General features: G+C 41.8%; 4 protein-coding genes across 7 annotated transcripts; all 4 read right to left on the bottom strand.

Annotated features, from left to right (window-relative positions):
- Nucleotides 1-58,579: 58,579 nt before the first annotated feature.
- nek11 (NIMA-related kinase 11) lies at nucleotides 58,580-185,065 on the bottom strand. Of its 4 annotated transcripts, XM_072692510.1 has the most exons (16): nucleotides 185,023-185,065; nucleotides 181,345-181,539; nucleotides 152,330-152,495; nucleotides 145,768-145,886; nucleotides 142,836-142,900; nucleotides 139,717-139,843; nucleotides 130,376-130,525; nucleotides 129,136-129,209; nucleotides 124,667-124,757; nucleotides 121,131-121,250; nucleotides 119,665-119,758; nucleotides 119,383-119,500; nucleotides 103,692-103,822; nucleotides 96,546-96,606; nucleotides 87,672-87,762; nucleotides 58,580-58,860 (listed from the first exon to the last, which is right to left on the bottom strand). In XM_072692510.1, exons 2-16 carry the CDS (start codon nucleotides 181,518-181,520, stop codon nucleotides 58,650-58,652), a joined length of 1,794 nt encoding a protein of 597 aa, XP_072548611.1. In that variant the 5' UTR covers nucleotides 181,521-181,539; nucleotides 185,023-185,065; the 3' UTR covers nucleotides 58,580-58,649. The 4 variants fall into 4 exon arrangements, with proteins under 4 accessions (XP_072548611.1, XP_072548610.1, XP_072548612.1 ...); XM_072692509.1 differs by lacking the exon at nucleotides 185,023-185,065 and having other exon boundaries at nucleotides 181,345-181,616; XM_072692511.1 differs by lacking the exons at nucleotides 58,580-58,860; nucleotides 185,023-185,065 and adding an exon at nucleotides 85,908-85,948 and having other exon boundaries at nucleotides 181,345-181,616.
- Nucleotides 185,066-192,850: 7,785 nt separating this feature from the next.
- LOC140569023 (sialoadhesin-like) lies at nucleotides 192,851-203,967 on the bottom strand. Its single transcript, XM_072692507.1, has 9 exons — nucleotides 203,832-203,967; nucleotides 200,604-200,969; nucleotides 198,827-199,087; nucleotides 198,483-198,573; nucleotides 197,369-197,423; nucleotides 194,974-195,089; nucleotides 194,639-194,693; nucleotides 193,486-193,583; nucleotides 192,851-193,219 (listed from the first exon to the last, which is right to left on the bottom strand). Exons 1-9 carry the CDS (start codon nucleotides 203,875-203,877, stop codon nucleotides 193,153-193,155), a joined length of 1,155 nt encoding a protein of 384 aa, XP_072548608.1. The 5' UTR covers nucleotides 203,878-203,967; the 3' UTR covers nucleotides 192,851-193,152.
- Nucleotides 203,968-211,238: 7,271 nt separating this feature from the next.
- On the bottom strand, nucleotides 211,239-217,291 carry LOC140558677 (B-cell receptor CD22-like). The gene is made up of 5 exons (XM_072682711.1): nucleotides 217,156-217,291; nucleotides 213,934-214,296; nucleotides 212,100-212,150; nucleotides 211,361-211,418; nucleotides 211,239-211,254 (listed from the first exon to the last, which is right to left on the bottom strand). Exons 1-5 carry the CDS (start codon nucleotides 217,199-217,201, stop codon nucleotides 211,239-211,241), a joined length of 534 nt encoding a protein of 177 aa, XP_072538812.1. The 5' UTR covers nucleotides 217,202-217,291.
- Nucleotides 217,292-244,496: 27,205 nt separating this feature from the next.
- On the bottom strand, nucleotides 244,497-287,900 carry LOC140569039 (uncharacterized). Its single transcript, XM_072692508.1, has 9 exons — nucleotides 287,880-287,900; nucleotides 286,380-286,742; nucleotides 284,775-285,023; nucleotides 251,315-251,405; nucleotides 249,734-249,788; nucleotides 249,179-249,309; nucleotides 248,821-248,875; nucleotides 246,445-246,533; nucleotides 244,497-246,178 (listed from the first exon to the last, which is right to left on the bottom strand). Exons 1-9 carry the CDS (start codon nucleotides 287,893-287,895, stop codon nucleotides 246,112-246,114), a joined length of 1,116 nt encoding a protein of 371 aa, XP_072548609.1. The 5' UTR covers nucleotides 287,896-287,900; the 3' UTR covers nucleotides 244,497-246,111.
- Between the last annotated feature and the right edge of the window lie 458 nt (nucleotides 287,901-288,358).

Here is a 288,358-nt window from a genome sequence, read left to right as displayed (position 1 = left end):
GGTAACGCGTGTGGAGTCAATTCATCAACAAAACAATGACCAATGAATCAACACAAAAGAACATGAATCAAACCAATTGAACAGAACCAAACATGCATGAACACAAACAAGCCAAAAATGAGGAGGAAGTCCTTTTTTGGGCCTGTGGGCGGCGGCTCGGAATCGCCCCGGGGGGAGGGCATGATGGCGAGGGCTTCTGATGTTGCACTCAACACTGTAGAATCCAGTATTTGTTTTAATGCGATTACATTTTTAGTAATCTGAAAATTATTATTTTGTCAAGCCAAAGGGATAGACTATATTGACATTCACTGTTTCTTCTGAAATCAAGGGTATAAAAAGAGTAAAGTAAACACGAAAAATGAAGTTAAGTTAAATGCCTGATTTAGAAGGTGTGGTCAATAACGCGTGGGCTGGTTTATATAGTTTATATATTACATATATGGACTGTATCATGATTTGGGTTCCTCAAAGGTTCCAAAGCAAAGCAAAATCATGACTAGGGTTATCCAGCTATCTGGTTGGTTGTTGAATAATTTCTGTATATAGGTGTATACAGTCCTTTGAAGAAATCACTAAATCTGTTGTCTATAGCCCCAGAAAAGGTAAAGGGGTCGTTTTTGGTACCATACAGAACTCAAATTTGATCCAATCACAGAGAAACTGATTAACTGAGGTGAAAACTGGGTCACCAAGCTATCGCTTTAAAGAAGTTGTGCAGTTCCCACCGTTTTCACTCTCAGTCCGCCAGAGCGAGCAACGCTTCAGGAGACACAGTGTGGGGTCTGTTTTGTCTGCTGTTGGGTCCAGCATCAATCTGTCAATCAAAAATGATTAAGACCTTAATTCCCTTGGGTTTGACTGGTTGAGAGACGAGAACGTTGTCATGGAGATGATTACCAGACTATGCAGTGCTATCCTGCTATACCAGATGAAAGGTTGAAGGATGGTGTAAAAGGTGTCGGATCCTCATGGAGAGAAAGACGAGGGCCTCCCCAGCTCCCACCAACACAGCCTAGCCTATTTAATATCCTTCCTTGAAGTCTGTTTAATATGATGAGTACTCTATAAAGACAAAAGTATTGGGACACCTGCTTATTCTTCTGAAATCAACAAAAGGGTATAAAAAGAGTTGATCACGATGTTGGATGATGATCACCACCCACCTCATCATCCCAAGTACTGGATGGAGCTCCACCACCATCCATCATTCCAGAGAACACAGTTCTTCCACTGCTCCACAGCTCCTCAATGCTGGTGGGCTTTATACCCCTCTACTAGCCCACGCCTGGCATTAGACAGCATGGTGCCGATAGCTTCATGATGTTTATCTGCTTCTGCAGAGAGTCCTAATCTATTGGCAGTACTTCTTCTCTACAGGGACTAGACAAAGTGGTGAATGTGCATTGCCACACCTTAAAGTAGCCAAATGCATTCATTAGTGTCCACAAACTTTTGGACATGTGATATATCTCTATACAGGGCTTACGATTCGGTATATTGCGATACGGTAAGCAAGTTCATGGAACAGAAGAATCTGAAGACAGTGTGTACAACTCTGCCATCTAGTGGTCAGGGTCTAAAGACAACACTAAATGAACCACTGGCTGCCTCCGATCTAAACCAGTGAGTAAAAATCAATACTCTGGCTGCATTAGAGGTGCTGGAGTGTCTTGTTTATTCATGCTCATGTCTTTGGTTCAGTTCGTTTGTTTTCACGCGAGTTCATCATGTCTTGTTTACTTAATGTGTTTCACCTGAGACTGGGGGTACTTAAGGAGCTCGGACACTGAGCTCCTCACCGGGAATTGCTAGTTTAGGACCTTGAGGTAGCCCAAAAGGGTCATGACACGGATCACAGTGTGTTTAGGCCAGCTTCGGGCCATCCGGCTATCTTCGGATTCAGCATAAGTGAGTGAGTAAGTCAATGAGTTACCAGTCAGGAACTGAAGCATTGCTACGTTCACATGCTAACAGAATTATTGTAAATACAAGCCCCCTCAAGCCGTAATTTCTAGTGGGACATTTTGAGACTATTTTGATACCCGAGTTCCTGAGTTCTTGAGTTCCTGAGGTTCCTTTCACATCACACTTGACCATGACTTCACAAATGGGAAGTAGGATCTTCCGACTAGCACATCTCCGAAACATCAGGCAGGTCTTGGGGGTCTAGTTCCTGTCTGGGTATGCAGTGGTCAGTACCTGCCAAAAGTGCTCCAAGGAAGGACAACTGGAGTCATGGGCGCCAGGTCTCACAGATGCTCATGGTGGCACCACCCACCCCCACCCACCTCACAACTTACACAGGACTTAAAGGATCTGCTGCTGATCTGATGTCTTGGCGGTGCCAGATACCACAGGAGGTCTTGTCACCTTCAGAGGGTTTGTGATGTCCATGCCTCGACTGTGTCACAACTGTTTTGGCAGCACGAGAGGGACCGATACAATTTCAGGCAGGTGGTTTTAATGTTATGGCTGATCGAAGATGAGTTCTGGGGGGCTATTGGAATTTCAACAGTCTAAAGACAGGTTATTAGTTTAATGAGGTTTTGCTGGGAGGGCAAATAGCTGTGCTTGAGGCTGATTAGCTCTGGCTCAGGGATGCTAGACAGCAGCTTCAAACCTCACCTTCACACGCTTCAGTGATCTGTGTGCTTGCAAATCCCGTTGGTTTGATATTCAGAGAGATTAATATTATAAACCTAAGCCTGAATGAAGGTCTGACGGGTTGATCACTGCAATCAGTTGGTTATGAAGGAGAAGTGAGTGCACACACACACACAGCTTGTCTAGTCCCTGTAGAGAAGAAGTACTGCCAATAGAATAGGACTCTCTGCAGGAGCAGATAAACATCATGACCCTATTGGCTCCATGCTGCCATAATGCCAGACATGGGCTAGTAGAGGGGTATAAAGCCCCCCAGCAGCATTGAGGAGCTGTGGAGCAGTGGAAGAACTGTGTTCTCTAGAATGATGGATGGTGGAGCTCCATCCAGTACTTTTGGGGTGAGTTAGGGAGTTAGTGGATAGATGATGAGGTGGGGTGTGGGGTCCAACATCCTAACCTCACTAACGCTCTTGTCGATGCTCAACAATGCTCCTCCTCCAAAATCTAGTAGATAGATTCATCCCTGGACAGTAGAGACCGTTTTAAGAAGAAAATAATGAGTAGACGTCCCAATACTTATGTCCCCATAGGTTAACATAGCTTAGTTTAGTCTAGCATAGCTTTTAAAGACAAGAGCTTTTTGTAATTATTCCTGCGTCTAACAGGATAGTGTAGCTACCCTTCCATTGACCGGTCCACATGGTGCATTGCATCCGGTTAGCTCCATCAGCTTTCAAGGACGGTGTTGGAGAGTAAGCTGTGCATCATGGGGAAGCTGATGAAGCTAGCCGGCTGCTAAGACCTCTCAAATGCCCACAGCAACACTTGATTGAGTTGTCTCTTGTCCTAGCGGAGCTTTAACCAGTCGGCTAGTGCTTGCTTTTATCCATTTTAACCTCAGTTCCATGTTCTTCCAAAATAGCTATTGCTTTTAGCCTCAGAAGGCTTTTATTGGCAATTTCTGCCGCCTATTTGTGACTAAATCACCACCACCGTTCTATCTGAGTGCATAAGACAATTGAATCCCAGACTGAGCCCGGTGAGAACTCCGGTGAGAACTCCGGTGAGTACCTGGCGCAGAAGCTGCGGCTTGATGATCCAGATTCCAGCAGTATTTCTCCTCCATCTTCAGTAGGACCAAATATCTAGGAACCAAATAAGAAGCACTGTTTCACAGTGGTGGATATAAGCCTGCAGCGCCCTGCTCAGTTCTCACTGGCTATTACCACACTGCTTTGCTCCTACTTTGCATAAAATTAAACTCTGCCAAAGTTCAAGTTGCCACTAAATCATCCTAAACCCAAAGATAAACCACTAAATTATCCTAAACCACATAGATGAACAACTAAATCAGCCTAAAACCCAAAGATAAACCACTACATCAGCCTAAACCACATAGACGAACAACTAAATCAGCCTAAAACCCAAAAATAAACCACTACATCAGCCTAAAACTCAAAGACAAACCTCTATATCAGTCTAAAACCCAAAGATAAACCATTAAAGCAGCCTAAACCCAAAGATAAACCACTACATCAGGTTAAACCACAAAGATAAACCACTACATCAGTCTAAACCCAAAGATAAACCACTACATCAGCCTAAAACTCAAAGATAAACCACTACATCAGGTTAAACCACACAGATAAACCACTAAATCAGCCCAAACCACAAAGATAAACCACTAAATCATCCCAAACCACAAAGATAAACCACTAAATCAGACTAAATCTCAAAGATGAACCACTAAATCAGATTAAACCACAAAGATAAACCACCAAATCAGACTAAACCACAAAGATAAACCACCAAATCAGACTAAACCACAAAGATAAACCATTAAATCAGCCTAAACCACACAGATTAACCACTAAATCAGCCTAAACCACAAAGATGAACCACTACATCAGCCTAAACCACAAAGATGAACCTCTAAAATCAGTCTAATCCACAAAGATAAACCACTAAATCAGCTTAAACCACAAAGATAAACCATTAAATCAGCCTAATCCACAAAGATGAACCACTAAATCAGCCTAAACCACAACGATGAACCACTCAATCAGCCTAAACCACAAAGACAAACCTTTAAATCAGCCTAAACCACAAAGACAAACCACCACATCAAACTAAACCACAAAGATAAACCACTAAATCATCAAAAAACACAAAGACAAATCACCAAATCAGACTAAACCACAAAGATAAAAAACCAAATCAGACTAAAACACAAAGATAACCACTACATCAGCCTAAACCACATACATGAACAACTACGTCAGCCTAAAACTCAAAGACAAACCACTATATCAGTCTAAAACCCAAAGATAAACCATTAAAGCAGCCTAAACCCAAAGATAAACCACAACATCAGCCTAAATCTCAAAGATAAACCACTACATCAGACTAAATCACAAAGATGACCCACTAAATCAGATGAAACCTCAAAGATAAACCACCAAATCAGACTAAACCTCAAAGATAAACCACCAAATCAGACTAAACCTCAAAGATAAACCACCAAATCAGACTAAACCACAAAGATAAACAACCAAATCAGACTAAACCACAAAGATGAGCCATTAAATTTACATTTACATTTATGGCATTTAGCTGACGCTCTTATCCACAGCGACTTACAATCCTCCAAGGTATTACAGATGAGGGTCAGTGTAGTGTTAGGAGTCTTGCCCAAGGACTCTTATTGGTGCAGCGCAGCATAGTCACCCAGACTGGGAATCAAACCCCAGTCTCCCACATGGTGTGGTAGCTAAGTGGCAGGTAGTGGTGTTATCTGTTGCGCCACACCAACCACAAATCAGCCTAAACCACACAGATTAACCACTACATCAGCCTAAACCTCAAAGATAAACCACTAAATCAGCCTAAACCACAAAGATGAACCACTAAGTCAGTCTAAACCACAAAGATGAACCTCTAAATCAGCCTAAACAAAGAGGATAAACCACTAAATCAGCCTAAACCTCAAAGATAAACCACTACATCAGCCTAAACCACAAAGATGAACCTCTAAATCAGTCTAAACCACAAAGATGAACCACTAAATCAGCCTAAACCACAAAGATTGACCACTAAGTCAGCCTAAAACACTGAACCCTTATTACTGAACTATGCCAAGTATGAATACAGTTCTTATTCTAGGACAGCTTTGAACCACATGCTCCACTTGGCGCTGAAACACCCAGTAGAGCAGCCTCACGCTTCTTAATGCACCAGGGGCCTGAACTTCCCAGCACTGGTAGATCAGCTCTGCATCAGCGTCTGCTGTAAACACGCTGCAAACGGCAGCTTCCACACAAACACATAGAAAGGCCTAAAAAACAACCAACAGCTCATTCTCAGCTCAGGCACTCTGAATGAAGAGCAGTGTGTCCTTTTATGAACCTTTTAGCTTAATTAATCAGACTTTGTAGAAACATGTTAAGTTAGCAGAATAACTTATAATAGAGTTTGGCTTAGAGGTCTACTTACTTTTTCTAGCCTGCACTGTGAATTTATTTCACTTAGTCTGTTTAATAAAAGACATTGACAGTAACAGCACACCTGTGTGTGCTATCTAGATAGATTGTGTTTGTCTTGGATTGTGACTTAGATAATTTACTTTTTCTAGCCTGCACTATAAATGTTTAGCCAATTTAAAGAGTAAAGAAAGCAAAAACTCAAAGGTAAATCCACCCTAAAATCAAAGATAAACCTCTAAATCAGTATAAAACAGAAAGATAAATCACTAAATCAGTCTAAAACACAAATATAAACTAAAGAAAATAAACGACTAAATCACCCTAAAACACAAATATCAACTAAACAAACAGTCTAAAACACAAATATAAACTACTAAAGCCTCCTAAAATCAAAGATAAACCCCTAAATCAATATAAAACAGAAAGATAAATCACTAAATCAGTCTAAAACACAAATATAAACTAAGAAAACAGTCTAAAACACAAAAATTATCTACTGAATCACCCTAAACACAAATGTAAACTAAACAAACAGTCTAAAACACAAACATAAACTACTAAAGCCTCCTAAAATAAAAAATAACCCTCTAAATCAATATAAAACAGAAATATAAGCCACTAAATCAGTCTAAAACAAAAGGTAAACAACTAAATCACCCTAAAACACAAATATAAACTAAACAAAACAGTCTAAAACACAAACATAAACTACTAAAGCCTCCTAAAATAAAAAATAAACCCCTAAATCAATATAAAACAGAAAGATAAAGCACTAAATCAGTCTAAAACAAAACATAAACCACTAAATCACCCTTAAACACAAATATAAACTACTAAATCTGCCTTACAATCAAAGAAAAACCTCTAAATCAATGTAAACCAGAAAGATAAATCACTAAATCAGTCTAAAACACAAATATAAACTAAGAAAACAGTCTAAAACACAAAAATTAACTACTGAATCACCCTAAACACAAATGTAAACTAAACAAACAGTCTAAAACACGAATATAACCTAATACATCAGCCTTAAAATCAAGGGTAAACCCCTAAATCAGTATTGAACAGAAAGATAAAGCACTAAATCAGTCTAAAACAAAAGGTAAACTACTAAATCACCCTAAAACACGAATATAAAATAAGCAAAACAGTCTAAAATGCAAATATAAACTACTAAATCATAGAAGTAAACCACTAAATCACCCTAAAACACAAATATAAACAGTCTAACATAGAAAGATAAACCTCTAAATCAGCCTAAAACCCAGGCATGGGTATGGATATGCTCCTAGCTCTAGATCACTGCTCGTCTGCTCATGAGTCTCAGGCTCTATATACATTTTAAGTATAAGTATCTAATGACATTTCTACTTCTGTCTTCATTGGCTGAGAGTGAGATTGGGAGGGTCATTTATGGTTTTATATCATTTCTATGATGGTAAATGTTTAATTGTGAATGCGATTGCCTTGTTAACTTAGCCACCCTGTTTTTTTGGGTCCATGAAGAACATGAGTGACCATCTCCAGAGTATGGAAAGCACTTAGCATAAGCTTCCATGTATTTATATTCATAAATTCATGTCATCAGTATTCATATATTTCAGCAGCCCGGCCTCCTGTATTCCCTTGTGAAGCGATATGTCACCAAAAGAGGAATGTAGTAGTCTGCACAATTAGTGAACAGACATGAAAACACATACGCGGTGAGAAAGGTGAGGTCCAGAAACCAAACCTGTACCTGTAGAGTCCTGTGGTGTCATTCTCAGGAGAGCACTTTCTGTTCTCACATTCTGAACTCAGCTGTACCCTGAGGCTAGAAACACAGGGTGTTACTGCTGAGGGACGATTTGGGTTAATGGGTTCAGCAACAACAAATTCAGATCATGCGTAAAGACCCAAGTCTATTATAGACTACTGGCTCCACAATAGCACCCAATAGTGCTTGGGCCCCAATGATTGCCACTTGTGATGTAATTTGAAGACTCTCAGCTCTGATAATAATAGCTATAACAGTCCTTAGAAATCACCATTTTCTACATCAAATCAAATTAGATTAAAATTAAGCAAACTCACTCTACGTGTTAATACACGCAATTACTTCTTATCGTGTCAGTGTGGAAATATTTTGTAGAGTAGGTTCAATTGTAAGACTGTCGCTGGAGCTGGAGTCGCAAATTGATAGAAGTAAACCACAAAATCACCCTAAAACACAAATATAAGCTAAGAAATCAGTCTAAAACACAATTATAAACTACTAAATCCACCATAAAACCAAAGATAAAGCACTAAATCAGTCTAAAACAGAAAGGTAAACTAATAAATCAGTCTAAAACACAAATATAAACTACTAAATGCACCTTAAAACAAAAGATAAACCACTAAATCAGCATTGAAATCAAAGATAAACCACTAAATCAGCATTGAAATCAAAGATAAACCACTAAATCACCCTAAAACTAAAATATACACCACTAAATCAGCCTAAAACAGAAAGATAAAGCTTTAAATAAGCCTAAAACACAAATATAAGCTAAAAAAATCGGTCTAGAAAATAAAGATAAACTACTAAATCCACCTTTAAATTAAAGATAACCTTCTAAATCAGTCTAAAACAAATGACAAAAACACAAATATAAACAAAAATAAAGCCTAAAACACAAAGATAAACCCCTAAATCACCCTAAAACTCAAATATGCCACTAAATCAGCCTAAAACACAAATATAAGCTAAAAGTCTATTATATCAGTCTAGAAAACAAAGATAAAACACTAAATCCACCTTAATATTAAAGATAAACCCATAAATCAGTCTAAAACAGAAAGATAAATCACTAAAGTCTAAAACCCAGGCATGAGTTTTAGGCTAACTCCAGACCTCTGCTTGTCTGCTCATGAGAGTCTCTGGCTCTATATACATTTATAAAAAGTATCTACTCCTGTCTTCATTGGCTGAGAGTGAGAGTGGGAGGGTCATTTATGGTTTTATATCATTTCCATGATGGATAGAAGTTCTAATAAACTGGACAGCACTACTGCTTTTGCTACTGTTGAGGCGTAGTGCGGTCACTGGCGTCTGCTGGTCGGAGCGCCGGAGTGTCAGAGCCGGGTACACGACGCTTCCCTCCAGGGTGATGCTGCAGCATTGGCAATTCGAAAAAGAGGCGTTGGCTGGCTGCACACCTGTCGGAGGGGGCGTGTGTTGGTCTTCGCCCTCAGTAGTGTCGGGAGCATTGTATGCGCTAGGTGGAGAAAACGTACGGACTGGGTCCTGGCGATCCAAAATTGGGGAGCAAATGGGTAAGATCAGAAATCAGAACTTGAACTACTTGGATATTGGGAATATCCAACATATCTGTAATATGTCTCATCCTCTGAAGACATTTCCTTCACCGACATCTGGCTGAACTGCTGAACTACTCCACTGACCGAATGAATGTAAACTTTCAGTAATCAGATTGATCCCCTCTGAAAGAAGACCGCACCACAGCGCACGTTTTAAAAGTACTCCTCCGCATCGGCGCTGGGTGCAGTTACACATTCTCACCAGAGAGGTCTCTAAATCCCCAAATCACCAAAACCTAGACTATCGCTTTAAGATGCAAATATTGTTTCAATTCGATGGTAAAAATTCAGATCTGAATGTAGAAAATTTCCGTTTGAATATTTACAGCCACTTCAACAGCCTCTCCTACTGTGATTCGGCCTAGTTAGTCAAACACAGCGGCAGTCTGGCTTTCAGAAGAGACACTGCTGACCATAAATAAAAGAAAACCCATTTCAGCTTCGGTTCTGGATTCTGGAGGATCATCAGTTTCAGTTCCTACGCTGAATGCTGGACAGACTAAGGAGCTCTACTGCCACTTGATAACCCAGAATAACCCTCACTCACTTGACTTACCCCAATAAGACCTGATAGACCTCAGACGTGTACCTACCAGGTATAGAAGCTCTAACTGAAGATGTAGACCACCAGGACCAGACCAGTCAAATGTTCCCATTGATTGACATAAAATTTCACTTTTACCAAGAAATACATATTTATTAGCAAACACTCCAGTTACAGATGTGTTACCTGTGATGTTCTAGACAATAAACATCGACCAGGTCCTACCAATAGTGCTCCAAGGAACATGGTCATTGAGGCTCATACAGGACTTAAAGGATCTGCTGCGAACCTCTGAATATGTCTAGATACCACAGGGCACCTTCAAAGGCCTTGTAAAGGAACCTAGTATTAGGCGTATTAGGGGTGGTTTTAATATTATGGCTAATCTGTGTACATTGACATCATTTGGGAGCATTTCTGTTGGTCCATTTATTAAATAATTTGGACACAATGGAAAGAAGGACTGCCTGGTTCACATTATGTCAGCGAAAATGGAGATACAAGGTTTAACCCTGTTACGTCTGTTAAAAAACTGCATCAAATCTGCATAAAAACAGTTCAATAATAAAATAAAATAATAAAAACGAGTGATGTCACTTCCTCTGCCAGGAAACGTGGAGGTCTTATTATTTTGTAAATAATAAATTAAGATTATATGAATTATTATTGGTCAGATTTGTTGATTTGTTGGGATATTAATTGAATCTCTTATTACTCTTATTAACTTATAACGTTAATTGTTGAACCTGATTGAACCTCTGCATCCTTTTAGATGTGTCGTGTCTCCTTTAGCAGCCTTTTCTTGAAGGTTCCTCCACAGCTCCAGTTCCTCAAGGTTCTTAAAGGTTCGTTTAACAGTGTGTGGTACTTTTCTTCTGAATGGGCTGAGCTGTAGTGGTTGTAGATGATGCCACACTTCTTCATCCATCACAGCCTCTTGTTCTTCACGCTCGTTCTGCAGCTTCTCATAGATTTCACCAGTCGGAGGTGAAATCTAGGGAGCTGCTACATACCAGGCAGAACATTTGGGGCAACATTTGGTAAGACGTCATTTGAAGGGCTGCCTACATGGGGACCTCATGACACGGACATACGGCTTATTCTAGAACTGGGGGCAAGTTTCGCCTCTCCCAGTTATATACCTTATGTTATTTTAAAAAACAAAAAGGCAGTTTTGAAAAATAATATAAATTATATTAAAGTCCTAACTCTTAACACTTGTAACTCAATAGTCAACAATAGTCAAAAGTCAATTGCATAGTAAATCAATTTTTTTGTATAATTTATCTTTTCAGTAATTAAAAATATATCTATAACTGCATAAAATCTGCATATAAATTTAAATAATAAAAATCATGTGACCTGCCAGGAAACATGTGAAAAGTCGTGAGATATCAAATTTCTAATCTTATTATTTAGTATATAATAAGAATAAATAAAGGTTATATTAATTATTGGTCAGAATTGTTGTTAACAACTCTGTTATCAACTCTGTTGAGGTCAACTCTGTTATCTATAAGATGTTAACATCTATAAAAAACTGATTTCTAATCTTATTATTTAGTGTATAATAAGAATAAATCAAGATTACATTAATTATTGGTCAGAATATTATGTAAATCTCTTATTAACAGATATAAAGTCACCTACATAGTAAATATTTTTTTTAGAATTGATCATTTCAGTAATTAAAAATATATCATGTTCAGGTCAACTATGTTACACCTATTAAAAATCTGCATAAAAACAGTTAAATAATAAAAATCCTGTGATGTCACTTCCTCTGCCAGGAAACATGTGGAAAGTGGTGAGATATCAAACTTCTAACCTTATTATTTAGTATATAATAATAAATAAATAATATAATAATAAATAAAGATTATATTAATTATTGGTCAGATTTGTTGCTGGGAAATTAAGTGATTTTTTTTTGTATAATATATAATTTCAGTAATTAAAAAATATATCATTTTCAGGTCAACTCTGTTACATCTATAAAAAAAAACTGCATAAAATCTGCATAAAAACAGTTAAATAATAAAAATCATGTAATAAGAATGAATCAAGATTATATTAATTCTTGGTCAGATTTGTTGTTGGGATATTAAGTAAATCTCTTATTAACAGATATAAAGTCACTTACATAGTAAATATTTTTTTAATAATTGATCATTTCAGTAATTAAAAATATATCATGTATCATGGTCTACTATGTTACACCTAATTAAAAACTGCATAAAATCTGCATAAAAACAGTTAAATAATAAAAATCATGTAATAAGAATAAATAAAGATTACATTAATTTTTGGTATTGATTTGTTGTTGGGATATTAAGTTATCTTATTCAATTTTAAATGAACGCTAATTGTTGAAACTCCTTAAAGTTCCTGATCCTTTTAGACATGTCGTTTCCGTGATTGAAATGTACCTGCAGTTCTAAAATAAGCTATATGCACTGACTAACGTATTTAAAAAGCAATGCTTGAGCCGTTATGTCAGTATTCTCTTAATTACTTTATGGACAAAAGTATTGGGACACCTGCTCATTTATTATTTCTTCTGAAATCAAGGGTATTAAGAGTGTATCTTGCTGTTTGTGTTGGAGTGACTGTCTCTATTGTCCAGGGAGGAAGGCTTTCTACTAGATTTTGGAGGAGGAGGATTGCTGTGAGAGTTTGATTGCAGTTAGGTCAGGATGTTGAATGATCACCACCCCACCTCATCATCCCCAACTCATCCCAAAGGTACTGGATGGAGCTCCACCACCATCATTCCAGATAACACAGTTCTTCCACTGCTCCACAGCTCCTCAATGCTGGGGGGCTCCTCTAGCCCACACCTGGCATTAGGCAGCATGGTGCTGATAGGTTCATGATGTTAATCTGCTCCAGAGAGTCCTATTCTATTGGCAGTACTTCTTCTCTACAGGAACTAGACAAGCTGTGTGTGTGTCAGCAATGGATGCAGCTTAAACTGAAAAGGTATTCGTGTGAAGGGTGGTTCAGTTGGAGTGGTTCAGGCTCGGGTGGGAGAATCAATCCTCGTGGTTTTGTTAGTGGCTCCTCAGCTGTCACACCTTTCACAAGTGTGAAAACGAGGCCAAAACAACATCAACCTCACTAACCGTCTGCCAGAGCCAACAGCGCCCACCTGTCATGGCCAATATCGGCTGCTGTAATGTAGAAACACTTCATTTGGAGGCTGCATGCATAGAGACTTCATAGAACAAGCATAAGCACTGAGTCAGTAAAAAGTGATGCTTGAGGACATGAAGACACTAAACTGATTACAAACCCATACCAATCTAATCACATGCCTTACCGATCTGATCACAAACCCCCACCAATCTAATCACATGCCTTACCGATCTTCTACCAAACTGATCACGAACCCTCACTAATCTAATCAGATCCTTTACCAATCTGATCACAAGCCTTCCACCAATCTAATCAGATCCCTTACCAATCTGATCACAAGCCTTGCACCAAACTGATCATGAACCCCCACAAATCTGATCACAACCCTTTCCATTTATCCACAACATTTTATTAAAAATAATGAGAGAAGAAGTTTTACATACTTCACTATCTTCCACATTCCCGCCAGTGAAAGTGAGGGAAGTTCCTACTGCACAAGAACCTCCAACAGAACCATAACAGAGCTGTCTACAGTAGTTTAGCCCCGCCCATTCAGCCTACAGCAGTTTAGCCCTGCCCATTCAGCCTACAGCAGTTTAACCCCAACCAACTCAGGCTACAGCAGTTTAGTCCCGCCCATTCAGCCTACAGCAGTTTAGTCCCACCCATTTAGCCTACAGCACCCATTCAGCCTACAGCAGTTTAGTCCCACCCTTTTCTGTGTCAAGAACCTCCAACAGAACCATAACAGAGCTGTCTACAGTCAGTCTACAGCAGTTTAGCCCCGCCCATTCAGCCTACAGCAGTTTAGCCCTGCCCATTCAGCCAGCAGCAGTTTAACCCCAACCAACTCAGCCTACAGCAGTTTAGTCCCACCCATTTAGCCTACAGCACCCATTCAGCCTACAGCAGTTTAGTCCCACCCTTTTCTGTGTCAGTGGTGTGGATTTTCCATTCTGCAGACAGTCTTTGAAGTGGAAGATACTGAGGAAGTCATTAAAGAGCTTGTTCTCGACTGTCCGGGAGCGAGGACTGCTGTTAGAGGCAAGGCTGCCAATCAGAACAGCTCATTTACATATTCTACATTTTATTTATTATTTAATGATTGTGTAAAATGTGTGAATGAAATCACAGAAATGGAGCTCATGGGCCCTTTAATATCAAAGAGAACTGGAGGCAGTTCTGTCGGTGGGGATCTCGGTTCTGCTCCACGTCTGACTGAAAAGGGGCTCGGACAGTTCCCATGGCAACATCACCATGAGACAAATAAAAAAACCTCTTCTATGGTCCCCGGATTACCTATGCTCTACTTTTTAAAGAATTCACTCCAAACTGATATGAACCTAAGAGAGAGAGAGAGAGAGAGAGAGAGAGAGAGAGAGAGAGATGTAAGATGGTTTCATGTTGTACATGAAAAAACACTGAAGAAAGGAAGTGGATTCAACAGTAAAGATGTTTCTGATCTCTGTATCACTCCTCACAACGTCTTTGATCTCAACCCCCTACCAATCTGATCCCAACTCCCCCTCCAATCTGATCACAAACCCCTACCAATCAGATCTCAACCCCTTAATCACAACCCCCATCAATCAAATCTTAAAAACCTACCAGTCTAATCTCAACCCCCTACCAATCTGACCCCAATGCCTCCTCCAATTAGATCTCAACCACCTACAAATCTGATCACAACCACATCAATCAGATCTTAAACACCTACCAATCTAATCCCACCCCCACACACAGTCTGGTTACAATCCTTATGAATCTGATTTTAAATTCCCACTAATCTAATCTCAACCCCCCAACAATTCTAATCACAACCCCTACCAATCTGACCACAAACCCCCACCATCTAGTCACAAACATACAGCAATTTGATTGCAAACCTCCACAAATCTGATCTTAACCCCCCACAAATCTTATCCCAAACTCTACCATTCAACTTAAAAACCTCCACCAATCTGATCACAATTTTTCACCAATCAGATCACAAACCTCTCCATTCTGACCACAAATCCTATAAATCTGATCTCAAACTCTATCAATCCAATCTCAGTCCACCACCATTTTAATCTCAAAGCATCATCAGTCTGATCACAAATGCCTAACAATCTGATCACAACCCCCACCAATCTAAACACAACCCCTTTACCAATCCAATCTCAGACCCCTACAAAACTGCTCACAAACTTTCACCAATCTGATCACAGACCTCCACCAATCTAATTTCAAACCTTCACTAATCTGATCCCAACCCCCACCAATCTGATCCCAACCCCCACCAATCCAATTTCAGACCCCTACAAAACTGCTTACAAACTTTCACCAATCTGATCACGGACCTCCACCAATCTAATCTCAAACCTTCACCAATCTGATCACAAACCCCACCAATCTGATCTCAGCCCCCACCAATCAAATTTCAGACCCCTACAAAACTGCTTACAAACTTTCACCAATCTGATCACAGACCTCCACCAATCTAATCTCAAACCTTCACCAATCTGATCACAAACCCCACTAATCTGATCTCAGCCCCTTACCAATCCAATCTCAGACCCCTACCAAACTTATCTCTAAGCATCATCAGTCTGCTCACAAACACTTACCAATCTGATCACAAATCTCCTACCAATTTCATATCAAACTGCCCCCCCCACCCCCCAAAGTGCCATGATGGTGGTACCACCATCCAACCAGCCAAAACTTATGTGGACCATGATAACATTGTTAACCCTCTGGACAAGAAGACTACTATTAAACACAGAGGGCCCTATTTTAGTTTTGGGCGTAATGTGCAGTAATAAACCAATCAGCGTGTCTCTCGCCGCCGATCCCTTTAAGAGCCAGGTGCGGTCAGACTGACCCTGGCGGGTTGCTATTTCAGTGGCATCGGGCTGCACGCGCCTATGTTGACAATTCACTGCCGAGATAGCAACAAACGTCTGACTGTTGACGAACGTCTGTTTAGACTGTTTTCAGTCAGTGGAGCTTCTGCTGTGTTTTCCGTCGCCAAGATACACAGCAATACTCCAGAAACTGACCTGAACACCCCTCATTTCGAGACCACCGCACCCATCAGCAGAGAGATATTCACAAGCAGCGCTGCTGATTAATCGATGCAGGAGGAAATGGGAGTGACAATAGACTGTTGGCGGAGTGGAAGATAGCAACAAGCATCCCGGCACGCCTTGTGCAGGGTGGAAGATGGGCCCCAAGAGTTAGTCAGGGAGAATTCAGGGTGGGCTGCAGACTCTGTAAGAATGTCGGTCTAGGAACCGCTGAGTTGTCTGTTTGTGAACCCGCAGAAGACACACGTACTGCTGCAATAATAAAAGCATGTTGCAATTGTTTATTCATTTCAGCTGTGAGTGAAACAAACCTGAACACAGAAGCTGGAACAGAAAGGAAGCGTCACTCATCACTAGCAGAACAATAACAGCTAGAACCGTGAAGAGAACGCAGACCAGGGCTCAGTGAGTGAGAGTGGCTCAAACCCAGGAAATTACAAGGCTGCTGCTGAGCAAACGGTTGGTTGACATGGTGGTTACTATAGTGTTGCTAAGTGGTTGCTATGATGTTTGCCATAATGGTTTGCTGTGGATATTTTACGAAGTTTCTACGATGTCCCAGGTTGTTGCTAAGCAGGTGCTTATGTGAGGCGAGGCGAGGGGAGGTGGATGCCAGGGTTACTAGATGGTTGTTATGGTATACCAGATGGTTGCTAGAGTGGTTGCTAAGGTATTTCAGTGCCAAAGTGTTCCAGTGCTTGCCTAAAGGCTGCTAGGATGATTGCTAACAAATGTATTGGCAGTTGCCAGGTTTTGCAGGTGGTTGCTAAGGCATTGTTAAATAGGTGCTTTGGTGTTGCCTGGTATAGTTGCTAAGGTGTTGATACGATGCTGCAATGATGACTGCTAGGATGATTGCTAACAAATTTATTGGCAGTTGCTCAGGTGTTCCAGGTGGTTGCTAGGGCAACTGCTCAGGTGTTTTAGGTAATTGTTAGAGTAGATGCTATGTTTTTTTCAGGTGGGTACTATGGTGTTGCGGTACCCCATGTGGTTGGTTGGTTGGTTGGGTGTTGCTAGTTGGACCTTGACATGATGAGTATAAACACGGAATGGTTGAATGTTGATCCTGGAAATTTTCCTTATATTCTTAAAAAAGGAAAGAGCTTCAGGAACAGGGAGCTGGAGATGGTGGAGAAATCTCTGGAACGTAGTGGGACGATTCAGTCGCCGCTCGCTTGCCCACGCGCTAACGCACACTGACACACTGATTCATACGGCAGGCCACTTATAGAGCGCCCCGGTTTCAGACCAGCTCATATATTTACATATTCCCTCTAAAATTAACGTCCTCATGAATAATGCATGGAAATGAGAGGCAGGTCTGGTCTGTAAAGGAATGCCTGTGTGTGTGCTGTGCTTAGCCGAACCATTGCTAATGAAGAAAAACTGTTTTAGCGTGTCTCATTCAGAGAGAGAGAGAGAGAGTGGGTGTTTCTGTGGGAGTCTATCTATATCTCAGCCACATTTAGTGGTAAATATTTGCGATGATGTCAGAACCCAGTTGCTGTGGAGAACTCACAGGTGGAGTAAAAGGAGTTAGCATAGGCTTAAAATCCACTAAATTAGCCATAATAAGACGAAAGCGTGGCTGTTACTGCTTTTAGCTCTGCTCCATATTTCAACTCACATAACCGTGATCACCCCCAATGCTTTCTGTTGCGTATTACAGTCTGTCAGAATGAGCGAGTGGATCATTTGAACATTATAGAGCGCCCCCTACGCTTCCTGTAGTGTATTACAGTCTGTCAGAATGAGCATGTGGATCATATGATCATTATAGAGCATTATAGAGCGCCCCCTACGCTTCCTGTAGTGTATTACAGTCTGTCAGAATGAGCGTGTGAATCATATGAACATTATAGAGCATTATAGAGCGCCCCCTACGCTTCCTGTAGTGTATTACAGTCTGTCAGAATGAGCGTGTGGATCATATGAGCATTATAGAGCATTATAGAGCGCCCCCTCCGCTTCCTGTAGTGTATTACAGTCTGTCAGAATGAGCGTGTGGATCATATGAGCATTATAGAGCATTATAGAGCGCCCCCTCCGCTTCCTGTAGTGTATTACAGTCTGTCAGAATGATCGTGTGGATCATATGAACATTATAGAGCATTATAGAGCGCCCCCTACGCTTCCTGTAGTGTATTACAGTCTGTCAGAATGAGCGTGTGGATCATTTAAACATTATAGAGCATTATAGAGCGCCCCCATACGCTTCCTGTAGTGTATTACAGTCTGTCAGAATGAGCGTGTGGATCATTTGAACATTATAGAGCATTATAGAGCGCCCTCTACGCTTCCTGTAGTGTATTACAGTCTGTCAGAATGAGCGTGTGAATCATATGAACATTATAGAGCATTATAGAGCGCCCCCTACGCTTCCTGTAGTGTATTACAGTCTGTCAGAATGAGCGTGTGGATCATATGAGCATTATAGAGCATTATAGAGCGCCCCCTACGCTTCCTGTAGTGTATTACAGTCTGTCAGAATGAGCGTGTGGATCATATGAGCATTATAGAGCATTATAGAGCGCCCCCTCCGCTTCCTGTAGTGTATTACAGTCTGTCAGAATGAGCATGTGGATCATATGATCATTATAGAGCATTATAGAGCACCCCCTACGCTTCCTGTAGTGTATTACAGTCTGTCAGAATGAGCGTGTGGATCATATGAGCATTATAGAGCATTATAGAGCGCCCCCTCCGCTTCCTGTAGTGTATTACAGTCTGTCAGAATGAGCGTGTGGATCATATGAGCATTATAGAGCATTATAGAGCGCCCCCTCCGCTTCCTGTAGTGTATTACAGTCTGTCAGAATGATCGTGTGGATCATATGAACATTATAGAGCATTATAGAGCGCCCCCTACGCTTCCTGTAGTGTATTACAGTCTGTCAGAATGAGCGTGTGGATCATTTAAACATTATAGAGCATTATAGAGCGCCCCCATACGCTTCCTGTAGTGTATTACAGTCTGTCAGAATGAGCGTGTGGATCATTTGAACATTATAGAGCATTATAGAGCGCCCTCTACGCTTCCTGTAGTGTATTACAGTCTGTCAGAATGAGCGTGTGAATCATATGAACATTATAGAGCATTATAGAGCGCCCCCTACGCTTCCTGTAGTGTATTACAGTCTGTCAGAATGAGCGTGTGGATCATATGAGCATTATAGAGCATTATAGAGCGCCCCCTCCGCTTCCTGTAGTGTATTACAGTCTGTCAGAATGAGCGTGTGGATCATTTGAACATTATAGAGCATTATAGAGCGCCCCCTCTATAATGTTAACAGTATCAGTAATCAGTACTTGTACTAGTGAATAATTAGTAGGTACTGAATAATCAGTACTTTCTGAATAATTAAGAATTATTAAATAATTAGCAGTTACTCAACAGTAGATACTTAATAATTAGTACTTATTAAATAATAAGAGAATACTGAATAATATGCCATTATTGAATAGTCAGTACTCATTTAATGATTAGTAGGTACTGAATAATAAATAGATACTAGATAACTAGTAGTTATTGAATAATAATATAATACTGACTTATATTATTAAAGGTACTGAATTAATTATACTTATTGAATACTTTGGATATTTGGGAGATACTAAAAAACAAGTACTGAATTAGTAATACAGATGAATGGCGAGTGTGTTGCAGGCCATTGAGCCAGAGGTTAAGCCAGATCGGGTAGCAGTGGTCAGAGTGAAGAACGAGGAGTCCAGTTTCTCTGCAGTCTGGAGGTGAAATGCAGAGCTCTGTATTCTGTAAAGTAAGCGAGTATTTACTGTACATCCTGCTTCGCCGAACTGTAAGTGATAACATCACCTCAGAGCAGGAAATGGATCAGTTACAGTAATACACTCACTGTGGTGTGTGTTAGTGAGGTTTAAGGGGTTCTGTATAGCATGGAAGAACTCTTTACTTTAACCCTTTCAACACTAGAGGCCTGAATGTAGCACAGACTACAAACAAAAAGTTAAGACATCATTCTGAATAATCAGCTTATACTGAATAGTTAGTAGAAACTTAATAGAATAATAAGAATGAATAAAACCAGGAGTCAATACTGAGTTAATAATGCATACTGAATAATTAGCAGACTAATCACTAAATACTTGGTATTAATGACTGATAAGTAGACTGATATGTTTTAATCAGTAGATACAAAATTTGTGGGTTTTGTATAAATAAGAGATACTAAACACATAGATATTACTTTGAATAATTAATAAATAGCATTTTCTTTGCAGGTACTAAGTAATTCATGGGTGCTGTATGAATAATACACACTGAACTTATAGATAGTAGATACTGAATAATTAGTACTTACTGTAATACACTACAGAAAGCATAGGGGGCGCTCTGTAACGCTCTATAACGATCATATGATCCACACGCTCATTCTGACAGACTGTAATACACTACAGGAAGCGTAGGGGGCGCTCTATAACGCTCTATAATGATCATATGATCCACACGCTCATTCTGACAGACTGTAATACACTACAGGAAGCATAGGGGGCGCTCTATAATGCTCTATAATGATCATATGATCCACACGCTCATTCTGACAGACTGTAATACACTACAGGAAGCATAGGGGGCGCTCTATAACGCTCTATAATGTTCATATGATCCACACGCTCATTCTGACAGACTGTAATACACTACAGGAAGCGTAGGGGGCGCTCTATAATGTCAATAAACAGTACTGAATAATTACTGAATATTTAAATACTGAATAATTAGTATGTACTGAATTTTAAGGTCTTTCTAGCAGTCTAATATACTGTTCTCTTCATCTTCCAGACCTTCCAGACCAGGAGCTTGACCTCCACTGTTCCTGTAAAGCGTCCAAAAACATTTGACTGAAAAATCCCTGAAAAGTTGCTTAATGGTACTTGACTAAGTCTGCGCTTACTGTTCATGCTAACCAACCGAGATGAAGAGCGCTGGAGTGTTGCATTAACGAAGCTCATTTTACCCCAGCCCTGCGCTCTGTTCTCTGGCGGTCTCTTTGAAGTCAGCAGTGTGTGTGTGTGTGTGTGTGTGTGTGTGTGTGTGTGTGTGTTTTAATCGTCAGCTGCTGCCTGTTATTTCGTGTTTCATGATCTGTAATACGGCTCTAATTCCTCCTTCATCACTTTACCCTTAATGTGGCGAGAGCTGAAAAAAAAATCCTCAGACTTTTATACATTTATTTAAGCTGAAAAGTGAAGAATTGCAGTAAAAGACTTATTTATTACAAATATACTCATTTATACACGTTCAACATAAAAAACGCTTCCTGTAGTGTATTACAGTCTGTCAGAATGAGCGTGTGAATCATATGAACATTATAGAGCATTATAGAGCGCCCCCTACGCTTCCTGTAGTGTATTACAGTCTGTCAGAATGAGCGTGTGGATCATATGAGCATTATAGAGCATTATAGAGCGCCCCCTCCGCTTCCTGTAGTGTATTACAGTCTGTCAGAATGAGCGTGTGGATCATATGAGCATTATAGAGCATTATAGAGCGCCCCCTCCGCTTCCTGTAGTGTATTACAGTCTGTCAGAATGATCGTGTGGATCATATGAACATTATAGAGCATTATAGAGCGCCCCCTACGCTTCCTGTAGTGTATTACAGTCTGTCAGAATGAGCGTGTGGATCATTTAAACATTATAGAGCATTATAGAGCGCCCCCATACGCTTCCTGTAGTGTATTACAGTCTGTCAGAATGAGCGTGTGGATCATTTGAACATTATAGAGCATTATAGAGCGCCCTCTACGCTTCCTGTAGTGTATTACAGTCTGTCAGAATGAGCGTGTGAATCATATGAACATTATAGAGCATTATAGAGCGCCCCCTACGCTTCCTGTAGTGTATTACAGTCTGTCAGAATGAGCGTGTGGATCATATGAGCATTATAGAGCATTATAGAGCGCCCCCTACGCTTCCTGTAGTGTATTACAGTCTGTCAGAATGAGCGTGTGGATCATATGAGCATTATAGAGCATTATAGAGCGCCCCCTCCGCTTCCTGTAGTGTATTACAGTCTGTCAGAATGAGCATGTGGATCATATGATCATTATAGAGCATTATAGAGCACCCCCTACGCTTCCTGTAGTGTATTACAGTCTGTCAGAATGAGCGTGTGGATCATATGAGCATTATAGAGCATTATAGAGCGCCCCCTCCGCTTCCTGTAGTGTATTACAGTCTGTCAGAATGAGCGTGTGGATCATATGAGCATTATAGAGCATTATAGAGCGCCCCCTCCGCTTCCTGTAGTGTATTACAGTCTGTCAGAATGATCGTGTGGATCATATGAACATTATAGAGCATTATAGAGCGCCCCCTACGCTTCCTGTAGTGTATTACAGTCTGTCAGAATGAGCGTGTGGATCATTTAAACATTATAGAGCATTATAGAGCGCCCCCATACGCTTCCTGTAGTGTATTACAGTCTGTCAGAATGAGCGTGTGGATCATTTGAACATTATAGAGCATTATAGAGCGCCCTCTACGCTTCCTGTAGTGTATTACAGTCTGTCAGAATGAGCGTGTGAATCATATGAACATTATAGAGCATTATAGAGCGCCCCCTACGCTTCCTGTAGTGTATTACAGTCTGTCAGAATGAGCGTGTGGATCATATGAGCATTATAGAGCATTATAGAGCGCCCCCTCCGCTTCCTGTAGTGTATTACAGTCTGTCAGAATGAGCGTGTGGATCATTTGAACATTATAGAGCATTATAGAGCGCCCCCTCTATAATGTTAACAGTATCAGTAATCAGTACTTGTACTAGTGAATAATTAGTAGGTACTGAATAATCAGTACTTTCTGAATAATTAAGAATTATTAAATAATTAGCAGTTACTCAACAGTAGATACTTAATAATTAGTACTTATTAAATAATAAGAGAATACTGAATAATATGCCATTATTGAATAGTCAGTACTCATTTAATGATTAGTAGGTACTGAATAATAAATAGATACTAGATAACTAGTAGTTATTGAATAATAATATAATACTGACTTATATTATTAAAGGTACTGAATTAATTATACTTATTGAATACTTTGGATATTTGGGAGATACTAAAAAACAAGTACTGAATTAGTAATACAGATGAATGGCGAGTGTGTTGCAGGCCATTGAGCCAGAGGTTAAGCCAGATCGGGTAGCAGTGGTCAGAGTGAAGAACGAGGAGTCCAGTTTCTCTGCAGTCTGGAGGTGAAATGCAGAGCTCTGTATTCTGTAAAGTAAGCGAGTATTTACTGTACATCCTGCTTCGCCGAACTGTAAGTGATAACATCACCTCAGAGCAGGAAATGGATCAGTTACAGTAATACACTCACTGTGGTGTGTGTTAGTGAGGTTTAAGGGGTTCTGTATAGCATGGAAGAACTCTTTACTTTAACCCTTTCAACACTAGAGGCCTGAATGTAGCACAGACTACAAACAAAAAGTTAAGACATCATTCTGAATAATCAGCTTATACTGAATAGTTAGTAGAAACTTAATAGAATAATAAGAATGAATAAAACCAGGAGTCAATACTGAGTTAATAATGCATACTGAATAATTAGCAGACTAATCACTAAATACTTGGTATTAATGACTGATAAGTAGACTGATATGTTTTAATCAGTAGATACAAAATTTGTGGGTTTTGTATAAATAAGAGATACTAAACACATAGATATTACTTTGAATAATTAATAAATAGCATTTTCTTTGCAGGTACTAAGTAATTCATGGGTGCTGTATGAATAATACACACTGAACTTATAGATAGTAGATACTGAATAATTAGTACTTACTGTAATACACTACAGAAAGCATAGGGGGCGCTCTGTAACGCTCTATAACGATCATATGATCCACACGCTCATTCTGACAGACTGTAATACACTACAGGAAGCGTAGGGGGCGCTCTATAACGCTCTATAATGATCATATGATCCACACGCTCATTCTGACAGACTGTAATACACTACAGGAAGCATAGGGGGCGCTCTATAATGCTCTATAATGATCATATGATCCACACGCTCATTCTGACAGACTGTAATACACTACAGGAAGCATAGGGGGCGCTCTATAACGCTCTATAATGTTCATATGATCCACACGCTCATTCTGACAGACTGTAATACACTACAGGAAGCGTAGGGGGCGCTCTATAATGTCAATAAACAGTACTGAATAATTACTGAATATTTAAATACTGAATAATTAGTATGTACTGAATTTTAAGGTCTTTCTAGCAGTCTAATATACTGTTCTCTTCATCTTCCAGACCTTCCAGACCAGGAGCTTGACCTCCACTGTTCCTGTAAAGCGTCCAAAAACATTTGACTGAAAAATCCCTGAAAAGTTGCTTAATGGTACTTGACTAAGTCTGCGCTTACTGTTCATGCTAACCAACCGAGATGAAGAGCGCTGGAGTGTTGCATTAACGAAGCTCATTTTACCCCAGCCCTGCGCTCTGTTCTCTGGCGGTCTCTTTGAAGTCAGCAGTGTGTGTGTGTGTGTGTGTGTGTGTGTGTGTGTGTGTGTGTTTTAATCGTCAGCTGCTGCCTGTTATTTCGTGTTTCATGATCTGTAATACGGCTCTAATTCCTCCTTCATCACTTTACCCTTAATGTGGCGAGAGCTGAAAAAAAAATCCTCAGACTTTTATACATTTATTTAAGCTGAAAAGTGAAGAATTGCAGTAAAAGACTTATTTATTACAAATATACTCATTTATACACGTTCAACATAAAAAAATAGGGAAATAAGTATTTGATCCGCCACTGATTTTGAAAGTTTGTACTCTGACAAATAATTAAACAGTCTATGATTTTTATGGTAGCTTCATTTTAACAGTGAGAGCTGGAATATCAAAAAGAAAATCTAGAAAATGAAATAATATTTAAATAAAAAATGATTTGCATTTTATTGAGGGAACTAAGTATTTGATCCACTAAAAACTATGACTAATGTTGGCTCCCACAGACAACTGACACACCCTAATCTCAGTATCACCTGTGTAAAAGACCACCTGCCAAGAGACTCAGTGACACTCCAACATCTCCACCATGGGCAAGACTAAAGAGCTGTCTGAAGAGGTCAGGGACAAAGTTGTTGACCTACACAAGGCTGGAATGGGCTACAAAGCCATAAGTAAGAAGCTGGATGAGAAGGTGACAACTGTTGGTCCAATTATTAAGAAGTGGAAGAAGTAGACCGAGGCCTGGAGCTCCATGCAAGAGATCATATATACCTCGTGGAGTCTCACTGATCATAAGAGGTTAAAAATCAGCCAAGAACTACATGGGAGGAGCTGGTTAATGATCTCAAGGCAGCTGGGACCACAGTCTCCAAAAGAACCATTGGTAATACACTGAGACGTAATGGTTTAAAATCCTGCAGTGCACGCAAGGTTCCTCTGCTTCACCAATGAACATATTAATGACTCTGAGAGAGACACTGGGAAAAGGTGCTGTGGTCAGATGAGACCAAAATTGAGCTCTTTGGCCTTAACTCAACTCGACGTGTTTGGAGGAAGAAAGATACAGAATATGATCCTAAGAACATCTCCCACTCTCCACTGTCAAGCATGGTGGTGGAAGTATTATGTTTTGGGGGTGTTTTTCTTTTAAAGGCACAGGCCAACTTCACAGCATCGACGGGAAGATGAACTGGGCCATGTATCGCAAAATCCTGGGTGACAACCTCCTTGCCTCTGCCAGGGCACTGAAAATGGGACGTGGATGGGTCTTCCAGCCAAGGAAACAAAGGAGTGGCTCCATAAGAAGCATATCAAGGTCATGGAATGGCCTAGCCAGTCCCCTGACCTCAATCCCATAGAAAATCTATGGAGAGAGCTGAAGCTTCATGTTTCCAAATGCACGCCTAAAAACCTTAAGGACTTGGAGATGATCTGCAGAGAGGAGTGGGCCAGAATTCAGATTCATCATGCGACAAAGAGCAAGCTGAGGACCAAACGTGCATCCGCGCTAGGCTAACTGGACTGCCTCAGGTGAAACAAACTGGAGCTAAAATCAGATTATATATTTTTTTTACTGGAAAAACTAACCCGGGGAACCTGCTTTCATAGACCAGCCAATCAGAGCAGAGCATAGCGAACCCTCTGTAAAAAGGCAGATCAGCATGTTTCATTTTGAGGTTAAATAACAGGGTGGTAAAGAGGCTAGCAGTTGAGCATTTGAGCATTCACCCCAATCACACTTACTACACTATATGGGCAAAAGTATTGGGACTCCTGTTCGTTCACTGTTTCTTCTGAAATCAAGGGCATTAAAAAGATTTTCTTCAGCTTTTGCTGGAGTGACTGTCTCCACTGTCTAGGCAGGCCCTTCTACTAGACATTGGAGCATTACTGTGATGATTTGATTGCATTCAGCGACATCCCAAAAGTATTGGATAAGGCTCCGCTGCTCCACAGCTCAGTGCTGCCATTAGGCATTGTGCCAACTAGAATAAAACTCAAGTGTGAGAAATACTACAGCGTTTAATCCGAGCGGTAAACATCTGCCAGTCATCAGACCCTGTAAGCATCGCCTAATAGCTTGTAATTGTGCTTCCAGGCCACTGCACTGTTTTCACTTGAGCTGACCCTCACACTTTTTGTTCCAGCTGAGCACTTATGGATCAATGGCTGCGATCTCTAATAGGTCATGTGACTTATCTCAAAGCGGTCATGGGGCATGGGGCTAGCGCAGGGCTGCTAAAGTGGTAATGCTTTAGGAAGGTGTCTACATGAGATGTTTACTGAACCAGCAGTAAAGGTGTAACTGGAGCCAGCTTTGGCCAGATGATACATGGCGGTGATGCTCTGGCCTGGTCATTATTTAATGGAATGGAATTGCTTATGTAACGTCCAATCTTACCCGCCTTCCTCTATACTAATGCACACACACACACAGATACACACACACACACACACACAGATACCACACTATTACACCCATTTGTCAGAAGTAATCCACAGCATATTGAATGAACTGGTTTTGGTCAGATGCCATAAAACCCAAACGTCCAGACGTCTGCTGCTCTTAGTGTTTTGTGGAGTAGATCATAACATCCCTAATCAAAGAAATGCTTCGGTTATGAAGCTCTAGTGAAGCGAACACGTCTGGTGCTTGTGAGGCCTGCATCTCCGGAGCCTCAGAACCCAGATTTCCCACCACAGAATGCTAACAGCAGATGTTTGGACGTTTGGGTGGACGTTTTGAATTGAGGTCCTTCAAGGACCTCAAGGAAGTCTTCTTCTTTGGAAGGAGCTGGATATCAACACAGATTTTGTTTGTGTTGTGGTGGAAAGCTAGTTAGCCTGGCCTTAATTAGCTCTAAATAACACTAAATAGTCATGTCAAATTTATTTGTACAGCTTTTTACAACTGTTGTCGTCACAAAGCAGATTTACATAATTAGTAATTAGTAAAAGACAGAAAAAAAAAGAAATAACATAAGACATGAAGGATCCAAGACCCCCAGTGAGCACCTTGGGAGGAATCAAGACTCACAAGGGGAACCCGACCCGTCCTCCTCTGATCAGAACTATTTATTAATTATTGATAAAAATGATCAAACCAGATACAACAGATAGTTAATAATGGTGATATTAATATTAATAGTGGCAGATAGTTCATTTAGGTTGATCCATTTAGGTTTAACATGGTCATTAAACAGGTAGCAGTGGTAGGAGGGTGTGCCACTGGTCTGGTATGGGTGGTGGTGGGTGGGTGGGGGGTCTGCTAGTTGGACTGGTAGGTGGCAGCTGGTCTGACGCAGGTAGAGGGGACCTCAGTGGGCAGTCTTCCAGCAGGTAGGGCCGAGTGACCATTTACTCAGAGAAGGTAAAGAGAGAGAGTTAGTTCTGAGAGTTAGTAAATAGCCTGTTGGAGGGTTGGGTTAGCATAGCTAGCTACGTCATAATCAGTGTCCACAGCAGCAGTAGCTACTTCAGACTGCGCTCACCCTGAGTACCATACGACCCTAAACCGTCTGAGACGATATGACCGGAAAGAAGCGAGCTCCTGAGATTGGGCGTGGCCAAATAAGGTGCAGGCTTTAAACACACCTTTAAGTCCCGCCTTCTCCCCGCCATGATTGGTAGGTTCTGACATCTACATGCAACTGCTGATCATACAGCTTCCCACAACAGCCGCCTGACCACAACCTAAAATGTAAATAAACACAAAGCAGTTCTCGATAAAAATGCTGTGGTTCCGTCTCGGCTGAACCAAGTTAACCACATTTTCAGATTCAGGTCCCAAATCAATGACTTTTAAATCAATAATCAATCAAATCGGTGACACACACAACATGGAGGACTGAACTGAGTTCATTATTTATAGAATCTGACTTTATTGACATATTTTATTATTTTTGTTATTAATATCTGGTATAATGAAAAAATGATGTGTAACAGGTTGGTAAAAGTGAAACTCGTATTTGCTTTTTCATTGAAATTGCTGAGTGAGCTGAAGAGACTTAGAGACGATTAGGTCATATAGGCCGTGTGTATTCAGGCTTAATGTATTCATGTGAATACGTGAATATTAATCCAGCTGCATGTTTTAGAGGTGTTTAACTCCTCCCACCCTCACCCTCACACACACACATTTACCACATTCCTACAACTTGGGCATACTTTGAGCCCCACAGCATCCTAACTATATGCTAGCCAACTTCGCTATGGTGTTGTCTAGTGGTTACTGAGCAGTTGCTATGCTATACCGGGTGGTTGATACAGCTACAGTTAGAATCAAAGGTGTCAATTAATGAAGTACAAATACTTCGTTATCTTACTTAAGTAGAAATGTTGGTTCTCTAAACCTTACTGGAGTAATTATTTATTTATCAGTCACCTTTTAACTTCTACTTCTTACATTTTCACCCAATTATCTGAACTTTCTCCTCCTTACATTTTAAAATCAGCCTCGTTCCTCCTATTTCATTCCCCTTTGTTTTCATTCCGGCTCGTCATCAATAAAAACCCTCTCCAGATAAATCTCTCCATCTGGAAAGTGTGAGTCTGATCCTGATTGGATGAGAAGTATAAACAGACTCCATTCTGACTCCCTATTGGTTTATAAGCGATCCATCACACCTGCACACGTCCCGTCCCTCTCCAGCGAGCTCACAGCAGACGTCTGTAGTCTAGTATGAAGACTGTGTCCGTGGCAGAGACTCAAGAGAGCTGCAGTGAAACGTCCCGACTGAGCCCCACATTTACATTCCAATAAAGCTTATTGATCACATGCCTCTGAAGTCTGACTTTCTGCAGCTTTACAGAACTTCTAGACAACGACTCCTCATATTTTCCTCCATGAAGCTCATGTTAATGCTCAGTAGAGCACAGAGACGCTCCTTTAATAGAGCTGATATTACTGAAATGCTTCATTTTCAATGGGCAGATCTGCAGCTGAAACAGGAGCCTAGTGCAGCCCATTTTTAACATCAACATTTTAATAGAACATTAGAATATCAGATATTAATATTAATATAGAACAGTATCCTCATTATGACTTTTAGAGAAATGGGTTTTTGGGGAGTGTGTGTGTGGGGGGGGGGGGTAGTAAACTATAGACCCCTGTGGCGCGGCCTAAGCTTTCGGCCTTTGTTTTCCTTCCATTACTTTAACTTTTCTACTTGAAGTCGTTCTGAAACCAGTACTTTTACACTTTTACTGGAGTAAAATGCTTTAGTGGATTCTTCAGCTTCTATAGAAGTCTTTTAAAACCTAGTATCTCCACTCACTTCTACCTGAGGAATGAATGGGTAATACATTTTACACCTTTACACCTAAATATGGTCATCCTACCTATATGCTAGCCAACTTCATTGTGTGTGTGAGGGGTGGTAAATATGAATTTATGTATAAGTAATTACACACTGAAGTGTTTGTAAGTCTCTCTCAGGCACAAAACAGCCAGCCCAGTCCATTATTCACCTGCTCAAAAGCCTATTAGCCGAATCCATTCCGTCTGCCGGCATTAAGCCCAGCATCATTGTGGTGCGGTCACTAATCCGGTCATTGTAACCAGCGCTTGGGGAAGTGTTGGAGCATTAGAATGTAATCTGCATCCCATAATTGACCAGATACTGCTTCTCTTCTTGTGTGGTTTGTGCAGATTAGCTGGACGTAGGTCTGCTTTTGTGAGCACTGGGTGTGAGGATGGGTTTGGAGCAGGTGTCCAGCTGAGATAAAGCCCAGTAATTCATCACAGCTTTAGAGTTGTAGACTTTTAGACAGACGCTGCGAGCCGAGGAGTACAATAACAACAACAACAGCTAGAACAGACAACACACTGTACGTCTGTGATTTAGACAGTTTCCCGCCTGAACCACCAATTACCCTCTGCTGGCTCCGCCCACCAACGTGCATTACATTGACCAGTAATCGCGAGGTCGGAGACGCTTTAAATGCTGTATAAAAAGAAGTTAGGTTAGGCCTAACCCTTAAACAGCTTGTCCTTATTCCCCTCATTGAACGCAGTGTGTAATGTTGTTTATATCCTGTGGATGGCAGTGGCGTACAAGGATATCATTGTCTGAACACTGAGAAAAGCTTCAAGCTACCAAAAAGTTGGCATAAGAACAGAAATGATAGAATTTCATGTTCCACAACCCTATTATAGTTAATAGAAACAATATAATCTATCTATATGACCCAGGAGAAAAGTTTGTGTGACCGCTTGGTTGAGTTGCCCAGTTAGGGTAAACAGAATTGGATGCTAACATTAGCTCAGGACAATCTGAGTGAGTTTGTCCATGTTTTATAACAGTTGGAACCCAGTTGGGCTTTGTTACAGCTAGCTGGCAAGATTGTAGCTGGTCAGCTGGGTTAGCTTTTAGCCTTTCCAGGAAATCTAGAAGCTGCAACTTAGCCCTTTGTCACAGATAACCACAGCAGCAGCTACTACAGTTTTAGGCTCAGGTCAGCCATTCTCACTTCTCGTGTGTTTTAAACTTTGCTTTGCTTCTGCTGAGCTATTTCCTTATTTTGTAGTTAGCCTTAAGAGGCTTCCTCTACTGGGCGTGGTTCATGTTAATATATGAATATAAATATAACTAGTGATGTACCAGACTGGCCTGTTAAATCAAAGCTTGATGGAAACAAGCAAAACATTAAGTGGTACTATACCCCGATCAGCCAGAACATTAACACCACCAAGTGAAGTGAAAATGGTTGATTATCTTCATCTACAGTGGCTTCATCTGTCAAGGGGTGGATCTACATATTAGGCAGCACCTAATAGTCAGTTCTTGAAGGTGATGAAGGATGTTGTTGAGGCAACATTGTTGGACAAGCATAGGAATCTGAGACACTTTACCAAGAACCAAACTGTGATGTTCTAGACAATGACTGGGTCAGAACATCTTCAAAACATCAGGCAGGTCTTGTAGGGTGTCCCCAGGATGCAGTGGTCAGCACCTATCAAAGGACAACCTGTGAACCGTCGACAGGGGCATGGGCACCCAAGGCTCATTGATGCTAATGGAGTTCATGTTCAAATGGTCAAATACTCTATATTAGGCAGGTGGTATTAATGTTATGGCTGATCAGATTTTAGAACTGCCAGTGTTTTACAGCAGGTATTAGTGTGGTACATCCTTTTACTAAAGCTGGGCCTTTGTCCCCACTTTCAGAAGGAGCAGTTCATTAACAGAAAGTAATGGACTGTCAGTGCGACTTGCCAACCAGTCCACATCCAGCCCACAGCCCAAATTACGGCTATAGAGGGACCCGTTTATCCCTGCCAAACCTCATCAGGCCTGATCCATCAGACCCTCCTTAGTTTTCAGTGTGGAGGAGCAGGGGGTCCCGCACACTATCAGGCTGGCTGTATTCCTTTATATGACACAAATCCCCTCCACTGAACAGCACACATCCTATTACTTCTCCTGCTCTAGATGACGCCTGTCAGCCCATATACTGGTCATATGTTTGTGGACACCCCTTCTAATTGGGTTAGACACAGATGTGCAAATGCACACACACTTGTCTAGTGTCTAGGCCCTGTAGAGAAGAAGTACTGCCAATAGAATAGGACTCTTTGTAGGAGCAAACAGACATCATGACCCTATTAGCACCATGCTGCTTAATGCCCTGCATAGGCTAGAAGGGTATAAAGCCCCCCAGCATTGAGGAGCTTTGGAGCAGTGGAAGAACTGGGTTCTCTGGAATGATGGACAGTACTTCTAGGATGAGTTGGGGTGGTGATAATCAGAGGAAACAATGAATGAGCAGATGTCCCATACTGTAGATGTGATGGTGGGTCAGGAGTGTATTGTAGATGTGATGGTGGGTCAGTCAGGAGTGTACTGTAGATGTGATTGTGGGTCAGTCAGGAGTGTGCTGTAGATGTAATGGTGGGTCAGTCAGGACTGTGCTGTAGGTGTGATGGTGGGTCGGGAGTGTACTGTAGATGTGATGGTGGGTCAGTCAGGAGTGTACTGTAGATGTGATGGTGGGTCAGGAGTGTATTGTAGATGTGATGGTGGGTCAGTCAGGAGTGTACTGTAGATGTGATTGTGGGTCAGTCAGGAGTGTGCTGTAGATGTAATGGTGGGTCAGTCAGGAGTGTACTGTAGATGTGATGGTGGGTCAGTCAGGAGTGTACTGTAGATGTAATGGTGGGTCAGTCAGGAGTGTACTGTAGATGTGATGGTGGGTCAGTCAGACGTGTACTGTAGATGTGATGGTAATAAAGTCTAGTTGAGTTTGATAGAGCTGGTATTTGCTGTTCTACTTTGTGGTGTAAAATAAACGGACAGTGTTTGACACAGGTCATAAGTATGGTCATAAGTATTTGGACACATGCATTTTGATGTGTTTAGGTGGGAAAGCTGGTCTGCTTCAAAGAGTATAGAAGTGTACTGGATAAATAGTGTCTGTATGGATTTACCACACTGTGTAGTGACAGTTACAGCACCCCTTTCAGTCTGGTACAGCTATGGCAGATGCTGTAGTGTTGACACTCACTCTGCTTTCAGCTGAATTGTTCCTAAATGATTGGAGCTGAAACTTGGTTTACAGTTTCATTTGGAGCTGAGATGTTTAGACAGACTGTGTAGAAGTATAGTTCATCTTGCTCAAATACTATAAGACTAATGGCAGAATAATAAGCCTGGCCTTAAGCAGTTAAATCAAGCAGAAAGTTTTCCTCTAAAATGAGGCGATAAATAATGTAACTAAAGCAGTTTAACAGCTCAGGCTGCCTGGCGTGAGTCTGGGGTTCAGTATGGCTCTTTAAGAGAGAGAAAATAATCTGCCAGGGTTTGAATCATTACTGCAGCTGAAGCCTCTAATCCATCTCTCCTCACACCTGCTAAACCTCCGCAGCACAGTCATTTTTCTCACTTAGGCTGAGAAATACGCAACAGTCATCTAGTTTATTGTGCAGGTCGGGTTTACCTGATCTCTCAAGCAGGAGGATCCATCAGGCCAAGAGCTGCTCATTTATTTTAAGGCATAATCAACAAGTCAGCTGTCAGGCTTTATCTGTCAGACATCTTACAACCGTGGAACACCTGGAAGACCACCAACACCAACCCCAGTCAGATCAAGAGAACTTAACGCTTTGATATTTACAAGAGAGCAGAAAAAACCCAGCTCTGCTCTTGCTTCAAATTAGTGGGTGTTGGTGTCCATCCTTTCACGGTGAGAAGACCACTCAGCAATGTGAGATGTGATGGTGGGTCAGGAGTGTACTGTAGATGTGATGGTGGGTCAGGAGTGTACTGTAGATGTGATAGTGGGTCAGTCAGGAGTGTACTGTAGATGTGATGGTGGGTCAGGAGCGTACTGTAGATGTGAGGGTGGGTCAGGAGTGTACTGTAGAGGTGATGGTGAGTCAGTCAGGAGCGTACTGTAGATGTGATGGTGGGTCAGTCAGGAGAGTACTGTAGATGTGATGGTGGGTCAGGAGTGTACTGTAGATGTGATGGTGGGTCAGCAGTGTACTGTAGATGTGATGGTGGGTCAGTCAGGAGTGTACTGTAGATGTGATGGTGGGTCAGGAGTGTACTGTAGATGTGATGGTGGGTCAGTTAGGAGTGTACTGTTAATGTGATGGTGGGTCAGTTAGGAGTGTACTGTAGATGTAATGGTGGGTCCGGAGTATAATGTAGATGTGATGGTGGGTCAGCAGTGTACTGTAGATGTGATGGTGGGTCAGGGGAGTACTGTAGATGTGATGGCAACTTATCTTGATCTCCACAGTTCACCTGAACTGTCATTTATTAACAGCCCACACTGTAGAAACCAGGTTTTAGACAGCTGATTAGAGAATCCCACATTGTATAAGCATACGCATGAGGTTTGAAAAGTCTGAGATATAAAAAAATAAAACAATCTAAGCCTTTGCAATGTTTAGGTTGCCCAAACTTTTGCACAGGCAACATCTACAAACATTTTTATTATTTTATGTATATAGTCCTATGAAGAGTTCTTTGACCAACAGCAATAGTGGAACCATTTTGGTGATTACTAGGGATCTGTCATCTGTCAAGGGGTGGATCTACATGTTAGGCAGTGAGTGAACGGTCAGTTCTTGAAAGTGATGAAGGTGGTTGTTGTTGAAACAGGAAAAATGGACAAGCGTAAAAATCTGAGACACTTTAACAAGAACCGAACTGTGACGTTCTAGACAATGACTGGGTCAGAACATCTCCAGAACATCAGCAAGCAGGTATTGTGAGGTGTTCCCGGTATGCAGTGGTCAGTACCTACCAAAAGTAATCCAAGGAAGGACAACCAGGACAGGGTCATGGGTGCACACGGCTCATTGATGCTCATGGAGGTCCACAGATACTACAGAGGCCAGATACCACAAACACCTCTAGAGGTCTTGTGGATGTCCATGTCCCAATAGGTCAGAGCATTTTGGGTGCACGAGGGGGACCAACACTATATTAGGCAGGTGGTTTTAATGTTATGGCTGATTTGTTTAAAGAATAAAAGCCTCTGGCTCCTCTGTCCATGGTGCTGAATTAAGGCTGCTCACATACATTATAAGTGTAGAGGGAGCTGTCCATGGTTCCCAGAGTGAGGGCGACTAAGAGATCTCTCCATGGTGCTAAATCAGCATGTTACTCTTACTCTTTCTATCATTCAATCGTTCCACCTGTAGAGGGCCCATATCATTTTTTCCAATTTACATACACTATATGGACAAAAGTATTGGGACACCTGCCCATTCATTGTTTTGTAAGAAATCAAAGATAGGTCAAAGGTTTATCCGGCTTTAATTGGGAATGCTGAGTGTGTGTGCATTTGCACATCTGAGAAAGCAATGGGTGCAACTTAAAGTAGCTGAATACATTTATTAGAGGAGGTGTCCACAAATATTTGGACATATAGTGTGTATGTAAACTGTTAGATGAAGATAAAGTCTTAATGCAAAGTTTGGTAAGTTTGTCCTCTAAACCAATCAGCTGACAAGCTGTTAAGAGTATAAGCTATATATTAACGGCAGTCGCCCGAGGACAACATCAGATGTTCACTTTAATCCTGCTTATCCTGTTGGCTCAGACTCCGCCAATCGATTGCCCAAGTGCAAGAACTTTCAGAAAGAAATCTTTCAAACGCGACCTCCAGCCTCGACCCGCTGCTGGAAACAATTAGCACACCAGCACATGGAGAGAAAAGAGGTCTCTAGCTGGGCGTTGGGCAAAGAGAATCTAAAGGAGCTGAGATTTGAATGGCAATGAATAAGGCTGTCCTTATTGTACGGCATAATAACCAGAGCTGGTTCAGACACCAATAGTGAAATTCTGGCTTACACCAGCTCTCCCTTTTCTCCTCCAGAACAGAAGAACCTGTAGAGGATTAACCTGAGCGGAAGCTGGCTGTGAGACCCCCTAATTGAGTCTGGTAATCCTCACTCAAAGCGCACTCGTTAGGCTGAAATACTGGAGGATTAAGAGAAAAAACACCTCAGCGCACATTTCCGGCTATAATGAGCTCCAGGCCTGTGCTTATTAACCAGCGTTATGCACACATGCATCGTTCCAAGGATCTGCTAACGTTAGGTCCAAAAGTTTGTGGACACCCTTGCTACTGAATGCATTCAGCTACTTTAAATTGCACCCCTTGCTGATACAGATAGCCTGTCTAGTCCCTGTAGAGAAGAAGTACGGCCAATAGAATAGGACTCTCTGCAGGAGCAGATCAACATCATGAAGGTATTGGCCACCATGCTGCCTAATAATGCCAGGCGTGGACTAGAGGGGGGTATAAAGCCCCCCAGCATTGAGGAGCTGTGGAGCAGTGGAAGAACTGTGCTCTCTAGAATGATGGTGGTGGTGGAGCTCCATCCAATAGTTTTAGAGACAACTCAATGAGTTGAGTTCATCCAACAACCTGACCTCACCTGAATGCAATCAAATTCTCACAGCATTTCCCCCAGCTAAATCTAATAGAAAGTCTTCTTCTTCCTCTCTGGACAGTAGAGACAGTTACTCCAACAAAAGCAGGAGGAGTCTTTTAATATCCTTGATTTCGGAAGAAGAAATAAATGAGCAAGGTGTCCCAATACTTTTGTCCAAGTCGCATGTATAGATATAATAATAGCTGTGGTTCAGTGCGATCGTGTTATTGGCTGCTCTTTGATCTGACAGAAACACACTGACATCTGAACGTCACTCTCAGGTTCAAACCGTCTTCACACACTTCACACTGCTGATGTCAAACATGACATTTCTCTGAAAGCTCAGTGAGAAAACACACACACACACACACACACACACAGATCCTGCAGTAAAGAGTCTGAGCACTGTAATAACAGCGGATATGAAGCTGCTGTTTATGTGTTTAAATAGATCTGGTGCTGGAAAAGACTGAACCAGTGCAGAAGTGAGAAAATCACTGAAAACCGGAGTTTCTCATTTTCTGACATTACGGCTGTGATTCGGTCAAATGAATCATCACGGCTGGGGTCTTACTTACCAGAACACACAGCCCAGAGAGTCCTCCTGCTCCTCCACCAGCACAGCGGTTAAGAGCACAGACCAAAAAGAAGCTAAGCAGCTCAGTTTTAGTTTTAGGCTTGTAATAGTGGCCAATTCTTCCGCCAAAAAAAAATAGTCCCCTCAACTTAAAGTAAAGATCACTGTTGTTGCCTAGCAACCGGTGGTCAGTTGTATGACATGGTCAAACTTTGGTCACTGTGATCAAAGTGGCTCCCTATTTCCACTTGAAGGCACTACTGAGTAACAGTTGTCTGCAAGTGTCTGGTACAATTTCCCACAATGCACTGCTCATTTCTAGTGAAAAGCAAAGCTCACTAGCTGATCTGAATTTGGACCAGAATACGGTCAGGCCAGTTAACCTCAGAGCTTCAGGACAGAGGAACCTGACCATTACAACCCCGTCACCTCCACTTTATCTGAGAGTGAGACTGACCAACCAGGACGTCCCTCATTACTCTGATAATATGAAGGGGGAGGGGGAGGGGGGAGGCTGAGAGAGAGAGAGAGAGAGAGAGAGAGAGAGAGAGAGAGAGAGAGAGAGAGCTAAAGCAAAAAGGCAGTCACAGTATGGGGGAGAGAGAGAGAGACAGAGAGAGAGAGAGAGAGAGAAAGAGAGAGAGACAGAGAGAGAGAGAGAGAGACAGAGAGAGAGAGAGAGAGAAAGAGAGAGAGAGACAGAGAGAGAGAGGCAGAGAGAGAGAGAGAGCGAGAGAGAAAGAGAGAGAGAGACAGAGAGAGAGAAAGAGCTAAAGCAAAAAGGCAGTCACAGTGAGCGAGAGAGAGAGAGAGAGAGACAGAGAGAGAGAGAGAGAGACAGAGAGAGAGAGAGAGAGAGAGAGAGAGAGAGCGCACGAGAGAAAGAGCTAAAGCAAAAAGGCAGTCACAGTGAGCGAGAGAGAGAGAGAGACAGAGAGAGAGAGAGAAAGCTAAAGCAAAAAGGCAGTCACAGTGAGCGAGCGAGAGAGAGAGAGAGAGAGAGGCAGAGAGAGAGAGAGAGTGAGAGAGAAAGAGCTAAAGCAAAAAGGCAGTCACAGTGAGCGAGAGAGAGAGAGAGAGAGAGAGAGAGAGAGAGAGAGAGAGACAGAGAGAGATAAAGCAGAAAGGAAGTGAGAGAGAGAGAGAGAGAGAGAGAGAGAGAGAGAGAGAGACAGAGAGAGAGAGATAAAGCAGAAAGGAAGTGAGAGAGAGAGAGAGAGAGAGAGAGAGAGAGCGTTAAAGAGTCAGAGAGAGAGACAGAGAGAAAGAGAGTGTGAGAGCGATAAAGCAGAAAGGAAGTGTGAGAGAGAGAGAGAGAGAGAGAGAGAAAGAGAGAGAGAGAGAGAGAGAGAGAGAGAGAGAGAGTGTGTGTGAGGGGGATTTCTGATGGAAACATCACTCAGGTCCACCAGTTTCAGCTCGTGTTACCATGGCCTTGTTTATGTGTTTATTTGTTTATTTATTTGTTTGTGTGTAATTACTGTGTTAATACACTGTTTATTACAGATCAGTGTGTTTATAATATGTAAGACATAACCGTTCACATGAAGATGTCTGAACCTGGCCCATTAAACTCAGCTCAGAGGCTGAGTGACTGTACTGAGAACAGTCGGTTCTCCCTCTGTATCTCTCTCAACACGCCGGCACTTCCTGACACCTCTGACCTTCCTGACAGTCTAACTGACCGCTCTCCCCCCTCCCGTCCCAGGCGGCCTGTCGAGGAGCCCGCCGGAGCCGGAAAAGGTGAGTTCTTCAGTAGCTGTGCTTCCTGCTGTACACGACTTCCGAGAGCTCACGTTACACGCCACTGTAACATGACGGCCTAATTAGAGCTCTGCTGGACAAACTGGACTTCGGTTCTGAAATCTGATTGGCTGAGCCATACTGTAAAATACTCCATATCTGTGACCTCACAAACCAGCTGACCTCTGTCCCAGCCAACATGGGGCTCACATAGGTGGAACCTGGGCTAGGTGGGTTCCAGGTGTGCCTGGGCTCTGAGTGGGTTTGTACATGTGGTTTAACTGGGACCCAGTTGGGCTCCCAAATGAGCCCAATGGTTACAATGGGTCCATCTAGGCCCGGTATGGAGTGTACAACCCAGATTTGGCCCATATTTAACCCCTCCTGGTCCCATCACAGATGCCGATGGAGCTAACTGGGAGCCCAAGGTCGAAAATTTCTGGTTCCCAGTTGGGCTGACCATAACATTGGGCTAACATTACACAACTGAACCAGGAACTGATGCTAGTATCTGGTGCGCTGGAGCCTTTGTAGCAGCTAAAAGCTAACATTACACAACTGAACCAGGAACTGATGCTAGTATCTGGAGCGCTGGAGCCTTTGTAGCGGCTAAAAGCTAACATTACACAACTGAACCAGGAACTGATGCTAGTATCTGGAGCGCTGGAGCCTTTGTAACGGCTAAAAGCTAACATTACACAACTGAACCAAGAACTGATGCTAGTATCTGGAGCGCTGGAGCCTTTGTAACGGCTAAAAGCTAACATTACACAACTGAACCAAGAACTGATGCTAGTATCTGGAGCGCTGGAGCCTTTGTAGCAGCTAAAAGCTAACATTACACAACTGAACCAGGAACTGATGCTAGTATCTGGAGCGCTGGAGCCTTTGTAACGGCTAAAAGCTAACATTACACAACTGAACCAGGAACTGATGCTAGTATCTGGAGCGCTGGAGCCTTTGTAACGGCTAAAAGCTAACATTACACAACTGAACCAAGAACTGATGCTAGTATCTGGAGCGCTGGAGCCTTTGTAGCGGCTAAAAGCTAACATTACACAACTGAACCAGGAACTGATGCTAGTATCTGGTGCGCTGGAGCCTTTGTAACGGCTAAAAGCTAACATTACACAACTGAACCAAGAACTGATGCTAGTATCTGGAGCGCTGGAGCCTTTGTAGCGGCTAAAAGCTAACATTACACAACTGAACCAAGAACTGATGCTGTTCCGGCAAATTGGAGCTTTCTGAGAGGCTAAAAGCTAACATTTGGAAGGACTGATGCTGTTATCCAGTGTGCTGGAGCCTTTGTAGCAGCTAAAAGCTAACATTACACAACTGAACCAAGGGCTGATGAGGTTATCCAGCTTTCTGAGTGGCTAAAGGCTAACACTTGTGGACCAAATCAAGAACGCATGCTGTTTTCTGGTGCGCTAAAGCCTTTATGCTAGCTGATTCATTCATGAGGTAAAGTAACAGGGTGGTAAATAGAGTTGTAGTCATGGCGACCGACACCTGGTTCTATTCAACACCACTGTAAAGAGATCAGAGTGGGTCAGTTTCTCTACAGTGAAGCTCAGTTTCACACCGAACCCCCCTCAGAATGAGCTCCTCTCCATCTCTGAATGATTTAGAGAAGTTTGATAAGTGGGTGGAGTTCCCCTTTAAACAAAGGTATCTCACTTTGCATGTGCTGCTTTTCCCAGTAGATAAAGCTTTGCCCCTATAGCGCTTGTTTCTGTTCAGACACAGCAGAACTGAAGATGATACTGATATGAGACACTGCAGTAAATCTAGAGCCAGAAGCCTCCCATAACTTCAGAACAATCTGTGGCCCATCTGAACACATAGTGGATGTATGGAGCACAGAGGAGCATGGGTTGTTTCGGCCCAGAGCTCTGCTGATGGTGCTGATTAACAGCCAGGCCTCTGTTTTCTCCACCCCAGCACAGTATCATTACCTTCCTCAGGTGAGCCTGCCGCTCCTCGTTGTTTCCGGGGTGATTACAGGCCTAATTGAGCTTGTTGTGAACAGATGGAGACGAAACGAGAAGTGGAGCGGCAGCGATGGCAGTGCTCTTCTGTAAATCTTCTGACTCTCAGGTTGTCGTCTAAATGGGTGGGGATGAGGTGGTGGGGATACCCTGCTCTCAGCTGAATGAGTGAATAGGCAAAACTGCTGTAGGCTGAATGGCTGGGGCTAAACTGCTGTAGGCTGAATGGGTGGAGCTAAACTGCTGTAGGCTGAATGGGTGGGGCTAAACTGCTGTAGGCTGAATGGGTGGAGCTAAACTGCTTTAGGCTGAATGTGTGGAGCTAAACTGCTGTAGGCTGAATGTGTGGAGCTAAATTGCTGTAGGCTTAATGAGTGGGGCTAAACTGCTTTAGGCTGAATGGGTGGAGCTAAACTGCTGTAGGCTGAATGGGGGGGGCTAAACTGCTGTAGGCTGAATGTGTGGGTTAAACTGCTGTAGGCTGAATGAGTGGGGCTAAACTGTTGTAGGATAAATGTGTGGGTTAAACTGCTGTAGGCTGAATGTGTGGAGCTAAACTGCTGTAGGCTGAATGGGTGGAGCTAAACTGCTTTAGGCTGAATGGGTGGAGCTAAACTGCTGTAGGCTGAATGAGTGGGGCTAAACTGCTGTAGGCTGAATGAGTGGGGCTAAACTGCTTTAGGCTGAATGGGTGGAGCTAAACTGCTGTAGGCTGAATGGGTGGAGCAAAACTGCTGTAGGCTGAATGGGTGGAGCAAAACTGCTGTAGGCTGAATGAGTGGAGCTGAATTGTTATATGCTAAATGAGTGGAGCTAAACTGTTATAGGCTGAAAGGGTGGGGCTAAACTGCTGTAGGCTGAATGTGTGGAGCTAAACTGCTGTAGGCTGAATGAGTGGGGCTAAACTGCTTTAGGCTGAATGGGTGGAGCTAAACTGCTGTAGGCTGAATGGGTGGGGCTAAACTGCTGTAGGCTGAATGAGTGGGGCTAAACTGCTGTAGGCTGAATGAGTGGGGCTAAACTGCTGTAGGCTGAATGAGTGGGGCTAAACTGCTGTAGGCTGAATGGGTGGAGCTAAACTGTTGTAGGATAAATGTGTGGGTTAAACTGCTGTAGGCTGAATGAGTGGGGCTAAACTGCTTTAGGCTGAATGGGTGGAGCTAAACTGCTGTAGGCTGAATGAGTGGGGCTAAACTGCTGTAGGCTGAATGTGTGGAGCTAAACTGCTGTAGGCTGAATGGGTGGGGCTAAACTGCTGTAGGCGGAGTGGGTGGGGCAAAACTGCTGTAGGCTGAATGGGTGGAGCTAAACTGCTGCAGGCTGAATGGGCGAGCTAAACTGCTGAAGGATGAATGGGTGGAGCTAAACTGTTATAGGATGAATGGGTGGGGCTAAACTGCTGTAGGCTGAATGGGCGGGATTAACCGCTGTATACTCTTAACTTGGGGAAATTGAAACGGATCCACAGTTAATAAAACTCATAAACTAATCAAACGCTAATGGCTCAACTTCGCCAGACAGCAAACTTGTGAAGACGCAGCCTAATGTCTCCTTTTTTCGGAAAGGTCTGATTACACAGTGTTAATTGCATGCAAATCTCGCCTCAAAATCAGCTCTGTCATTATCATTACGGCTGTCTGGATGATAAATGCCCTCAGAAAGCTTCTTCTCCGTCCCTCGTGTACGCCAGCGTCTGCCGCCTTGTGTCTTAAGTTGCGATTAATAGGTTTGAAACCGGAGGCTACGACAAGCCGGGCTCAATTAAAAGCGCCCCCGCGAACCCAGGCACTGGTGAAAGTGGGTCAGCGGGCAGGCCAGATCTGCCGGTGCAGAACTGTGAACGTGGGTTCTCAATTAATTTATCTTACAGCACCGTGGAGCATCCCTGAATACTAATGGAGCTCAGGACGGGGGACCAGAGAACGGCCTGGAGAGGCAGCCTTGATTAATACGGAGCTGCATCCACATCCGCAGGTGTGTTTGATTACAGTAGCTACTGTCGGACCGGAGAGAGTGTTAGAGTGAGTTAAAGCCTCTCTTACTCTGGAAGGGCTCTTTAATCGTACGTCAACACTTCCAAGCCCAGTAGGATTGACGTCCCTTCAGGAAGGTGCCGCAGAGACATTTTGCAGCATTTTTTACTTTAAAACAGCAGCGAAAACACTACATGCACACACTGCGTCTAAATGTCAGAGACTTCAGAGCAAGACATTTAACCAAACTGGTTAACCGTTGTGTCTGCTCCCTATTATTTGAGGGATCATTCTCCCTCCTTACCACTAGGGGGCGTAGGGGAGTGATTCCTCCTTTGTTAGGAAACCTGTGGTTTCAGGCCCATTGTAGGTACTTTTCTGTTCTTTGTGAAGAAAATATTTGTTGTGCTGGTGCAAAGGTGTACACCATTGTTAGCTTAGAAAGGCTAAAAAGTAAGGTGACTTGATTAAGCTAAGCTAATGCTTAATTAGGTTCCCAAATGAGCCCAATAGTTACAATGGGTCCATCTAGACCATGTATGGATTTGGCCCATAACCAACCCCTCCTGGTCCCATCACAGATGCCGATGGGGCCAACAGGGAACCCACGGTCAAAACTTTCTGGTTCCCAGTTGGGCATGTTACTATGAACACTGCGCTGTTGCTATTATCTGGTGCGCTAGAGCCTTAGTAGCGGCTAAAAGCTAACACCAGGCAACCAAAACAGGAACCCATACTGTTATTCAGTAATTATATAGGTGTTGTTAGCTTTAAAGGCTAAAGAGCAAGCTGACTTGATTAAGCTTAGCTAATGCTAAATTAGGTTAGCTTTGGTCTCAATCTGATTGTGTGTATTTATTTATGCAGAAGGAGATTTTATATACTCATCTGAACTGGAATTTTTTGGGACTTTGCTGGATACTCTGGACTTTTACCTGCCAGTAGCTTCAATCTTTAAGGGTTATCACAACAATTGTTTGTAAACAGCTTGTGTAGTTTTTTTCCTTTCTCTTTTTGATTGTTTGTTTATTTGTTTATTTATATGTCAGTTTGTTTGTCCATTGGTTGTTTGGGGAAGGGTTTGTATTCTTGAAAGACTAAATTCCTTCGGTAGCCATTTACTGTTTGTAGGGGTTTAATCTAGTTAATACTTTACAGAATAACAAGCTTTAATGAATTCATTCAGTAGAATTAGAGCAGAATCAGTGCTGAATTAGGAGCTCTTGAAAGAGATGTTCCTCGGCTGAGTCAGTATTTGAGTCACATTTGTATTTTCACCAGGTACAAAGAGGCTGGTCCACTTTTGGTTCTGTAAGCCAAGTGTCACAGTTAGCTACTGAAGGACAGATGGAGGGACGGTGTAAAATACAGGGAGACATTCTTGGGAGCTTGGTAGAAACCTTACCTTTCATCAGGACAACGATCCCAAATGACACAGCAGTGGCTGGACAACAAAAAGCTGAAAGTTCCAGAATGACCAAGCCAAGGTCTAAATCATAGTCTCAGTCTTCAAGTCTAGGCTGAAACTCATCTGTTTAGTTTAGCTTTTGGTAATTAACAATTCCCTTTAGATAAAGCTTGCAGGTCCAGAGGTTTGTGGACTCAGGGAATTGTAGTACACTGAGATGCTGGAGCTGTCGTCTCGCTGCTTGCATGCGATCACTCAGGTTTGTGGACGGTGGAGCAGAGGGATGCTAGTGTTTCAGGGAGCTCCCTTGTCTGTGTTACCTTCTGGCTCTAGTCAGACCTGCCGGAGTCGTCAGACACTCTCTGATACTGCTCAACATTCTCCCCTTAATAAAATCCAATCAGAACTAGTTCTTTACCTTCTCAGAATTAATGACTGCCCACTTATCCAGCCTGACACTGATGGAAGCTCAACCGTCAGCATATGCATCATCCAACCAACTTGACTCGGCCATTCCCCAACATTACCTTCTTCTTCAACCATTCTTTGGTAGAATTACTTTTTGTGTACTTAATGACCCACGTTGTTTTGAGATTCAGCTGACAGACATGATAACAACGCTCTCATTTAAACCAATAAGATCCACATAGCATTGTTCCAGGAGCTTTCTGGCTTGTCCAAGTAATCTTTAGCAAACTGCAGACGGGCAGCAATGTTCTTTTTGGAGAGCGGCGGCTTTCACCTTGCAACCCTGCCATGCACACCGCCATTGCTCATTAGCAGACTCATGTAAGAAAGGCCTTTAGTTGCATTAGACGTTACCTTGGGCTTCACTGTAACTCTGCAGACTATTCAACACGTTGCTCTTGGCGTGATCTCTGTTGGTCGAGTACTCCTGGGGAGGGCAATAGTGGCCTTGAATTTCCTCCATTTGTACACAATTGTTATGCCTGCCTCTGTTTTGTGTCACTGTTTGTGTCTTGTAGCCAAGCCCCCTTGTTAGTCCCAGGTGTCTCTTGTTAGTTCCTGTATAAGCAGCCCTTTGTTTGAGGATTCCCAGTTTGTATCTCTTTGTGTTTCGTTTGTTTGGTTTTGTTTTCCTTTTAATAAAAACCTGCATTTACCTCCGCCTCCGCCCCTAAGTTCCGCCTCCATCTCAACCTCCGTCTCCAAGCTCCACACACATCTGTTTGACTCTGTGAAAGTTCACACACTTTTGCCACTCACAGATCTGTAATAGTGGATCATTTTCCTCAATAAATACATCATCCAATATTAACATAAATATTAATATAATCCAATATTAATATAAATGAAGCTTCATAGGATCATACCTGTCTCTCACACAATTCTAATGAAGCTGCATAGGGTAGCAATGTAGTAATATAGGACTTCCTGGACAGCCTTTCTCAGTGAGGATCTAATGAGCTGATAAACCCATGACCCATGTATCCCCAACAGAGCCATGCCGGTAAGCTACACCTGTAGGTCACTTTGAACAGAACTGAATGCCTTCATTAATCATCTGATGGCTCCCAAGTCAGCTGGACTATGATGCTGTCAGTAGCTGAAATGTACACTTGCTTGTTTCCAAAAATTCAGGCTACGAAATGCAGAGCAGCAACTTATAGATGTGGATTTTATCTGAAATGAATGTGGATCGAACTGTGATCATAGTAGTAGCACTTTAAAATGGGAACTAATGGAAGTGGATCTCAATTTAGCTGTAAAAGGAGCAAGATTAGGTTTTAAATGCAGTTAACGGACATGAAAACTGATGAGCAGTGACCAAATATGTGAAATTCGGAAACCAAAACTTAATAGCTAAGTCTAGGGACATCATTCAGCTATTTTAACGTAAACCAGTCAATTCTGAGACTAAGACAGGGTAAACTACATTTACAGCATTTAGCAGACGCTCTTCTCCAGAGCGACTCACAAAAGTGCTTCACTGTTTACTGAAGAAAAACCTCAGCTAGTTTAAATAGACTAAAATTCAAAGATCCTCTAATCTTAGACTCTACTAAACACAAGTCAGTATGGAGACCATAATACTCTTCTCTTCGCCTGAGTACTTTCAGAAGAGGAGGGTCTTCAGTCTGGGTTTGAGGACAGCGAGCGTTGGACTCTGCTGTTCGGACACCCAGGGGAAGTTCGTTCCACCACTTCGGTGCAGGACAGTAAAAAGTCTGGACGCTCGTCTTCCGTGAATCTTAAAGGATGGCGGGTCGAGCCGAGCCGTACTTGAAGCTGGAAGGGCTCTTGGTGCAGATCGGCTTTTGACCATCGCCATCAAGTACGGAGGGGCCGGCTGGTCCAGTCTTGGCTTTGTAGGCCAGAGTCAGGGGTCTGAATCTGATGACCTGGGCAGCAGCAGAGGAGGAGAAGCTGAACATGGCTAAACTTAGAAACGGTGAAGACTACCCGACCTGTGCCGCTGTATTCCGGATCAGTTGCAGGGGCCTGATGGTGCGCAGAGGGAGACCAGCCAGAAGAGAGCTGCAGTGGTCAAGTCTGGAAGTGACGAGAGACTGAAGGAGCACCTGGGCGACTCTCTAGAGAGGAAGGGTGGAGTTCTCCGGATGTTGTACAGGAGAAATCTGCAGAAACGAGTTAGAACTGCAACATGACCTGAGAACGATAACTGATCATCCATGACTACACCAAGGCTTCATCACTCCACTCCACATCTATTATAAATAAGGCCAGTCTAAAACAACTGCCCATCGTTTCAGCTCTACTGGCTTCGTAAGAGTTCTCAGTGCTTGGGCCCCAATGACTGCTACTTTTGTTGAAATCTGAAGAAGGACTTAGCTCTAGGACCAATCATGCTCTGGGCTTGTGTTGTGCAGCCAGTGGCACGGGGAAATATTTTACTGGTGGTGGTGGTTTGTGTGGCGCAACAGATAACACCCTTATCTGCCAGTGAGCTACCATACCATGTGGGAGACTGGGGTTTGATTCCCGGTCTTGGTGACTGTGCTACACCAATAAGAGTCCTTGGGCAAGCCTCCTAACACTATCCTAACACTACATTGGCCCACCTCTGTAATACGAGTAACCTTGTAAGTCGCTCTGGATAATGAATGTACTGGTAGAGGGAAGAATGGATTCAGTTAAACATCAAACATGTAAAAAAAAGCTGAAGATGAAAAGAGGAGGAGCTTCTACAGCAGGATAATAATCCTAAACACACCTCAGGCATCCAAAAAAATTAATAATGGACTACCTCAAAAGCCACAAGCTGAAGATTTTGCTGTGGCAGCAAGACGATCCAGGAACCTCACAGAACTTGAACCTTCTACAGGAAGACTGGGTGAAAATCCCCTCAAACAAGAACGGAAAGACTCAAGGTTGATGAGGCTACAAATACCTGTGGGGTGTGTGATGGGATTCAAAGATGGAAAAGAGGTGGTACAGTGCAGTGAGGGTCTCATTGGATGTGTGGAAAATAGGTCAAAGGCCATAGTGTGAAGGAAGTAGCTGTATAGTGTATGGAAGCATACAGTCATACGGGTCTACCAGCAGTGGCAGAAACCCCAGTGCTCTTCCCCAATTCAGTCAGTGGAGCGCCAACATGCTTCTGAAGCTGCTGCATCCTTGACACGACTCCAGCCTGCTTTAACCGACTTGGGACTGTCACTAACGGCTCAAGCAGAGGTGCAATCAGGACCCATTCCCCTCTAGGCCTACTGGTCAAACCCCTCAGCACGATCACAAAGAAGCAGAGCTGGAGGCAGCAGGAGGCGTCGGGCTGCTCGTTACCCCGCTCCCTAATTACACCTCTGCAGAGCAGCTCAGGTCACAGAACACAGTGCCCCGCGAGTCTGTAACCCTTCCAGAGTGATCACTGTAATTCTGTGGTCAATACAAGGCCCGGCCAAGACACAGCAGTGTTGACAGGATGGCTGCAATTACAGAACACAGAGCCTAACCGGAATGCACCGGAGCGCCGGGATTGCTCAGCGAGGCTTGCTGTGTGTTTGTGTTTGCAGGGCTGTGGGTGGTGGGAGGTGATCTGGATCTCCGTCCTGGATGAATCTGAGCATTTGAGTTTTACTCACAACAAACTGCTCTCCTCTCAGAGGCTCACATTAAACATCAGGACTGAACTGAAGTCATTACTTTACTTAAAATCATATTCATAATTAGTCCAAATTAGTCTTTTAGTCTTATAGGACCCATATGCTCATATATATCATTATCTTGTGGGTTTTATAGTCTTAAAGTCTTACAGTCTTTTAGTATTTTGGTCTTATAGGTCATACAATCTCTTTAGTATAATAAGTCATATATTCTTACAGACTTTTAGTCTGTACAGTTTTTGATTCTTATGTCTTACAGTCTTTCAGTCTTATAGGTCTCATAGTACTATTGGTCTTACAACTATTTAATCATACATGTTTTATAGTGTTATAGACTTTTTACCCTATAGGTCTTAAAGTTGTATTGGTCTTAAATTAAACTGGTCTTATTGCCTTTAAATCTTAGGTATACAGACTTTTAGTCTTATAGGATGTGTGTTTTATGTATAGAACTGAACTGAAGTCATTACTTCACTTAAAATCATAGTCATAATTAGTCAAAATTACTCTTTTAGTCTTATAGGACCCAAATGCTCATATATATTATTATCTTATGGGTTTTATGGTCTTGAAGTCTTGACAACTCTTTTAGTATTTTGGTCTTATAGGTCATACAATCTCTTTAGTATAATAAGTCATATGTCATCACGTCTTTCAGACTTACAGGTTGTATAGTATTTTATAAGATTTCATAATCTTATCATTTTTAAGTATTATAGATTTTTATAATCCTACAGTTTTTAAGTCTCATAGATCCTGCAGTCTTATAGATCTTGCAGTCTTCCAGTCTTGCAGTCTTTTAGTCTTATAGGTCTTATAGATCTTGTAGTCCTTTAGTCTTTTAGTATTATAGATTTTATAATGTTACAGTTCTTAAGTCTTATAGATCTTGCAGTCTTCCAGTCTTGCAGTCTTTTAGTCTTATAGGTCTTATTGATCTTCTAGTCCACTAGTCTTTTAGTCTTATAGATTTTATAATGTTACAGTTCTTAAGTCTTATAGATCTTGCAGTCTTCCAGTCTTGCAGTCTTTTAGTCTTATAGGTCTTATTGATCTTCTAGTCCACTAGTCTTTTAGTCTTATAGATTTTATAATGTTACAGTTCTTAAGTCTTATAGATCTTGCAGTCTTCCAGTCTTGCAGTCTTTTAGTCTTATAGGTCATACAATCTCTTAAGTCTAAAAAGTCATATATCCTTACAGACTTTTAGTCTTTTAGGGCTTACAATCATAAATTATTTTAATGTTATAATGTTATAGTCTTTTAGTCTTGCAGTCTTACATTTTTTCCTGTATGTATTAAATTGCAGTGTGTGGTAATTCAATTCACAACAGGAATGTCACTGTATTACATGCAAACTGCTGAGAATATTGCACAATAGTCTTATGACAGCCTGCACAGCTAAAAAAAGGTACAGAGGGGGGAAGGTACTCCGGCATGATGGCATGCCCGCACAGCCAGCACTAACAAATTGTTCATTACAAAAAGACTAAAAGACAAATCTATGGTCTCCCACTCTGCAAAAACTGCACACAAAGGTGACAGAATAGCGCCACCTGTCTGAAAGGGTACAAACCTGCAGAAGTGAGCCCCTCAAATGCCTTAGGACCAAATGTGAATTTGATGAATTTAATACTTTTACTCCAGTACATTGTTTATTTATGAGCTGCATCGTTACTCGCTACAATTATAAAAACAGTACGAATCACTTCAAACCCACATCATCACCTCCAGAGCGCTAGGTGGCGCTGTCACCGGGTTCGATGAAGCCGCCTCAACACTGAGCAGAACAGTCGCATGCTGCCGCTGCTGCAGTGAGGACACTAACGCTAGAGCTCTGTTAGTTTATCTCCAGAAGAAACACCTCCTGCAAATACTCGTATGTGTCCGAGTGGCCTGAGATCTTTCAGCTGTAGTTGAGTTTACAGAGAGTGAAGCTCAGGGGTTTGAGCTGCTCTCCTCACTGGTTTTACAGATGAAACTCTTGTATGTGGCGGGTTGAGTCAGGTCTGCTCAGCTCTCTCTCTCTTTTGGGCGAGTTTGTTTAGAGAGTGAACTGAAGACTCGTGTTCATGAACTCTGTCTTCTACAGTCCTGTCCTTCTCCTACAGCCAGAGGAACTGAGACAGGCCTTAAATCTGAGCATCTGAACTAATAGAAACACTGATACCCAAACTTTTGACTGCTTTCTGTAAGAACTACAGCACGACAGTACTTTCAGTACTTATTAGAATTCTGAACTACTTGCAGTACTTAAGTACAGATCTGTTGAGTACTTTAGTGCCTTAGTAAGTACGGAGCTTAAAGAACTTCTACTTCTAGAAAGTCCCAAGTTCCTTTTCTGATAGAGCTCCTGTACCTTTACTCAGGTCTGGGGCTCTTAGACATATCTGGTCAAACATACAGAATTTCACAGTTCGCTGCACTACAGTACCCAGCATGCATTGCAAAGTAAAGTGCATTCCGGCCCCGCCTTACCCACCCTGACAACAATTGATGAGGCTTCTTCCACCCCAGAAATGACGGCAGTGCTCTGTCTACACTGTTAAACGATAAGATATTTGAGGAACCTTTGGAGGTTCCTTAAGTGGTTCCTCCACAGTTTAGAACGAAAGAACCTCCGGAAGGCCCTCAATGATCTCATACTTTCAACAGTGTACATGCTGCCTGTCCAGATTTGGTAGCACATGCCAGTGTCCTCTCTCAGGACTTGTCTCACTGACAGACATTGTCGTCCATCCTGAGGGTCTCAGCAGCTCAAAAGTCTGTCCCAGGAATGAATGGACATGATGAAAAAATACCAGGTGTCCAATTCAAGCCAAAAGGTAAGACCTGAAAGTCCTGAAGATATTTAAATAGATTTAACAGCTATCTGTGGCTATCGTGCCTATTGTTATATAACTATTTTATACATTTTTTATGTACATCTATTTATATACTTTTAATTGAATTATATATATATATATATATATATATATATATATATATATATATATATATATATATATATATATATATATATATAAAATAGTTATATAACAATAGGCATGATAGCCACAGATAGCTGTTAAATCTATTTAAATATCTTTCAGGTCTTTTTTATAGGTATAATTCAATTAAAAGTATATTAATTAGTGTAATATTGGATAAAGTGCCTATATTTTGTTATAGTTTAGCATATTTTAAATAAGCATAAATATTAAATAAATAAAATATGAAATAAATTCAAAACAATTCAATAAAAACTTAAAAATACATATGTAAATATTTTTAGTTTGGCTTTTTAACGGGCTTTGACACCCCTGATATAAAGCATACCGCATAATCTGCCAAACATGGTGGAGGCACTGTTATGGCATGGGCATGTTTGGCTGACAGTGGAACTGGGTCACTGCTGTTTATTGATGCTGTTCTGCTAATAGAAGCAGCAGGATGAGTTCAGAAGTGTATAGAGAATTTAGAAACAACTGACTGGACGAGTCTTTGTTGTACAGACGAATAATGACTATTCCGTGAAACAGCCAAAGAGTCTGAGCAGCTTTTCTCTTACTGAAGACCAAACTGAATCTCACAGACCTACAAAGAAGCAGCAGCTGAAGGCTCAATGGAGGAAACTCAGCGTTTGGTGATGTTCATGGGAGCCAGACTTTAGGTGGTCGTTGGCTACAAAGGACAGGAAATGATCTTATCCAAATATGAAAAATAATTCTTATGTTTATAATTATGCAAGCGTGTCCAATTACTTTGGAGGGATTGCGTAAAATTGGCTGTCAATGCAGTATTGTTGATTAGCCCCTTTATTTAAAGCAGTATTGCAAATAAATGTATGTAAAGGGAATAAAAAGATTTTCTCCTGCTTCTGAAGAAGAAGAAGAATGCTTTCTACTAGATTTTGGAGGAAGAGCATTGCTGTGAGGATTTGATTGATTGCATTCAGCAACAAGAGCGTTACTAAGGTCAGGATGTTGGATGATTGATCATTATTCCACCTCATCATCCCCACCTCCACCCAACTCATCCCAAAAGTACTGGATGGAGCTCAACCACCATCCATCATTCCAGAGAACACAGCTCTTCCACTGCTCCACAGCTCCTCAATGCTGGGGGGCTTTATACCCCTCTATTAGCCCACGCCTGGCATTATTAGGCAGCATGGTGCCAATAGGTTCATGATGTTGATCTGCTGCAGAGAGTCCTATTGTTTTGGCAGTACTTCTTCTCTACAGGGACTAGACAAGCTGTGTGCATGCATTTGTCTCTGACTCAAATCTGTCTCAGCAATGGGTGCGACCTAAAGTAGCTGAATGCATTCATTAAAAGGAGTGTCCATAAATATTTGGACATACAGCGCAACTCATGTACCTCCAATTCAGCCGCCGTAACTGCGACACAGTTGGATGTACACTATGGCAACCACACTGGCGGGCGTGATTTGAAACATGGGGCTCTAATCAGAGGCTGTCCAGCACCTGCAGAGTTTGTTTGGTACCAGCGCTTGTTTCTGACGTCAGCGCTAATGAGCGCTCTCAGCCTGAACGTACTGTATGTAGTGATTCACAAAGCTGTGGAATAAACACGGTGGCTCGTACTGGTGATGAAATAGCTTTGTAAACCTTCCAGCGTCTGCTCTGAAGCACAGAGCTCTGAGAAAACAGAAGCCAGCGAGCTGGAAACTCTGGCTGAAGCACCAAATTTCCAACAATTGGCTTCTAATGGCTGTGCAGTAAAACTGGCAGTATGAGTTTGAGTGTGCAGAATAAAGGCATTACTGTTCTCCCAAAGCAGCGGAAAGCAACGGAACTGATGGAAACAGCACATTAACACACACCTATTTACCTTATTACAGGTGTAACGGCAGCCTCACCTGAAACCATCAGTCTGCAGACTCCTAATGTCTTTATAATGGCTGGTGTGACGAATGGCAGGTATAATGAATCTGAGCCACGGCGCTGCCACTAGAGACCAACGGGGTTAAAAAAAATAGCAACACTCACTTTAATAGGAACACTACTGTGGCCAAAAGTATTTGGTCACCTGCTTATTCAGTGTGTCGTCTGAAATCAAGGGTATTAACCCCTCAGCACTTACAGGGCTTACTCAGTAACTACAGGGACGTCTGTACAATCTGGTGGGGCAGTGGTGGCTCAGCGATGGGGTCGATACCCAGGCTCAGCAAGCTGCCACTGTTGGACCCTTGAGCCAGGAGAGCCTCTCTCTGCTCCCCTGGCACTGAAGCTGAAGAAGGACACTGACCTTTTAAGGGGTTAAAACAGGACACTAAGTTTTAAGGCGGTTCTGTTGGGCCGGGACCATGGACCAGGCTGAGATAATCGATTACAGTGGGCCCTGGATATTGCTTTATTGATTTACTCTCCAATATAGCTGTTATTACACCTTCGCATTGTCTTCCTGTTGGAAGCCTCACACCAGCACTATATGGACAAAAGTATTGGGACATCTGCTCATTGATTGTTTCTCCGAAATCAATTGAGGGTATTAAAAAGAGAGGATCCTGCTGCTTTCGTTGGATTAACGGTCTCTACTGTCCAGGGAGGAAGCCTTTCTGCTAGATTTAGGAGGATTTGATTGCATTTAGTTACAAGGATGTTGGATAATCAGCACCCCACCTCATCATCCCCCCAAACTCACCAGCTCATCCCAAAAGCACCATCCAGAGATCATTCCAGAGAACAGTTCTTCAATGCTGGGGGCTTTACACCCCTCTAGCCCACGTCTGGCATTAGGCAGCATGGTGCCAATAGGCTCATGATGTTTACTCCAGAGACCAAGTTTACTTACATGATGTTTACTCTATCTGCTCCAGAGAGTCCTATTCTATTAGCAGTGCTTCTCTACAGGGACTAGACAAGCTGTGTGTGTATGTGTGTGCATTTGCACGTCTATGTCAGCAATGGGTGCAACTTAAAGTAGCTAAATTCATTCATCAGAAGGGGTGTCCACAAACATTTGGACATATAGTGTATAATGCAGCCTCCTGTTTGTCAGCAGCCAGCAGATCCCTTTTCTGTCTTCATTTGTAAGCAGTTGGTCTTATCAGCTGATTCATTTTCCTCTCAGGGCAGAGGAAGCAGAGAGCATGCTAAGCAGGAGAGTTTATGGAGTTAAGGAATGGTAGACAGATGTTGACAGACTAAGCATTTGTGCTAAATCCCTGAGGAATCCATTAATGGAAGGATTTTCACAAGCAGAATTCTATAGAAAACTCCTTAAACTGTCCCTATATGCAGGGTCCCCAGATCTACGACTTCTGGATCTGGACTTCTCTTTGGAAGCAATGACTGGGAAGCAATTTCTGTCCCACTGTCCCACCATCCTGGACCTCTGAATTATGAAATTGGGTTGGAATATTAAGCTATGCTAGAGGCTAAGCTAACATGGATTCAGACCCAATGGATTCAGATCCGTGTCTGTGTTACCTTCTGGCTCTCTCCTTTTAATGAGGCTGTTATAGTCAGACCTGCCGGAGTTGTCAGACACACTCTGATACTGCTCAGCATTCTCTGCTCTCAGATTGCCCGCTGAGGTCCCTTCTACCTGCATCAGACCAGTTGCCACCTACCAGTCCGACCATCAGGCCCCCCACGCACCACCACCCATACCAGACCAGCCGCACACCCTCCTACCACTGCTACCTGTTTAATGACCATGTTAAACCTAAATGGACTCTTAACTATCTGCCACTATTAATATCACCATTATTAACTATCTACACCATGATTATTATATTATGATTATGATCAGAGCAGAATAGATGGTTTGGTAACTTTTATCAATAATTTATAAATAGTTCTGATCAGAGGAGGACGGGTCGGGTCCCCCTTGTGAGTCTTCCTCCCAAGGTTTCTTCCTCCAGCTCTGAGGGAATTTCTCCTTGCCACTGTCTCTGTTGGCTGCTTCATGTCTTACGTTATTTCTTTTTTGTCTCTGTCTTTTACTAATTACTAATTCTGTAAAGCTGCTTTGTGACGACAACAGTTGTAAAAAGCTATACAAATAAATTTGACTTGACTTGACTAATTAACCCACTCACTGACTAGGACTCCCCCTATTATTTGCAATGCTCCTGGCACTATGAGGATACTGAGGACAAGGCCATACACTATATTGCCAAAAATATTTACTTACCCATCAATTCCAATCAATTCCATGGCCACGGGTGTATAAAAACCGAGCCCCCAGGCATGCAGACGGCTTCTACAACCATTTGTGAAGGAAGGGTCACTCTCAGGAGCTCAGTGAACTCCAGTGTGGGACTGTGATAGGAGGCCACCTGTGCAACAAATCCAGTCGTGAAATTTCCCTTTCTACTAAATACTCCACAGTCAGCTGTCGGTGCTCTTATAACAAAGTTGAAGTGTCTGGGAGCGACAACAACTCGTAAGGCCACGTAAAATGACCGAGGTCGCGGAGGTCGCCGACTTTCTGCAGAGCCGATCGCTACAGACCTCCAGACTTCATGTGGCCTTTAGATTAGCTCAGGAACAGAGAGCGTAGAGAGCCTATCATGGGTTTCCATGGGTTTCCATGGCCGAGCAGCTGCATCCAAGCCTTAGATCACCAAGAATCGGATGCAGGGGTATATTAAGCACGCCGCCACTGGACTCTAGAGCAGCGTAGACGTGTCTTCTGGAGTGACAATCACGCTGGCATCATCTGATGGACTAGTCCAGGCTTGACGGTTGCCAGGAGAACGGTGGCACTTGTCTGACTGCATTGTGCAGAGTATAAAGTTTGGTGGAGGGGGGATCATGGTGTGGGGTCGTTTTTCAGGAGTTCAGGAACTCTTAATGATTCACCAGACCAAGAGATTTTGGTCAATTTCATGCTCTCAACTTTGCGGGAATATATAGAACACATTTGGGAGACCGGGCCTTCTCATCCAACATCAGTGTCTGACCTCACAAATGTGCTTCTGAAAGAACGGTCAAAAATTCCCATGAAACCTTGTGGAAAGCCGTCCCAGAAGAGTTGAAGCTGTTATAGCTGCAAAGGGAGGCCTGACATCATATTAAACACTGTGGATTAAGAATGGGATGTCACTCAAGTTCATATGTGTGCAAAGGCAGGCGAGCGAATACTTTTGGCAATATAGCATATCTCCTCTGATACAGGTGAAGTCAGTCGCCGCCTCTTTTCAAACTGCCGCCAATGCGGCCAATTGTGCGCTCCCAGGCTCCGGCTGTTGATGGCGAAGCAGCATGACCCGGGATTCAAGCTGCAGTGTAAGCGTCTTAGTCTTAGTCTCTCAGATTTGTGATGTCACTAAAACCAACACATTTCCATTCATATTTTATTTTTATAAATTAAGCAGCCTATCAAAATATAGCTCATTTACATATATTTGTTTTAATGCAGTACTTTGAGAGAACTGCAATTGTTTGCTCTTTTGGGGCAAGAGTAATTCACTTTTACTCCACTGCAGTAAATACAAATCATGCATTGTGGGCCCCCTCATGGACACGCTGCACACATGCATTTCTGGACAAGCTGAAAGCTCCAGAAGCTTGATCTGAAGGTGTAGAAGCATGTGGGCTGAGGCGTTGGAGTAATACTACAGGATTTTACACTAATATGACTTTAATATGACTTGATAATGACATCACAACCTTCAGAAGATCCAGTGATCTTTAGGAGACCGTACATACTGAACGAATCTAACTCTATCAGAGAGAGATCCAGTTTAGCCCCAGAGTTCCTAAAATACACTCTTACAAATAAAGGTGCTACTAAGTGATGCTTTTGGAGTGATGCCATAGAAGAACCTTTTTTTGCTTACATAAAGAACAATGTTTGTTAAGGCGGTGACACTGGAGAACTGGTAGGGAACCTTTACATCCACCTCTTTAGGCCTTAACAAGGTCCATCCGTCCCTCATTGATCTCCACAGTCCTGAACTCCTGAGCTGTTTTGATATAGACCTCCTGTAGGATGTCTATGTGGTCATGTGGTCAAAATGATGATGGACGCAGGAGTGATGTTCAGCCTTTCGCTTTATAGATAAACACAAAACCACAGAAAAGCTGAAGCTCTCTCCTCTGCTTGTTGTGGAACATCACATTGATAAGATCAAGTGAACGCTCAGCTAACAGCACTGATAACGGACTGACCAGCAGCTTCAGCCTGCAGGTCCTTCACCTTATCAGCTGCTTTATCCGCTGACTTCCACACCACTGCTAATAACACCAACAGGCTTTCGGTCCTCCACAAAACACACACCCACACACATGGGGCTCCAGCCACAGCCCCATATTATATAAAACAAAAGTTTGTGGACACCTGTTCCTCCGGAGCTGCTTCTGAAATCAAGAGTGATAACAGGGAGTGTGTGTTTTCCCTTTGCTGCAGTAACAGCCTCTGCTCCTCTGCAAAGGCCTTACACTGGATTTTGGAACATGATTTCTATGAGGATTTAATGGCATCAGGCCGTGAGAGAATCAGTGAGGTCAGGTACTGATGATGGGCTTTGTACCCCTCTTTAGGCTATTAAAAAGAGCTGATCCTGCTTCTGTTGGAGTAACTGTCTCTACTGTCCAGAGAAGAAGACTTTCTACTAGATTTTGGAGGAGCATTGCTGTGAGGATTTGATTGCATTCAGCGACAAGAGCGTTAGTGAGGTTAGGAAGTTGGCTAATCAACACTCCACCTCATGATCCCCACTAACTCCCCAACCCATCCCAAAAGTAATGCATGGAGCTCCACCATCATCATTCCAGAGAACACAGTTCTTCCACTGCTCCACAGCTCCTCAATGCTGGGGGGCTTTATGCCCCTCTACTAGCCCACGCCTGGCTTTAGACACCAAGCCTAATAGCTGAATGCATTCATTAGAAGGGGTGTCCACAAACATTTGGACATATATTATAGTATAGTTAAATAGCTGAGGTACAAGTCTCAGGTAATTGGTTGATAAACTGTCCAGTACCAGGTGTCCTACAGGCTGTAGAACAATGTAGGTGGTCATTGAGCAAAACTACAAGCTAGGCTGTTAAACGTATAAGATCCTTGAAGACCTTTTGGAGGTTCTATTGCGGAGGAACCTCTTAAGGTGCTTTGAGACAAGCTAGGCTGATAAAAGTATAAGATCCTTGAAGACCTTTCAGATGTTCTATGGGTGCTTCAAGGAACCTTTTTCTTCTAAAAAAACCTTTCTTGAAGGTTCCTTCGCAGTAGAACCTCCAAAAGGTCCTCAAGGATCTTATACTTTTATCAGTGTAGGTGTCTCTAATAATCTGTCCCAGTCACACAATAGAAACATGGAGGATTACGTAGGTGTGGTCAGTGTGGCCTGGGCGAGCTGCAGCAGTTCCTCATAGTAAAGCAGCTGGTCCACTTCAAAACAGTCAGCAGGTTTCTCCGCAAGCCGTCCCAGAGCCGAAACCACGCTCTCCTCGCTGTCCCGCCTTAGCCTGGCCTCTTTCAGGTAGTCATACACAGTCTGGAACCGCTCCTGCCCCAGCCTCCGACACACTGACCTGCACACACACAACGACAACAATTACAACAGCAGCAGCAGCAGTAGCAGGATACAAGCTCCAGACTAAAAACTTCTTCAGCTTCTTACGTCAAACGTCTGCTCACCATGGAGATGATACATCACTCTGACACATCTCAGAGAGATCTGGAGAGCTCCGGAGAGCGTCAGGGAGCTCATTTCAATGTTTCAGACATAATCAAGTTTTTCTTTTAATTGATCCAGCTTTTCAGTTTCACCATGTGTCTCAGTGAAAAGTGAAGAACTGGAAACACTTTATCTTAAGGGACAAAAGTATTGGGACACCTACTCAATGATCATTGTTTCTTCTGAAATCAATCAACTGTATTAAAAAAAAGAGTCCAGGGAAGAAGGCTTTCTACTAGATTTTGCAGCAGAATTGCTGTGAGGATTTGATTGCATTCAGCAACAAGAGCATCAGTGAGGTCAGGATGTTGGATGATCACCACCCCCATACATTTGGACATATATTGGACCTGGGCCATTGACATACAGTGGATATGGACTATTGATAGCGCTAAGATTTTTATGAGCACACCCAAAGCGTGGGCCCACCCTGACACCCTGAGCTTATCGTATCCCTTGATAAGAACAAGTGCAAATGATTTAACAGGTGAGTAGTGCAGATGGTTCTGCGTTTGCACGGCTTCCGTGAAATCTTATCCCACGTTAAAACCAAAAAACGGTTCAAGGATCACAGACGATGTAAAAAAAAGGGCAGATTTTAAATTGAATCGTTAACTAAATGTTAAACTGTCAATCTTACAACAACTACTGCTCAGGAGAGAGAAGCTGGTTAAGCTGGTAAGTCTTAGCTAAGCTGTCTGACTAAAACCCCACTTCTAAACGTCCAGACGTCTCAGATCGAGCAGGAAACTGTGGAGGAACCTTTGAGGAACCTTTGAGAAAGGGTTTTTTAGAAGAAAAAGGTTAATTGAAGGTTCCTCCACAGTTTCAAACCAAAGTTCCTCAAAGATCTTATACTTTCAACAGTATAGGTGTATAATTAAACTGCCCACTGCGTATACAGTAAAAACCCTTCCCCCCTAAACACCACAGCGCAGGCCGTGTTCCAGCTAACTGAGGCTCAAATCCCACCTGTTCAGAGAATAAAGCCTCATATCTGAGAGCACAGAGTCGAGGGAATGGTCTTAGGAGGGTTCTCTGCTGTTTTCAGGCTCATGCAATAGACTGGCTCATCCAGGTTTGCTTGCTCTGGCGAACTCAGCGTCACTAAACTCGCAACTACAGTGGGCTTGTTTTTGTCCCACCTGTTTTCAGAGCAGGACATCACCAATCAGTGAGCCCCCCACAGCGCCCCCATTCTTAGGTAGCAGAGAAGAGGACACTGCACAAACTGCTCTTCATCATGGGCGATGATGGTCACCCAATACACACCATCATTATGGACCAAAGGAGCAAGCTCAGTGGCAGCCTGCTATCTAAATGCACATGGAGGAATGAGCTTACCACGCTCTACCCAGGGGAAATCCCAGGACTCCGCCACAGACCATTTAAGGAGCTGGGATTCCCTCGTTAACCTAACTCACCTCACCTGGGACTGTGGCTTTATATGCCATTGTACCGCTCACAGACTTACACAGAATTAGCTCTGTACAGCCTCTGTGTCTTAGCCTCTTGGAGAAGCATTCTGGCGCTTTTGGTCTTGCCTTGTTTACGGTAACCTGTCTGTCCGGTCTGTTTTTGTCTTCCCTGCCTTAGCGTTTTGTCTCCCTGTTTATTCCTGTTTATGCATTTTGGTCTTCAGTCCTGTGTTTTGGTCTTCAGTCCTGTGTTTTGGTCTTCAGATCTGTGTTTTGGTCTTCAGTCCTGTGTTTTGGTCGTCAGTCCTGTGTTTTGGTCTTTGGCCCTCTGTTTTGGTCTTCAGTCCCGTGTTTTGGTCTTCGGCCCTCTGTTTTGGTCGTCAGTCCTGTGTTTTGGTCTTCAGTCCTGTGTTTTGGTCTTCAGTCCTCTGTTTTGGTCGTCAGTCCTGTGTTTTGGTCTTTGGTCCTCTGTATTGGTCTTCAGTCCCGTGTTTTGGTCTTCAGTCCCATCTGAAGCTCTGCTTCATGTTTTGGTAATCAGTCCCGTGTTTTGGTCTTCAGTCCCGTGTTTTGGTCTTCAGTCCTGTGTTTTGGTCTTCAGTCCCATCTGAAGCTCTGCTTCATGTTTTGGTCATCAGTCCTGTGTTTTGGTCTTCAGTCCCGTGTTTTGGTCTTCAGTCCTGTGTTTTGGTCTTCAGTCCCATCTGAAGCTCTGCTTCATGTTTTGGTCTTCAGTCCTGTGTTTTGGTCTTCAGTCCCGTGTTTTGGTCTTCGGTCCTGTGTTTTGGTCTTCAGTCCTGTGTTTTGGTCTTCAGTCCCATCTGAAGCTCTGCTTCATGTTTTGGTCTTCAGTCCCGTGTTTTGGTCTTCAGTCCCGTCTGAAGCTCTGCTTTATGTTTTGTTTACTCCTTGCATCCCTGTTTACTCCTCTTTGTTTTTGTCTTTCCTGCCTTAGCGTTTTGTCTCCTTGTTTATTCCTGTTTATGCATTTTGGTCGTCAGTCCAGTGTTTTGGTCTTCAGTCCCATCTGAAGCTCCGATTCATGTTTTGGTCTTCAGTCCCGTGTTTTGGTCTTCAGTCCTGTGTTTTGGTCGTCAGTCCTGTGTTTTGGTCTTCGGTCCTCTGTTTTGGTCATCAGTCCTGTGTTTTGGTCTTCAGTCTGTGTTTTGGTCTTCGGTCCTCTGTTTTGGTCTTCAGTCCTGTGTTTTGGTCATCAGTCCTCTGTTTTGGTCTTCAGTCCTCTGTTTTGGTCTTCAGTCCCATCTGAAGCTCTGCTTCATGTTTTGGTCATCAGTCCCGTGTTTTGGTCTTCAGTCCCGTGTTTTGGTCTTCAGTCCTGTGTTTTTGTCTTCAGTCCCATCTGAAGCTCTGCTTCATGTTTTGGTCTTCAGTCCTGTGTTTTGGTCTTCAGTCCTGTGTTTTGGTCTTCAGTCCCATCTGAAGCTCTGCTTCATGTTTTGGTCTTCAGTCCTGTGTTTTGGTCTTCAGTCCCGTGTTTTGGTCTTCGGTCCTGTGTTTTGGTCTTCAGTCCTGTGTTTTGGTCTTCAGTCCCATCTGAAGCTCTGCTTCATGTTTTGGTCTTCAGTCCCGTGTTTTGGTCTTCAGTCCCGTCTGAAGCTCTGCTTTATGTTTTGTTTACTCCTTGCATCCCTGTTTACTCCTCTTTGTTTTTGTCTTTCCTGCCTTAGCGTTTTGTCTCCCTGTTTATTCCTGTTTATGCATTTTGGTCGTCAGTCCAGTGTTTTGGTCTTCAGTCCCATCTGAAGCTCCGATTCATGTTTTGGTCTTCAGTCCCGTGTTTTGGTCTTCAGTCCTGTGTTTTGGTCGTCAGTCCTGTGTTTTGGTCTTCGGTCCTCTGTTTTGGTCATCAGTCCTGTGTTTTGGTCTTCAGTCTGTGTTTTGGTCTTCGGTCCTCTGTTTTGGTCTTCAGTCCTGTGTTTTGGTCATCAGTCCTCTGTTTTGGTCTTCAGTCCTCTGTTTTGGTCTTCAGTCCCATCTGAAGCTCTGCTTCATGTTTTGGTCATCAGTCCCGTGTTTTGGTCTTCAGTCCCGTGTTTTGGTCTTCAGTCCCATCTGAAGCTCTGCTTCATGTTTTGGTCTTCAGTCCTGTGTTTTGGTCTTCAGTCCTGTGTTTTGGTCTTCAGTCCCATCTGAAGCTCCGCTTCATGTTTTGGTCTTCAGTCCTGTGTTTTGGTCTTCAATCCTGTGTTTTGGTCTTCAGTCCCGTCTGAAGCTCTGCTTCATGTTTTGGTCTTCAGTCCCATGTTTTGGTCTTTAGTCCTGTGTTTTGGTCTTCAGTCCTGTGTTTTGGTCTTTAGTCCCGTATTTTGGTCTTCAGTCCCGTCTGAAGCTCTGCTTCATGTTTTGGTCTTCGGTCCTCTTCAGTCCTGTGTTTTGGTCTTCAATCCTGTGTTTTGGTCTTCAGTCCCGTGTTTTGGTCTTCAGTCCTGTGTTTTGGTCTTCAGTCCTGTGTTTTGGTCTTCAGTCCCATCTGAAGCTCCGCTTCATGTTTTGGTCTTCAGTCCTGTGTTTTGGTCTTCAATCCTGTGTTTTGGTCTTCAGTCCAGTCTGAAGCTCTGCTTCATGTTTTGGTCTTCAGTCCCATGTTTTGGTCTTAGGTCCTGTGTTTTGGCCTTCAGTCCTGTGTTTTGGTCTTTGGCCCTCTGTTTTGGTCTTCAGTCCCGTGTTTTGGTCTTTGGCCCTCTGTTTTGGTCGTCAGTCCTGTGTTTTGGTCTTCAGTCCTGTGTTTTGGTCTTTGGTCCTCTGTATTGGTCTTCAGTCCCGTGTTTTGGTCTTCAGTCCCATCTGAAGCTCTGCTTCATGTTTTGGTAATCAGTCCCGTGTTTTGGTCTTCAGTCCCGTGTTTTGGTCTTCAGTCCTGTGTTTTGGTCTTCAGTCCCATCTGAAGCTCTGCTTCATGTTTTGGTCATCAGTCCTGTGTTTTGGTCTTCAGTCCCGTGTTTTGGTCTTCAGTCCTGTGTTTTGGTCTTCAGTCCCATCTGAAGCTCTGCTTCATGTTTTGGTCTTCAGTCCTGTGTTTTGGTCTTCAGTCCCGTGTTTTGGTCTTCGGTCCTGTGTTTTGGTCTTCAGTCCTGTGTTTTGGTCTTCAGTCCCATCTGAAGCTCTGCTTCATGTTTTGGTCTTCAGTCCCGTGTTTTGGTCTTCAGTCCCGTCTGAAGCTCTGCTTTATGTTTTGTTTACTCCTTGCATCCCTGTTTACTCCTCTTTGTTTTTGTCTTTCCTGCCTTAGCGTTTTGTCTCCCTGTTTATGCCTGTTTATGCATTTTGGTCGTCAGTCCAGTGTTTTGGTCTTCAGTCCCATCTGAAGCTCCGATTCATGTTTTGGTCTTCAGTCCTGTGTTTTGGTCGTCAGTCCTGTGTTTTGGTCTTCAGTCTGTGTTTTGGTCTTCGGTCCTCTGTTTTGGTCTTCAGTCCTGTGTTTTGGTCATCAGTCCTCTGTTTTGGTCTTCAGTCCTCTGTTTTGGTCTTCAGTCCCATCTGAAGCTCTGCTTCATGTTTTGGTAATCAGTCCCGTGTTTTGGTCTTCAGTCCCGTGTTTTGGTCTTCAGTCCTGTGTTTTGGTCTTCAGTCCCATCTGAAGCTCTGCTTCATGTTTTGGTCATCAGTCCTGTGTTTTGGTCTTCAGTCCCGTGTTTTGGTCTTCAGTCCTGTGTTTTGGTCTTCAGTCCCATCTGAAGCTCTGCTTCATGTTTTGGTCTTCAGTCCTGTGTTTTGGTCTTCAGTCCCGTGTTTTGGTCTTCGGTCCTGTGTTTTGGTCTTCAGTCCTGTGTTTTGGTCTTCAGTCCCATCTGAAGCTCTGCTTCATGTTTTGGTCTTCAGTCCCGTGTTTTGGTCTTCAGTCCCGTCTGAAGCTCTGCTTTATGTTTTGTTTACTCCTTGCATCCCTGTTTACTCCTCTTTGTTTTTGTCTTTCCTGCCTTAGCGTTTTGTCTCCCTGTTTATGCCTGTTTATGCATTTTGGTCGTCAGTCCAGTGTTTTGGTCTTCAGTCCCATCTGAAGCTCCGATTCATGTTTTGGTCTTCAGTCCTGTGTTTTGGTCGTCAGTCCTGTGTTTTGGTCTTCAGTCTGTGTTTTGGTCTTCGGTCCTCTGTTTTGGTCTTCAGTCCTGTGTTTTGGTCATCAGTCCTCTGTTTTGGTCTTCAGTCCTCTGTTTTGGTCTTCAGTCCCATCTGAAGCTCTGCTTCATGTTTTGGTCATCAGTCCCGTGTTTTGGTCTTCAGTCCCGTGTTTTGGTCTTCAGTCCTGTGTTTTTGTCTTCAGTCCCATCTGAAGCTCTGCTTCATGTTTTGGTCTTCAGTCCTGTGTTTTGGTCTTCAGTCCTGTGTTTTGGTCTTCAGTCCCATCTGAAGCTCCGCTTCATGTTTTGGTCTTCAGTCCTGTGTTTTGGTCTTCAATCCTGTGTTTTGGTCTTCAGTCCCGTCTGAAGCTCTGCTTCATGTTTTGGTCTTCAGTCCCATGTTTTGGTCTTCAGTCCCGTCTGAAGCTCTGCTTCATGTTTTGGTCTTCGGTCCTCTTCAGTCCTGTGTTTTGGTCTTCAATCCTGTGTTTTGGTCTTCAGTCCCGTGTTTTGGTCTTCAGTCCTGTGTTTTGGTCTTCAGTCCTGTGTTTTGGTCTTCAGTCCCATCTGAAGCTCCGCTTCATGTTTTGGTCTTCAGTCCTGTGTTTTGGTCTTCAATCCTGTGTTTTGGTCTTCAGTCCCGTCTGAAGCTCTGCTTCATGTTTTGGTCTTCAGTCCCATGTTTTGGTCTTAGGTCCTGTGTTTTGGCCTTCAGTCCTGTGTTTTGGTCTTTAGTCCCGTATTTTGGTCTTCAGTTCCGTCTGAAGCTCTGCTTCATGTTTTGGTCTTCGGTCCTCTTCAGTCCTGTTTTTTGGTCTTCGGTCCTGTGTTTTGGTCTTCAATCCTGTGTTTTGGTCTTCAGTCCCGTCTGAAGCTCTGCTTCATGTTTTGGTCTTCAGTCCCATGTTTTGGTCTTTAGTCCTGTGTTTTGGTCTTCGGTCCTCTGTTTTGGTCTTCAGTCCTGTGTTTTGTTCTTCAGTCCCATCTGAAGCTCTGCTTCATGTTTTGGTCTTCGGTCCTCTTCAGTCCTGTTTTTTGGTCTTCAATCCTGTGTTTTGGTCTTCAGTCCCGTCTGAAGCTCTGCTTCATGTTTTGGTCTTCAGTCCCATGTTTTGGTCTTTAGTCCTGTGTTTTGGCCTTCAGTCCCGTGTTTTGGTCTTTAGTCCCGTATTTTGGTCTTCAGTTCCGTCTGAAGCTCTGCTTCATGTTTTGGTCTTCGGTCCTCTTCAGTCCTGTTTTTTGGTCTTCGGTCCTGTGTTTTGGTCTTCAATCCTGTGTTTTGGTCTTCAGTCCCGTCTGAAGCTCTGCTTCATGTTTTGGTCTTCAGTCCCATGTTTTGGTCTTTAGTCCTGTGTTTTGGTCTTCGGTCCTCTGTTTTGGTCTTCAGTCCTGTGTTTTGTTCTTCAGTCCCATCTGAAGCTCTGCTTCATGTTTTGGTCTTCGGTCCTCTTCAGTCCTGTTTTTTGGTCTTCGGTCCTGTGTTTTGGTCTTCAGTCCTGTGTTTTGGTCTTCAGTCCCATCTGAAGCTCCGCTTCATGTTTTGGTCTTCAGTCTTCTGTTTTGGTCTTCAATCCTCTGTTTTGGTCTTCAGTCCCATCTGAAGCTCTGCTTCATGTTTTGGTCTTCAGTCCCATGTTTTGGTCTTCGGCCCTCTGTTTTGGTCTTTAGTCCTGTGTTTTGGTCTTCAGTCCCATCTGAAGCTCCGCTTCATGTTTTGGTCTTCAGTCTTCTGTTTTGGTCTTCAATCCTCTGTTTTGGTCTTCAGTCCCGTCTGAAGCTCTGCTTCATGTTTTGGTCTTCAGTCCCATGTTTTGGTCTTCGGCCCTCTGTTTTGGTCTTTAGTCCTGTGTTTTGGTCTTCAGTCCCGTGTTTTGGTCTTTAGTCCCGTATTTTGGTCTTCAGTCCCGTCTGAAGCTCTGCTTCATGTTTTGGTCTTCAATCCTGTGTTTTGGTCTTCAGTCCCGTCTGAAGCTCTGCTTCATGTTTTGGTCTTCAGTCCCATGTTTTGGTCTTTAGTCCTGTGTTTTGGTCTTCAGTCCTGTGTTTTGTTCTTCAGTCCCATCTGAAGCTCTGCTTCATGTTTTGGTCTTCGGTCCTCTTCAGTCCTGTTTTTTGGTCTTCGGTCCTGTGTTTTGGTCTTCAGTCCTGTGTTTTGGTCTTCAGTCCCATCTGAAGCTCCGCTTCATGTTTTGGTCTTCAGTCTTCTGTTTTGGTCTTCAATCCTCTGTTTTGGTCTTCAGTCCCGTCTGAAGCTCTGCTTCATGTTTTGGTCTTCAGTCCCATGTTTTGGTCTTCGGCCCTCTGTTTTGGTCTTTAGTCCTGTGTTTTGGTCTTCAGTCCCGTGTTTTGGTCTTTAGTCCCGTATTTTGGTCTTCAGTCCCGTCTGAAGCTCTGCTTCATGTTTTGGTCTTCAGTCCCGTGTTTTGGTCTTCGGTCCTCGGTTTTGGTCTTCAGTCCTGTGTTTTGGTCTTCAGTCCCGTCTGAAGCTCTGCTTCATGTTTGTTTACTCCTTGCATCCCTGTTTACTCCTGGTTGGCTGTTCCCTGTTGATTTGTACCTCTTGCTATTAAAGCCTTGCATCGTCCATCCAAGAGTCTGCATCGTCCATCCAAAAGTGTTTCCACCGGAGCTACAATGCTAATTAGCTAACAAGTAATGAGAGCTTATTATTAGAATTAGACTTTTTTCCTATTTCTTAGTTTCTCTTCCTAGACGTGTGTTTTAGTTAAACTAGCACTTTCAGACACTCTACAGAAGAGTATAAGGTAGAGGCCGCAGTAGTGGTGGTGGGGGGGTGTGGCGTCGGTGTATGCAAATAAGCAGAGCACTGAAGGCTATACATTGACACACTACATTGAGTTCTCACTGGGGAAGAACCTTAGAACCCGTCCCTTCAGTCTAAAAGTCTCCAGTCTTCAGTCAGGTGAGGAACAGGAGCGTCCAAGCAGAGCCTCGTCCGCAACGTCCTGTCAGGGGCTGGACATGCGAGCAGAAACGGGATGAATATTCACCTTTCTGGACATCGGCCAGATCACACATGACATCTTTCTACCCAGAGGACATCATACACACACACACACATGCTGTCATCCCTCCTCAGCATCCCCCCTCCCCCTTTTAATTTAGCTGACCTTTACATTGAGTGAACAGCAAAGTTATCGTTTCTAATATTTTGGCTCCAGTTATGTGCCACCAATCAGCCATAACATTAAAACCACCTGCCTAATATTGTCTAGATCCCCCTTGTGCCACAAAAAAACCAGCTCTGCCCCATCGAGGTCATCATGCCCCATGAGCATCATTGAGCCTTGACCCCATGACCCTGTCGTCGTTACATGGTTGTCCTTCCTTGGAGCACTTTAGGTAGGTGCTGACCACTGCTTTCTGAGACAGGAACACCCCACAAGACCTGCCTGGTTCACACCTTTTCTGATCTACCAGTCAGCATAAGAATCTGAGACATCAAAGGTGCAGCATGAATGGATGGGCGGGGCTAAATCACCTACTCTTCGCTCTTATAAAATCAGGTTCTTCAAGGGTTCTTTAGTGAAGGCAATGGTTGTAAATAGTACCATGATGCCAGATGACTGTATCCTCTGGGGTTCCTCTACAAGGGGGGTCTGGTTGGAGGAGGAGTCATGGTGACCTTATTATTGTAAACCATTTATACAAATGAAGATACTTCAAATGGTTCTTCAAGCAACAGACGCCATGGAAGGAACCTCTCTGGTTGGTGATGTTGCTGTGGTTCTATACGGCAGTCAACCAGCCGAGATGTGTGTAGTATCTGACCTGTGCTTCTTTAGTTTACAACAGGAGATCCTAGGCTAACGTGGCTAACAAACACTGCACTACACCCATTCACCAAACGAATGAAGATCTGGAGGAGCTCTCGAGAAATTGGAGAGATTTACCGGGATAAGATAAGATTGGTGACAATCCAGATCCAGTGTTTGTTAGCACTGTTAGCCTAGCATCTCCTGTTGTTAATTAAAGAAGCACATGTCCGATACCAAACATGTCTTGACTGATCGACTGAATCTGGGCTCGGAGATCAATGACGTTTTGACGTTTACATGTCCAAATGTTTGGTGGGTTGGTGATCATCATCCAACATCCTGACCCTTACCCTGACCCTTATTAATGGTCTTGACCTTGACAACAAAAGCAGGATCAGCCCTTTTTAATACTCTTGATTTCCCAAGACGTCCCAATATAGTGTGTCTTCTGGTACATGCAGCTCCAGAGGCCTGCAGAAGCCCTGGCTCTTGCTGAAGATTTCAATTTATGCGTCGCAAAACTCTATTCTTCCGCCGAGGACAGGTCATTACAGAGCTCTGCACTGGGCTGCGTGAGGAGAGGGGAGATGCAAGTGCAAGACGGATGAACTTTAGAGTGTGATTAATTCCTGCCAGAAGAATCTCAGAAATTGCTTTCTCGTGAGGGCTGGCCACTGGGTAGTGTCTGAGAATCACCTCAGGGCCCTCTGGATCTCTGGAGCTAAAGTGATTTGGGCTGAGGATATTAAGTTAGGCGGTTCTGTTGGGCCGGGGCGCAGGGTCACGCTGGAGAATATAACACTCGGCCCGTGGACCAGGCTGCGATAATCGATTACAGTGGGCGGAACTGAGGAAGGCCCTGGATATTGTTTTACAATCCAACATAGCTGTTATTAGACCTGCGCAATGTCCTCCTGTTGAACCGGTCACCTCACACCAGCACATATGGACAAAAGTATTGGGACGCCTGCTCATTTATTGTTTCTTCTGAAAATCAATCGAGGGTAAAAAAAAAAAGAAAGGTCAGGATGTTGTTGGATGACCACCCCACCTCATCATCCCCACTAACTTCTCAACTCATCTCAGAAGTACTGGATGGAGCTCCACCACCATCATTCCAGAGAACACAGTTCTTCCACTGCTCCTCAGCTCCTCAATGCGGTGGGGCTTTATTACCCCCTCTAGCCCACGCCTGCCTTTAGACAGCATGGTGCCAATAGGGTCATGATGTTTATCTGCTCCTGCAGAGAGTCCTATTCTATTGGCAGTACTTCTCTACAGGTACTAGACAAGCTGTGTGTGTGTGTGCATTTGTCCATATTTGTCAGCAAAGGGTGCAGCCTAAAGCAGAGGAATTCACTCATTACAAGGGGTGTCCACAAACTTTTGGACAGATAGAATATTTGAAGCTTATTTTAAGGTTATTATAGTAATTCATATTAATTCGTTTATTTCGTTGGGATGAGCTGGAGAAGGAACATCGTCAGTACCTGACCTCACTGCTGACGCACTCCTGAGGCTGAATGCAATCAAATGCTCCACACAGCAAAGTTACAACTTCTATTCCAAAGCCTTATTAGAAGAACAGAGGCTGCTATAGCAGTGAATGGGAAACAAACTGCTCCTAAATGTCCTGGAAACGCTGAATGAGTAGGTGTCCACAAACTTTAGACAAAAGAGTGTCTATGGTGGACATATGCCTGTGGCCGTTGCTGTAAGGACAACGAGGCAACACTGGCTGTATCCATGCTGTAAGAAGCCAGTGCAGCTTTCTTAGTTTATGAACCAGGGGCCGAATTCACAAAAGCAGGATAAACTCCCTTGATTTTAGAAGAACCAATGAATGGGCCAGCGTCCCAAAACTTTTGTCCAATAGTTCCCATAAACAAAAACTGCAATGGAAGACAGAGATCAATATGGCTCTTTCAAACATTCGGTCCTCACACACAACTCCTTCTGTATCAGTGACCTCATCAGTGGTTTCTGGCTGGACACTGAATGAGGCCTGCCCTCCCAGCTACGCCTTTTTTCCATTCACCCAGAGAGGGAAAGAAGGGAGGATGGACAGCTGCAATCTACAGAGAGACATCGAAAGACAGGGACAGTGACATTGTATAGATCTCCTAAATGATCGGACCCTCCTTTCATATGAGCCACAATACCTGTATTTCAACAGGTGATTTTAACATATTGATTAACTGGCAGGTAGATATCAGAGCCAGGGAGGTTTTAGATCTGCTGGAATGTATGGCTTTTAAACAGCATGCTGCTACACCGACCCACATGCATGGACACTTCTTGGACTTAATTATATCATATGGTCTTTATGGACATTATTATCCATCGTCAGTCATTGATTTTGCTCTTTCCGCCCACAGTTGTGTGGGTTTTTCACAGTTTTGATTTCCCCATGGACTTTAAGCACTATAAAGTTACCAGTGGGGTACCATAAGGATCAATGTTAGGACTGTGATTGTTTTATTTGTACATGCTGTCTCTGATATAGGTGTGGAAAGTATAATGATGTTGGCTGAAATGCACCTTTAATGCCATTACAACAGATATCAGCTCATGGTATTAACCAATGAGCTCTTGGCTGTGTTTTGCTAAAGACAATATTTACCCTACAGTGGCCATCTTCAGATGCCTAGGGGCTCTCTATTTTTCTTGGAACACTAATCATCAGTTAAACGTATGTTTACCAAATAAAAATATCACAACAAAAGAAACTAATGAATATGTATGATTGATCCTAATCAATAACAGTAGGATAAGACCTTTACATTCTTCTTACAGTGTTTAAATAAACACTACCGCCCACATATACTCTACACACACTGGATTACATTTACTCATAGCATTAAAAAAACAACTCTGTACACTGTATATTCAATACACCATCCATATCTGCTCTATATGATACCTATCTATCTATGTATATATACAAATATGTACACATCTATCTATCTATCTATCTGTCTATCTGTTTGTCTATCTGTCTATCTATCTATCTATCTGATTATCTATCTATCTATCTATCTATCTATCTATCTGTCTATCTATCTATCTATCTATTTATCTATCTATGTATATGTCTGTCTGTCTATCTATCTGTTTACCTATCTATCTATCTATATATCTATCTATCTATCTATCTATCTATCTATGTATATGTCTGTCTGTCTATCTATCTGTTTATCTATCTATCTATCTATCTATGTATATATCTATCTATGTATATGTCTGTCTGTCTATCTATCTATCCATCTATCAGTCTATCTGTCTGTCTGTCTGTCTGTCTGTCTCTCTGTCTATCTATCTATCTATCTATCTATCTATCTATCTATCTGTCTGTCTGTCTGTCTGTCTGTCTGTTTATCTATCTATCTGTCTATCTGTCTGTCTGTCCATCTATCAGTCAAGGTTGTGGGTTCGATACCTAGGCTCAGCAAACTGCCACTGTTAGACTTGAGCAACGGAAAAATTCTGACAGGCTCCCTCTGCATTAACACTTTAGCTGCCATCCAGAGGACCATCGAGCTGTCAAGAGATGTCAAAGCTTCCACTCAACTCTGAAAGGCCAAGAGAATGACCAACTCTATCACAACTGTTATAGCCAAGGATTTACGCCCGTATTCAGTCACATTTTATCACAGCTAGCGTCCCAAACAAGGACAGTGAATGAGTGGAGAGTCACCCGGGTGCAGATCTGTCTGACTGCAGCAGAGGAATGACAGATCACCAAGACTGCTTTAGTGTAGTAGTTACAGATAAAGATCCAACATGGCTGCTGCTGCTGAACTGGGTGCTAAACCTGGCCTCTCAGTGAGCGCTTAAGCTGCCCACGGTGTCAAGACGTTTCTCCACCACAGAGAACCCTACTGCAGAACTTTCCTGTTCTACTTTATTTTAGTACTTCCACAGTGAGAGGAGGCATTGATAATCTCTTTATCATCACAGCACAGCTCTCTGAATCGCCATCAAATGGAATCGTGAGGTGACTAGAGACCCCCCAGTCAACCCCTATTATATTTCATTGATATCTTGAAAACACCACATCATTTCTAGTCCTAGCAAATTCTCTGTATAATGGAAACACTATTTGGTAAATATATTGGAAACAGAGTATATTTGGACCATATCCTGAAAGGTCAGGATTGGATTTAGTTGATATATCAGAATTCCCATCTCTTTTTGGTCGCCGCATTATAAACTCAAGGTCATACCTCATTTTCACAATGGAAAAAGCATCATTTTAGGTCCATATTATAAAACTGGGTTGTCAACCCACCAACAACCATTGCAAAAACAACTCTCAGTCAGTGCTGAAATCAAGCCACATATCTTCCAGTTTTCCGCCTCAAGGCTCTTCATTGTGCCGCTACAGCAAACCTCAGCCCACGCTCATTAGGAGGAGGCAGAGGAGAGCAGAGAGGAGACCAAAAGAGCTCAATTTTTAAGACCCTGTCCCAATTCCTGTTTGTGGCCTTGTGTGGCCTAAACACAGGCGTTCTCTTCAAGGTCTACGAGGGCTCAGGGTGTCCCATCTCAGTTTCTGTGTTGTGTATAACGAGCTCCAGATGCTTGTTTAGCGGGTCTGCATCTGAACACCCGTCAGCGGCTGGTTTTACTTTTATTTCATAAAGTTTCTGCCGAACTGAGGCGTTTCAGTTTCGGACCAACGATGAAGTCATTCTTAAAGTTTTCAGAAGAGCAGAAAAAGACAAAACTGAGAAGTGGAAGAAAAACGACTGAGTTTGTAATCATAAATAACCTAATAACACTTCACAGTAGATATGGAATAATTCATAGTGGGTACTAAATGATGAAAAGTAGATGTTAAAAAAAATCATAACAGTTACTAAATAATTCATCGTGGATGATAAATGACTAACAATTTATGCTGCATAATTTATAGTAAATAATAGTAGATACTGAATAATTCATAGTGGATACTAAATTACTAATAGAACATGCTGAATAACTCATAATAGTTACTTAATAATTCATAGTGGATGTTAAACAACTAAGAGTACATGCTGCATAATTCATAGTGGATACTAAATGAATAATAGTAGATACTGAATAATTCATAATACTTACTGAATAATTCATAGTGAATACTAAATTACTAATAGTACATGCTGAATGATTCATAGTGGAGACTAGATAATTCATAGTGGAAACTAAATGAATAATAGTAGATACTGAATAACTAATAGTAGATACTGAATAATTCATAGTGGATACTAAATAACTAATAGAACATGCAGAATAATTCATAATAGTTACTCAATAATTCATAGTGGATGTTAAACGACTAAGAGTACATGCTGCATAATTCATAGTGGATACTGAATAAATAATAGTAGATGCTGAATAAAACACAGTGGACACTGACTAATTCATAGGAAGAAATGAATAATAGTAAATACGTAATGATAATTAATTCATACTAGTTACTGAACAGGTTATAGTGGATACTGAATGACTAATAGTAGATGCTGAATAATTAATAATAGTTACTGAATAATTCATAGAGGATGTTAAATGACTACATGCTGCATAATTTATAGTGGATACTAAATTAATAATAGTAGATACTAAATTATACATAATGGATATCAACTGACATAGTAGATGCTGAATAATTCATACTAGTTATTGAATAATTCATAATGAATACTTAATTACTAATAGCAGATAATAAATAATTCATAGTGAATACTTAATGACTAAAAGTACATGCTGAATACTTCCTACTATTTACTAAATAATTCATAGTGGATACTAAATGAATAATAGTAGATACTAACTTATTCATAGTGGGTACCTAATGACTAATAGTAGATAATAACTAATTCATAGTGGATACTTAATGACTAATAGTAGATTATATCTAATTCATAGTGGACACTTAACGACAGTAGATAATAATAGAGTAAATAGTAGATAGTAGATAATAACTAATTCATAATGGACACTTAATGACTAAAATTACATGCTGAATACTTCCTACTATTTACTAAATAATTCATAGTGGATACTAAATGACTAATAGTAGATACTAATTCATTTGTTGTGGATACTAAATGACTAATAGTAGATAACTAATTCATAGTGCATACTTAATGACTAAAAGTACATGCTGAATACTTCCTACTACTTATAATTCATAATGGATACTAATAATTCATAGTGGATAATAACTGACAAATAGTGGAGACTGACTAATTCATACTGGATACTAAATTATCATTAACAGTGGATACTGAATCAATCATAATAGATTTACTGAATAATCCATAGCAGTTGCTGCATAAAGCAGTATAAAACTTTACCATTACTTGTTAGCTACATTAGCCATATAGCTTCGGTATAAACTGAAGAAGCTAAACTTCAGATGCCGGTGGCTTGACAGACTATGTTTGGATGAAGAGGGGTAAACTGGGTATATTTGATTTATGAACAAATATTTTCTTTAAACAACACATTTTAGAAAATGTGGCGCTCCTCACACTGCGACCCACCACAAACACCATCTTCCACGGTTTCTGTCCAAAAGCCCACTGAAGTAAAGAGCACAGCTTTCTGCTGTTCTGCTGTTTCCTTCGTATCAGGCTACAAAGAGTAATGTACCCCGACCATCTGCACACCTTTTCCACCCCCTCCATGTCACCAGAGATTGGCCCTGAAGGTGGACCAGTGTGAGCTGCAGGACAGGACTAAAGAGAAGATCAATGTTCTTCCCCAGATCCAATTAAGAGCAGCAGACGGGGCTCAGCTGATGCAGTGTGTTTATCTCCCTTCACTTCTGTCCTCTCACCATGATCTGTCTCTCCATTTTCAGACCTTCCCTCCGAATCCCTTCCTTCACACACTGCTGTTTGATGTACACTCCAAGCAAAAGGGTTCTTGGTAGTTTTGGAAGACCTTTTGGAAGACCTACCTGTCGAGTAGTGCCATTTACTTACCCAGAGAGAGTACGGCCAATTGTTGCTGCTGATGGCAAAGCAGCATATTAGAGCTTCACTGTTCACCCAAGAAGAACCTCAGCTAGTTTAAACAGACTATAACTCAAAGCTTAGACTCTACTAAACACAAGTCAATTTGGAGACCATAATACTCTTCTCTTCGCCTGAGTACTTTCAGAAAAGGAGGAGGGTCTTCAGTCTGGGTTTGAGGACAGCGAGCGTTGGACTCTGCTGTTCGGACACCCAGAGGAAGTTCGTTCCACCACTTCGGTGCAGGACAGTAAAAAGTCTGGACACTCGTCTTCCGTGGATCTTAAAGGATGGCGGGTCGAGCCGAGCCGTACTTGAAGCTGGAAGGGCTCTTGGTGCCGATCGGCTTTGGACATAGTGTAAATTATATATATATATATTATGTTTGTGGACACCCCTTCTAATGAATGCATTTAGCTTGCCCCCATTGCTGACACAGCTGTGCAAATGCACACAAACCTGCACACAAACTTGTCCCTGTAGAGAAGAAGTACTGCCAATAGAATAGGACTCTCTGGAGCAAATAGCAACCATCATGACCCTATTGGCTCCATGCTGCCTAATGCCAGGCGTGGGCTAGTAGAGGGGTATGTGTAGCATTGAGGAGCTGTGGAGCAGTGGAAGAGCTGTGTTCTCTGGAATGATGGTGGTGGAGCTCCATTCAGTACTTTGGGGATGAGGCGGCCTTATTACTGACCACACTAACACTTTTGTCACTGAATGCAATCAAATCCTCACAGCAATGCTCCTCCTCCACAATCTAGTAGAAAGTCTTCTTCTTTGGACAGTAGAGACGGTTAAAAGGGTGGTGGGTAGGTGTCCAAATACTTTCGACTAAATGACTAACTGATCTGCTGATAAACCATTACTGTCCTGTGTGCACTGTGTGAGCTTAGGGGCTTGGTAAGCTCATCAGCGGCTGACAGGACACGGGAAGAATTGAATCGTGCCTCTGTTGGCGGCCAGATGTGATCCTTCACCGGAGCGGCTCGACACAAGACAGCTGCTGTCACACGCCTGACGAGAGACTGGAGCAACATACACACACTGCTGCTCCTCACGTCTGATGAGAGAACCTCGTATTGCTCATAGAAAAAAAAAGAAGGTTCTAGATCTTGTAAGGACCAGTTCTAGACGACTGGGTCAGAACATCTAAGGTTTTAAAGGTGCATGTATTTGTCACAGTGAAATGTGTCAAACACACACTCACACACACACATGTGTTAGGGGCAGTGAGTACACACACACCCAGAGCGGTGGGCAGCCAACTCCAGCGCCCGGGGAGCAGAGAGGGTAAAGGGCCCAACAGTGGCAGCTTGCAGAGCCCGGGAATCGAACCCACAACCCTGTTATCGATATCCCGGCGCTCTAACCGCTGAGCCCCCACTGCCCTCAAAACATCAGGCAGGTCTTCTGAGGTGTCAGTACAGTATGCAGTGGTCAGTACCTACTAAAAGTGCTACCTTTAGACAGGGTCATGGGGTCAAAGCTCATTGATGCTCATGGAGGCCCCACCCACCTCTTGAAGGATCTGCTGCTAATGTTAGTCTTGGTGCCGGACACCACAGGCCGCCTCCAGACGTCTTATAGAGTCCATGTCTCGACAGGTCAGTAGGTGGGTGGTTTTAATGTTATGGCTGATTGCTGTATGTTATGGTTTCTACAAGAACCATCAGATGCCCTCGCAGATGCCGTCTGATGGTTATTGAGCTGCAATCAGCATGTGTCTGTGTCCGTATTCACTATTTGGACAAAAGTATTGGGACATTTACTCATTCACTGTTTCCTCTGAAATCAAAATTATTAAAAGAGCTGATCCTGTTTTTGTTGGAGTAACTGTCTCTACTGTCCGGAGAAGAAGGATTTGATTGAAGAGCGTTTGTGAGGTCAGGGTGTTGGATGGTCACCACCCACCTCATCCTCCACAACCCATCCCAAAAGTATTGAATGGTGCACCACCATCATTTCAGAGAACGGAGTTTAGTAGGTAGGTGGTTTTAATGTTATGGCTGATTGCTGTATGTTATTATTTCTAAAAGAACCATCAGATGCCCTCACAGATGCCATCTGATGGTTATTGAGCTGCAATCAGCATCAGACTGATCTGTAAGATTGAACTTTAGCTGTCTATATCTGTGTCTGTATTCACTATTTGGACAAAAGTATTGGGACATGTACTCATTCACTGTTTCTTCTGAAATTAAAAGTATTAAAAAGAACTAAACCTGCTTTTGTTGGAATAACTGTAAGACGGATTTGATTGAAGAGCGTTTGTGAGGTCATGGTATTGGATGGTCACCACCCACCTCATCCTCTCGAACTCCCCAACTCATTCCAAAAGTATTGAATGGTGCACCACCATCATTCCAGAGAACACAGTTTAGTAGGTAGGTGGTTTTAATGTTATGACTGATTGCTGTATGTTATGATTTCTAAAAGAACCATCAGATGCCCTCGCAGATGCCTGATCTGATCTTACTGAGCTGCAACCAGCACCAGTAATGGCCTTAATTTGGGTAGAGCCAATCGGATCCTGTAGCTCAGCGCTGGTGAAACTTCTTCGGGTCAATAAATGCAAAATGACCATCTTACTGCGTCCAGCCTCAGCAGCGCCGGCTCGCTGTGAGAGGCCTTGCCGATGCAGCTCTACTGTTTTGATTGGACAATATTAGGTAGGTGGTTGTAATGTTATGGCTGACTGATGTATGTTATGCTGTCTAACTGAAGTCTTCAGTATTTCACAGTCTTCCACAGCCAGTCTGTTCTCAGCTGCAGATCCTCCTGAGGCTTTTAGCTGTTTGAACTCCACCTGCTCGGATACTCTTGATGTAGCTGCTCCACTTAAAAGCAAGAGACCCAACGCGACCAGATCTCAGCCCTGGTTAAAGAGCGAGACGTGTGCGCTGCGGCAGAAAAGCAGGACGGCAGACCGAGGTTCAAACTACATGTTCAAAGAGCGTCTGGCTAATCACCAGCACAACTCACATTTTTAACTTCTAACATCTCAGTTTGATCAATAATCCATATTGAGTTGAGCCTCAAAATCATCAGGAAATGAGCTGCAGCTGAAACTCATTCAATACTGTGGGAGATATTTAGTCTGTGGCTCCGCCCCCTTAATCAGTTCACTGGTTATTCCTATCTGCAGGTCAGAGCGCCCCCTATCCCATGGGGTGAGGCCTTCCTAGTCTCAGACGTCTGATTATGGAGTGAATTTGTAAGAATCTGTAAGATTGAACTTCTGTCTATGTCTGTATTCACTATTTGGACAAAAGTATTTGGACATTTACTCATTCACTGTTTCTTCTGACCTCAAAAGTATTAAAAAGAGCTGATCCTTGTTGGACTCTTGTCACTTTTGTTGGAGTGACTGTCTCTACTGTCCAGGGAAGAAGGATTTGATTGAAGAGCATTTGTGAGGTCAGGGTGTTGGATGGTCACCACCCCACCTCATCCTCCCCAACCCATCTCAAAAGTATTGAATGGTGCACCACCATCATTCCAGAGACCACAGTTCTTCCACTGCTCCAGGTTTATGGTCCTATTCTATTGGCAGTTCTTCTGTACAGGGACTAGACAAGCTTTGCGTGTGCATTTGCACATTTATGTCAGCAATGGGTGCAACTTTTGGATGTACAGTGTAAGTGGAGCTGCAAGAAATAGGGTGTATGGGCACCTTAAGGTTATGGCTGCTCAACCTGAGTGTTAATCATGTCTCTGCTAGCCGAGGGACGGAGAGGAGGGCGGGAACAGCGTCCATAGTAATGGGCATCAGGCTTAGGCTTGGTTTAGACCAGATAGGTCCACTTCAGATGGCTGTCCTGAGTCACACCATGACTCAGCTGAGGGTATGTGTGTGTGAGAGTGTGGGAGGGAATTGGTTTTTAAGCCGTGAGGATGAGATAGGAATAAGATCACGTTCACACACTTTGACCTGTTGACCCTTCAGCTGCATTAAAACGCAGCTCCGGTGAAACGTCCGTCCTCTGCTTAGTCAGTCGGGTCCAGATACAGCAGGAATCACACTTCCAATAGGACCACACTGTAAAAAACTGCAGCGTCGGCTTAACTTAAACTTATACAGCAACTTCTTACACAGCTGTTTAGGTTTGTTTAGGTTTCCCCTATCATGGCAAAGTGAATTTCCCCTCATTTTATTCCAGTCCATACAGTTGTGCATAGACTTTACAAGAATCCAAGCCTCCCAGCATTGAGGAGCTGTGGAGCAGTGGAAGAACTGTGCTCTCTGGAATGATGCTGGTGGAGCTCCACCCAGTACTTTTGAATAGGATGAGTTTGGGAGTTGGTGGGGATGATGATGAGGTGGGGTGGTTATCATCATTATCATCATCCAACATCATGACCTCATTACCGCTCTTGTCGCTTAATGCAATCAAATCCTCACAGCAATGCTCCTCCTCCAAAATCTAGTAGAAAGTCTTCTTATCTGGACAGTAGAGACAGTTACTCCAACAGAAGCAGGATCAGCTCTTTTTAATCCCCTCAAACATCATACCTCCAACATGACTACACAGGCCCAGTTGTTTCCAGGGCGTACTCTAGAAGGATGGTTCCCACAATTCATTTTTTGTTACATTACCCACCAGTACTAGATAACTCTATAGACAAACAGTACTAGACAAACAGTACTAGAGAACTCTATTGACAAACAGTACTAGACAAGCAGTACTAGAGAACTCTATAGACAAACAGTACTAGACAAACAGTACTAGAGAACTCTATAGACAAACAGTACTAGACAAACAGTACTAGATAACTCAATAGACAAACAGTACTAGAGAACTCTATAGACAAACAGTACTAGACAAACAGTACTAGAGAACTCTATAGACAAACAGTACTAGACAAACAGTACTAGATAACTCTATAGACAAACAGTACTAGAAAAACAGTACTAGATAACTCAATAGACAAACAGTACTAGAGAACTCAATAGACAAACAGTACTAGACAAACAGTACTAGAGAACTCTATAGACAAACAGTACTAGAAAAACAGTACTAGATAACTCTATAGACAAACAGTACTAGACAAACAGTACTAGATAACTCTATGGACAAACAGTACTAGACAAACAGTACTAGAGAACTCTATAGACAAACAGTACTAGACAAACAGTACTAGATAAACAGTACTAGACAAACAGTACTAGAGAACTCTATAGACAAACAGTACTAGACAAACAGTACTAGACAAACAGTACTAGAGAACTCTATAGACAAACAGTACTAGACAAACAGTACTAGACAAACAGTACTAGAGAACTCTATGGACAAACAGTACTAGAGAACTCTATAGACAAACAGTACTAGACAAACAGTACTAGAGAACTCTATAGACAAACAGTACTAGAGAACTCTATAGACAAACAGTACTCGACAAACAGTACTAGAGAACTCAACAGACAAACAGTACTAGAGAACTCTATAGACAAACAGTACTAGACAAACAGTACTAGAGAACTCTATAGACAAACAGTACTAGACAAACAGTACTAGAGAACTCAATAGACAAACAGTACTAGAGAACTCAATAGACAAACAGTACTAGACAAACAGTACTAGAGAACTCTATAGACAAACAGTACTAGACAAACAGTACTAGAGAACTCAATAGACAAACAGTACTAGAGAACTCTATAGACAAATAGTACTAGACAAACAGTACTACTTAGTTTACTCCCTGTTTAATAGGCTACTGCAGTGCAATAACCACAATCTAATTATTATTGATTAATGCTGTGTGACACTGAATAACCTGTGTGAGTCCAAACATGTGTCTTTTCCAGCCATTCGAGCTGTGCTTGGTATTAATCAGCTGATAAAGCTGAGCGAGAGAGGATGAAGAACAACAGAGGTGCATGCACAATTACCCCTCCACACAATCTCATCTTCATCTACAGGATTAATGAGCACCTCCCCGGCAACACAAGCGGCGGCCTACATTTGTGCTACACCAGTGCTGCAGGACACGGTGTGTGAGTGTGTGTGTGTGTGTGTGGTCTCTGAGAGTTTATGCCAGCTGTTCAACACTGCAGCTGCAGATGTCCTTTACAATTCTCTGCCCCATAAGGAGGTGAGCAGGAGGCATCTTTCACCTGACCCTGGTGTCGGCCTTTTCTCAGGAATTGTGCTAATTGTACTAACTGAACTGATGCACCAGGAATGAGAGCGGTCAACTGTAAATCCTGCCCACAGACAACCCCTGTAGGTCCACCCCTGTAGGCATCAGGACGCTCTCTGTGGACAGGGCGCGAGACCTGTGTATTATTCAGTATCTACTATGATACTAGTGTACTGATACTGTGGTTGTGAGAGAGAGGGACTGAAGCCACTCTTCAGTCCCTCTCTACCGCATACAGATCCTTTAATGGTTGAAGTGGTTAATTGATTACAGAAATGATCACTACTTGCAGCCCTAAACCTCGTTCTTGTAGCTCGGTGCGGCTTTATGCTGTGAACAGCAGCAGACAGGGTAATCCTCTTCCGCTGAATGATCTCTCATCTGTGTGAGCTTTCACGTCCAGTTGTGGCTTTGATCAGCTGCTTCAGAGGCCTGTAACCAGCTGAGCTAGCCAACAGCAGTTTACACCGCAGAGCGCAGTCAGAGACGGAGCAGCACCAGAATCACAATCACTCCATCAGGCTTTAAGAAGGTTTTACCACAGGAAGTACGTACAGAACCTTCACTGATCCGCCCTGCATTTACTGTCTTATTTGGCCAAAACTTGTCTAGTACCGTTTGTCTGTAGTTGGTCTAGTACTGATTGTCTAGTACTGTTTGTCTAATACTGTTTGTCTAGAGCTTGTCTAGTACTTGTCTAGTACTGATTTGTTTATAGGTTGACTAGTACTGTCTGTCTATAGAGTTCTCTAGTACTGTTTGTCTATAGAGTTGTCTAGAACTGTTTGTCTAGTACTGTTTGTCTAGAGTTATCTAGTACTTTTGTCTATAAAGTTCTCTAGTACTGTTTGTCTAGTACTGTTTGTCTATAGAGTTATCTAGTACAGTTTGTCTAGTACTGTTTGTCTATAGAGTTCTCTAGTACTGTTTGTCTATAGAGTTATCTAGTACTGTTTGTCTATAGAGTTATCTAGTACGGTTTGTCTAGTACTGTTTGTCTATAGAGTTATCTAGTACTGTTTGTCTATAGAGTTATCTAGTACGGTTTGTCTAGTACTGTTTGTCTATAGAGTTATCTAGTACTGTTTGTCTATTGAGTTCTCTAGTACTGTTTGTCTAGTACTGTTTGTCTATAGAGTTCTCTAGTACTGTTTGTCTAGTACTGTTTGTCTAGAGTTATCTAGTACTTTTGTCTATAAAGTTCTCTAGTACTGTTTGTCTAGTACTGTTTGTCTATAGAGTTATCTAGTACAGTTTGTCTAGTACTGTTTGTCTATAGAGTTCTCTAGTACTGTTTGTCTATAGAGTTCTCTAGTACTGTTTGTCTATAGAGTTATCTAGTACTGTTTGTCTATAGAGTTATCTAGTACGGTTTGTCTAGTACTGTTTGTCTATAGAGTTATCTAGTACTGTTTGTCTATAGAGTTATCTAGTACGGTTTGTCTATAGGGGACGCCCAACAGAAGTCCTGCCTGTTTAACTGTATAGCTGAGGTACAGACTGAACTGAAGAATAATCAGCACTATTGTAGAATTACGCCTGCCATTAGAAGACTCATTCACACTCTGACTGAGAGAAAGTAAGAAAGGGAGACATACTCATCAAAGGATTGTAGATATCACACATCACACATCACACTTGCTACAGTATCTACATTACATGTCCAAATGTTTTGTCTAAGTTACTCCAACAAAAGAAGGATAAACCCTTCATGTCAGAAGAAACAATGAACAAACAGGTGTCCCTATACTTCTGTCCATATAGTGTATGTACTAACAGTCCGATCAGCCAGTAAAGCTCAATTTCACCAACTCTACTGGAGTTCTGTGTGTTCTGTGGTGATGCTGCCGCAGTCTCTACAACACAAACACTAATTTCACCAAAATGTATAACTCTCATCTAAAGAGAGAGAGAGAGAGAGAGAGAGATAGAGAGATAGAGAGAGAGAGGGAAAGCACAGCTGGATTTTCTCCCTGCTGATAACCCCCCTTCCCCAAACTCTCTCTCTCTAATTCCGCCCTCACTTCAGTTATTAATATCCTCCACCTCCAGCTCAGTGGGGGGCGCCACAGCCAGACACAGAGATAACACAGCAGCCAGAGAGGAAATGCACACCACAGTGAGCCCGGGGTGTAAAAACAAGCAGGTAATCTAATATTAAACAATATTTCAGCCGAAAATTTGAAACGGTGAACTTCCTAATCACCTACGAGGCTAATGAGGCTAAAAGCTAATGAAAGCTTGTGTACATCAGTTAGCGCAGTTAGCGCAGTCCAAACGCCACACCTAAATCACCCCACACTTACATCAATAATGGGCGGTGCACAGATAACTGACTGCTCAGCTAGCCAATCAAAGAGCCCGTATTTCAACTCTTAGATTGCTATTAGTTCAGAGGTCTGGACCTGAGGATCGCTGGTTCGAATCCGGGGACATGAGAGAGCACAATTGGCCTTGGTCTCTCCAGGTGGGTAGGTGGCGCTCTCTCTCTCTCTCCCCACTTCACTTCAGTGTGATGCTGGCCAGCACAGACGTCTGCCGGCTGATGCATCGGGGCTGGGTACCCGCCAGTTTCCTCCGAGCGTGTCGGTTGCCTGGTGACGCTGCATCTGCGGCAGTTCAAAAAGAGGCGCTGATCCAATGATGATTTACACAGTTGAGCTACGCCCACTGATCTACGCCCACTGATCTACTCTGCTGATCTATTCTACTGATCTACACCACTGAGTCTACGCCCACTGATCTTTGCCCACTGATCGACTCTGCTGATTTACTCTACTGATATACGCCCACTGATCTACTCTGCTAATCTACGCCACTGAGTCTACGCCACTGAGTTTACGCCACTGAGTCTACGCCCACTGATCTACTCTACTGAGTCTACGCCCACTGATCTACGCCCACTGATATATGCCCACTGATCTACTCTGCTAAGTCTACGCCACTGAGTCTACGCCACTGAGTCTACGCCACTGAGTCTACACCCACTGATCTACTCTGCTAAGTCTACGCCACTGAGTCTACGCCACTGAGTCTACGCCACTGAGTCTACGCCCACTGATCTACGCCCACTGACATATGCCCACTGATATATGCCCACTGATATATGCCCACTGATCTACTCTGCTAAGTCTACGCCACTGAGTCTACGCCACTGAGTCTACGCCACTGAGTCTACGCCCACTGATCTACGCCCACTGACATATGCCCACTGATATATGCCCACTGATATATGCCCACTGATCTACTCTGCTAAGTCTACGCAACTGAGTCTACGCCACTGAGTCTACACCCACTGATCTACTCTGCTAAGTCTACGCAACTCAGTCTACGCCACTGAGTCTACGCCCACTGATCTACGCCCACTGACATATGCCCACTGATATATGCCCACTGATATATGCCCACTGATCTACTCTGCTAAGTCTACGCCACTGAGTCTACGCCACTGAGTCTACGCCACTGAGTCTACGCGCACTGAGTCTACGCGCACTGATCTACGCGCACTGATCTACGCCCACTGACATATGCCCACTGATATATGCCCACTGATATACGCCCACTGATCTACGTCCCTGAGTCTACGCCACTGAGTCTACGCCACTGAGTCTACACCACTGAGTCTACACCACTGAGTCTACGCCCACTGATCTAAGGTGAGCTGCTGCTGCTGCTGCTGATGGACGTGAACACATCCTCCACGCTGGCTGGACTGGGGGGTGTCCAGGAGAACCCTGGAGGAATCGAGCTCTGTTCTTCAGACTAGCTCACCGACAAGATCTCACTACTTTCTTTCTTCAGAATGAGAAGCTCTGAGAAGTTTCTCCTTTTTACTGGATTTATGTTCAGCTGCTTTATCTGATCTGATGAGATCTGGAGCTTCTACAGTAAAACTCTCTCACTGCTGAGGGACTGGGGTTAGAATAATGAGATTGGGTGACTCTGCACTGTACTGTACTCATATATATGGATGGGATCCCCCATAAAATCCTGCTTTGGGCTTTCAAGAGGCTCCTGCATGGAAAAATACTTAGTTACTGATAAATATCCATGATAAACATGATAAAAAGGCAGAGTGGTGTAGAGTAAGTGGGTTTCCTGCAGTGAAATAGGGACTGCAGGAACAGTAAAGCTCCCTCTCTAAGGACTGTGGGAAGAAACCAGCAGTGTGATGAAGCTGTAAGTGCTTCAGAGACCTAAAGGAAGTTGAGGTTGTTGTATTTCCTGCAGTAAGTTAGTAGAGTGTTTGTGTCAGGCTAAGCAGCTGTTTGGATGCAGAGGCACTCTCCACTTATCTCCAACACACACACACACACACACACATACACAGTGTCAATTAGCCCCATAACTCACACACGCCTGCGAGGCTCTTATGAAGGTCTTCTTCAGCTGCAGACCCCGTGGAGATAAGCTAGAACATCAGCTCTCTACACCTCCCTCAGAACAGCACGATGCTGCCGTTGTGGTATACTCTCCAATTTACACACACTGACACTGACAGCAGGCTCACGTCAGCTTCTGCTTTAAACACAACCAGATTCCTCAGAGTTTAACCCCTTAAGCACAGAGGATGAAGCTCTTATACAGGTTCAAATGAGCTCAGAGTAGATACTGAATTTATGTTGGTCTTGAAATTGCATTGCATACTGAATAATAATTCATAGTGGATAATGAGTAATTCATAGTGGATACTGAATAATTCATAGTGGATAATGAGTAATTCATAGTGGATACTGAATAATTCATAGTGGATAATAAGTAATTCACAGTGGATACTGTATAATTCATAGTGGATAATGAGTAATTCATAGTGAATACTGAATAAATCATAGTGAATAATGAATAATTCATAGTAAATACTGAAGAATTCATAGTGGATACTGAATAATTCATAGCAGATACTGAATAATAATTCATAGTAGATACTGAATAATTCATAGTGGATACTGAATAATTCATCGCAGATACTGAATAATAATTCATAGTGGATACTGAATAATAATTCATAGTGGATACTGAATAATTCATAGCAGATACTGAATAATAATTCATAGTGAATACTGAATAATTCATAGCAGATACTGAATAATAATTCATAGTAGATACTGAATAATTCATAGTGGATACTGAATAATTCATCGCAGATACTGAATAATAATTCATAGTAGATACTGAATAATTCATAGTGGATACTGAATAATTCATCGCAGATACTGAATAATAATTCATAGTAGATACTGAATAATTCATAGTGGATACTGAATAATTCATAGCAGATACTGAATAAATCATAGTTGATACTGAATAATAATTCATAGTGGATACTGAATAATTCATAGCAGATACTGAATAATAATTCATAGTGGATACTGAATAATTCATAGTGAATACTGAATAATTCATAGTAAATACTGAATAATTCATAGTAAATACTGAAGAATTCATAGCAGATACTGAATAATAATTCATAGTGGATACTGAATAATTCATAGTGGATACTGAATAATTCATAGCAGATACTGAATAATAATTCATAGTAGATACTGAATAATTCATAGTGGATACTGAATAATTCATAGCAGATACTGAATAATTCATAGTGGATACTGAATAATTAATAGCAGATACTGAATAATTCATAGTGGATAATTAATAATTCATAGTAGATACTAAATCATTCATAGTGAATAACAAACAATGTGGATAACAAACAATGTAGCAGCTCCCCTGGTAGCACAACAGTAGCCCCAGAACCTGATGCTCCCACCACCATGCTTAACAAGTTCAGAGTTCTAGGGGTGGATACATTTGGCATCGAGTGAACAGTCAGTTCTTGAAGGTGGAGAAATGGACAAGAGTAAGAATCTGAGACACTTTGACAAAAACCAAGCTGTGATGTTCTAGACGACAGAACATCTCCAGAACATCAGACATCAGGTCTTGTGCTGCTATAAAGTGGTCAGTTCCTACCAAAAGTGGTCAGAGGAAGGACTCCCACCTCCTTGTCCCACCTCCTTGTCCACTGTCCCACCTCACACCTTACAGGACTTAAAGGATCTGCTGGTAATGGCTTGGTGCCAGATAGATACCACAGGACACCTTCAGAGGTCTTGTGGAGTCCATGCTTTAAGGGTCAGAACTGTTTTGATGACACAAGGGAGACCTTCACAATATAAAGGTGGTTTTAATGTATTGTCAATGTGTGTGTGTGTGTGTGTGTGTATTACACTTGGTGACTCACTCTCTGATGTACTGGATTCTGCTCTCAGCCAGCGCCGTGTTAATGCTGGACACTCTCTGTAGACCACCCTGAGATTCACCGCTCTTAGCTTCTGCTGGGTAAACACACACACACACACACACACACACACACACACACGGATGACATGTGTGTTAACATAATTGACACAACACTCCCTGGCCACTTTATCAGAAATCCCTCTCCTATTCGCATAGAATAATGCTATGTCCAAATGTTTGTGGACACCCCTTCTAATAAATGCATTCAGCTACTTTTAATTATCCCAATTGCTTATACAGATGTGCAAATGCACATATACAGCTTGTCTACGCCCTATAGAGAAGTACTGCCAATAGAATAGGACTGTCTGGAGCAGATAAACTACATGACCCTATTGGCTCCATGCTGCCTAATGCCAGGCGTGGACTATAGAGGGGTATAAAGCCCCCCAGCATTGAGGAGCTGTGGAGCAGTGAAAGTGTTCTCTGGAATGATGGTGGTGGAGCTCCATCCACTACTTTCTGTGATGAGCTAGGGAGTTGGGGATCATCCAACATCCTGACCTCCCTAACGCTCTTGTCGAGGAATGCCATAAAATCCTTATCCTAATCCAGTTACTCCAACGAAAGCAGGAGAAACTCTTTTAATATCCTTGATCAAATGAATGAATGAGCAGATGTCCCAATACTTTTGTCCCTATAGCATACACTCATTTTCTCGCAGTCTCCTATCTAGGTGAAGTATTGCTTTCAGCCCTGAGTGCTGAATTTCAGCATTGATGTAATACATCACAGAGAAACCTCAATAACAGCCCAGAGTCCAGAGAAACGAGACGCTTAAAACCTCCACAAACGAACAACAGCGCAGTGCGAAACGCGAATCGTACAGATTCTGCAAAGACATTTTTCAGCAGGGTTTTTAAGAGAATATTGAACTCCATAAAGTTCTGCTCTGCACTGTGTAACAGGAAGCTATTAGAGAGTTAGCGGATACAGGCCAGCTTGGGTAATCTCCATTAAAAAGCACTGGACAATAGAACGAGGTGCTTTGAGTGGTTTAAAGCCCCTAAGCTCTGGGCTGTGGAACAGTGGGCCCTTGATTTTTTTAGAAGAAATTCTGGTTGAAGAGCAGGTATCTACACACTTTGGCAGATGCTACAACCTGAGCAATAAAAAAAGAGAGAAAATGGGAACCCTAACAACCCTCTACAAGACCTGGTAGACCGCCAACCCACTGCCCCATTTTTGAGAAATAGGAGAAATCCGAGCTTCACTCTTGCTTGAGTCCATCCTTCCAGTGTGAGGTCTAAAAGGATCTGGAGCTGATCAAGCTTTGTATTTGTATTCTTTGTATTCTTGGACAGGAGGTGTGGAAAGATCTCCTGCAGATTTTGGAACACTTCCACCACCATGTTTGACCGATCTCCTGCAGATTTCAGGACACTTCCACCACCATGTTTAACAGATGAGGTAATACGCCTTGGATCTCCTACAGATTTTAGAACACCCCCACCACCATGTTTAACAGAAGAGGTAATACGCCTTGGAGCTCTTGCAGATTTCAGAATTTCAGAATACTTCCACCACCATGTTTAACAGAAGAGGTAGTACGCCTTGGATCTCCTGCAGATTTCAGAACTTCAGAACACCCCCACCACCATGTTTAACAGATGAGGTGGTGCTTTGTATTTTTGGACAAAAGATGTGGAAAGATCTCCTGCAGATTTCGGAACACTCCCACCACCATGTTTAACAGATGAGGTGGTGCTTTGTATTCTTGGATAGAAGATCTCCTGCAGATTTCAGAACTTCAGAACACTCCCACCACCATGTTTAACAGAAGAGGTAGTATGCCTTGGATCTTGGACAAAAGATGTGGAAATCTCCTGCAGATTTCAGAACACTTCCAACACCATGTTTAACAGATGAGGTGGTGCTTTGTATTCTTGGAGAGGAGGCGTGGAAAAACATCCTGCAGATTTCTGAAGAAGCCCTGAAAGTGTGTCTCCTGAGGAGAATGAGGAGAATCTATAATAAAGGTAACATCTGAACATCTGAGATCTGGACTGTAAATAAGAGTGAAAGAAAATGATAGGGAGATTCCTGCAGCTGCACTTGCCTGCTCCTTTGCTTCTTCGGGTCGTGCGGGTCGCAGTGAAGAAGCTCTCTGGTAGTTTGTAGTGAAGCTGCGCTGTGCTGGGAGTTATGCAGGCCGGCCTTGAGGCGAGGCAGGCAGGAGAAAGAGGAAAGAGCTCTGCCACAGGTGCTCATGCAGAAAAAAAGCCTCTCCGAGCTGTCAGGTACGCTGACGTGTGTGTTATGGTTCACCAACCTAGACCACAGTGAGTGTGTGTGTGTGTGTGTGTGTGTGTGTGTGTGTGCTAGATCCTGGAAAGTAGTGCCAAGGACACGGCAATCATGTAAAGCAGGGCGGCACGCAAAGTTTGGAGTGAGTGGAACTGATGCTATAAAATCGATATACAGTATAATATTAATATAAGCTTCACTACACGTAAATGTTTGTGGACACCCCATCTAATGAATGCATTCAGCTACTTTAAGTTGCACCCATTGCTGCAAACACACACACACAGCTTGTCTAGTCACTGTAGAGAAGTACTGCCAATAGAATAGGACTCCTATCTGCAGGAGCAGGTAAACTAGATGAAGCTATCAGCACCATGCTGCCTAATGCCAGGCGTGGGCTAGAGGGGTATAAAGCCCCCCAGCATTGAGGAGCTGTGGAGCATCACTGGAATGATGGTGGTGGAGCTCCATCCAGGACGTTTGGGATGAGTTGGGGAGGATCATCAACCAACATCCTGACCTCACTAACGCTTTTGTCATTCTAAGACAAAAAAAAAAATCAATGTAATTTTTAGAATACTCCCACCACCATGTTTAACAGATGAGGTGGATGTCAATAAATATTTGGACATATGGTGTATTTATGCTACACGAAGTCTATATGTGTTTATAGTATGGTATAGAACTAGTGGTACTGGTGCATACCGGTGCTATTAATATTATTATTATTATTATTATTATTATTATTATTATGGTATGCTGATAAAGTGTTATTACGGGGTTGGAATGGTGTTCTAATGATATCTTTTACTAAAAAGTTTATTATGGCAACATGCCAGTCCATCCCAAGCCTGTGTGTGTGTGTCAGTTTGAGTACATGTTTATGTGTGTTTCCAGGGCTCTGTCAGATGACACTGTTTTGCAGGCTGTTGTCTGTACGAGTGATGGGAAGCAGAGCTGTGGTCAGTGATGCAGTTCCACTCCTACACAGTCCAGTCTCGGAGGAACAAGCTGACCAGCACCTCTCGTTGCTCCACAGACACCCGCCACCCACATATCGCTGCACATTCGCGCTAATCAATGATTAATAATACAGTATTAAAAAAATATTATCATCACCTCACCAGTCCGTACGGCCCGTACAGGAACACTACACTACAGACCACTGCCTAGCCACCCTATTCCACCACGCCCACTCTCAGGAGCTTGATTCCTCCACATTTCTGGTCATTCAGTATCAGACGGTTTAGGGTTGTATGGTACTCAGAGTGAGCGCAGTCTGACGTAGCCACTGCTGCTGTGGACACTGATTATGACGTTTAGAGATGCTAGAGCCGAGCTAACAAGCTTTCCACCACATCACTAAAATTAAAACATCCACCCAAACATCTTAACTGAGCCATGGAGAGAAGAGGAGTGTGGATGGTGGTTTTAAATGAGTATCACTTTACCTGGATGGTCCATTGTAGATGCTCACCTGACCTTCAACCAACGTTCAACTGACCATGTATTAAATACAGCTGAACTCTAAGATGAATGTAAATGAGTGTCTATTGAATGTAACCCTGCACCTGACCCCATCTACCACAATCTAACCCTAAACCTAAACCTAATCTTATCCTTAAATATAACCCTAACCTTATTCTATCTTATCCCTAAAACTAACCCTAAACCTAAACCTAATCTTATCCTTAAATATAACCTTAACCTTATCCTTAAATCTAACCCTAACCCTAAACCTAAACCTAATCTTATCCTTAAATATAACCCTAACCTTATTCTATCTTATCCCTAAAACTAACCCTAAACCTAATCTTATCCTTAAATTTAACCTAAACCTAATCTTATCCTTAAATATAACCTTAACCTTATCCTTAAATATAACCCTAACCCTAAACCTAATCTTATCCTTAAATATAACCCTAACCTTATTCTATCTTATCCCTAAAACTAACCCTAAACCTAATCTTATCCTTAAATCTAACCTTAACCTTATCCTTAAATCTAACCCTAAACCTAACACTACCCCTGATCTTAAATCTAACCCTAAACCTAATATTATATTTAAATCTAACCTGACCTTAAATCTAACCCTAACCCTAATCTTATCCTTAAATCTAAGCCTAAACCTAACTCTGTTCTTAAATCTAACCCTAAACCTAACCCTAATGTTATCCTTAAATCTGACCATAACCTTGAATCTAACCCTAATCCTGACTTTAAACCTAACCCTACCCCTAATCTTAAATCTAACCCTAAACCTAACCCTAACCTTATCCTTAAATCTAACCCTAACCCCGACCTTAAATCTAACTCTATCCTTATCCTTAAATCTAACCCTAAACCTAACCCTACCCCTGATCTTAAATCTAACCTGACCTTAAATCTAACCCTAACCCTAATCTTATCCTTAAATCTAACCCTAAACCTAACCCTAACTTTATCCTTAAATCTAACCCTAAACCTAACTCTGTTCTTAAATCTAAACCTAACCCTACCCCTGATCTTAAATCTAACCCTAAACCTAACCCTAACTTTATCCTTAAATCTAACCCTAAACCTGTGCCTCCTTTGTAGCCCCGCCCTCTCGTTAGTCTCAGGTGTTGCTTGTTGGACCGTTTGTATAGGTAGTCCCTTTGTTTCAGTGTTCCTAGTCTGGTCATGTCAGTTCATGGTTTGTTTTCTTGGTTCATTTGTTCTCTGTCTGTTGCTTAGCTTTGCTGCTTTTAGTTTAGCTTAGCTGCACTTAGCTTAGCTGCTCTTAGCTTAGCTGCTCTTAGCTTAGCTGCTCTTCGCTTGTTTGTTTTTAGTTTGTTGGGTTCATCAGTTTTGTGTTTCTGATTTGCTTTGTTCTTTTTTGTGATTTCTAATAATTCACAATCATGAAACTGTTGGAAATGGACACTGTTGGGGATGGACACTGTTTAGAAGAGGAAAAGGAGATGCAAAGTTACTGTTTGGTCATTGAAACATACTAAATATCTGACACAGATGTGCAAATGCACACACACAGCTTATCTAGTCCCTGTGGAAGCAGTTACTTTGATAAAATCTGGATTAAACTTTTTTAATACCCCTGATTTCAGAAGTAACAAAAAGAACAAGGAGGTGTCCCAATACTTTTGTCCATATATTGTATAAGAGACAAGATAGAAAACATTGAAAACTAAATCTATGATAGGCACAATCTCCATGATCTTCCTCTCCTACACACCAAGATGCATGAACACATACACACCTCGAGCGAATTTCAGTGTGTGAGCTAATAACCCTGCTAGCAATCAATCAATAACTATGCATAGCTAAAATCAACACAAGCACAGGAATCATTATTTGTGACCTTTCAGTAAATTATATCCGCCTGCTTTAGCCAGCAGATAATGTAGCAGCTCTCTAACATTACGAAACCAGCAAGGATCACGGCTAGCACCTCTAATGCTAATGAAACCCAAAGCTCACTTTGCAAAGTGCCAGCCAGCAGCACCTCGGCCCACATAGGGGGGGATATGAGAAGGGAAACCTTCTGTAAGAAAAGAGTTAAAGAATGTTTCTTGCCGAGCCCAGGTTTCGAACCCACAACCCTGTCTTTAACCACTAAGCCACGAACTTTACTGAAGGCTAAGATAGCCTTTTCTCATCAGCAGCCGGAGCCTGAGAGAGCACAATTCACCTGCTGTCTCCTGTTGGGTAGATGACTCTCTCTGCACCTGACCCTATCTACCACAATCTAACCCTAACCTTATCCTTAAATCTAACCCTGACCTTAAATCTAACCCTAAATCTAACCCTAACCTTATCCTTAAATCTAACCCTAACCTTATCCTTAAATCTAACCCTGACCTTAAATCTAACCCTAAATCTAACCCTAATCTTCTCCTTAAATCTAACCCTAAATCTAACCCTAACCTTATCCTTAAATCTAACCCTAACCTTATCCTTAAATCTAACCCTGACCTTAAATTTAACCCTAAATCTAACCATAACTATCTCTTTAAATCTAACCGTAAACCTAACCTTAACCCTAACCCCATCTACCACAATCTAACCCTACCCTTATCCTTAAAACTAACCTAACCTTATCCTTAAATCTAACCCTAATCTTATCCTTAAATCTAACCCTAATCTTATCCTTAAATCTAACCCTAAATCTAACCCTAACCTTATCCTTAAATCTAACCCTAATCTTATCCTTAAATCTAACCCTAAATCTAACCCTAACCTTATCCTTAAATCTAACCCTAATCTTATCCTTAAATTTAACCCTAAATCTAACCCTAACCTTATCCCTAAATCTAACCCTAATCTTATCCTTAAATCTAACCCTAACCCTAACTCTAATCTTATCCTTAAATCTAACCCTAACCCTAATCTTATCCTTAAATCTAACCCTAAACCTAACCTTATTCTTAAATTTAACCCTAACTCTGACCTTAAATCTAACCCTAACTCTAATCCTATCCTTAAATCTAACCCTAACCTTATCCTTAAATCTAACCCTAAACCTGGCCTTAAATCTAACCCTAACCTTATCCTTAAATCTAACCCTGACCTTAAATCTAACCCTAACCTTATCCTTAAATCTAACCCTGGATTAGACTGATATAACAGAAGTCCAAGTCCCCCGAAAAACAGCCAGCCGTCAGCTGTTTCAGTGGACACTCACAAACTGTCCCAGATTCTAGAAATTACAGTAGAGGGCATCGATTCGAGCCGAACGGGAGATTTAAATAAAAGCCCTGAAACCTGAAGAGGCAACATCAGTCAGGACGGAAACAGGCAGCAGGAAATACTGATTGCAGCTTTGTCCTGGAGGAAGTGCAAGAGACGCACTTGATCTGACCAGAACCCGTAAATAGCTCCATCCACATAAACGACCCAATCAATGTAAATGTCACAGCAGCTCGGAGGAGGAGACCAACAGGCCGGCTCTGCTCCTTATTAGCTCTGAGCAACGGGGGGAAGCTCATAATCACACGGGAGAAGATAGGAGCGGTTAGGAACACTTCATCACTGGAATAATGTGCTCAGTGGTTGGTCACACTCATTTCCAACGGGACTTCTTGACCTTGTGTGTAAACGGTAAAAGATTAGAAACTGAGGCTGACCTCTTGACCTCTGGTGTAAGAGGAATTCAGATTTCTTCTCAAAGTGATCTGATTTAGAGCATCATGAAGGATTAAACTTAATCTCGACGCTAGACATGATTATTTTTTTCAAATTTGCAAATAAAACATCTGCAAAGACCAGGAAATCTGGACTCGAACTTACACTTGGGTTTAGACTTAGTCTTGCTCCTATTTAAAGTCATGAGTCAAGTCTTGACTCTGTCTTGTTTTCATTTAGATTTACTCTTGGTTTCGTTTTTCGACTTTTTTTTAGGTCTCATTTTCATTTAGACTTGGTCTTGACTTGGTGTCCCTCCCGTTTTAACTCAGGCTCAACTTGCTCTCATTTAGACTTGGTCTTGAATTGATCTTGACTTGGTCTCACTCTCACTGTGACTCAGGCCTAACTTGGTCTCATTATCATTTAGACTTAGTCTTAAGTTGGTCTGGTCTTGGTCCCATTTTCATTTAGATTTATTCTTGGTTTCATTTTCATTTAGACTTGGTCTTGAATTGGTCTCGACTTGGTCTCTCTCTCATTTAGACTCTGCCTTGCTCTCATTTAGACTTGGTCTTGACTTGGTCTCGCTCTTATTTAGACTTGTTCTTGAATTGGTCTCGACTTGGTATTGCTCTCATTGTGACTCTGGCTTAACTTGGTCTCGCTCTCATTTAGACTTGGTTTTGAATTGGTTTTGACTTGGTCTTAGTCTCACTTAAACTTGGTCTCAGTCTCATTTAGACGTGGTCTCAGTCTCAGACTTGGTTTTGAATTTGTATCACTCTCATTGTGACTCTGGCTTAACTTGGTCTTGCTCTCATTTAGACTTGGTCTTGAATTGGTCTTGACTTGGTCTCAGTCTCACTTAGACATGGTCTCACTCTCACTTAGACTTGGTATTAGTCTCAGACTTGGTCTTGAATTGGTATCGCTCCCATTTTGACTCGGGCTCAACTTGGTCTCGCTCTCATTTAGACTTGGTATTAGTCTCAGACTTGGTCTTGAATTGGTATCGCTCCCATTTTGACTCGGGCTCAACTTGGTCTCGCTCTCATTTAGACTTGGTATTAGTCTCAGACTTGGTCTTTAATTGGTATCGCTCTCATTTAGACTTGGTCTGGACTTGGACTCACTCTCATCTGGACTCGGTCTCGACACTGTCTCAGGTCTCTTTGGATTTAACTCAATCTTGGAAAAGTAGTCTAGACCCCAGCCCCCTAATTTGCACTCTTACTGCAGGTCAGTGTACGTGGTCTGGAACATCAGTCAGTCAAACCCACACAGCTGTTCACACTGCTGTTATACTGAATATCAGGTAGAAATACTGACCGCGCTCTAAGAGCAGTCCAGTACCTGCTTTAATATCAGCAGCATTCCCATGAGCTGTATTTCAGTTATTGCTCTTGGATTAGCTGGATTAGAGTGTGAACAGACAGACGACGTGTGGATGAGCTGTACTCACCGCCATGGTTATCCTCCAGAACGTTCTCCATGTGCTTCACCATGGCCTCCAGGTCACTGTCCTGAGAGAGAACCACATAATAACCTTCCCATTCATGAACACGCTTCCTACAGAGGTGGGTAGTCTCTAGTCCATTTACATGGATTTGTATTTTCAAATGACAGAATATGCTCAGAATATCGATTAGAGCATGCTTATGGTGTTAAAATACCAATCCAACGTCAACATCCAGAATTCATCATATTTTCACATTTATTACAGTATTATTGAACATTTATTGGCTTTTTTCATTGGACATATTGATTCAACCACATAATAATACATGTTGGTGAATGGTTTATTATATTTAAATCCATTATTGTGTATAAAATAACACTAATATGAAAAAATACTTCAATATTTATGAACAGCTTATGTCACTATTTATTGACATAAGGGCTCTGAAGCTAAAGTGACAGACATGTACTCCATTTATAACACTGTTATGAAGCATCACTGTCATAAACTTGGATAAATAAGAACTTCTAAGGCTGGATTCTGCCTTATAAATGCCCTTATTTGGTAATGAAGCTTCATAACAGTGTTATAACTGGAACTGGAAGTGTCTGTCACTTCAGTTTAAGGGGCCTTGTGAATACTGTCATTTACAGCCATGGCAAAACATAGGATACCCCCTAGAACCTGAAATGGCATAAATATAAATATATAATATATAGAAATGTAATTATCCTGTAAGGAAAAGATTCCCCCCAACATTTATTACTCCTTCAAATGTGTAGAATCAGACTTAGGAGCAGAAGATCAGCTGTAGATGATCAGAACATGGTTGGAGAGGATTCTTCTGGAGGAGTCTGGAGTCTTATTTAAACCTCAGACATTTAGTCTGGTCTGATCTTGATTGATGGTTGAAGTGAGGGGTGAAGAAGATCACCATCATGGCCAGATCCAGAGAGCTCTCTGAGGCCTTCAGAAAGAAGGCTGTAGAAATCAGACACTGTTCCACTGTCCACTCAACAGATGACCAATATGGTCAGATCAGGCCTTCTGAGACTGGGCAAGCCTCAAGATTCATCTGTATGACACAGTATTCACATAAAGCCCCTTAAACTGAGATGACGGACACTTCCAATTCCAGTTATAACACTGTTATGAAGCTTTATGTTATAAATGGAGTACATGTCTGTCACTTTAGCTTCAGAGCCCTTAAGTCAGTAAATAGTGACATAAGCTGTTCATAAATATTGAGGTATGCTCCTTATGCAGGCTCTTTTTTCATATTAGTGTTATTTTATACACAATAATGGATTTATATTAGAATATTATAAACTAATTATAATGTGAAAATATGATGAATTCTGGATGTTTGGAAATGTAAAGCAAACTTTATATTTGCTAAAAAAAAAGACAAGACAAGGTTTTAATGGGGTGTCCTAATGTCATCATGTGATAAGCGACATAAGCTGCTCATAAATACTCCAAAATTGCTGGATTCATAAACCGATTCTTCAGTGCTTATGCATGTGTTATGAGGTCTTTATGCAGGTAGCCTTCAAAGTGAGCATAGCTGGGGTCTGCCACTGGGAATCCCACTACAGAGGCAGAAAAACCCTGAAAAATGCCATCGCTGTTCAAATGCATTGCCCAATCCCGCCGTCCTGCCTCCCTCCACGCCTGCTGGAACCAATCAGAACAGCTCGGCTCTCTCTGTGGACCAGCTAATTATCAAATATCCACTGGGCCAGAAGTCAATTCCAGCCCATCCTCCAGTTTCATCTGCTCGAAAACCCCCTTGTTTCTTCCAGCAGTGACAAATCGGTTTAATCTGGCCCGGCCCGTCGCACTGCTTGGTGCTATTGGAGCAGATTGGTTTGCAGCTGTGAGAGCCGTGGGCCGCAGGGAGATGATGGCTGATCTCTCTGGAGAAGCGCTGAGGGAGGCTGTCCTGCACTTTATAAGCTCCAGCACCAGGAGCTCGCTCACCAGAAACCATCACAGATTCTACCATCCGTTTTTGCCACAAATGTACACCAATTAGCCATAACATTAGAACCACCTGCCTAATATTGTATAGGTTCCCCTCGAGCTCTGACCTGAGGCATGAATTCCAGATACAGAAAGTGTCCTGCAGCATCTGGCATCAAGACCAACATAGCAGATCCTTTACGTCCTTTAAGAAAGTTGTGAGGTGGGGCCTCCGTGAGCATCAATGACTCTTGGGTTTTGAGCATTGGTTGACCGGTTGTCCTTCCTTGGAGCACTTTTGGTATGTACTGACCACTGCATATGGGGAGAGAACCCTCCACAAGACCTGATGCCTGATGTTTTGGAGATGTTCTGACCCAGTCGCCAAGAACATCAGAGGAACCTTCAAGAACTGACTGTTTACTTGCTGCCTATTATATCCACCCCTTGACAGGAGCTCCAGGAAGCAGATCATCAATGTTCCTCACTTCACCCATCAGTGGTTTTAATGTTACGGCTGAACGGTGTCCAAAAAAAAGCCAACAACAAAGAAACCGAGATGCTGACGAAGTCAAAACCTGTCCCTGAAGACGTGAGCGATTTCTCTGAATCTGACACTGCACCAACCCCAGTGGCAGCTGGAGAATGTCATGCATACAGTAGATCCAGTACAGCATGTGAATAATTCAAGCAGGCCGAAAGATTGTGTATTACGGCGGTACGGTCCGCTGGGCTCCGAAGAAACAATCCCCCTGTGGATTGATGGACCCTGTCAATTCACAGTTCACTCACTTCACTCAGAGAGCTGAGCAGCTGATGCTGCCGCCATGTGCTGTCCCAGTTCTTCCTGATCTAAAAGTCAGAACTAGACGCGTGGAGCTTCAGAAACAATGATTTCCTGGCCTTCACTCTCATCACTGCCAACAGTACCTAATTCATTTATGTATTTATTTATTTTACTCAAATTGCTGTTAGTTAGGCCAGTGGTCAGGAATGTTTTGGAAGTTGAAAAATCTTAGATCACACTGATGGACAATGTTTCAAGTTAATCAAACTTTAGCGTTTCTTTAAACATTAAAAAGATTATTGTCTGAATTTACACTGATGATGAATTTTACTGGGGTGTAGAGGCAGGATGCAAGAGTAAGTTTTCTTCATCAGAAAGAGTCGAACTCTGAACCTACAGAACTAATAAGAGTAGAGTTTTCAGACTGGAGAAACACAAAGAATCAAAAGACAAAAACTCAACAAACAAAACATAAAGAACAAAGCAAGAAAACCAAAAGCACAGAAATCCAACAAAGAAGGAAAACAAAATAAGGCTACCACCATCAACCAAACACCACCAACTAAACACCATCAACTAAACACAATCAACTAAACACCATCAACTAAACACCATCAACCAAACACCATCAACCAAACACCACCACAAACCACCCACTATCAACCAAACACCATCAACTAAACACAATCAACCAATCACCCTCCATCAACTAACCACCATCAACCAAACACCATCAACCAAACACCATCAACTAAACACAATAAAGTAAACAACATTAACTAAACGCCATCAACCAAACACTATCAACCAAACACCATCAACTAAACACCATCAACTAAACGCCATCAACTAAACGCCATCAACCAAACACCATCAACCAACCACCACCACAAACCACCCACCATCAACTAAACACCATCAACCAACCACCCACTATCAACCAAAGACCATTTATTAATCACCACCAATCAACCAACCAACCACCATGAACCAACCAAACACCACCAACTACCATGAACCAACCATCATCAACCAAACACCATCAACTAAACACCATCAACAAACCACCACCACAAACCACCCACCATCAACCACCCACCATCAACCAAACACCATCAACCACAATCAACTAACCACCATGAACCAACCACCATCCATCAAACACCATGAACCAACCACCATCAAACAACCAACCGACATCAACTAACTACTATCAACTAACCACCATCAACCAACCACCCACCATCAACCAAACACCATCAACTAACCACATCAACCAAACACCATCAACCAACCACCATCAACCAACCAACCAACATCAACCAAACACCATCAACCAACCACCATCAACCAACCAACCAACATCAACCAAACACCATCAACCAACCACCATCAACCAACCAACCAACATCAACCAAACACCATCAACCAAACACCACCAACTAACCACTATCACCTAAACACCATCAACCAACCAACCAACATCAACCAAACACCATCAACTAACCACATCAACCAAACACCATCAACCAACCACCATCAACCAACCAACCAACATCAACCAAACACCATCAACTAACCACATCAACTAAACACCATCAACCAACCACCATCAACCAACCAACCAACATCAACCAAACACCATCAACCAACCACCATCAACCAACCAACCAACATCAACCAAACACCATCAACTAACCACATCAACCAAACACCATCAACCAACCACCATCAACCAACCAACCAACATCAACCAAACACCATCAACCAACCACCATCAACCAACCAACCAACATCAACCAAACACCATCAACCAACCACCACCAACTAACCACTATCACCTAAACACCATCAACCAACCAACCAACATCAACCAAACACCATCAACTAACCACATCAACCAAACACCATCAACCAACCACCATCAACCAACCAACCAACATCAACCAAACACCATCAACTAACCACATCAACTAAACACCATCAACCAACCAACCACCATCAACCAAACACCATCAACTGAACACAATCAACCAACCAACCACCATCAACCAAACACCATCAACTGAACACAATCAACCAACCACCATCAACTGAACACCGTCAACTAACCACCTTCAACCGTGTCGTGTCGTGCACTGACCATATAGATTTGGCCATGCAAATCGGCAGTGTTTACATCTGCAACTGTTACAATAAGGGAAACATTGGGATAATCCATCCGGATGCTGTCGCTAGCGAACTAGCTAGCTCCATAGTGTTTACCCAATAAGCATTGCTAACACAAAGCAATTACAGCTTCACAGGTGGGAAATGAGACAGACAATCCAGCGAGCTCAACAAGGCAACGTGAGCATAAATCTGTCTAAAAAATAATAAAAACAAACCCACGGTAATAGAGAAGCGCTGTGGCAATCTGTCTCGCGACAAGCCGTGTCTAACCTAATTATCCTGGCGGGGGACTGCAAGCATCAGCATCTAAGCCATCCTTAATGTTCAAACTGTGTGGGAGTTCAGGCAGTCCCCAATAAAGAGCACAATAGACCTCCGGCACCGAGACCTCGGCTTCGTGCTGCAGTTCACGCTCTAGAAGCTCCAGAAGCTCCAGAAGCTCCAGAAGCTCTAAAATGACCTTTAGAAGTTAGAGCAGTTTGGCTAAAGAATGCTAATCTAGCTAAAAGTGAACGATGGCTGTTGGGCACCAATTAGTAAAGCCTCGTTAACACAGGGCCAACTGGTGGCTAGCTTTTCATTACGAGCCACGTTTGCGCTTTCTCCTCCAAGACTGACTGGGAGCAGATGCCGATGCTCCAGTCCTGACAGCAGGAGGATTTCGGACTCTAAATGATGAATTATTTTCCACCTACAGCAGCGCTAAGCACTGCTAAGCACAACAACGAGAAGTCTAATGATCTGCTTGTCTAATCGGCTGTGTCGGATTTCTATCTGTGTCCGATTGCTTTATTTAGCAGGAAATTATTCATCTAAACAATCAGTCTGAGTCCAAGGGCAATGAATCCATATGAGAAAAAAAGGCAGCTTACAGGAAACCATGTTAAGACCTACACTATATGTCCAAATATTTATGGACACCTCTTCTAATGAATGCATAAAAGGACTGCTAATACAATAGGATTGGACAATGCCAGGCATGGGCTATAAAAGCACTGGGCTGTGGAGCAGTGGAAGAACTGTGTTCTCTGGAATGATGATAGTGGTGGAGCTCCATCCAGAACTTTTGGGATGAATCAGGGAGTTGGGGATGATGAGGTGGGATGGTGATCATCAACCAAACTGAATGCAGTCTAATCCTCCACAAAACAAAAAACAAAAACACAGAATGCAGAAACAATCAGAAGAAACTAATTGAATGAATGAGCAAGTGTCCCAATACTTTTGTCCGTACAGTGTATGAGCCATAATATGTGGTGTTTGTGTCAAATACCATTAAAATGTGTTGTAAAAACAGCTAGATTAAAAAAGGAATCAGGAATAGCTCCATATGTATTGAAACTCATAGATATCAAATGTAATATGCAAAAGTTAGGGCACCCCTGTAAAATGACGCATGTTGATTTTCTAAGTGTAAACAAGCGAACAAATCCTCTACTAAAAAAAAAAACAAACAACAACAACCTAAATTTATAAAAAATCTGCATTGATTTTTTATTGAATTTATTTTATTGTATTTATTTTTTCATTTATTTATAATTTGGCCTTCTTTTTTTTTTTTTTCCCTTTTCCTCCCAATTTGGTAGTGCTACCTAACCCACTACTTACCCACTACTCCCTAAACTAGGAGGGTTAGGACTTAACGCACGTCTCCTCCGATACACACGAAATCCCCTGCCTCGCGTTATTACCGACAGCCGACACCCCACCAGCTAACGCACGGCCATTTGTGCTCTCTCAGACTCTGGCTGCTGATGGCAAAGTAGCATGGCTCAGGATACGACCCCCTGGGTCATAGCGGTAGTGTGTTAGACCGCTGAGCCACTCGGAGCCCAAAAATCTGCAAGTTTCAGACTCAATTTCTGCTTATTTACTGAATATGAACATATTTACTCTTGCAAATGGTTCAATTCAGTAAATAAACGGAGATACTGTAGTAAAACGTACATCTCATAAGCGACATGGTGACTCACTAGTAGAGGGTGTTTTCCCACTGTTTAGACATTTCTAAATAGTTTATTCATCAGATTTGAACAGGATTAGAAACGTACACAGTTTAAAGGCTTCAGCCTTTACACCAGACACTCAGTTTACTGTCTGTCCGGCCTGACAGAGACCTGAAAGATCTAAAAACCACTGACATTTAAACCTCTCTTCCAAAGCAGGTCAGACGTCCTGACTGACGGCGGGGTTTTTTTATCCAACGGGACGTCTCTCTTTCTCACCTGTCCGAACGTCTGGCAGAAGCGGTCAGAGGAAGTGGACGGAACCGAGGAAAAATCATCTTCGTCTGAGCAGGAGTCAAACCCGTCCTCACAGTAATACGCCTCTGCGGCCCGCGGATCCTCAGGGATGCCTGAAACCCAGCAGAATAAAAGGTAAAGGTGCAGGTAGCAGGTCACACACACACACACACACACTAGTGAACTAGGTGCAGTGAGAGCACACACACACAAAGAGCGGTGGGCAGCCAACTCCAGCACCCGGGGAGCAGAGAGAGGGTGAAGGGCCTTGCTCAAAGCCCGGGTATCGAACCCACAACCCTGTGATCAACAGCCCCGAGCTCTAAGAGTGGTTTTAAGGGGCCTCCTATTTTGAACACTGGTCATAAGTACAGTACTGCATAATGACCTAAACACTCCTGCTTTAATGAGTGTGTGTGTGTGTGTGCTTTCTGAGCTGAATGCATTGGATTCATCATCTCTGAATAGTCTGCAAAAAGACTAGGAACTGCTTACCCAAGGCCGTAACACATTACCACACACACACACACACACACACACACACACACACCCAGAGCCAACTCCAGCATCCGGCGAACAGAGAGAGGGTGAAGGGCCTTGCTCAAGGCCCGAGCCTGGGTATTGAACCCACAACCCTGTGATCAACAGCCCCAAGCTCTAACCGCTGAGCCACCACTGCCCCACTATAAGACTAATAAACACATTCAGATACTTTAAGTTGCACCCATTGCTGACACAGATGTGCAAATGCCCACACACACACACACACACACAGCTTGTCAAGTCCCTGTAGAGAAGAAGTACCGCCAATAGAATAGGACTGAATAGGACCTGATGAACCTATGAGCACCATGCTGCCTAATGCCATTTCGAACACTGGTCATAAGTACAGTACTGCATAATGACCTAAACACTCCTGCTTTAATGAGTATGTGTGTGTGTGTGTGCATGTGAAAGTGTGTGTGTGTGTGCTTTCTGAGCTGAATGCATTGGATTCATCATCTCTGAATAGTCTGAATAATGTAAAGACTAGAAACTGCTAACCCAAGGCCGTAACACATTACCACACACACACACACACACACACACACACACACACTCATGTCTCTGACCCTGACAGGGTCATCTAATTCTCAACTCCACAGCTTCACACCACAGTTCCTTCAGAATGATGGAAAACAGAGGTGTGTACACTTGGGATAGGATTTCCCATTCACTCACAGTGGCATTTTCCTGAGGAAGTCTCCACTTCAGCTCTAAATTGTGCTGTCCATGTGTGTGTGTGTGTGTTTGTGTGTGTGTAGATCTCTGACCTCACGACTGTTCAAAATAACGATATAATCATATAATCAGTGCATCATGAAATTCCCACCACGATTCCATTTACTGTTTATCACGAGTTCGTCTGCGATCAGCCATAACATTAAAACCACTAACAGGTGCAGTGAGTAACACTGATGATCTGCTTTCTAGAGAGTCGCCCAGGTGCTCCTTCAGTCTTTCGTCACTTCAAGACTTGACCACTGCAGCTCTCTTCTGGCTGGACCCCTGCAGCTGATCCAGAACACAGCGGCACGGGTCAGGTCGTCATGTTCAGCTCCTCCTCTGCCTTCCTGTAGCTGCTGCCCAGGTCATCAGATTCAGACCCCTGACTCTGGCCTACAAAGCCAGGACTGGACCAGCCAGCCCCTCCGGACTTGATGGCGATGGTCAAAAGCCAATCTGCACTAAGAGCCCTTCCAGCTTCAAGTACGGCTCGGCTCGACCCGCCATCCTTTAAGATCCACGGAAGACGAGTGTCCAGACTTTTTTCTGTCCTGCACTGAAGTGGTGACACGAGCTTCCCCTGGGTGTCCGAACAGCAGAGTCCAACACTCACTGTCTTCAAACCCAGACTGAAGACCCTCCTCTTCTGAGAGTACTCAGGCGAAGAGAAGAGTATTATAGTCTCCATATTGACTTGTGTTTAGTAGAGTCTAAGATTAGAGGTATCTTTAATTATTACTCTATTAAAACTAGCTGAGGTTCTTCTTCAGTAAACAGTGAAGCACTTTTGTAAGTCGCTCTGGAGAAGAACGACTTCAGACGTTAGCAGCAGCAGATCGTGCAGGTCTGTAAGTTGTGAGGTGGGTGGGACCTGCATGAGCATCAATCAGCCCTTGGGCACCCATGGCCCTGTTGTGTCCTTCCTTTGAGCACTTTAGGTAGGTACTGAACATCCCACAAGACCTGCCTGATGTTTTGAAGATGTTCTGACCCAGCTAAAACATCACAGTTTGGTTCTTGACAAGTGCCTCAGGTTCTTCAAGAACCCCCGCCCCCCCTTGATAGATGCAGCTGGTTATCTTTATTAATAGCCACAACTATGCTAAGCTAAGATGTTGATGCTGTTAGCATCTCTTTTGGAAAAATGTGGACAGAGCGTCAAGGGTCAAGACAGACTGGTCCGGTCCCACTTGCCATTGCACTGTCTGTAATGTAACCGCCTCTGCCCACATACTCCTATGCAGCCTTTACGCTGGCATGACTGACTGTTCAGCTGTACAATCACTAGAGGGCAGTTCAAAGGCAGACGTTTCGGCACTTCCTAGAAAAAACGAAAGCAACAGCGAAGTAAACGACCTGGAAGCCAAAGGTAGGGCGGGTCCTCAATAGGACCGCCCAATGAAGACTCTTTCTTAGTAGCCTACTGGTCGCACAAATGGAACGGTCCAATGAGGCAGCGTGGTGATGTCACCAGAATGCTCGTTGCTTCTTTGCGGTTACAGAGTTTCCGGTTTTCACCATTTTCCTGGTGCTGTTTAGTGTTTGTGTTGTACGTTCCCAAAGAACTGTGGGTAACCAACGGCCGGGAAGGATGCATCAGTGCTCTGAACGTAGGCTGCATGTCTAGGCTGTCTACGAAGGGTCTCTCACAATGGAACACCCTTCTATGACGGCTGCAGCCGCAGCTTCTGTCAGAGCGTCTTCCTTGGCATTGCGCAGATAATCCAGCAGGGGGCAGAAAACATGCATCTGATTTTATTTTATTTCATTTAAGTATTGATTTAATTATGCATTATTGGCTTTATTTCTACATTAATTAATTATTATTTAAGATAATGAATTATTAATTTTCACAAAGATATTGCTTCACTTCTCCTGAAATCCACCGTTTTTATAATGTTTGCTTCAGTATTTAACAATAAAGGGCCAAAAGGATGGAAAGTGAGCTGTAGACGTGCTGGTCCACTTGTTATTTCCAGCCCAACAATCTAGCATTTCCCAAGCCTGACTGAGCTGGTCAATAGCTGCCCACAGACACAGCGTGAATGTGGGTAATTTAGCGAACAAATCAACCCTGAAGGCCGATTGCAGAGCCAACATCGTGCCCCTGTGTACGTATCCACCAGTGGTCAGTCAATCTACGCGCTTTACCTCCATGATTGGGGCTTTATTTAGCTGTTTTTCACAGCAAGAACAACTCTCCCCAGGAGGCCCACAATGGACGCACCATTACAAGCCTGCAGGCTCCAACTCAATTATACTGTCAGTGGCGCCGAGGCGGGCAGAACTTCAGGTCCGTCTGACACTTCAGATTTTGCACAAACTTTGATATTAGAAAAGAGACGTTCAGATTTACAACTGGTCTCGGACACTTCCTGCCTCTGGAGCATTCAGTTAAAGCATCCAAATACTGAAATATCAAACCTACAGCAGCATAACCCCGCCCATTCAGCCTACAGCAGTTTAGCTCCACCCATTCAGCCTACAGCAGTTTAGCTCCACCCATTCAGCCTACAGCAGTTTAGATCCACCCATTCAGCCTACAGCAGTTTAGCTCCACCCATTCAGCCTACAGCAGTTTAGATCCACCCATTCAGCCTACAGCAGTTTAGCCCCACCCATTCAGCCAACAGCAGTTTAGCCCCGCCCATTCAGCCTACAGCAGTTTAGCCCCACCCAATCAGCCTACAGCAGTTTAACCCCACCCATTCAGCCTACAGCAGTTTAACCCCACCCATTCAGCCTATAGCAGTTTAGCCCCACCCATTAAGCCTACAGCAGTTTAGCTCCACTCATTCAGCCTACAGCAGTTTAGCTCCACCCATTCAGCCTACAGCAGTTTAGCTCCACCCATTCAGCCTACAGCAGTGTAGCCTCACCTTAACAGCCTGTTTTATATTTCAGCATGAATGCGTTTAGAATAGTCGATACAGAAAGTGTCAATACAGGCCAGCCAATCAGAGCAATGCTCATTTACATATATCAGTCTTAACAGCACCATAACAGAAACAGGCTGTTCAATAATGAGGGATAAAGAGGGGTGGACGTATGTTCTGGCCCTTTAGAAAGGGGATTTAGCAGCTGACCAGAGGCAGAGAGCGATTCGTTAATTAAAGAAGTATCAGGTCCTCCCGCCTGGGTCGAGTCGGGTCGTCTCCTGGGAGCTGGCCCAGGAGGAAAGTTTCCGGATACAGAAGTTCGGAGTAAACGAGGCTTTAAATGTAGATTAATGACGTGCTTCTTGGACAGGGGGTAAAATGATTTTCACTAATCTGGGTTTAAATTCCTGATTTGTTAAATGAGCTCTAGAGGGCGGTCAGCGCTGGTCCAGATGATTTAAACACTGCCAGCATTAGCAAACGCTTGCTTGACCTTAATGAAACACCCTTAACTCTTAATCAATGGTGTCAGTGATGTTCAGTTAGCTGCTGAGAGCCAGGCAGACGAAGCATCCCACACAGGCACAACCTAAATAAATAATAAATAATAAATACTTAATACTTAATAAATAATAAATAATAAATACTTAATACTTATACTTAATAAATAATAAATACTTAATACACACTCACAATAATGATGAATTAATTTGAATGCAACCATGTAAATACTAAATATTTTAAGTCATATCATTATTTTTTAATGAGTTATGAGCATCAAATGACTAAATAATAGTTTATTGTTTCTATTTTAAAAGTAGTTAATTTTTTAATATGTCACTAAATAAATTAATATTACTAATTATTATTAATTACTAATATTACTATTAATATTAATATTACTGTTAATATTACAAATGGAAGCATTTATCAATGTCTTTAAATACCTCTAAAAGCTCCTCACAGAAAGTTCTTCACCTAATGGTGATGAAGACGCTGCCTGATGCCTGAGACTCTGGTTCTACCAGAGTTCTGAGAAGAGTTCGGCTCTAGAACCTGCTTTTAGAACCAGATCATTAAAATGGTGGAGGGATACATGCTGCAGGGTGTAGTGCAGCTACAGAAAGTAGTCCCTAAAGAAAACTGGATTAGTTGAGATTCTCTATTCACTATTTTACCATCATCTTCATCATCATCATCATCATCCCATATAAACTCAGAAGACTCGTGTTGTAGCTTCACTGGTGGGTTTGGGTAGGAGATAAATTATAGGCTGTATTTGTGTTGTAGTCACACACTATACACACTATACACACACTACACACACACTATACACACACTATACACACACTACACACACTACATACACTACATACACAATACACACTATACACACACTATACACACACTACACACACACTACACGCACTACATACACAATACACACTACACACACACTATACACACTACATACACAATACACACTATACACACACTATACACACACTATACACACACTATATACACAATACACACACTATACACACATACAATACACACTATGCCCACACTACACACACTATACACACATACAATACACACTATGCCCACACTACACACACTATACACACATACAATACACACTATGCCCACACTACACACACTATACACACTATACACACACTATACACACATTATACACACTACACACACACACACACTATACACACATACAATACACACTATGCCCACGCTATACACACACTATACACACTATACACACATTATACACACTATATACACACACTATACACACTATACACACACTATACACATTATATACACACTATACACACATTATACACACTATACACACACACACTATACACACTATATACACATTATACACACTATACTGTAAGTGTTTGTGGGTGCAGTGTGTGACTGAGCATGGGGTTTCAGTAGTAAGTGCAGGTGCAGAGTGTGTGTGTGGGGAGGAGGTGTGATGGTGCAGATGAGGTCCACAGTCCACTGCGCTGTTGTTCATTCAGCAGCCTGACTGCTTCAGGATGGAGGCTGTCTCTGAACTGACCGGTTCTGGTCTTCAAGCCTCTGTACCTCCTGCCGCCGGGCAGCTGCAGAGCTTTCCGCTCTTGTGCGGTGCAGTTCCCGTACCAGGTGGCGACACAGCCCGTCCGAATGCTCTCTAAAATGACCAGCGTCTTCCAGATCGTCCACTTTCAGGGCCAGAGGGGGACTAATCCTCGCTCATAAACTCTTGCTCCTTCTAAACTTAGAGCTAATGGAGATGAATAGGAGGAATTAAAGATGAGTGTGGGTGGGTTAATGAGGCTGGGGCTTACCCACGATGCTCAGCGCTTTCAGACAGGCCTCCCCTGACACACGTCTTCATTGATTTTAATCAGCGCTGGTACTGGTACTGTTACTGCCCCACCTGAACCTCTAGCTGTTTGCCTATTCCGACGTTGGCAGGGACGTCTGCCGGAGCTTCAGGACTCGTGGCACCGGGGTGACTCGCGGCACGTTTCCTCTCAGTTTACGGGGAATAAGTTTGGGGAGGAAGTGAATTCTAGGTTTTATTAAACAGTAAAGTCAGTGTTTCCGCTGCCGGCCGTGCCCGTCCCTCAGGCTTCCGCCTCTGCCCCCCCTAACGTGTTTTATTGAGTGCTGTCGAATCGAACAGGCTACTAAAAACTCGCTGACCTGATCAACTATTAACTATCGTTAACTCGTTCTCCTGGTTTGACCTTCTGACCTCTCCTAGTAGTGCAGGCTGAAGCCTGAATACACTCTATACACACATTATACAAACATACTATATACACACTATACACACATTATACAAACATACTATATACACACACTATACACACACTATACACACATAATACCCACTATACACACATTATACAAACATACTATATACACACTATACACACATAATACCCACTATACACACATTATACAAACATACTATATACACACACTATACACACATTATACAAACATACTATATACACACACTATACACACATTATACACACACTATATACACACATTATACACACACACTACATACACATAATACTCACTATACACACATAATACTCACTATACACACACTATACACACATTATACACACACACACTATACACACATAATACCCACTATACACACACTATATACACACTATACACACATTATATACACTATACACACACTATACACACATTATACACACACTATACACACACTATACACACACACTATACACACATTATACACACACTATACACACATAATACCCACTATACACACACTATACACACACACTATACGCACACACTATACACACACTATACACACATAATACCCACTATACACACACTATATACACACTATATACACACACTATACACACATAATACCCACTATACACACATTATATACACACTATACACACACTATACACACATTATACCCACTATAGTGGGCAGACCAGCGCCGACATCACATGCCAATACTGCTGCTTTTATATCATACACGGCTGAGTGTGCGGCATTAAATCCACGGTGTGAGCTTCTCGGTTTGAGTAAAGTTCTCAGTAAAGTTCCTCTGGAGAGTTAAAGAAGCTCAAGCTCTCAGAAGCACGCTCCCCAAACTTCACCGGTCACGCACTGCTTCAGTTTGGTGAGCTTTCCCTTTCATCAAACATTAAGACAACAGAAGACGACACTAAAAGCTGTGTTGGGAAGACGGGGGGACGTATGCCAATGCATCATTTTCCTATTGTCAGTGTTTACCATGCAGAATGGAGTTCCGCACCTGCACACGGAGCAGCGTCCCTGGTGTAGTCATTAACGCTCGGCTGAAACATCAGGCAGGCGCAGACGCTCGTTTACAGCCAGGATTATGAGCACGCAGCCTCCCTCGGTCCCTCAGCAGCTCCCCGAACTAAACTCCTGAAACGTCGAGCTCAGAACTTTAATGTAAAGACAGAACGCAGACAGGGCTGGGTGAGAGGAGCTGATATGAGGAGCTTTAAAGTGGTTTGGAGGAGAGGAGGAAGTGTCGGGGTGGGAACTGCAGAGGTTTTCTGGCAGGAGCTGCAAACTGCACTTGCCATAGGTATTATTCTCCAGCTTAATCTTAGCATTCCCAGCCACTGCCCCTTCCACTGCGCCATCTCCTGGTGAACGGACCAATGAAAACGACTTCCATTTACATATCCTCACACGTTACATACGTTTCCATTTTTTTCATCTTTACATTGTATCAAGATTTCATCATCAAAAGAAATGCTTTTGAAGATACACTACATGTCCAAATGTTACTTTAAGTTGCACCTATTGCTGACACAGATGTGCAAATGCACACACACAGCTTGTCTAGTCCATGTAGAGAAAAAGTACTGCCAATAGAATAGGACTCTCTGCAGGAGCAGACAGTAAACATCATGACCCTATTGGCACCATGCTGCCTAATGCCAGGTGTGGGCTAGAGGGGTATAAAGCCCCCCAGCATTGAGGAGCTGTGTTTTTATTTTATTGTCTAATTATTATTATTTTTTAATTAGCTAATTAATTATTTATAAAATATGGGAGGGCGTCTGTTCCTTTTCTTTTTGGATATTTAATTATCTTTATATAATATTTATTATATTACATTATATTATAATTATATAATGTCTGCCATTATAAACATTATTAATAATATTTAATTATTGTTAGAATGGCAGACATTATAACAGCAGTAATATATACTATCTTGGCTATATTAAAAAAGGAGGTTAGTTACAGTATCAGTGTGTGAAACTACCTCCACCTGAAGGCTGTACTTTAGGCAGCTTGAATGTGTGAATTTTTCAATATTTAAATATATGACGCTCATAAAACACATTTGTTTTCATTTTTTAGATGCAAAATAGCAAAAATAGTTAATGGAGTTTAATGGATATCATGTGATTCATAGATCTGATTTAGGAGAACAGAGCTTTTACAGGGAGCTATTGCTGGAGATGCTAAAGCAAGTGACATTTAGTGACACTGATGGGTTTTATGATCAATGGCAACCAGCCAACATATCCAATAACAGAAGGACTAATTTATTATTTTTGTCAACACAAAGCAATGATGTTGAGCTACCCCCCCCCTCTCAACAAATACCCATTCCAGCTACAGACAGCTCAATATTGTGTTCTTCTTCATCATATTCTTCATATTCATCTTCTTGCGTTTTCATATTCCAATCTGCACTGTAAATTCAGCACATCCTCATGTATACATTATAAATCACTCAGGTTGGCTCTTCTCTCGGCCTCCTAAGAGAGGGCAATCCATCTCCTCTTTCTTTTAAAAGCCCCGATTTTCTCTGCAATCTGCAGCGTTCGCATCAATAACGCCCGGAACCCATCCATAACCGGCCCGGCCTTCCTGAAAAAACCACCAGCGGAGATTTATCATCATCATGATACCCCAACTCGATTACTGGGGTCAAGGAGGAGGCGTGCAGCTTTCATTTAGCATGGCTTTGATTAGGATAATGATAATGACGAGGTCATTAAGACCGTGATTCACCAGTGGGCTAATTTAGACCCCTACAAGTGCTCTGTAATTTCTCAGGGTCAACATCATCAAAAATAGGACAAGGACTCGAGAAAAGCCTTGTTTAGCTGGACCGGACTATCCCTGACCCCTACCGTCATGCTGTTGTGCAAGCTAACCTGTGGCTGCTACGGTTGGGCCCCTGAGCAAGGCCCTTCACCCTCCCTGTGGCTTTCTAAGCTGGGATACTCAAAGAGCAGAATCGGTCCTGGACATGTGTGCGAATATTTGTCCAAATGTTTGTGGACACCCCATCTAATGAATGCTAGCATTCTGCTACTTATTGGTGATACAGATGTGCAAATGCACACACACACACAGCCTGTCTAGTCCCTGTAGAGAAGAAGTACTGCCAATACAATAGGACTCTCTGGTGCAGATAGTAAGGTGCACGTATTTGTATTTTAGTGAACACACACTCACACACACACATGTGTTAGGGGCAGTGAGTACACACACACACCCAGAGCGGTGGGCAGCCAACTCCAGCAGAGAGGGTAAAGGGCCTTGCTCAAGGGCCCAACAGTGGCAGCTTGCTGAGCCCGGGAATCGAACCCACAACCCTGTTATCGACAGCCCGGAGCTCTAACCGCTGAGCCACCGCTGCCCACTAAACATGATGACCCTATTGCCACCATGCTGCCTAATGCCAGGCGTGGACTAAAAGGGTATGTATAAAGCCCCCCAGTATTGAGAAGCTGTGGAGCAGTGATTGGTGCTCCACCCATCACAGTCTTCACTCCTTACTCCTCAATTACAACCTCAAAGACTCATAACCTCCACCTTTTCCTGTGCCACTGTAAAAGCAAAAGCCCAGGGAGCAAACAGGGATGCGCGCTAGGCTAAAAGCTAACGCTAGCTGATGCTAGCTTTCACCGTCTCCTTTCTCCATTGTCCGCTCCCTCAAGAACAAACTGAGCTACATCCGCTGAACCAGACTGGAGCTAAACATTTACACTGATGGCGTTTAGCTGATGCTCTTCATCCAGAGCGACACACAAGGTAGGGTAGTGTAGGGTTGGGAGTCTTGCCCAAGGACTCTGTGGGTGCTGGTGTAGCACAGCACCCACAGTCACCCAGACCAGGAATCGAACCCTGGTCTCCCACATGCTGTGGTAGCTCACTGGCAGGTAGTGGTGTTATCAGAAGTAACGGTAAGGCTTGAGAAAGCCAAACCCGCTACGGCAAGTGAGGGCTAGGCTAAAAACGAACCAGCTACAATCCAACTGTTTAGGATGCTAACTGCACATTGCGCTGAGAGGACACAGTGAGAGGACAGCTTATATACATATATATATATATATATATATATATAATATATATATATATATATATAGTCTATTTTAATGAAGTAAATATGTTTAATTTCGTAAATGTGTATTACACTGGGCAGAACAACTTTTTTTAGTTGTTGTAAATGATGACCTGCTCGCTCACCTATGGAGAAAAACACCAAGCTCGCTTCCAGATTTACAGTTCAAATGCATTTCCATTGAAATGACTGAAAGTACTGAGGGAATATGCTGTGCCGGGACTGAGCGACTCCAAAAGTGGTGGAAATGCCATCTTCTGGTTGCTTTTTAAAAAATGCTATTAGAAAAGCCTGAAAGCCATCTGTACAGACACACAGCTCAGAAACGGCTTTCCAGTGGAGAAGCATTTGAAAGTGAGCATCATCTCCTGAAACAGCTCATCAATAATAGATAACTCTGACTGGAAGACTTTCTGATCTTCAGCTTTTTTCTTTGATTCTGTTTGGTTCTCTCTCTCTCTCTCTCTCTCTCTCTCTCTCTCTCTCTCTCCCGTGGGTTCTTTGTAATAATAACATGTTCTGGATGTTGAATATGCCTGCTGCCATCAGCCAACAGCAGCAGTTCAAACAGCAGGGTGTATTAGACTAAGCAAATCGAAGTGTATTCAGAATATGCATTAGGAAAGCCTCTGAGAATTCTAGCCCTGTCCTCCGAGGAAGACATGCTACTATTCGTGCATGAGCATGGGTGGGTAAGGATAGGTATGGATTAGGCATGGATGCGTATGGGCAGGTATGGTGATGGCATGGATATGGGTTGGTATGGGTGGGCATGAATGGTTATGGGTGGGTATAGATAAATATGGATATGAATGAGTATGTGCAAAGATTTAGGGGTACGGGCGGGTGCGGATTAATATGGTATGGGTATGGTATAGGTATGGATGGGTATGAATGAATATGGGTAGATATAAATGGGTATAGATGGGTATGTATCAATATGGGTAGATACTGATGGTATGGATGAATATGAATGGGTATGGATAGGTATGGATGAGTATAGGTAAATATGGATGGTATAGATAGGTATGGATGAATATGGATGTGTATAGATGGGTATGTATAGATATGTGTAGATATGGATGGGTATAGGTGGGTATGGATGAATATGGGTAGATATGGATGGTATAGATGGGTATGGATGGGTATGGATAGATATGGATGGTATAGATGAGTATGGATGAATATGGATGGGTATAGATGAATATCGATGTATATGGATGGGTATTGATAAGTATGGATGAATATGGGTAGATATGGATGGGTATAGATGAGTATGGATGAATATGGGTTAATATGGATGGGTATAGATGGGTATGGATGGGTATGGATAAAAATGGATAGATATTGATGGGTATGGATGAATATGAATGGGTATAGATGGGTATGGATGGATATGGGTAGATACAGATGGGTATATATGGGTATGGATGGGTATAGATGGGTATGAATGGATATTGGTTGACATAGCTGGTTATGGATGGGCGTGGATGGATACGGGTGGGTATGAATGGATATTGGTTGCTATAGATGGATAAGGTAGATATAGGTATTTGGTATATATGGATGCTATGGATGAATATGGGATGAATAGGAAAATGTTTGAATTGGGATAGGGACAGCATGGGTGGATATGGAAGGGTTTATATGGATTTGGATGGGTAGGAATGAATATGGGTGAAAAAAAAAGGTGTGGATGGGGATGGCACGGTTGAGTGTGGGTGGATATGGATGGTATGGAGGTGTATGGATGGACATAAGTGGGTCTAAATGGGTAATGGGTTGGTATCGGTTGAAATAGATGGTCATGGATGGGTACGGGTGGATCTGAATGGATATGGGCTGATGTAGCTAGTTATGGATGGGTATGGATTGGTATGGGTGGGACAGTGGATGGACATGGATTGGTATGTATTGTATGGAGTGTATGGATGGGCATATGGGTGGTATGTTAGGAATGGGGATGGAGTGGTATGTATATGGATGATCATGGGTATTGATTGAGAAGGATGGATGAGGATGAGTATGGATATCAGTATCAGTCTCAGATAAGAGAAAGTGGTATCATGCATGTCTTCATTTTTCCTTCTATCCCTGAATGCTCTCTCCCATATCTGAGACATGATGGGTCCAGTGTGAATGATTGCGCCGGGCTGCGATGCTGATGAGAAGAACCGCATTCACAACAGTTTCGCCACTCCCCATGGAGTCTGCAGTCAAATGGCCCCCAAAAACACCATCTGATGTCCCTCGCTGCACACACACCAGCAGCTCCTCTCACCTTTATGAATACACCCCATTACCATCCACACCCATTATTCCCTCAGGCCTCACTCAGCGGCCGTATTCGCATTACCACCCTGATAGCCACTCAGACCAGCATCACAGCTGAGCCTGAACCCAAATCTGTGTTTCAGTGCCTGTTCTTCTGCACTGCTGAATGCACTTAGTGCCATTAAAGCGATGGGTCATCGGAAAATCTAGTTTCCTGTCTTACCCCAAATGTAGTCGATCTGTCAAGTCATGTTTGAGGTCAGAAGTTTGGCTTCTTAAGTTACTGGAGCTATGAGGCTAATGCAGCTAGCGTGGCAGGTTATATATATCCCATGAAAAAGCATGGTGATAAATGCATATTTCACTCTATTAGAGATTACTGAGCACCTCCACACAGTCTGAGGAGAGTGTGATGAGTAAGTGAGACACGCTGTTAGCACCTTGCTAACTGGCAGGGTATAGGAAGACATCTTGCGGTTTGCGATCAAAGCGTAGGCTAACAATGAATTGGCGGGAATGTGCATTATGAGCTATGACATAACAGGTCATTTATATTTGATACTGTTCACTGATCCACGTGAATAACTGATTAACCAGAGAACAGTCTATGAAGATGGTCAAATTGATGACATAATTGCCACACATCCCATAATGTAGCACCGGCACCACCATTGGCTTTGTAGTTCTAGTGTACTAAAACCACACTGTCAGGAATGGGTATCCGTGGTGAGGGCGGAAACATGCCCATTCACTTAAGACTGTAACAACTGCTCAACCCCGTCACATTCAGCCCCATAATATTTTTAGCGTGACGGGGTTGAGTGGTTGTTAGAGTTGAAGGACTGTAATTTTTAAATAATTTAACCCTGCAAAAAACATTCAACCCTATAAAATATTTTAATTGTGATGGGGTTGAATGGTTGTTACAGAGTTGAATATCATTTTTTAACTCTTTCTACCCTGTAAAAATCATTCAACCCGTCACATTCAACCCCATAATGTTTTTTAATGTGCCGGGGTTGAGTGTTTAGAGTCAAATGTCACTTTTTTATTGATTCAACCCCGTCACATTCAACCCCATAACATTTTTTAATATGAGAGGGTTGAAGGGTTGTTAGAGCTGAATTATTGTAAATGTTTTCATTGATTCATCTGTAACAACCATTCAATCAATCCCATCACATTCAAAAATATTAGGTTTGAATCCATTAAAAAGTGACAACAATTCAGAAATTCAACTATAATATACAATATGAATGATTAAATGATTATTGATTCAATCCTGTACAAAACATACAACCCCATAATATTTTTGAATGTGACAGCTTGAATGGCTGGTACCATTCAACTCCGTCACACTGAACCCCATATTGTTTTTTAACGTGACAGGGTTGGATGACTGTTACAGAGTTGAGTCTTTTTGTCTTTCTGAATTGTTGCCACTTTTTAATGGATTCAGTCCTATAAAAAACATTCAAATTCTAATATTTTTGAATGCGATGGGATTGATTGAGTGGTTGTTACAGATGAATCAATGAAAACATTTATAATAATTCAGCTCTAACAACCCTTCAACCCTGTCACATTAAAAAATATTATGGGGTTGAATGTGACAGGGTTGATGCAATAAAAAAGTGACATTTGACTCTAACAACCACTCAGCCCCGTCACATTAAAAATGTTATAGGGTTGAATGGATGTTACAATGTGAAAAATAATAAAAAGTGACAGTTTTTCAACTCTGTAACAACCACTCAACGCCGTCACATTAAAAAAATTAGGGTTGAGTCTGACAGGATTGAATGATTTTTACAGGGTAGAAAGAATGAAAAAAGGGACATTGAACTCTGTAACAACAATTCAACCCCGTCACATTTAACTTCTTAATATTTAATATAACGTGACAGGGTTGAACGGTTGTTACAGAGTTCAAAAACTCTCCCTTTTTTTATTCCTTTTTACATTGTAACAACCGTTTTACCCTATAACATTTCTAATGTGACGGGGTTGAGTGGATGTTAGAGTAAATTGGTACTTTTTTATTGATTCAACCCTGTCACATTCAACCCCATAACATTTTTTAATGCAACAGGATTGAATGGTTCTTGCATGTTCAAAAATGTATGTTTGTATGTTTTTACAGGATTGAATCAATAGAAAAGTGACAACATTTCAACTCTGTAACAGCCATTCAACCCAGTCACATTTAACCCTTTAATATATTTGAACGTGACGGGGTTGAATGGCTGTCACACATTTAGTGTTATATAGACAATAAAGACTGATATACAATATACAACCGATATACAGCACTCACCATGTTCTGCTTGCTCAGATAGCCTGTCAGCAATCTGCTTCCCTATTGGTCCAGAATGACTGCTTGGTGTAAAATCCTGCCCTGCAGTTTGCGGAGTCTGGCTGTCTTCAGTTTTCTCCTTCACATTAGATATGGGTTTTATTAAATATGCTCATATCCGGCCATGTACAGTTTATTTGTTAAAAACACACACATTAAAAATAAATACATATAAACAAATAAACAAAACACCTAGTTTATCTAATCACGTCTAAATTCAGGTCAAATGAAATTCAGGTCTACCTTCAGAACATTCACGCTAATATTCTGGAAGTGTCTAGATCGAAGCTCCATCATGCGATGGTGGTTCTCCTGATATTTCTCCTCCACGATTTGTCTGTTGAAGAAAACAGCATAATGAATTATGCATAGAATCCAGCAGAACCTGAAACCCAGGTGTGTGTCGTTCAGTGTATATCAGTTTAGAAGCTTATAGGATCATCAGTGGTTAACCAGGCAGCCAGCTGTGCTGCTCTATTTTCCATACATTACTACAGACAGGAATATTCATGACAATATCCCAATGGATCGTTACGGGGAACGAGAACACATGGCTTATATTACAAGTGTCCTTCAAACAGACCGCGTGACAGTGAAGCTAAATACATGCTTTTGTCCTCCAGCGCTTCTTTAGCAAAGCAATGATGCTACGCAGAGCCAAAGCATCATCTGAGGGCTTAAAGGGTTAATTGCCTGGTGACTAGGTTATGATTAATGTCTATGATGGAAACCACTTGCCTGCTTTCTCTAAACAAAAGGGGGTTCTATATAGCACCAAAACAGGTTCCACTATTGTTATAAGGTCATTTTGGTAACCCTTTTTTTATTTTGGTAAAATTTTTGGTTCTGCCAATTAACCCACCCGTTCGTAGCTCCCCCAGCACTAGCAATGCCCCCGACACTAGTAGTGTAAGGACCGCCTCTTTTCCAGCTGCTGTTGATGTGGCATTGGGTCCCCAGCCGTACCGCACCAGCTAACCGACCCCTGTGCCGGCCAGCATTGCTTAAGAGTGATGAGGGGAGAGAGAGAGCGCCATCTACCCAACCGGAGACGGCACGGCCAACTGTGCCCTCTCAGACTCCGATTGCTGATGGCAAAGCGCCATGGCTCGGGATTTGGGGGCAGTGGTGGCTCGGCGGTTAGAGCACCGGACTATTGATGACAGGGTTGTGGGTGGGATAGCCCGGCTCGGCAGGTTGGTGCTATTGGGCCCTTGAGCAAGACCCTTCATTGCACTGATGGGTTAAAGGTAGAGGCCAAATTTCATCTGTGTCCAAAACTAATGATGAATATGACAGTCTTGATTCGAACCCGTGACCCCTGGGCCATAGTGGCAGCACAGCAGCCTGCTGAGCCACTCAGGGCTAATTATCTTAATAGGTTTTTAATAGGTTATATACTAAATTGGCCCCGCCTATCAGTGTAAAGTGTCAGTAGACTGTCTGTAATTACCACAATCAGCTTTAGCCAATTAGCTTTAATCGATTAGCTGCTAAATTAACATGCGAAGTGCTTGATACTGCTGTCAGTAATGAGAGTTAATTAGCAAATACTTTAATACGTTAATATTCTCCCATCTTGAGAAGCGAAAGTTCAGCGAATGTTCGGCCTTCAGGAAAGTAGAGAACATGCTAATTGGTGGCTAACTGGGGTCATTTATTATTAGCCCGAAGCCAAGATTGAAATTTTGACCAGAATTATGCCTCACTTCAGCTTCCTCGCCCGTTCGTCCGCAGCCTGCAGCTTCCGTAGCCTCATTCGCTCCCGGGGGCTCATCTTCTCGACCTCCGACCTCTCTCTGAGGGTCTGCAGGTGCACTTTCCTCTGCCTGCAGGGTCAGAAGCCCAAGGTCAGCAAGACAGCAAGCGCTTTGTTCAAAAGTGTGTTTGAGAGAGTGGCTGAGTTTCAGAACGAATTATGCAGGAGAGCCGTTTCCAGTCTTAATGCGTGAGGCGACCCGCTGTGCAGCGTGCCGTATTCCGCATCCGCGTAGATCTTCAAAGCGATAAATGGCCTACTTGAGCTGTGAGGACACTGAGGAACGCACCGACATCAAAACAGGAAACAATACCACTGCACGGCAACAACGAGGGCCATTAGGGCATTCACGAGCACGAGTCGGACAGCTGCACATCCCCAAGAGTGCAATTTCTCGGTACGGCAGGCGCAGCTAAATATGCTAGTGAAGTGCCTAATGATTCTGAAAGGTCAGCCAGACCCATTCTTAATCGAGGACTCACACATCAATAGAGGAGTGCTGTGGGAGACAAGAAGCGAAAAAAGGGGATGAAGAGGGATGAGATCTCACGAACTGAGGCTCTGTGGCCTGCGTCGTGACTAACTGCCTTTAAAAAGGCCAAAAAACGAATCCCAAACTACATTTACTGGCCACTTTATTAGAAACACCTACCTTGTGCTTTCATTTACTGGCCACTTTATTAGAAACACCTACTCTGCTTTCATTTACTGGCCACTTTATTAGAAACACCTCCCTTGTGCTTCCACTCATTGGCCACATTATTAGAAACACCTACCTTGTGCTTTCACTCACTGGCCACTTTATTAGAAACACCTTCCTTGTGCTTCCACTCACTGGCCACTTTATTAGAAACACCTACATGTGCTTTCACTCACTGGCCACTTTATTAGAAACCCCTACCCTGTGACTCCACTCACTGGCCACTTTATTAGAAACCCCTACATGTGCTTTCACTCACTGGCTACTTTATTAGAAACACCTCCCTTGTGCTTCCACTCATTGGCCACATTATTAGAAACACCTACCTTGTGCTTCCACTCTCTGGCCACTTTATTAGAAACACCTACCTTGTGCTTTCACTCACTGGCCACTTTATTAGAAACACCTTCCTTGTGCTTCCACTCACTGGCCACTTTATTAGAAACACCTACCTTGTGCTTTCACTCACTGGTCACTTTATTAGAAACCCCTACCTTGCGCTTCCAATCTCTGGCCACTTTATTAGAAACACGTACCTTGTGCTTTCACTCACTGGCCACATTATTAGAAACACCTACCTTGTGCTTTCACTCACTGGCCACATTATTAGAAACACCTACCTTGTGCTTTCACTCATTGGCCAGAAACCAGTGCTAAATAGGGTGGAGATGATCTACAGTTTATAACTGTACAATATAGTGTAATTGTAAAGTACTTGTAAAGTGTTTCTAATAAAGTGGCCAGTGTGTGGAAGCACAAGGTAGGTGTTTCTAATAATGTGGCCAGCTAGTGTATGTGTTGAACTATATAGTGAGCAGTGAGGCGTTTGAGAGTGAGCCTGAGACATTTCCAACCGATCACGACTAACAGACACTGACGTGGGCCGCGGGTGATGAAACTTTTAATTAGGCTGAATTAATGTAGGACCACCGCTCGTTAGCTGTCACCTGATTAACACGTTTCAGACAGCGGTCACACCACACAGCAGTCCTATTTTTAGACGTGCAGGTGTGAAAACTAAAAAGAAGAAGGGAATGAAATCAGAACAGCAGGTTTAACAGAATCCCCCGGTGCTCGTCCCGTCACGCTGCCATGTGATCTGCTGGCAGTGTGTTCCCCACAATTCCCCAACAAATCCCCCCAGACTGGCCCTGGCTATAAGTGACCTTTCTCACGAGCTGGCCCTGGCTATAAGTGACCTTTCTCACGAGCTGGCCCTGGCTATTAGTGACCTTTCTCACAAGCTGGCCCTGGCTATTAGTGACCTTTCTCACAAGCTGGCCCTGGCTATTAGTGACCTTCCTTCTGAGCTGGGACTGGTTAGTGGTTTCTCGTGTCTAACACTAGACCTGTTTAGTTGTGTACCTGCTCTAGGATTGGTTAGTAGTGACCTTCCTCCTGCACTAGGATTGGTTAGTAGTGACCTTCCTCCTGTACTAGGACTGGTTAGTAGTGACCTTCCTCCTGCACTAGGATTGGTTAGTAGTGACCTTCCTCCTGTACTAGGACTGGTTAGTAGTGGCCTGCTTCCTGTACTAGGACTGGTTAGTAGTGACCTGCCTCTTGCTCTAGGATTGGTTAGTAGTGGCCTGCTTCCTGTACTAGGACTGGTTAGTAGTGACCTGCCTCCTGCACTAGGACTGGTTAGTAGTGACCTGCCTCTTGCTCTAGGATTGGTTAGTAGTGACCTTCCTCCTGTACTAGGACTGGTTAGTAGTGACCTGCTTCCTGTACTAGGACTGGTTAGTAGTGACCTGCTTCCTGTACTAGGACTGGTTAGTAGTGACCTGCCTCTTGCTCTAGGATTGGTTAGTAGTGGCCTGCTTCCTGCACTAGGACTGGTTAGTGGTGACCTGCCTCCTGCTCTAGGATTGGTTAGTAGTGGCCTGCTTCCTGTACTAGGACTGGTTAGTGGTGACCTGCCTCCTGCACTAGGATTGGTTAGTAGTGACCTGCCTCTTGCTCTAGGATTGGTTAGTAGTGACCTGCCTCCTGCTCTAGGATTGGTTAGTAGTGGCCTGCTTCCTGTACTAGGACTGGTTAGTGGTGACCTGCCTCCTGCTCTAGGATTGGTTAGTAGTGGCCTGCTTCCTGTACTAGGACTGGTTAGTGGTGACCTGCCTCCTGCACTAGGATTGGTTAGTAGTGACCTGCCTCTTGCTCTAGGATTGGTTAGTAGTGACCTGCCTCCTGCTCTAGGATTGGTTAGTAGTGGCCTGCTTCCTGTACTAGGACTGGTTAGTGGTGACCTGCCTCCTGCTCTAGGATTGGTTAGTAGTGGCCTGCTTCCTGTACTAGGACTGGTTAGTGGTGACCTGCCTCCTGCTCTAGGATTGGTTAGTAGTGGCCTGCTTCCTGTACTAGGACTGGTTAGTGGTGACCTGCCTCCTGCTCTAGGATTGGTTAGTAGTGGCCTGCTTCCTGTACTAGGACTGGTTAGTGGTGACCTGCCTCCTGCTCTAGGATTGGTTAGTAGTGACTTGCCCTTCTGCTCTAGGACTGGTTTGTAGTGACCTGCCTCCTGCTCTTGGATCAGCTAGTAGTGCCACCTGCACTAGACTTCACTATTAGTGACCTGCCACCTGCACTAGACTTCACTATTAGTGACCTGCCACCTGCACTAGACTTCACTATTAGTGACCCGCCTCCTGAACTTAGACCACTATTAGTGATCTGAGCTTGCAGCCAATCCCAGGGCAGCAGGGCGGAGGCTGTTGGAATACAGGTGGGTGGAAACTGATGATGATGTCAGCAAAGCTAAAAGGTGGGACAGTGGGATTACTCACAGCACTCTTGCAATCTGTGTAGCGTCTCCGTCCTCTCCATCTGTTCCTTCTGTCAGCATCAGGTCTGAAAACTGCTGCTTCACAGTCTGAGGTAAATAACAAAGACAACAAAAAACAACAGAGGCTGAAATTCAGTGCCTGAGTCTGGTAAAGGTGGTGCAGTCTGTGAGGAATATGGACACATAAGGCGCCACAGCTTTAGCATAACAACTCCTAAAGTCTGGCTCCAGGTGGAGGACACCCAGGAAAATGCAGCCAGGCCTCACTTTAACTGTTAGCTGTAAAAAATTACCTTGACTGTAGTGTTGATGGCTGTGCTGAACTACACGAGAAAATCACTGTAACTGTGCCAATTCACTACAGAAAATACATTTCCCACAATGCCTTTTGCATCTTTCTTTTACATGCATTCAGTTGGCCTGTCCTGATGCAGTTTTGAGTCCCTTTTAAACAGAGTATTTGCCAAATTCATCCGATTCAATCGATTCAGTCACACAGTTTAGATAAGATGAGCTGCTAATTAGTCCTGAATTAAATCCTCTTAATGACACCTTGAAACCTTGTAACACTAAAATTTATTTGTTAATTAGTGTGCACTTTCCAAATCTAATATGAATTAATCAGTAACCACTAAGAATTATTTAGTGTCTACTATAACTATTTAGTATCTACTATGAAGTATTTAATTCACTATGAATTAATTAGTATTCACTATGAATTATTTAGTATATTCTATGAATTATTCAGTATCCTCTATGAATTATTCAGTGTCTACTATACATATACATTCAGTATTTACTATAAATTATTCAGTATCCACTATAAATTATTCAGTATTTACTATAAATTATTACATATCCAATATAAATGATTTAGTATATTACATGAATTATTCAGTATCCACTATATTTGTTTTAGTATCTATCTTCAATTAAATAGTATTTTTGTTTTATTATTCAGGATCATTAATGAATTCTATTTCCAATGTTAAATGAGCACATCTTACAAACTATTCAGTTTCCACTATGAATTATTTAGTATCTTTCATAAATTATTTAGTATCTAATACAACATGTTCTGTAACTATGATGAATTACTAAGTACGTACATATTAAGTACAAATTATTCAGCATCTATTACCCTATCTAATACACTATAAATTATTCAGTATCCACTATGAATTATTCAGTATCCACTATAAATTATTCAGTATCCACTATAAATTATTCAGTATTTACTATAAATTATTACATATCCAATATAAATGATTTAGTATATTACATGAATTATTCAGTATCCACTATATTTGTTTTAGTATCTATCTTCAATTAAATAGTATTTTTGTTTTATTATTCAGGATCATTAATGAATTCTATTTCCAATGTTAAATGAGCACATCTTACAAACTATTCAGTTTCCACTATGAATTATTTAGTATCTTTCATAAATTATTTAGTATCTAATACAACATGTTCTGTAACTATGATGAATTACTAAGTACGTACATATTAAGTACAAATTATTCAGCATCTATTACCCTATCTAATACACTATAAATTATTCAGTATCCACTATGAATTATTCAGTATCCACTATAAATTATTCAGTATCCACTATAAATTATTCAGTATCTACTATGAATTATTCAATATCTACTATGAATTATTCAATATCTACTATGAATTGCTCAGTAAGTACTATGAGTTATTCAATATCCACTCTGAATTGCTCAGTAACCACTATGAATTATTTAGTGTCTACTATAACTATTCTGTAACCACTATGAATCATTTAGCGAATAATATTAATTATTTAGTTTCCAGTATGAATTATTCAGTGACCCCTGTGATAATTATATTCTCTATACATTCTTTGATAACCAGCATGAATTATGTAGTATTTAGAAATAATTATGTAACCGGTATGAATCAATCTGCAACCAATATAAACTATTCAGTACTTATTATGATACAGAAATGTTTACATGGGTTTAATAACAACGACATGCTGTAAATCTGCAACTGATGGTTCAACTTTCGACTGGCCGCAGTAGTGGTCGCTAACTTTGCTAACTTTGCTAACTAACTAAAATATTAAGGTTGCTCTTACGTAGGAAAAGCCTTACCATGCATTCAGTAACGCTAACATATCAATATTACATTATATTGTTATTATTTCTGGGTGTTTTGTGTTCAGGTGCTCAGCAGTTAACTGAACTGAACTGCAGTGTGGATTCCATGCTAAGAGCCGTTAGCTAATGTTAAAGGGGCCGCAGACGATCCTGTAAATGTGCTTTGTCGTCTTTCTTTGTTGAAATTCTCACAGAGGAAGCTGAAGGCGGGTAGAGGACATTATCCTCGGTGAGATGGAGGGAGGGCAGGAGAGAAGAAAACATTTACAAAGGCACAAAATTACAGAGGAAAATTAAAGCTTTGGCAGCCGGACAGCAACAGCGCGAGAGATGAGCACATTAGCGGCTATTGTGTTATTGTGCTTGGTGTCAGCGTTTCAAATGCTGATTACATGTTTCAGGGTGTTTTAGCCTGCAGACGGAAAATCCCATACAGAGCCTTTAAAAAAAAAAGAGAGAGAGAGTGTGGGTAAACTAAAAGACTGCTTCTGTAGAGATGCACGATTAAAAACTATCAATGAATCAATGACTGTGAATGCAGAGGTGCTGTAGAGTGCATTCCACTGATCTGCAGACTAAAAGACTAAGTAAAGGAGCTGCTCTGGGTCTATCGGTCAACCAGCGTTTCACTATGAAGGTTTCAGGGCGATGAGGAAATACATACTGATATATCATATGTAAGATTCAATTTTATTGGTCAGTATCCACTATGAATTACTCAGTATTCACTATGAATTATTTAATATATATTAAAAAATGATTAAGTATATTCTAAGAATTATTCAGTATCTATTAAAAAATATTCAGTATCCACTATGAATTATTTAGTTTATTCTATAAATTATTCAGTACCCATTATGAATTATTTAGTATATTCTATGAATTATTCAGTATTTGTATGTATACAAATACTGTTTTTCAGTTTCTGTATGCACTGTGTTTATGTTGCACCATGGTCCTGGAGGAACATTGTTTTGTTTCACTCTGTATGTAGTTGAAATGAAAAACAAATTCAGTATCCACTATGAATTATATAGTATATTCCATTAATTTTTCAGTATCCACTATGAATTATTCAGTACCCACTATGAATTATTTAGTATCTTCTATTAATTATTCAGTACCCACTATGAATTATTCAGTACCCACTATGAATTATTCAGTACCCACTATGAATTATTTAGTATCTTCTATGAATTATTCAGTATCCACTATATTTGTTTTAGTATCTACCTTCAATTAAATAGTATTTTTGTTTTATTATTCAGGATCATTAATGAATTCTATTTCAGTGTCAATTTCCATGTTGAATAAGCACATCTTATGAACTATTCAGTATCCACTATGAATTATTTAGTATCTACTAAATATAGTTCTGTAACTATGATGAATTACTAAGTATGTACACATTAAATACAAATTATGCAGTATCTATTATGAATTAAAAATGATGTATTGTCAACTATATAAATTATTCAGTAACCAATATTAATTGTTCAGTATCCACTATGAAATTTTAATTATGTGCCATTATTTAGTGTCTTCTACAAGTCATTCTGCAACCACTATGAATAGTTAGTTATATAGATTTATTGAGCAACCATTGTTTTAAGTATCCTTTATGAATTATTAGTTACCAGTATGAATAATTTAGTAACCATCATAATTTATTCAGTATCTAGTACAAAATATTCCGTTTTTATTATTAATTATTTAGTATCTATTATTAATTATTATATACCTATTATGAATTTTTCAGTATGTTATAAATTATTCAGTACCTATTATTAATTATTCAGTATCCACTATGATTTTTTTCTTATGTGCCATTATTAATGATTCTATAAATCATTTAGCAACCACTATGAATAGTTAGTTATATAGATTTATTGAGCAACCATTGTTTTAAGTATCCTTTATGAATTTATTAGTTACCAGTATAAATAAATTAGTAACCATCATAATTATTTCAGTATCTAGTACAATTTATTCAGTATTTATTATGAATTATTTAGCATCTATTATTAATTATTATGTACCTACTATGAAATATTCAGTATCTGCTATAAATTATTCTGTACCTACTATGAATTATTATGCCTGTAGAATCATAGTAGAATCAGAGGTCACATGGTCTCTATCTGTGTGGGATCAGGCTGAGATGGAGGGAAAGCTTTATTTTACTGTACAGTGTACAGTGTAAAATGTACAGTGGCTGTACTGGATAATTCAGCTGGAAAAGCTCAGTCAGACGGGGTTTCAGTCTCCCTCACGTATCCTGATAATAATGATATTAATAATTATGATAATCAGAGCAAAGGATGACCCTGTACCTGAGTGAGCTCCTCTATAAAACCACAGCTCAGAGCATCAGCTGCAGAGATTCTGCACGAGGGGTTCTTCTCCAACATCCTGAGAGCGAGAGCGAGAGAGAGAGAGAGAGAATGACAGAGAGCAGGAGGGCTCAGAGGAATCGAGCTTTAATCGAGCTATCCGTCAGTGCCAACATCCAACAATGATGATCATCCTCCTTCACTGCGTTCCCTGACAGACGGCTCAGTGATGAACTATCAGTCTTTTCAGACTCTGTGTTTGCCTGAGCTTCACGATTGGGAACACACACTTCACGCCACAGGTCCAGCACTTTTACACTGGCTGAGATTATCAGCATTGAATACAGGTAGACGGTGTTAGACAGGTCCAGGTGTTGGTAACACGATCACACCAGCCATTACATTAAAACCACTGACAGCTCAAATGAAGATGATCTGGCTCCAGTGACTGCTATCAAGGGAGCTCTTGAAGGACAGGAGCCACACTGTGATGTTCTAGACGTCTGGGTCAGAACATCTCCAAAACATCAGACAGATCTTGTGGGGTGTTCCCTGGTACGCAGTGGTCAGTACCTACCAAAAGTGGTCATAGGCGCTCAATAGGACTTAAAGGAGGCCCTGCTGCTAATGTTAGTCTTGGTGCCTGATAGATCCCACAGCAGGACACCTTCAGAGGTCTTGTGGAGTCCAAGCCTTGACTGGTCAGAGCAGTTTTAGTGGCACAAGGGGGGGCCTACTTAATATTAGTGTTATGGTTTGCTGTAGTAACTGCCTCTACTCTTCTGGGAGGGCTCTATACTACTTGTTGGAACATTGCTGTGAGGAGGATTTGATTGTTTTCAGCCCCAAAAGAGCATCAGTAAAGTCAGGAACTGAAACTGGATGATTAGTTGCACCACTCCAACTCATCCCAGAGGCACTGCATGGGGCTCCATCAGTCCGGAGAACCCCAGAGCCCAATGCTAGAGGGCCATTGGTTGCAGTGATCTCAGGCTAATGTCAGGCTATTATGTTGTTATCTTATTATATATATATATCAGTGGTTAGAGTTTTAGATTCTTACAGTGAATTTGTGATCTTTACCTTCTTACAGTGAATTTGTAAAAATATATATATAATAATTAAAAGAAAAAAAAATTATATATATAATATATAAATATATAAATATATATATAAATATATATATATATATAATAAAATGTATAAATGATATTCTGGCCATATCGCTGACCCTATTCTTCATACCTGTGCAGTAAAGCGCTCAGCCCAGGTGAGTATCTTTCAGGCAGTGACGGAGTAGAGCCCTCTACGATCTTCATCACCACAGACAGGAAGTTATGGCCCTCAAAGGCGTGTTTCAAACAACACATCTCATACAGGATACAGCCCAAAGACCTGCACAAACACACACACACACACACACACACACATATATACACATATACACACGTGAATATTAAAGCTACATTTGTGGCAAAGATAAGTTGGGCTTCTTTGCTTTTACACTGTAGCTATGAGGCTAATGTAGCTAACAAGTAATGGAAGGTAATGGTAAGTAATGGTAAGTAATGGAAAGCAATGGGATCCACTATTGTTATAAGTCAAAAAAGCCCATGTCATATACGAGGTAGAACCTAGTCACCATTCTATATATAACTGTAACCCTTGCTAAAGAACCCTGGAGGAACCTTGTTGAGAAGCCAGAACAAATCTGGTGTCTGAGGTTTCGCTCTGGAGCTACAAGGCTAATGTAGCTATCAAAGCAATGGATATGGTCCTGCCTGTTAACCCACCCATTCGTAGCTCCTCCTAGCATTAGCCACGCTCCCAACACTAGGAGGGTAAGGCCTTAACACATCACCTCTGATACATGTAAAACCAGCCACCGCCCCTCTTTCCCAACCACTACTACTGCTGTGGCTTCGCCAAGCAGCTGCCCATCTCGGAGGAAAGTGCCGGGGAAAGTGCCGGGTGCTCTCTCAGACTCCCGGGCCATAGTGGCAGCGCATTAGACCAATGAGCCACTCGGAGCTTGCAAAGAACCCTTTTCAGTAATATGTAGAACCCTTTCTATTTAGTAGTGCGTGCTGTTGAGAGTGAATGGCTAGACTCTTTGCAAATAGGGTGCCAATACAGTACCAACAAAATGGTTCTTTTACTTAAAGCAGAACCCCTTTCTGGTGCCTTATGGGACTATTTTTGAAGAAGGTTCTTTAAATAAAGATATAGAACATGTTTGTCTGTCACATACCCTTAAAAAAGAGGTTCTTATAGAGGTTCTATATAGTACCACAAAGGGTTCCACCACTGTTTTGAGTCAGTAATAAGTAGAACCTTTTCTTTTTAAAGTATAAATCCATTTGTCAATGGATTCAGGTGTCTTTAAGTGTTCACCATTCTATGTAACCTTTGCTAAAGAACCTGCGAAGAACCTTAGAGTGTGAATGTAGTTGAGAAGCCTGGACAAGTTTGGTGTCTTTTGAATGAATCAGCACCTACTATGAATGATTCAGTATCTACTATGAATGATTCAGCACCTACTATGAATGATTCAATGTCTACTATGAATGATTCAGTGTCTACTATGAATGATTCAGTATCTACTATGAATGAGTCAGCACCTACTATGAATGATTCAGTGTCTACTATGAATGATTCAGTGTCTACTATGAATGATTCAGTATCTACTATGAATGATTCAGCACCTACTATGAATGATTCAATGTCTACTATGAATGATTCAATGTCTACTATGAATGATTCAGTGTCTACTATGAATGACTCAGTAATAACTATGAACTATTCAGCACCTACAATGAATGATTCAGTGTCTACTATGAATGACTCAGTAATAACTATGAACTATTCAGCACCTACAATGAGTGATTCAGTGTCTACTATGAGTAGTTCAGCACCTACTATGAATGATTCAGTAACTAATATGAATTATTCAGTATCCACAATACATTATTATAGTATATAGTGCTGTAAATTACTAAATTATTAAATTAGCACTTAACGCTGCATTACTTGGTGACACTCTTTAATTCCTCTCAGGCTCAGCGCCAAAACTGCCTTAAATTCAACCAAGAACAAGAGCCAAGCAGCCATAGCAGATTACAGGTGAGCTGAAATGTGCTCCTCTTTGGTCCTTAAGATAAAAAAATACCTTGGGTAACGATACCAGCCTCCTCCCATTCCTCTCTCATCTTCTATGAATGATTCAGCACCTACTATGCATAATTCAGTGTCTACTATGAATGATTCAGTATCCACTATGAACTATTCAGCACCTACTATGAATGATTCGGTATCTACTATGAATGATTCAGTATCTACTATGAATTATTCAGCACCTACTATAAACAATTCAGTGTCTACTATGAATTATTCAGTACCCACTATGAATGATTCAGTACCTACTATGAATGATTCAGCACCTACTATGAATGATTCAGTATTACCTATAAACTATTCAACACTTACTATGAATGATTCAGCACCTACTATGAATGATTTGGTATCTGCTATGAATTATTCAGTGTCTACTATTAATTATTCAGTGTCTACTATTAATTATTCAGCACCTACTATGAACAATTCAGTGTCTACTATGAATGATTCAGTGTCTACTATGAATTATTCAGCACCTACTATAAACAATTCAGTGTCTACCATGAATGATGCAGTGTCTACTATTAATTATTCAGCACCTACTATGAATTATTCAGTGTCTACTATGAATGATTCAGTGTTTACTATGAATGATTCAGCACCTACTATGAATGATTCAGTATTACCTATAAACTATTCAGCATTTACTATGAATGATTCAGTATTACCTATAAACTATTCAGCATTTACTATGAATGATTCTGTGTCTACTATGAGTGATTCAGCACCTACTAGTTTCTCTGTGTGACTTAGCTGTGCTTTGTAAGATAAAGACGTGGCATGATGTGGTCCGGGATGTCTTTAGTGCTTAAGGTTGGGGAGTTAAATGGAAGAGTCTGGAGAACAGAAATAGGTCCTGATTGGCTTAAACCCGAGTGGTTAAATATGGAAGCACTTTTACTGCACAGAGAGGAGAGCACTGATTACTGAAAAGCCCAGAACTGTCGAGTGTCTACAGTTCAGTCTGCAAACACACCTGCAGGATACTGACAAAATCACAGCAGCAATTAACCTGATTGCTGGTTGTTATTAATAGGAATGAATCAATACTGGATAAATCTCACCCCAAAGCGCTGCCTGGACCTGTCTGAACATCTGTGATTAGTCAGACGTTTCCATAGAAACTCAAGCAGAAATGCTCAATTATGAGACATGGTGGTATTAGTGGCAGCCTTTCACCAACCACCAGCTTAGCCCCGCCCATTCAGCCTACAGCAGTTTAGCCCCACCCATTCAGCCTACAGCAGTTTAGCCCCACCCATTCAGCCTACAGCAGTTTAGCACCACCCATTCAGCCTACAGCAGTTTAGCCCTGTCCATTCAGCCTACAGCAGTTTAGCTCCACCCATTCAGCCTACAGCAGTTTAGCCACACCCATTCAGCCTACAGCAGTCTAGCACCACCCATTCGGCCTACAGCAGTTTAGCCCTGTCCATTCAGCCTACAGCAGTTTAGCTCCACCCATTCAGCCTACAGCAGTTTAGCCCTGTCCATTCAGCCTACAGCAGTTTAGCTCCACCCATTCAGCCTACAGCAGTTTAGCCCTGCCCATTCAGCCTACAGCAGTTTAACCAAGCCCATTCAGCCTACAGCAGTTTAGCCCCACCCATTTAGCCTATAGCAGTTTAGCCCCACCCATTCAGCCTACAGCAGTTTAGCCAAGCCCATTCAGCCTACAGCAGTTTAGCCCCACCCATTCAGCCTACAGCAGTTTAGCACCACCCATTCGGCCTACAGCAGTTTAGCCCTGTCCATTCAGCCTACAGCAGTTTAGCTCCACCCATTCAGCCTACAGCAGTTTAGCCCTGCCCATTCAGCCTACAGCAGTTTACCCCACCAACTCAGCCCACAGCAGTTTAGCCCCACCCATTTAGCCTATAGCAGTTTAGCCCAGCCCATTAGCCTATAGCAGTTTAGCCCCACCCATTCAGCCTACAGCAGTTTAGCCAAGCCCATTCAGCCTACAGCAGTTTACCCCACCAACTCAGCCCACAGCAGTTTAGCTCCACCCATTCAGTCTACAGCAGTTTAGCCCTGCCCATTCAGCCTACAGCAGTTTAGCTCCACCCATCCAGCCTACAGCAGTTTAGCCCCACCCATTTAGCCTATAGCAGTTTAGCCCTGCCCATTAGCCTATAGCAGTTTAGCCCCACCCATTCAGCCTACAGCAGTTTAGCCAAGCCCATTCAGCCTACAGCAGTTTAGCCCCACCCATTCAGTGCTACAGAAGCATACTTCAGACCCCACTGAAACTGAGTGAGGATGAACCATAAACAATGCATATGTTTAATGAGCACAATATTACACTTCCCATTACAGTTGCCTGAGAGTACAGGAAATGATGCCTGTCAATCATTTCCCCCTTCATTTTCCCACGCTTCTGTACATACATTACCCTAAAGAGCCTGACCCTCATTGCCAGAACCCAATCTCAACTGCCTGTACTGTACTTCAGATGATGGATGGTTTTCATTACCATTTAAGCTCTGCTTCCCTATTAAAGATGCAATCTACTCCGTAGGAGAGTATGGAAAATGATGGAGGGGTAATTGAGTTAGGATGTGGTGCGGCTGAAAGGACGGCTGTACTGTGGGAAGAACTCCTGACACAAGAATATGAAACTAATATTTCAGTAAAAGCTCAATATTTAGGACTGCTCCCCAGTGCCGGACCTTCAGCATTAAAGAGGCAAGGTCTGCTCTGGACCCGAGGCCCTCATCATTACAGGACCCACACAGTCTCTGTCACTGCTGATCCTGTTTTGTTTAAATAAGGTGTTCTTGTGCATCCATCCAGCCTCTTCGGATCCGCTCCATCAGCTCCACCCATCCTTCTAGAGACATTGATCTCAGAGGAGCTGGTCCTAGCTGGGGATCCAGATCCACTCGCTGTCAGAAAGCTCACCGATACAAGGATTGCTGGGGTTCGGCTGCCTCAGACGTGGAAATGGCACTCACCCTTCTCTTCCTCTCTCCATCAGCTCTGTATCACTCCTCCACCCTTCTCCTCCTCTTTCACCCTTCTCTTCCTCTCTCCATCTGCTCTGTATCACTCCTCCACCCTTCTCCTCCTCTCTCCATCAGCCCTGTATCACTCCTTCACACTTCTCCTCCTCTCTCCATCAGCCCTGTATCACTCCTCCACCCTTCTCCTTCTCCCTTTCTCCTATTCCTCCTCTCTCCATCAGCTCAAATATCACTCCTTTACCCTTTCCTCCTCTCTCCGTCTGCTCTGTGTCACTCCTACACCTTTCTCCTCCTCTCTCTCCTCTTCCTCCTCTCTACATCAGCCCTGTATTTCTCCTACACCTTTCTCCTCCTCTCTCTCCTCTTCCTCCTCTCTCCATCAGCCCATGGATCTCTTCAATCCCACTGATCCATCCACTCCCAATGATGCCTGCTACAGGGCAACAGCCAGACGTCCAGTACAAGGCCACTGACCTCCTTGTGCCACTGCCCCCGGGCCTCCTCATGCCCCAGGCTCTTCCAGCACTCCCACAGGAACCTCCAGGCCTCCAATATTGGAGGCGACTCCCAGCCTGTCTGCACCTATACTGACCACCGTCTTTCTCTCTCCGCCTCTCTCTCACTTACTTTCACCCATCGGTCTCTCTCTCTTTCTCCTTGTCTGCCTGTCTGTCTATGTCTCTCACCCTTTTCTCTCACTCCCTGTGTCCCCCTCTCTCTCTGTCCTCTGTCACTCTCTCTCTCTCTCTGTCCTGGTATGGTGGTCTCGGTTGTTTTGGTGGTCCTTCACATGCCACTGTAGTGCCCTCATCTCATTAGGTTTCTCAGACTCTCTCTAACACACTCTCATATGCTCAGGAGTGTGTGTGTGTGTGTGTATGTGTGTGTGTGTGTGTGTGTGTGTGTGTGTGTGGGTGGGTGTACATGCTTGTGTCAGGAGAGCACATCCATGGCATATGAGAGTGTGTATGTTGTGGTTAAATTAGCAGAAGATGCCCGAGGCTATTTGGCAATGAGATGTCTCTCTCACACACACACACACACACACATACACACACACACACACACACACACACACACACACACACACACACAGGAGTCCACTCTCTTCCAGCATTACTGTTTGGCTTTTTCCTCTTCATTTCCTCTCAATCTACTTAACCCAGCTCTCAGCTTATTTCCTCACCACTCCATCAGCTCCGTATCACTCCTCCACCCTTCTCCTCCTCTCCATCAGCTCCATATCACTCCTCCACCCTTCTCCTCCTCTCCATCAGCTCCATATCACTCCTCCATCCTTCTCCTCCTCCTCTCTCCATCAGCTCCGTATCACTCCTCCACCCTTCTCATCCTCTCTCCATCAGCTCTGTATCACTCCTCCACCCTTCTCCTCCTCTCTCTCCTCTTTCTCCTTTCTCCATCAGCCCTGTATCACTCCTCCACCCTTCTACTCCTTTCTCTCCTCTTCCTCCTTTCTCCATCAGCCCTGTCTCACTCCTCCACCTTTCTCATACTCTCTCCATCTGCTCCGTATCAATTCTCCACCCTTTCCTCCTCCTCCTCCTGTCTCCATCTACTCTGTATCACTTCTTCTTCTCTCTTCTCTCTCTCCTCCTCTCTCTCCTCTCTCTTCTCCTCTCTCTCTCCTCTCTCTCCTCTCTCCTCTCTCTCTGTCTCTCTCTCCTCTCTCTCTTCTCTCTGTCCTCTCTCCTCTCTCTCTGTCTCTCTCTCCTCTCTCTCTTCTCTCTCTCCTCTCTCTTCTCCTCCTCTCCTCTCTCTCCTCTTCTCTCTCTCCTCCTCTTTCTCTCCTCTCTCTCCTCCTCTCTCTCTCCTCTCTCTCCTCTCTCCTCTCTCTCTGTCTCTCTCTCCTCTCTCTCTTCTCTCTCTCCTCTCTCTCCTCCTCTCTCCTCTCTCTTCTCCTCCTCTCTCTCCTCTCTCTCTCTCTCCTCTCTTCTCTCTCTCCTCCTCTCTCTCCTCTCTCTCTCTCCTCCTCTCTCCTCTCTCTCTCTCTCTCTCCTCTCCTCCTCTCCCTCTCCTCCCTCTCCTCTCTCTCTCTCTTCTCTCTCTCCTCCTCTCTCTTTCTCCTTTCTCTCTCCTCTCTCTTCTCCTCCTCTCTCTCTCCTCTCTCTCTCCTCCTCTCTCTCTCTCTCTCTCTCTCCTCTCTCTCCTCTCTCTCTCTCTCTCTCTCTCTCTCTCTCCTCTCTCTCTCTCTCTCTCTCCTCCTCTCTCTCTCTCTCTCTCTCTCCTCTCTCTCTCTCTCTCCTCTCCTCCTCTCCCTCTCCTCTCTCTCTCTCTCTCTCTCCTCTCTCTCTCTCTCTCTCTCTCTCTCTCTCTCTCTCCTCTCTCTCTCCTCTCTCTCTCCCTCCTCTTTCCTTTGATGCTCACTGACAAATCCCTTCTTCTCAACAAGGACCATTTGAGGAGAACCCCTCAGCACGACACATGAACTGGTAAGCGATACTCTAGCAACAACTTGGTTACATTAGCAGCAACACTTAGCAGCAAGTTCTAGCAGGCAATTAAAGTACCAAAACAACAATGTAGCAGTGCCCTAGCAACAACATAGCAACCATCTACCAACAAGAGAAATCACTTAGCAGCACAACACCTGGACATTACTCCTCACAATCAGCCATAACAATTAAACTACAGCCTAGTATCGTGTAGGTCCACCATGTGCCAGCACAACCGATCCGACTATTCGAGGCATGGACTCCACAAGACCTCTGAAGGTGTCCTGCTGTGGTGTCTGGCACCAAGCAGCAGATCCTTTAAGTCCTGTAAGTTGTGAAGTGGGTGGGCCCCTGTTGCTGGCCCACTGGATGTCCTTCCTTGCAGCACCTTTGGTAGGTGCTGACCACTGCATACCGGCAACAGCCCACAAGACCTGTCTAATGTACTGGAGATGTTCTGACCCAGTCATTGTCTAGTTGTCCCAGGTTCTTAAGCTTGACCACCTCCATCATCTTCAAGAACTCACTGTTTCATCACTTGCTGAATAATATCTCCACAGAAGCCACAGAAACCAGATCATCAGTGTTCTTCCCTTCACCTGTCTGGTTTTAATGTTATGGCTCATTAATGTGTTTACAGCTTGCTGTGATACAGGTCCCAGCAGATGATTGCAGACATCTCCTGACTCATTATCCATGTTTGGGGCTGGTGATGCTGCCTCTCCTAGCATCTTTCTGTAAACACTGAGCTTCTTCTGAAGCTTTGAAGTTCTTAGAAGGCTTCTAGGAATGGCTACATCACACACACACACACACACACACACACACACATACCTTCAAAGAGGCCAACATTACACAGCAATCCGCTACCTGCATCCATCCCCCAGACTGCTTTCATATTTAAGAGAGTTAATGATCACCATTCCTTTGAGTTAATGAAAGAAAGGGTCTTCAGAAGCTGCTCTGGTGATCAAATGCTCCACACACTGCATGACACAACACACACACACACACACACACACTTGTATCCTGCCATGTTACACATAATAAACAATACAGATTCACCAACTTTTACCCACAGTGTGTGTGACTGGTGGAGACCACAGTAGTAGAGACCACAGCAACTACACAGTAACTACCTATCTAAAATACCATAGCAACCATGTAGCAACACCAAAGAGTTCAGGTAGACACTCTCACTGACCACTGACCTTATGTGTATTTGGGTTTATTCTAATGTTATATAGAGTTAATTACAGGTAGACACTCTCACTGACCACTGACTTTGTTTATTTGGGTTTAATCTAATGTTATATAGAGTTAATTACAGGTAGACACTCTCACTGACCACTGACTTTATGTTTATTTGGGTTTATTCTAATGTTATATAGAGTTAATTACAGGTAGACACTCTCACTGACCACTGATTTTATGTTTATTTGGGTTTATTCTAATGTTATATAGAGTTAATTACAGGTAGACACTCTCACTGACCACTGACTTTATGTTTATTTGAGTTTATTCTAATGTTATATAGAGTTAATTACAGGTAGACACTCTCACTGACCACTGATTTTATGTTTATTTGGGTTTATTCTAATGTTATATAGAGTTAATTACAGGTAGACACTCTCACTGACCACTGACTTTATGTTTATTAGGGTTTATTCTAATGTTATATAGAGTTAATTACAGGTAGATACTCTCACTGACCACTGACTTTATGTTTATTTGGGTTTATTCTAATGTTATATAGAGTTAATTACATGTATACACTCTTACAAAGCTACTAACCTTAAGTACATTTTTTAGCAGTGTTCTGTAAAGCTTGTCCAACCTTGCAACACTGGCCACAAATAAACACATTTGTGGGCGGAGCCTGAACAGGTCAGTGGGTCAGAGTTTGGACTAGGCAGTACTTTGACGCACTATAATAACAGTAGATAAAGAACAGTAGGGGTTACAGGATGGAAAGTAGGTATGTTGAGTTTACCAGATATCAGATTTGGAGTCGTAACCACGGTGACTGAGGGCCTCTGGACTCATGTAGTACGGCGTGCCTGTAAATGTGGTCGCCAGGTCACTTGACCCCATTAACAAACATGACACACCAAAGTCACCTGAGCAAAGAACAGAAAACAAGTGTAAATCAGTACACACACACACACACACACACACACTCACTCAATACACTCAGCAGAAAACTCCAGATGTGCCCATATTAGGAACTCCGGGTGAAAGCTGGACGTGGAATGAGAGGAATTTCACGTGGGGGAGACGCTCCCCCAGTCACGGTTCGAGCTTAAGCTCTCCAGGCTGCAGAGCCATGTTAGCCTTGTGATTGGTCAGGGGTGTGCTGATGTCAACTTGACCCAATTTTAGGGCCGCCCATTCCACTTGAACAGGAGGGCAATTCTGGTGAAATACAGCAGACCTTTATTTGAGACTTTGTCCTTTTACACTGGGGGCCCCGCGGAGCCAGATTTAGGTTCCCAGGGGCTTTTAGTTTAGTAGTTGGCTGATTTTTGTATGCAGTCAATGTTGGTGTGCAGCAGTGTTAGCTTAGCTTAGCTTGTAGCAATCTTCATGCTACACTTTCAGTTCCCTGCACTCTTAAAAATAAAGGGGCTACAAAAGGTTCTTTGAATGATGCCATAGAAGAACCTCATTTGGTTCCATTAATAGAGCCTTTTAAAGATTTCAAGAACATTCATCTGATGTAAAGGTTCTTTACCAATTCACAAACACGGTTCTTTATGGAACCAAAAGTGGTTCTTCTGAGGCATCATTCAGAGAATCCATTGTAGCACATAGCAGTTCGATTGCAGGCCCCAACCATGTTATCACTGAAATTGTAGACAAAGCCCCATCACTCACTGACCACTTTATTAGGAACCCTGTAAACCCTCCCATTCAGGTGGTGGTGTAATGGTGTGGGGAATGTTTTCTCGGCTCGTTTTGGGCCGTTAACACCAATCATCATCGCTTGAATGCCACAGCCTGAATTACGAGGTCATTAACGTAAGATAAACTGTGCTACATGCTGAGCTAACACTGCTGCACACTGAATGGGCGTCCATTCAGCGCTAGCTCCACAAGTTCGGTACAAGTGTGTTTCTGAGCCCGGGCCTTCTGGTCCTCCTCAAACCTGTGCTCGGGGGTTCGCTTCAAGTGGACGCTGGTGCGGTAGCTATCAGCTCCCGCCACTGCGTGTGGGGTTGCATGATGTAGGGTTGGTTCACCTGGTGGGCAGCAGGCTGACTGACCATGAGCTTCCTTCATGACCACAGTTTACAGTTTACCAAGTCCCTCAAACTGCTTTCATGAACATGAACAGCAACACCTTCAGGGTTCTTCAGTCCAATCCAACACTTTTGAGATCTGGTAGAATGTGGAAATTAATCCTGAAGGTGCTCCTGATCTTCAGGGGACCAGAATTTCAACAGAATCTTGTGGAACCCTACCATGAAGAACCGAGGAACCCAAGAGCAAAGGGAGACCCATCCTCAGAACTGGTCTTGTGTCAATATACCTAATATTTTTCACCCTCTGTATCCTTCCACCATCCACTGTTGCTAAGCAACGATGATAGCTTCTTTACTGTGAGCTGCTGGAACTACTTTTTTTGTTTGAAGAAATGGCGTGGTTTTCAAAGCCATTAAGAGTGGAGTGGTGGGTTTTAGTGTGAAACGCTCAGGTTATAGATAACCTTACCCAGTCAGAATCGTCTTAGACTTTCTTATTGATTAGAAATGGGGTTAAATCATGTGATCAGGTGCTCAAACGTCTGCACGGAACTATAGAAATCCCTGTACAAAAAAGGCGGTAGTAACTTCAGGCTCTTGCGGATGGAGTTGCATGAGGAGGATGGGGCTATAAATACTTGCAGGGTGCAGAACTCGACAACATGATCCCCCATCCACCAAACTTAACCCAGCCTAACCCAGACTTGTCAGAATCGTTCACAGACGTCTGAAGCTCTAATAAAAGCTCCTCACAGAACGTTCTTACACCTAACGGTGATTAGGACACTGCCTGATGCCTGAGACACTGTTCTACCAGAGGATAGAGAAGATTCAGGCCTGAAACTGTACTTTTATATAGAAACAGTGGAGGGATACATGCTCAAGGTCCTAAGATTAGCTACTGTTTCACCACCATCTCTCTTATTGATTAGATAAATTGTGCATATATAATATATAAATGGATTTAACAACATATATATTAACATAACAACATAACATATATATTTAATATATATATGATTTTTTTGAGGAGGGGGGCTGATGAAATGGCTAATATTTAGTGTTTAGGATTCTTTTTTTTCTCTTTTCTTTGTAAAAGTGTTGTGAGAGAGCAGTGGAAGAAATAGATGCCGTTGATGCTGTGATGATCTTCTGCAACCAAGTCACATTTCATGCTGCGTTCAAGTGCTCTCAAGTGCTCATCAGAAGGTTGTTTGTACCAGACAGTTGGAAAATCCAGCCTCTAAGCATTGAGATCTGTAGGATATCCCAAAACAACGACACTGAGTCACATCGTAGTCACAGATTAGTCAAAACTGAACTATAAAAAACATAAGACCTGCACATACCACTTCACTGGCTGTCCGAGTGCAATCTACAAATGGTACAAATGGTACTTCCCAGTTTACGGCACCACTTGAACGCAGCATTATTGACTATACCAGACCAGACAATCCTGAGTGTCCTGCTGCCGTCCTTGTGTACTTTCTATAAGACGTACAGCAGAAGGCCCTCATACTTGGTGTGTAGACATATGTAGAGAACTTACTTCCTAACGTACTTCCAAACTACCCTACAGAACACCTGAAAGCACTGCCATCAGCATCCCGAAAACGAGCGGCGTCTATTTATTTATTTATTTTTTATTACGGTTCAGCTCGTCTCTCAGAGGAGCATCTTTTCTTTCCCTGGGCTTTCAAGACTCCAGCTCAGGCTGTGCTGTTTAACAGCTCTCCTCCTGTCTCTCTTTACAGTAAAGAGCCGGCTGCTGTTACGAACAGGAGGGCTCGGTTGCGCGGGTGTCGTTAGAAAGATGCTGAAGAAACTTGAAAAAAAGAAAAAGCGCAGCAGCCACAGGAGAGCTTACCTATCTTCACATTATTCCTCTTCAGAAACACATTCTTAGCCTTCAGATCTCGGTGAAGTATCCGCCTGCCAAAGGAAGGCAAACAGGAATCAATAAGTGGCGAGGCATTGTGGGTACGAGGCTTTTTCTTCTGCAGACGGCACATCCGCCCTTTAACAGCGAAAACCTTGCTGAGATGTAGAATCTGTCAAATAGCAAAAATAATTGTTCACTGTTTGGTTCGCACACACAGACTCTGCACGGCACTGCCACTCAGGGTTACTAAGGCCAACAGAAGCGGTGCGCTACATCGATTTTATCACAGGTAAGGGTTGTTAGGTTTGACGCAAAGCAGAGCGAAATCGCTTCCGAAGAAACACGTCAAATCGTCGGCGTCTGAAAATACCAAACCATTAAAGAAGCACATGCCTCTGAGACTCTGTATACTCTCCAATTTCCCCCAAATTGTTCATAATTAAGATGTAAACAGAGTCGTCCAGAATGAGGGTCTGGTGGGTTCACCATCCTCTAACCGCTACGTCCATCCAGCATGATAACGCCCCAGGTCAGTCCCTCAAACTGCTTTCATGAACATGAACAGCAGCTCCTTCAGGGTTCTCCAGTGCTGGTTCCTCCCAGTCAGCAGATCTGAGTCCAATCCAACACTTCTGAGATCTGGTAGAACGTGGAAATTAATCCTGAAGGTGCTCCTGAAGAATCTTCATCAGAATCTCAACAGAATCTTGTGGAACCCATGCCATGAAGAACTGAGGAACCTGAGAGCAAAAGGCCATTATACCTGATATTTTTCACCGTCCGTATCCTTCCACCATCCACTGCTTGCTAAGCAACGACAATAGCTTCTTTACTGTGAGCTGCTGGAACTACTTTTTTTGGCTGAAGAAATGGCTAATGTGCTTTTCAAAGCCATTAAGACTGAAGTGGTGGGTTTTAGTGTGAAACGTTTGGGTTCTAGATAACCTTACCCAGTCAGAATCGTTCACAGATGCCTCTAAAAGCTCCCTCACAGGACGTTCTTTTATCTAATGTTGATGAAGACACTGCCTGATGCCCGAGACACTGTTCTACCAGAGGTCGGAAAAGATTCAGGCCTGGAACTGTACTTTTATATAGAAACAGTGGAGGGATACATGTACAAGGTGCAGTGCAGCACAAAATAGTGCCCTAAGATTAGCCAGTATTTCAGCATTTCAGTATTTTCAATATCTTTCTTATTGATTAGATAAATGGGGTTAAATCATATTGATTAGGTGCTATCACTTCTGCACAGAACTATATAATTTCCCAGACGGTGGTAGTAACTTCAGGCTCTTGCAGATGGCGCTGCATGAGGAGGATGGGGCTATAAATACTTGCAGGTTGCAGAACCCGACACCATGATCCCCCCTCCACCAAACTTTACACTTGGCACGATGCAGTCAGACAAGTACCACCATTCTTGTCCACTGGATGATGCCAGACAGAGAAGCGTGATTCGTCCCTCCAGAGAACACACCTCCACTGCTCTAGAGTCCAGTGGCGGAGTGCTTTACACCACTGCATCCGACGCTTGGATGCAGCTGCTCGGCCATGGAAACGCCTTTAAGCTCTCTACGCTCTCTGTTCCTGAGCTAATCTAAAGGCCACATGAAGTCTGGAGGTCTGTAGCGATTGGCTCTGCAGAAAGTCGGCGACGTCCGCGACCTCAGTCATTTTACGGGGCCTTACGAGTTGCTGTCGCTCCCAGACACTTCCACTTTATTATAATGGCACTGACAGCTGACTGTGGAGTATTTAGTAGAAAGGGAAATTTTACGACTGGACTTGTTGCACAGATGGCCTCCTATCACAGTCCCACGCTGGAGTTCACTGAGCTCCTGAGAGCGACCCTTCCTTCACAAATGTTTGTAGAAGCCGTCTGCATGCCTGGGGGCTCGGTTTTATACACCCGTGGCCATGGAATTGATTGGAACAGCTGAATTCAATGATTTGGACTTTTGGCAATATAGTGTCTCTATACATATACACTAAGGCCAAGGAAATTTCGCAAGCTGCCGGAGACATTCCCAGGAAGCCCTTGCTATGTGTGGGTGAGCATTATCCTGCATTATCCTGCATTGTCTTGCATTGTCCTGCATTGTCCACGCTGTAAACTGTGGACACGGTGGACGAAGACTGATGAATGAGGCGTAGAAGCACATTTCAGAAGCCATAGGTAGCGTTCCACCTTAAGCTGACGACTGTTAGCAAGTAAAGATTTGGATTTGCATGGAATTGTGGGAATTGTAATGGATTTAGGAGTATCGCCATGGTAACGGAAGTTGAGATGCCTCTCTTTCAGTGTAGAAACTTGTCTCACATACGTCCAGTCTCTCTCTGCTCTGTTTACCACTGAAAACAAACAAGTGTTTCTGATATTCTGGCCAACTGTTTCAACTTGGACGAGGACAAGCCAAGACAAGCATATGTGTTAGAGACAGATGGAATTTGGCCTCCACCTTTAACCCATCCGTAAACACACACACACACACACACACACACACACACACACACACACACACACTAGTAATCAAACACACACAGTGTCAGTGAGCATATGTGCCCAGAGGGATGGGCAGGCATCGCTGCAGCACCAGGGAAGCAGGGAGGGGAAGAGCCTTGCTCAAGGGCCTAACAGTGGCAGCTTGACGAGCCTGTGTATCCCTGTCCCCACACCCTGTCATCAACAGCCTGGTGCTCTAACCACTGACGGGAGCACAGTGTGTTGGCATTGTTGGACAGTTGTAAGGTGTGTGTTCTAGATCCTGTCTCCAGGTTTTACAGTAGAAGCTCCAGATCTCATCAAAACAGGTGAACATAAATCCAGTGAAAAGGAACGAGAGCTGATCACTAGCCAGATTTCTGCTAGTTTAGCCTCAGTCTACTAACAGTGATGTAGTGGGAGTGTTCTCACCTCTGGTGCATGTAGCTGACCCCTAGCAGCAGCTGGACAAGCCACTGAGTGACCTGAAGCTCGGACAGAGATGTCCCCTCCGCTCTCAGCTCCTCCAGCTTACAGTCCAGATCTCCGTCCTGCAGGAAAGGGGCGCAGATGTTAATGCTTTAGCATCTGAAGTAGAGGCAGTACATCTCAGTGATTGACATCTCCGGCCTGCTGAGCTTCATTATCCTTATTAACACCATTCATTCACCAAGCAAAACAAAGGCAGCAGGCCACTAGCGTGGTTGGTGTGGCGCTATGGATAACACCACTACCTGCCACTGAGCTACCACACCACGTGGGAGACTGGGGTTCGATTCCTGGTCTGGGTGACTGTGCTGCTGCGCTACACCAATAAGAGTCCTTGGGCAAGACTCCTAACACTACATTGACCCACATCTGTAATACGAGTAGCCTTGTAAGTCGCTCTGGATAAGAGCGTCAGATAAATGCTGTAAATGTAAATGTACTAGCGCAACTGTTCTGCACACACACTGCAGTTGTGCGCTCTGGGTTATTTTGGCTTCAGTCATTTAAAATATACACGGTGTTAATAATCATCTCAAAATATCAAACATACTGAAAAAGAATCATAAATATTAATAAATAAATAAAAACTACAGAGAAATAATCATGAATCAAACTACTAAAAATACTGAAAATGAATCTTAAAAGTTTAGGAAATAATCTCAAAATACTAAAACTGATCTTAAAATGTAAAAAAATAATCTCAATACACTCATAAAAATATAATATAATGTAATCTCAAAATCCCCCAAATGATTTTAAAATATTTTAAAAATCTCAAAATAAAACAATAAATAATCTTAAAATAAGTGAGACAATCTGAGCTTCACTGTAGAGAAACTGACCCAGGCCAGCGGTCCCCATGACTACAACACAGATACAGCCCATAATTTATTCCCTACCCAAACCCACCAGTGCAGCTACACGAGTGTTCTGAGTTTTATATGAAATGATGATGATGATGATGATGAAGGTAAAATAGTGAATAGAGAATCTGAACTAATCCAGTTCTCTTTAGGGACTACTTTCTGTAGCCGCACTACACCCTGCAGCATGTATCCCTCCACCATTTTAATGATCTGATTTTAAAAGCAGGTTCTAGAGCCGAACTCTTCTCAGAACTCTGGTAGAACCGTGTCTCAGGCATCAGGCAGCGTCTTCATCTCCATTAGGTGAAGAACTTTCTGTGAGGAGCTTTTATTAGAGCTTCAGACGTCTGCTTCCCTTCACCTCCACTGTAGAACTCCAGCTCTGACTGGGCGAGGTTATCTAGAACTGAGTGTTTCACACTAAAACCCACCAAACCCACCAAACCCCGACTCTGAGTGAGTCTGTTTAGATCTTCAGTGGAGTAGGAGGACTGAGTAGGAACTGAATAAACATGTATTCTTTATCAAATCCAAAAATGAATCAAATGAATCTGTTCAATGAATCATTTAGTACGAACTCAAATCTTATTTATTCGCACTGTTGTGACCTCCGGTGACCTTTGTGCTGTTCCAGCGTCCGTGTGCTCCTCTGAAAGTCATTTCTGTTCCTAAAGCTGCTCGCTCGATCTGCTGTACCTCCTTCATTAGCGAGACGATGCTGGACAGAGCGGGCAGAGCGGTCCGAGCTGCCCGACTGGATGGCTAATGGGTTTAGCAGCTCATTTAGAGTGGATTTGTATGAGCCTTCCTTCACACACACCCACACCTACACACCTACACACCTACACACAAACACACACACATACTGTGAGAGAGAGGGGCTTTCAATCATCAGACCATGCCCTAGATGTCTGAACACCAGGGGTGTAGTGCCGAACCAACTGTACTGATTTCTGAACTGAAATGAACGCTATAGGGACAAAAGTATTGGGACATCTTTTGTACACAGTTTCTTCTGAAATCAAGGCTATTAAACATTCTGCTTCTGTTGGAGTAACTGTCTCTACTGTCCAGAGAAAAAGACTTTATACTAGATTTTGAAGGAGAAGCATTGCTGTGAGGATTTGATTGCAATCAGCATCAGGAGCGTCAGTGAGCTCAGGATGCTGGATGATAATCAGCACCCCATCACCTCCCCAACTTATCCCAAAAGTACTGGACGGAGCACCACCCATCATTCCAGAGAACGGGCATGGAGCCAAAAGGTTCCTAGAGAGTCCTATTCAATTTGCAATGGGTGCAACATAAAGCAATTGAATGCATTTATTAGAAGGGTGTCCACAAACTTTTGGACACCTCGTGTATTTTTAATGTGGGATGGGTTAAGCAGCTCATTTTGACATTTTGAGAGGCTCAGACTGTGTTGGCCTCTGATTGGGGAGACTCGCTGACTTGCTTCCTCATCGTCAGGCCATAACGAAGATGTTTAATGACGTATTAGTCCCTCTTAATGAGTCTATCCATGAAAATGTGCTCGTTGTGATTCGAGACTCCTTCCTAATCTAAAGGTTCGAAGGTTCAGTCTGGGCGCGACACTCGCCCACGCTGCTGTTCTGTAAACGATGGCGCTCAAGTCCAAATCGCTAACCTGACCTAATATCACACCCACACTCCTTTCATGCTAGCTTCATCACAAAGACTCATAGAGCCCATTTACCCACCGCTGCGCACCCCCCCGTCCCCCCGTCCCACCGCTGCACGTCCAGTTTGTGGAAATTGATGCACGTAATCTTTCCTGCGTTAGAAATAGCAGATATTTCTTTGAACATCACCTTTAAACCCACTTGTGCACCAATTAGCCAAAACATTAAGACCACCTGCCAAATACGCTGTTGTTCCTCCGCATGCTGGAGCTCTGAAGGTGTTCTGTACTGGACTGAACACCAGGGGTGTAGAAAAGGCCTCAGGGCGTCGGTGTAAAGGTGGCGAATCAACTGCTCTGATTTCTGAACTGAAGCACACACTACACGGACAAAAGTATTGGGACACCTGTGTCGTCATTGTTTCTTCTAAAATCAAGGGTATTAAGAAACGTTTGTCCTGTACTGGACTGAACACCAGGGGTGTGGAAATGCCTCTGGGCATCGGTGTAAAGGTGGCAAATCAACTGTACTGAACAGATAGGAGGGATATGAACTACACTATACAGACAAAAGTATTGGGACACCTGCTCATTCAATGTTTCGTCTGAAATCAAGGGTATTAAAAAGAGCTGATCCTGCTGCTTCTGTTGCAGTAACTGTCTCTACTGTCCAGAGAAGAAGACTTTCTACTAGGTTTTGGAGGAGGAGCATTGCTGTGAGGATTTGATTGCATTCAGCAATCAACAAGAGCAGCGTTAGTTAGTAAGTCACCTCATCCCAAAAGTATTAGATGGAGCACCATCCATCATTCCAGATACCACAGTTCCTCTGAGGTACCTGGCACTAAGACATTAGCAGCAGATCCTTAAAGTCCCGTAAGTTGTGAGGTGGGACCTCCATGAGCCTTGGGAACCCATGACCCTGGACCTATGAGCCTATAGGGGTGTTCCCTATATGCAGTCGTTTCTTGGCACCTACCAAGAAAGTGCTCCAAGGAAGGACAACCGGTGACCCAGCGAAAGGGACATGGGCGCCCAAGGCTCTCTGATGCCAATGGATTCCCTACCTCCCAACTTACAGTACTTAAAGTATCTGCTGAGAACATCTCAAGATCTCCAGATACCACAGGACACCTTCAGAGGTTAATTCCTGTAGGGGTCAGAGCTGTTGTGGCAGCACAAGGGGGACCTACACAAGATTAGGTAGTGGTTTTAATGTTATGGCTGTTTGGTGTATATGTATAAAGACTGAAGCGAAGCTGTATTTTACAGAGAAGCAAAAATTAATACAGTGATAAAAACACAGAGCTGTCACTCTCTGCTCGTCAGCTACAGGGTCCCAGTAGGGACCCATTACTGACCGCTGTGCTATTAGAGTCCAGCAGGAAGGAGACAGGATTCTCATTCAAAGTGCTGAGATAATGATTCTGCCACTCATCCAGCAGAGCGGAGGTTTATTAGTCTGAGACTTTCACAGCAGCATCAGCTCCTCCAGCAGCTCCAGAGAGAGGCTGGATCCAGTGGAGTGCAGCTGCTCCCATTTTGTTCCCCCAGTTAAAAGGTGGGCGTGGCTTTCTGCACCAGAAACAGCCATCATTCATTTTTTATCCTTTTATTATCATTTACTGCTGATACTGTGCTTTAAAAGCTGCCCTATGAGGGAGAGAGTAAGTAAGAGAGAGGGGAGAGAAAGAGAGAGAGAGGGAGAGAGAGAGAGAGGAAGAGAGAGAGAGAGAGGAAGAGAGAGGAAGAGAGAGAGAGAAAAGTAAGAGAGAGTAAAAGAAAGAGAGACAGAGACAGAGAGAGAGAGAGAGAGATAGAGCGAGAGCGAGTAAAAGAGAGAGAGACAGAGACAGAGAGAGAGAGAAAGTAAGAGAGAGTAAAAGAAAGAGAGACAGAGACAGAGAGAGAGAGAGCGAGAGAGAGTAAGAGAGAGTAAAAGAGAGAGACAGAGACAGAGAGAGAGAGAGAGAGAGAGCGAGAGAGAGAGTAAGAGAGAGTAAAAGAGAGAGAGACAGAGACAGAGAGAGAGAGAGAGAGAGAGTAAGAGAGAGTAAAAGAGAGAGAGAGAGAGAGAGAGAGAGAGAGCGAGAGAGAGTAAGATAGAGTAAAAGAGAGAGAGACAGAGACAGAGAGAGAGAGAGAGTAAGTAAGACAGAGGGGGAGAGAGAAAGTAAGAGAGAGAGAGACAGAGAGAGTAAAAGAGAGAGAGACAGAGACAGAGAGAGAGAGAGAGAGAGAGAATAAAATAGGTGAGAGAGTGAGATGAGTGAAATGGATGAACGATTGATTTCATGTCTCTCTCGCCTTCAACAGGTTAAATCTGTCTCTGATGTCGGGTGTGTGTGTGGGGGGGGGGGGGGTGGCTTACATGAAGGGGAATCCCCCACAGCAGCACCACACACACACTCGCTCTCTTTCTCTCTCTCTTTCACACACACACTAATCCACAGCAGGCAGAAGATATTAAGCAGGACTCCCCCCCCCCCGTGTTTCCCCCACAGCCGTGGTCAGTGTGGTGGTCAGATTAAGCCGAGACCCTCGCCCAGCCGCTCTGCAGCAGCGACGAGCAGGAGAACACACTCACACAGAGAGCAGCTTTCCTTTACCTGGAGCCGTGAAGCAGCCCCCCAGAGCAGCGGCCAGGAGCTCAGAGCCCTGCATAAACACCAAATAGAGCAGCCACTGCTGACACAGATGTGCAAATGCACACACACACTGCTTGTCTAATTACTGTAGAGAAGTACTGCCAAAACAATAGGACTCTCTGGGGCAGATAATAAAAACATCATGAACTTCATGAAGCCAGACGTATGGACAGGATGTCCATTACCTGCACTTCAGTCTTTGCTATGGTAACTTGACTGGACTGACCTGATCTGTTTTGGACATTGTTGTGGTATGGACAGATCAGCTCTGATCCCAAGACATATTCATGATGCTGTGATTTTTCAGTCTACACTGATTGTAGCATCAAGCTGTCTCATTGGAGTTGGTCTGGACTCAACCTGTCTTAACTGGATTGACATGATTTGTTTTGGGCTGGTTTGTTCTGTTCTGGATTGGATAGAATTGGTCTGGTCCCATTATGCTGGAGCGGGATATTTCTGGACTGGTCTGATCTGCATTGATTGTGAGCTATTAAATCTTAGTTGGTCTGGACTCATCTGGACTGAACAGAAATGACCTGATCTTTTTTGGACTGGTCTAGTTTGATCTAAACTGGACTAGTCTGGACTGGTCTGGTATGGATATGTCTAAACTGGACTGATCTGGACTGGTCTGGTTTTGTTTGGTTAGTTTTAAACAAGATAGAACTGGACTGGGCAAGACTGCACTTGTCTACTCCGGTCTAGTCTAGACTGGACTGACCTGATCTTTTTTGGACTGGTCTGGTTTGATCTAAACTGGATTAGTCTATACTGGTCTGATATGGATATGTCTAGACTGGACTGATCTGGACTGGTCTGGTTTTGTTTGGTTAGTTTTAAACAAGATAGAACTGGACTGGGCAAGACTGCACTTGTCTACTCCGGTCTAGTCTAGACTGGACTGACCTGATCTTTTTTGGACTGGTCTGGTTTGATCTAAACTGGACTAGTCTGGACTGCACTGATCTACTCTGGTCTCGTCTAGGCTGGACTGATCTGGTCTGGTCTGGATGAAACTGGACTGGTTTAGTATGGACAGGATCTGGACTGATTTCAAGACTCAATCATGATTCTAGAGATGCCACTGCTAACACAGATGTGCAAATGCACACACACACTGCTTATCTAATTACTGTAGAGAAGTACTGCCAAAACAATAAGACTCTCTGGGGCAGATAATAAAAACATCATGAACTTCATGAAGCCAGACGTATGGACAGGATCTGGACTGATTTCAAGACTCATTCATGATGCTAGAGATGCCACTGCTAACACAGATCTCTAGATGCACTGGGAGAGCGTATTACGATCACACCTGAGCACAGTTTGCGTGAGGGGTGGCTTACCTCGCAGTACTCTGTCACGATACAGAAGACGTCTCTTTCCAGGAAGCTGGTATAGAACTTCAGGATGGCTGGGTGGTGGAGCTGGGACAGGAGCTGAGCCTCCTGTGTGGCCCTCACAGTCTCATCGGGCTTCAGATCCCCCACTGGGATTTGCTTCAGCACCTTCCTAAATAATTAAAGAGATTAAAGAGATTAACGATCACCTCCAGTCTTCATCCTGAAACATACACCGATCAGCAATAACATTAATACCAACAGGTGAAATGAACATTATTGATTATCGTCATCTACAGCGGCTTCATCCGTCAGGCAGCACGTCCAATATCTGGTCTGGAATCTGGATCAGAACATCTCAAGAACATCAAGGCAGGTCTTGTGGGGTGCTTCCACCCAGTATGCAGTGGTCAGTACCTACCAACAGCGCTCCAAGGTCATGGGCATGTAGGGCTCATAGTTGTTTGTAGGTAGATGGCGCTCTCTCCCCTTGCCAATCTTAAGTGACATCAGCCGGCACAGACGACTGCATGGCGATGCCACATTGGCGGCGGTTCAAAAGCCCTATAAGTGTTAACACACTGTATAGACAAATGTATTGGGACACCTGCCCATTTACTGTTTCTTCTGAAATCAGTGGTACTAAAAAAGGAGTTGATCCTGCTTTTGTTGGAGTAACTGTCTCTACTGTCCAGGTAAGAAGACTTTGTTATAGATTTTGGAGCTGGAGCATTGCAGCGAGGATTTGATTGCATTCAGCAACAAGAGCGTTAGTGAGGTCAGGATGTTGGATGATGATGATCACCACCCACCTCATCATCTCCAACTCATCCTAAAAATGTACTGGATGGAGCTCCACTACCATCATCCACTGCTCCACAGCTCCTCAATGCTGGGGGGCTTCATACCCCCTTTACGTCTCACCCCTACAGTGGCTGTCAGCATCTAAAAAGGCTTTGCCATCAGCAGCTGGAGTCTGAGAGAGCACAATTAGACACACTCTCTCCAGATGGGTAGATGGCGCTCTCTCCCCTCGCCACAGCTGTCTGTTAGCTAGTGTGGTGGAGCTGGGCAGCCCTGGCGGCAGCCGTCTGATAAGAGGCGGTGGCTGGATTTACATGTATCTGTGACATGTCCTTTCACTTCAAGCGTCGGGAGCATTGCTACTGCTAGGGGGAGCTACAAACAGGTGGGTTAATCATGGTACCAAAAAAAAGGTCTAGTTGTTGAATTTGTTATACCTGTAGACATCCCAAATTAAAAGAAATAATGAGCATAGAGGATGTTTTCTATGAACTCTGCATGTTAAAACTGAAAGCAGACCGTACAGAACGGCATAATACCGGAGTGTTTAGCTGTGCGACACTGAAACCAATTAGCAGCAACACCCTTTACACTTCAACCACTTTCTTTTCCCTGTCAAACACTCGACACTTGAAACCCTCTCCCAGTGTTGCTCCTCTCTTCATTACAGCCTCTTTAAACGAAGACTAATTAGCTGTAAACTCATCTTAATTTCACAGCATAATTAAAAAATTAAATGTTAAATGTCAGGCTGAAAAGGTCAACCCGCAGAGTTGCAGCAGGAATCGGTGGATGTGTGTATATGTAAGAGAGAGAGAGAGAAAGTGTGCTGAGACGTAAGGTCAGACGGTGGGTCAGAGTGTTTGACAGGCCGTAGGAGGGGATTATCGTTGGTTAGCCTGCCCTCTGACCCTCAATGTCTGTGGACGCTGTTTGCGTGGTAAGTTTGAATTCTCCAAGCTGACGGTCAGTTTGGGCAGCAGACCAGAACAGCTCCAGCTCCCCTCAGGTTCCTCTGACCACTGCAGGAGGGCTTTTCTGACAAGTAGGCCCAAAAAAAAATGACCCTCTCCTCCTTCCTCCTCGTGTTGTCCGACATGTCCAAATGTTCAAAAAATTGGTTATGCCAACTGACGTCATTCAACGCAATGCCAAATATGGAGCAAGTGTATGAGATTGCAAACCTTCAATCATTACTTCATGTTTGTGTAGTTTGTGTAGAAGAGAAGAGATTTTATCAAATTTGAATTTTGTGAAAAGTTGCTTTCGGCTTATAAGGTTCGTACGCCCACCTTAAAAAATACAGGTAATTAAATAAGACTTAAGATTGTAACCACCCAGACAAAACTGCAGTACCCGAAAGATCCTGGCGAGTTTTTCGGCTGTCATATCGTCTTCCTTGACAGTGACGCGTTTAGTTCCTCTGAACAAGATAAAACTCTCCAGCTTCAACTCCATCCAAAACCAGAAAAACCTTCAACACCATCCAAAAACAGAAAACTCCAAGAATGAAGCCAGTGAGTCAGAAACTTATAGGTCACATAAATGCTTTCAGCTTCAGTGTTGTTTTCAAGATAAGAGAATTCTTTATTAGTCCCACAGGAAATTCACAGTGCCACAGCAGGAAAGCAATAGCAAGACACTCAGATGCAAAAAAGTAGATAAATTATCAGTATCTAACCCTAACCCTAACCTAACCCTAACCTAACCCTAACCCTAACCCTAACCTAACCCTTACCCTAACCCTAACCCTTACCCTAACCTAACCCTATCCATAACCCTAACCTAACCCTAACCTAACCCAACCCTTTCCCTATCCCCTAACCCTAACCCTATCCCCTAACCCTATCACTTACCCTTACCCTAACCTAACTGAACCCTAACCTTACCCTAACCTAACCCTAACCTAACCCAACCCTAACCTAACCCTATCCATAACCCTAACCCTTAGCCTATCCCCAAACCCTAACCCTATCCATAACCCTAACCCTTAGCCTATCCCCTAACCCTAACCCTATCTCTTACCCTTACCCTAACCTAACCCTAACCTTACCCTAACCTAACCCTTACCTTACCCTAACCTAACCCTTACCCTATCCATAACCCTACCCTTACCCTATCCCTTACCCTAACCTAACCCTAACCATAACCATAACCCTAACCATAACCCTAACCCTTACCCTATCCATAACCCTAACCTAACCCTAACCTAAGACTCCCAACACTACATTGGCCCTAACCTAACCCTATCCATAACCCTAACCTAACCTAACCTAACCGTAACCCTAACCCTAACCCAAACCATAACCCTATCCCCTAACCCTAACCTACATAACAAAAACCTAACCCAACCCTAACCTAGTTGAGCTAGATCGGCTTTTGACCATCGCCATCAAGTACGGAGGAGCTGGCTGGTCCAGTCTTGGCTTTGTAGAACAGAGTCAGGGGGTTGAGTGTGATGACCTGGGCAGCAGCTACAGGAAGCCAGAGGAGGAGCTGAACATGACTGAACTTAGAAACTCAAGCAGTAAGAACCTGTAACAGACCCTTGTTTTTTTAAGCTCATCTGCTCAAATCCACCGTTTAGCCCAAGACAGATGGGCTTTATCTGCGGGACCGCTGGGTTTTCCAGGCTGTCGTTAGTCTGCTAACTCGGAGGAGTCATTATGCTGTAATTAGGCGAGTGCATTAAGCCTGTTTTGTTTGAAAGCAGAAAAAGGACCACGTTCATCAGCAGAGAATTGCCTCTGCGCCTAAGATTACAGGATTCAGGAACGCATCACGAAAAACCCCTCTCTATTTCTCTTTCTTCCCTCTAGGGGTCTATTCTGAGCCCCCGGAATGCGCGAAAGTGGTCTTCTGCATTTAAAATGAGAGCACGGAGAAAGCATAAATTATCATCGCATTATTAAATGGTGAATACGATTAAATGTGCTCAGGATGAACAGGATGAAGAAGCATTGTGGACTGAGCCGCAGCCAGAAGGACGATATTCCTTCTACAATCAGTTCAGTGGATTACCATCATTTCCTCTACTGGTCAAAGTCAGTCGGCTCATAAGCGAATCATACGGCATTATAGGGAATTCCACCAACTTTGAAAAATGTCAGCAAAATTGAAAGATGTCAACAAGCTCCTCCAGTCAGAGCTGGAGTTCTACTACAGTGGAGGTGAAGGGAAGCAGACGTCTGAAGCTCTAATAAAAGCTCCTCACAGAAAGTTCTTCACCTAATGGTGATGAAGACGCTGCCTGATGCCTGAGACACGGTTCTACCAGAGTTCTGAGAAGAGTTCGGCTCTAGAACCTGCTTTTAAAATCAGATCATTAAAATGGTGGAGGGATACATGCTGCAGGGTGTATTGCGGCTACAGAAAGTAGTCCCTAAAGAGAACTGGATTAGTGAGATTCTCTATTCACTATTTTACCACCACCATCATCATCATCATCATTCCATATAAAACTCAGAAGACTCGTGTTGTAGCTTCACTGGTGGGTTTGGATAGGAGATAAATTATGGGCGGTATCTGTGTTGTTGTAGTCATGGCGACTGACACCTACTTCCATTCACCTCCACTGTAAAGAGATCACAGTGGGTCAGTTTCTCTACAGTGAAGCTCAGTTTCCCACCGAACCCCCGACTCTGACTGCGTTTATTTCACACAATGAGTTATCAGTCAGCTTGTGCTATGGATTGTCCAGTACCCACTATGAATGATTTAGTTTTTATTATGGATTGTCTAATATGTACTATAGTTCTTTTTGAAAACTAATAAAGAATTTCCCTTTAAGCTTGGGTGTGGTCTCCATTACCACATCTCCACTGAGCCAATCATTTACATTTACATTTACAGCGTTTAGCAGACGCTCTTCCCCAGAGCGACTAACAAAAGTGCTTCACTGTTTATTGAAGAAGAACCTCAGCTAGTTTAAATAGACTAAAATTCAAAGCTCCTCTAATCTTAGACTCTACTAAACACAAGTCAGTATGGAGACCTTAGTACTCTTCTCTTCGCCTGAGTACTTTCAGAGGAGGAGGGTCTGGGTTTGAGGATAGCGAGCGTTGGACTTTCTGAGCCGTTCGGACACCCAGGGGAAGTTCGTTCCACCACTTCGGTGCAGGACAGTAAAAAGTCTGGACGCTCGTCTTCCGTGGATCTTAAAGGATGGCGGGTCGAGCCGAGCCGTACTTGAAGCTAGAAGGGCTCTTGGTGCAGATCGGCTTTTGACCATCGCCATCAAGTACGGAGGGGCTGGCTGGTCCAGTCTTGGCTTTGTAGACCAGAGTCAGGGTTCTGAATCTGATGCGGGCAGCTACAATCAGCTGAAAGCATCTCATTCTTCTGATTTTTCAGAAGATTTTTCTGAAAGTTAGCTGAGAAGCCATGTTTTCATTTGTACAGCTGATCATCTGCAGTCCATGAGATAATTGGCAATGTTGGCTTGTTGATTTACTGTAATAGGCTCAGGGACACGGAGGGGGACCTCTGCTCTTTTCCTGTAATAATATAAAAATGAGCTACAGTGTGTTTTGCCTGTTTAATATTATAAAAAAGGAATTAGAAGGGCTCTCATTAGCAGGGTGTCAGACAATGCTGTCACGACCTTCTAGAGAGAATTACAACAAATGCAGAACACAAGACGATATTAAAGTGCTGTTTAATGTGATATTAATTGTGTTATTGTAGTTTTACAGTCTGTAGCCTCATTACATGCATTACACAAATGTGTCACGCACAAGCACCAGGAATCCCTTGCGGTACTCTAATCTAATCCTCACTGTTAGCTACTGATTTATACGCTAATAAATACAATTGGCATTAGCATTTCTACCATTCCATCCCCAAAGCACACGTAGCTTCCTCTACCTTCAAGATATATCTTCAGATGAGGGGTGGGGGGGTTCCTAGCCTTGAGACTGGAAAAATCTCACACTAGAGACACTCTAGAGACACTGCGATGCCACTGTAGGATGCTAGGAGGCTTGTTTACAACAGACGAAGCAATGTTTACATTTTTAATTTGGGCTGGAGTGTCACTTCAAATATTCACATCATCTGTAATCGCTGAAAATACAAGGAAGGCTGGATTCTCCACGGCTGGAGGACAGGCCAAGTCAGTCCCAGACAGATGACACTGTGCACACTTTCTTGGCTTGTATGTTGCCCCATGGACAAGCTGATTAGCAACCACAGGGGTCCAGGAATAACAACAGCACTTGAGGAGCGCCAATCAGATCAATCAGGTTGGTCACAAGCAAGGCAGACGAACATCTGAGCCAGTAAAGAGTTTGTAGTGCTTAGAATGACTGTAATTAGTGCTCAACCTGCTCCTTTTGCCTTGTTTGCTCTAGCTTTCAAAAGTCTGTGGACACGTAGGTCTTCTCCATGCTTTAAATACCAATGACTGGGCTTCCTTTGGCTGTGAAAATAAGGTTTTGACGAGACCATGTGGGCCAGGTGAGCTGTGGTTGTTTCTGTGGTTGCAGAAAGAAAAGCTCTCTGTATTTCTTGTAGCTGTGACCCGGGGTCAGGGTCGCAAGGCCACGGGGCCGCTGGCTCTAAAGTTCTGATTGTATAAGTGGTGCTGTGGTAACAACAAAGAGCAACGCGCTGTAACCTTCAGAGGACAACAATTTCACAACACACCTTTACTAATACAATAAAGCCTCACCAGGTTAGGCTGAACAAGACTGATCCAGCTTGTGAAAGCAGATATTACTCTGGGGTTGTATGTAGCTTCATTGCTGGGATGCTGGACTGAAGTATATAGTATCCACTATGAATTACTCAGTATCCACTATGAATTATTCAGTATCTACTATGAATTACTCAGTATCCACTATGAATTATTCAGTATCTACTATGAATTATTCAGTATCCACTATGAATTGTTTGGTATCTACTATGAATTCTTCAGTATCCACTATGAATTGTTCGGTATCTACTATCATTTATTCATTATCTATTATGGATTGATCAGTATCCACTATTAATTCTTCAGTATCCACTATGAATTATTCAGTATCCACTATGAATTGTTCAGTATCTACTATGAATTGTTCGATATCTACTATCATTTATTTATTATCTATTATGGATTGTTCAGTGTCCACTATGAATTATTCAGTATCTACTATTGGTGGTCCAGTATCTACTATGGATTATCCAGTATCTAATATGAATTATTTAGTTTCATCTGTATGTACTATAGGTTTGTCAGTATCCATTATGGATTGTCCAGTATGTACTATGGGGTTTTCAGTATCCATTAAATACAATAGATTGTTCAGTATCTACTATGAATTGTCCAGTATCCGCTATGAATTATTCAGTATCTACTATTGGTTGACCAGTATCTACTAGGAATTATTTTGTATCTACTATGAATTGTCCAGTATCCGCTATGAATTATTCAGTTTCTACTATGGATTGTCTAGTATCTACTTTAAATTATTCAGTTTCAACTGTATGTACTATAGAATTTTCAGTATCTACTATGGATTGTTCAGTATGTATTATGGGTTTTTCAGTATCTATGTATCCATTATTTATATCAGTATTGAGAGCCAATGAGAGCTAATTTAGGTTGTCAGTAAGGAAGGACAGTAAGGCTGGTTGTGAGAGGAGAAGCTGTAGAGAACGTTTTTGGAGAAAAGTGAGCAGTCTAAACGTATGCTGGACTCAGTGTGTGCCAGTGTGGAGGTAAAAGAGGGTTATAATAGATCTCTTCACACCCTGGGACAGCCAGGGGCTGCCAGTAAATGCCATATCATGAGATGTGACAGATCTGTCTAACAGGTCCTTACGACACTCACCCAGATCCACACCGTAGGGTTGTGCTGTCTCTTTTAATTTCTGTATCTGAGAGCATGTTTGTCCTGTGAAGTGTTTATTATTACTGCTGTTGTTCTTGTCTCCTAAGACTTAGAACCGGGACAAACACTGTCCAGTCTTAACGTAGCTGGTTGTGTGTCACACTGGGCCTGTACAGTGTTTTACTATTTCCAAAACAATGAATTGAACAAAACCAATAATGTCCTTCTGAGCTGAAGCAGGTATGAGAAAGCAGGAGGTGTGGAGTACTGAGATCCTCCAGGACTGCATCTGAACACCGTTGGGTGTGAGTTATTATTATTGTAGAGCCAAAAGGCTACCAGTAACAGAACTGTTGAATAACAGCCACCAGTGGTAACCCTTAACACTGCAGGTTTAATATTCAGTTATTAATTGGTTTTAGTTATTCATTAGTATCAACAATTAATAATTCAGAAACATCTGCAATTTAATGACTAAATTGCTTATTAACCATTATGATTTGGTATCTACTATGAATTATTCAGTATCTAATATTAATCATCCAGTAGCCAGTATGAAATCAAGTAACCACATCAAGTAACCACATCAAGTAACCACGTCAACCACATCACACATCAAGTAACCACATCAACAACATCAAACACATCAAGTAACCACATCACACACTTAAGTAACCACATCAACCACATCAAACACATCAAGTAACCACATCAACCACATCACACACATCAAGTAACCACATCAACAACATCAAACACATCAAGTAACCACATCAAGTAACGACATCACACACATCAAGTAACCACATCAACATCACACACATCAAGTAACCACATCAACAACATCAAACACATCAAGTAACCACATCAAGTAACGACATCACACACATCAAGTAACCACATCAACAACATCACACACATTAAGTAACCACATCAACAACATTAAACACATCAAGTAACCACATCAATTAACCACATCAAACACATCAAGTAACCACATCCAGTAACCACATCAAGTAACCACATCACACACATCAAGTAACCACATCAAACACATCAAGTTACCACATCAAGTTACCACATTAAGTAACCACATCACACACATCAAGTAACCACATCAAACACATCAAGTTACCACATTAAACACTAAATCAAACAGACCTTTTCAGATTATGACTTTTTGCTAACTCATTTTTGCTGATAGTCTGTAAGTGGTTCTGTATCTAAATAATTCATGGTGTTTGCTGATCATTTGACACAAGTAATTCATAGTAAGTACTTGATAATGATTAGTGGCCACTGAATAATTCATAGTGGATGCTAATAAAATCATAGTCAATCCTGAATAATTAGCAGTTACTGAATAATTCAGTTGCTTAAGATTTATAGAGGTTATTGTTTATTTGACAGTAGTCATGGACTAATATATATATATATATATATATATATATATATATATATATGTATAGCAGTTGAATAATTAATGGTGGCTGCTGATTGTTTAATCATTGCCCCTGAATGACTCATAATAGCACATAATTAATGTATAATAGTTTAGTGAATGTAGAAAACTTATAAATCTGTTCTGAATAAAAAGGCAAGCGTTTAAGAGGTTAATGTGTCAGAAATGTGATATTTCCTCTGATTTGCTACTCTTATATTTTCTCCTCCTCTATCCTTACATTCTTTAAAGCTAGCTATATCTTACCCAGAATGCCAAGCAGCCCTGAACCCATCTTCAATCCCAAACCAATTTAATCGAGCCCATCTCCTCAAATTTGTGTCAAGGACAGAAACGTGGTGGGGGAGCTCTCTGGAGAATAAGAAGCGACACACAGCTTCTTGCCCTGTATCCTGATATTACCCCATGTTACAACACAGGAAGCTGACTGTGGAGTGTATTAAAGCGATAGTTTGCCCAAAATCCACACTGATAATATGTCATGAAAATCAGAATGGAATTAATTATGAATTATTTTATTATAATTTAAATAAAAGTAACTGAAAACTAAGACACTACATAAAAGCCAGAAGTGTGTGGTTTTAACCCTATATATATAATTCACGGTTACACTATATGTCCAAATATTTATGGACACCTTTCTGATGACTCCTTTAAGCTGCAGCTGACACACACAGAGCTTGTCTAGTCCCTTTAGAGAAGTATTGACAATAGAATAGGACTCTCTGGACCAGATAAACATTGGTTAGAGCTCCGGACAGGGTTGATGACAGGGTTGTGGGTTCGATACCCGGCCTGGGCAAGCTGCCCTTGAGCAAGACCCTTCACCCTTTCTTCTCGCCGGGTGCTGCAGGGATGGCTACCCACCGGTCTGGGCACATGTGCTCACTGTCACTGTGTGTGTTTGATCACTAGTGTGTGTGTGTGTGTGTTCACTGCATGGATGGGTTAAAGGCAGGGACCAATTCCATCTGTGTCCGACACTAATGGTGAATGTGGTTGTCTTGTCTTGTCCATCCGTTTCTGCCCGTTTCTTGCTTCCAAATTAGCAGAATAGCCCCTCCCCCAACACACACACACACTACTACTACACTACACAACGACCTGCTCTCATGCATACACAAGTACAAACTGTCAGAGGAACCGTTAAACATTGATATACAATATTTACTATTAATGACAACATGGATTTATGAGCTATCGATGGATGCTGATGACACCAGTCTAAACTAGAGCTCTCCAACAGGGATGTGAGGATTTACAATAAAACCAGCTCAGCTGGCTGAGATTCCCTGTGGTGAATAATTGAACATGTGTTCATGTCCTATTTCTCAGCAGGTCTCGGGAGGCTGGGACAATTTGGTCTCTAATCTAAGAGCAGCAAGGAGACCAGCAAACAACCAAGCAGGACCTGCGGCGGTCTGGGCCAGAGAGTCATTGAGCCAGAGAGAAAAACTAATAATATTACTGCTGTTAAGACAGAGCTACTCTCAGGATGGGTCAGGCCTTTCCAATAACGCAGATATCTAATCTTATAATGGAGCATATTTATATTTGACAGTTGGTTTGATTACTTAACTGAACAAAAACAATGGAGAACTTTTAAGAGAATTCAAAATACTAATCACAACAACAACAACAACAAATATACACTAAAGCCTAAAACAACTACTAAATCAGCATAAAACACCAAGATAAACCACTAACTTAGTCTTAAATATGACATTAAACCAGTAATTCAGCCTAAAACATAACAATAAACCCAAAGATAAACAACTACCTTAGTCTTAAATATAACATTAAACCACTAAATCAGCCTAAAACATAGCAATAAACCACTAAATCAGTCTAGAACCCATAAGTTAGTCTAAACCTCAAAAGCAAACCTCTGAATTAGTCTAAACCTCATAGATAAACCTCTAAATTAGTTTAAACCTCATAGACAAACCTCTGAATTAGTCTAAACCTCATAGACAAACCTCTGAATTAGTCTAAACCTCATAGACAAACCTCTGAATTAGTCTAAACCTCATAGATAAACCTCTGAATTAGTCTAAACCTCATAAATAAACCTCTAAATTAGTCTAAACCTCTAGACAAACCTCATAGACAAACCTCTGAATTAGTCTAAACCTCATAGACAAACCTCTAAATTAGTCTAAATCTCATAGACAAACCTCTGAATTAGTCTAAACCTTATAGATAAACCTCTAAATTAGTCTAAACCTTATAGACAAACCTCTGAATTATTCTAAGCCTCATAGATAAACCTCTAAATTAGTCTAAACCTCATAGATAAACCTCTAAATTACTAAACTGCTAAATCAGCCTGAACACAAGATAAACCCATAAATTAGTCTAAACCTTATAGACAAACCTCTGAATTAGTCTAAACCTCATAGATAAATAAAATCTAAAGAAGAGAAAATATCAGGCCTTATGTGAGGAAGCTGAAGCTTGGGCATAACTGGACCTTCCAACAGTATAGGATCCCAAGCCTTCCTCAAAGTCCACCAAGGCTTGCTTTCAAAAGAAGTCCTGGAAGATGCTGTGGTGGTCGTCACAGTCAATGTTAGAGAACTGGAGGCCACTGCCCATGAGGATTGAGCTAAGATTCCTCAGGAACGCTGTGAGAAGCTGGTGTCTGGCTGGGCATCACGCTTGCAGCAGATCTGAAGACCTTAAGGGTTCTCTACCAGGTACTAAAGACACCTGTGCTGAATGATCTGGGCAATTTTAAGACTGCAGTCCTTATTAAAAGTGGTATTTTGTGTTGAATTTGGAGAAAGCACTTGTTCTATTTGTTGTGTTGAGATATTTAAATTAGTCTTGTTTGATTGGTTAATTACAAACAGCTGAAAGTTAGCTAATGAGCCTAATTTGCAGTGAGGGTTGGATCATTTCCATTGCCACTGTTTGATAATGTGCATAAATATTCCCTATTCTTGACCGTCTGCCTTTATTCCTTTATTCCCCATATAAACAGTTGTACAGTTTCAGGGTCTGATCTGGTCTGTATGACGGGGTTTATCTCACAGGAAGCTGGTGTTGTGGTTTTGACGTCCGCTGCCACGGGATTTCATCTCACCTTTTACCTCGGTGAATGAAGACTCTACTGCAGCTCTCAGCCTCAGACTGAACAATTCTTCTTACTCTGTTTACAGCAGTTAGAGAGGCCAGACCACATGCCTTCTGAGCTCCACTTACTGAACAGAAGGATTTCCACACCATTGATTTTTTGCTGAGAAATAATCAGCCGGGCCACAGAGAGCGCAGAGGAAAATCAGTCTACACACATTTATCCTCTTGTTCAACTCCCTAATCAGGAAAAGATTAAACAGTAGGCCCAGAAATACACTCTACCGCAGTTACCATGTACAGTACGCTGCTGGGGAGGTAATGTCATAATGTGATTATTGTTGAACTGGATTAGGATGTTCAGTCAAAAGTACGGCACACAGCCACACACATCTACACAATAACAATTAACCGCTATATCAGCCTAAACCACAAAGGTAAAGCTAGAAATTAGTCTAAACCACAAAGATAAACCACTAAATCAGCCTAAAGCACAAAGATAAACCACTAAATAAATTTAAACCTCAAAGATAAACCTCTAAATGAGTCTACAACTTAAAGATAAACCACTAAATCAGCCTAAACACAAAGATAAACCACTAAATAAATTAAAACCTCAAAGATAAACCTCTAAATTAGCCAAAACCTCAAAGATAAACCTCTAAACTAGTCTTAAATACAACAATAAACTGCTAAATCAGCCTGAACACAAGACAAGCCAATAAATTAGTCTAAACCTCAAAGATAAACCTCTAAATTAGTCTAAAATATAAAGATAAACCACTAAATCAACCTAAAACACAAAGCTAAACCTCTAAATTAGTCTGAATCTCAAAGATAAACCACTAAATCAGTCCAAAACACAAAGATGAATAAAATCCTATCTTAGGAGAAAATGTTGGGTCTTTTGTGAGGAAGCTGAAGCTTGGGCATCATTGGACCTTAAAGAGTTCAGTGAAAAATCTGAAATCTAAAATGTCCAAAATACCAAAGCATTGGCCAGCACAGCATACATCATCATCTTTTTAAATATGTTTAAACATCTGGAGATGGAGGAACTAATATCACAACTGAAGAAACATCTTTAATCATCATTTATAAAATGGAATTAATATAAATGCAATTTATGCTAATAGGAAATGTTGTATCCCACTCCTCCATGCAGAAATCTTTCAGCTTTAGCTTTATTTTTAGGAAGATGCTCCTACGTTTTCCCCAAAATCCCTAGTGGATTCTGTTTTGGGGAGCTCACCAGAACCTACTGCAGAACAGAAGCCCCTAACCATGACATCTCCACCTCCAAGCTTCACAGTTGATTTGGGTTCTGGAGCTCAAATGCTGTGTCTGGTTACGGTCAAACATGTCCTCTGGATTCATCCGTTCAGAGCACTTTGTCTTCTTCTTTTTGACAGCAGGGGTTTCCTCCTTGCACACATCCCATGAAAATCAAATGTGTTCTTTATTCATCTTGTGGTTTTTGCTCTTAGCCTGAATTTACTAAGACAGCCTGATCTGGCCATGTTGGTCAGATGTTCCCCTTTGTAAAAGATATAGTGGACAGTGGAACGACTGATTTCTCATTGTTCTGAGATCTTTTTAAACCCCTTCCCAGACTCCTCTGCATCTACACCCAACTTCCTGATGGCTCTGTGGATTTACCATGGTAATAACACCTACTTTACCATTTAAAAGAGTATTAAAACAAGCATGTCTAAGGGTTAAAAAAGACAGCCTCTTCCAGCTCCACAACTAGCTCCAACTAGCGCCACACCTGCAACAGACCAGCATAAACCAGCATATGCTGAGTTCGAACACTGGTATAATGGTCAACCAGCACCACACCCGCCCTTTTGTTGCAGCCATACTTTAATGTAGGTACACTATACAGACAAAAGTATTGGGACACCTGATTATTCATGTTTTCTTCTGAAATCAAGGGGATTAAAAGAGCTGATCCTGCTTTTGTTGGAGTAACTGTCTCTACTGTCCAGAGAAGAAGACTTTCTACTAGATTTTGGAGGAGGAGCACTGCTGTGAGGATTGGATTGCATTCAGCCACCAGTGAGACTCATCCCAAAAGTACTGGATGGAGCTCCACCACCATCCATCATTCCAGAGAACACAGTTCTTCCACTGCTCCACAGCTCCTCAATACTGGGGGGCTTTATACCTCTCTACTAGCCCATGACGGGCATTATTAGGCAGCATGGTGCCAATAGCTTCATGATGTTGCAGAGAGTCCTATTCTATTGGCAGTACTTCTTCTCTACAGAGACTAGACAAGCTGTGTGTGCTTTTGTACATATGTGTCAACAATGGTTGCAGCTTAAAGTAGCTGAATGCATCCATTAGAACAGGTCAGATATGACCTAGCGCCGGCCGCTGTTCACTAAAGCAGGCTTCGTTCCTGCTGGAATGAACCCAGAAAGAGACAGTAGTAGTAGTAGAAGTACCTTTTTTGTAAGTCTCAGCCCTGAGTCAAGTAAAAAGAAGGAGTCTTTGAGATAAACGAAGCGGGTCAGAGAGAATGAACCAGTTTAGAGCGAGCTGCTTCAGGGCCCGGCTGGAAGCAAGCAGCTGCAGCCATTAAGGCCCAGCCCCAGATCTGTCAGACAGCACTGAAAAATGAAGAGATGGAGGGGGGTGGAAGGAACGGGGCACACAACAGAAAGAGAAAGTGAGAGCATGAGAAGGGAGTGTGTGTCAGAGAGAGAGAGAGAGTGCGCGAGTGTGGAAATGCATAACTGGGCGAGAGCAGCAGTGAGATTCACTCCATTCAAACGAGTACATTAACCCGATTACTGCGCAGCTCATCTCCCAGGGCGATCATTTTCCTGACGTTATGGATTTTATTCATGTAGAAATGATCACATTGGATCTAAGTACTTTCAGAGCAGTCGTTTAGTGGAATATGGTTATTTAAAAGATAAACTACTAAATCAGCCTAAAACATAAAGATAAACCAGTCTAAAACCCAAAGATTATCCTCTAAATTAGTCTAAAACGTAAAGATAAACCACTAAATCAGCCTAAAACATAAAGACAAACCACTAAATTGTCTAAAATGTAAAGATAAACCAATGAATCAGCCTAAAACACAAAGACAAGCCACTAAATTGTCTAAAATGTAAAGATAAACCAATAAATCAGCCTAAACCTCAAAGATAAACCACTAAATCAGCCTAAAACACAAAGACAAACCACTAAATTGTCTAAAATGTAAAGATAAACCAATAAATCAGCCTACACCTCAAAGATAAACCACTAAATCAGCCTAAAACACAAAGATAAACCACTAAATCAGCCTAAACCTCAAAGACAAACCACTAAATTGTCTAAAATGTAAAGATAAACCACTAAATCAACCTAAAACACAAAGATAAACTGCTAAATCAGCCTAAAACGTAAAGATAAACCACTAAATCAGCCTAAACCTCAAAGATAAACCACTAAATTGTCTAAAACGTAAACATAAACCGCTAAATCAGCCTAAAACACAAAGATAAACCACTAAATCAGCCTAAAACGTAAAGACAAACCGCTAAATCAGCCTAAAACACAAAGATAAACCACTAAATCAGCCTAAAACGTAAAGACAAACCACTAAATCAGCCCAAAACTTAAAGATAAACCTGCCTAAAACCCAAAGATAAACCTCTAAATTAGTCTAAAACCTAAAGACAAACCACTAAATCAGCCTAAAACACAAAGATAAACCACTAAATAAGCCTAAACCTCAAAGATAAACCACTAAATTAGTCTAAAACTTAAAGATAAACCACAATTTTTGTTCTAAACCTCAAAGATAAACCACTAAATTAGTCTAAAACTTAAAGATAAACCACAATTTTTGTTCTAAACCTCAAGATAAACTACTCAATCAACCTAAAACACAAAGATAAACCACTAAATAAGCCTAAACCTCAAAGATAAACCACTAAATTAGTCTAAAACACAAAAAGATAACTGAGATTCATCTGCCTTCATCTCAGCTCATCTCCCAGGGCGATCATTTCCTCGACGTTATGGATTTTATTCATGTAGAAATGATCACATTGGGTCTAAGTACTTTCAGAGCAGTCGTTTAGTGGAATATGGTTATTTAGTCAGGGAGAAAACATGAGTGTCAAGCGAGGAAAGACGTAACGGGGCATATGGGGAAAAAAAGATGGGTGGTGTCTTGTGCACTCATCATTTCCTTCCCTGCCTAGAGGCTGCAGTGTGCGAGAGTTAGCTAACTAGCTCATTTCTGCTGCAGCCTATAGGCAAGGAAACATACGACTAGTGCAAAGGACATTACTACGCCCTAGAATATAGGCCTACTCTACATGACATATGGACAGAACTCCCACTGAAGCGTAAAAAGACAATATACCAGACAGTAATAGCATCCCAACATGACAGGAATGCTTGAATAATGCTTAAATAAGTCCTAATAATTAATTGCCAGGATGGTTACATGCAGAGAACCTGCCCTGAACCTCAGAGAAATGTTAAAGAGGCCCTAGAACATTAGACTGTATCTGCTCATGGCTGATTAATGAGAGTTCGGTGGATGGAGGTGACAAACCGTGACCATCATCATTTTCAGCATTTCATTTTTTATTTGTGCTGTAGTCATGGCAACCAACATCTGGTTGCATTTCACCATCACTGTAAAGAAATCAGAGCTTTTTCAGACCAACAAATGTTCATCTCAACCAATGAAAAATCAATGGCATTAAATGAACCAGCATCTGCAGAAAGGTATAGGAAGGCCAGGCCGCTACTGGGCTTCTCCAGGGACTCTGACTGGCAGGTAAAGCCCATGTGTGACCCTCAAACACTGCTGTTCCTCCTTCAGACGAACCTCCAGCAGAACCAGAACAGAGCTGGAAAACAGGCCGATTCCAAAACCCCAAAACTGTTACATCACAGTCCTCACTCCTTAATTTTACCCCACCAACATGTGCCACTAGATACAGCCTTGTGCTTGTGGATTTTATTCATGTAGAAATGATCACATTGGATCTAAGTACTTTCAGAGCAGTCGTTTAGTGGAATATGGTTATTTAAAAGATAAACCACTAAATCAGCCTTAAATATAAAGATAAACCTCTAAGTTAGTCTAAACCTCAAAGATAAACCACTAAATCAGCCTAACACCCAAAGATAAACCTCTAAATTAGTCTAAAACATAAAGATAAACCTCTAAATTAGTCTAAAACAAAAAGATAAACCTCTATATTAGTCTAAAACATAAAGATAAACCTCTATATTAGTCTAAAACGTAAAGATAAACCTCTATATTAGTCTAAACCTCAAAGATAAACCACTAAATTGGTCTAAACCTTAAAGATAAACCAGCCTAAAACCCAAAGATAAACCTCTAAATTAGTCTAAAACCCAAAGATAAACCGCTAAATCAGCCTAAAACTTAAACCTCTAAATTACTCTAAATGACTCTAAATTAGTCTAAAACCCAAAGATAAACCTCTAAATTAGTCTAAATTAAATTTAAAATCAGATCATTAAAATGGTGGAGGGATACATGCTGCAGGGTGTAGTGCAGCTACAGAAAGTAGTCCCTAAAGAGAACTGGATTAGTTGAGATTCTCTATTCACTATTTTACCATCATCATCATCATCACCATCATCATTCCATATAAAACTCAGAAGACTCGTGTTGTAGCAGCACTGGTGGGTTTGGGTAGGAGATAAGACAAATTATGGGCTGGATCTGTGTTGTAGTCATGGCAACCAACATCTTGTTCTATTTCACTACCACTGTAGAGGAATCAGAGTTGCTACGTTTCTCTACAATAAAGCCCAATTTCAGACCACCCCCCCCCCCCCCCCACCACCACCATCACCACCTCTGGATGAGTTCATCTCAACCGATGAAAAATCAATTGCATTAAATGAACCAGCATCTGTAGAAAGGTATAGGAATGCAGAGCCGCTACTGGGCTTCTCCAGGGACTCTGACTGGCAGGTAAAGTCCTCTCACTGGCCAATTTATTAGAAACACCTATCTTGTACTTACACTTACTGGCCACTTTATTAGAAACACCTATCTTGTACTTACAATCACTGGTCACTTTATTAGAAACCCTTACCTTGTGCTTCCACTCACTGGCCACTTTATTAGAAACACCCACCTTGTGCTTCCACTCACTGGCCAATTTATTAGAAATACTGTAGAGGAATCAGAGTTGCTACGTTTCTCTACAATAAAGCCCAATTTCAGACCCCCCCCCCAAACATCACCACCACCTCTGGATGAGTTCATCTCAACCGATGAAAAATCAATGGCATTAAATGAACCAGCATCTGTAGAAAGGTATAGGAATGTCAAGCCGCCGCCGCTGCTGGGCTTCTCCAGGGACTCTGACTGGCAGGTAAAGTCCCGGGGAGGCTCAGTATGTATGTGTATGTGTGTGTGTGTGTGTGTGTGTGTGTGTGTGTGTATGTGTGCTAGACAGCTCAGCAATAGCCTCTGGACTTCCGTGAAAAAATAAAGCACCCATGTTCAATCTGCCCTAAATCGTGTTAAGGCTTTTTCATAGCACGTGAATGGCAGGGCCTAACCTAATACCTCACAGTGCTGCCGTGCGTTCTAGACTCCAAAAAGCTCGGAAAGAGGTGCATCGGCAGATCTTGATAAAGCCAAGGCGCTGTTTTAACGTCACTACAAAGCCCAGCGGAGAATTTCCAGCTGCTAACCGCATTGTGTTTGTGCCTATTTTTACTCGGCTGTGTGCTCTGGCGCAACTGGGACTCAAACCCTAATCCCAGCAGTGGGGTTCACTTCACTTTAATACGCAGCAGCCTTCAAAGCCCCACTTTTAGTTTCTCTACAATTCAAGCCAGTGGATGAGGCTATAACCACAGTTCTAAACTCACTGACTGGCCACTTTATTAGAAACACCTCCGTTAAGCTTCCACTCACTGGCCACTTTAATAGAAACACCTACTTTATGCTTCCACTCACTGGCCACTTTATCAGAAACACCTACCTTGTGCTTCCGCATACCGACCACTTTATTAGATACACCAACCTTGTACTTCCACTCACTGGCCACTTTATTAGAAACACCTACCTCATGCTTCCACTCACTGGCCACTTTAACTGGTCAACACGCTCATGTGGAGCTCACATAGGTGGCTTCCCAAATGGTTACAGCCCACAATGATCTCACAGGGGTCCCGTCTAAGCCCCATGTGCAGTGGACAACACCTTTGGGGCCCATGTATAACCCCTCCTGTTCCAATTACTAACCCCGGTGGGGATCCCTATGTGGCGCCAACATGGAACCCATGGACAAAACTTTCTGGGTAGATAAATAATCTGGGTGGACACTTTATAGGAAACCCCTGGCTTGTGCTTCCACTCGCTCACTTTTTTTTTTATTAGAAACACTCCCCTATCTTAGCATGACTGAAAATAGATTTACTCACATTTTCCCAGTCATACAGCCAGATTAACACACAGTGCAGCAACAGCAAACGGCATGACAATATGTCGCTCGAAGGTACATCAATAAAATGAAGCAGGTGACAGAGACGGATAGAGATACAGTGGCTTAGCTGGCCAGCAACACGTAAACAGCAGTCATTGAGTATCTTACCATTACTGATGTAGCTCGAGGCAACACACGGTCACTTTCTGTATTTGCTGTAAAGTGGGTGTGTATGGCAGTATGACAGGGAAAATGAAGCCCAAAAACTGGAGAAACAGCAGGAAAGTGAGAGGATGCCTCACTGAGACAAACTCGAGAAGGCCAGAGACTGATCTATAGATAATCTGTCATCTGTTATCAACACTGATCCAAATGAGCGGACCTGATCCCACACTGCTACCTCCAACCTCGGCCACTACTGCCAACCAGGGCCACCATACCGGTAGGTTGTGGGCTGTTAGGATGATTCTTCGGGCCTGTGACTGACAGGAGCCCTAAAATATGTTAATAAGTAGAGTATTTTGGCAAAATTGTTCCAGTTGTGGAGCCCTGTGTAATATCTTTTCATAGGGTCCAAAATCTCTGGTACCCCTGCTACCAACGATCCTCCCTTTAAAGCAAGATGCCACAAATATATTTCAAATGAATGCTGTAATGATGTAATGAGAACGAAACTGCCCTAAAGTATCGCAGAAACACTGTTCAGCCTACATAAATAAAATCAACAAGAGCACATAATCATCATGAAACAAGCCAACGTCTGTTATAGTCCTAAAGTAAAGCCAAATATAGACTGCAGGACATTTTACAGTCTGAACATGACAGATTACCCCGTTTCTGCTGCTCTTCCTGACCACTTTACTGGAAAAAGCACCATTGTACTTCCACTCACTGACCACTTTATTAGAAACCCTACCTTGTACTTCCAGTCACTGGCCAATTTATTTAAAACACCTACCTTGTATTTACACTCACTGACGACTTTATTAGAAACCCCTACCTTGCATTTACACTCACTGACCACTTTATTAGAAACCCCTGCCTTGCATTTACACTCACTGACCACTTTATTAGAAACCCCTGCCTTGCATTTACACTCACTGACCACTTTATTAGAAACCCTACCCAGTTTCCAATTACTGGCCACTTTATTAGAAACCCTACCTGGTACTTCTACTCACTGGCCACTGTATTGGAAACCCCTACCTTGTACTTCCACTCACTGACCACTTTATTAGAAACCCCTGCCTTGCATTTACACTCACTGGCCACTGGCTTACTACTATTTTAAGTGCTTTTATTATGCTGCTCTCTTGTTTGATTTTGCTGCTGTATAAACTCACTTTCCCCGTGGGATTAATACAGTGATCTATCTATCTATTTATCTATCTATTTATTAGAAACCCCATCCTGTTTCCAATTACTGGACACTTTATTAGAAACCCCTGCCTTGTATTTCCACTCTCTGACCACTTTATTGAAAACAGCACCCCTGTACGTCCACTCACTGGCCACTTTATTGAAAACAGCACCCCTGTACGTCCACTCACTGGCCACTTTATTGAAAACAGCACCCTCGTAACTCCATTCACTGGCTACTTCAGTAGAAACATCTCCGTTCAACTATGAGAAAACACACCCTGTGCTGGCAAACCAGCTGGTCAACCAACTCTTGACCAGCATAGTTTATGCTGCTAGCATGGACAAGCTCGCTCATACTGGTCATCTAGCTTGGTCGGTTTGATCATGCTTGTGGAAAAGCTAAACCTTACACTACGCTGGTCAAGAGCTAAGCTGCTGAACCAGCTTGAGTTGGCCAGGCTGTTTATGTTCAGCAGGGTGTGCATCAAGATGAGCTACAGTCTCTAACTGTACCACCAGCAAGGTGGAGCTGCAAGGAAAGGGTTTCTGATATAGTGGCCGGGAAGGGATAGTTGGTGCACCAGTCTGTTTTGATGGACAGGTAGTCTCTAACTGAACCACCAGCAAGGTGGAGCTACAGGGGAGGGGTTTCTGATATAGTGGCCAGGAAGGGATAGTAGGTCTGTTTTGATGGACAGGTAGTCTCTAACTGTACCACCAGCAAGGTGGAGCTACAGAGGGAGGGGTTTCTGATATAGTGGCTGGGAAGGGATAGTAGGTGCACCAGTCTGTTTTGATGGACAGGTAGTCTCTAACTGTACCACCAGCAAGGTGGAGCTACAGGGGAGGGGTTTCTGATATAGTGGCCGGAAAGGGATAGTAGGTCTGTTTTGATGAACAGGTAGTCTCTAACTGAACCACCAGCAAGGTGGAGCTGCAGGGAAAGGGTTTCTGATATAGTGGCCGGAAAGGGATATTAGGTCTGTTTTGATGGACAGGTAGACGCTTTAGGTCCAGACGGAGAACAATAAGCAGGACAGGGATTCGTCGTCTGTGTCTTAAAGAAGGAAGCAGTGGTTTGCTACCTGTCCTGGTCGTCACTGTTGGCTGATTATGATTTCAGGGAGCGCCTCGTTGCTGCTCGCTCCCAGTCACTCTTTCTAACATCGCAATTAAATGCTCTGCCACAAACAATCAGCCGAGGATTTTCCGCCGCGATGACGGTGTGTTAATGAAAAGAAAGTAGGCCAAGCAATTAATCTTAATATGCCATAAATATTTGTCACTGAGGACCTTCTCTTTTCAGAGGCAGGTTTGGATTTCCTGTCGCTTGTTTGTGAGTGTTTGTGAGTCTTCCTCCTCTATTTTTCATCAGCATTTGAAGCTGGGGGGGAGGGGGGGTCTCGCTCTAATCACTGTAATAAAGGTGCGTCCTGGATGACAGGGTATTGTCAGCACCTCCAGTATAGAATATTTTAATTCATTTGTAAATGTCAGGTTGAAGACACAATGTGACGGGACCAACACACACACACACACTGTTGACTCCGAAGTTATAATCTCGCTCCTAGGCCCGCGTCTTTATCAGCAGCAAGGAGGCTCATTACACAGCCGAGGCGCAAATGGAAGTGATTCATTCCCGAAGTGTTACAGCGCTCGACACAGATTAAGGCCCGTCTTCCTCCTCTGAGGGAAATTCTTCATTCCGAGCTCATTTTCGGCTCAGGCCGGACCCACCTGCCCCTCCACCAACATGCCTGAGTGAAAACAAAAGTCATGGCTGGTGTCCTAAAGCGCGGGACACTCATGAAGAGACTAATAATAAATGTGCTGAAACGTAAATGACATCGTTCTCCGGCGCTGCCGTCCATGCTGATGATGAAGTCGTCCATTAGATAAAGGTCACCCTGCCCGAAATGGCAGGCCATCTGGGGAGGTGTCCTCTGTGCCACAGCCGGAGTGTGTCTGGACTCTATATGGGCTTCATTCGCCCCTCTCTTCAGAACTGGGCAGGCTGATGATGTGAGTGTGTGTTATTGCTGCCGTTATGAAACCGCTGTTCTAGTTTCTCCTGTTTTGGCTTCATTTGTATGAACATTTGTGAAGAACTGAATGAAAGATTACACATTAAAAAGCAATGAAGATCATAGTGCCTGTGTTCCCGCACAACAGCAATGACATAGGTGCATGCACAAAAATAATACGAGACAAACAGTTACTCAAAATTACAAAATTACTTTAACAGCTGTGAGCACATCTGGCTAAATTTGGGAGATCAGCTTTAATTGATAAAAAATATTTGTGTTTCTTCACAAATAATCTTCTGTAATCTTCAGTCTAACCCTAAAAGGGTATGGTAAAGGTTAGGGTCAGGTTCTAAGGTTAGAATAATTCATAGTGGATACTGAATGACTTGTATTAGATGCTGAAGAATTCGTGGTAGATACTAAGTAATTCATATTAGATGAATAAATCATAGTGGATATTGCGTTATTCCTGTGAATAAGGTAATATCCACTAGGAATTATTCAGCATTCAATATGAATTACTTGTAGATACTGAATAATTTGTATTAAATGCTGAATAATTCATAGTGAATACTGAATAATTCATAGTAGATACTGAATAATTCATAGTGGACACTGACTCATTCATAGTGGATACTCAATAATTCAAAGTAGATACTGAATAATTTCAAAGTAGATACTGAATAATTTATAGTGGATATTGAATAACTAATAATAGATACTGAATAATGTATAAGAGCTACTGAATAATTCATAGTGGTTCCTTAATAATTTATAGTAGATACTAAATCATTTATAGTGGATACTGAATGATTCATAGTGGATATTAAATAATTCATAACATATACTAAATAATTCATAGTGGATACTGAATAATTCATAGTGGATACTGAATAACTAATAGTAGATACTAAATAATTCATAGTGGATACTGAATAATTCATAGTGGATACTGAATAACTAATAGTAGATACTGAATAATTCATAGTGGATACTGAATAATTCATAGTGGATACTGAATAACTAATAGTAGATACTAAATAATTCATAGTGGATACTGAATAATTCATAGTGGATACTGAATAACTAATAGTAGATACTGAATAACTAATAGTAGATACTGAATAATTCATAGTGGATATTAAATAATTCATAATAGATACTAAATAATTCATGGTGGATACTGAATGATTCATAGTGGATACTGAATGATTCATAGTGGATACTGAATAACTAATAGTGGATATTAAATAATTCATAATAGATACTGAATAACTAATAGTAGAAACTGAATAATTCATAGTGGATATTAAATAATTCATAATAGATACTAAATAATATATAGTGGATACTGAATGATTCATGGTGGATACTGAATAACTAATAGTAGATACTAAATCATTCATAGTGGATATTGAATAATTCATAAGAATTACTGAATAATTCATAGTGCATACTGAATACTTCATAAGAATTACTGAATAATTCATAGTGGATGCCACTTTGCCGGTGGCAGGGTTAAGTGTGTTTTTAATGCACTGACAGACTCGAGGCCGCTACATTAATAATGTTCTGGTTTAATAAAGTTCAGTAAAGCAGCGGTGGACCTTCCTCACAGCACCAGCGCTGACATTTAACTCACAAAGAAACAAAAGCTTCCATCACCCTTCAGCTCCTACCGAACAACACCCCAGCCAAACAGCAGGAGAGAGAGAGACAGAGAGGTGTGCCCCCCACCCCCCCCCCCCCACCCCCCCCCCCCCCCCAATCCGTCCTGCCTAAAAATCCCAGATCAGCCAAGTTGTCATGTTCCGTGTCTGAAGTTTACCTGGAGCTACGAGGCCAATGAAGCTTATACCTGCAGGCCCACATCACCACACACTCTCCTCAAACCATGTGAAAGGGTTTTACTAATCTCATAGAATCTAACGTTTCAATAATAAAAATTAAATTCATGTTTTAGCTGCTTTTTAGAGGAACTATCAGTAAAAGTGTCTCAGAGTTTCGGTGCGTTCCAGTTTTCGTAGCAATGTGAAGCACTTCACGCAGGCATTTTTTAGGGCCTGTATCAGAACGCACACACCAGGTCCAGAGCGCATGGCATGTCAGCAGGCAGCATATGGCCACAGGGTGGTAACAAGCAGAGCCCTCCTCGTTCCTCAGCCACTACACATTACACACTAGTGGGGGTGCTCCTCCTAATTGGTCTCCTTTTCTTTCTTTTTTTTAACTCCTCTTTCCCAGCTGTCGCAAGCTACAGAACCCAGCGGGACTCAGCAGTCTGAACTCTAAAGTGCTGGGATGTGGGGTGGGTATTAATAGTAGTTTTCTACTGTTTAACACAAAACATACTTCTAAAGTACAAAATACGTCCAACAGCATCCAGACAGGCTTCTAATTAGCCAATCCAGCTGCTTTCACTGGGAACTCCACCAATTTTTCAGGATTATCTGCAGAATTAAAACTTTAGCACATGAAAAGTTTATAGCATGGCATGAGAGCCCAGTTTGCTAGAAGGGTATAAAGCCCCCCGGCACTGAGCTGTGGAGCAATGGATATCTGGTTTCAGGGGCGAGATCTGAGCGCTGTGTAGAATTACACTAATTTCTATTACTTTATTAGTTATTATTAATGTGTATTTATTAGTTATTCCTTTTTTTTCTTTAAATAATTGATTAGTATCTCAAACATAATGACAGTATTTCCAAATAATAGCCTCGTATCTCAGAATACTCAGAACTTAGATGGCATCTCAAAATAAAGAATTATAAGTTTGTGGACACCCCTATTTAATGAATGCATTCTGCTACTTTAAATTGCACCCATTGCTGACACTGATGTGCATATGCACACACACAGCTTGTCTAGTCCCTGTAGAGAAGTACTGTCAATAGAATAGGACTCTCTGCAGGAGCAGATCAACATCATATACCTATTGGCTCCATGCTGCCTAATAATGCCAGACATGGGCTAGTAGAGGGGTATAAAGCCCTCTACTAGAGGGCTTTATACTGTGTTCTCTGGAATAATGATGGTGGTGGAGCTCCATCCAGTACTTTTGAATGGGATGAGAAGTTGGGGAGTTGGAGATGATGAGGTGGGGTGGTGATTATCATCATCCAACATCTTGACCTCACTAACGCTCTTGTCGTTAAATGCAATCAAATCCTCACAGCAATGCTCCTCCTGCAAAATCTAGCAGAAAGCCTTCTTCTTCTCTTCTCCTTCAACAACAAAAGCAGGATTAACTCTTTTTAATACCCTCGATTTCAGAAGAAAGAATGCATGAGTATGCGTCCCAATACTTTTGTCCAGACAGTGCATCTTCCCATATTGCACATTGCTGTAAAAGCAAAGGCTGTGTGAACACTACGGCAGTGTTATGCAGTGTAATTGGATCTCCTCTATACGTCTCCTCTATGAACGTGTATGGAGACCAGGGCGGATGCATAGATCTGCGTCATTAGAAAACAGAGGGAAGGTTCTTCAGTGATGCGACCCAGTGGCCTGGTAACGGCAAATTAACAGAGAATCATAACTTAGATTTAACATTTACGTCCCCCAACATCCTGCTGATGGCTGTTTGTTCATTTGCGTTTGCTTGGATAATTAACAAACATGTTCCTGATGTTCTGAAGAAGGAGCATTATGCATGTCTGCACACGGCGTAATAACACTGCTTAATCACATCAGAGCTCCACATGCAGCTCTGAAGCAAAGGTGTAGAGAAGATACGCTCAGTCCCCTTCCCTCTGGGTATTCCATTACAGGGTATAGTTATTCAGCCTGACAGCGTGCCTGCATTGTGTATGTCGAATCAGCAAGGCTATTTTGGTCTGGATTATTGTTTTATTGTATTAAAAACACAGTAAAAAGATGAGTCAATGACTTATTAGCAAACGTTCGAGTAATGCACATTAGAGATTCCTACGGATGACCATATTAAATTCCCAATTTTCCAATTATTTCAAAAGTTACTGCAAGAAAAAGCAGAAGGATTCCTCCACACTTCAGAGTCTAAACTCCAGGAGAAGTTAAACTGCTGCTCCAAAGAGCAACACTGCCCCCCAGAGGCTGCATGCACAGTTTCAGGCACTCCAACTCATTGATATTTTATGATTTTATCTGTGATCCTTATTGAACGCATCCCTTCACATCACTGCTTAAAAAAATTTTACAAATTAATCTGTTTATCCGGTTCAGAGACTCTGAGCCTATTCCATGAGAGGTTAGTCTCAAAAAGCTGAAGATCCCCAAAGAAACCTCAGCCCTCCCTCATGGTGTGTATATATAATCGACCCGCTGAAATACCACACAAGCCACTTCTGGTCCATCCATAAATAAAGTGGGTGTGGTGTGAGTTCTACAGTGGAGGTGAAGGGAAGCAGACGTCTGAAGCTCTAATAATAAAAGCTCCTCACAGAAAGTTCTTCACCTAATGGTGATGAAGACGCTGCCTGATGCCTGAGACACGGTTCTACCAGAGTTCTGAGAAGAGTTCGGCTCTAGAACCTGCTTTTAAAACCAGATCATTAAAATGGTGGAGGAATACATGCTTCTTATTAGTCAGAATTAGAATGAAAAGATTAAGAAGAAAACAATGTATATCAGAGCCAGAACTGTTGACCGTGGGAGCAGATGCCTGTCCACAAACTTTTGCACATGCAGTGTATCACTGAATTTATATCATGGCATGAGAACCCAGTTCGCTAGAGGGGTATAAAGCCCCCAGCATTGAGGAGCTGTGGAGCAGTGGAAGAACTGTGTTCTCTGGAATGATAATGGTGGTGGAGGAGCTCCATCCAGTACTTTTTGAATGGGATGAGTTGGGGAGCTGGGGGTGATGAGGTGGGGTGGTGATCAGGTGACCATCATCCAACATCCTGACCTCTTGTTGAATGCAATAAATAAATGTTGTTGAATGCAATAAAATCCTTTGCGGCAATGCTCCTCCACGTTTGCAAACTCGCATATCATTAAAATGGTGCAGGGATACATGCTGCTGGGCACAGTGTGCAGACAAAAATAGTCCCCTAAGAAAATGTGTTTTTAGCTTTTCCACTATTTTACCAGCATCGGTATTGCATATAAAACTCAGAAGAGACGTGTCAGTTCACTGGTGGGTTTGGATGGTAAGTAAAATGGTTACATTTGTGCTAAATAATTAAATTATTCTAAAAGAAATTTTCCTTTCATTTTTTGATAATTCTAGACATTATTATCTATTTTAAGTAACTTTTAATGTATTTTTACGTACTTTTAATGAATGTAAAGTAAGGAATTGTATTTCTTTCCCAGAACAAAATATGTTCAAGAAAGAAGATGATTATCTGTCATTAAAGATCTTCTCTCTTCACTGTAGCTTCCTGTAGCTACTGCCCAGGTCATCAGATTCAGGACCCTGACTCTGGTCTACAAAGCCAAGACTGGACCAGTCAGCCCCTCCGTACTTGATGATGGCGATGGTCAAAAGCCGATCTGCACCAAGAGCCCTTCCAGCTTCAAGTACGGCTCGGCTCGACCCGCCATCCTTTAAGATCCACGGAAGACGAGCGTCCAGACTTTTTACTGTCCTGCACCAACGTGGTGGAACGAACTTCCCCTGGGTGTCCGAACAGGAGTCCAACACTCGCTGTCTTCAAACCCAGACTGAAGACCCTCCTCTTCTGAGAGTACGCAGGCGAAGAGAAGAGTATTATGGTCTCCATGTTGACTTGTGTTTAGTTGAGTCTAAGATTAGAGGAGCTCTGAATTTTAGTCTATTTAAACTAGCTGAGGTTTTTCTTCAGTAAATAGTGAAGCACTTTTGTAAGTCGCTCTGGAGAAGAGCGACTGCTAAACGCCGTAAATATAAATGTAAAGTAATATAATTTAACCTCATTCTTGATTTTTTGAAGTTGAATAAAAGGCCAGAAATAGGTGGAATAACCTTATTATAACTCAAGCTCCCTGCTAATAGATCAGGAAGGTGTGCTGGTTCATAGATACTGTGTAGTGTAGTGTAGTGGATTGGAGCTCAGGAATGACTCACAGTTTCTCTCCCAGAGCCGCTTTGGTGTCTTTAATGATAAACACGGTGCCGAAACTGCCCCTCCCCAGGCTCTGCTGGATGACGTATCTGTTGGCAATTAGGTTGCCAGGATTAGGTGAGAAAGGACCGTCGGAATGAGATGAAGACTCGGCCCCGAGTTCACAGAATTTAGGCATGTCCACTCACTGGGTCTCCCTGAAAGTGGAAAAGATTAGTATGAGTCAGAGTAACTCCAATTACAGAAAGTTTGTAGACACTTGCTCAGCCAACGCAAGAGTATCTGCCGTAACAGCCTCCACTTCTCTGGGAAGGCTTTACACTAGATGTTGGAACATTGCAGTGAGGAGGCCTGGACTGCATTCAGCCCCACAAAAGCTTTAGATGATTGGTTCTGTCAATCCAAGCCGTTCCAAAGATATTGGATGGAGCCTTATCACTCCTGGGAACCCCTTACCCCAACCCTGGGAACTTAATACCCCTCTAGCTTTCACTCTTAATTGGGCCTGGTGACCTCAGAGTCATGTGCTCACGTCACGTTTGCTCCAGAGTGTCCAGTTCTATTGGTTAGTGTTTTTCTATGGAGGTTATACAAGCAATGGGGGGGATGGGGGCTCCATGAAGCTCCATAAAGCTGCTGAACTCACTCATTAGAATGGCCATCTGGATACTTTTGGACATATTTTTCAAACGACAAAACTGACATCCTCTCAAGCCTCCTCAAAAGAAGACCCTTCTTCAGACAATGACCCTTCTATACCCATAACAATAAAACCACCTGTCCAACATTGTGTAGCCCCACCCCCCTCATGACTCCACAATTGACTCCATTGATAGCATCAATAAATCTTGGGCATCCATGACCCTGTCGGCAGTTCACCGGTTGTTCTTCCTTGGAGCACTTTTGGTAACTAGGTACTGACCACTGCATAGTAGGAACACCCCACAGCACCCCAAAACACCCCTTGGAGATGTTCTTGTCAAAGTGTCTCAGATTCTTATCCTTGTCCATCCTTGATTACCCCTCTCACCCTGGAGCTGCTTTACTGTAGATCACTCCTCTCACCCTGGAGCTGCTTTACTGTAGATCACTCCTCTCACCCTGGAGCTGATTTACTGTAGATCACTCCTCTCACCCTGGAGCTGCTTTCCTGTAGATCACTCCTCTCACCCTGGAGCTGATTTACTGTAGATCACTCCTCTCACCCTGGAGCTGCTTTACTGTAGATCACTCCTCTCACCCTGGAGCTGCTTTACTGTAAATCACCCCTCTCACCCTGGAGCTGCTTTACTGTAGATCACTCCTCTCACCCTGGAGCTGCTGATTTACTGCAGATCACTCCTCTCACCCTGGAGTTGCTTTACTGTAAATCACCCCTCTCACCCTGGAGCTGCTTTACTGTAGATCACTCCTCTCACCCTGGAGCTGATTTACTGTTGATCAGTCCTCTCACCCTGGAGCTGCTTTACTGTAGATCACTCCTCTCACCCTGGAGCTGCTTTACTGTAAATCACCCCTCTCACCCTGGAGCTGCTTTACTGTAGATCACCCCTCTCACCCTGGAGCTGCTTTCCTGTAGATCACTCCTCTCACCCTGGAGCTGATTTACTGTAGATCACTCCTCTCACCCTGGAGCTGCTTTACTGTAGATCACTCCTCTCACCCTGGAGCTGCTTTACTGTAAATCACCCCTCTCACCCTGGAGCTGCTTTACTGTAGATCACTCCTCTCACCCTGGAGCTGCTTTACTGTAAATCACCCCTCTCACCCTGGAGCTGCTTTACTGTAGATCACCCCTCTCACCCTGGAGCTGCTTTACTGTAGATCACTCCTCTCACCCTGGAGCTGCTTTACTGTAGATCAGTCCTCTCACCCTGGAGCTGCTTTACTGTAGATCACTCCTCTCACCCTGGAGCTGCTTTACTGTAAATCACCCCTCTCACCCTGGAGCTGCTTTACTGTAGATCACTCCTCTCACCCTGGAGCTGCTGATTTACTGCAGATCACTCCTCTCACCCTGGAGCTGCTTTACTGTAGATCACTCCCCTCATCCTGGAGCTGCTTTACCTCATTTACCTCACTCCTGTAGATCACTCCTCTCACCCTGGAGCTGCTTTACTGTAGATCACTCATCTCACCCTGGAGCTGCTTTACTGTAAATCACTCCCCTCACCCTGGAGCTGCTTTACTGTAGATCACTCCTCTCACCCTGGAGCTGATTTACTGTAACTCACCCCTCTCAACCTGGAGCTGCTTTACTGTAGATCACTTCTCTCACCCTGGAGCTGATTTACTGCAGATCACTCTTTCACCCTGGAGCTGCTGATTTACTGCAGATCACTCCCCTCACCCTGGAGCTGCTTTACTGTAGATCACTCCTCTCACCCTGGAGCTGCTTTACTGTAAATCACCCCTCTCACCCTAGAGCTGCTTTACTGTAGATCACTCCCCTCACCCTGGAGCTGCTTTACTGTAGATCACTCCTCTCACCCTGGAGCTGCTTTACTGTAAATCACTCCTCTCACCCTGGAGCTGTTTTACTGCAAATCACTCCTCTCATCCTGGAGCTGCTTTACCTCATTTACCTCACTCCTGTAGATCACTCCTCTCACCCTGGAGCTGTTTTACTGTAGATCACTCCTCTCACCCTGGAGCTGTTTTACTGTAGATCACCCCTCTCATCCTGGAGCTGCTTTACCTCATTTACCTCACTCCTGTAGATCACTCCTCTCAACCTGGAGCTGCTTTACTGTAGATCACTCTTTCACCCTGGAGCTGCTTTACTGTAGATCACTCCCCTCACCCTGGAGCTGCTTTACTGTAGATCACTCCCCTCACCCTGGAGCTGCTTTACTGTAAATCACCCCTCTCACCCTAGAGCTGCTTTACTGTAGATCACTCCCCTCACCCTGGAGCTGCTTTACTGTAGATCACTCCTCTCACCCTGGAGCTGCTTTACTGTAAATCACTCCTCTCACCCTGGAGCTGCTTTACTGCAAATCACTCCTCTCATCCTGGAGCTGCTTTACCTCATTTACCTCACTCCTGTAGATCACTCCTCTCACCCTGGAGCTGTTTTACTGTAGATCACTCCTCTCACCCTGGAGCTGTTTTACTGTAGATCACCCCTCTCATCCTGGAGCTGCTTTACCTCATTTACCTCACTCCTGTAGATCACTCCTCTCACCCTGGAGCTGCTTTACTGTAGATCACTCCTCTCACCCTGGAGCTGCTTTACTGTAGATCACCCCTCTCATCCTGGAGCTGCTTTACCTCATTTACCTCACTCCTGTAGATCACTCCTCTCAACCTGGAGCTGCTTTACTGTAGATCACTCCTCTCACCCTGGAGCTGTTTTACTGTAGATCACTCCTCTCACCCTGGAGCTGCTTTACTGTAGATCACTCCTCTCACCCTGGAGCTGCTTTACTGTAGATCACTCCTCTCACCCTGGAGCTGCTTTACTGTAGATCACTCCTCTCACTCTGGAGCTGCAGGTTTTTATTTGAGCTAACTCTACGTCAAAACGACCCAGAAAGGAGAAGTTTACAGTCTAACACACTTCAGCTGCTGGGCTGATAGATGCTGTGTGTAACTTATTATTAATACGTATAATAACAGTAAAATATCAGCACTGTTAAAGCAGTGGAGTGCACGATAAGCCATCCTCCTCTACTCACCTCTGTTTATGTTTTTAAGCACCCTGCCGCTCCGTGGAGTCCACTTCCGTGTTGTCAGCGCGTTGCCATGGGAACGGCTCAGGCGGGCGTTTCCGCCTCTAGTTGGTAATAAAGTAAAAATAATAATAATAATCATTTGATTTATTTGATTGAAACGATTCTTTATAACAAATATATTAATAATAACCGCTGGTTAATAATTATGTTTAGGTAAATGTAGTTGTGTGAAGTGTGTTAGTCTATATAATCTATATCTATCTTGATTGATGGTTTCCGGTGTAAACATACTCATTTATTCACATTTAAAATGTATGATAAAGCACAGTTTCTCAGGTTAAAATCAGACAATTTGCATTTATTAATGTGTGGCCCAAATCAGTTTTTTATATAGATATGATTTTTATTTATAAAATAACGTCTCAGTAAAACTCAAAACTGATCCCATGTGCAGCCCCATGTTCAGTAATTGTCAGATAGCTACCCAAATACTGAATAGAATTTGCCCTCCACCCTAAATATCTTAAAAAAAAACAACTATTGTTATATATATGTATATATATATATATATATATATATATATATATATATATATACACACACACACACACACACACACACATATATATATATATATATATATAAGCAGCTACAGGAAGCCAGTGAAGAGAGAACGCGGCAGTGGAGAGACATGGCTGAACTTAGAAAGGTTGAAGACCTTGAAGGGCCATTACGAGCTCCTATTTTTAGTGGCAACAATTGGAGCTACTGTGTAGAGAGGAGCTTCAAGTCTTACTCCCGCAACACAATGGGCCAATGCCGTCTAAGCAGCTTAGCTCTGCTGACCATTGAGAGGACACTGGTCAAGTCCCTGGTAAGACACCTACTTGGCACGATAGGATCACAGGCCAAAACAAATGAAATGATGCAAGACGACAATGAGCTTTCCCCCTCTTTGAAGGACCAGCAGCCACCAGTGCCTTTAATATACACAACATCGGCGTAGATATATTCGGAAGCAGGGTTGCTATTTAAGCAATGCACGCGGAAGGCGTGAAAACAGCCTGTTGGCGGGGTGTAAGATAGCGACGAGCATCGCAACACTCCTTGCGTATGGTGTAAGATAAGGCCATGTTTTGCACAAATAGAAGACTTTTGTACACACTGTCAAATCTGGTTTCTTGCCTGGTAAAATAGTTCTGCTTCACATACAAAGAAAAACCTCTAAAGTAAAACCTTTATAAAATGTTTATTTTGCACTAAATAGGGTTTTACTATTGTCCTATAGAGCCCCTTTAGAAGAAAAGCCTTTGTCAGTACTATATAGTGTTTTGTATTATAAACTCTATTTGTATACAAGTTGCATCATATACAGAGATACAGAGGAATATTATTTTGATTGGGGTGTTTTACGTGAACAGTCCCTAACTTTGTTTTAATAGCGTTAATAACAATAACAATAAGGTATTGACTTTGTTTTAGGAGTTTTACCCATAGTTGCTGTCCCGGTTGATTCTCTCAGTGTGGTACTAGATAACACAGGGCAGTAAATGTGACCTATGTGGTTTTTAATAGCTCACTTTAATAGCTCACTTTCAAGCTATAAACCAGGGACTATATATATATATATGGCCAGCGTTTTTGGTTTGTAGCTTGTAAGCGAGCTTTTAAAAACCACATAGGTCACATTTACTGCCCTGTGTTATCTAGTACCACACTGAGAGAATCAACCGGGACAGCAACTATGGGTAAAACTTTATTGAATAACTTTAACTGTTATTGATATTAACGCTATTAAAACAAAGTTATATCATCATCAGTTTGTATTAAAGCCTATTTTTGTATAGAGGCCTATTTTGCATATAGTCCTTTTATCAGCAATTCTCACAAACTGGCTCTAACAAGGGCAGAAAAAGGAGGGGGAGGCCCCGATGCACAACTGTGCAAGAACATAAATATCTTAGAGTGTGCAGCTTTGAGAGAAAGACGCCTCACAGGCTGTGTTTCCATTGAAATCAAGAAAATTTCACTGTGATCCTAAACTTTTGAGCGATATATATGTATTTATATATTATTATTATTTAATAAAATAATGTATCAGGTCAGTACACTCAAAACTATCAGAGATGCAGGCAGCCCAAAATACTGAATGGAATTTGCCCTCCACCCTAAATATCTAAAAAAAAAAAAAAAATAGTAAACAATCAATTCAACTAAAAGCAAATTATCATTGTTATTTACAGTGCAATTGGATTTTATTATGTGTGTATATATATATATATATATATATACAATATATATGTATATTGTTATCTATTTGCGATCTACTTGCAACTTGCGAGCTGCTGTGACACTGTGAATTTCCCCACTGTGGGACTAATAAAGGATTATTTTATCTTATGTTTTCTAATCTTATAGCACAATCCACGCCCCTCCACACATTTTCTTTATTATATATATTTTTTGCCTGAATTAAGAAAGTTTAGAGGTGTCCCACATTAAACTGTATTTATTAATCCTAAATTAAAATTTCCTAAAGCAGAAGAGCAGAAACACTTACTTTATTGACGTGTTAGATGCATTATTGAGTGATAAAGGTTTCACAGTCTTTTGTGCAAACCCTTTATTTTTGTTTCTGTGTCTGTCCATCTCTCTTTCTCTCTAACTATCCATACTCCTGGGACTCGGCCAGCTCCCAGCCACTGGATCTTTCCACTGACAGACCTATGAGCTAACTGACCTAATGAGTAATCATAAAAGTTATGGCCAATACTTTGATTCAGGGAGACTGGGGTCTGAACTTTAAGTCCTGTATTCAATTCAGGACCTTATCTGACCATTATCCTGACCGGTTTTCTGTCCAGTATTTGTACAGTAACAAGACTAGCTCACTGGACTTTTCTTTGTGCTGTCTGTTGTCAACCAGGCAACCAGATTGTTTCCCCTTTTGAGTCCTAAAAAACCTTTCATTTTGAAGAGGAAGTTTGTCTTGCCACTGTTGCAATTAACCTGCTCCAAACAGGCTCCGACCTAGGTCTGTGTAAAGCTGCTGTGTGGCATCACTTACTGTGAAAACATTTCACAATACTGAGATAGTATCTCAAAATGATGAGAAAACCTGTGAGATTCAGGTTTGTTCATGCCACTGATTTCTCAGGGAGCGCTCATGTCTGTGCTTCCGTCTGGCTCCTTTTTAGCTGGGCTGGTATAGTGAGGCCTGCTGGAGGGACTGTCCGCACTCTGTCTGCACTCTCTTGTATCATTCATATTGTTTCCTTTCTGCCAAGCTGGGTGGATGGTGCTGCTGCTGGTGTTGCTTTCCAGACCAACTCCACCGCCATGGGTCCACCTGCATGTGCTATTTACACTCTAATTGAGCCAGACAACCCTGTCAGCATGCTCTGCTTACCCCCTGATAAGACCGACTGACCCCTATATAGACTTCTACTAAAGCCATTTTCATATTTATAGTAACACAACAATCACTGACCTAATCTTTCTATCCCGTGAAGACTTCTGACATTAATATCTGGTTTATTAGTTTTTATTACTGTGCATTTATTGGTCATTATAATTGATCATTTATAATTGATTAGTATTGCAAACATAATGACAGTATTTTCAAATAATAGCCTCATATCTCAGAACTAAGATGGCATCACAAAATAAAGAATTATATATCATATTTTCACTGATCAGATTTATTTTGATGCAGATATTTTTATATATACAAAATATTTAAAAGTTTGTGGACACAAACTTGAATGCATGCTGTTACTTTAAGTTGCACCCATTGCTGACACTGATGTGCAAATACACACACACAGCTTGTTTAGTCCCTGTAGAGAAGTACTGCCAGTAGAATAGGACTTCGTAGCAGATATTAGTAAACATCATGACCCTATTGGCACCATGCTGCCTAATGCCAGGTGTGGGCTAGAGGGGTATAAAGCCCCACAGTATTGAGGAGCTGTGAAGCAGTGGAAGAGCTGTGTTCTCTAGAATGAAGGATGGTGGAGCTCCATCCAGTACTTTGGGATGAGTTAAGGAGTTGGGGATGATGAGGTGGGGTGGTGATCTCACTGATGCTCTTACCACTGAATGCAATCAAGTCTTTGCAGCAATTCTCCCCTACGGTCTGGTAGAAGGCATTCTTCTCTGGACAGTAGAGACAGTTACTCCAACAAAAGCTGGATCAGCTCTTTTTAGTACCCTTGTGTTTCAGAGGAAACACTGAATTAGCAGGTGTCCCAATACTTTTGTCCTCTGTTTTCAGTCATTAACTCCCATTATCTCCTGTTAATTCTCTTCTCTAGGTTTGAGTTGGTGGTGTTGTGGTGGTCCAGCTGCTGAAGCTGCTTTACTGTAGATCACTCCTCTCACTCTGGAGCTGCAGTGCTTTAGTTTAAACCCAATGAGAAGATCCAAACAGAGAGGAACAGAAGTCTAACACACTTCAGCTCCCGTCTTCATTAGCTTACGAAGACCCATTAAACCAGACAATAAACCATATAAGCATTCAGATGGCTCTGTGGGATGTCTTAATTATACATACAGAACCCCAGCCTGTACTAAAGAACCCATTTTAAGGCTGTGTGGTATGTTTGGCACTGGTCTAACTGTGTAGTTTACATAGTTTAAGCTGCTGTACCACTACTGCATGTCTTAAAGAAGAAGTCTTTACCCCACAAACCACAGCTGTGTCTTCCTCTTCACACCATCTCTAACAGTGTCAGGGAAAGCAGGAACTGCTCTTAGACTTTTGCATAAACACTCACCACATCAGTTACTGTAATTACTTGCAGGCCTAGCTCAAAACCTCCTTTTTCACAAGACGTCGTATTTGCTTAAAGGGGAACTGCACTAAAATGTGTATTCAGATTCAGGGTGGGGGGCTGAAATTGTGCATCACAGCAAAGAAGCTTTACCAATTCTGATTTCTTTACACCCGTCTGGTCCTCTGGGTTAATACGGACTGATAAAGATGATGATGATGATGATAGTAAAATAGTGGAGAATCTGACAATATGGCAATGTAGTTCAGCCTATGAGGGCCGTTAACCAACTGAGTTCCAAAATGCATGCACCGGGAATGGGGACTGGGCTTACCAGCCTGGATCCAGCTGCTCCCTGAATTCAGCATCTGTGTTGTTTCTTTGTCACCATGGTAACGGCAGAGGCACGCATTTTAGATTCCTGTTGACATTCAAATACATATAAACGTATATATGAATGTATGAAATGAAATACAATGCTAGTGAGGTGTAACTAGTGAGGTCAATGTGTTGCTAGTGAGGTCAATGTGTTGCTAGTGAGGTCAATGTGTAGCTAGTGAAGTATAGCTAGTGAGGTCAATGTGTTCCTAGTGAGGTCAATGTGTAGCTAGTGAGGTCAATGTGTAGCTAGTGAGGTGTAGCTAGTGAGGTCAATGTGTAGCTAGTGAGGTCAGTGTGTGGCTAGTGAGGTGTAGCTAGTGAGGGCAATGTGTAGCTAGTGAGATCAAGTGTTGCTAGTGAGGTCAATGTGTAGCTAGTGAGGTGTAGCTAGTGAGGTCAATGTGTAGCTAGTGAGGTCAATGTGTAGCTAGTGAAGTATAGCTAGTGAGGTCAATGTATAGCTAGTGAGGTATAGCTAGTGAGGTCAATGTGTTGCTAGTGAGGTCAATGTGTAGCTAGTGAGGTGAGGCTAGTGAGGTCAATGTGTAGCTAGTGAGATCAATGTGTTGCTAGTGAGGTCAATGTGTAGCTAGTGAGGTGTAGCTAGTGAGGTCAATGTGTAGCTAGTGAGGTATAGCTAGTGAGGTCAATGTGTTGCTAGTGAGGTCAATGTCTAGCTAGTGAGGTGTAGCTAGTGAGGTCAATGTGTAGCTAGTGAGGTCAATGTGGCGCTAGTGAGGTCAATGTGTAGCTAGTGAGGTATAGCTAGTGAGGTCAATGTGTAGCTAGTGAGGTATAGCTAGTGAGGTCAATGTGTTGCTACTGAGGTCAAGGTGTAGCCAGTGAGGGCAATGTGTAACTAGTGAGGGCAATGTTTAACTAGTGAGGTCAATGTGTAACTAGTGAGGTATAGCTAGTGAGATCAATGTGTTGCTACTGAGGTCAAGGTGTAGCCAGTGAGGGCAATGTGTAACTAGTGAGGGCAATGTTTAACTAGTGAGGTCAATGTGTAACTAGTGAGGTCAATGTGTTGCTAGTGAGGTCAGTGTGTAACTAGTGAGGTATAGCTAGTGAGATCAATGTGTTGCTAGTGAGGTCAATGTGTAGCTAGTGCGGTATAGCTAGTGAGGAAAATGTGTTGCTAGTGAGGTCAATGTGTAGCTAGTGAGGTGTAGCTATTGAGGTCAATGTGTAGCTAGTGAGGTGTAGCTAGTGAGGTCAATGTGAAGCTAGTGAGGTATAGCTAGTGAGGTCAATGTATAGCTAGTGAGGTCAATGTGTAGCTAGTGAATTGTAGCTAGTGAGGTGTAGCTAGTGAGGTCAATGTGAAGCTAATGAGGTGTAGCTAGTGAGGTGTAACTAGTGAGGTCAATGTGTAGCTAGTGAGGTGTAGCTTGTGAGGTCAATGTGTTGCTAGTGAGGTCAATGTGTAGCTAGTGAGGTCAATGTGTAGCTAGTAAGGTATAGCTAGTGAGGTCAATGTGTAGCTAGTGAGGTTTAGCTAGTGAGGTCAATGTGTAGCTAGTGAGATCAACGCGTTGCTAGTGAGGTCAATGTGTAGCTAGAGGGGTGTAGCTAGTGAGGTCAATGTGTAGCTAGTGAGATCAATGCGTTGCTAGCGAGGTCAATGTGTTGCTAGTGATGTATAGCTAGTGAGGTCAATGTGTTGCTAGTGAGGTCAATGTGTAGCTAGTGAGGTATAGCTAGTGAGGTCAATGTGTAGCTAGTGTGGTGTATCTGGTGAATTCAATGTGTAGCGAGTGAGGTGTAGCTAGTGAGGTCAATGTGTAACTAGTGAGGTCAATGTGTAGCTAGTGAGGTGTAACTAGTGAATTCAATGTGTAGCTAGTGAGGTGTAGCTAGTGAGGTCAATGTGTAACTAGTGAGGTCAATGTGTAACTAGTCAGGTATAGCTAAGGAGATCAATGTGTTGCTAGTGAGGTCAATGTGTAGCTAGTGAGGCATAGCTAGTGAGGTCAATGTGTAGCTAGTGAGGTGTATCTGGTGAATTCAATGCGTAGCTAGTGAGGTGTAGCTAGTGAGGTCAATGTGTAACTAGTGAGGTCAATGTGTAACTAGTGAGGTATAGCTAGTGAGATCAATGTGTTGCTAGTGAGGTCAATGTGTAGCTAGTTAGGCATAGCTAGTGAGGTCAATGTGTAGCTAGTGAGGTGTAGTAAATGAGGTCAATGTGTAGCTAGTGAGGTCAATGTGTAGCTTGTGAGGTATAGCTAGTGAGGTATAGCCTAGGTCATAGAAGACTTTCCCAAAGTAAAGAACTCTTCGTCTACAGCGCAGAAATGCAGCCCATGTTCGGAACGATTTGGAGGACGCACCTGATCCTGTATCTGTCCCGGCCCTTGGTTACCCACAGTTCTCTGTGCACATACACTGCAGTAAAAAGGCCATAAAATGGTGGGAAATGAAGCTTCCAGAGTTCGCTTAAAATGAATTTCCCTGAAGAAAGTTTCACACTGTTGTTGTAACAGGGGTTAAGTTACACACATTTATGTATGCCAGAGTATTACATTTAATATGTCAAAAATTTAGAGACAGTAATTAAGTCAACATAGGTACTAATAGGCAAGTCAGCACTTTAGCCTACAGCTGATCATTGTTGCTATATTAGCTACATGCTCTCAGACTTTAAAGACTCAGAAACAGTTAATTGGGGCAGATATTTTAATAGCTGTGTACAAAATTCTACAGTACATTCAAAACCAAGCTTTTAGACTAGCTCATATGGCAACAAGCATGCAATAGTGTAGAATTTGCGTTATTATGATGAAAAAGGAATGTTTTACTATAGATTATAGAAATAGAAGAAATAACAACACTGTCAATGAAATAATGAACTTATATATCAACTGCAAAACACATCAGGCTACAATCACAGGAAACATCCAGAACCTTTAGTTTTATAATCATATCCGGTGAGGCCGTGCACTTCATGGCTAAATGACGTGTGGACCTGTGATCACTTCCCGGCCACTGCACTGTAGATAACTGAATCATCCTCCTCCAGGTGGACAGTGGAGACAGGACTGCAGTGACACAGAGAGTCATTTATAATCAACATTATGCACAGCATGCTGTTTCTGTAGTCTGATTGCTATAAGCACTGCAATACAGTTTAGCACTGAAGATAACCCTACAATGTAATCTGACAGGGTTTGTATGAGGAAAAGGCTTTTACAGCTCTACCCCAGTTTCCATTCCATTAGTTCCATTTCCATTCAACTGTGAGTATCAGATGAACTGAAATATATAGTGCAAGAAAACTGTGGTTATATATGGAGTCACGCCTCACCTTCCTTTAGGTTTATTGGGTTTGATGCTCACAGAAGCATACATCACGTCCCCCGGCTCCAGTAGGGCTTCTTGACTCCTTTGCACACTTTCCCCAACCTGAAAAAGAAAGATCTGATCACTAGTCTGATCTAATCTGCACCCATCTAGCACTTTAATAGAAACACTGGTACACCTACACATTAATGCAGTAATCTAATCAGTAAAAATATTAATAATGCTCTAAATGTAGGTATTGTGATATACACTGAGGAGGAGGAGCTACAGTCTCTCTAAATGTAGGTATTGTGATATACACTGAGGAGGAGGAGCTACAGTCTCTCTAAATGTAAGTATTGTGATATACACTGAGGAGGCGGAGCTACAGTCTCTCATTAGGGTAAATATTAATAACGCTCTAAATGTAGGTATTGTGGTATACACTGAGGAGGTGGAGCTACAGTCTCTCATTAGGGTGAATATTAATAACGCTCTAAATGTAGGTAGTGTGATATACACTGAGGAGGCGGAGCTACAGTCTCTCATTAGGGTGAATATTAATAACGCTCTAAATGTAGGTATTGTGGTATACACTGAGGAGGTGGAACTACAGTCTCTAATTAGGGTGAATATTAATAACGCTCTAAATGTAGGTAGTGTGATATACACTGAGGAGGCGGAGCTACAGTCTCTCATTAGGGTGAATATTAATAACGCTCTAAATGTAGGTATTGTGGTATACACTGAGGAGGTGGAACTACAGTCTCTAATTAGGGTGAATATTAATAACGCTCTAAATGTAAGTATTGTGATATACACTGAGGAGGAGGAGCTACAGTCACTATAAATGTAGGTATTGTGATATACACTGAGGAGGTGGAGCTACAGTCTCTCATTAGGGTAAATATTAATAACGCTCTAAATGTAGGTATTGTGATATACACTGAGGAGGTGGAACTACAGTCTCTCATTAGGGTGAATATTAATAACGCTCTAAATGTAGGTATTGTGATATACACTGAGGAGGCAGAGCTCCAGTCTCTCATTATTGTGAATAATAATTAATAATGCTTTAATGTAGGTATTGTGATATACACCGTGGAGGCAGAACTACAGTGTTTCATTAGGGTTTGATTGTAGAACACTATTCAAGTGTAAAAAATTCTAGATCAAACCTGGGTTTTTCTGCCAGTCTCTCCATTGTTTTCTTCTTGAGCTGCATTCTTCTTCCTAATGGATGTGAAAGAGGACACAGTTAAAAAAAACACAACAGAAGATGCAGCTTCTAGAGCACCCAGGCGGATCTCATACATCCCATAATAGGAGAGCAGAAGTGTTTTATTCAATTCCCACAGAGATATCTAAACTGATATTGGAAATGATATGTGTGGTAGAAATGCAGTGAAGACTCTACAGTGCTCTACGATTCTCCCACAGTTCTTTCTACTTATGTCAAATTAAGGGATAAATCTACAGCAAGGGATTTGTTTAATTTAGGCTTGCTTCTTACCGTTTTTTAAGCTTGTCTGGTTTCTTGCACACAGGAGCATATGTTGCATCTTCACCAGGCTGAGTAACTTGGTTAGTCTGAAGCTTTGTTTGTCCCTCATGTGTGCTTTCACCATCCTACAAAAAAATGTTTAAGTTTCATGAAGCACCTCATAAAGCCTCACCTCATCATCTTACTATTGTGGTGTATATTGGCTATACAGATGTTCATAGGCCTGAAGGAATGGTATGGAGCTGAGGAATGATATGGTAAGGCCCACAGGGTAGATGTGGAAAAGAAAGGGGGCCCTGTTTCCTGACCAAATGTGAAAACTGTACATGAATCGAACAAACATAAGATGCTGTTTAGATTGGACATCCCTTTGGGTGTACATGACATAGATTTATATGTGGTCCAGATGTGTTTTCTCCTAGCTCAGCTCCCAGAGTCCCACCAGTCTCAGGTGTGTTTTGTGTTGTCCCTTTGAGTTGTCACGGTTGTGTTTGGTTTACTGTTTTGCCCTATACTTGCTGTTTTTTGCTACATTCTCCCCTTTTTGTTAACTTGTATTCTGTTAATAAATTGACTTGCATTGGACCCATCTCTGCGAGTGTTCATCCCTCTGTGTCTGGCCTAACCCCCCATGACAGTACTCCTCGGTTAATGAAAAAAAAAAAACACAATGGTCACAGAAATAACAGAATCTGACCAAAGTAATAATAAATAAAAATGCTATGAAAATTAACCAATGAAAGTCAGACATTGCTTTTCAACCATGCTTCAACAGAATTATTTTTAAAAATAAACTCCTGAAACAGGCCTGGACAGAAATGATGGGATACTTTAATATTTTTTTGCACAACTTTTTGAGGCAATCACTGCAATCAAATGATTCCTGCACGTAATGCCTCTCAGCAGGTATTTTGGCCCACTCCTCATGAGCAAACGGCTCCAGTTGCCTCAGGTTTGAAGGGTGCCTTGTTTCAGACTGCATGTTTCAGCTCCTTAAGGATGCTCAATAGGATTTAGGTCAGGGCAAATAGAAGGCCACTTCAGAATAGTCCAATGTTTTCCTCTTAGCCATTCTTAGGTGTTTTAAGCTGTGTGTTTTGGGTCATTATCCTGTTGCAAGACCCATGGCCTGTGACTGAGACCAAGCTTTCTGACACTGGGCAGCACATTTCTCTCTAGAATCCCTTGATAGTCTTGAGATTTCATTGTACCCTGCACAGATTCAAGACACCCTGTGCCAGATGCAGCAAAGCAGCCCCAGAACATGACAGAGCCTCCTCCATGTTTCACACTGTAGGGACAGTGTTCTTTTCTTGATATGCTATTTTTCCATCTGTGACATAGAACTGAGGTGCCTTGGCAAAAAGTTCCATTATTGTCTCATCTGTCCATAGGACATTCTCCCGGAAGCTTTGGGGCTTGTCAACATGTAGTTTGGCAAATTCCAGTCTGGCTTTTGATGATATGTTTTTAACAATGGTGTCCTCCTTGGTCATCTCCCATGAAGTCCACTTTGGCTCAAACAACGACGGATGGTGCAATCTGACACCGATGTTCCTTAAGCTTCAGTGTTCACCTTTAATCTCTTTAGAAGTTTTTCTGGGCTCTTTTGTTACAATTCGTATTATCCGTCTCTTTGATTTGTCCTCAATTTTCCTCCTGAGGCCACATCCAGGGAGGTTGGCTACAGTCCCATGGATCTTACATTTCTGAATAATATGTGCAACTGTAGTCACAGGAACATCAGACTGCTTGGAGATGGTCTTATAACCTTTACCTTTACCATGCTTGTCTATAATTTTCTTTCTAATCTCCTGAGACAACTCTTTCCTTCACTTCCTCTGGTCCATGTTGAGTGTGGTACACACCATGTCACCACACAGCACAGTGACTACCTGTAGCCCTATATATAGGCCCACTAAATGATTACAAGATTGAAGACACCTGTGATGGTAATTAGTGGACACACCTTTATTTAACATGTCCCTTTGGTCACATTATTTTCAGGGATACCATCATTTGTGTCCAGGTCTGTTTAATGAGTTTACTTTTTTAAATAATTCTGTTAAAGTATGGTTCAAAATCAATGTTGGATTTGTGGGTTTTTCTTTCATTAAAATCATCCGAGGGGTACCAACAATTTTGTCCAGGCGTGTAACTGGGACCTTGAGGTCTCAATGTTGTTCCACCCCATTTAATCTCAGTTCATGTTATTTCAGCTCATATCAACATTGTGGGGCCACATAACTATTTGACTACAAGTCAGGGGTCCCTGAGAGCTATGGACATGCACTGCAAGATTGACTAAAGGCTTAATAAATTGAATGTTAATTTCAGACATTTTGTGAGCGCACAGTCTAGCCACATCAAGCTGTAATATTAAAAATGTTTATTTAGGTCACACCTGAGTTTTCCTGCCACTCCCTTCAGCAGCTTCTTCTTTAGCTTTTGCTTTCTTCCTAATGGATTCAAAAGAACATAGTGAATATATCATACAACCAAATGTGCGACACACACACTGTTATCATGTTATAGCATGAACCTTCAGTGTTATTGCGATTATACCACAGTCCCATTATGGACGTTTTAAGATAAAGGACATTTCATTAGGTAAAACATCTCCATCAGACTGTGACCTTCAGTCATTGTCATTGAGGAATAGCTGATCATTTCCTAATTATCAGTGTTACGAGCAATCGCCATACATTAGGCAGTGTTACAGGTTTTATTAAGCCCATGGCTACACACACACTGCTACACACACTGCCCAAGCTGTTAAAAAATATTTGAATCCCGGTCATGCTGCTAGCCATTGGCAGCCAGGACCCTGAGAGAGTACAATTGGCCTTGCTCTCTGCAGGGTGGGTACATGGCACTTCAGTTCTCCCCACATCACTCCAGTGCAATGCTGACCAGCACTGGTGTCTGCTGGCAGTTCTGAAAAAGAGGCACTGATGGGGAGAATGTGTTTGGGTTGGGTAAAAATGTAAATATATATATTAAGAACTTTGTTTAGTTTTCGCCACACAATTCAAACCACACAATGTACCCTACCTACCTACTTAGCAACAGTCTGAGTTTGGGAATAACAGCGTGAAATCGCCATGTAGGAGAAGTATCAGGCTGATCATTAGTGGCTTCATTTTCCAAAGCCAGTAGATTTTATGAACTCATTATAACACATGTTGTCAGTTTTTTTCAGGTATAATTGTTTTGTTATGGCTGTTTGAATATCAGTCATGTGCAATCAGCCAATCACATGGTCTTATGGATATTTGAAAACATGTTTAGGCTCACCTCTTTTTGCAAATCACAGCTAAGATTATCATGTATCATATGAACAGAATTCCAATTCTGTAGCTACACAGCAGAGCGTTACCATATAAACACACCTTCCCTGCCTATACAAGTCTATGATGAGGATTGTTACTTGAAGATGAATCAGAGTGCCATTATTGTCCAATTGTGCACATTGCAGGGTCGGTATTATGGATATTTTAAAACATGTTTAGGCTCACCTCTTTTTGCAAATCACGGCTAAGATGATCAAGGCGAGTACAACCAGAATTATAATAAAGACGACCCAAATAAGCCATAGCAAATTAAAACCTGTTGGAAAAAGAAGAGCAGTTTTACGATGTGGATCTATGATTTAATAAACACAGTTCAGTTAGAACAGGAGCAGTCAAGTACAGGTCAGATAATAGCAGAGAAAACACCTGGAAGCTTTCCCGACACGTTTTGAAGTCCACAGCTTTAGTTAGTCTAAGTTTGTTTATTTATGTAGGTTTGGTTGATGATTTCCCTGCATGAATCAACTGAGACTTTTAACTTCGGGAATATTTTGAGGAGCTTCACCCACCTTTTAATGACCCATCAACATTAATGCTGAGTGTCTCAGATCTCACAGCCTCGTCTGTCTTCAAAGCACAGGAATAACTCCCAGAATCCTCCACAGTAAGAGCAGGAAGGTGGAGAACGGAGCCTGATGCAGGTAAACGCTTGCTGTCCTTAAACCACACAAACTGTGGAGAGCTGTGAGAGCAGTTCACATCACAAGTCAGGTTTACAGAGTCTCCTTTCTTTAGAGTCCCGTTTCCAGACTGTCTGATCACCGGCAGAGCTTTCAGAGAGCAGGAGAGAGTCCACATGAGGACATCAGGGTTAGGAGAGCATCTCCACATTAAACCAGTCTGCTGATTTCAGAACACAGTGATGAAAACTGACCCACTAATATTGCTTTATTTATAAACACTAACTGGACACTTTATCAGAAACCCCTCTCTTCTAGCTCCACCTTGCTGGTGTTCAGTTAGAGACTGTAGCTAAATCTATTGATCCAGAGGTTGTGTTAGCCATCATAGCCATCTCTAGCACTCATAAACACACATATTACCTTTATGCCCTCCAAAATCAGCAATTCTATAGTCATGCTGCAAGTATAGCATATCGCACATGCCACATTTTATAGTTGTACATGTTTAATTCACCAGCAAAGCCGGCAAAACACACCTAAGGAAGCACTTTGTGAATGTGGAATAGGTCTGCTAAGACGTTAATTTGCAAACAAGGTTTTAGGAAATGCTCATCAAATAATTAGCATTCTTAAGAAGTAGTTAATAAAGTAATTAGTATTACAAGGCTTTTGGGATATGGATCCCAGTTTAGTTAGAGCTCAGAAACAGACCACCAGACCACCAGACACACCTCCCCTGCCTATACGGTCGAAACAATGAACGTATTGCAACAGTGGCTTTTCCTCTGGTGCCAAAATGACTCTGGTGGCTAAATGACTTTATAAGACAAGCTGTCATGCTTTCATTAGCTGAGCTAGCTTTATTTAAATTGGCTAACAAGCTGTTCTGCCTTATTGATGTTCTTTATGATGAGGCCAAACACTTGTATACTTGCTTAAAGTTGTGATATAATAAAAAAGTGTAATATAATGTATTACTATGTATTATTAATTAAATTATGTAATTTAATTAATAATACATAGGACAGTCTCTCATCTTAAACCATAAGTACACTATAGGACTTTTAAAGTGGTAGCAGATTATAAAAGGTATCTCACACCTAACACTTTCCCACTGAGTTTTGCTGATTTTTATTGTGAATTAAAAATTGTCCATCGCACACTAAATGACTAGGGATCTTCCACTACACCACTTAAACCTGCTGCTGAACAAAACATGGGTGGGAGGATTGAGTCAGCATGGTTTGTACAGAGGGAGTGTGTCTGCAGAGGGAGCTGGAGGGCAGTAGTACAGCACCTATTGGAGGCTTTGCTTCTTATTCAAATTACTGTTCCAACTTAAATGGTGCAGAGTATTAGACATGTACTATCGCCAAAATGTAACTGCTGCATCATTTAGATGGAGTGTAAATTCCAGTTTATTGGTATTTTGTATTGCCTTAAACACACATATATGAACCCATACTAAACACCTATTTGTGCAGGTACAGTAGTGAATGTGTGTGGCATGTCCTGGCATGATTTTCAGCCTGAACAACTCTCCCAGTTTCACCCTAGCTAAAAGATATGGGTTTCTAATAAAGATATCCAGAGGAGGAAGTATGAGTGGGGTATTATAATAAAGATGAATAATGAGGAGCTTTATATTAATCTGAGTGCTTACCTCCAACTTTAATAGTCACTCCAGGGTCACCTGTCCATTTACCTTCATCATTATTAGTTATAAATCTGAATTTGTACACTGCAGAATGACTGAACTGTACATTACTGATCAATAAAGTACAGTTTGACTGTTTGTCTCCAGTGTACTGAAAGACGTCTGAAGCATCAGGAGAGCTGCTGTTATAAACGTATGGTGGATTAACACACTTGTTGTCTTTATTTGAGTTCATTGAGCACCACAGAACTGTTTGCACATTGTGTGGTTTAGGATAAGAATAATTGCAGGGAATGATGACATTGGATCCTCTTACAGCACAGATCGGCCCAGGATACTCCACACCCCATTCACTGTTGTCTGAGAGAACACCTGAAAAACATGAGAACAAACATGAAATTAAAGAAACCAGAGAAGATTAAATGTTTAGATATTTAACATCTCCTACTTTTCCCTTCTGAACACTGAAACAGTCATATTTGGGTCTTTCTACTATTTTAGTGTCCCTCAGCTCTGAAAGCAGGAAAATGAGCTCACAATAATAAATAAAAAGAGAACACAGAGGACTGTAGAATCCTAAATCCTAAAAGCTATATTATATTTCTACTTTTATAAAATTCTGTTATGATTATTAGTCATGCTGTGTGTAAAATATAGCCAATCAGCAGTAAGTAAGTAAAAAACTCATGAAACACAATATTTTCAATAAATCCTAAAACACAGAGCCCTTTATAAAATAAAACTATCCAAAAATAAAAAAGTAATTATCATCATTGTGGCCTGTGCAAAAGTTTGGACAAACAATTTTTTCAAAAAATATATTTTAATCCTTCATTAGCATTTCAGGCCCTAGGCACATCACCAGCTGTAATTAGAAACTGTGAGCTGAATCAAAAATTGACTGATTATTTAAATTAACACTCATTAAGCAAAAGCTCCTCTAAGCAACTGTAAAAGGATGGTAATCAATTCCCACAAGACAAACAAAGTTCTAAAAAAGAAATAAAGAGGTTTCAGCTCGGATTTTCAGCTCGGAGTTTCAGCTCGGACAGCGGGTAAATAAAAATGAATAAAACCAGCACCACAAAAATGCTGGATAATGAAGCGTCCAGAGAAGAGTACATATACAAATTCATGCCCATGAAGAAATTATGAAATAAATAAGATTTGTGCCGCAATTGCAAGAGGCGGGACCTATGCGGTGATGTCACTTGGCAGCCTGGTTAGACTGTTCTGTTTGTGTGACCTATAAGCTACTAAGAAGAAGCCTTCATAAGACAGTCCTCCCGAGGACCGGCCTCACCTCGACTACACCCTCATCTTAGAAACACAGCTACAGAGAGGGAAAGTGACTAGACTACTTCTAGAGCTTTTATTCACAGCCACATAGTAACAGTAACTAAAAGAAATAGCGCCCTCTAATGTTCATCTATAAAAATATCCAAACTGCAAATATACCACAGTCCTGACCTACACTGTAAAAAAAGCACTGTGAAATGTACAGTAACTCGCTGGCAGCAATTAGCTAGTAAGCTGCTGTACCTATGAAACAACAACACCTATAAAATACTGCCATTTGTATTACAGTAATAATCACTGCACTGTCATTGCCACCATTTTTGTATCAGCAATCAGCAAATATCAGATTACTTTAAAAGGCATTACATTTTAACACTGAAAATAAAGATCTGTAAAATAATTACATAATAAAATAAAATAAAATACATATTAAATTTCAATACTGTAAAATAATACATTCTAAAATGAAGACACTGCTTACATCACAACAATCATTTATTGTCTAATTTACTTTTTTTTTAAATAAATATGTACTAAATATATTATGAGAGAACGGGTTAACAAGCTAACGAGTGCTAGCTAGCTAGTGCACCAACACACATTGCTAGCTAGCTATACACACGGGCGAACACACAATAGTAAAAAAGTAATTTTACTCCTGCACCAAACTGATGATGTTATCAACTAAATGTCAACAAACTAAACTCTATACAAATATATATATATATATTTATTTATTTTGGTTATCCTTATTATTTTGCAACTAGCTAACAAAGAAGACCTTCAGCTTCCCTCTCTATGACGATCCCTCTCTACCAGTGTAGTGCTGTGTAGCTAGCGTTATGTAGCAATGTAGTACCATAGAAGAATCTTCAAAGACTTTTCAAGACCCTAATTTATCTCTCAACACCCCTTTTCCTGTTAGCTAGCAATCTGAGGTAATTCACCACTAGCATGAGTCAGTTTATTAACAGTTATGAAGGCTGTAAAGACATAATTCTGTCGGTGTGACAATAAATACAAGTATCTGAGTTTGCAGTAATAGAAAATGTACCATATTAGCACAGATTAATTATTGCTCAAATTCACATTCGGACCATGATAATAAATCTTGATTTCTTTTTCTCAGTGCTGTCACAGAAACGTCAAATAACATGTAGGTTTTTAAGCCCACATTGAGAACGTAGAATTATCTAGTGGCCTCAATATAATATCTTGGTGTATCGCCTCATTAACAGAAACCACCATGTTACCTTAGATGCTAGAGATGATTTAAACCAACAGCAATTTTTTTTTAGTTAAACTAACCAACGAAATCTTTAGGCCGATATCAATTCCAAATCAATTCCTTCAATTCCCAATTATTACAATTAATCAAAGTAGTCCCACAGATTAACCTTAATTAACATTAATTAAACATGTCGATTCAGCTCAGTGATGGCACCTGAATGTACAAAACATGAGGAGAATATCCCCACCTTAAAAAAGTTGAATAATATGGTATAAATAGTTCTTTAAATACTTTAGACTTTATTTGGGAGTGTCTGACAGTAGCATGCAGAAATCACACCAGACTTAATTCACCTTAAATTATCTTTAATTTGAGTTTAGTTAATTTAACTCTTCTTTCTAAGCTGATCCTTTCACTGCATTTTAACAATGTATCAATTGAATTCACATTAATTTGACGGATATTTAATTCAGCTTAAATAGTCCTCAACATATAGAAGAGCCAGTTCTCCACTTTTGGGTGAACAGAACCTGTTTTAGGCATCTCTCCACAGAACCCAATCAGTCCAGTTATTTTAAACTGAACAGTTTTTTTAATAAAGTTGTTTTTCGCTGCTCTTCACTTCTGCTTGAGTCGTTACTCAGCTGCAGTAAGAACTCCTGGATATCAGAAACTCAGACAGAGAGAGTAGTAACGCTTCATACCGGTCAGTGGGAGCAGAATCAGAACCCAGAGGTGCAGCGATCCCATCCCTCCTGTGGAGCATGAGCCTCTTCTCCGCAGTAAGTGAAGGTCCTGTGACCGTGTGGATCTGTCGAACTGAAAGAGCTGTTCCCAGGATGCATGTCTGCGTGTTTAAAAGGAGAAGTCTACAAGCCAACAACCACAACTGTGACTCCATCTTCACACCATCAGAAGGAGGGGCTTCATATTTAACATGTTGACTACATCTGTATTTCCCACACGGAAATGAAGTATATGACACATATTCTTATTCTAAGAGTGTTATGTCTATATATGTTAGATATGTTAAGATACCTACTGTCACATTGTGGTGAACTCCTGGGGAAAGGCTTGTGGCTACCGTGACTTGGTAGGCAGTAAGACCCAGAGACGACACAAACACAGTGTTCAAGGGACCCCGTAGCTTCATTTTGCACTCATCCTTCACCATACTCAAAAGGAAACTTAAACTTACCGGGCCAGTGCCTTAGTATTCACCCCCCTTGGCTTTTTACCTATTTTGTTACATTTTAACTTGTATTTAAATTGTATGTGGTGCATCTGCACAAAATGAAAAAAATATATATTAAAATATTGTGGAAGTAAAAAACAAAAAATTGGCATGTGCATATGTATTCACACTCTAAAACATTCCGATGCAACCAATTACGTTCACATGCTTAGTGAGGTGCACCTGTGTGCACATGATCTCTCAGTATATGCACACCTTTACTGAAAGGCCCCAGAAGCTGCAACACCATTAAGCAAGAGGCACCACTAACTAAACACCACCATGAAGACCAAAGAGACCACCATTAACCCTGAAGGAGCTGCAGAGTTCCCAAGCATCTGTCCATATGACCACAATAAGCTGTACTCTCCACAGAGCTGGGCTTCCTGGAAGAGTGGCCAGAAAAAAGCCTTTGTTCAAATGTATGGAGGAAGGTGCTCTGGTCAGATGAGACCAAAATGTAACTTTTTTTGGCCACAAGTAAAACGCTATGTCTGATGCAAAACCAGCACCGCTCATCAACCTTAAAACACTGTCCCCACAGTGAAACATGGTGGTGGCAGCATCATGCTATGGGAATATTTTCAGCAGCAGGGACTGGGAGGTTCACCTTCCAACAGGACAATGACCCAAAGAATACTGCTAAAGCAACACTTAAGTGGTTTAAGGTTAACATGTAATGTATTGTAATGGCCGAGTCAAAGCCCAGACCTTAGTCAGATAGAGAATCTCTGGTCAGACTGTAAGATTGCTGTTCCCAAGCGAAAACCATTTAACTAGAAGGAGCTGGAGCAGTTTGGCCTTGAGGAATGGGCAGAAATCCCAGTGGCAAAGTGTGGAATGTCTCCTAGAGACTTATCCAAAGCAACTTGCAGCTGTAATTGCCACAAAAGATAGATCTACAAAGGACTGACTTTAACAATAAATAAAACAAAATAACAGAAAACTTCAGTGTGCAAAATTATTCACACAATTTTGCACACTGAAGTTTTCTGTTATTTTGTTTTATTTATTGTTGGCTTTACAATAAAAAAAGAATCTAAATAAAATGATGTGCAGGTGTGACACATCCTAGATTTCAATGAATACGTGGACAAAATTGTTGGTACCCCTTGGTTAATGAGAGAAAAACCCATAATGGTCACAGAAATTAGCAAGACAACCCCTATAGAGGAGTGGTTCTGCAGGGGACGACCACAGGCCATTTCTCTGTTCTCATCCTTTCTGTCTGATGTTTTGGTGCTCTCACCCCTAGAGGTGGCATGACCCACAAAAGTTGTTCAGGTAGTGCAGCTTATCTAGGATGGCACATTAACGAATCTGCCAATTTTATCTGCCAACCTGCTGAATCTGCTAACCTGCACAGTGTTGGGCTGTAAGCACAAGCCTCACTTGTGGACTAGGGATATCAGTGGCCTTCAGGGATCAGCCTCCTCCTGATTCTTCAAAAAAGGAGGTAGCGGTCCTGCTGCTGGGTTGTTGCCCTCCTATGGCCCCCTTTGTGTCTCCTGGTGTACTGGCCTGTCTCGTGGTATCTATCCCATGCTCTGGACACTGTGCCGACAGACACAGCAAACCTTCTTGCCACATTTTGCATTAATGTGCCATCCTAGATAAGCTGCACTACCTAAACAACTTTTGTGGGTTGTAGACACCGCCTCATGCCACATCTAGGGGTGAGAGCACCAAAACATCAGACAGAAAGGATGAGAACAGAGAAATGGTGTGGTCGTCCCCTGCAGAACCACTCCTCTATAGGGGTTGTCTTGCTAATTTCCTCGAATTTCTACATGTTGTCTGATTCACAATCAGTGTTGCTTCCTAACTAGACAGGTTGATTTCACAGAAGTGTGATTGACTTGGAGTTACATTGTGTTGTTTAAGTGTTCCCTTTATTTTACATTTACATTTACATTTATGGCATTTAGCAGATGCTCTTATCCAGAGCGACTTACAAAGTGCTTTGCTATTTACCCAAGAAAAACCTCAGCTAGTTAGAATAGACTAATAATTCAAAAGATACCTCTAAGCTTAGACTTTGCTAAACACAATACAATAAGGTGACCATAGTACTCTATTCGTCCAAGTTCTCTCTGAAGAGGTGGGTCTTCAGTCTGCTTTTGAAGACAGCGAGCGACTCGGCCGTTCGGACACCCAGGGGAAGCTCGTTCCACCACTTTGGTGCAGGACAGAAAAAGCCTGGACGCTCTTTATAGCAATCACAGTCCTCCATCATGCTGGGTCATTTTTCTGGGTAATTTTTTTTTCAGTGCTGAGTAGGTTGTGTGCAGCCCATCCAAAGGGTCAGTAACGGTTACAGTAACAACCCAGCCAATGTGCCAAGTTTCAGTGTTACTTAACAGCATGTAGTGTATAGTGTACACTTTATGTCCAGAAGTTTGTGGACACCCCTTCTACTGAATACATTTGTCTACTGTAAGTCACATCCATTGATGACATGAATGTACAAATGTACACACACACAGCTTGTCTAGTCCCTGTAGAGGAGTATTGCCAATATAATAGGACTCTCTGGATCAGATAAACAACATGAACCTATTGGCACCATGCCAGGCATGGGCTAGAGGGGTTTAAAGCCCCCCAGCATTGAGGAGCTGTGGAGCAGTGGAATAACTGCATTCCCTGGAATGATGGATGGTGCTGCAGCCAATACTTCTGGGATGAGCTGGGGAGTTTGGGATGAAGTGGGGTGGTGATCACTAATGCTCTTGATGCTAAATGCAATCAAATCCTCACAGCAATGCTTCTCCAGAATCTATTAGAAAACCTTAATTCCTGGACAGTAGAGACAGTTACTCCAACACAAAAAAAGAGTTTCTCCAGCTTTAATACCCTTGATTTCAGAAGATACAACAAATTATCAGGTGTCCCAATAATTTTGTCAATATAGTTTACATATAGACAGACAATTTACTTTTTAGTCTTACGTCATTATAATGAGGATATGTTACATTTCATATAATGAACTTTATTTTCTGAGCTGTTGACTTGATAGAATCAGCTAATGTACACAAATGGACAAAATTGTTGGTACCCCTCAGTTAATGAAAGAAAAACCTTTAATGGTCACAGAAATAACTTGAATCTGACAAAAGTATTAATAAATAAAAATGCTATGAAAATGAACAAATTAAAATCAGACATTGATTTTGAACCATACTTCAACAGAATAAAAAAAAAACTTATTAAACAGGAATGGACAAAAATGATGGTACCCCTGAAAATAATGTGACCAAAGGGACATATTAAATAAAGGTGTGTCCACTAATTAGCATCACAGGTGTCTACAATCTTGTAATCAGTCAGTGGGTCTATATATAGAGCTACAGGTAGTCACTGTGCTGTTTGGTGACATGGTGTGTACCACACTCAACATGGACCAGAGGAAGTGAAGGAAAGAGTTACCTCAGGAAATTAGAAAGAAAATGATAGACAAGCATGTTAAAGGTAAAGGTTATAAGATCATCTGCAAGCAGCTTGATGTTCCTGTGACTACAGTTACACATATTATTAAGAAATTTAAGATCCATGGGACTGTAGCCAACCTCCCTGGATGTGACCACAGGAGGAAAATTGATGAGAAATCAAAGAGACGGATAATACGAATGGTAACAAAAAGAGACCAGAAAAACTTCTAAAGAGATTTAAGGTGAACTTCAAGCTAAAGGAATATCAGTGTCAGATCGCACCACCCCCTTATTGTGTGCTCCACAGTGGACTTCATGGAAGACGACCAAGGAGGACACCATTGTTAAAAACAAATCTTAAAAAAGCCAGACTGAAATTCGCCAAACTACATGTTGACAAGCCCCAAAGCTTCTGGGAGAATGTCCTATGGACAGATCAGACAAAAATTTCACTTTTTGCCAAGGCACAACAGCTCTATTTTCACAGACGGAAAAATAAAGCATATCAAGAAAAGAACACTGTCCCTACTGTGAAACATGGAGGAGGCTCTGTCATGTTCTGGGGCTGCTTTGCTGTATCTGGCACAAGGTGTCTTGAATCTGTGCAGGGTACAATGAAATCTCAAGACTATCAAGGGATTCTAGAGAGAGATGTGCTGTCCAGTGTCAGAAAGCTTGGTCTCAGTCGCAGGTCATGGGTATTGCAACAGGCTAATGACCCAAAACACACAGCTAAAAACACCCAAGAATGTCTAAGAGGAAAACATTTGACTATTCTGAAGTGGCCTTCTATGAGCCCTGACCAAAAGCCTATTAAGCATCTTTGGAAGAAGCTGAAACATGCTGTCTGGAAAATGCACCCTTCAAACCTGAGATAATTGGAGCAGTTTGCTCATGAGGAGTGGGCCAAAATACCTGCTGAGAGGTGCAGAAGTCTCATTGACAGTTACAGGAATCATTTGATTGCAGTGATTGCCTCAAAGGTTGTGCAACAAATTTAGGGGTACGATAATTTCTGTCATCATTTCATATTTTTTAATAATTCTGTGGAAGCATGGTTGAAAAGCAATGTCTGACTTTCATTGGTTGATTTTCATAGTATTTTTATTTTTTATTACTTGTCAGATTCAAGTGATTTCTGTGACCTTTGTGGGCTTTCCATTAATTAACAGAGGGCTACCAACAATTTTGTCAATGTGTTTAATATATGAGATGATATGATGTGTATTATAGAGCATTTATTTTTACACAAATTTACACAATTACACAATTAATTTCACAAAATTAATAAAGTGATTCTGATTCTGAAGAAGCGAAAGAACTGGACTGTTGCTTGGTGCTCCAACATCCTCCTTTCAGATGGTAGTAAATTCTGCATTTCATGTGGAAATCAGGCTCCTACAGTGTGAGAGGCAAAGAATTCAAGATCTCTGAAGTCCAGTGTGAAGTTTTCGCAGTCTGTGATGGTTTGGGGTGCCATGGGCTCTGCTGGTGTTGGTCCACACTGTGTTTTCAAGTCCAAAGTCAACTCAACGGTCTACCCGGATACACTGTGTTTCCATTTGCTGCTGACCATGAAATTACTGTACTTGACAGCCAACTCTCTGGACCTGGATCCCGACTTAGGATCGCTGTTTATACAGGACATAAATGTCAGCCCAGTAGGGGGCAATGACACCTCATTTATTCTAATGTCAAATGCATCAAGAAGAATTGGATGAAATGTAGAATATTGACTAGAATATAATTTAAGTTACAAACCCAAAAGTCTTTTTCACACTTTAGTCTGAGTTGGATATTTATTATATTACCTTTAAGGACTCTCAATAGGCTTGACTAACTCATATAGCACTAAGCACACCAATGCTCATCTTTATCTGTGAAAATAGAAATAATTAACTTTAGTAGGTTAAAGATGAGTGGATCACACTCATAGCATTAAACGGTCAAAACAGCAACTTTACAGGTGAAGAAAAAAAACATTTTTTGACCTTCAAAGCAAATCTTGTAAAAAACAAGTTGAGGAAAATATATTTTTACATCCAGGAGCTTTAAGAATATAATAAGGGTAAATACGCTGGTTATGATCAGTCAGGGGTCAGTGCACTGTAGATTACTGTGGTATAGAGACCCTCGTCTTTCTCCTGGTCAGTGCAGACAGACCTGCAATCACACATAAACTTATCAAATTACTGCAATGCAGGTGATGAAGATGAATGTGGAAGATAAAGAAACTCAAAATACAGTGAAGACTTTTAGAATTTTACACTCTTCTTCTCCAACCACAGAGAGATCCAAACTCACAGTGAGAGCTAACCATGCTAAAGTACAACCTCCAAACATGGTGGATGTAGTTTTATACACTGATACTGTAAGTCAAAGCCCTCCCTACATTGACAGCAGTTGATGTTTTGGACCCAGGTGAATCAGAAAGGTACTGTAGATGTGATGGTCGGTCAGGAGTGTCCTGTAGATGTTATGGTGGGTCAGTCAGGAGTGTACTGTAGATGTGATGGTGGGTCAGGAGCGTACTGTAGATGTGATTGTGGGTCAGAGGTGTACTGTAGATGTGGTGGTGGGTCAGAGGTGTACTGTAGATGTGATGGTGGGTCAGGAGTGTACTGTAGATGTGATTGTGGGTCAGGAGCATGCTGTAGATGTGATGGTGGGTCAGGAGTGTACTGTAGATGTGATGGTGGTTCAGGAGTGTACTGTAGATGTGATTGTGGGTCAGGAGCATGCTGTAGATGTGATGGTGGGTCAGGAGTGTACTGTAGATATGATGGTGGTTCAGGAGTGTACTGTAGATGTGATTGTGGTTCAGGAGTACACTGTAGATGTGATTGTGGGTCAGGAGTGTGCTGTAGATGTGATGGTGGGTCAGGAGTGTACTGTAGATGTGATGGTGGATCAGGAGCATAATGTAGATGTGATGGTGGGTCAGGAGTGTACTGTAGATGTGATGGTGGGTCAGGAGTGTACTGTAGATGTGAATGTGATTTTAATGTGGCTGATATTTGCTGATCTACTTTGTGGTGTCACATAAATGGACAGTGTTTGACGCAGCAGCCTCTTTTCACTGAGCATATTCATTTGAACATGTTTAGGGACTGTTACAGCACCACCTTCAGTCTGGTACAGTTAACCCCACCTGTTGGTTGTGCACTGTTCTTCCTGAAACACAAATAAAATAATTCCTCACCTCAGTGTGTAAAGGACAGCTGTTGAGGCTAGCATGACTACAAGAACTCCAACCCAGACCAAGGCTAAAAGACGGGACCCAGCTGATGATCCTAAACCTTTTTTAATAAATGGACAGTAGTTACCAAGTAGACCAACAGCTGAACTCAGATCAGTTACTACAGCAGCAGTTAGGGGTAACAGCACCCACTGAAGCTCCACCATAAAGACTGACCCACCTTTAAAGTTAATGCTGAGAGTTTCAGATCTCACAGTCTCGTCAGTCTTCAAAGCACAGGAATAACTCCCAGAATCGTTCACAGTAAGAGCAGGAAGGTGGAAAATGGAGCCTGATGCAGGTAAACGCTTGCTGTCCTTAAACCACACAAACTGTAGAGAGTTGTTTGAGCTTGTGCAGTTCACAGCACAAGTCAGGTTTACAGAGTCTCCTTCCTTTAGAGTCTCGTTTCCAGACTGTCTGATCACCTGCAGAGCTTTCAGAGAGCAGGAGAGAGTCCACATGAGGACATCAGGGTTAGGAGAGCATCTCCACATTAAACCAGTCTGCTGATTTCAGAACACAGTGATGAAAACTGACCCACTATTACTGCTTTATTTATATACACTAACCGGACACTTTATCAGAAACCCCACTCTTCTAGCTCCACCTTGCTGGTGTTTAGTTAGACACTGTAGCTCAATTGTCTTAATGCTCCTCTAGCCCTTATAAACACACACAAATCCTCCTAAACTTAAATTTAAATAATTTCTGCACATTTTTATTTCCATGTTTTTTGTACAGTTCAGTAAACAAACATTAGTATTTTTAGAATGTGCAGAGGAGGCAGATCTTGGATTCTTATAGGAATTTCTGTTCCACCCAAAATGATGCTGCAGTGTCGGACATAAAATAGCGCCAGAATCCAGCTGCTGCATCATTAAAGGTCCAACATAAAATTTACATTAGAAACTTCTTAAAACTGTATTTTCTGTGCTCAGTTTTCATTGGCTGTAGCTAAGACCAGATTAGTCGGTGACCAGTATTCACTACTAGATTACTCTGATAGTCAAGGTAAGGCTCCTCACACACTATTCTTAACTCTGCAACTGTCAAATCTGCAGACTAGAGCCAACCAGAGTCCTGGCATGAGTTTCACCATGAACAACTCTCCCAGTTCCACCTGTAGGTACCATTGCTTACCAGTAGGTGACAGCACCACCAGAAACTCCCAATGCATGTTTAACACCAGAAGAAGAAAATGGGTGTGGCTACACAGGTGATAAAAAGACTGTCCAAACAAAGAATTAACCTCTCTGAGTTTATCCACCAAGGTAAATACTTAACAGAGAGAAACAAAGGAGCCATCTACCATTAAAGGTGCACGTATTCGTCACTGTACAGTGTGCACTGTACAGCGAAATGTGTCCTCCGCATTTAACCCATCTGGTAGTGAACACACACTCACACACACACATGTGTTAGGGGCAGTGAGTACACACACACCCAGAGCGGTGGGCAGCCAACTCCAGCGCCCGGGGAGCAGAGAGGGTAAAGGGCCTTGCTCAAGGGCCCAACAGCTTGCCGAGCCCGGGAATCGAACCCACAACCCTGTTATCGATATCCCGGCGCTCTAACCGCTGAGCCACCACTGCCCCAATGTTTGTCCTAACAAAGGACAGCCAGCTCTTGATGGGCCAAGCTCTAATCACCTTAGGAGCTTTTAGAATTTCAGCTGGACGTCTGATCAGCATTTCCACAGCTACTTTCTTCAAGTCAAGCTTGCAACGGGTGGTCACGACCTGAACGAGAGTAAAGCGAACATTTCCTTTACTTGCAACTGTGAACTTTTCCTGGACCAGAAGCCAGAAGGACGAGCATTCCCAGAAGCAGTACCTGGACGGCACGTCAAGAATCTTCATTCTTCAAGGAATGGTGAAAATTCCCTCAAATCAGCTGAGGACGACAACCACTGGATATTTGAGAAAATATCCGTCACGTGAGACTGAACTTTAACATCTGGGCATAGTTTAACAAAAGATTTCTTTATCTTTAGGTTTAATGCAAAATGGTTTAATTCAAATGTATTATTTATTTTTCTGAAAGAACCAGTAACTGTTAGAACTCATATCTGTGAGCGCAGCAAAATAAATCTTTGCATGCAACCTCTTTCTTAACACTAGAAATACAGCCACATTAGTCTTATCAGCAGCTTTACACATGTTCTTACAGTCAGCTTCACTCTTTGCTCTAGCTGAAAGCAGAAGGAAGACCGACTGACCTCATTTACATATAGTGGCGACCGCCATATTTAAACATTTAAACTCCGCGCCTTTCTCTTCCTTTGTTCTGTGGAGTTTAAAATCTCCGCCTCTTATCGCGTCATCACGCACCGCGAACGCGCACACGCGCATATTCTTTACATTGTTTAGCGCGCACTCTCGCGCACTCTCTCTCTCTCTCTCTCTCTCTCTCTCTCTACCACACACTCTTAGCTAACCATCTAGCTCTGAGACATTGTAAATATACTGACTGATGGTGTAATTTGTGTTTAGTGTAGTTTGTGTTAATAAATGCTTCATTTATTAACACCAAGTTGTTCTTCTTGATCTCATTTAATACTGGTTGTTGCTGTAAAAAGAATTCACATTTATTAAAACCTTCAGAACTCAAATCATTAATATAGCTTTCTCTAGTTAGAAATTAGTGATAAAGATATTAATGATTTGAACATATATGAGACTGATTTAATTAATTAATGAGACTGATTTATTTAATTATTTGAGAATTCTGAGGCTGGGTATCCACCCAATTTATGATGCCGTTGTGAAAACGTGCCCATTTCCCCCACACACCCTAGTTACAAGATAGGGGTTTCTAATAAAGATATCCAGAGGAGGAAGTATGAGTGGGGTATTATAATAAAGATGAATAATGAGGAGCTTTATGTTAATCTGAGTGCTTACCTCCAACTTCAAGAGTCACTCCAGGGTCACCTGTCCATTTACCTTTATCCTCATTAGTTATAAATCTGAATCTGTACACTGCAGAATGACTGAACTGTACATTCCTGATTAATAAAGTACAGTCTGACTGTTTGTCTCCAGCGTACTGAAAGACGTCTGAAGCATCAGGAGAGCTGCTGTTATAAACGTGTGGTGGGTCAACACATATGTCTTTATTTGAGTTCATTGAGCACCACAGAACTGTTTGCACATTGTGTGGTTTAGGATAAGAATAATTGCAGGGAATGATGACATTCGATCCTCTCACAGCACAGATCGGCCCAGTATAGTTCACAACCCATTTACTGTTGTCTGAGAGAACACCTGAAAAACATGAGAACAAACATGAAATTAAAGAAACCAGAGAAGATTAAATGTTTAGATATTTAACATCTCCTACTTTTCCCTTCTGAACACTGAAACTGTCATATTTGGGTCTTTCTACTATTTTAGTAGTAAATGGTGACCCTCCGCTCTGAAAGCAGGAAAATGAGCTCACAATAATAAATAAAAAGAGAACACAGAGGACTGTAGAATCCTAAATTAACCAACAAAGCTATATTATTTCTACTTTTATAAAATTCTGTTACTATTATTATTCATGCTGTGTGTAAAATGGAGCCAATCAGCAGAGAACAAATACAGTAAGTAAAAAACTCATGAAACACAATATTTTTAATAAATCCTAGAGCACAGAGCCCCTTATAAAATAAAACAATCCAAAAATTAAAAAGTAATCATCATCATTGTGGCCTGTGCAAAAGTTTGGACAACTAATTTATATATATATATATATATATATATATATATATATATATATATATATATATATATATATATATATATATATATATGAATACTTCATTAGCATTTCAGGCCTGAGGCACATCACCAGCTGTAATTAGAAATTGTGACCTGAATAAAAAATTGACTGACTCTTTAAATTAACACTCATTGAGCAAAAGCTCCTTTATGCAACTGTCTAAAGATCTGAAAAGGATTGTAATCAATTCCCACAAGACAGACGATAACAGCAGGTAAATAAAGCTGAATAAAACCAGCACCACAAAAATGCTGGACAATGAAGCATCCAGAGGAGAGTAGATATACAAGTTCATTCCCATGAAGAAATTAGGAAATAAATAAGATTTGTGCTGCAACTGCAAGAGGCGGGTCCTATGCGGTGATGTCACTTGGCAGCCTGGTTAGACTGTTCCGTTTGTGTGACCAATAAGCTACTAAGAAGAAGTCTTGATAAGACAGTCCTCGCGAGGACCGGCCTCACCTCGACTACACCCTCAGCTTAGAAACACAGCTACAGAGACAGACAGTGACTAGACTACTTCTAGTGCTTTTATTCACAGGCCCACACAATAACAGTAACTAAAGGAAATAGCGCCCTCTAATGTTCATCTATAAAAATATCCAAACTGCAAATATACCACAGTCCTGACATACCCCTGACCTACACTGTAAAAAGAGCACTGTGAAATGTACAGTAACTCGCTGCGGCAATTAGCTAGTAAGCTGCTGTACCTCTGAAACAACAACACCTATAAAATACTGCCATTTGTATTACAGTAATAATCACAGCACTGTCATTGCCATCTATTACAGCAAATATCAGATTACTTTAAAAAGGCATTACATTTTAACACTGTAAATAAAGAACTGTAAAATAATTACATAATAAAATAAAATACATATTGTATTTCAATACTGTAAAATAATACATTCTAAAATGAAGACACTGCTTCAATCACAACAATCATTTATTGCTTTTTTTAAAATAAATATGTACTAAATATATTTTGAGAGAACGGGTTAACGAGCTAACGAGTGCTAGCTAGCTAGTGCACCAACACACATTGCTAGCTAGCTATACACACGGGCGAACACACAATAGTAAAAAAGTAATTTTACTCCTGCACCAAACTGATGATGTTATCAACTAAATGTCAACAAACTAAACTCTATACAATATATATATATTGGCTATCTTTATTGTTTTGCTACTAGCTAACAAAGAAGACCTTCAGCTTCCCTCTCTATGACGATCCCTCTCTACCAGTGTAGTGCTGTGTAGCTAGCGTTATGTAGAAATGCAGTACCATAGAAGACCCTTTAAAGACTTTTGAAGACCCTAATTCATCTCTCAACACCCCTTTTCCTGTTAGCTAGCAACTGAGGTAATTCACCACTAGCATGTGTCTGTTTATGTAGTAGACTGGCTGTGTTCTTTCTGTGTTTATTAACAGTTATGAAAGCTATAAAGACATAATTCTGTCTGTGTGACAATAAATACAATTATCTGAGTTTGCAGTAATGGAAAATGTACCATATTAGCACAGATTAATTATTGCTCAAATTCACATTTGGACCATGATAATAAATCTTGATTTATTTTTCTCAGTGCTGTCACAGAAACGTCAAATAACATGTAGGTTTTTAAGTCCACATTGAGAACGTAGAATTATTTAGTGGCCTTAATATAATATCTTGGGGTATCGCCTCCATGAAACCACCATGTTACCTTAGATTCTAGAGATGATTTAAACCAGTAGCAATTTTTTACTTAAACTAACCAATGAAATCTTTAGGCTGATATCTTCAATTCCCAATTATTACAATTAATCCAATTAGTCCCACAGATTAACCTCAATTAAACATGTCGATTCAGCTCAATGATGGCACCTGAATGTACAAAACATGAGGAGAATATCTCCACCTTAAAAAGTTGAGTAATATGGTATAAATAGTTCTTTAAATACTTTAGACTTTATTTGGGAGTGTCTGACAGTAGCATGCAGAAATCTCACCAGACTTAATTCACCTTAAATTATCTTTCATTTGAGTTTAGTTCATTTAACTCTTCTTTCTGAGCTGATCCTTTCACTGCATTTTAACAATGTATCAATTGAATTCACATTAATTTGATGGATATTTAATTCAGCTTAAATAGTCCTCAACATATAGAAGAGCCAGTTCTCCACTTTTGGGTGAAAAGAACCTGTTTTAGGCATCTCTCCACAGAACCCAATCAGTCCAGTTATTTTAAACTGAACAGTTTTTTAATAAAGTTGTTTTTCGCTGCTCTTCACTTCTGCTTGAGTCGTTACTCAGCTGCAGTAAGAACTCCTGGATATCAGAAACCCGGACAGAGAGAGTAGTAACGCTTCATACCAGTCAGTGGGAGCAGAATCAGAACCCAGAGGTGCAGCGATCCCATCCCTCCTGTGGAGCACGAGCCTCTTCTCCGCAGTAAGTGAAGGTCCTGTGACCGTGTGGATCTGTCGAACTGAAAGAGCTGTTCTCAGGATGCATGTCTGCGTGTTTAAAAGGAGAAGTCTACAAGCCAACAACCACAACTTTGACTCCATCTTTACACCATCAGAAGGAGGGGCTTCATATTTAACATGTTGACTACATCTGTATTTCCCACACGGAAATTAAGTATATGACACATATTCTTATTCTAAGAGTGTTATGTCTATATATGTTAGATATGTTAAGATGCCTACTGTCACATTGTGGTGAACTCCTGGGGAAAGGCTTGTGGCTACCGTGACTTGGTAGGCAGTAAGACCCAGAGACGACACAAACACAGTGCTCAAGGGACCCCGTAGCTTCATTTTGCACTCATCCTTCACCATACTCAAAAGGAAACTTAAACTTACCAGGCCAGTGCCTTAGTATTCACCCCCCTTGGCTTTTTACCTATTTTGTTACATTTTAACTTGTATTTAAATTGTATGTATATGCACACCTTTACTGAAAGGCCCCAGAAGCTGCAACACCATTAAGCAAGAGGCACCACTAACTAAACACCACCATGAAGACCACAGAGACCACCATTAACCCTGAAGGAGCTGCAGAGTTCCCAAGCATCTGTCCATATGACCACAATAAGCTGTACTCTCCACAGAGCTGGGCTTCCTGGAAGAGTGGCCAGAAAAAAGCCTTTACTTACAGACCAACAATAGGAAGCTCGTTTTGAGTTTGCCAAAAGGCATTTGGGAGATTGTTCAAATGTATGGAGGAAGGTGCTCTGGTCAGATGAGACCAAAATTTAACTTTTTTTGGCCACAAGTAAAACGCTATGTCTGATGCAAAACCAGCACCGCTCATCAACCTTAGAACACTGTCCCCACAGTGAAACATGGTGGTGGCAGCATCATGCTATGGGAATATTTTCAGCAGCAGGGACTGGGAGGTTCACCTTCCAACAGGACAATGACCCAAAGAATACTGCTAAAGCAACACTTAAGTGGTTTAAGGTTAACGTGTAATGTATTGTAATGGCCGAGTCAAAGCCCAGACCTTAGTCAGATAGAGAATCTCTGGTCAGACTGGAAGATTGCTGTTCCCCAGCGAAAACCATCTAACTTGAAGGAGCTGGAGCAGTTTGGCCTTGAGGAATGGGCAGAAATCCCGGTGGCAAAGTGTGGAATGTCTCCTAGAGACTTATCCAAAGCAACTTGCAGCTGTAATTGCCACAAAAGGTGGTTCTACAAAGTACTGACTTTAGGGGTGTGAATAATTTTGCAGTTTTCTGTTATTTTGTTTTATTTATTGTTTGCTTTACAATAAAAAAAGAATCTAAATAAAATGATGTGCAGGTGTGACACATCCTAGATTTCAATGAATTACATACGTGGACAAAATTGTTGGTACCCCTTGGTTAATGAGAGAAAAACCCACAATGGTCACAGAAATTAGCAAGACAACCCCTATAGAGGAGTGGTTCTGCAGGGGACGACCACAGACCATTTCTCTGTTCTCATCCTTTCTGTCTGATGTTTTGGTGCTCTCACCCCTAGAGGTGGCATGACCCACAAAAGTTGTTCAGGTAGTGCAGCTTATCTAGGATGGCACATTAACGAATCTGCCAATTTTATCTGCCAACCTGCTGAATCTGCTAACCTGCACGGTGTTGGGCTGTAAGCACAAGCCTCACTTGTGGACTATGGATATTAGTGGCCTGCAGGGATCAGCCTCCTCCTGATTCTTCAAAAAAGGAGGTAGCGGTCCTGCTGCTGGGTTGTTGCCCTCCTTTGGCCTCCTTTGTGTCGTCTGGTTTACTGGCCTGTCTCGTGGTATCTATCCCATGCTCTGGACACTGTGCCGACAGACACAGCAAACCTTCTTGCCACATTTTGCATTAATGTGCCAACATAAGCTGCACTACCTAAACAACTTTTGTGGGTTGTAGACACCGCCTCATGCCACATCTAGGGGTGAGAGCACCAAAACATCAGACAGAAAGGATGAGAACAGAGAAATGGTGTGGTCGTCCCCTGCAGAACCACTCCTCTATAGGGGTTGTCTTGCTAATTTCCTCGAATTTCTACATGTTGTCTGATTCACAATCAGTGTTGCTTCCTAACTAGACAGGTTGATTTCACAGAAGTGTGATTGACTTGGAGTTACATTGTGTTGTTTAAGTGTTCCCTTTATTTTACATTTACATTTACATTTATGGCATTTAGCAGATGCTCTTATCCAGAGCGACTTACAAAGTGCTTTGCTATTTACCCAAGAAAAACCTCAGCTAGTTAGAATAGACTAATAATTCAAAAGATACCTCTAAGCTTAGACTTTGCTAAACACAATACAATAAGGTGACCATAGTACTCTATTTGTCCAAGTACTCTCTGAAGAGGTGGGTCTTCAGTCTGCTTTTGAAGACAGCGAGCGACTCGGCCGTTCGGACACCCAGGGGAAGCTCGTTCCACCACTTTGGTGCAGGACAGAAAAAAGCCTGGACGCTTGTCTACCGCAGATTTTGAGGGATTGCGGGTCGAGCCAAGCCGTACTTGAAGCTCGAAGGGCTCTAGGTGCGGATCGGCTTTTGACCATTGCCATCAAGTACAGAGGGGCTGGTCCGTTCTTGGCTTTGTAGGCCAGCGTCAGGGTTTGGAATCTGATGACCTGGGCAGCAGCTACAGGAAGCCAGTGGAGAGAACGCAGCAGTGGAGTGACATGGCTAAATGTAGGGACATTGAAGACGACCCGTGCCGCTGCATTCTGGATGAGCTGCAGGGGCCTGATGGTGCGCAGAGGGAGACCAGCCAGAAGAGAGTTGCAGTAGTCAAGTCTGGAAGTGACGAGAGACTGAACAAGCACCTGGGCGACATCTCTATAGAGGAAGGGTCGAATTCTCCAGATGTTGTACAGGAGAAATCTGCAGGACTGAGTTACGTTTGCAACATGACTTGAGAACGATAACTGATCATCCATGACATCCATTTTTGAGCTGTACATATTAATACTAATAATATTAATAATACTTAGTACTTATTAATAACAACCACCAAGCTAATGTAGATCCTCTGTTCTGGAGAGATTTCTTTTAGTATCTTCAGTTACCTTAAACTTAAATCCTCTGATTCAGCTTGAAGGTACCTAAACAGAAAAGGCCCCCAACCTCAAAACATCTGAGGAATATGAAATGAATCTGATTTTAAGTACTATATAAAAAACCCCACTGAATTCTCTTTAATTTGACTTGGGATAAATCTATTCTTTCAGAGAAGCTGTACTCAGACGATGGTGGTCTAAAATGAGAACACTACAACCCAAAAACCACAACTTTGACTTTGTCTTCACACCATCAGAAAGAGCAGATATATTTAGCATTAGGAGATTCGGATTGGATCGGATTGGAAAAGTTTTATTTGATATGTCACAGGTCTACAGGGAGTTTGGCCTTGTTCTGAAGAACATCAATAAGGCAGCAGGTTAGCAGCTAGTTTCAATAAGGTTAGCGATACTAATGAAAGAATGGCCACCAGGGGCAATAGAACAGTCACTGTTACAACCCTGTCACCATTTTAACCCATCCTCACTCTCTCATGTAAACCTTTCTTTCATGATTAGAGTATTTCACACATGGTCTTTCATAAGATAAGATAAGATAATCCTTTATTAGTCCCGCAGTGGGGAAATTTACAGTGTAGCAGCAGAAAGGGATAGCAGGACACTCAGTTACAAAAAATTTGGATAAATAATTTACACTATATACACAATATATATACACAATATAAATAAGAATTAAAAAAGCAATAAACAATATTATTTACATGTTGGTGGCTTGCTGTGAAAACTCTTTAACTGCAAACTCAGTATCTCCCACAAAACCCCTGTTCAGTGTTTGCCTCAGGCCCGTCACGGTGTGAAGAAAACTAAAGCACTCCACCACTTGGTTCAAAACTCAGCATAATGAGAGTTGGATTAGGGCCAGTTTTCACACACAACATCTGACCTTCCTTTATTAAGGAGTGATCTTTTACATGTCCACTCTCTCCCTGTCTGCTTGGAGAATGTGGACTAATGGGAATGGTTCCAGATTGGGTTTGGGATTCAAGCTGACCAGTAAGAGTCTGACCTATTCGAGTCAGATGTTAAACTTACAGGTACGAGTCAAGTTCGGGCTTCACTTAGATGCCCCTGCTGACCTCTAGTGCAGAATCTGCCTGTAACCTTTGCTTAGTTAGCTATCTAGTTCTGTTAGTCTACCAGTGTATTTACAACTGCTGGCTGGTTTAATGTTAATGTTGGTGTAAATCCTGGCTAATTGGCTAACTAGCAATCAATAATACTATCAATTAAGCCACAGTATCTTTGAAACATTCATATTTAATTGCTCTTATCAATTGAGCAACTGTTGTCTGAGTTTTAATTATTAAAAAAATTAACGTTATGCATTTTGTGTCCAAGGATATGTCTTTATAGCAATCACAGTCGTCCATCATGCTGGGTCATTTTTCTGGGTATTTTTTTTTTTCAGTGCTGAGTAGGTTGTGTGCAGCCCATCCAAAGGGTCAGTAACGGTTACAGTAACAACCCAGTCAATGTGCCAAGTTTCAGTGTTACTTAACAGCATGTAGTGTATAGTGTACACTTTATGTCCAGAAGTTTGTGGACACCCCTTCTACTGAATACATTTGTCTACTGTAAGTCACATCCATTGATGACATGAATGTACAAATGTACACACACACAGCTTGTCTAGTCCCTGTAGAGGAGTATTGCCAATATAATAGGACTCTCTGGATCAGATAAACAACATGAACCTATTGGCACCATGCCAGGCGTGGGCTAGAGGGGTATAAAGCCCCCAGCATTGAGGAGCTGTGGAGCAGTGGAATAACTGCATTCCCTGGAATGATGGATGGTGCTGCAGCCAGTACTTCTGGCATGAGCTGAGGAGTTTGGGATGAAGTGGGGTGGTGATCACTAATGCTCTTGATGCTAAATGCAATCAAATCCTCACAGCAATGCTTCTCCAGAATCTATTAGAAAGCCTTAATTCCTGGACAGTAGAGACAGTTACTCCAACACAAAAAAAGAGTTTCTCCAGCTTAAAACCCTTGATTTCAGAAGATACAACAAATTATCAGGTGTCCCAATAATTTTGTCAATATAGTTTACATATAGACAGACAATTTACTTTTTAGTCTTACGTCATAATAATGAGGATATGTTACATTTCATATAATGAACTTTATTTTCTGAGCTGTTGACTTGATAGAATCAGCTAATGTACACAAATGGACAAAATTGTTGGTACCCCTCAGTTAATGAAAGAAAAACCTTTAATGGTCACAGAAATAACTTGAATCTGACAAAAGTATTAATAAATAAAAATGCTATGAAAATGAACAAATTAAAATCAGACATTGATTTTGAACCATGCTTCAACGGAATAAAAAAAAACTTATTAAACAGGAATGGACAAAAATGATGGTACCCCTGAAAATAATGTGACCAAAGGGACATGTTAAATAAAGGTGTGTCCACTAATTAGCATCACAGGTGTCTACAATCTTGTAATCAGTCAGTGGGTCTATATATAGAGCTACAGGTAGTCACTGTGCTGTTTGGTGACATGGTGTGTACCACACTCAACATGGACCAGAGGAAGCGAAGGAAAGAGTTGTCTCATGAGAAAGAAAGAAGAAAAGAAGAAAGAAAGAAAATTATAGACAAGCATATTAAAGGTAAAGGTTATAAGACCATCTCCAAGCAGCTTGATGTTCCTGTGACTACAGTTACACATATTATTAAGAAATTTAAGATCCATGGGACTGTAGCCAACCTCCCTGGACGTGGCCACAGGAGGAAAATTGATTACAAATCAAAGAGACTGATAATACGAATGGTAACAAAAAGAGACCAGAAAAACTTCTAAAGAGATTAAAAGTGAACTTCAAGCTCAAGGAATATCAGTGTCAGATCGCATCATCCGTCATTGTTTGCGCCACAGTGGACTTCATGGGAGACAACCAAGGAGGACACCATTGTTAAAAACAAATCTTAAAAAAGCCAGACTGGAATTTGTCAAACTACATGTTGAAAAGCTCCAAAGCTTCTGGGAGAATGTCCTATGGAGAGATGAGACAATAATGGAACTTCTTTGTCAAGGCACATCAGTTCTATTTTCACAGACGGAAAAATGAAGCATATCAAGAGAGGAACACTGTCCCTACTGTGAAACACGGAGGAGGCTCTTTTATGTTCTGGGGCTGCTTTGCTGTATCTGGCACAAGGTGTCTTGAATCTGTGCAGGGTACAATGAAATCTCAAGACTATCAAGGGATTCTAGAGAGAAATGTGCTGCCCAGTGTCAGAAAGCTTGGTCTCAGTCGCAGGTCATGGGTCTTGCAACAGGCTAATGACCCAAAACACACAGCTAAAAACACCCAAGAATGGCTAAGAGGAAAACATTGGACTATTCTGAAGTGGCCTTCTATGAGCCCTGACCTAAATCCTATTAAGCATCTTTGGAAGAAGCTGAAACATGCTGTCTGGAAAAGGCACCCTTCAAACCTGAGATAATTGGAGCAGTTTGCTCATAAGGAGTGGGCCAAAATACCTGTTGAGAGGTGCAGAAGTCTCATTGACAGTTACAGGAATCATTTGATTGCAGTGATTGCCTCAAAAGGTTGTGCAACAAATTTAGGGGTACCATCATTTCTGTCCAGGCCTGTTTCATGAGTTTATTTTTTTATATAATTCTGTTGAAGAATGGTTGAAAAGCAATGTCTGACTTTTATTGGTTGATTTTCATAGCATTTTTATTTTTTATTACTTTTGTCAGATTCAAGTGATTTCTGTGACCATTGTGGGCTTTCCTTTAATTAACCGAGGGCTACCAAAAAAATGTTTAAAATATAATATGATATGATGTGTATTATAGAGCATTTATTTTTACACAAACGATTGCAACTGAAACAACTGCAATTTCCCCCTCCTGGGATTAATAAAGTGATTCTGATTCTGAAGAAGAGAAAGAACTGGACAGTTGCTTGGTGCTCCAACATGCTCCTTTCAGATGGTAGTAAATTCTGCATTTCATGTGGAAATCAGGCTCCTATAGTGTGAGAGGCAAAGAATTCAAGATCTCTGAAGTCCAGTGTGAAGTTTTCGCAGTCTGTGATGGTTTGGGGTGCCATGTCCTCTGCTGGTGTTGGTCCACATTGTGTTTTCAAGTCCAAAGTCAACTCAACGGTCTACCCGGATACACTGTGTTTCCATTTGCTGCTGTCCATGAAATTACCTGTGTCAGCCCAGTTGGGGGCAATGACACCTCATTCATTCTAATGTCAAATGCATCAAGAGGAATTGGATGAAATGTAGAATATTTAACTAGAATAGAATTTAAGTTACAAACCCAAAAGTCTTTTTCACACTTTAGTCTGAGTTGGATATTTCTATAAACCCTGATTTCTGCCAGAAAAAAAGTTTGTTATAATAAAAACCATGGCTACACTGCTGTCTCTCTGCTGAAACTCTAACACACTGCTGATCAGGGTGAGACGTTTTCTAGATTTTCTCCAAATTTATATGGTTATTTTTTACCCACATCTGACTTTTCACATACAAGTTTACTACTTGTTTAGAAGAACTGAGTGCAGTACATTATCCTTTGCATAGTACTGAAAAAGTCCTGTACTAAATTCAGAGATAAACAGATATGTGGACAGAGCCTAATCCACTGAAACAGATCTCAATAAGACTAAACCAGACATTCTAATAAAAGTTTATGAATTCCAGCTCATTGCACCTGCAATAGTCTGACTGCTGCTATACTTAAATAATTATGACACCATTTACTAAGAAAATTATTAAATAATAACAAACACAAATCTCTACAGGACAGGACATTACAGGTGGGGCAGTGGTGGCTCAGCGGTTAGAGCGCCGGGCTATCGATAACAGGGTTGTGGATTCGATTCCTGGGCTGGGCAAGCTGCCACTGTTGGGCCCTTGAGGAAGGCCCTTTACCCTCTCTGCTCCCCGGGCGCTGGAGTTGGCTGCCCATTGCTCTGGGTGTGTGTGTGTACTTGATGCCCCTAGTTCACTGTGTGTGTGTGTGTGTGTGTGTGTGTTCACTACCACAGATGGGTTAAATGCGGAAGACACATTTCGCTGTACAGTGACAAATACATGCACCTTTAAGGACTCTCAATAGGCTTGACTAACTCATAAAGCAGTAAGCACAAAAATGCTCATCTTTATCTGTTAAAATAGAAATAATTAACTTTAGTAGGTTAAAGATGAGTGGATCACACTCATAGCATTAAACGGTCAAAACAGCAACTTTACAGGTGAAGAAAAAAACATTTTTGACCTACAAAGCAAATGTTGTAAAAAGTAAAAAACAAGTTGAGGAAGATAAATTTTCACATCCAGGAGCTTTAAGAATATAATAAGGGTAAATACGCTGGTTATGATCAGTCAGGGGTCAGTGCACTGTAGAGTACTGTGGTATAGAGACCCTCGTCTTTCTCCTGGTCAGTGCAGACAGACCTGCAATCACACATAAACTTATCAAATTACTGCAATGCAGGTGATGAAGATGAATGTAGTGGACGAAGAAACTCAAAATACATTGAAGACTTTTAGAATTTTACACTCTTCTTCTCCAACCACAGAGAGATCCAAACTCACAGTGAGAGCAAACTATGCTAAAGTACAGCCTCCAAACATGGTGGATGTAGTTTTATACACTGATACTGTAACTACAAGTCAAAGCCCTCCCTACATTGACAGCAGTTGATGTTTTGGACCCAGGTGAATCAGAAAGGTACTGTAGATGTGATGGTGGGTCAGGAGTGCCCTGTAGATGTGATGGTGGGTCAGTCAGGAGTGTACTGTAGATGAGATGGTGGGTCAGTCAGGAGTGTACTGTAGATGTGATGGTGGGTCAGAAGTGTACTGTAGATGTGATGGTGGGGCAGGAGCATACTGTACATGTGATGGTGGGGCAGGAGCATACTGTACATGTGATGGTGGGTCAGGAGCGTATTGTAGATGTGATGGTGGGTCAGAAGTGTACTGCAGATGTGATGGTGGTTCAGGAGCATACTGTACATGTGATGGTGGGTCAGATGTGTACTGTAGATGTGATGGTGGTTCAGGAGTGTACTGTAGATGGGATAGTGGGTCAGGAGTGTACTGTAGATGTGATGGTGGGTCAGGAGTGTGCTGTAGATGTGATGGTGGGTCAGGAGCATGCTGTAGATGTGATGGTGGGTCAGGAGTATAGTTAACCCCACCTGTTGGGGAAGTTTAAGCTCTTATGCTTTTATTTATATCAGAGATTTGTTAGTTATTTGTCCAAAAAATAACTAAAATCTCAAAAAAACTTCAAAAACTGTTAGGTTGTGCACTGTCCTTCTTTAAACACAAATTAAATAAATCCTCACCTCAGTGTGTAAAGGACAGCTGTTGAGGCTAGCATGAGTACAAGAACTCCAACCCAGACCAAGGCTAATAGATGGTAACCTGTTAATAAATGGACAGTAGTTACCAAGTAGACCAACAGCTGAACTCAGATCAGTTACTACAGCAGCAGTTAGGGGTAACAGCTCCTACTGAAGCTCCACCATAAAGATTGACCCACCTTCAACATTAATGCTGAGTGTTTCAGATCTCACAGCCTCGTCTGTCTTCAAAGCACAGGAATAACTCCCAGAATCTTTCACAGTAAGAGCAGGAAGGTGGAGAACAGAGCCTGATGCAGGTAAACGCTCGCTGTCCTTAAACCACACAAACTGTGGAGAGCTGTGAGAGCAGTTCACAGCACAAGTCAGGTTTACAGAGTCTCCTTCCTTTAGAGTCCCGTTTCCAGACTGCCTGATCACCTGCAGAGCTTTCAGAGAGCAGGAGAGAGTCCACATGAGGACATCAGGGTTAGGAGAGCATCTCCACATTAAACCAGTCTGCTGATTTCAGAACACAGTGATGAAAACTGACCCACTATTATTGCTTTATTTAGACACACTAACTGGCCACTTTATCAGAAACCCCTCTCTTCTAGCTCCACCTTGCTGGTGTTCAGTTAGACACTGTAGCTCATCTGTTGATGTATGGTGTGTGTTAACCATCCCCTTTTTGTGTCTGGATATTTATGGGAAAGACCCACTCTGAACATAGCAGGGGTCCTGATGTGTGTATCAGACCACCACCGCAAAATTATATGTAATGAGTGGCCCTGTGGTCGGAAAGTGACCAGTGATGAATGGGGCTGATAAACAGTCTGTAAGGAGCTGTAAGGTAGATGGAGCTCATAAAGTATCTAAAGAGAGGAAGTATGAGTGGGGTATTTTAATAAATATGAATAATGAGGAGCTTTTTGTTAATCTGAGTGCTTACCTCCAACTTCAAGAGTCACTCCAGGGTCACCTGTCCATTTACCTTCATACTCATTATTAGTTAAAAATCTGAATTTGTACTCTGCAGAATGACTGAACTGTACATTCCTGATTAATAAAGTACAGTTTGACTGTTTATCTCCAGCGTACTGAAAGACGTCTGAAGCAACAGGAGATCTGCTGTCATAAACGTACGGTGGGTAAAGACATATGTCTTTATTTGAGTTCATTGAGCACCACAGAACTGTTTGCACTTCACGTGGTTGAGTATAGAAATAATTGCAGGGAATGATGACATTAGATCTTCTCACAGCACAGATCGGCCCAGGATAGTTCACACCCCATCTACTGCTGTCAAAGAGACCACCTGGAAAACATGAGAACAAACATGAAATTAAAGAAACCAGTGAAGATTGAAGATTAAGTGTGTTTATATCTGAGATTTCCTAAAATTATTATTTTGAGGACTGATACTGCCATATTTGTGTCTTTCGACCATTTAAGCAGCAAATGAAGTCCCTCAGCTCTGAAACCAGGAAAATAATAAATAACCAGAGACAACTGTGGTCAGTAAAATCCAAAATTAACCAACAGAACTTCAATGTTATATATTTTTTATTTTAGTCTTTTTAAGTCATGCTGTGCGTAAAATATAGCCAAACACAACACTCAAAAAAAAAACTATAATGCAGAGTTACTCTGCCTTTCCTCACTTAAAATTGTACAAATCTAACTGATTGTAATTTGTAAAAATAATCATTAGAGTAATTATTAATTCATTCAAATCATTTTGGCCTGTGCAAAAGCTATTTTTTGACAACATCGTAGCCCTTAATTAGCAAATCAGGCCTGAGGCATATCACTAAAAGTGTGCAATAGTTCACACTGTTTTAATAAATGTCTTTTTAGAGGAACTGTAGAGGTGGAGATAAGATCTGGCTGAGGGTGGTGCATCGTTTCAATGAGCACCATTGCTTTTCCATAGTAACATGCAGAATACATGCCAAAAGGAAACAACAAATATCTGTTAAATTGAGGCTGTGAGATAATGTATCATTCTGTGGGCTCAATAGGCAGTACATTGTGAACACACCTTATTAACACACCTTATTAACACCTTATTAGCATGCCAACTTATATTCCCTGTTGGTGAAAGAAACCATTCAGTGTCTCATCATTCAGTTCTTTTAAACTTAAATCCTCGGATTCAGCTCGAAGACAACATTAAAAGTACAAGACAGAAAAGCCCCCTAATCTCAAAACAGCTGAGTAATATGGAATGAGTCCTATTTTAAATAATAAAGAGTTCTGTCTGTTTCTGTGTGTGCTTCACAGAAACGGACAGAAATCCCACCAACCTTAGAAAAAACACTGAATTCTCTTTAATTTGACTTCAATTAAAGTTCACTTTTTATATAACTCTTGGGATAGTTCTGTTCTTTCAGAGCTGATACTTTCACTGCACTTCAAAAACAGGGCAATTCAATTCACATTAATTTGACTGATATTTTCTTTACACACAGAAGAGCCAGTTCTACACTTATACTTATACACCTCTTAAATGGTTAATCTGTGTTGTTTTAGGCATCTCTCAAAGAACCCAATCAGTCCAACTATTTTAAACTGAACAGTTTTTTTTAATAAAGTTGTTTTTCGCTGCTCTTCACTTCTGCTTGAGCCGCTGCAGTAAGAACCCAGACAGAGAGAGTAGTAATGCTTCATACTGGTCAGTGGAAGAAGAATCAGAACCTAGAGGTGCAGCGATTCCATCCCTCCTGTGGAGCATGAGCCTCTTCTCAGCAGTAAGTAAAGGTCCTGTGACCGTGTGGATCTGTATAACTGAAAGAGCTGTTCTTAGGATGCATGTCTGCGCGTTTAAAAGGAGAAGTCTATAAGTCAAAAACCAGAACTGTGACTCCATCTTTACACCATCAGAAGGAGGGGCTGACAGCCGAGAAAAACTCAAAATCAAACTGCTGAAGCGGTTGCTGTTTTCAAAACAACATATGGACCACCTCAGAGTCCACCTCAACAGTATCAACAGTACAGTTCAGGATTAGTTGGATCTTGGACAGGAAATGTGGAAAAAGCATTGGAGACATACAGACTCGGTAGAGGTGGCTTGTGCAGTTGTTTTCTTAGCCTTAGCATAACACTAGACCTGAGCATATTGGCTGGGTAGTTTATGGCAGGTGAAATCTTTTTAGTAGAACGGCTGGTTCAGTCAGCCATTTGATTTTGTGGATTAGGCTCTGTCCACACATCTGATTATCACTGAGAAAATCCTAAAAAAGCTAGAAAGCCATGTTTCAACAGAATTATTTTAAAAAGTAAACTCATGAAACAGGCCTGGACAGAAATTATGGTATCCTTAACTTAATATTTTGTTGCACAACATTTTGAGGCAATCACTGCAATCAAATGAAAAATGAAAGCTTGCCCCAAATTCTTGCTCATTTTCTATGTGATGTCAATCACTCTGCTCCAGAAGAAGACCAGTGAAAGAAATCATTGATGGTCCAATATTGGAATGATGTTCATGTCCATTATGAGGGTGTGTAGACGTCCCACTATAACTGTGTGTGGGAGTGTGAACAGCAAACACACACTTTCAGTCTGACAGGAATATGCAAAAGGGCTCTCTCCCATAACTATGCCAGCCCAGTAGAGGGCATATTATCTCCTGTCAGTGCATCAAGAACATTGTGCCTCATTCACCAAAATCCTCATGAGAATCTTCTTATGTTAATTGTTGAGAAACACCCTGTTCTTATAATGATGGACCTTTTGTCCTCCTAAACTGACACAAACCTTAATAATGAGAACACTGGTGAGAATCAGAATAATCATGAAAACTGCTGAAGTGGGTTTTAGAAGAAACAGTGACAGTGTCCCATCCTACTGACTAATACTCAAACTCTTTAGTCTGATATTTGCTGTTCTACTTTGTGGTGTGAAAAAAATGGACAGTGTTTGACACAGTAGCCTCTTTTCACTGGTCATTTTTATTTGAACACAGATATTTTATGTGTTTAGGTGGGAAAACAGGTCTGCTTTAAATAGTATAGAACTGTAGAGAATTAATGATGCTGTTTAGCGACTGTTTCAGCGCTCCCTTCAGTCTAGTACAGTTAACTCCACCTAAGGGGAAAGTTGTAACACTTGCTCTCACTCTGTTTTCATCTGAACTGATCATTACCAGCTTAGCTTATGTTTTATTTATATCAGAGATTTGTTAATTATTTGTACAAAAATAATTAAAAATAACAGAAATCTCAAAACTATTAACCTGTTAATAAATTTACAGTAGTTACCAAGTAGATCAACAGCTGAACTCAGATCAGTTACTACAGCAGCAGTTAGGGGTAACAGCACCTACTGGAGCTCCACCATAAAGATTGCTATGGATTAGCACATAATACCAGTTTACCTGCTGTATTATTTATAGAGACACAAAGATCGAATCAGATCAGATTGGTATCAGCCTGTAGTCAGCATTTACAGACTCGGATTGGATTGGGATTTTGGAAATGTGCCAAACTACATGTTGATAAGCCCCAAAGCTTCTGGGAGAATGTCAGACAGATGACACAAAAATTTAACTTTTTGCCAAGGCACATCAGCTCTATGTTCACAGACGGAAAAATGAAGCATATCAAGAAAAGAACACTGTCTCTACTGTAAAACACGGAGGAGGCTCTGTTATGTTCTGGGGCTGCTTTGCTGCATCTGGCACAGGGTGACTTGAATCTGTGCAGGGTACAATTAAATCTCAAGACTATCAAGGGATTCTAGAGAGAAATGTGCTGCCCAGTGTCAGAAAGCTTGGTCTCAGTCACAAGTGATGGGTCTTGCAACAGGATAATTAACCAAAACACAGCTGAAGACACCCAAGAATGGCTAAGAGGAAAACATTGGACTATTCTGAAGTGGCCTTCTATGAGCCCTGACCTAAATCCTATTGAGCATCTTTGGAAGGAGCTGAAACATGCCGTCTGGAAAAGGCGCCCTTCAAACCTGAGACAACTGGAACAGTTTGCTCATGAGGAGTGGAACAAAATACCTGCTGAGAGGTGTAGAAGTCTCATTGACAGTTACAGGATTCGTTTGATTGAAGTGATTGCCTTAAAAGATTCTGCAACAAAATATTAAGTTAAGGGTGCCATCATTTCTGTCCAGGCCTGTTTCATGAGTTTATTTTTTTAAGCAATTCTGTTGAAGCATGGTTGAAAAGCAATGTCTGATGTTCATTGGTTAATATTAGTATAATTTTTATTTATTATTACTTTTGTCAGATTCAAGTTATTTCTGTGATCCTTGTGGGTTTTTCTTTCATTAATCGAGGGGTACCAACAATTTTGTCCATGTGTGTATATATTAAGAAAAAAAGAACATATATATATATATATACACATAAAATAACTTTAATGTATGAGTGAAAACTGATTTCTACAAAGTAATGTCAATTTAATAAAAACAATATTACATAAAATATTATGAATATTAATTATATAATTATAAATATTCACTACCTTTAAATCAATATTTAGAAAATGCACATTTGGCCGCAATAACAGAGTGTGAATAGGTGTCCTCTGGATACTGCAATTTTATTCCATTCCTTTTAGCAAAACTGCTAAAGCTCTTTCAGGTTGCACAGGGATCAGCGATTTTAAGTCTAGCCACAAGCAAACAGAGAGTTGATGCTGTCAGTTCTTTTTACTGATGGTGTGAAGATGTTTTTTGATTTCTTTTTTTAAACACGCAGATATGCATCCTGGAGACTCTCTCAGTATACAATACCACATGATCCCAGGACCTTTACTTACTGCTGAGAAGAGGCTTGTGCTCCACAGGAGGGATGGGATTGCTGCACCTCTGGGTTCTGATTCTGCTTCCACTGACCGGTATGAAGCGTTACTACTCTCTCTGTCTGAGTTTCTGATATCCTGCAGTTCTCACTGCAGCTGAGTAACGACTCAAGCAGAAGTGAAGAGCAGCGAAAACCAATGTGTGTCTAAAATTGTAACTGTAGTAAAGGTTCATTTCACCCAGGAAGTGCAGAACTGGTTTATATGTGTTAAGGAAATATTAGTCGATGTGAAGTGCACTGATCCATTTTTCAAATGCAGTAAAAGTATCTGCTCTGATAGAACAGAGATATCCTGAGATATAAACCAAACAAACTCAACCAAGCCAAATAAAAGAGAATTTGGTGGGATTTCCACCTGTTTCTCTGAGACACACTTCAAAATAAAGTCTGTAGTATTTTAAATAGGATTAATGTATTATTAAAATGTATTATTTGGAGATAGGTGAATGTGTATATTTTGCACCTTTTATTCAAATTGAGTTTAACAGATTTCTGCTGTTGGTTTCAATCATTTCCTCTTGTCGTCATTTGAAAACAGTGATGTGAACAGGAAGTGGTGTTCATTTATACGAAGTTATCTCTAAAAAATCTCTAAATATATATCATCACTGTCCAATGAAAAACAATATGGTGACTTTAAAAAAATCAGATTTTTGATTTCCCTTAATTGTTGAGCATTTCTATTGGTCCAGTCATCCAGAATTATTTCCACAATGTACAGAGCAGCAACAGGGTTTAAATGATGACTAAAAATGGACAGTGACAATATAACTTTTTGTGATGATTAAAAACTTGTTTTTAATTTTGTTTTTAAATTTGTGGCCTTAATGAAGTACTTTGTGACCATGCCTTATGAAAAACAACCATCAAGTCATCTTAGGAGCTCTATAAGAAAGCAACTGTTTTTGTATAAATTAGGGCAGTGATGATTCAGCTGTTAGAGCTTCGGGCTATTGATATCAGGGTTGTGGGTTCAATACCCGGGCTCTGCAAGTTGCCACTGTTGGGCCCTTGAGCAAGGCCTTTACCCTCTCTGCTAGGTAAATATGGTTGTCTTGTCTTGCTCCGGTGGCTCAGTACTGGTCCGAAATTATTCTGTTGAAATGTTGCGCCTTTAGCAACACTGCATTGTTGTTACATCTGGCTGAAAGTAAAATCCATCGGTTGTTCACAGGTCTTACACTGTATTAAATAGGAAATCAAATTTGTTTCCTGAGAATTCGGATGACATCATCATGCTGCCTGTGAGGAGACCTATCAACAACCAATTGGACAAAAGATAACAGAATACTCTACATAGTACTAATCATAGCAAAAAAAGACCTTTCTCATGAACTGGAAGTCAAAAACCGGAATTTCCATCACTCTCTGGAAGAGTCTCACATTGGTCTCAAACCAGACTTACAGTGAGTCCAAGAAGTATTTGATCCCTTGCTGATTTTCTTTGTTTGCCCACTAATAAAGACACTATCCTTCTGCACTTTTAATGGTAGATATATTCTAACATGGAGAGACAGAATATCAAGACAAAAATCCAGAATATAATTTTAAAGAATATATTTTAATTAATTTGTATTTCAATGAGGAAAATAAGTATTTGATCCCTCTTGCCAAACACACTCAATACTTAGTGGCAAAGCCTTTGTTTGCAAGCACAGCGGTGAGACGTTTGTTGTAGTTAACCACAAGTTTAGCACACACACCAGGGGGAATTTTGGCCCACTCTTCTTTGCAGATCCTCTCTAAATCATGAAGGTTGGTGGGCTGTCGCTTGGCAACTCTGACCTTCAGCTCCCTCCATAGATTTTCGATCGGATTGAGGTCTGGCGACTGGCTGGGCCACTCCATGACCTTAATGTGATTTTTCTTGAGCCAATCCTTTGTTGCCTTTGCTGTATGTTTAGGGTCGTTATCATGTTGGAAGACCCAACCACGGCCCATTTTCAGATCCCTGGCAGAGGGGAGGAGGTTGTCCCTCAGGATTGTGCGGTACATGGCTCCATCCATCTTCCCAGTGATGCGGTGAAGTAGCCCTGTACCCTTGGCAGAGAAACACCCCCAAAACATTATGCTTCCACCTCCATGCTTGACGGTGGGCACAGTGTTCTTGGGGTCATAGGCAGCATTTTTCTTCCTCCACACATGGCGGGTGGAGTTGAGGCCAAAAAGTTCAATTTTGGTCTCGTCTGACCACAAAACCTTCTCCCAATAACTTGGTTCATCTTTCAAATGATCATTGGCATACTTGAGGCGCGCCTCCACATGTGCTCTCTTCAGCAGGGGTACCTTTCGGGCACTGCAGGATGTGAATCCATTGTTGCGCAAAGTGTTGCCAATTGTTTCCTTGCAAACTGTGGTCCCAGCTGCCTTCAGGTCATTTGCTAACTCCTGCCGAGTGGTTGCAGGACGATTTCTGACTGTTCTCAGCATCATTGCCACCCCACGAGGCGAAATCTTCTTTGGAGCACCGGGCCGAGGTCTGTTGATTGTCATGTTATACTCTTTAAACTTTCTGATAATTGCACCAATAGTTGTTACTTTCACATCCAACACCTTACTAATCTTTTTGTAGCCCATTCCAGCTTTGTGAAGGTCAACAATTCTGACTCTGAGGTCCTGTGACAGCTCTTTGGTTTTACCCATGTTGGAGACTTGAAATCTGTGTGATCTGTCTGATTCTGTGGACAGGTGTTTTTCACACAAGTGATTAGTGAGAACAGGTGGCTTCAGGTCAGGTAACAAGTTGATTGGGAGTGTCTAACTGGTCTGTAAAAGCCAGAACTGCTAATGAATACTAAGGGATCAAATACTTATTTCACTCCATGAAATACAAATCAATTAATATATATTCCTTAGATTTATTTTCTGGATTTTCTTTTTAATATTCTGTCTCTCCATGTAAGAATACATCTACCATTAAAAGTATAGAATGATCATGTCTTTATTAGTGGGCCAACGAAGAAAATCAGCAAGGGATCAAATACTTCTTGGACTCACTGTAACTGTGTCTAGGAGAAAAAACAAGACTAAGAGGAGATTGTAACTGAATATTTTTTTCCTCTAGGTCACATTTTTGCACTGTAGTGATGGCTATTTAATTTATCTCTAATTCCTCTCCACATAATTATGTATGTTCAAGCAACGCTGCACCATCCTCAACCATCTCATTTGGACCTCTCCAGTTTTTCTAAAAAGCCATTTACTAATTACAATCTGAACTATAGTGATCACAAGCTGAAAGCAACAGGTTATCTTCTCATAGCTTTTCCTGCCTTGTGGACATTGACCACTATCAATTTCCTGACCACTTGATGGCGATGGTCAAAAGCTGATCTGCACCAAGAGCCCTTCCAGCTTTAAGTACGGCTCGGCTCGACCCGCCATCCTTTAAGATCCACAGAAGACAAGCGTCCAGACTTTTTACTGTCCTGCACCGAAGTGGTGGAACGAACTTCCCCTGGGTGTCCGAACGGCAGAGTCATTGGCTTCAAATGCAGACTGAAGACCCTCGTCTTCTGAGAGCACTTGGGCGAATAGCAGAGTACTGTGGTCACCTTATTGACTTGTGTTTAGTAGAGTCTAAGATGAGAGGTATCTTTGAATTTTAGCATTTTCAAACTAGCTGAGGTGTTTCTTAAGTAAATAGCAAAGCACTTTTGTAAGTCGCTCTGGAGAAGAGCGTCTGCTAAATGCCTTAAATGTAAATACAAGAACAGTGAAGCATACACAGGTTTGGCTCTGTTTGGTCTGACGGAGTTTATGATTGGCTGGTCAAGGGAAGGTGACAGTCATGTAAGTCTGGGGGGAATCATGGGCAGTGTAGTCCAGAGAGTCCACTGAGCGGAGGCAAACCTCAGAGTGTGACATTGTGGCTGTTTTCTACTTACTGTATTTGTTCAGTGTGGTGATTGACTGTGTTTCACACACATCATGATATATAAAAATACTAAAAAGTACAAAAAGTAGAATAACATTACTGCTGTGTTGCTTAATTTAGGATTTCCCAGACCTCAGCATTCTCTGGTTTATTATCTCATTTTTCTGGTTTCAGAGGTGAAGAACATCAGCTGCTAAAATGGTAGAAAGACCCTACTGTTCTGTTTCTGACAGTTTGAACACTGAAAGAGACGTTTCATTGTTCAGAATGAGATTTTAGAAAATCTCAGATACATGCACACTTTATGTCAATTTTATTGACACTAAATTTTAATGACATGTTTGTTGTTTTTAATGTGTTCTCTCAGACAGCAGTAAATGGGGTGTGAACTATCCTGAGCCGATCTGTCCTGTGAGAGGATCTAATGCCACAATTTCCTGCAATTATTTCTATCCTAAACCACATGAAGTGCAAACAGTTATATGGTGCTCAATATACTCAAATAAAAAAGACAAGTGTGATGACCCACCGTACGTTTATAACAGCAGCTCTCCTGTTGCTTCAGACGTCTTTCAGTACGCTGGAGATAAACAGTCAAACTGTGCTTTATTAATCAGGAATGTACAGTTCAGTCATTCTGCAGAGTACTAATAAGAAGACTGGTAGATGGACAGGTCAACCTGGAGTGACTCTTGAAGTTGGAGGTAAGCATTCAGATTAACATAAAGCTCCTCATTATTCGTCTTTATTAAAATACCCTACTTCTTCTCTTTAGCCACTTAATTAGCTCCAGCTATCTAACAGTGCTACTGTTTACATGATCAGACACAAATGTCATGGCAATATTTGACTTTTTAATTATTTTAAATGATTAACTGTAATTTACCATAGCCAAAACCTGTTAACATCCTTTTAGTGGTCATGATGGACAGCACTCAGGATCAGAATTGACCAACACAAAGTACAATGGGAATGTCAAAGGTTCCAAGATCATCACTTCAAACAATTGTACATATGTGCACATTATTAAAAGGTGGAAATTGGTTCAGATGGTCAGAAACAATCCAAGAACCACCAAGACACAAGTCTGTCATGAACTAGAAGCTGCTGGAACACCAGTATCATTGTCTACAGTCAAGCAAGTTTTTCATCACCATGACCTGAAACTAAAGAAGCTCTGTTTTAAAAAAAATCCACCACCATTGAGCTGGATTAAAGTTGGAAGCTGAACCAAATGGACAAATAAAGGCAAATCCTTTGGGAGAAGTCAAGCTGAGGCATTCAACCCCATGAACACAGTACCAGCTGTTAAGCATGGTGGTGGTGGAGTTATGCTCTGCTGCCAAATGAATTCATCTATGCACTGTGTCACGCAGTGTATAAACACACACAGCAATAGAGAGCAGACATGCCATCGCTGCAGTGCCTAGGGATCAGAAAGATTGAAGGCCTTGCAGTGGCAGCTTGCCAAGCCTGGGTGTCGAATCCACAACCCTGTCATCAACAGCCCAGTGCTCTAAACGCTGAGCCACCACTGCCTCTCAACCTAACCTCAAAACCTTCAGCTAAGTAGGTGAAACCTGGACCCAATTGGAAGTTGCAACAGGACAATGACCCCAAACACACATCAGAGGTTAATGTATAGTTAAGCAGCCAAACATTAAGCTTTTGGAATGGCCTTCCCAAACTCCAGACCTCAACCCTCATGAAAATCAGGAAACCATTAAACTTAATTGTTAATAATAACCAATATCTGACAAATGATTGAAAGCCCAATATTGCCATGACATTCATGTCCATAAAAAGGTTAGGTGCGCAGTCACAGACTGTTTATCAGCCCCATTCAGTCTGGTTTAATGTGGAGATGCTCTCCTAACCCTGGTGTCCTCATGTGGACTCTCTCCTGCTCTCTGAAAGATCTGCAGGTGATCAGACAGTCTGGAAACTGGAAGGAGACTCTGTAAACCTGACTTGTGCTGTGAACTGCTCTCACAGCTCTCCACAGTTTGTGTGGTTTAAGGACAGCGAGTGTTTACCTGCATCAGGCTCTGTTCTCCACCTTCCTGCTGTAACCAGGGAAGATTCTGGGAATTATTCCTGTGCTTTGAAGACAGACGAGGCTGCTGCTGTAGTAACTGATCTGAGTTCAGCTGTTGGTCTACTTGGTAACTACTGTCCATTTATTAACAGGTACAGTTTTTATTTCATTAACCTAGGGGTACCAACAATTTTGTCCACATGTGTATGAACAGTGAAAAGAGGCTACTGTGTCAAACACCTTCTATTTATTTCACACCACAAAGTAGATCAGCAAATATCAGGCTAAAGAGCTTAAATATTAGTCGGTAGGATGTGACACTATTACTGTTTCTTCTTAAAACCCACTTCAGCAGTTTTTATGATTATTCTGATTCTCACCAGTGTTTTCATTATTAAGGTTTAGTTCAGTTTAGGAGGACAAAAGGGTCCATCATTATAAGAGCAGAGCTGTGAACAATTCTGCTTTTAAAAACACATCCTGAATCTGAACTAGACTTTCTGTTAGGCTTTTTCTCAACAATTTACATAAGAACATTCTCAAGAGGATTTTGGTAAATAAGGCACAATGTTCTTGATGCTCTGACATGAGATAATATGAGGTATTATCGCCCTCTACTGGGCTGGCATAGTTATGTGAGTGAGTCCTTTTGCATAGTCATGTCAGACTGAAAGTGTGTGTTTGCTGTTCACACTCCCACACACAGTTGTAGTGGGAAGTCTACATACCCTCATAATGGACATGAACATCATTCCAATATTGGACCATCAATGATTTCTTTCACTTGTCTTCTTCTGGAGCAGAGTGATTGACATCACATAGAAAATGAGCAAGAATTTGGGGTTTCTAAAATCAGCACAGTGAAAATTATATATATATATGGTGAAAAGGGAAGTTAGTTTTAAGATGTTTAAACAAGATGTAATCTGTAACTGGAAAATGACCCCAACTTTATATGAATGATCATTTAGAGAAGTTCTGTATTTGAGTCGGAGCTTAGGGACACTAGTTCAGATCTCTCTGTGGTTGAAGAAAGACAGTGTCTTCATCCTCCACATTCATCTGTATAAACAGCCATTCAATAATTTGATAACTGAAGTTTTTTGTGATTGCAATTCTGTCTGCACTGACCAGGAGAAAGACGAGGGGCTCTATACCACAGTAATCCACAGTGCACTGACCCCAGACTGATCATAACCAGCATATTTACACTTATTATCATTTTAAAGCTTCTGGCTGTGAGAATTTCTTTTGTACCTCAATTTTTACTGTTTCTCACTTTTTATATAATGAATATGAATATTGTGAATATACTTATTCTTTATATTGTATTTTAAATATATGATGAATGGACCAGTAGTAATGCTTCAAAATCACTTGGAATAAAATTATTTTACATTAAAAATGTTTTTTTTTATCACGCCCTCCCACGGGGCGATCCCGGGCCGCCGCCCACAGGCCCATATAGGAACTGCCGTGAATTGAATCTCCATGAATCTCCTTGACTCTCCATGTTTCTCCACATGTCAGGTGGTGTGTTTATGTAAGCTAGAGGTCTAATCTGGTTCAAGAGATCCACCTGACTGCCTTTTTGGACTCAGGAGTGGCAGGGAACTTTCTGGATGCCGTCCTCACCAGAAAGCTGGTACCTTTGAGGGAACCCATGCCCATAGCAGCTATAGATGGTCGGTCACTGGAGCCTGGGGTGCTGTCCCACCAAACCCACCCTCTCATGCTGCGAGTTGGTCCTCACACTGAGCAGATAGTGTTTTTCATTATCAGCACTCCTGACTTGCTGGGTTTCCCTTGGCTCCAGCGGCATAACATGTGGACTAGCTGTCCCGGTCTGTGTTAGCATGGGGGCCAGTCTGTCAATCCTCCTGCCTCAAGGCTCCTAGAGCTACTGTGGGTACTGACACCATTCCTGAAGGTTTTGACTCCTCGTGGGTACCAAAGGAGTCCTGGGACCTTCAGGAGGTGTTTAGTAAATGGCAGGCCCAATTGCTGCCCCCCCACAGGCCTTTTGACATCACCATTGACCTCCTCCCTGGCACTATCCCCCCTAGGGGTAGGCTGTTCTTGTTATCCCCACCAGAATGGCAGGCAATGGAGGACTATGTCCAGGAGGCCCTGGCCATAGGGTTCATCTGACCATCCACTTCCCCGGCTGGGGGCAGCTTCTTTTTCGTGGGGAAGAAGGATGGAGGGTTGAGACCCTGTACTACAGAGACCTCAATAAAATAACAATTAAAGACCGCTACCCATTACCCCTCACAGCTTTTATCTTTACAAAGCTGGATCTGCAGAGTGCCTACAACTTGGTCAGGGTCAAAGAGGGTGATGAATGGAAGACGGCATTCATGACCCCGTCTGGGCACTACGAGAACCTCATCGTGCCATTCGGTTTGATGAACGTGCCAGCCGTCTGCAACGGTACATCAATGAGGTCCTTAGGGAAGCTTTGGACAGGTACGCTTTTGTCTATTTGGATGACATTCTCATCTATAGTAAGTCTATAGACGAACACGCCGCCCAAGTTTGGCAGGTTCTCCAGTTGCTTCTGGAGAACTACCTGTTCATGAAACTTCTCCCACCTCCTCACCCCTGCTGAACGAAATTATGATGTGGGTGACCGCTAATTACTGGCGGTCAAGCTCGCACTAGAGGAGATACTGGCTTGAGGGAACAAAACATCCCTTTCTGGTCTGGACGGACCACAAAAATTTGGTCTACATCCAGCAGGCCAAACGTCTTAATCCACGCCAGGCCAGGTGGGGATTGTTCTTCACTCTCTCGCCAGTGGTAACCTCCTCCTCTATCAAACACGCCCACCACCATAGTCCCCAAAACTCAGATTGTGGCACCCATCCAATGGGGACTAGAGGACGCGGTCAAGCAGGCTCACCTCACTGAACCTGATCCGGGCGATGGCCCCCCAGATCGACTTTATGTACCCGGGCCTGTTAAGGAATGGGTGCCTCAGTGGGGCCATGCGTCCTCCTATCAGCATATCCAGGGACTACACGCACACTTGAGCTTCTGCAACGGCGATTCTGGTGGCCCCGCATGGAAGGAGACATGCGTGCTCAAGTAGCTTCCTGTTTGGTGTGCTCTCAATGTGAAGAGCACCAGAACCAGGCCCAGTGGTCTGCTGCTCCCACTGGCTATTCCCATGCGTCCTTGGTCCCACCTGTCCCTTGACTTTATCACGGGATTGCTCCGGTCACATGGCAACACTGTGATTCTAGTCATTGTGGACAGGTTCTCCAAGGCTGGCTGCTTTGTGGCTCTCCCAAAGCTGCCATCAGCTAAGGAGACAGCGGATCTAGTGCTCAACCAAGGTTCACGGACTCCCCTTGGAAATTGTGTCAGACCATGGGCCCCAATTCACCAGCCGGTTCTGGGGTGCTTTTTGCCGACTGTTGGGGGCCTGTTGGGGGCCTGGTTGGACCAACTGATTTGGGTGGAGTACACACAACACCCTCAGGCACTCGTCCCTGGGAATGTCACACTTTAAGTGCCAGTTTGTGTACGCTCCTCCCATGTTCCCAGGACAGGAGACAGGAATGGGGGTCTGGTCTGCTGAACAGGTCAGGTGCTGTCAGAGAACGCAGATCCCTCCTATCTGCAGCAGCTGCTCAGAAGCGCTTTCGGCTAAGGATCTGCCCTTGCATTGTGCTCCACACAAGTTGGCACCTCATTATATCTGAGCATTCAAGAACCTTTGCCGGGTCAATCGTCGGGACTGTGCAGCTGGGTTGGGGATGTCGGGTGCCACCCCTCTGGGGGGATGGGCTTGTAAGGAGTAGCTCTAGGGCAAGGCCTCCTCCTGCCACCAGGGGGAGGCCCAGAGTCATGCCAACCAGTAATTAAGCCTGATTTACAACACCTGGGCAAAAGTGCATGTTTGCACAGTTTCGTTTGTTGGCCGCTTTCAAAACTGTCGCTTTGGTGAAGGCCTGGGTTCAAGTGATCATGGTAGCTCACTTGGTAGAGCGATGGCCTGCCAACACAGGAACTACTAAGAAGCCAGCACCCTGAGATCTAAGTAATCTTATAATAAAGTTATCCTTTACACAGTCCTCCATTTTCTGTAGTCTAAATTTATTGTCAGGTTTGGCTGGTAACATGTATAATGTAAATAATAGTGGTCCTAGAATAGAGCCTTGCAGAACTCCATATCTTAATTTTGTGTAATTTGAGGATACATCTTTTATCTTCACAAACTGATAGCATTCAGTTAAATATGATTTGAACCAAGATAGGGCTGTTCCTGTGATTCCAATTATTTTCTCTAATCTTTCTAGTAGAAGAAAGATTTAAAGAGAATTATAGACAAACACAGTCTAACTTAAGGGGCACAAACATATTCGCAAAGGGCAGAGTTGGCTGCAGTTTTTCATTCTGACTCAATGATTAAACAAGTAGAGTCAGGTGTGCTGTTGGTGGTTCAGAATGACAACCTGCAGCTACTCTGGCCTTTTGCGGATATGGTTTACCACCTCGATCTAACTAAAGGAATAGCACACATAGCACACATACTGAATATAATATCCCCCTTTAGGAGCAGCAGTCACTTCCACCAAATGTTCCTGCAGATCCAAACACAATGCTGAGGAGGAATTTCAGACCACCTGTTTATTCTTAGTATACCTGGGATACCTTTCATGAAGAACCCTCTTTAGGTCATGCATCTTGATAGGGTTAAGATCAGGATTCTTTTTCAATATTTAATGGTCAGTTTCACTTCCAGTTTTAAGATCATGAACTGCTGCTCATAAAATGTGTTAACAAACCTCTGGATTCACTTTTTGCTCAATGATTGCAAGGCATTTAGCCCCTGAGGCTGCAAAGCAGTCCCGAACCACATTGTTCCCAGCTGGGATGAGGTTGTGGTGTTTGTGTGCAGTGTTTTTTTTTCTGCATGCGTTTGCTGTTATGCTTGCATCCTTTCTTACCTCTTTAAGGATTCCAGGAGTCATGAAAATCAAAGTTCAGTCTCTTTCTGATGGTAGGTACTGTACTATGGTAAGAACTGCCAGTAGGTCCCGTGGTGACCTTTTAGAATTGTTGGAGTCTTCTTTACTCATCTTGTGGTTCTGCTCTTGGGCTGAACTTGATCTGAAAAGCCTCACCCGGCCATGTTAGTCAGCTGTAAATGATTTAGTATCTACATCCTTCTTTCTGAAGGCCTCAGAGAGCTCTTTGGACCTGGCCATGGTGACTTATCTCAACCATCAAGAGCCGACCAGATTAAATATCTGAGGTTAAAATAAGACAGACTCCTCTCTAGAATCTGCAGAATCCTCTCTAACCATGTTCTGATCATCTGCAGCTGATGTTCTGCACCTGGTTCTAATTCTACACATTTGAAGGAGTAATAAATGGGGGGTGCTCTAACAGTAACCTAACAGTGCTCTATTAATTATGTTTTACTAATTGTTTCTATTTACTTTTACTTGTTTAGTTGTATTACCAATCTGTCAGCATTGTTTATGTCAACAGGTATACAAAATGCATCAGGCTTGTTTAGATGTCCCTCTAAAATTGACTGATGCTAAATATGAAGATGAAGGAAATGTTTTCTTCTGATGACTTTGCTTTTTAATCAATCCTTCAAAAACAGTTCTCTTAAAAAAACTTTAACTTAACTTGACCGCAACCATTCCTGTTAACTGCCAATTCTAACAAGTATCATGAACAAGCCAAAGCTCTAACAAAGTAATTAATATCGGCGAGCTTGCATGGTATTCTTTTTCTTTTTTCACTCTAATATTGCTAAGAAGTAAATAAATATTTAATTGTAACATTTACATGTTAAATATTAAATTTAATTATTAATTTAAAATATTAAAATGTTGAAAAAATGTTTTAAAGATCATTTCATCATCTACTCACTCTGTTACTAACCATTCACAGTAACAGAGGAGCTAAAAATGGTCCACTATTAAGATAATGTTATAGGACTTTTATGTAATATTTATTCTATAGTAAATCAACCATTGCTCTTGATAACTATTACAACCTTTATGGAGATGAAACACATACTTTTTGATATTTAATATTTTATGTACATTTTATGTATGTTATAGGACTTTACAATCCATTACAACTTTTTTTTAATCCATTACAACTTTTACTATGTTAAAAAATCACATTGAAAGGTCCTCCATTTTTTCTTTTTGACAGTCATTTGGAGGGACAGGCATGGAGGTCCTTCCCCATTTTGTTCACTTAAATTTGTATGTGCATGTAAAATGTGTATGTTCCACAGTCTTTGAGAGAATATCTTATCTAAAAGTTTTGTACATAAATCTTCAACATGATTATTGGAAGTGATACCAATAAATTCACTCACTTCTTGTGCTGCCTCTGTTCTTGATCTAAATTCTGTCTGCATAAATTCACAATTCCCAAATGAATTCAAATTGTAACTAATAAACCTATGGATTAACGGAACCTGCCAACATGGTAACAGTTATATTTTCAAATGTAATGCATAAGAGTATCTGCCCCATCGCCAATAAAAGATCACACTGAGCAGCAGAAACCTGTTCTACTACCTTAACATCCGTCTGCAAGACTACAAGAACTCTTTCCAAGTTCACTTCTCTGCCTCGACTGTAGTGACCAGAAAATAACATAATCCTTTATTAGTCCTACAGTGGGGAAATCTATAGTGTCACAGCAGCAATGGCATAGCAAGACACTCAGTTACAAAAACTAGATAAATTAGCACTAAATATTTAATATAAATAATAAAACAAATGAAAAAAATATTATTGACAGAAGAACAGCTCTCCTTTATTAATTAGGTGCTGTGAAATTACAAATCATCACTAGCTAGCAAGTAGGAAGGCTAAAGCAATTGGACTGGTGGAGGAGATCATAATACTGTGGCGAAGTGGGATAATACAGGGTGCTGGGATTGTGCACACTCTCTCTCTCATGCTATTGGTATTCATTTTCCCATTCCCCTCTATATCTCTGTTTAGTGATGGACTGTGCTCAGAGACAAGCTTTTTTAATCTTGTGCCTCTGTTCAACATTGCCTCACGACCAATGAAAAGCACCTCTCTCTTTAAGTAGACAGTATGACAGTGGCTGAAGGAGAACATTTATCTTCTAAAAATGCCCTGTTTTAATAATCTAACATAAAAGTACTGATGAAAAGGCTGATTTTGTATTTTACTATAGTTAGGTGTTTTAGTTACATGTACTATCTAGGCTAGTCTTGCTAACTGTGATTGGTGCAGTATCTATTTCAAGGCTATCAGTAACCATAACATTATATGGGAGTGTATTTTAGTTCATGTTACAAAGGATAATTCAAGCTTTTACACTAGCTTATATATCACCAAGCAAGCAATAAGCTTATAATTTGCATTATAGAGAAAATAGGAATGTTCTACTATAGTAAATTAAAGTTGTAGTTGTAAACAAACAATCATAACAAATAAGAATTCATAGCTGTTGTTTGTAAAGCAGTTCTTAACTGAATTACAATCAGAATAAAGAAATAAGGACACTATAAAATAAAATAAAATAATGAACCTACAGGTCAGCAAAACACATCACTCTATAATCACTCTCTGTTTAGAGCTTTACACAGGAAACATCCAGAACCATTTGTTTTATAATCATATCCAGTGAGGCTGTGCACTTCATGGTTAAAGTAATGGACCTGTGATCACTTCCCGGCCACTGCACTGTAGATAACTGAATCATCCTCCTCTAGGTGGACAGTAGAGATGGGACTGCAGTGACACAGAGAGTCATTTATAATCAACATTATGCACAGCATGCTGTTTCTGTGGTCTGATTGCTATCAGCATTGCAATACAGATTAACACTGAGTAAAAACTTACACTACAATGTAATCTGACAGGGTTTGTATGAGGAAAAGACTTTTACAGCTCTACACTGGTTTCCATTAGTCCCAGTTCTCTTTAACTGTAAGTATCAGATGAACTGAAATGTATAGTGCAAGTAAACTGTGGTTATATATGGAGTCATGCCTCACCTTCCTTTGGGTTTATTGGGTTTGATGCGTACAGAAGCATACATCACGTCCCCATCCTGCAGCAAGCCACTCTGTACACTTTCCCCAACCTAAAACAGCAAGATTTGGTTGTAAACAGGCAGTGTGTACCATCAGCCACCAGCATGGGGCCTGGCTAGGACAGTAGGAAAGCTGGTGGATCTGGAGTAAAGAACTCCAAGTCCCAAAATCCCCAGTGGTAATCAAAGCTGACCAGACCCTCCTGTGTGGCACAATATATAAAAACCCAGCCAGACACACTTCCTTGTCGCACCTTTGTAGAGGGGCGAACTGTAACAGTGGGTCTAAGCTGTGATCAGTGAAGAGAAACAAAAGTTGAAAAAGGGGGACAAGGGGAAAATTGCTTTCATCAGCTTTGCAGGGCATTATGAGTATCGCATCATGCCTTTTGGCCTTATGAATGCCCCAGCAATTTTCCAGCGTCTCATCAATGACGTGTTACAAGAGGCCTTGGACCACTTCGTTTTGTGTATAATTTTAGTAAAGTGGCAGCTCCCCTCACTGCTCTGACTCGAAAGACCCCAGGCCCCTTTCATTGATCCACGGAGGCACAAAAGGCCTTTAAAGAGATTAAAGTGAGGTTGACCTCACCTCCGGTTTTATAGCTGCTGAACCCCAATCAACCGTTTGTCATTGAGGTAGACACCTCTGATGTAGGTGTAGATGTGGTACTCTCCCGATGCCAAAGGCCAGCTAAAAAAAACTCCATCCCTGTGCATTCTACTCCCACATGCTTATACCGGCAGAACGCAACTATCCCATTGGGCACAGGGAGCTTCTAGCAGTGAAATTTGCCCTGGATGAATGAAGGCACTGGCTCAAGGGAGCCAAACACTGTACACCCATTACAACTTTTACTATGTTAAAAAATCACATTGAAAGGTCCTCCATTTTTTCTTTTTGACAGTCATTTGGAGGGACAGGCATGGAGGTCCTTCCCCATTTTGTTCACTTAAATTTGTATGTGCATGTAAAATGTGTATGTTCCACAGTCTTTGAGAGAATATCTTATCTAAAAGTTTTGTACATAAATCTTCAACATGATTATTGGAAGTGATACCAATAAATTCATTTACTTCTTGTGCTGCCACTGTTCTTGATCTAAATTCTGTCTGCATAAATTCACAATTCCCAAATGAATTCAAATTGTAACTAATAAACCTATGGATTAACGGAACCTGCCAACATGGTAACAGTTATATTTTCAAACGTAATGCATAAGAGTATCTGCCCCATCGCCAATAAAAGATCACACTGAGCAGCAGAAACCTGTTCTACTACCTTAACATCCGTCTGCAAGACTACAAGAACTCTTTCCAAGTTCACTTCTCTGCCTCGACTGTAGTGACCAGAAAATAACATAATCCTTTATTAGTCCTACAGTGGGGAAATCTATAGTGTCACAGCAGCAATGGCATAGCAAGACACTCAGTTACAAACTAATCTTAAACTAGATAAATTAGCACTAAATATTTAATATAAAACAAATGAAAAAAATATTATTGACAGAAGAACAGCTCTCCTTTATTAATTAGGTGCTTTGAAATTACAAATCATCACTAGCTAGCAAGTAGGAAGGCTAAAGCAACTGGGTAAAGGCTAAAGCAGTGAAATTTGCCCTGGATGAATGAAGGCACTGGCTCAAGGGAGCCAAACACTGTACACCCATTGCCAGTTCCAGCTCATCCATAGTCCCATGTGTACATTGTGAGGGGCCTTCCATCATCTAGGGGCAACATGGTTATAATGGTGGCTATGAACGGTTTTTCCAAGGCATGCAAGTTTGTAGTATTGCCCAAACCCCCCTTGACCAAAGAAACAACAAAACTGCTAGTGCAGCATGTAGTGAGGGTGCATGGAATGTCTTGTGACCTAGTGTCGAAACAGGGATCCCAATTTGCCAGCCGAAATTTGGAGGGCTTTCTGCTGGTTGATGGGTGCCACAGTCAGCCTTACTTTAGGCTTCCACCCCAAATGAAATGGACAGGCCAAATGAACCAATCAAGAGCTTTGCAAGCTGCTTCTCTGCTTGACCGCAGGGAACCGAGCCTCTTTGGTAAGCATGTAGCGTGTACCATCAACTACCAACAGGGGGCCTGGCCAGCACAGTAGGAAAGTTGGTGGATCTGGAGTAAAAAACTGCACTTTCCTTTGTTTCCTTTGTTAGTGTTTCCCCACCATTTTGTCTGTATTGGCCCCACCACGGCCACATAGTGTCACCAAGCAGCAACCTTGCTGTCACTTTAAACATTCACCATTTGTTACTAACATGATATAAATTAGAAAAAAGTAAATCCATTAAATGAATACATTTGCAAATATATAATTAGAACAAACCTGTGTTTTTCCGCCACTTCCTCCATCATTTTCCGCTTGAGTTTTTTTCTTCTTCCTAATGGATGCAAAAGAGCACACAGTGAAATACACAGCTAAAAGAGAAGCCTCCAAAACATCTGATGTGATCTCATATACCTTTATTAGGAGAGCAGAATTGCTTTACTCACTTCAAAACACAAATATTTCTAAAATGATATTGAAAATGTTATGTGGTAGACAATACAGCTAAGACTGTACAATGTTCTATTCCTTTTAGGCTCTAGGCTCTAATCTACAGTTCTCTCTGCTTATGACAAAAATCCAAGGATATATGTAGTTGCCAAATGAATTTGCCATTACATGTGGACCAAGTCCTTACCCATTCTTAGGTTCACTGGTTTTGCACACAGAAGCATACATTACTTCTTCCTCCTGTAGCAGAGCTTCAGCAGGCTTGAGAATCTGGTTAGTCTGAAGGTTTCTTTGTTCACCATGTGTGCTTTCTCCATCCTATGGAAAATGCAGCAGTCTTTTAGGACACTGTACTATCTATCTATCTATCTATCTATCTATCTATCTATCTATCTACAGCACAAGGACATGTGCAATGCTCCTCCTGTAAAAGTTAACTCCTGCACCAAATTAAGGGATGATCCAGGACTTCTGAAAAACCTAGGATCAACTGATGGATTTTGGAACAATAGCACCCTGACTGGAGAGATCTCCAAAACTAAGGCAAAAACTAAGAAAAGAAACTGGTGGAGAATGCGGACACTTCCTCATGTAGGCATAATTAGGGAGGTTCTGAAGGCCTGTGTGGCCTATGCCTGACCACCAGAGGGCCACAAGCCTAACTGACAGAATTACAAAGAATCTGCGCTCACTGTAGGCACATCAAGCCACACTGAGTTTGAAATGTTTATTTTGGTCCCACCTGAATTTTTCGGTCACTCTCGCCAGCACTTTCTTCTTGAGCTTTCACCTTCTTCCTAACAGATTGAGAAAAGCACACAGTGAATCTATTATTTGCTCAAATGTACAACACACACTGGTTATAACTGTACAGGTAAAGATTATTTTTGTGTTGATTGTTGATTAGACAATTAGATGTACACACATGGACAAAATTGTTGTTACCCATTGGTTAATGAAAGAAAAACCCACAATGGGGTTTGAAATAACTGGCATCTGACAAGTAATAATAAATAAAAATGCTATGAAAATTAACCAATGAAAGTCAGACATTGCTTTTCAACCATTCTTCAACAAAATTATTTTAAAAAATAAACTCCTGAAACAGGCCTGGACAGAAATGATGGTACCCTTAACTTAATGTTTTGCTGCACAACGTTTTGAGGAAATCACTGCAATCAAATGATTCCTGTAACTGTCAATGAGACTTCTGCAACTATCAGCAGGTATTTTGGCCCACTCCTCATGAGCAAACTGCTCTAATTGTCTCAGGTTTGAAGGGTGCCTTTTCCAAACAGCATGTTTCAGCTCCTTCCAAAGATCCTCAATAGGATTTAGGTCAGGGCTCGTAGAAGGCCACTTCTGAATAGACCAATGTTTTCCTCTTAGCCATTCTTGGGTGTTTTTAGCTGCGTTTTGGGTCATTATCCTGTTGCAAATCCCATGACCTGTGACCGAGACCAAGCTTTCTGACACTGGGCAACACATTTCTCTCTAGAACCCCTTGATAATCTTGAGATTTCATTGTACCCTGCACAGATTCAAGAAACCCTGTGCCAGATGCAGCAAAGCAGCCCCAGAACATAACAGAGCCTCCTCCATCTTTCACACTGTAGGGACAGTGTTCTTTTCTTGATATGCTTTATTTTTCTGCCTGTGAACATAGAGCTAATGTGACTTGGCTTTTTTTATTGATTTGTTTTCAACAATGGTGTCCTCCTTGGTCATCTCCCAATGATGGATGGTGTGATCTGACACTGATCTTCTTTGAGCTTGAAGTTCACCTTTAATCTCTTTAGAAGTTTTGTTACCAGTCATATTATCTGTCTCTTTGATTTGTCATTAATTTTCCTCCAGCGGCACATCCAGGGAGGTTGGCTACGGCCCCATGGATCTAAAAGTTCTGAATAATACGTGCAAATACGTTTGGTACACACCATGTCACCAAACAGCACAGTGACTACCTGTAGCCCTATGTATAGACCCACTGACTGATTACAAGATTGTAGACACCTGTAATGCTAATTAGTGGACACACTTTGATTTAACATGTCCTTTTGGTCACATTATTTTCAGGGGTACCTTCATTTCTGTCCAGGCCTGTTTAATGAGTTTACTTTTTAAAATAATTTTGTTGAAGCATGGTTCAAAATCAATGTTGGATTTTCATTTGTTCATTTTCATAGCATTTTTCTTTATTATTACTTTTGTCAGATTCAAGTTATTTCTGTGACCATTGTGAGTTTTTCTTTCATTAACCGAGGGGTACCAACAATTTTGTCCACGGTGTATATGTTTATTTTGTAAATATGCTTAGATTTACCTTCTGTTGCAAATTATAGCCATCATGATCAAGAGTACTATGGCAACAGTCCCACCCATGATGACCAAATAAACAACCAACCAATTTAAACCTGTTGGAAAAGAAAAAGCAGTTTCACAACGTGGAACTATAATTTAATGTAAGGAGCCCAGCTAAGTAAAGAAGTGAAGTACAGGTTATTGGTTTAGGTGCAGCTCAGTAACCCACATTATATTTTCCCACAAGTACAACCTTAGCATCAACCAGAGGGGTTTTTAACAATAACACTGTCTGTATCCACGTATATTATATTGGTATCACTGAATTTTGCATTGTGAATGTTTACAGAGTCTGCTACAAGTGTTTACCAGCCATTTTCAGACACAATCCTGTGAATGTCAGGTTTATAAGCCTGAACAACAGGTATAATATAAACTATATTAGAATATTAGAAAATGTTAAATAACCTTTTGCTGTGACTTAATTAACTGAATATTTGCTCATTTAATAACTGTATAGTTACACATTCATATTAGATGCAACAACAAAGCAACTATTTACTGTAACAGATAGATTAGACAACTTATGTAAACAGGCATGTGTATTACCATTCCTTTTAACTCTTGTAATTACAATAGTGTATCTCAGCGGTTGTAAAACCACATTCTCTCTCCAATATGAAAATACTTTCAGTATATGAGGATAATTATATTTATATTTAATTCATTTCAAAATGTATTTTTATAGTGCCTTTCACAACAAAGTCACAAATGTTGTCATAAAGTCCTTTACAGAGATCCAGGTCCACACCTCTTATGAGCAAGCACCACAATGGAGGTGGCAAGGAAAAACTCCTTCATACTAAGAGGAAAACACCTTGGGGGAAAGTCAGAGGAACCCATCTGCCTTAGGTCGACCCACACAGCACAAACAAACAATGAACTGCTTAGAACTAAACGTTATGCACTAAAGATTATATGATTATTATCTTATTTTAAGATGTATGATTTTACATGTGTAATTACATTGGCTATAATATTGTAATTCATCTGTTACAATGAATAAATCACCAGTAGTTACACTGTTACTCCATGGTTGTTAATGTGTCATTACACAATTATTACAGACACTTAATATAAAATTAATCCCAAAAATGAGGGGAGGCAGATTCTGTGGACATTTGATATTAGTTAAAATATATTGTAACAGTATATAGTTTACATATATTAACTTAATTATATCTACATTTAAACAAAAATATAGGTCAATATTTACTCAAGTAAGATTTCTGAAAAAAAAAATATTCAAAATGTTAACTTCCAACCAGAATTTTTGCACTTATTTATTTAAGGGTAAGCCATTGTTTTCCACTCAATTCTCTCCATTATTTTCCATAATATAGTTGTAGTCATAGCAACTCCCACTACCTTGTTAAGACCCCCTGTGCTGGACCTCCTGTGTAGGTCTAGCACAGTCTTCCTCCAAGAAACCCGCTGGCTCAATGGCTATGGTTTTGGGATCTCCATTGATATTCAGGTCTCTGTTACTCAAAATATTCAACAGTCCTTTATCTATATCTAGTTCACTCTGAGGACTGGTTTTCTGAGGACTGTACGTTTACCAGTAATATGCTTGGGAGAGGTGGCTGTGAGTGGGTCGTCTTAGTGAGTGGGTCGACTCTAGCTCTGCATTGGGTTCGTGGCAAGGTGGTCCAGATGAATGGCGCTCCTTCAGTGTTTACAAACAATGAATCTACATTTTAAAACTCGATTGTCAGTCAATTTTTCACAAATGGGCCAACACTTAGACAACTGGGCCACTCAGAAGCTTTCCTAACTTTTGGAGGCCACTGTTTTAATTAGTCTTTGTTGGTATATTAAGTTATGTCTTGTTTAGCTGGTATTTTTCATGCACTAATCAATTGAGAATTTAAACTTCAGGAATATTTTGAACAGGCTGACCCACCTTCAACATTAATGCGGAGTGTTTCAGATCTCACACCCTCGTCTGTCTTCAAAGCACAGGAATAATTCCCAGAATTTTCCCTTGTTACAGCAGAAAGGTGGAGAATGGAGCCTGATGCAGGTAAACGCTCGCTGTCCTTAAACCACACAAACTGTGGAGAGCTGTGAGAGCAGTTCACAGCACAAGTCAGGTTTACAGAGTCTCCTCCCTTTAGAGTCCCGTTTCCAGACTGTCTGATCACCTGCAGAGCTTTCAGAGAGCAGGAGAGAGTCCACATGAGGACATCAGGGTTAGGAGAGCATCTCCACATTAAACCAGTCTGCTGATTTCAGAACACAGTGATGAAACCTGGTCTATTCTTGATTCATGTGTATATTCTAACCAGCCACCCCCGTCAAAATGTCTGCTACTGTGACTAGTTAAGTGAGTAGATGATGAACAGATCTCCAAAAGACAAAAGTAAAAATTCTCAGTTAATTTTTACCCAGGTGTCATATCTTACTTATCTTGATAAAACTCTAACAGGTCTTTAGGGCTTTGTCACAGACATCATTAGGAAATATCAGATGATGCAAATGTCAAAGCCTTTTAAACACTATGACTTCTCAAACCTCGTCCCAACAATAGGCAGCCATGGGCTCCTTTTGACTGTAAAAGACCTTCAGTACGATTTCACACCTTCTACACCTACACAAATATGACATTCTAAAAAAATTTTTTTGGCACCAGAAGGTATGTTTGGTGAACAAATGGTGCAGAATTTCACAAAAAAACACCTATTCAACTGTTATCCACAAGAGTGGGTGGATCATGCTTTAGGCTTATGTTGCAGCCAGTGGCCCAGGGAACGTTTTACTGGTTGAGGGAAGAATGGATTCAAGTAAATACCAGCAAAGTATGGAAGCAAAAAAACATCCCAACATCTATAAAAAATAGCTGAAGATGAAAAAAGGAGGAGCTTCTACAGCATGATACTGATCCTAAACACACCTCAAAATCCACAACGAACTACCTCATGACTTCACAGTCCCCTGACCTAAATATCAGGAAACTGTGTTTAACTATCTGTGGATAGACCTCAAAGGAGCAGTGCAGCAAAATTACTCAAAAACCCCACAAAACTAGAAGCAAGGAAGAATGAGCGGAAATCCCCCTAACAAGAGTTGTTTAAACCCTAAAGGCCCAAAGCCTCAATTCCTTATCCTCAAATGACATGAGTTGCATATTGTCCCATAGTTACTGAATAACTAAAGTAGTAGTAGCTAAAATAATGTATCATAGTTACAAAATTATAAAAGTCAAAATCAAGAGAATCAGGTAATCTTCTACTCTCCTAACTATTCATTGTATTAATTTTGACCAGGGGTGCCCCAACTTTTTCACACCAATAAATTTAGTTTAGCTGGATAATAATGAGGAGCTTTATGTTAATCTGAGTGCTTACCTCCAACTTTAAGAGTCACTCCAGGTTGACCTGTCCATTTGCCAGTCTGTTTATTAGTTATAAATCTGAATTTGTACACTGCAGAATGACTGAACTGTACATTCCTGATTAATAAAGTACAGTTTGACTGTTTGTCTCCAGCGTACTGAAAGCCTTCTGAAGCATAAGGAGAGCTGCTGTTATAAAAGTATGCTGATTTAGGACAGATTCCATTGCTGAAGTTCATGGAGCACCAATGAACTGATTCTGCCTGAATCTTTGAGTTAGGATAAGAATAAGAACAGGGAATGGTAACATTAGATCCTCTCACAGCACAGATTGCCTCTGTATAGTTCACACCCCATTCACTGCTGTCTGAGGAAACACCTGGAAAACATGACAATAAACATGACATTAAAAAATGACAGTTCAGATTAAGTGTGTATATATGAAATTCCTTAAATTGTTCATTACAGAACATTGCAAATATGCCCTCTATGTGTATCTTTAATAGCTAATTCATAACTCTTCCTCTTTTACTTTCAACTATTTCAAGCATAATTGTTGTTTTCCTCACAGTGAACGGGTTCTTCTCATTATGTGTCCAAAATAGGAGAGCTTTAGTTTGGTTATCTGGGTTTCAGTGAGACATGGTAATTCATTTAATCAAGAATCAAGAATTCTGCAGAATTGTTGGTTTATTAATATTGATATTAAGCTAAATAAAACAGCTCATAGACTTTATTTGGGTGTGTGTGTCACATTACCAGACAGAATTCCTACCAGATTTGAAAAAACACACTGAATTCTCTCTTATTTGACTTGGTTGAGTTTAGTTGGTTTAACTCTTGGGATAACTCTGTTCTTTCAACTTTGATTACATCAACTTATCGACTAAATTTGTTTAGAAGAAAAATCATTTAGAAGAGCCAGTTCCACACTTTTATAGATTGTAGAACTGTTACATTATATAGTTCAAATGTTCTTCACATGATTCTTAGACAGTTCTTTTACAACCTGTGTATTTTAGGCATTGATTGACTGAATCAAATTAAAGCAGCATTATGTGAGAATTTGGATTTCTTGCTCCTGGGCTCCCCCACAGTAAGCAAGCGTAATCTGGGCTTTGAAAAAAAAAACCTTAAAGCACATGCTTTACACATGCATTTCTGAACAATCTGAGAGCTACAGAACCAACATCTGAAGGTGTAGAAGCATGTGGGCTGAGGCAATAGAGTAATATTACAGGATTTTACACTAATATGACTCAGTTATGCAGCGTTAACAGCTCTTGTGAGCAGCATCTTGCTTATTTCTCACCATATGTGAATAAACAAACTGAATTTTCTTTCATTAGACTTGGTTGAGTTTAATTGGTTTAACTCTCAGGATAACTCTGTTCTGTTCTCTGACTGCATTTTAAAAATGGGTCAAATGGTCAAATGGATTCAAATCAACTTGATTACATTTTTCTTAATACATAGATGAGCCAGTTCTACATTTTTGAGAGTATAGAACCTTTACATTACATAGTCCAAAAGGGTCTTCACATGTTTCTTAAATAGTTCTTTTAAAGCCGGTTTTTAGGCATTGATTGGCAGAGTCAAATTACTAAAGCAGCATTATGTGGCAATTGACATTTCTTGCTCCTGTCAGAAAGTGTAATTCGTACTTTAAGACACTCCTAAAGTTCATGCTTTACACATGCATTTCTGGACAATCTGAGAGCTACAGAGCTGTCATCTGAAGGTATAGAAGTATGTGGACCAAGGCGGTAATACTACAGGATTTTACACTAATATGTGAGCACCGTCCTGCCTACCAGCAAAAGCTGGTGTGCCAGCCCCACAGTGAAAATAGTAAAGTTGCTAGTCTCCCTTTTACAAGTCAGTGGAGCATGAACATGATTCTGAAGCTGCTATTTTTAAGGTAAAACATAATGTTACTTTAAAACTGATTTAGAACAGTTTTTGTCCCAAAGTTTAGGCTAATCTACACACCTCTGCCTGTAAAACAGCCAGAGAGAGGAAAAAGAGAGAGAGAGAGAGAGAGAGAGAGAGAGAGAGAGAAAGAGAGAAAGAGAGAGAGAGAGTGTTAACATTTCATACCGGTCAGTGTGAGCAGAGCCAGAACCAAAAGCTGCAGCATTCTGTTCCCCCCTGTAGAGAACAATCCTCTTCTAAACAACTAGTGAAGGTTCTGTGACCTAATGGTTCTCTTTACCACTAAGAGAGAACTAAAACAGCTGTTCTTAAGAACATCATAAAAGAGGCAGTCTACAACCCAAAAAGCTTCAGACCATCAGAAAAAAAGATAGGGGCTGGACTATGTTAAACAATGCAGCTTGAACACATCTTGTATTGAGAGTCTGGTAACAGTCTGCTCATAACACTGAAGTAAAAGTGATGCTACTGCAGTTAAATCATGAGTTTCTGAAGGAGACTGGAAGACAGAAACAGCTCAAAGTTCAGGCAGCTTTTGAAGCTAGAAGGCCAAACCTACTTCTGGAGCTACAACTGGGATACATGGCAAAGGTGTGAAGAGTCAAGAGTAGGCAGGCGTTGACATCTGGTGAACCTAAAACAGGGCAGATGAAGTGCAAGAGAAAGACGAATGAAGGGTTTGGGATGATAGAGGGGGGTTAAGATGATAAATGTGGGGATTGGATGAAAGAGGTGTCTTATGTGATGAAAGCAGTGGGTATTAGGATAAAAGGAGTGGGCTTTGGGATGAAAGTATTGGGGTTTGGGATAAAAAGAGTGTGCTTTGCGATGAAAGGAGTGGGCTCTGGGATGAAAGGAGTGGGCTTTGGGATGAAAGGAGTGGGGTTTGGGATTAAAGGAGTGGGCTTTGGAATAAAAGTATTGGGGTTTGGGGTAAAAGGAGTGGACTTTGGGGTGAAAGTATTGGGGTTTGTAATTAAAGGAGTGGGCTTTGGGATAAAAGGAGTGGACTTTGGGGTGAAAGTATTGGGCTTTGGGATGAAAGGAGTGGGTTTTGGGATAAAAGGAGTAAGCTTTGGGGTGAAAGTATTGGGCTTTTGAATTAAAGGAGTGGGCTTTTGAATTAAAGGATTGGACTTTGGGGTGAAAGTATTGGGCTTTGGGATAAAAGGAGTGGGCTTTGGGATAAAGGTATTGGGGTTTGGGATAAAAGTATTGGGGTTTGGGATAAAAGTATTGGGGTTTGGGGATAAAAGGAGTGGGCTTTGGGATGAAAGTATTAGTGAGATTATTGAGATTATTCAATTTTACTGATTAAAGACTTGATTAATCTTATTTTTATTGTTCTATTACTGCCAGATTTTTGACAGCTAACTTGTTCCACAGTTTGAGACACTGTTCAATCTCCAGATTCGATGTTCGGTCTGATGTGATTTGGGCTTGTATACAGCTTTTTAGTCAGATGCACAATTCTCACCTTAGAAATAAACAGGGTGCAAACTTTAGTGTAGACTTCTTATGATATGATGATACCAGTACCCCACAACAACCACATGGTTATAAGATAGCAACAACTTGACGACTTTACATTGTAATTTCAATGCAGTCCATGTTGTATTTGCTCACCTATTCATCTTTATGTGTTTTTATATTTTAGTTTAACACAATGCCTTTCAGTAAAAGCACCTCATATCTGGATGCTGTCTTAAAAGATTTCTAAAACCGTGTTTAGCTCGCTGTCTAGGCCGTGTTTAGAAAAACATGTTGAGGGAAGAAGATGGATAGTTAATAAAGGCATTGTAATGTCACCATCCAAAAGTGCAGTTAACTGAACTCATTTTAGGTACTATTTTAACTCTTTTAACAAAAGAGCTAACTTTTTTTTGCAGTAGTCCTTTGATTGATTTTTGACCCACCATCAACATTAATGCTGAGTGTTTCAGATCTCACAGCCTTGTCTGTCTCCAAAGCACAGGAATAATTCCCAGAATCTTTCACAGTAAGAGCAGGAAGGTGGAGAACGGAGCCTGATGCAGGTAAACGCTCACTGTCCTTAAACCACACAAACTGTGGAGAGCTGTGAGAGCAGTTCACAGCACAAGTCAGGTTTACAGAGTCTCCTTCCTTTAGAGTCCCGTTTCCAGACTGTCTGATCACCTGCAGAGCTTTCAGAGAGCAGGAGAGAGTCCACATGAGGACATCAGGGTTAGGAGAGCATCTCCACATTAAACCAGTCTGCTGATTTCAGAACACAGTGATGAAAACTGATTCACTATTATTGCTTTATTTACATACACTAACCGGACACTTTATCAGAAACCCCTCTCTTCTAGCTCCACCTAGTTGGTGTTCAGTTAGACACTGTAGCTCATCTGTTGATGAATAGTTTGTTAGCCACCCTCTAGCCCTTCATCAGTGGTCAGTTTCTCTTGTCTGGATGTTTTTGCATGGTGGTCTTGCTCTCAACCTAGCAGTAACACTGACGTATGTTAAACACTAAAAATAAAACTGTGGTATTTGCTATACTAGTACCAGCACCAAACACACTACCATGAGCACTACCATGTCATTGTCGGCACCCCAATAATATCTGAATAACTGGTTGGATTGTTTCTGACCATCTGAACCAATTTCCACCTTTTAATAATGTGCACATATGTACAGTTGTTTGAAATGATGATCTTGGAACCTGTGGTTTAGAAATGGCTCCAATAGATCTTCCTGTCTTGTAGAAATATTTGAACATCCTTCTCAGATCTGCTCTGAGCTACTTTGACATTCCCATTGTACCTTGTGTTGGCCAACCCTTTGAGTGCTGGCCATCGTGATCACTAACAGGTCGTTAAGATGTCTTGACCATGGAAAGTTAAAAGACATTTTGAAACTTTTAGCACCACTGATTTAACTTTTTTACACCACTAAATGTAGTTTAGCTGTAAGGTATTTTTGTCTACTAAAGGAATCAAAGACATGAAGTAAAGGTAGGGTATTTTAATTAAATTGATAATGAAGAGCTTTATGTTAATCTGAGCTAAAATAATTTCATAGTTACAAAATTATAAAAGTCAAAATCAAGAGAATCGGGTAATCATTTACTCTCCTAACTATTTATCATATTCATTTTGACCAGGGGTGCCCCAACTTTTTCACACCAATAAATGTAGTTTAGCTCTAAGGTATTTGTTTCTACTAAATGAATCAAAGACAATACGTACAGGTAGGGTATTTTAATAAAGATCAATAATGAGGAGCTTTATGTTAATCTGAATGCTTACCTTCAACTTTAAGAGTCACTCCAGGTTGACCTGTCCATCTACCAGTCTGTTTATTAGTTATAAATCTGAATTTGTACACTGCAGAATGACTAAACTGTACATTCCTGATTAATAAAGTACAGTTTGACTGTTTGTCTCCAGCATACTGAAAGCCTTCTGAAGCATTAGTAGAGCTGCTGTTATAAAAGTATGCTGATTTAGGACAGATTCCATTGCTGAAGTGCATTGAGCACCAATGAACTGCTTTTGCCTGAATCTCTGAGTTAGGATAAGAATAAGAACAGGGAATGGTAACATTAGATCCTCTCACAGCACAGATTGCCTCTGTATAGTTCACACCCCATTCAATGCTGTCTGAGGGAACACCTGGAAAACATGAAAATAAACATGAAATTAAAAAATGTTCAAACTAATTTCAGACTAAGTGTGTATATATGAAATTCCTTAAATTGTTAATTACTAAACATTGCAACTATGCCCTCTAATTGTATATTCTGATTAATTCATAGCTATTTCATAACTCTTCCTCTTTTGGATGAATGGACCAATAGAAATGCTCTACAATGAAGGGAAATCAAAAATCTGAGTTTTTTTCCTTCTCCTGTAAAGTCACCATATTGTATTTCATTGGACAGCAATGATATATATATTTAGAGATATTTTGTGACGTCACCTTCTTATAAATGAACACCACATCCTGTTCTAGACTCTGCACTTTTTTCAAATGACGAAAAGAGGAAATGATTGAAACCAACAGCAGAAATCTGTTAAACTCAATTTAAGTAAAAGGTGCGATACATACACATTCACCTATCTCCGAATAATACATTTTAATAATACATTAATCCTATTTAAAATACTACAGACTTTATTTTGAAGTGTGTCACCATGTTGACTGGCCGATGTGCTACTAAGTGAGCTACCACGACCACATGACAAACGGCCACAAGTACAGAGCACATCTGAAAGCAGGCAAAATAGAAATGAAAATAAAGCCACCCGGGACTCGAACCCAGGCCTCCGTGTCGCGAGATCAACACTTATGACAGCGGCCAACAAACACAACTTAAAAGGGGAGGATTTAATAATGGGTGGAAAACAAAGCAAATGTCGCGTCCAACACGCAAAAAGGCAGGAAGGCAAACAAGGGCTGCCAGGGGAGAACGCTGGCTACCTTGAAAAGCTTGAGGAAAATGAAAACTAACGGCAAAAGGATCTCCCAGAAGAAACAAAGAAACTGAGGAGTTACAGGGAAGGCAGACACTCCTGCCTTCCTCTGCTAAACAAATGTATGTGTACAAACATGCACACACAGACACACACACAGACACACACACACACGCACACACACACGCACACACAAACACACAAACATGCACACACACACAGACACACACACAAACTGCACAGACACAGGGAACTTCAGGGGAAACTTGGTGTTTAAACAGAGGGAAACAAACACAGGAGAAACACATGAAGGAGAGTGACACCCACTCAGCCTTCAGCTCAATAATGTGGCTGATATAAGCCCTCAACCAGAGTCAAAGATCCAGCAGTGGGGCAACTGGATCCGAGTGCTTATATAGCCTTCTGCCCAGGTGTAGTAAATCAGGCTTAATAACTGGCTGGCGTGACTCAGGGCCTCCCCCTGGTTACAGGAGGAGGCCTTAGCCTAGAGCTACAGAAACAGGTGGAAATCCCACCAAATTCTCTTTTCTTTGGCTTGGTTGAGTTTTTTGGTTTATCTCTGAAGCTATCTCTGTTCTGTCAGAGCTGGTACTTTCACTGCATTTGAAAAATGGATCAATGCACTTCTTATGGACTGATGTCACATATAACTCAAATAAACCAGTTCTGTACTTCCTGTGTGAAATTAACCTTTAGTACAGTTACAAGTGAACAAGTGAGCCAATTTAGACACACATTGGTTTTCGCTGCTTGAGTCGTTACTCAGCTGCAGTGAGAACTGCAGGATATCAGAAACCCAGACAGAGAGAGAGGTAACGCTTCATACCGGTCAGTGGGAGCAGAATCAGAACCCAAAGGTGCAGCAATCCCATCCCTCCTGTGGAGCACAAGCCTCTTCTCAGCAGTAAGTGAAGGTCCTGTGATCATGTGGTATTGTATACTAAGAGAGTCTCCAGGAGGCATATCTTCATATATGCATGTTTAAAAAGAGAAGCCTACAAAAAACCACAACTGTGCCTCCATCTTCACACCATCAGTAAGAAGAACTGACAGCATCGACTCTCTGTTTGCTCTGTTTGCTTGTGGCTAGACTTAAAAAAGGCTGATCCCTGTGCAACCGGACAGAGCTTGAGCAGTTTTGCTAAAAGGAATGGAGTAAAATTGCAGTATCCAGAGGAGACCTATTCACACTCTGTTATTGCAGCCAAATGTGCATTTTCTAAATATTGATTTAAAGGTAGTGAATATTTACAAATATATAATTAATATTCCTAATATTATACATAATATTTTTAATACATTGATATTACTTTGTAGAAATCAGTCTTTACATTAAAGTATTTTTTTCAAGTAAGTTCTTGAGATATATATATATATATATATATAATTATTATTATTTTTGTTTTTATATTTGTCATTACTACATTTTGAAAAGCAATAAAAAGGGGAGACCCCAGAGGGAGAATGTTTTATAGACACTGTATGTGCTGTTAATTGACACTAAGGCTCAACAATTTGGCTGGGTTGTTACTTTGTCTAACCTTTTAATTGTTGATAATTATAAATTACAGCGCATTCACTAAAACAACAGATTCTCTGTAAAGTGTCAATTATCTTGTTTTTGTCACAGTGAGGGGACACATGTGAAAACAAAACTATTACTATTAAATATGAATGTTTCATAGATTCTGTAGCTTAGTGTCATGCCTGGTCAGGTGTGGCAGTGACAAACAAGGAAACACTTGCAGGGAATGGCTGATGCAAGACTTTAATGAATGAAGACAGGATAACACAAGGCAGGGTTTACAAACAAGACAGGATGAACCAGGGTAGCAGCAAACTAAGGGACAAAACCAATAAACAATACGAAGGTGGTGTAAGTGGGACTGAGGCAAAACAACAAACCTGGGACTGGGAAGGGATGGAGCTTGGGTGAACAGGGGACAAACTGGACATAAAACAAAACAGGGCAGGATAAACAAAAAACTGCTGAGCCTAGCTGAGGAGGGGACAAGGGCAGAAGGAGAACTCACAACCACAAGCAGGGCTTGGGTGCAAAGCAGGGCAGGGATACTAACAAGAACACAAAACCACAAGCAGGGCTTGGGTGTTTAAGAAAACAAAGTGCAAAGCAACACTTCGGACAGAGACAGGGTAATACAAAACTCAAGGCAGAACTAAACAACAAAAAAAAACTAGGACACACAGGGAAAGAAGGGCAAGGCCATTTAACAAAGCAACAAAACACCAGACAGAAACAACATGAGCAGGTCTACCCAAGACCAAACAGCACGAGTTATGTGGCACTGAAGGAGAATCCTTGAGCTGGCTATGGAAACCTCTGGACCCAGAAAGATACAGCGAGTTCATGGCAGTGAGTTCATGAACACACAGAGTTTTAGTAACCACAGTCCCAGGTGTTGTGTATGAGGTTAAGGAGGAGAATTTGGACTAATGGGACTGTCGGGATTCGGGAGAGCGGCTAAACATGTGCACTCGTCTCCTGACAGGGCTTGTGGGCGGAGTCCTGGGATTGCCCAGGGGAGAGCGTGAGAATTAGATACTGACACTTAGTTTAGAATAGTAATGAATTCTAGTTAGCTAACTAGTTCTAGTTAGTTAGCTGATTAGTCAGGTTTTACACTAGCATTACCATCAAACCAGCCACCAGCTGTAAATACACTGGTAGAAGGAACAAGCTCACTAACTAAGCAAAGGTCCCTGGCAAGCTCTAAACTAGAGGTGTGCATCTGACCCAATTAGGTCAGACTGTTACTGCTCAAGTTAAACCCCCAAACCAAACTGGAGCCATTCCCATTAGTCCACATGTGAGAGATCCTATGTAGAGTTTTGAACTAAATGGTTGCAACTGTAACAAATGCAATTTCCCTTCTGGGATGAATAAAGTATTTCTGATTTTCATTGGTTCTCCTTCTCATTAGTATTCACACTGTGACTGACCTGAGTGCAAACACTGAACAGTGGTTTTGTGGGAGAAACTGAATTTGCAGGTTTTTTGCAGTGTGAGGATGTACAGCACTGTGCAGATGCAAGAGAGTTTATTTATTAATTTCCAGCCAAATATGTCATTAAGTACCAATTCTTTAATTGTATAATAATACCAGATTTTTTTAGATGTTTTCAGCTTTTTTCTTTTCAAACAACGTTAAGATTTGGACTCTGGGATGGTCAGCAACAGCTTCTTTGTTTGATTTGCATTTCTGAACAATGAAGAACTTAAAGGTGCTGTTTTGATGAGCAATCTGGAGTCTATGGATATTTTTCTCATTTTTTGCAAATTTGTCTTTAATGGCACTCAAATATCAGATACCACCCACATGTTCTTAAACTAAAACGTTCACAACAGTCTCAGCTCTCTATAATGAGACCCAATTGACATAGATCACTGTGTGAGGAGATACTCTGACCCTAAACCTGAAATTGTTTATGTTTCGTTTACTCACCTGAACGAATATTTTCAGTGCTTGTTTACTAGAGTCTACAGGATCTACACATTCAGGAAAACTTTGAACTGTATTTTCGCACTGTATTATCACAGATATTAATAGAAATGTTGGTGGGTTGATGGCACTCACTTCCTCCCCACATTGCAGTTATTTTGTATTAGACTGCAAGAGCCGCACTGGCGTCCTAGCGATGCTGCATCAACGGCAGTAGAAATCGAGGTGGTGGAACATGTGACCGAGGTCTCTAACTTCACCCTCCAAGTGTTTGAGGCATTGCTAGTTTGCATGAACAGGGCTTGAATAATTGGCCTTTCAAATTAGGTAGAGAAAATAAATTAATTAAAAATGAAATGAGAGCTCTTGTGTAAAAGCAATAGTTCTAAATAGTACCATGACAATGCCATTTGAACATGAATTGGATATGGTAATGCATCTGGCTGCTTAAATGGTTCTTTGCCTGTGTAAAGGGTTCTTCACATTGGTGGAAAGACTTGGTAGATGGTTCCATACAGCACAAGAAAAGTGCTCTAGTTTTCTTACCAGTCCAAGAATCCTTTTTCTGTTCTTCATAGATTACATTCTGCTTAGAGTGTAAGGCATTGTGCTAGTCTGAGCATGCAGAAACGAGCAATCTTACAGCTGCTAAAAAGAATGTAGATGTGGTCAATGTGTTAATGTGAAGTCTCACAATAGTCTCTGCTGCCCACCCTCTCAGATTGCTGGATGTCAGGGTCTTGATTTCTCCTTTTCGACATGTAAACATGCATCTTGCTCATGCATCAACAGCTTCTCAGTTAAACAGAACCATCCTCACAGAACCTGCAGTGGCCACTTTCTTTCTGGGGTTTCTGACATGTCTGTAGAGCAGCCTGAACTATAAAATGAATGAATGGCTCAATTACAAATGAGAGTAGTCAGAATAAAAGATTTATACATTTTGAACAGTGTCAAACATACCACACACACTTGGGCTGGGTTATTTACTTCATGCTGGGGTTCTGTATAGAACCATGACAGTCCAAAGATTCATCTGAATGCTTAAAAGGTTCATTGTCTAGTTTAATGGTTCTTCATACACTCTGCCGAAAAATCCTTGTAGATTGTTTAACAGGTTATCATTGCAACCAAAGGATTCCACAATAAATCCTGCAGTAAATACAGTAGAACCCTTCATTTTAATTTCAACTCTGCTACAGATGGCATCACTCAAAGAACCCTGTATTAGTTTATTAGTTGCATATTAAAAAGATTTGTTTCATGTCAATATGAGATTGTTTGATGTACAGACACAGGACTGAAGAATCTAATCTCTTCTCAATTCCATTAGTCATTAACGTCTATCTCCAGATTCTCTTCACTGGGTTTTAGTTGATGTTGTGTTGGTTCAGCTCCTGGACTGTAGATCTTTCCTTACTTTAGGGTAGATCACTCCTCTCACTGTGGAGATGCAAGGTTTTATTTTACACCACAAGAGAAGATCCAAACAGAGAAAAACACAATTCAGCACAATTCAAAGTTCTGCTGCTGTTCTACACAATTAAAAAGCTTATTGACAAAGAATAGCCCCACCAGTTTGTACAGAAGTGCCTGTAGCTAATGGGTAATACACCTTAGTATGCTCAACCATAACAATCGTTGCTTAATACTCCAAGGCTTATGACACACTAAGGTGTATTACTTAGTAACTACAGGGACTTCTGTACAAACTGGTGGGGCCTTCAGCCTGCCGGTTGTATTCTGTTTAAGGGGTTAAGGGGATTATAACGTGTATCAGGGCAGGCTGTATGTGCAGAGAGACTTTTTTAGGTCTATAGCAATAGTCATTGTCAGGACAAGCAGATGTGTGGGGTGTGGCTAAATACTGATAACACCTGGATACAATATAAAGAACAAACTAGAACCAGGATACACACTCAGCGGGCAGCATTGGCTAAGCAGTTAGAGCACTGAGCTATCAATTCTGAGGTTTTCTGTAAAGGAGCTGAATACATTCATTAGATGGGGTGTCCATGAACATTTGTACACAGTGTACATAGTACATAGTGTAATTGCAGGCCAATTGATCCTGCCCAATTTCCCTTTTTAGTTATAGCTCAGTCTCTCCAGCGAGGGTGTTATTGTTCCAAAGTCTGCTGCATTTTTCATAGGATGGAGGAAGCACATATGGTGAGCAAAGAAGTTTTCAGACAAGCAGATTACTCAGCCTGCTAAGGCTCTACTACAAGCGGAAGGAGTAATATATGCTTCTGTGTGCAAGATCAGTGAACCTAAGAAAGGGTAAGAACTAGTTCCGCATGTAATAGCAAATATACATATAGCCTACGTATACATACACACGTGGACAAAATTGTTGGTACCCCTCGGTTAATGAAAGAAAAACCCACAATGGTCACAGAAATAACTTGAATCTGACAAAAGTAATAAAAAATAAAAATGCTATGAAAATTAACCAATGAAAATCCGGCATTGTGAACCATGCTTCAACAGAATTGTTTTAAAAAGAAAACTCATGGACAGAAATGATGGTACCCCTGAACATAATGTGACCAAAGGGACATGTTAAATCAAGGTGTGTCACTAATTAGCATCACAGTTGTCTACAATCTTGTAATCAGTCAGATGAGACAAAACTTTTTACCAAGGCACATCACCTCTATGTTGAAAAAATGAAGCATATCAAGAAAAGCACACTGTCTCTACTGTGAAAAATGGAGGAGGCTCTGTTATGTTCTGGGGCTGCTTTGCTGCATCTGGTACAGGGTGTCTTGAATCTGTGCAGGGAACAATGAAATCTCAAGACAATCAAGGGATTCTAGTGACAATGTGCTGCCCAGTGCCAGAAATGATGCCCAGTGTCAGAAATCTTAGTCTCAGTCGCAGGTCATGGGTCTTCCAACAGAATAATGACCCAAAACACACAGCTAAAAACACTCAAAACTGAAGCAGTTTGCTCATGAGGAGTGGGCCAAAATACCTGCTGAGAGGTGCAGAAGTCTTATTGACAGTTACAGGAATCGTTTGATTGCAGTGATTGTTAGGTTAAGGGTACCATAATTTCCAGGGCTTTATTTTTTAAAATAATTCTGTTGAAGCATGGTTGAAAAGCAATGTCTGACTTTCATTGGTTAATTTTCATAGCTTTTTTATTTATTATTACTTTTGTCAGATTCAAGTTATTTCTATCCCAAAAATTTGGGGGTCCTAACAATTTTGTCCATGTGTGTATAACATTGAATTTGACATAAGCAGAGATATCTGGGAGAGACTGGATTGAGACAAATAGAGCATTGTGAAGTGGGAAGTGAATAAAGCAGTTCTGCTCTTACATTTACATTTATCTGATACTCTTATCCAGAGTGACTTACAAGGTTACTCGTATTACAGAGATGGGCCATCATGGACTCATTTTCACGCAGGGTGTGCTTTATCCCAGTCACCATGCTACCCACCACCATGCAAACCACTCAGGCACCTACGGCATTTCAGAGGACATCCTGTCAGACTGGGGCAGCCAGTTTACATCCAGGGTCTGGGGGGCCTTCTGTGAACATTTGGGCATGAGTGTTAGCCGCCAAGACCCCGGTGCCGGCAGTGGATGCATGGATGTGCCACAGTGAAGACATCTGGTGTTCCATGCACCAGCACATCTAGACTTTCCTGCAGAGCTACAAGGAACAGGTGGATCGGCGCAGAGGGGAAACCCCAGCCTACAAGTCTGGCTTTCAACACGGGACATGAGGGCTGGGGATCCTCTCCACAAAATCTAAGCTAAGTACACTGGCCCATACGTTATCACAAAAAAAATCTATGATGTTTGCTACCAGCTCAAGCTTTCCCCTCATTCAACTATTTTCATGTTTCCCTATGCAAGCCTGTGGTGCCTGGCCCACTGGATGACGCATCGCCTCTGGATGCCCCTCCTGCTCCCTCGGAAGTTGAAGTACTGGTGGGTATCTGGTTCTCATGCTCTCTCCCAGGGCAATCCCGGGACTCTGCCCACAAGCCCTATCAGTAGCCAGGATTCCAGAGGCCGGCTGCACATGCACGTTGCAGTCACCTCCCTTTCGTTAGCCTCATGCACAACACCTGAGACTCTGGCTACAAAAGCCCTCAGCATTCAGGAATTCACTGCCGTGAATTTGCTGTGTCTTTCTGGGTCCAGAGTCTGCCATGGTCTGCTCAAGCAAAAGCCATCGTTGTTGTATCGCTTGTGCTCTGTTTGGTCTTGGGTAACTCTGCTCTTGTTGTTGCTATCTTGTCTGTTGGCTTTGTTTATAGTGACTTGCCCTGCCTGTCCTAGTCTTTCTTTCGCCCTTGCTCCCCTGTCACATCAATTTTGTCCCTTAGTTTGCTGCAACGCTGATTTATCCATTCTTGTTTGAATTCCCTCTCCTGTGTTCTCCTGCCTTTGATTATTAAAGTCTTGCATCCTCAATTCCCTGCAAGTGTTCCTTGTTTGTAACGGTCACACCTGACCAGGCAAGACACCAAGTGAGACTGTCAAAAATTGCCAAAAGATCAAATGATTTGTTTTTTAAAAGTCTTAACTGCATTTTTTTCTTTATTCTTTATATTAAAGTTTTGAACAGTTAGGTTAGATTCACATCCTAAATCTAACATAGACCTTCTGTTAAGACTTTTCTCAACAACTACTTATGAAAAATTCTTAGAATGATATTGGTTTATGAGGCTTAATCATCTTGGTGATCTTTGCCATGAGATTGCATGAGATGATCTCCCCCTAGGGGCAGAATGAGTGATTGTGCTGTAGATCTGTAACATTTCTTCTTCGTGCTGAAAAGATATCTATTTTGAAGTTTAATAACATAATCTTTTATTGCTGTTTAATGTATTACTATATATGTTTTAGGACTTATTTATGGATTGTAAGTGTGTAAATTGTTTAAGCATTTCATGCAATATTGCATAAGTTGACATTTACTGTATGTGAGTCTGTATCCATTTCAAATGTTAAAGAATATTGCCCTCTACTTTTTAGACAGTGCCTTGATGACTAATATGTCCATGAAATGTGATTTCAAAATGTGGAGTACATAAAATGTACAAAAATGTATTTGGTTGTAGTTTGTTCATTCTGTTCTTGGGAGTTAGGAGATGTATGTGATGCTTTTTTAATATTTATTTTATTAAAAAATGGACCTGTACCCCCACCTGCATAAGTTTTTAATGTCTGCAAGTGCTAGCCTAAGTGAGAACTGTCACCCAATGCATAGACACTGGCAATGCAAGACTGGTAGGATTTACAGTAATGCTGGATACTAGCATAGTGGTCCATTTAGTTTCTGAGTGGGCATCCCCAGTAGTCCTTGTCTGAAAGAAGATGCTGGAGTCAGATGGTGTATTGGCTGTAGGAAGTTTAATGAGCTTACTCTGAAGGATGCATACTCACTCCCAAAGATTGATGAGTGCACTGAGACCTTAAAAGTAGCAGCAGCCATTTATAAATTAGATCTGCAGAGCTGCTACTAGCAGATTAAAGTGCATGAGCAAAACATGTGCAAAAAGTATGGGCTTTACGAATACACAAGGATGCTATTCGGATTATGTAACACCCCCAGGATATTCTAGCGGACAGGGGATTCTTTTCAAATTCATTTCAAGCATCCAGAAGGTACCTAAAAGAACTAGGGCAGAATTATTTAGAAATTAAACATCAGCCTGGCATGGAAAATAGTAACACTGATAAGCTGTTGAGAAAGGGGCTTAAGTCAATATGTGGCTGCTAGCAGGCAATCTGAAGAAATCTGAACACCCTGCCCTGCAGTGGATGTTCCCATTACCACAAACTACATCAGCATGGGTAAGAGCTGAGGCAGATGTGGATGATTTTGTCACACTAGCTATCAGACACATAAAATGTGGAGAACTCCCAACAAATGAGGATGCTCCAGATACAATGGTACATTCTGGTCCCAACCCCGAGAGCGAACAGGAGCTGGAGGGATTCCATGTCCTCTGGATGCTATAGTATCAGGTGCATCTAGCTGTTGGCAAATTCAAGAAGCAGATGCTTCTAATGGATGTGTACACAGATCCACAGTACAACAAGCTTTTAGACTAGCTCATATAGCCCCAAGCAAGATATAAGCTTATAATTGGCGGTACAGTGAAAATAGGAATGTGTTACTAAATTAAACTAATCCATAGAAATAGTTTCTAAAGTCATTCTTAAATGGATTAAAATTAGAATAAAGAAATAATGACACTGTCAATTAAATAATGAACCTATAGATCAGCAAAACACATCAGGCTACAATCATTCTCAGTTAAGTGCTTCACACAGGAAACCTTAACCTTAATCCATAACCTTTAGTTTTATAATCATATCCAGTGAGGCCGTGCACTTCATGGTTAAATGATGTGTGGACCTGTGATCACTTCCCGGCCACTGCACTGTAGACAACTGAATCACCTCCTCCAGGTGAACAGTGAAGACGGGACTGCAGTGACACAGAGAGTCATTTATAATCAACATTATGCACAAAATGCTGTTTCTGTAGTCTGATTGCTACTAGCACTGCAATTCAGATTAGCATGAGAAAAACCCTACAATACAATCTGATCAGTAAGTATCAGATAAACTGAAATGTATGGAGCAAGAAACTTGTCATTATGTATGGAGTCAAGTCTTACCTTTTTTAAGTTTACTGGGGTTTGATGTGTACAGAAGCATATGTCACATCCCCATCTTGCTGCAGGCCACTCTGTGCACGTTCCCCAACCTAAAACACCAAACTCTGATCACCAGTCTGATCTAATCTGATGAGAATCTACTAATTCTCCAATTAGGGTGAATATTAATTACACTCTAAATGTAGGTATTGTGGTTATATACTGGGGCGGAGCTACAGTCTCTCATTAAGGTGAATACACACATGGACAAAATTGTTGGTACCCCTTGGTTAATAAAAGAAAAACCCACAATGGTCACATTGCCTGGACAAAAGTAATAATAAATAAAGATTCTATGAAAATTTACAAATGAAAATCTGACATTGATTTTGAACCATGCTTCAACAGAATTGTGTGTCCACTAATTAGCATCACAGGTGTCTACAATCTTGTAATCAGTCAGTTGGCCTATATATAGGGCTACAGGTAGTCACTGTGCTGTCTGGTGACATGGTATGTACCACACTCAACATGGACCAGAGGAAGTGAAGGAAAGAGTTGTCTGAGGAGATTAGAAAGAAAATTATAGACAAGCATGTTATAAGGTAAAGGTTATAAAACCATCTCCAAGCAGCTTGATGTTCCTGTGACTACAGTTGCACATATTATTCAGAAATTTAAATCGATGGGACTGTAGCCAACCTCACAAATTGACAAATTAAGGACGGATAGTCTGAATGGTAACAAAAGAGCCCAGAAAAACTTCTAAAGAGATTAAAGGTGAACTTCAAGCTCAAATAACGTCAGTGTCAGATTGCACCGTCCGTCATTGTTTGAGCCCAAGTGGACTTCATGAGAGATGTCCAAGGTGGACACCATTGTTGAAAACAAATCATAAAAAAGCCAGACTGGAATTTGCCAAACTACATGTTGACAAGCCCCAAAGCTTTTGGGAGAATGTCCTATGGACAGATCTCAGAACCTTTGGCCAAGGCACATCAGCACTATGTTCACAGATGGAAAAATGAAGCATATCAAGAAAAAAACACTGTCCCTACTGTGAAACATAGAGGAGGCTCTGTTATGTTCTGGGGCTACTTTGCTGCATCTGGCACAGGGTGTCTTGAATCTGTGCAGGGTACAATGAAATCTCAAGACTATCTAGGGATTCTAGAGAGAAATGTGCTGCCCAGTGTCAGAAAGCTTGGTCTCAGTTGCAGGCCATTGGTCTTGCAACAGGATAGTGCTCCAAAACACAGCTAAAGACACCCAAGAATGTCTAAGAGGAAAACATTGGAATATTCTGAAGTGGCCTTCTATGAGCCCTGACCTAAATCCTATTGAGCATCTTTGGAAGGAGCTGAAACATGCGGTCTAGAAAAGGCACTTTTCAAACCTGAGACAACTGGAGTAGTTTGCTCATGAGGAGTGGGCCAAAATACCTGCTGAGAGGTGCAGAAGTCTCATTGACAGTTGTGCCACAAAATATTAAGTTAAGGGTACCATAATTTTTGTCCAGGCCTGTTTCATGAGTTTATTTTTTTAAATAACTCTTTTGAAGCATGGTTGAAAAGCAATGTCTGACTTCCATTGGTTAATTTTCATAGCATTTTTATTTATTATTACTTTTGTCAGATTCAAATGATTTCTGTGACCATTGTGGGTTTCTGTTGCATTAACCGAGGGGTACCAACAATTATGTCCACGTGTGTATATACACTAACCGGCCACTTCAGAAACATCAGAAACCCCTCTCTTCTAGCTCCACCTTGCTGGTGTTCAGTTAGAGACTGTAGCTCATCTGTTAATGTACAGTGTGTGTTAACCATCCCCTTTTTGTGTCTGGATATTTATGAGGAAGGCCCACTCTGAATGTAGCAGGGGCCCTGAGTGTATATCAAACCCAAGCACACACACTATCATGAACACTACCATGTGAGTGTCACTGCTGTTCCGAAAGCAGATCACCACCCCAAAAATATCTGGACATTAGTACCCTGTGGTCGGAAAGTTGATGATGAATGGGGTAGAGAGGGCTGTAACTGTCGGATAAACAGTCTGTAACTGGACACCTGTATAGTGGAGCTGTAAGGTAGTTGGAGCTCACAAAGTGGCTAAAGAGATGAAGTATGAGTGGGGTATTTTAATAAAGATGAATAATGAGGAGCTTTATATTAATCTGAGTGCTTACCTCCAACTTCAAGAGTCACTCCAGGGTCACCTGTCCATTTACCATCATACTTATTAGTTAAAAATCTGAATCTGTACTCTGCAGAATGACTGAACTGTACATTCCTGATTGATAAAGTACAGTTTGACTGTTTATCTCCAGCGTACTGAAATATGTCTGAAGAATTGGGAGATCTGCTGTTATAAACGTATGGTGGGTTAAGACTATGTTTCCTTGCCACTGTCGCCGTTGGCTTGCTCACGGGGGTCTTTGACGCTTCATGTTATTTCTTCTTTCTTCTCTGTCTCTGTTCTTTATTAAGTAATAATTATGTAAAGCTGCTTTGTGACGACAACAGTTGTAAAAAGCGCTATACAAATAAATTTGACTTGACTTGACTTGACTTCAGCTGACTTCATTGAGCACCACAGAACTGTTTGCACTTTAAATGGCTTAGGATAGAAATAATTGCAGGAAATGATGACATTCAATCCTCTCACAGCACAGATCGGCCCAGGATAGTTCACATCCTATCCCATATTGCTGTCAAAGAGACCACCTGAAAAACATGAGAGCAAGCATGAAATTAAAGAAACCAGTGAAGATTCAAACTTACAGTTCAGATTAAGTGCGTTTATAACAGAGATTTCCTGAAATGTTCCTTCCTTCTGAAACTGTCAAATTGCAAGGCTATATTTGGGTCATTCTTCCATATTAGCAACCAGGAAATTCAGCTCACAATAACAGCAAACCAGAGAACATTGGGGTCTGTAGAATCCTAAATTAACCAGCAAAACCATAAGGTAGTTTCTTTTCCAAATTCTATTAATGTTTAATAAGGTTGTGTGTAAAATATAGCCAATCACAGCTTTTGACAACTTCTCAGAACCTGATTAGCAAGTCAAGTCAATTCTCTGATTCTTCCGACCTTGAGCTAACACTCAGCAACCATTAGGTCCTCTGAGCAACTAAATGTCTAAAGATCTGAAATTTTAATGATCAATGCCCACAAGGCAGGAAATTTTTTGAAATGATTTTTATAGTAATCTGTTTTTAGTACATAGTTTTTCAGAAGAACTGTAGAGGTCAAGATGAGGTCTGGTTGAAGGTGGTACACTGGTCCACTGTGCAGCACCAGCCTGAAAAAATGAGGGAAACTTATTTGAAAAAACTCAACATTTGAAGTATTTTACAGAACACAGAGTAGATTTACATGCTCTAAATAATCTGATTATAATCCAATTTCAGCAGTTGTCTTCATGTCTTCATGCATGTCTTGCCTTTAATTGGAGTTCTCTGAGATTTCTCAGTCTGCTGTAGAGCAAGCAGCAGTTTGCTAGATTGCATAATTCCTTCAGTTTGGGTGGCTTTTGCTTTGCTTTGTGCAAGTCCTCCAAACATCAAGGGAATGTTAACTTTATGTAGGGTATGCCTGGCATGTCATTATTGAACTTTAATCCAAAAATTAACAGGCTGTGACACTTATGGATAAGGCTGAACACAATGAGAACAGTCACGACCAACAAGAGAACTTGACACAAGAGTTTGAGTCTGAGTAGTTCAAGAGTACAAGGATCTTCAAGACTGCCTCAAATCATAAAACAAAGTCCCAGTGAAGAGTTCAGACTGTTTTAATAAATGCCTTTTTAGAGGAACGGTAGAGGTGGAGATGAGATCTGGCTGAGGGTGGTGTATCATTCCAATGAGCAGCATTGCTTTTCCATAGAAACATGCAGAATGCATGCCAAAAGAAAGCATCAAATATCCATTAAATTTAGACTGTGAGATAATATATCATTATGTGGGCTCAATAGACAGTAAGTACATTGTGAACATGCCTTATCAATAACAACCACCATGCTAACTTATATTCCCTGTTGGTGAAAGAAACCATTCAGTGTCTCATCATTCAGTTCTCTTAAACTTAAATCCTCTGATTCAGCTTAAAGATGACATTAAAAGTATAAAACAGAAAAGCCCCCTAATCCTAAAACAGCTGAGTAATACGGAATGAGTCCTATTTTAAATAATAAAGAGTTCTGTCTGTTTCTGTGTGTGCTTCACAGAAACAGACAGAAATCCCACCAACCTTAGAAAAAACACTGAATTCTCTTTAATTTAACTTGGTTCGCTTTTTTATTTAACTCTTGGGATAATTCTGTTCTTTCAGAGCTGATACTTTCTCTGCATTTTAAAAACAGGTCAATTCAATTAACGACAGTTTGACTAATATTTTCTTTATACACCTCTTAAATGTTTTTTTTAACATCTGTGTTTTTAAGCATCTCTTGAAAGAACCCAATCAGTCCAGTTATTTTAAACTGAACATTATATTATATATACATTATATTTATAAGTTGTTTTTCGCTGCTCTTCACTTCTGCTTGAGTCGTTACTCAGCTGCAGTATGAACTCCTGGATATCAGAAACCCAGACAGAGAGAGTAGTAACGCTTCATACCGGTCAGTGGGAGCAGGATCAGAACCCAGAGGTGGAGCGAACCCATCCCTCCTGTGGAGCACAAGCCTCTTCTCAGTAGTAAGTGAAGGTCCTGTTAGTGTGTTGTTCTGTATAACTGAAAGAGCTGTTCCCAGGATGCATATCTGCATTTCTAAAAGGAGAAGTTTACAACCCAAAAACCACAACGGTGACTCCATCTTCACGTCTCAGAAAGAAGGTCTGACAGCTGAGAAAAGAAATTTATCAAATCAAACTGCTGAAGCTGTTGCTTTTCTCAAACCAACAAATCATCCACCTCAGAGTCCAGACCTCAACATCACTGAATGTGTTCAGGATCAGTTGGAAACAGTCCTACGCTGTGCTGCAGGACTGTTTCGGCTGCACAGACTGGCATGTCTTTAGGGAGGCTGCTGAGAGTGAGGGGGAGCTGGATCTGGAGGATTACACATCTGCTGTCCTCGGGTACATCAGCAAGTGTGTGGAGGATGTCACCACCACAAAGACAGTGACCTGCTACCCGAACCAGAAACCCTGGCTGAATGGAGAGGTGCGTTCTCTACTGAAAGCCAGGGATGCTGCCTTCAGGTCTGGCGACTCACAGGAACTCAGGAGGGCTAGAAGAGAGCTGACCGCAGGTGTTAAGAGGGCCAAAGCTGCATATGCTCTGAAAGTCCAGGGACACTTCTCCTCCCAGGATCCTAGGAGCATGTGGAGGGGAATTAAGTGCATCACAGACTATAAAACCAGAGATGCACAATGTTCCAAAGACCCCTCCCTGCCCGAGGCTCTCAACAAATTCTATGCCCGCTTTGAGGACCCTGACACCCCGCCCAGCATAAGACTCACCCCTACACCTGGAGAAGTACCCCTCAGTGTGACACCAGCAGAGGTAAGGAGGACCCTCAGGAGGATCAACCCCCGGAAAAGTGCTGGTCCGGATAACATCCCCGGACGAGTACTACGGGAGTGCGCTGATCAGATCTCCGAGGTACTGGCAGACATTTTCAATGTCTCCCTCACCCAGGCAGCTGTTCCCACCTGCCTGAAGACCGCCACCATCATCCCGGTCCCCAAGAGCTCCACAGTGACAGGTCTGAATGACTACCGGCCGATTAGCTCTCACGCCGATAGTCACTAAATGCTTTGAAAGACTGGTTATGACCCACATCAAAGCCACCATCGACGTCACTGTGGACCCACACCAGTATGCCTACAGGAGGAACCGATCCACAGATGATGCCATTTCCTCTGTGGTCCACACTGCCCTCACCCAACTGGAGCAGAAGGACTCTTATGTCCGTATGCTCTTTGTGGACTTCACTTCCGCCTTCAATACCATGATACCCCAGACCCTGACAGATAAGCTCTCCTCACTTGGTCTGCGCTCTTCTCTCTGCAACTGGGTCCTGGACTTCCTGACCAACAGGCCGCAGTCTGTGAGGATCCACAACCTCTCCTCCTCCACCACAATCCTCAGCACTGGCTCCCCTCAGGGCTGTGTGTTGAGCCCCCTCTTGTTCACGCTGCTCACATATGACTGCTCACCCATCCACCCAGGCTGTCATATTGTGAAGTTTGCAGATGACACGGCAGTGGTCGGATGCATCACAAACAGTGATGAGTCTGGCTACAGGCAGGAGGTAGAACACCTGGAGGGTTGGTGCAGAAAGAACAACCTCTGCATCAACATAAAGAAGACGAAGGAGATGATTGTGGACTTCAGAAGGGGCAGACATGCCCACCTCCCCCTGCATGTCGGAGGGTCTGCGGTGGAAGTGGTCTCCAGCTACAGGTACTTGGGTGTTCACCTGAGCAACAACCTCACCTGGAGCAACAACACTTCCAGCCTGGTCAGGAAGGCACATCAGCGGCTCTACTTCCTCAGGCGGTTGAGGCGAGCTGGGCTCGGGAGCTCAGTCCTCACCTCCTTCTACAGATGTGTGGTGGAGAGCGTCCTATGCTCCAGCATCAACGTGTGGCACGGAAGCTGCTCTGCTGCAGACAGGAAAGCTCTGCAGAGGGTGGTGAAGGCTGCACAGAGGTCTGTCGGAGTCAGCCTCCCCACCACCACGGACATATACACCTCCAGATGCAGGAAGAGGGCTACCTGCATCATGAAGGACCCCACTCACCCAGTACACTCACTGTTTGTCCCGCTCCCCTCAGGCAGGAGGCTGCGGAGCATTAAGTGTAGAACGAACAGACTGAGGAACAGCTTCATTCCGGAAGCTGTAAGACTTTTAAACGCCACTTAGTGGAACCACTGCAACGACACTTTGACGACACTAGTCACTTTAAATACACTCTGCTGCTACCTTCTCCATTTACTGATGCTCTTCTCTCTGTATTTTATTTTCATTTTTACATATATTTTTATATATTTATGTATATTTTATTTATTTAAGTACTGCTGTCTGGGTAAAACTGGGTCCTTGGGTACCACAATTTCGTTCCACCCCATGTACCACATGTGATGCGAATGACAATAAAGTCTCCTTGAATCCTTGAATCCTTGAATGCTGAGAAGCAGAACATGCTCCAACTTCTAAGACTATACTTTGGAGGTGTGGAAAAATCTCCCTTAGGTTTCAGAACACCCCCACCACCATGTTTAACAGATGAGATGGTATGTTTTGGATCTTGGAAAGAATACACACATGTGTTAGGGGCAGTGAGTACACACACACACCCAGAGCGGTGGGCAGCCAACTCCAGCGCCCGGGGAGCAGAGAGGGTAAAGGGCCTTGCTCAAGGGCCCAACAGTGGCAGCTTGCCGAGCCCGGGAATCAAACCCACGATTGATGGTGTTTCATTACCTGAAATAGTCTAATGATTTAAATAGACTGTATTTCTGATTCATTAGACAATTAAAGTAATTGTTGTTTAAATCTTTACTGGAAACAGTCATACAAAGTTAATGATTTGTCATGAGCACACAGAATATATAAAGCTAAGCAACTGCTCAATCATAACAAGCACATGTACCTTTATTTGACATCTAAGACTATCAATTTATATCTGCCATTTTCTAGTTGGTTTACCCAACATCACATCTGATTACTGCTCAAGTAGACCTGAATTTTCCCATTGTCTAATTACATGTAAATGTATTGATTGCAGAATTACAGAACTATGAACAGACCTATGAGGGGTCTATCAAAAATACTTGGACCTCAAAGAAGTATTTGGTAAGGCTCAAGTTTTGCCTCCACACAGGGGGTATGACTGTGTCTTGGCAAAAATGTTCCATTATTGTCTGATCTCTCCAGAGAAAATTCTCCCAGATGCTTTGGGGCTTATCAACATGTAGTTTGGCAAATTTCAGTCTGGCTTTATGATTTGTTTTCAACAATGGTGTCCTCCTTGGTCATCTCCCATGAAGTCCACTTTGGCTCAAACAATGATGGATGGTACGATCTGACACTGATGTTCCTTGAGCTTGAAGTTCACCTTTAATCTCTTTAGAAGTTTTTCTGGGCTCATTTGTTACCATTTGTATTATCCGTCTCTTTGATTTGTCATCAATTTTCCTCCTGCGGCCACGTCCAGGGAGGTTGGCTGCAGTCCAATTGATCTTAATTTTTTTAAATAATATGTGCAACTGTAGTCACAGGAACATCAAGCTGCTTGATGGTCTTATAACCTTTAACTTTAACATGCTTGTCTATAATTTTCTTTCTAATCTCCTGAGACAACTCTTTTCTTCACTTCCTCTGGTCCATGTTGAGTGTGGTACACACCATGTCACCAAACAGCACAGTGACTACCTGTAGCCCTATATATAGGCCCACTGACTGATTACAAGATGTGATGCTAATTAGTGGACACACCTTGATTTAATACGTCCCTTTGGTCACATTATTTTCAGGGGTACCATCATTTCTGTCCAGACCTGTTTAATGAGTTTAATTTTTTTTAAATAATTCTGTTGAAGCATGGTTCAAAATCAATGTCGGATTTTCATTTGTTCATTTTCATAGCATTTTAATTTTGATAACTTTTGTTAGATTCAAATTATTTCTGTGACCATTGTGGGTTTTTTTTTCATTAACCGGGGTTTGCCAACAATTTATTTACGTGTGTAAATAAAGCAAACAATTTTGTCCTCATGTTGAGGAAAGTAATTTACAGCTGGTCCCATGAGGAACATTTTGGACATGTCAGGCAGGTCCTCCAACTGTTATTAGAGAGCTGCATGTATGTCAAACTGGAGAAGTCAGAGTTCCATGCAACAACAGTGTCATTTTTTGGGGTTTTTTTGTCCAAGGGCACTCTCCACATGGACCCCCCGGCTGGTCCAACAGTTCCTGGGGTTTACCAACTTCTTTGCCTCTACAAAGAGGGTATGACTGTGCCATTAACCTCCTCCTGGGTGCTAAATCACCTTGAGGACAGTTGTATAGAAGACAATGTTCATCACCCCCCACTTAGCATTATGAGTAACATGTAGTGCCTTTTGGGCTCATGAACGCCTTGGCAGTCTTCCAGTACTTCATAAAAGAAGTACTAAGGGAGGCCCTGGGTCACTTTGTGTAGTCTACCTCAACAACATACTCATTTACAGAGAAACATGTTGGGTATGTCAGGCAGGTCCTCTAGAGAGAGCTGCCTATATGTCAAACTGGAGAAGTCGGAGTTCCATACCACAACAGTGTAATGTTCTGGGTTTTGTTGTGTCCATATGGACCCTCTGGCTGGCCCAACCATTCCTGGTGTTTACCTCTTCCATTAAATGCAGTCACCTACTTTAAATTGTACTCATTGCTGTCACAAGTGTATTGCCATGTATTGGAATGTGTTGCCAAATGTATTGAAAAGTATTGCCAATAGGCTGTCTGGAGCAAATAAACATGAACACATGGGCACCATGCCTAATGCCAGGGTATAAACCCCCCATCACTGAGCTCACTGATGTTCTTGCTGCTGAATGCAGTCAAATCATGACAGCAATGGTCCTCTAAAATCTTCTCTGGACAGTGGACAGTTACTCTGGATTTTATTTTATTTTCATTTATAAAGAGTATATTTAGTATAAAGAGTATATATATAGTTTATTTACTGGATAAACTCTTTATTAATTATTAATTTTGGAATATACAACTGTATTTTCTGATCTGTTAATTGTAGCTAAAGTTAGGTTTTTATAACCTACTGTTTATAAAAACAATTTGAATAAATTACTGTTTAAACTGTATAAATATCATATATCTCGTATTGATCGAGTTCAGCTGCTGAGTTGACAGTTGTCCAGAAGACAGTCATTGACACCGTCAATGAGGAGGGAAAGCCGCAGAAGGTCATTGCTGGCTGTTTTAGTGCTGAATCAAAGCACATTAATAGAAAGTTACCTAGAATGGGGAAATGTGATGGAAAAGGTGCATGAGCAACAAGGATGACCACAGCCTTGAAAGAGTTGCTACAACTGCCCGATTTCTAATACCAAGAATCTCCTGAAGCAGAGACCGCGTCAGAAGCATCTAACCTGGGCTTTCAGATGGTAGTGAATTCTGCATTTAATTTGGAAATCAGGCTTCTACAGTCTGGAGGATGAGTGGAGAGGCACAGAATTCAATGTCTCTGAAGTCCAGTGTGAAGTTTCTGCAGTCTGTGATGGTTTGGGGTGCCATGTAATCTGCTGGTGTTGGTCCACCCTGTGTTTTCAAGTCTGAAGTCTGCTTGGATACATTTCATGTTTCCATCTGCTGACAAGCTTCATGGAGATGCCCATTTCCGTTTCCAGCAGGACTCAGCACCTGCCCACAGTGCCAAAACTAATACCAAATGGTTTACTGACCACAACATTACTGTACTGGATTGGCCAGCCAACTCTCTGGACCTGGTTCCCGGCTTATGGATCCATTTAAATAGGAAAAAAAGCTCTAATTTTTCAACATTTTGTTTTGTTTATGTGGCAGTGTGCACACAAATGGCAATGGCATCTTATTTATTCTGATGTCAAACACATCAAGAAGAACTGTATGAAATGTAGAATAAATAACTAGAATTAGAGTTACAAACCCCAGAGTCCTTCTGACTTCATTGTCTTAATTTTCCTTGTCTTAAGTCACATTTGTTAAAAAAAAAATAAAAAAAATAAAAAAAATAAAAAGTCTCGGCTATGCTGCTGTCTCTGTAACTCTGACACACTGCTGATCAGAATAAGAAATTGTCTTACTTTTCTCCAAATTTAAGTGATGAATTGGCTTTTGACTTTTCACATGAGTTTACTTCCTCTTTAGAAGAACAGTACAGTACATTCTCCTCCACGCTGCACAGTACTGAAAATGTCCTGTACTAAATTAAGAGATAACCAGATGTGTGGACAACCTAATCCACTACAACAGAATTCCAATAAGACTAAAGCAGCTATTCTAATAAAATGTGTTTATAAATTCCAGCGCATTTCACCACCCATAAGTACTGCTATACTCACAATAAGATTGACACCATTTAAGAGAAAATTCTTTAATAAGTACAAACAATCCAACAATTCATTCAAGAACTCTCAAGAGACTTGCCTAGCTCATATAGCAGTTAGCACACCAATGCTTATCTTTCCATTGATTAAAACAGAAATATTTAACTTTATTAATTAGGTTAAAGGTGAGGGATCACAAGTGTTTAAATTAAATCTGTAGCTGATGGTTTCTAAAGGGTGCTATTCAAGTCTTATCTTATCTGATCAATTTATTATAAAATATAGTCTCAATTTAGAATAAAGAAGAATATAAACACTAACACATCATCACTGTCAAACACAAAAAGCTTGTATCTCCAAAACAGCAACTAAAAAACTTTTAATGGAATTCAATATAGAAAGATTCACGGCCAGATTCATATTATGTCAAAAAGTGAAAAACATGTGGAGGTAAAGGAGAAATTCTCACAGCGAGGACCTTAACAGTGATAATAAGTGTAAATACGCTGGTTATGATCAGTCTGGGGTCAGTGCACTGTAGATTATTGTGGTATAGAGATCCTCATCTTTCTCCTGGTCAGTGCAGATAGACCTGCAATCACACACAAACTCAGGTAGCAAATTCTGAATAGCTTCCATTGCTCCAAACATTTGTTCCCAAGACCCCAAACAGAGAACTTCTCTAAATCATCAATGTGTCAACAGCAAACACACACTTTCAATCTGACAGGAAAATGACTCTTATAATTAAACCAGACCAATACCTCATATAATTCCATGTAAAACACATCATTAACATTAGGCTTCATTCAGCAACATCTTCAGTTCTTGAGAAACATTCGGTGACACTTTATTATTATTAGAGTTTATTTTTATTTTAGATGAAAGAAACACTTATCACATTAATTTTAATTTTAGGTCATTTTATGGTGTGACTGTAATTTTCTAATAATTTCATTTTTTTCTGGGAATAATGTTGGTAAAGTGTTGGAAATACAGATTCAAAAACAATATGCTTCAGGTCATCACCTACATCATTTGTAATATTGTACAGATATTTCTCCAGATTAACCCTGAAGACAGTTTCTGTACCATAAATATATCGTTGTTTTTTTTTTTATGGTGAGTTTGTTTGATGACTGAGTCGTCTGTCCAGAATTCAGTCCTATATTTTTTTAATCTCCTCTTGTGGTGTAATAGAGCACTGTTTTGAAGCAGATCAACAACTCACAGTGAAAGCTAGTCAGGCTAAACATGGTGGAGGTAGTTTCACACACTGCTACTGTCACCAAGACCCCCAAGTAAGCAGTTAGAGACCCCCACATACTCCCAGTGAGAGCTAGTCAGGCTGAAGTACAGTCTCCAAACATGGTGGAGGTAGTTTCACATACTGTTACTGTAACTAACAGTGAGAGTTCCTCAATGTACATTCACAGCAGGTGAATCAGAGAGGTACTGTAGATGGGATGGTGGGTCAGGAGCATACTGTAGATGTGATGGTGGGTCAGGAGTGTACTGTAGATGTGATGGGGTCAGGAGTGTACTGTAGATGTAATGATGAATCAGAGAGGTACTGTAGATGTGATAGTGGATCAGGAGTGTACTGTAGATGGGATAGTGGGTCATGAGTGTACTGTAGATGTGATAGTGGGTCATGAGTGTACTGTAGATGTGATGGTGGGTCAGGAGTGTACTGTAGATGTGATGGTGGGTCAGGAGCATACTGTAGATGTGATGGTGGGTCAAGACTGTACTGTAGATGTAATGATGAATCAGAGAGGTACTGTAGATGTGATAGTGGGTCAGGAGCGTAATGTAGATGTAAGGGTGGGTCAGGAGTGTGCTGTAGATGTGATGGGGGCTCAAGAGTGTACTGTAGATGTGATGGTGGGTCAGGAGTGTACTGTAGATGTGATGGTGGGTCAGTCAGGAGAGTACTGTAGATGTGATGGTGGGTCAAAAGTGTACTGTAGATGTGATGGTGGGTCAGTCAGGAGTGTACTGTTGATATGATGGTGGGTCAGGAGTGTACTGTAGATGTGATGGTGGGTCAGGAGTGTACTGTAGATGTGATGGTGGGTCAGTAGGAGTGTACTGTAGATGTGATGGTGGGTCAGGAGTGTACTGTAGATGTGATTATAATAAAGGCAGATGTTTGCTTTTCTGCTTTGTGGTGTAAAATAAGTGGACAGTGTTTGGATTTACCACACTGTTTAGGTGAGTTACAGCACCCCCCTCAGTTGGAAATCTGCACTCACCATTTAGGCTGAATCTTTTAATTATTTAAATCTTAAAACTCAGAAAAGTATTCTTCCTAAAACATGTATGAAATAAATCTTCACCTCAGTTTGTAAAGGACAGCTGTTGAGGCTAGCATGACTGCAAGAACTCCAACCCAGACCAAGGCTAATGCATGGAAACCTGATAATAAATGGACAGTAGTTACCACGTAGACCAACAGCTGAACTCAGATCAGTAACTACAACAGCAGTTAGGGGTAACAGCACCTACTGAAGCTCCACCATAAAGATTGACCCACCTTCAACATTAATGCTGAGTGTTTCAGATCTCAGAGTCTCGTCTGTCTCCAAAGCACAGGAATAATTCCCAGAATCGTCCACAGTAAGAGCAGGAAGGTGGAGAATGGAGCCTGATGTAGGTAAACGCTCACTGTCCTTAAACCACACAAACTGTGGATAGCTGTGAGAGCAGTTCACATCACAAGTCAGGTTTACAGAGTCTCCTTCCTTTAGAGTCCCATTTCCAGACTGTCTGATCACCAGCAGAGCTTTCAGAGAGCAGAAGAGAGTCCACATGAGGACATCAGGGTTAGGAGAGCATCTCCACATTAAACCAGTCTGCTGATTTCAGAACACTGTGATGAAACCTGGTCTATTCTTGCTTCATGTGTATACACTAAGCAGCCACTCCCATCAAAATGCCTGTTATGGTGACTAGTTAAGTGAGTAAATGATGAACAGATCTCCAAAAGACAGAAGTAAAAGTTTGGCCAGCTCTCAGTTAACTTTTCCCCAGGTGTCATATCTTACTTATCTTGTTCGAACTCTCTTTTGGGCTTTGTCACAGTCATCATTAAGAAAGATCAGATGATGCAAATGTCAAAGCTTTTTAAATAGTCTAACTTCTCAAACCTAATAATAAGCAGCCATTGGCTCCTCTAAGCAGCTGCTGAGCACTCTGAACATTAATATCACTGATGACCACAAAGCAGAAGAAGACTGTATTAAGATAACAGTGTTTTCATGTAGCCCTTTCCTTAGTTCCTAATATAATTAAGGGTGGAGTTCAAGTTGAGGTCTGGAAGACCAACAAAACATCCAGAAAGAAAATGTTTGGCACCAGAAGGTATGTTTGGAGAACAAATGGTGCATAATTTCACAAAAAACACCTCTCCAACTGTTAACCACACGCATGGGCGGGTCATGCTTTAGGCTTGTATTGCAGCCAGTGGCACAGGGAACGTTTTACTGGTTGAGGGAAGAATGGATTCAATTAAATACCAGCAAATTCTGAAAGCAAACAGCGAACATCTCAACATCTATAAAAAAAGCTGAAGATGAAAAAAGGAGGTACTTCTACAGCAGGATAATGATCCTAAACACACCTCAAAATCCACAATGAACTACCTCATGACTTCACAGTCCCCTGACCTAAATATCAGCAAAAATATGTGGATAGACCTCAAAGGAGCAGTGCAGCAAAATGACCCAAAAACCTCACAAAACTAGAAGCTTTTTGCAAGAAAGAATGGGCAAACATCGCCAGACAAGAATTGTTTAAACCCTAAAGGCCCAATGCCTCAATTCCTTATCCTCAAATGACATGAGTTGCATATTGTCTTATAGTTACTGAATACTTCCAGTAGCTAAAATAATTTATCATATTTACAAAATTATAAAAGTCAGAATCAAGAGAATCAGGTAATCATTTACTCTCCTGACTATTCATTGTATTCATTTTGACCAGGGGTGCCCCATATTTTTCACACCAATAAATTTAGTTAAGCTGTAAGGTATTTCTTTACTAAAGGAATCAAAGACAATAAGTACAGGTAGGGTATTTTAATGAAATGAATAATGAGGAGCTTCATGTTAATGAAGTGCTTACCCTGATGAGTTCTTACCTCCAACTTCAAGAGTCACTCCTGGTTCACCTGTCCATTTACCAGCCTTCTTAGTTATAAATCTGAATTTGTACACTGCAGAATGACTAAACTGTACATTCCTGATTAATAAAGTACAGTTTGACTGTTTGTCTCCAGCGTACTGAAATACGTCTGAAGCATAAGGAGAGCTGCTATTGTAAAAGTATGCTGATTTAGGACAGATTCCTTTGCTGAAGTTCATGGAGCACCAATGAACTGCTTTTGCCTGAATCTCTGAGTTAGGATAAGAATAAGAACAGGGAATGGTAACATTAGATCCTCTCACAGCACAGATTGCCTCTGTATAGTTCACACCCCATTCACTGCTGTCTGAGGGAACACCTGGAAAACATGACAATAAACATGAAATTAAAAAAAGGACAGTTCAGACTAAGTGTGTGTATATATATATATATATATATATATATATATATATATATATATATATATATATATATATATATATATATATACAGCCAGAACCAAAAGCTGTAGCATTCTCATCCCCCCTGTAGAGCACAATCCTCTTCTAAACAACTAGTGAAGGTTCTGTGACCTTATGGTTCTCTTTACCACTGAGAGAGAACTAAAACAGCTGTTCTTAAGAACATCATAAAAGAGGAAGTCTACAACCCAAAAAGCTTCATACCATCAGAAAAAAAGCTCAAAGTTCAGGCAGCGTTTGAAGCTAGAATGCCAAACCTACTTCTGGAGCTACAACTGGGAGACATGACAAAGGTGTGAAGAGTCAAGAGTAGGCAGGTGTTGACATCTGGAGAACCTAAAACAGGGCAGATGAAGTGCAAGGGAAGGACGAAAGAAGGGTTTGAGATGATAGAGGGGGGTTAAGATAATAAATGTGGGGATTGGATGAAAGAGGTGTCGTATGTGATGAAAGCAGTGGGTATAAGGATAAAAGGAGTGGGCTTTGGGATGAAAGTATTGGGGTTTGGGATAAAAGGAGTGGGCTTTGGGATGAAAGGAGTGGGCTTTGGAATAAAAGTATTGGGGTTTGGGGTAAAAGGAGTGGACTTTGGGATAAAAGGAGTGGACTTTTGGGTGAAAATATTGGGCTTTAGAATAAAAGGAGTGGACTTTGGGGTGAAAGTATTGGGCTTTAGAATAAAAGGAGTGGACTTTGGGGTGAAAGTATTGGGCTTTGGGGTGAAAGTATTGGGCTTTGGGATAAAAGGAATGGACTTTGGGGTGAAATTATTGGGCTTTAGGATAAAAGGAGTGGGCTTTTGAATAAAAGGAGTGGGCTTTGGGATGAAAGTATTGGGGTTTGGAATAAAAGTATTGGGCTTTGGGATAAAAGGAGTGGGCTTTGGGATGAAATAAGTGGGCTTTGGGATTACATTTACATTACATTTACGGCATTTAGCAGACGCTCTTATCCAGAGCGACTTACAAAGTGCTTTGCTATTTACCCAAGAAAAGCCTTAGCTAGTTAGAATAGGCTAATAATTCAAAAGATACCTCTAAGCTTAGACATTGCTAAACACAATACAATAAGGTGACCATAGAACTATTCGTCCAAGTACTCTCTGAAGAGGTGGATCTTCAGTCTGCGTTTGAAGACAGCGAGCGACTCGGCCGTTGGACACCCAGGGGCAGCTCGTTCCACCACTTTGGTGCCAGGACAGAAAAAAGCCTGGACGCTTGTCTTCCGCGGATTTTGAGGGATGGCGGGTCGAGCCGAGCCGTACTTGAAGCTCGAAGGGCTCTTGGTGCGGATCGGCTTTTGACCATTGCCATCAGATACGGAGGGGCTGGTCCGTTCTTGGCTTTGTAGGCCAGCGTCAGGGTTTTAAATCTGATGCGGGCAGCTACAGGAAGCCAGTGGAGAGAACGCAGCAGTGGAGTGACATGGCTATATTTTGGGACATTGAAGACAACCCGTGCCGCTGCATTCTGGATGAGTTGCAGGGGCCTGATGGTGCGCAGAGGGAGACCAG

The sequence above is a fragment of the Salminus brasiliensis genome, chromosome 1 (assembly GCF_030463535.1).
Source record: "Salminus brasiliensis chromosome 1, fSalBra1.hap2, whole genome shotgun sequence".
NCBI classification, from domain to species: domain Eukaryota; kingdom Metazoa; phylum Chordata; class Actinopteri; order Characiformes; family Bryconidae; genus Salminus; species Salminus brasiliensis.
The sequence above is the reverse complement of the archived record's forward strand: the minus strand, read 5'-3'. Positions and strand labels throughout refer to the sequence as shown.

Coding starts and splice junctions, on each gene's coding strand:
- LOC140558677 (XM_072682711.1), bottom strand. CDS start 217,201: ATGGGATCGCTGCACCTCTGGGTTCTGATTCTGCTCCCACTGACTG. Junction 212,151..213,933: donor AGTGACTCTTGAAGTTGGAG/GTAAGCACTCAG, acceptor TGGTACCTACAG/GTGGAACTGGGAGAGTTGTT. Junction 211,419..212,099: donor TCATGCCAGGACTCTGGTTG/GCTCTAGTCTGC, acceptor CTCTAAAGGAAG/GAGACTCTGTAAACCTGACT.
- nek11 (XM_072692510.1), bottom strand. CDS start 181,520: ATGCCTAAATTCTGTGAACTCGGGGCCGAGTCTTCATCTCATTCCGAC. Junction 152,496..181,344: donor GCGGCTCTGGGAGAGAAACT/GTGAGTCATTCC, acceptor TTAATTATTTAG/GAAGGTGCTGAAGCAAATCC. Junction 58,861..87,671: donor AGAATCCAGTACATCAGAGA/GTGAGTCACCAA, acceptor GTGTGTGTGCAG/GTCAGTGTGTCGGAGGCTGG.
- LOC140569023 (XM_072692507.1), bottom strand. CDS start 203,877: ATGGGATCGCTGCACCTCTGGGTTCTGATTCTGCTCCCACTGACCG. Junction 199,088..200,603: donor AGTGACTATTAAAGTTGGAG/GTAAGCACTCAG, acceptor GCTCTCTGAAAG/CTCTGCCGGTGATCAGACAG. Junction 193,584..194,638: donor AGACTGGCAGAAAAACCCAG/GTTTGATCTAGA, acceptor TTTCTTTTTCAG/GTTGGGGAAAGTGTGCAAAG.
- LOC140569039 (XM_072692508.1), bottom strand. Junction 251,406..284,774: donor ACTCAGCATTAATGTTGAAG/GTGGGTCAATCT, acceptor CTTTTCCAACAG/GTTTAAATTGGTTGGTTGTT. Junction 249,310..249,733: donor AGAGTGACCGAAAAATTCAG/GTGGGACCAAAA, acceptor CATTTTCCATAG/GATGGAGAAAGCACACATGG.